We start from the raw sequence: 260614 nt of genomic DNA, 5'->3' as shown, positions 1-260614 counted from the left end.
TTCTGGAAACCCTAGTGAGTGAGTATTAAATTCCTTGATAAAGTAGAATGTAGCTAAACCCGTGAGTGCTTGTGGCCTACCAGTCTGCCCAGTTGACAAGCAAGTGGTAATTACTTATGATGAGTTTCCTTTATTGCTGTGGTTCGGGAAGTGTACCTGGGGACAGTGAAAATGTACTGAAAGGATTTGGGGAATGAGGGAGAGTGGGAATGGTACTTTAGAAACAGTGGTATAAGTAGGGATTGAGATAATTTTTTTTTTTTCTTTCTTGAGACAGTCTCACACTGTTACCCAGGCTAGAGTGCAGTGGCATGATCTCAGCTCATTGCAACCTCCGCCTCCTGGGTTCAAGTGGATTTTCCTACCTCAGCCTCCCGAGTAGCTGGGATTACAGGTGCCCGCCACCACACCTGGCTGGTTTTTATATTTTTAGTAGAGACGGCTTCACCATGTTGGCCAGGCTTGTCTTGAACTCCTGACCTCGGGTGATCTGCCTGCCTCGGCCTCCCAAAGTGCTGGCATTACAGGTGTGAGCCACCATGCCCGGCCAGTCATTGATTTTAAGCGGTATACAGACATACTTTTTTTGAATGTGTTTTTTAAGTGCAGTGCTTAAAAACTATTAAGTAACTTTAAAATTTTAGAATGTTGGCCAGGTGCGGTGGCTCATGCCTGTAATCCCACCAGCACTTTGGGAGGCCGAGGCGGGCGGATCACGAGGTCAGGAGATTGAGACCATCCTAGCTAACACGGTGAAACCCCGTCTCTACTAAAAATCAAAAAAAAAAAAAAAAAAAGCCGGGTCTGGTGGCAGGCACCTGTAGTCTGAGCTACTAGGGAGGCTGAGGCAGGAGAATGGTGTGAACCCAGGAGGCGGAGCTTGCAGTGAACCAAGATCGAGCCACTGCACTGCAGCCTGGGTGACAAAGAGACTCCGTCTCAAAATAAAATTTTAGAATGTTATATTTGTATAGATGACAGGCAAGTACTGTAAAGATCATGAAAGCTGTTCAGAACTGAATTAGGGAAATGCCTCTGAACCAAGTTAAATTTCTTCTAATGGGCCCTGCTTTTTTTGTGATGCTTAGGTTACATTTGTTTATTCCCAGACACCCTGTTGCCCGGGATGGGATATCTGGCCTAACCATTCCAACTCTACCCCACCCCACACACAACACACACTGCCATTTCTACTTTAAAATAATCCAACTAGATTTACTGTCAGTTCTTGCTAATCTGGACCAAAAATCTGGATTAGATCGCTCACGTTCATAGGATCTGGCACCTAGAACTATCATACATTGCATCATCTGAGGTCAGTTTCATTACCTAAGCTCATTGTTCTTTGACCTTTTCTTTAACTGCAGTCACTCCTATGACAGTTTTCTAGTTACTCAGCACCTGTGGCAATTCCTGTCTTAGAGAAACACTGTAGTTAAGCTCCAATGTTTCCTCCATGATTTGGTCTTCCAGCTCCATCCTTTGTTGGTCTTATTTGGGGCTGAGTTTCAAGTCATCCCCCAGTCTCTCTTCTTTCTACTCTTTCCCTTCCCTAGTATCCTATGCCCTGTTGTTTCAGCCACATGCCAACATCCCCATAACCTGCTGCTCCTTACCCATATTGCTGCACCCAAACAGCTAACCTTCAAACCTGGATTAAGATGCTGAACACTGCTTAACAAAATGAAAGTTTTGTTAATAACTTACTTTAAGAAGTAACATTTGCAAGGCACTGTGCCAGCTGCTTGGAGTTCATTTAATCCTTAAAAATTCCAGTGGCTCTTGATGTCTTGTGTTACGTTAAGCAGGAAAGTCCACTGTCAGTGAAGGCTCAGTCCAGCCTTAGATATTCAAGCCAGCTCCTAACTAATCCAACTCGCCCCTACCATGTGGAAGAGTAAACCAGCAAGTAAGACTCCACCTCTTGCCAATCCCCAAAACTATATCATGTCTCCCAATCTTTTGTACTCAGCTGTTTGATCCAGCTGGAATTTCCTTCCTCCTTTGCCTGCTTCATAATTTCCTACTCATTGTTCAAGAGTTAGGTTGCTGTTTTGGAATTATTCCTTCACAGTGCCCACCCGCCCCCATACACGCTTAAGGTGCGGTAGCATCCCTGGATATGCTGTAGTAACACCTTCCAAATTGTTTTCTATGGGCCGTGTTTGGTTATCTCCCTCACCGGACTGAGCATGACTTCCACAAAAAGAAAGTCTAGTTTATATTACGGAAGCCAAACCATGCCTTGTACATAGTAGTAAGTGTTTGAAATAATAAAATGAAATTACCTTGTTTTAAACTTTGAGATTATGTTTTACCAAGCAAATTAATCCTTACCCACATACTGGCCTAAAGACATATGACGTATGTGTAGAATAAGAGCAGACTGGTGATGTGTCCATTTCTCAAGGGAGGGATTAATTTTTGGCCTTCTACAGGTTTGAAAAGTAGTATCCTTCAAGGACCTAGGCGTTTCTGTGTGCCAAGAATACTCCAGAGTGTTAAAATCAGGAGCTTAAAAATCACTCGTTTGCCTGTGTCAGCATGGCAAATGAAGGGAGCAAAACCTGCTCCAAAGTATTTAAGCCAGGATTTCAGAGGGGCAAAAAGCTACTTAATAAACTTAATAGTTTATTCATCCCAGTCTGCGCAAGTGTTTCTGTGTGCTTGTCCACTTTCCCTGTCTTTCAGCACCTTTAATGAATGCTGTTCTTACTGTATAAAGCTAGACGTAGAACCAAAACCTCTGTCCTTTCTGAGACTTTTTATACCACTGCTCATTTACTTTAGCTTCAGCAGTTGTCTTATTTTTAACTAGAAAAAAGCCTCCTATATATAGTATGTATGTATATATATACGTATGTATATGCGTGTATATATAAAATATAGAAAGCGATTGTATACCCTGCATTTTCTTTATATCACAAACACATCCTTTGACATTAAATTTTTCCACAAACATTTTTAATTTTGAGAATTGGAATGGTCAAGAAAGAACAGACTTAAGGTCACCTACTTAAATCCTTGAGAAAGTGTACCATGGAGTTGCTGTATGTGAATAACTTCAGCATACGGATCTGAAAGAAATAGGGTTAATAGGAATATTCAAAGATTTCAGGCAAATTCTTTCAGTAATGGATCTAAAGTATAAACAGCTTATCAAGGCTCCTCTTTGATAAAAGCCTTTGAGATTATTTTTAGGATCATATCAAAAGGACTTTTTAAAAATAACTATTGCTAATTCCTTTATGCACTTTACCTTTTATTAAACTTAATGAAGAGTGAACAGTGATCTCATATTAAAGCCAACACCAGCATGAATCTTGCTTTTCCACTTTGCTTGAAATGTGGCTCTTTTGTAATTTACTGTGAAGTTGGTTTGGCCAGTGTGAATGTTTTCAATTTAGGTTTTTATTTTTAAAGTCTTCTGTGGTAAGATTTTAATATGAGAATGGATATACATTTAGAATTTAAAATACTATTTTTTGGTAGAAACAACTGGAACCTTAATAAATTTGGGGGGTATTGGGGGGGTTGTTTTTGTTTTTGTTTAGAGACTGTCTGTCTCTTGCCCAGGCTGGAGTGCTGTGGCACAATCATAGCTCACTGCTTCCCCAACCTCCTGGACTCAAGCAATCTTGCCGCGTCAGCCTTATGAGTAGCTGAGACTACAGGTGTGTGCCACCATGCATGGCTAATTAAAAAAAAAAAAAAAAAAAATTTGTAGAGATAGGTCTTGCTGTGTTGCCCAGGCTGGTCTCAAACTCTTGGCCTCAAGAAATTGTCCTGCCTGGGCCTCCCAAAGTGCTGGTGTTACAGGGATAAGCCACCACACCTGGCCCATTAACAAAATTTTGATAATTGTTAAAATATGTTTTTACCTAGCTTAATGATATATAAAGCTGGTAGACTGATTCTTTTTGTATCCTGAAAACTAAAACCAACAAAAACAAATAGGAAAAATGAAGCCAGGGAAAACTGTATTAGTGCTAGAAACTCAGGAAAAGACAGAAGGGGCAGACATGGCTAAAAATATGACATTTCTGCCATAGCACCACATCTTAAAAGTTTTTTGTTGTTAATGGAGAGAAGGTGAAATAAAGACAACTGACCATTCTCTCCTTGAGAAGGCAGATGGCCTCTTGGGAAGCTTGAATAGAAGATCTTGGGTATTAGGAATACACCATCATCTCAAGAAACAGGGATGGGCCATGGAGCAAATGAAGATGATTTCCTTTGAAGTCACTTTGAATATGATGAAAACTGCACAAAGGACACCTGAAGCATAGGCTACCATGTTGATGGGGATGGAGGAAGATTCTGTCCAGAGACAGATTTGTTATAGCTGGTCTTGTTGCCAGGAAGGAGGCCGGACCACGCAGTCCTCATTCCCCTGGCTACTATGGGGGCTGAAGGGGGAAAAATACACCATTTTCAAAGCATTATGGCACTGGTGACAGAAGAGGCAGACAAGTCAGTGGAATTGAATAAAACACAATAAACTGGCCCAAATATAATAACAGTTTCAGCATAAGTAAATGTGAAAAAGGATAGGTTTTTCAATAAGCTTTGAGTGAACTGGTTAACCCTTGGAGAAAAAAAAATCACATCTTAAAATTCCAGATTAAATATTGCTTATCCAAAATTTTACATATTTAGGATTTAAAATATTATTTTGTGTACATTTTGGTACCTAAATAAAATGTTGATAATTGTGTGTTTTGACCTATCATATTAAATTCCTGGATGACCATTTTTTAATAGGTTAGGAGGTTATTATTTCAACTGGCCAGTTCAACTGGAAGCCCAGGAGCTTCCCCGATATTTTTGATGATGGTTATATGAGATCTGGTTTATCCTGGTTTGCTCTTTTTTAATTTTCTGATGTCTCTTCCTGGTGCTGATTTTTCTCTTCAGCGCTTCTCATTATGGTAGAGTCTCGATCTTTATACATTTTGTGACATTTCTGCCTATTTTCTGAGAATACATCACATCCTCTCATCTTCCTGTGCACACCATCGTCTCTTCTTTTCTGTTCACATCGTAGATTCTTCATCTCTGAAACTGAAGTTAGGCATGATTTTTCTGAACCAAGGATGAATTATGCCATTAGAGGGCAGAAGCTGCTTGTTCTTTAAACTAGCAACTCTTTCCCCCTCTGCAATTTTTTAAAATTACAATCTCAATTATTACACAAATGATCAATAAACATCTGAAAAATTTAAATGCCACTAGCAGCCAGGCGCGGTGGCTCACACCTGTAATCCCAGCACTTTGGGAGGCTGAGGCAGGCGGATCACTTGAGTCCAGGAGTTCAAGACCAGCCTGGCCAACATGGTGAAACCCCGTCTCTACTAAAAATACAAAAAAAATTAGCTGGGCGTGGTGGCGGGCGCCTGTAGTCCCAGCTACTTGGGAGGCTGAGGCAGGAGAATGGCGTGAACCTGGGAGGCGGAGCTTGCAATGAGCCGAGATCGCACCACTGCACTCCAGCCTGGGTGACAGAGCGAGACTCCGTCTCACACACACACACACACACACACACAAAAAACAAAAAACAAAAAACAATGTTATATGTAAATAACATACTCCTCCTATTCCTTGATTTGTCAGTCTCAAGCATGAGCTACAATTGACTTTAGCAACATCCACACACATATACACCTCTACCCTCTCCCATCCTCTCAAAGTTTTACCATTTGGATTAAATAAAAATGGCGGTGTACATTATTATATATCTATATAAACAGTTCCACATTAAGTCACTTGGTATAGTAGGATTGCTTTCATGTAAAATGTTGTTTTTCCTGGAATTAATAACAACTCCTGTTTTAAAAGTGTTTGATTTTCTATGGATCACTGGAAACAAACCTCCTCCCAGGATATTCAAATAAGTGTTCATCAGTTTTACCTTTTTTCTGGGGATATCCCTCCCAGAACCTTCTTTCTACCTATCTAATAAAAATTGGGGCCAGGGCCGGTGGCTCATGCCTATAATCCCAGCACTTTGGGAGGCCGAGGTGGGCGGATCAATTGAGGTCAGCAGTTCAAGACCAGCCTGGCCAACATGGTGGAACCCCGTCTCTACCAAAAATAAAAAAAAAAAAAATTAGCCAGACGTGGTGGCGCGCGCCATGTAATTCCGGCTACTCCGGAGGCTGAGGCTGGAGAATGGCTTGGGCCTGCAAGGTGGAGGTTGCAGTGAGCAGAGATCGCAACGCTGCACTCCAGCCTGGGGGACAAGAATGAGAGAATCTGTCTCAAAAAAAAAAAAAAAAAAAAAAAAAAGGGCCAGGCGCGGTGGCTCATGCCTGTAATCCCAGCACTTTGAGAGGCCAACACGGGCAAATCAGTTGAGGTCAGATCGAGACCATCCTGGCCAACATGGTGAAACCCCGTCTCTACTAAAAATGCGCCAGGAGTGGCGGCGCACGCCTGTAGTCCCAGCTACTCGGAAGGCTGAGGCAGGAGAATCGCTTGAACCCAGGAGGCAGGTGTTGCAGTGAGCCGAGATCGTGCCACTGCACTCCAGCCTGGCAACAGAGCGAGACTTGTCTCAACAACAACAAATATTAGTTGCCCTCTAGTTGTGTCCCAAAACTGCCTGCTCCTGGGACTTGCCCTCGCGCACTCTTCTGCATTGGATCTTTGCTTTCCATCTTGTGTTTCTCTTTCTAGGTTTGCTTCCTCTTTTGAGGTGGAGGACACTCGCTCTAGTAAATTACTGCGGAAGAGTACCTGAGAGGTAAAATTTTTCAGAGCCTAAAATGTCACAAATGGTCTTACTCTACCCCCACACTTGATTTATGGTTTGGTTGGGCATAGAATTCTACGTTGAAAATCATTTGCATTCATACCTGGAGGCACTTCTCTATCATAATCCTGCTTCTAGCGTTGCTGACCAGGGGTTCAAGCCATTCTGACTCCTAATCCATTTATAAGCAATTTTTGCAATATTTTCCCCTCCCAGGATGCTTTGGTAACTTCCTTTTAACCTAGGTACATTTAGAAAATCCAATGTTGTGATGATGACGTTGTGACTCTTTTAAAATTTACTTTGCCGGCCGGGCACGGTGGCTCACGCGTGTAATCCCAGCACTCTGGGAGGCCGAGGCGGGCGGATCACGAGGTCAGGAGATCGAGACCATCCTGGCTAACACAGTGACACCCTGTCTCTACTAAAAAATACAAAAAATTAGCTGGGCGTGGTGGCGGGCGCCTGTAGTTCCAGCTACTCCGGAGGCTGAGGCAGGAGAATGGCGTGAACCCGGGGAGGCGGAGCTTGCAGTGAGCCGAGATCGCGCCACTGCACTCCAGCCTGGGCGACAGAGCGAGACTCCGCCTCAAAAAAAAACAAAAAAAAATTTACTTTGCCAAGTGCTCTATAAGCCCTTTCTTTTATGTCCTTCATGAAATGATGTTTTTTATTATTTTCTTGGAAACATTCTTTTATTATTTGTGGGATAATACTCTCCCTTCCAATTTTTTTCTGCTTTCTTTTTCTGGGACTCATTATTTTGATATTAGATTTTCTGGACTGATTCTCTACTATTTTCCATTCTTGTTTTTTGTTTTGTTTCGTTTTGTTTTGTCTGACCAGGTTGGAGTGCAGTCATAGCTCACTGCAGCCTCGACCTCTTGGGTTCAAGCGACCTTCCCGCTTCAGCCTCCTGAATAGCTAGGACCACAGGCACACGCCACCACACCTGGCTGATTTTTTATTTTTTGTAGAAGTAGCGTCTCTCCATGTTATTCAGGCTGGTCTCGAACTCCTGGGCTCAAGTGATCCACCTGCCTCGGCCTTCCAAAGTGCTGGGATTACAGGCGCGAACCACTGCGCCCAGCCTCCATTCATATTTTTCGTTGTGAAGTTTCCTCAACACTTCAATTCTTTACTTCTGCTGGCGTATTTACTTTTTTTTTTTTTAATGGAATTTTGCTCTGTCTTCCCAGGCTGGAGTGCAATGGTACAATCTTGTTCACTGCAACCTCTGCCTCCCGGGTTCAAGCGATTGTCCTGCCTCAGGCTCCCAAGTAGCTGGGATTACTGATGCCTGCCACTGCGCCAAGCTAATTTTCGTATTTTTAAATAAAGACAGGGTTTCACCATGTTGACCAGGCTAGTCTCAAGCTCCTGACCTCAAGTGATCCACTCGCCTCAGCCTCCTAAAGTGCTGGGATTACAGGCGTGAGCCACCGTGCCCAGCCCATAGTTACAATTTCTCAGGGTTCTATTTTTTCATTTTTTAATTGTTCCCCTTTTCATAACATTTTATGCTTTTTCATGGCTATCATAAGACTTGTAAAGATACTCATTTTCTTGAGGTTTCCTTCTACCCTTCACATTAGAAATTTGTGAGATATGTCAAGAGAGTTCTATTGTAGAGTGATCTGAGTGTACCACTTCACTGAGGCTCTTCCCGACATTTTTTCTTGGGTTTAATTTCTCCCAGAGGGGAATCCTCCACTCTTTAGAATGGGGTTGAAAAGCTACAGTATAATTACAAATGTAGCTACCAGGAATTTTTTGGAGCCAAGTAGGCTTCCATTCAGTATATATAGACAGACTCCATCCTGCTCTTTCCGGCACAGCACCCCTATGCACTTGATGTCCTCAAGTCCAGAGTCCTTCTGTTCTTTGGTACCCAAAAGGGCTGCATATTTGGGACTACCTGGAGAGCTTTTAAGACATACTGAAGGCTATATACCTCACCCAGAGTTTTTACTTTAATACATCTGCTGGGGTAGTCTGAACATCAGTCTTTTAAAATCTCTCCAAGTGACTCCAATGTGCAGCCAAGGTTGAGAACCACTGCTCTGGTTGAACCTCTCCAGAGAGTAAGCCTCTAATCTTCTGCCAAGGTGAGCTGCTTTGTGTTACCCCTTTGGCCCTATCTACATTCTTGCTTTCAGAGTTCTTTTTTTTTTTTTTTTTTTTTTTTTTGAGACAGAGTCTCGCTTAGTCGCCCAGGCTGGAGTGCAGTGGCGCGATCTCGGCTCACTGCAAGCTCCGCCTCCCGGGTTCACGCCATTCTCCTGCCTCAGCCTCCCGAGTAGCTGGGACTACAGGCGCCCGCCGCTTCGCCCGGCTAATTTTTTGCATTTTTAGTAGAGACGGGGTTTCACCATGTTAGCCAGGATGGTCTCGATCTCCTGACCTCGTGATCCGCCCGCCTCGGCCTCCCAAAGTGCTGGGATTACAGGCGTGAGCCACCACGCCCGGCCCAGAGTTCTTTTTTTATTATTTTTTATTTTTTGAGATGGAGTTTTTCTCTTGTCCCCCAGGCTGGAGTGCAATGACGCGATCTCAGCTCACTGCAGCCTCCGCCTCCCAGGTTCAAGCAATTCTCCTGCCCCAGCCTCCCAAGTGGCTGGAATTACAGGCGTGCAGCACCACACCTGGCTAATTTTTGTATTTTTAGTAGAGACAGGGTTTCGCCATCTTGACCAGGTTGGTATTGAACTCCTGACCTCATGATCCACCTGCCTCAGCCTCACAAAGTGCTGGGATTACAGGTGTGAGCCACCGTGCCCGACCTAATTTTTGTATTTTCGGTAGAGACAGGGTTTCGCCATATCGGTCAGGCTGGTCTCAAACTCCTATTCTCAGGTGATCCACCCGTCTCAGCCTCCCAAAGTGCTGGGATTACAGGCATGAGCCACCACCCCCAGCCTAGAGTTCTCTCTTGCCTGCATATTCTGATTCACTTTAGGCTTCTAGGTTATGAGTCATCTGGTTTTTAGGCTTCTGATTCAGACCTCTGGTTTTCTGGTCAGCTTACCCCTTGTTCACATGAATTTCACCTTTCAAAAATGTGTTGCAATTATTTCCTCTTCTGCTCTCCCTGTCTGTGCCTTGTTTGACCCTTTATTATCATTACAGTGCACTCTGAAGAGGGAAGGAAGAAAATTCGGTCCACCATGCTTAGCTGGAATTTCTCAGTCCTACTTCCTGTCATTAACAGTAGTGTTAAAATGTCAGCAGGGGGCTTGCCAAGCCAGATTTAGCAAAAATTGAACCTGTAGAATGTCAGAGATTTCCCCAAGATTCTGTAAATTTCTAGGCTGTTTATGTTTTCAAGGCCATTCTAGATTTCTTATTTCTGGCTCCTTGATCAACTCTATCAACTTAAGTTCTTTCTATAGATTAAGAAAGTTGTCTTTCATTATTTCTTCCTCTTCTTCACCACCACCATTTTTTTCTTGCTTTTAGTGACTCTGATTGTTTGTAGGGTGTAGCTAAGGGATTTGTCTTCCATATGCCTTTTCCTGCCTCTTTTTTTTAATTTTGTTTTTGGTTTCGTTTTGAGATTGAGTCTTGCTGTGCCACCCAGGCTGGAGTGCAGTGGCAGGATCATACCTCACTGCAGCCTCGACCTCCTGGGCTCAAGCAATCCCCGCAACCCTGCCTCAGCCTCCTGAGTTACTGGGACCACAGGAACGTGCCACCACACCCAGATAATTTTTTAATTGTTTTGTAGAAATGGTGATCTCCCTTATATTGCTCAGGCTGATCTCAAACTGCCAGCTCCATCGATCCTCCCACCTCAACCTCCCAAAGTGCTGGGATTACAGGCTTGAGCCACTGCACCCAGCCCTCTGCAAACTTTTAAATCATTTTTTTAGGTTTCTCTCCGTTGGATAAATCATAGTTTATTTTCCCTAATTCAATGATCTTCATATACAGTCTCCCATTCAGTTTCTCCTTTGTGACTTTTCATTTCAAAACCACCTCTCTCATCTCCATTCCATCTTTCTTTGCTGCTCCTTTTCTAGGACAACTTGATCAAGTTACATAGATTTAGAATCCACTGCAGTCTTGCTGAGAACATAAAATAGACGTTGGCTCTAATTTTTTGTTTTTGTTTCTAAGGAATAGATTTCCGAAGGAGAAAGCAACTCTGAGGCCCCACACACTTGTCATTTAGGTTTTTGGTTTGTGTGTGTGTTTGCGTGTGTGTGTGTTTCTAAAGACAAGGTCCTGTAATCACAGCACTTTGGGAGGCTGAGGCAGGCAGATCACTTGAGGTCAGGAGTTTGAGACCAGCCTGGCCAATGTGGCAAAACCCCGTCTCTACTAAAAATTTAAAAAATTACAGGCGGTGGCTCACGCCTGTAATCCCAGCGCTTTGGGAGGCCGAGGCAGGCAGATCACTTGAGGTCAGGAGTTTGAGACCAGCCTGACTGACATAGTGAAACCCTGTCTCTACTGAAAAAAAAAAAAAAATACAAAAATTAGCCAGGCGTGGTGGTGCACGCTTGTAATCCCAGCTACTCAGGAGGCTGAGGTAGGAGAATTGTGTGAACCTAGGAGGCGGAGGCTGCAGTGAGCCGAGATCATGCCACTGCATTCCACCCTAGGGCAGGGCACAGAGCAAGACTCTGTCTCCAAAAAAAAGAAAAGAAAAGAAAAGAAAAAAAACAAAAAATAGTAATAATAAAATAAAAAATAAAAATGAACAAAAATTAGCTGTGTGAGGTGGCACACACCTGTAATCCCAGCTACTCAGGAGGCTGAGGCAGGAGAATTGCTTGAACCTGGGAGGCAGAGGTTGCATTGAGCTGAGATCAGGCCATTGCACACCAGCCTGGGTGACAGAGCAAGACTCTGTCTCAAAAAATCAAAATAAAGATGAGGTCTTGTTATGTTGCCCAGGCTGGTCTTTAACTCCTGGCCTCAAGCAATCCTCCCCACTTGGCCTCCCAAAGTGCTGGGATTACAGGCATGAGCCATTTTACCCAGCCTAGTTTTAAAATTACAGCCCTTTTCTCATAGACCCATTTATTATCCATACAGAGGGAGAGCTATTTGACTTTTTATTCTTTTTTATTTTATTTTATTTATTTATTTTTTTTTTCCGAGACAGGGTCTCACTCTGTCATCCAGGCTGGAGTGCAGTGGTGGGATCTTAGCTCACAGAAACCTCCACCTCCCGGGTCAAGCTATCCTGCTACCTCAGCCTCCCGGGTAGCTGGGACCAGAGGCACATGCCACCATGCCCAGAAAATTTTTGTATTTTTTGTAGAGATGGGATTTTGCCATGTGGCCCAGGCTGGCCTCAAACTCCTGACCTCAGGTAATCTGCCCGCCTCAGCCTCCCAAAGTGCTAGGATTACAGGCATGAGCCACAGCAGCCATCTGACTCTTCTTTTTAGTGAAAAAATTTCTGATCACTTCATAGTATCTTCATGGCATCTTGTTCTTTTCCTTTTTGCTTTTCTTCTTTATTTAAAGCAACATCTATTTTTGTTCTTCTGATTTCGAAAGTAACACACATTTGTTTTGGACAATTTGGGAATCACAGAAAAGCACAAAGAAGAAAATTAAAATTACTTTAATTTCACAACCCAGTGATATTTTACTTCCAGTTTTTCTAGGTATTTATATGTAATTATCCTGATTTTTTAAAACAATTTTAATACTACTATTTTTATTTTTATTTTACAAATGTATAATATGTTCACATGGTTCAAAAATTGTGTATGTGACAAGAGAAAAGGAAAAGGAAAAATATGTATGTATATATAAAGAAGTCTTTTCACACCTGTTTGTACAGCTTCCATCAATATCCACACCTAGGCTGGGAGCAGTGGCTCATACCTGTAATCCCAGCACTTTGGGAGGCCAAGATGGGAGGATTGCCTGAGCCCAGGGTTTGAGACCAGCCTGGGCAACATAGCAGGGTCCCATCTCTACCAAAAATTTAAACATTATTTGAGCGTGGCAGCACATGCCTCTAGTCCCAGCTACTTGGGATGCGAAGGCAGTAGAATCACTTGAACACAGGAGATCAAGGTTGCACTTGAGCTGTGATCACACCACTGCACTCTAGCCTGGGTGACCTGCTGAGACCCTGTCTCAAAATAAACAAACAACCACGCCTAGCCCCACCCCAGATGACCTCTCTGTTATTAGGTTCTTGTATATTGTTCCAAAGTTTCTTTATACCTATACTAACACACACACACACACACACACACACACGGATATAAGCATGCACACTCATACAAACAATACTTTTTTTTTTTTTGAGATGGAGTCTTGATCTGTCGCCCAGGCTGGAGTGCAATGGTGCAATCTCAGCTCACTGCAACCTCTGCCTCCCGGCTTCAAGCAATTCTCGTGCCTCAGCCTCCCAAGTATCTGGGATTCAGGCATATGCCACCACGCCCAGCTAATTTTTGTATTTTTAGTGGAGACCGGGTTTCATCATGTTGGCCAGCCTGGTCTTGAAATCCTGACTTCTAGTGATCTGCCCACATCGGCCTCCCAAAGTGTTGGGATTACAGGTGTGAGCCAACATGCCCAGCTAATTTTTTGTCTGTTTTTAAATTTAACTTTATTTATTGATTTACTTATTTATTGCAACCAAATCTTGCTCTGTCACCCAGGATGGAGTATAGTGGCACAATCTCAGCTCACTGCAACCTCTGCCTCCCAGGTTCAAGCGATTCTTGTGGCTCAGCCTCCCGAGTAGCTAGGACTACAGGCATGTGCCACCACACCTGGCTAATTATTGTATTTTTCACAGAAACGGGGTTTCACCACGTTGGCCAGGCTGGTCTCGAACTCCTGACCTCAGGTGATCTACCTGCCTCAGCCTCCCAAAGTGCTGGGAATACAGGTGTGAGCCACCGCACCCAGGCTCACACACACTTAATACCTTTCCGTTTTATACGAATCATATAGTACTAAGCACATTGTTTTCCTCCTTGCCGTTTTCACTTAACAATGTACCTGAACATCTTTCTTTATGAATACATAGACAAATTTTCTATTTTTTATGGCTGCACAATATCCCATTGTGTATTGATAGAACATTATTTAAGTGGTCACTTACTGATAATTTAGATTGTCAACTTTTGCTATTACACATAGGGTTAAGTACATTCACACTAAATTTGACAGTGTTTCTCTCTTGGTTTAATGATTGTTTCAAATGTTCAAACAGATATCATAGGCAATATTTTTAAATTTTTAACATGAATCATGATGTTATACAATAAACTGCACATATTTAAACAGTACAATTTGATAAATCTCACCATGTATATACCTGTGACACCATCAACAATCACCACAATCAGAATCATGAACATACCTCCTGGGAACAAACGATTCTCCTGCCTCAGCCTCTGAGTAGCTGGGATTACAGGTGGCCACCACCATGCCTGGCGAATTTTTGTATTTTTAGTACAGACAAGGTTTCGCCATGTTGGCCAGGCTGCTCTCAAACTCCTGACCTCAAGCGATCTGCCTAACCTCAAGTGAAGCCTCCCAAAGTGCTGGGATTTCAGGCATGAGCCACCATGCCTGGCTGCTACTAAATATTTTCTTGTACCCCTTCATAAGCCCTTTTCCCCGTCCTCCCATCCCCAAGCAACCACTGACATGCTTTCTGACACAGTAAATTAATTTGCATTTTCTTGACATTACTGTGCATGGACTTATATCGTTTGTACACTTTTTTTGTCTGACTTCTTTCAGTATAATTATTTTGAAATTCATGCTGTGGCATGTACCATTCCTGTTCCCTGTTATTGCTGACTAGAATGTTTTGCTTGTGTTGTTCATCCATTCACTTGACGATGAACACTTGAGTTGTTTCCATTTGGGGGTATTACAAATAAAACTGTAAATATTTATATTAAAAACATTTTGTGGCCGGGCACGGTGGCTCACGTTTGTAATCCCAGCACTTTGGGAGGCCAAGGTGGGCAGATCACGAGGTCAGGAGATCGAGACCATCCTGGCTAACACAGTGAAACCCCATCTCTACTAAAAATACAAAAAATTAGCCGGGCGTGGTGGCAGGCGCCTGTAGTCCCAGCTACTCGGGAGGCTGAGGCAGGAGAATGGCGTGAACCCGGGAGGCGGAGCTTGCAGTGAGCCGAGATCACGCCACTGCACTCCAGCCTGGGCGACAGAGCGAGACTCTGCCTCAAAAAAAAAAAAAAAAAAAAATTGTGTATATATGCTTTCATTTCTAATGGGTAAATATCTAGGAATGGAATTAATGCATCATATTTTAGGTGTCTGTTTAACATTTTAAGAAACTGCCCAACTGTTTTCTAAAGTGGCTGTTACATTTCCATCAGCAGTTTATGAGAGATTAAGTCATTCCACATCTTGCCAACACATGATATGGTCAATTTTTAAAATTTTAGCCATAACCACAGTAGTATCTGATGGTGGTTTTAATTTGCATTTCCTGTTGAGCACTTTTTCTTGTGCCATTTGCCATTCATATATTTTCTTCAGTGAAATATCTGTTCCAATCTTTTTGCCCAATTTTAAGTTGGATTGTGTGTGTGTATATATAAAATAAATATGTATATATAATATATATGTGTATAATATATATGTATATAATATATACATATATTATATAATATGTATATAGTTGGTTTGTTTTGGTTTTGTTGTTGTTGTTGTTGTTTGAGACAGAGTCTCACTCTGTCACCCAGACTTGAGTGCAGTGGTGTGATCTCAGCTCACTGCAACCTTGGCCTCCTGGGTTCAAGCAATTCTCCTGCCTCGGCCTCCCAAGTAGTTGGGATTACGGGTATGTACCACCATGCTCAGCTATTTTTTTTTTTTTTTTTTTTTNTTCATTGTGTTATGCATGCATCAGTGCTTAAATCTTTTTTTTTTTTTTTTTTTTTTTGAGACAGAATCTTGCTGTGTCACCCAAGCTGGAGTGCAGTGGCATGTTCATAGCTTACTACAACCTTGAACTCCTAGGCTCAAGCCATCCTCCCACCTCAGGCTCCCAAAGTGCTGGGATTACAGACGTGAGCCACCATGCCTGGCAAGCCATGCCATTTTATATTCTCACCAGCAGTGTATGAGAGTTCCAATTTCTTTATACCGCCTCCAACACTTGTTAGGACCCATCTTTTTTATTACAGCCATCCTTGTGCATATAAAGTGATATCTCATAGTGGTTTTAATTTGCATTTCCCTAATGAACGATAATATTGAGCATCTTTTGTTGTTGTTGTTGTTGTTACTGTTGAGATAGGGTCTCGCTTTGTTACCTAGGCTGGAGTGCTGTGGCACAAACACGGCTCACTGCCGCCTCCGTGTCCTGGGCTCAAGCGATCTTATTGCATCAGCACTCCAAGTAGCTGGAACTGCAGGCATGTGCCACCACATCTGACTAATTTGTTTTTGTTTTTGTTTTTGTTTTTGAGATGGAGTTTTGCTCTTGTCACCCAGGCTGGAGTGCAGAGGCGCTATCTTGGCTCACTGCAACTTCCACCTCCCAGGTTCAAGAAATTCTTCGTGTCTCAGCCTCCCAAGCAGCTGGGATTATAGGTGTGTACCACCATGCCTGGCTAATTTTTGTGTATGTGTATGTATATATATATTTATTTATTTTTATTTTTTGAGACAGAGTTTCACTCTTGTTGCCCAGTCTGGAGTGCAATGGTCAGGTCTCGGCTCACCGCAACATCCACTCCCTGGGTTCAAGCAATTCTCCTTCCTTAGCCTCCTGAGTAGCTGGGACTATAGGCGTGCGCCACCATGCCTGGCAAATTTTGTATTTTTACTAGAGACAAGGTTTCACCATGTTGGCCAGACTGGTCTCGAACTCCTGACCTCAAATGATCCGCCTGCCTTGGCCTCCGAAAGTGCTGGGATTATAGGTGTGAGCCATCACACCCGGCCTTAAATATGTTTTTATTTGGCAGAAATGTCTATTCAAATCCTCTACCCATTTTTAAATTGGGTTACTTGTCTACTTCATATTGAATTATAAGTGCTCTTTTTATGTAGTCCGGATAAGAGTCCCTTATCAGATATATGATTTGTAAATATTTTCTCCCCTTTTGTGGGTTGTCTTTTTACCTCTATGGTGTCCTTTGAAGCACAAGCATATTTAATTTTGATGATGTCCAATTTGTTTTTCTTCCTTTGTCACTTGTGCTTTTGGTTTCACATCTAAAATTCCATTGCCTAGTCCAAGGCCATAAAGATCTATTCCTACATTTTCTTCCAATAATTTTATAGTTTTAGCCCTTATATTTAGGTCTATGATGCATTTTGGGGTTTTTGGTTTTGTTTTGTTTTATTTGTTTGTTTGTTTTGTTTTTTGACACAGTGTCTCACTCTGTCGCCCATACTGGAGTACAGTGGTGCGATCTCAGCTCATTGCCACCTCCACTTCCCAGGTTCAAGCGATTCTCATGCCTCAGCCTCCCAAGTAGCTGGGATTACAGGCACACACTACCTCACCTGGCTAATTTTTTTTTTTTAGTAGAGACAGGGTTTTACCATGTTGACCAGACTGGTCTCGAATATCTGAGCTCAAAGTGATCTGCCCACCTCAGCCTCCCAAAGTGCTGGGATTACAGGTGTGAGCCACCGTGCCTGGCCTATGATGCATTTTGGGTTGACTTTTGAAGATGCTGTGAAAATAGGGGTTCAACTTCCCTCTTTTGCTTGCAGATGTTCACTTGTCCCTGGACCATTTGATGAAAGACTACTATTTTCCCACTGAATCTTGACACCTTCTCCAAAATCAATTGACCATACATAGATGTAAGTGTTTATGTCTGGATTCTTAATTCTATTATTTACATGTATATATATATAAAATAAGGCCAGGCACAGTGGCTCACACCTGTAATCCCAGCACTTTGGGAGGCCGAGGAGAGGATCACTTGAGTCTGAGGAGTTCAAGACCAGCTTGTGCAACACAGCAAGACCCTGTCTCTAAAAAAAACCATAACATATATATCCTTATATATTTTTACTCTTATATCCTGAGGATATGTGTGTGTGCATGTGTGTGCATGCATGTGCGTGTGTGTATATATACACACACGTATATATATATACACACACACATACACATATATATATATCTTTATCCTTATGCTAGCACCACACTATATTTTTATAGTAAGTTTTGAAATCAGGAAGTGTGAGTCCTCCAACGTTGTTCTTTTTAAAGATTGTTTTGACTATTCTGGGTTCCTTGCATATCCATATGATTTTTCAGATCAGCTTGTCTGTTTCTGAAATTCTAAAAAAAAAAGCACTGTAATTATTATTATTATTGTTTTTACAGACAGAGTCCTTCTCTGTCCCCCAGGCTGGAGTGCAGTGGCCTGATCGCGACTCATTGCAACTTCCACCTCCAAGGTTCAAGCGATTCTCTTGCCTCAGCCTCCCAAGTAGCTGAGATTTCGGGCGCCCTCCACCATGCCCGGCTAATATTTTTGGATTTTTTGAAGAGACAGGGTTTTGCCATGTTGGCCAGGCTGGTCTGAAACTCCTGACCTCAAGTGATCCACCTGCCTTGGCCTCCCAAAGTGCTGGGATTACAGGCATGAGCCACTGTACCCGGCTGCAACTATGATTTTGATAAGGACAGCATTGAATCTGTAGATTGCTTTAGGTAATATTGTCGTTTTAATAATAATAAACCTTCAATTATTTAGAAGAATTTATTTAGATCTTCTTTAACTTCTTTCAGCAGTGCTTTGTTTTCAGTGTACAAGTTTTATACATTCCTGGTTAAATTTGTTCTTACGTATTTTATTCTTTTTGATGCTATTATAAATTGAATGGCTTTCTTAATTTTATTTTTGGTTGTAAATTAAGAAAGCCATTCAATTAAGGGATGGAAATACAGTAGATGTTTACATATTGATCTTGCATTCTGCATCTTCGCTAAACTTGCTTATTATGTCTGTAGTTTTTTTTGTGGATTCCTTGGGATTTCTGTAGATAAGTTCATGTCATCTAGAAATGGTGATAGTGTATTTCTTCCTTTTCAATCTGGATACCTCTTTTTTTCTTGCCTAATTTTTGTGGCTAAAACCCTAAATACAATATTCAGTAGAAGTAGCAAGGGTAGAAGTTCTTGTCTTATTCCTGGTTTTAGGGGAAAAGCATTTAGTCTTTCATGATTAAGTAGCACTTTTTCCACAAATGACTTTTCTCAGGCTGAGGAAGTTTCTTTCTGTTCCTAGTGTGTTGAGTGGTTTTATCATGAAAAGGTGTTAAAATCGATGAAATGCTTTTTTTGCATCTCCTGATATTATCATGTGGGTTTCACCCCTTATTTTATTAATGTGACATATTACATTGGTTTATTTTCTATGTTAAGCCAACTTCACATTCCCGGAATAAATTTCACTTGGTCATGGTGTATCATTCTTTTTATATGTTACTGAATTCAGTTTGTTAGTATTTTATTTAGGATTTTCTTCATGTATACGGGATACTGATCTATACGGTTTCTTTTATTATAACATCTTTTTTTTTTTTTTTCTTTTTTTTTTTTTTTTTGAGATAGGGACTCAGTCTGTTGCCCAGGCTGGAGTACAGTGATCTGAAAACAGCTCACTGCAGACTCAGTCTCCTACCCTCAAGTGATCCTCCTGCCTCAGCCTCCTGAGTAGCTGGGGCTGCAGGGCTGCACCACCACACCCAGCTAATTAAAAAAAAATTATTTTTGTAGAGATGAAGTCTTGCCAAGTTGCCCGGGCTGGTCTCAATCTCCTGGCCTTAAACGATCCTCCCGCTGTGGTCTCCCAAAATGCCAGGATTGCAGGTGTGAGCCACTGTGCCTGGCTTCTGCTAATGCCTTTGCCTGGTTTTAGTATCAGAGTGATACTGGTCTCATAATATGAGTTTGGAAGTATCCCTATAATCCATTTTGAGTCAATTTTAGCATAATGGGTTTAAGTTTTGGGTTTTTTTGGCATATGTATGTGAATTGTTTAGTACCATTTCTTGAAAAAACTATACTTTCTCCACTGATTGCCTTCACAATTTTGTTAGGAATCAATTGATGATATTTGTATGGGTCTATTTCTGTACTTTCTATTCTATTCCTTTATTTTTGTATCTATCTGTCAACCAATACCACACTACCTTGATTATTGTAGCTTTTTCCTTCAATGTCAGTCTTATTCAAAATTTTGAACACAAAAATTAGCTGGGTGTGGTGGCACATGCCTGTACTCCCAGTTACTTGGGAAGCTGAGGTGGGAGGATCGATTGAGCCCAAGAGGTCAAGCCTGCAGTGACCTGTGATCATGCCACTGCACTCCAGCCTGGGTGACAGAGGAAGACCCTGTCTCAAAGAAAAAAAAAAAAGCTTTTTTTCCCCGCCTGCTATTCTACATCCTCTACATTTTCATGAATTTTAGAATCAACTTCTCAAATTCTGTGTTGCAGTGAAATATGTATAACATAAGATCTAGTATTTTAGCCATTTTTAGATGGACCATTCAGTGGCATTAACTACATTCAAATTCATGTGCAACCATCACCAGAACTTTGTAATCATCCCAAACTAAAACCCTATGCCCATTAAATAACAACTTCATCCCTCCCCTCTTCCCAGTGCCCATCAATCACCATTCTGTTTTCTGTCTCTATGAACTTGACTACTCTCGTGCCTCCTAAAAGTGGAATCATACAATATTTGTCATTTTGTGGCTGACTTAATTCACTTCTGTAATGCCTTCAAGGTTTATCCATGTTGTAGGATTTGCCAGAATTTTCCTGCACTTTAATATTGAATAATGATATGTGAGTATACCACTTTTTTGTTGCTTGGTCGTTTTTATTTGTTTGTTTTTGTTTTTTATTTTGAGACGGCGTCTCACTCAGTCACCCAGGCTGGAGTGCAGTGGTGCGATCTTGGCTCACTGCAACCTCCACCTCCCAGGTTCAAGTGATCCTCCTGCCTCAGCCTCCCAAGTAGCTTGGATTACAGGCACCTGCCACCACACCTGGCTAATTTATGTATTTTTAGTAGAGACAGGGTTTCACCATGTTGACCAGGCTAGTCTCGAATTCCTGACCTCAGGTGATTTGCCCGTCGTGGCCTCTCAAAGTACTGGGATTATAGGTATGAGCCACTGAGCCCAGCTGATACCACATTTTGCTTATCAAATAATCTGTGGATTGATATTTGGGTTATTCTCACCTTTGGGCTATTATGAATAATGCTTCTGTGAACATTGGTATACCCAACTTCTTTTTTTTTTTTTTTTTCTGAACGGAGTCTCGCTCTGTGGCACGATCTCGGCTCACTGCAACCTCCGCCTCCCGGGTTCAAGCAATTCTCCTGCCTCAGCCTCCTGAGTAGCTGGGATTACAGGTATGCACCATCATACCCGGTTAATTTTTGTATTTTTAGTACACACAGGGTTTCACCATGTTAGCCGGGCTGGTCTCAAACTCCTGACCTCAGGCGATCCACCCACTTCACCCTCCCAAAGTGCTGTGAATACAGGCATGAGCCACCGCGCCCGGCCCAACTTCTCCATTTTTATAGAAAAAAAATGCCAGCTGGGATTTTGACTGGGATTGTATTGAGTTGATAGATCAATTTGGGAAAGAATTGACATCTTAATACCGAGCCTTCCAACACGTAAACCCTTGTATCTTTCCATTTACTTAGATATTCTTTCATTTCTCTCAATGATGTTTTGTAGTTTTCAGTGTACATATCTGACACATTTTTTTTGTCAGATTTATCCTCAAGTTTTTCATGCTATTGTAAATGGTTATTTCTTAAGATTTTTATTTCTGACTGTTGCTAGCATAGAGAAATACAGAAAAATTTGGAAATTGGGGTTATATCCTGAAACCTCACTAAACTCACATATTAACTCTTTCATAGGATTTTCTACATAAATGATCATGCCACCTGCAAATACAATCTTGCTTCTTTCTTTCTAACCTGAATGGCTTTTTCTTCTCCTTCTCCTTCTCCTTCTCCTTCTCCTTCTCCTTCTCCTTCTCCTTCTCCTTCTTCTTCTTCTTTTTTTCCCCTTACCTAATGGCCCTAGCTAGAACCTACAGTCCAATGTTGAATAGTATTGGTGACAGCAGACATCCTTGTCTTGTTTCTGATCTTAGGGGGGAGCTTTTGGTCTTTTACTATTAAATATGATGTTAGCTGTATGTATTTTTTATAGATGCCCTTTATCAGGTTGAGGAAGTTCCCTTCTATTCCCAGTTTGTTAACAGTTATTATCAGAAATGAATGTTTGATTTTGCCAATTGTTTTCAGCATCTATTGAGATATTTATGTGGTTTTTCTTTCCTAGTTTATTATTATGTGTATTACATTAATTGAACATTAAACCAACCCTATTTGCTGGGCAAATTCCGCTTGGCCATTGCGCATCAGCCTCCTCATGTGCTGTTAAATTTGATTTGCTATAATTTTGTTAAGAATTTATTCATCTAAGTTCAAGAGGATGTTACTCTGTGGTTACGTTCTTTGTACTGTCTTTGTGTGGACTTGGTATCAGAGTAATGCTGGCCTCACAGAATGAGTTAATAAATTCCTTCCTCTTCAATTTTCTAGAAGAGCTTGTGTTGAATTAAAATTATTTTTTCCTTAAGGATTTGATAGAATTCCTGAGTGAAGTCATCTGGCTCTCCAGTTTTCTTTGTTGAAAAGATCTCAGCTATGATTTCAATTTCTTTAAGAGAAATATGTACTTTCCAGGTTATCTTTTCTTGAGTGTTGTTTAGTATTTGCGTCTTTCCAGAAATGTATCTATTTCATCTAAGTTGTCAAATTTATTGGCATAAACTTGTTCATAATATTCTTTGGTTATCCTTTTTAATGTCTATAGGATCTGGAATAATGTTATCTCTCTCATTCTGATATTGGTCATTTGTTTGTTTGTTTGAGACAGTCTCGCTGTATTGCCCTGTGATCTCAGCTCACTGCAACCTCCAACTCCCAGGTTCAAGCAATTCTCTTGCCTCAGCCTCCTGAGTAACTGGGATTACAGGTGCCTGCCGCCATGCCTGGCTAATTTTTCTATTTTTAGTAGAGACGGGGTTTCATCATGTTGCCCAGGCTGATCTCGAACTACTGACCTCAGGTGTTTCACCCGCCTCGGCCTCCCGAAGTGCTGGGATTACAGGCATGAGCCACTGCACCCGGCCTCTGATATTGGTAATTTGTGTTTTCTCTTTTTTTCCCAATCGATATGGCTAGAGGTTTGTGAATTTTATTGATCTGAAAGTTTCTAATATTAGCTTCTGATATTTCTACATTTTTCAGTTTTCCGTTTCATTCATTTCTATTCCGGTTTTTATAATTTCCTTTATTCTCTTTGTTTTCTTTGTGATTTTGCTTTTTTTAGTTTCTTAAGGTCGTAACTGATGTTATTGTGATTTTTCTTTCTAAGAAGGCATTTAAAATTATAAATTTCCATTTAAATACTGTTTTAGTTTCATCCAACAAATTTTTATATGTTTGTGTTTTTATTTTCATTCAGTTAAAAATTCTAATGTCCCTTTTGATTTCTCCTTTGTCCCATGGGTTCTTCAGAAGTGTATTATTTAGTTTCCAAATATTTGTGGATTTTTCAGATATCTGTCTGTTACTGATGTCTAATTTAACACCATTTTGGTCAGAAAAGATACTCTGTATGATTTGCATCCATTTAAGTTTATTTAGATTTATTCTGATTCTCCCTGATTTAAGCTAGGAGGGTTGTGTCTTTCCAGGAATTTATCCATCTCCTCTAGGTTTTCTAGTTTATGTGCGTAAAGGTGTTCATAGTAGCCTCGAATGATCTTTTGTATTTCTGTGGTGTCGGTTGTAATATCTCCCATTTCATTTCTAATTGAACTTACTTGGATTCTCTCCCTTCTTTTCTTGGTTAATCTTGCTAATGGTCTATCCATTTTATTTATCTTTCCAAAGAATCAGCTTTTTGTTTCATTTATCTTTTGTATTTTTTGTTGGTTCCAATTTCATTTAGTTCTGCTCTGATCTTGGTTATTTCCTTTCTTCTTCCTTGGGTTTCATTTGTTCTTGTTTCCCTAGTTCCTTGAGGTGTGACCTTATATTGTCTATTTGTGCTCTTTTAGATTTTTTTGATGTAGGCGTTTAGGGCTATGAACTTTCCTCTTAGTACTGCCTTTGCTGTATCCCACAGGTTTTGATAGGTTGTGTCACTATTATCATTCAGTCTGAAGAATTTTTAAATTTCCATCTTGATTTCATTGTGACCCAATGATCATTGAGGAGCAGGTTATTTAATTTCCATGTAATTGTGTGGTGTTGAAGGTTCCTTTTAAAGTTGATTTCCAGTTTTATTTCACTGTGGTCTGAGTGCTTGGTATAATTTTAATTTTCTTAAATTTATTGAGACTTATTTATGACCAAGACTATGGTTTACTCTGGTAAATGTTCTATGTGCACTTGAAAAGAATATATATTCTGCAGTTGTATGAAGCGTTCTGTAAATGTCAATTAGGTAAAATTTGCTCAAGTGTTGTTCAAGTCGTCTGTATCCTTGCTTATTTTCTGTCTAGTTGTTCTATTACTTATCAAAAGAGGGATGTTGAAATATCTGCCTATAATAGTAGATTTGTCTGTTTCTCTTTGCTGTTCAATCAATTCTGTTTCCTGTGTTTCAAAGCTTTCTTATTTGATGAATATGTTTTGTATTTAAAATGGGTTTCTTGTAGCATATAGTTGATTGTTACATTTTCATTCTATCTGAAAAACTCTGTTTTCGAGTGGGGTGTTTAGGCCATTTACATTTGATGTGATTATTGATATGGAAGGGTTTAAATGATCTGTTATTCCACTTTTTTCTTTTTTTTCTGCTTTCTTTTGGATAAAGTGAATATTTTTATTATGCAATTTCATTTTTTAATTGGCTTACCAGCTATTGCTCTTGATTGTGTTATTTTAATAGTTGCTTTAGGGTTTATAGTATACACCTTTAACCTATCACAGTCTACATTCAAGCAACAGTATTCCACTACATGTGTACTTAGTATAAGAACCTTCCAACAGTATACTTCCATTTCTTTTCTCCTTCTCTTGGTCTTTGTGCTGTTTTTGCCAAGAAGCTCACTTTATATTATAAACCCCACAAAACATGATTATTTTTGCTTTAATTTTTTTTTTTTTTTCCCCAGACGGAGTCTAGCTCTGTCGCCAGGCTGGAGTGCAGTGGCACCATCTCCGCTCACTGCAACCTCTGCCTCCCCATTTCAAGCAATTCTCCTGCCTCAGCTTCCGGAGTAGCTGGGATTACAGGCACGTGCTGCCACGCCCAGCTATTTTTTTTTTTTTTTTTTTAATAGAGATGGGGTTTCACCATGTTGGCCAGGATGGTCTCGATCTCCTGACCTTGTGATCCACCCACCTCAGCCTCCCAAGGTGCTGGGATTACAGACATGAGCCACTGCGCCCAGCCTAAATGATTTTTTTAAGAGAGTTAAAGAATAAGAAACAAAGTCTGTATATTTACCCATGTGGTTGCCATTTCTTGGGCTCGTTATTTTTTTTACATAGATCTAGATCTCTGCTTAGTATCATTTTTCTCTGCCTGAATATTTTTTATGGTGTGGATTTGTTGGTGATAAATTCTTCCAACTTTTGTATGGCTAAAAAAGTTTTCATTTTTCCTTCATTTTTGAAAAATGTTTTGCTAGTTGCAGAATTCTAATTTGATGATTTTTTTTTCTTTAAAAGAAAAAAATTCTTAAGATACAGGGTCTTCTCTGTTGCCCAGCCTGGAGTGCAGTGGCACAATCATGGCTCACTACAGCCTCAACCTCCTCGGCTCTAGCAATCCTCCTGCCTCAGCCTCTCCAATAGCTGGGATTACAGGTGCATGCCACCATGTCCAGCTAAATTATTTTCCTTTGGTACTTTAAAGATGTTCCATTGTCCTCTCTCTTGTATTGGTTCCAATAAAAATTTTCTGCCATCCTCATCTTTCTTCCTCTGTATGTAAAATGTTTCTCCCCGTTGTTTTCTTTCTTTTTTTTTTTTTTTTTGCTTTTTAATAAAATCTTTATTGAGATATAATTCACATACCATACAATTCGAACATTAAAGTTGTACAATTGAATGATTTTTAGTATATTCAGAGTTGTGCAACCATTTCCACAACCAACTTTTAGAATATTTTCATCACCCATAAAAGAAACTTACATCCTTTGGCTAAAACTTCTCCCCCAATTTTTCTCATTCCTCAAGCCCTAGGCAACCACTAATATATTTTCTGTCTGTATAGATTTGCCTGTTTTGCACATTTCATATAAAGGAATTTATATAAACATGTAGGAGTTTTTGTGACTGGCTTATTTTACTTAATGTAATGATTTCAAGGTTCATCAGGTTGTAGCATGTATCAGGATTTATTTTGTTTTTATGACTGAATAATATTCCATTGTATGGATATACCACATTTCGCTTATCTACTCATCAGTTGATGAGCATTTGGGTTGTTACACCTTTTGGTCATTGGCAATAACACTGCTATGAACTCTTGTGTAAAGTTTTTGTGTGAACATATGTTTTTATTTCTCTTGGGATATACCTAAGATAAAATTGCTGGGTTAACAGCACTTTGGGAGGCTGAAGCCAGCAGATCACTTGAGGTCAGTTTGAGACCAGCCTGGCCAACATGGTGAAGCCATGTCTGTACTACAAGTACAAAAATTAACCAGGCATTGCGGTGGGCGCCTGTAATCCCAGCTACTCGGGAGGCTGAGGCAGAAGAATTGCTTGAACACGGGTGGTGGAGGTTGCAGTGAGCCAAAATCGAGCCACTGCCCTCCACCCTGGGCAACGGAATGAGACTCTGTCTCAAAAAAAAAAAAAAAAGAAAAAAGAAAAAAAAGAGAGAGAAAAAAAAGAAAAATATTGCTGGGTCAAATTGTAACTATTTGTTTGACTTTGAGAAACTGCTAGACTCTTTTCCAAAGTGATTTTGCATTCTCATCAGCCGTGTATGAGCAAAGTATGAGGGTTCCAGTTTCTCCACATCTTTGCCAACACTTGGTATTATCTGTATTTTCATGGCCATCCTAGTGGGTGTAAAGTGACCCCTTGACTCCTCTTAATATTTCCTGTTTGTCATTAGCTTTAAGCAATTTGATTTTGGCATTCTTTGGTGTAATTTCCTTTGTGTTTATTTTGCTTGGTGCTTGTTTAACTTCTTGGATCTGTGTCTATAGTTTTCATCTACTTGAAGAAATTTCAGCCACAAATTATTAAAATATTTTCCATCCACTTTTTTTCAGGGTATCTAATTACATGCATATTGGACCACTTGAAGTTGTCTCATAGTTCACTAATGCTCTGTTCATTTCTTTTCAGCCTTTTTTTCTCTATGTGTCTTATTTTTATTATTTCTTTGGCTGTATCTTCAAATTCACTAATATTCTCTTTTGTAGGTTTATTTTCTTCTTTTAACCCTATGCAGTACAATTTTCATCTCAGTTACAATATAGTTTTTATTTCTAGAAGTTTGATTTGGGTTTTTGTTATGTCTTCCATATTTCTACTTAACATATTTCATCTTTCCTCTAGCCTCTGGTACACACAGAATATACTTATCATAACTGCTTTACTTTCCTTATCTACTAATTCTATCACATCTCATTTCGAAGTCAGTTTTGATAAATTTTTGCCTTCCTATGAGCTATATTTTTTTCTTCTTTTTATGTATGGTAATATTTGAGATTAAGTAGTAGATATTGTGGATTTCACTTTGAGGTGTGCTAGGTATTTCTATATTTCTTTAAATATTATTGATCTCTTTAATATGAGATTTAATTAAGTTACTTGGAAATACTTTGATCCTTTCAAGGTCTTTCTTTTATTCTTTCTTTTTTTTTTTTTTGAGTCAGGATCTGGCTGTATTGCCCAGGCTGGAGGGCAGCGGCACAATCATAGCTCATTGCAGCCTCAACCTCCTGGACTCAAGTGATCCTCCTACTTTAGCCTCTCAAGTAGCTGGGACTACATTCACGCACCATCGCACCTGGCTAATTTTTTTTTTTTTAATTTTTTTGTAGAAATGGGTTTTCACCATGCTGCCCAAGCTGGTCTCAAACTTTTGAGTTCAAGTGATCCTCCTGCCTCAGCCTCCCAAAGTGCTGGGATTACAGGCATGAGCCACTGCACCTGGCCTTTTATTATTAGTATTTTTTCTTTTGATACAGGATCTCACTCTGTCACCCAGACTGGAGTGCAGTGGCGTGATCACAGTTCACTTTCAGTCTCGAACTCCTGGGCTCAAGCAGTCCTCCCACCTTAGTCTCCCGAGTAGCTGGGACTATTGGCACATGCTGCCACATCCAGCTAATTTTTAGGGTTTTTTTAGAGAGAAGGGTTTTACCATGTTGCCTAGGCTGGCCTCAAACTTCTGAGTTCAAGCAATCCTCCTACCTCAGCCTCCCAAAGAGCTGAGATCATATGCGGGAGCCACTGCGCCTGGTCAAAGTGTTTTTTTTTTTTTTTTTTTTTTTGGTTTGAGACGGAGTTTCACTCTTGTCGCCCAAGCTGGAGTGCAGTGGCATGATCTCGGCTCACTGCAACCTCTGCCTACCGGGTTCAAGGGATTCTCCTGCCTCAGCCTCCCGAGTAGCTGGGGTTACAAGTGCATGCCACCATGCCCAGCTAATTTTTTGTATTTTTAGTAGAACCAGAGTTTCACCATGTTAGCCAGGCTGGTCTTGAACTCCTAACCTCAGGTGATCCACCTGCCTTGGCCTCCCAAAGTGCGGGGATGATAGGCATGAGCCACCACACCTGGCCCAAAGTTCGTTTTTGAAGTTTGTTTGGCTGGACCAGATTTGGGTTTAGTCTAGGACTATTTTGGTCCCACCACTGAGGCAAAACGCTTCTGAGTATCCTACCTGATAGATACTGTGTGAATTATGAAGCTTGCCATTCTAGGGTAATGGGCAAAAATTGCTCCTGGCCATATGTTGCCTTCTAATCCTTTTGGGCAGGTCTTTTTCCAACATGCATGTGATGATCTGTACTCCGCTGAAGACTTGAGGGACACCCTCTGCAGATCTTGATCTCTATGCAGCTCTCTACTCTCCAGTACCTGCCCTACAAACTCTGTCTTCCTTGGCCTCCCTGGACTCCCAGCTCTGTCTCCTCCTCTCAGGGGGAACACCAGCCTCAGTTTAAAGTCCACCTCTCTGCACTGCAACTTGGAAATTTTCTCTAGGCAGTAATATGGGGCAATCATAGAGCTCACCTGGTTTGTTTCCCTTCTCTCACAGATCCCTGCCCTTTGTTATCTGATGTCCAATGTCTTAAAAACCGTTGTTGTTGTTGTTGTTGTTGTTGTTGTTGTTGTTTTGGGACAAAGTCTCTCTCTGTTGCCCAGGCTGGAGTGCAGTGGCACAATCTCAGCTCACTGCAGCCTCCGTCTCCTGGGTTTAATTGATTCTCCTGTCTCAGCCTCCCAAGTAGCTGGGACTGCAGGCAAAACCACCATGCCTGGCTAATTTTTTTGTATTTTTAATAGAGACGAGGTTTCACCACATTGGCCAGGCTGGTCTCGAACTCCTGACCTCAAGTGATCTGCCTGCGTCAGCCTCCCAAAGTGCTGGGATTACAGGCGTGAGCCACCATGCCCAGCCAAAACTGTTGTTTTATATATTTTATCTTGTTTGTTGTTGTGTCAGGGGAAAGAGTATACCCAGTTTCTGTCATGTCAACTTAATTGGAAGCAAAAGGCACTGCTTCTTTCTAAAAAGTTAAGCATAAAGTTTTATTAATAATCTCCATCTAGTTATTTTATTATATGAAATTTACAGGGGCATAATCCCCCTCTTTATTCTGTCTCCTAGTGCTTTGTAATTTATAACATGTTTTATGATTTTGGATTATAAACTCATGTGCAACAGGAACATAATCTGTGGGAACTCTGTGAGGTCTGGGCTTAGTGAACTTACCTCTAGATCGCTTTTATATTTGCCTCTCTGAGGCTCCTCTCTTTAATAATAAAATATGTTATTTCTTATTTTTGGTATTCCTGGACCATAAAAGTAATGTATGTTCAGACGTCAAAGTCACTTGAGAATAGGCCTTGGTTATTAATTATCATGGGAGTATTTTTTTTTCCTTGACCCAGAATTCAGGTCAAGTCACACAAGCTTCCGTGTTTCTCTGGGCTTAAAGGTGATCTTTTTTTGTTTGTTTGTTTCACCATGTATTAGTCAGGGTTCTCCAAAGAAATAGAATCAGTATGACAGAGAGAGATTGATTTATCATGAGGAATTGGCTCACACAATTATAGAGGCTCTGAAGTCTCACAGTCTGCTCTCTGCAAGCTGGAGATCCAGGGAAGCTGTGGGTGTAATCTGGTCCAAGTCCGAAAGCTTAAGAATGAGGGTAGTCCAGGGGCTGGACAAGACGAGGTGAGGTGTTCCAGCTCAAGGAGGCAGGCAAGAAGCAAAAGGGGAAAATTGCTCCTTCTACCACCTCCTTCCTCCACCACAGATGACCCTTTTGTTCTATTCAGATTGAATGATTTCCACCCACATTGAGGTGGGTGAGGACAATGTACTCTCCTGAGTCCATCAACTAAGAAATGTTAATCTCATCCATAAACATTCTCACAGACACATCTAGAAATAATGTCTAATCTGGGCACCCCGTGGCTAGTCAGTGTGACACATAAAATTTACCACCACACACATTTTCACTGAGGATACAGCACTTTAAGAGTCCCAAGCTAATGTGGAAGTTTCTACTCCTAGGCATAAGACTTTGTCTCCTGTACCTGCTTGGAGTTGCAACCCAGCCTCCCAAGGCTGCCATGTCCCTGCCAAGCACTAAATCCCCAGGGTGGATACAGCGTTAACTGGTGTGCCTCACTCTCTAGTTTTCTGGGGATTTTTTCTTCCCTTTTTAAAAATTATTATTATTAATTTTTTTTAGATAGTCTCGCTGTGTCTCCCAGGCTGGAGTGCAGTGGCATGATCTCTGCTCACTGCCACCTCTGCCTCCCCCAGGTTCAAGCAATTCTCCTGCCTCAGCCTCCTGAGTAGCTGAGATTACAGGCGCATGCCATCACACCTGGCTAATTTTTGTAATTTTAGTAGAGATGGGGTTTTGCCATGTTGGCTAGGCTGGTCTCGAACTTCTGGCCTCAAGTGATCTCCCCACCTTGGCCTCCCAAAGTGCTGGGATTACAGGTGTGAGCCACTGTAGCTGGCCGTTTTTTTAAATTAATAACCTGTTTTTATTATACCAGTAACACCAACTCCTTGTAGGAGAACAGATGAGCCAAAAGAAGAAGTAATTGTTAATTTCTGTTTATATACGACCAGGGCAAGACTTACTAAATAGTCAAAACCCAACAGATGTTGGCGAGGATGCGGAGAAAAGGGGGGCACTCACACATTATTGGCGGGAATGCAAATCAGTACAACCTCTATGACAAACCGCATGGAGATTTCTCAAAGAACGAAAAATAGAACTATCATTCGACCCAGGAATGCCACCACTGGGTATCCACCCAAAGGAAAAGAAATCATTGTATCCAAAAGATACCTGCACTTGTATGCCTATCACAGCACAGTTCACAATAGCAAAGACCTGGAATCAATCCAATGTCCATCCATGGGTGATTGGATAAAAAAATATATGGTACATGTACACGATGGGATACTACTCAGACATTAAAAAAAGAATAAAATCATGTTTTATTGCAGCAACATGGGTGGAACTGGAGGCCATTATTTTAAGTGAAATAACTCAGAAACAGAAAGTCCAACACCACCCATTCCCACTTACAAGTGGGAGTTAAACAATGTGTACACAGGATCATGGAGTGTGGAATAAGAGACACTGCAGACTTGAAAAGGTGGGAGGGTGGGAGGGCCTGAGGGATGAGAAATTACCTTTTGGATACAATGTACAGTATTTGGGTGATGGGCACACTAAAAGCCTAGACCGCTACTATACAATATATCCATGTGACAAAACTGCACTTGTACCTCCTAAATCCGCAAAAATAAAAACTCAAATACTTTTCTAAAAGAACATTTAAGGACACTTGGTTTAGGCAAGTACAATTTAATTAACTATGTAGTTTCAGCATACTCCTATTATTACAATTCATGTAATAGCAAAGATATACATGATACATAGAGTGAACAGTGCCTCTCTCCCTCTAAATCTTAGGTCATGAGAGCATTATCAAGGCTTCAGAAGGAAAACTTTCTCATACACTGTATTCTTTTTTGAGACAGAGTCTTGCTTTGTTGCCCAGGCTGGAGTGCAGTGGCACCATCTCAGCTCACTGCAACCTCCGCCTCCCGGATTCAAGTGATTTTCGTGCCTCAGTCTCGCAAGTGACTGGGATTACAGGAACGCACCACGACTGGCTAATTTTTGTGTTTTTGGTAGAGACGGGGTTTCACTGTGTTGCCCAGGCTGGCCTCAAACTTGACCTCAAGTGATCCACCCACTTCAGCCTACCAAAGTGTTGGGATTACAGGTGTGAGCCACTGCAACTGGCCGGAAAATTTTCTCATACACTGTATTCTTAGCGCCCTGTTTTTCTATCAGCTCCTTTGCCTTAGAAATAGAGACATTCATTGCATCTTCCTTCGACAACCCTTTATGGAGGTTCCATGCTTCCCATTTGGCCTTGCTCTTTAAATCCAGCATTCCAGGATACTCAATATTAATGTCTCCAATTATAGCTTGTTTGTTAAGTCCACAGGGTTTTCTCAGTTCTTTATTATCTGTTTTTTGTTTGTTTGTTTGTTTGAGATGGAGTCTCACTCTGTCGCCCAGGCTGGAGTGCAGTGGCACGATCTTGGCTCGCTGCAACTTCCGCCTCCCGGGTTCAAGCAATTTTGCTGCCTCAGTCTCCCATGTAGCTGGGATTACAGGCGCCCACCACCACGCGCAGCTAATTTTTGCATTTTCAGTAGAGATGGAGTTTTACCATGTTGGCTGGGCTGGTCTCGAACTCCTGACCTCAGATGATCCACCCACCTTGGCCTCCCAAAGTGCTGGGATTCCAGGCGTGAGCCACCGTGCCTGACCCATCATCTGGTCTTGTTTGTAGCTTCCTCACGTCTTCTGCAGCCTTGTTGATCAGCTTGCAGTGCCATGGTGGCGGTGGCCACACTGCTGCTTCTGTCCTGGCACTCCCTTCTTCCCTTTCTGAGAGCTCAGCTACACACTTAAAAGAATAGTGGTTATTTTTTATCCAGAATTCCTTTATGATTATTTGGTCTTTCATATTTGGTACCCCATATTGTCAGAAATGGAATTTTTCCAGTTACTTCTTTTTTGTTTCTTTGTTTTTGAGAGAGGGTCTCACTGTGCTGCCCAGGCTGATCTGGAACTCCTGGGTTCAAGTGCTCCTGCCTCAGTCTTCTGGAGTAGCTGGGACGATGGGCTTGCACCACCGTGCACAGTTAAGATTACTTCTTGGCCGGGTGCAGTGGCTCACGCCTGTAATCCTAGCACTTTGGAAGGCCGTGGCAGGTGGATCATGAGGTCAGGAGACCGAGACCTTCCTGGCTAACGCTGTGAAACCCCGTCTCTACTAAAACTACAAAAATATTAGCCAGGCATGGTGGCGTGCACCTGTAGTACCAGCTGCTGGGGAGGCTGAGGCAGGAGAATGGCATGAACCCGGGAGGCGGAGCTTGAGCCGAGATCACACCACTGCACTCCAGCCTGGGCGACAGAGCAAGACTCCATCTCAAAAAAAAAAAAAAAGAAAAGAAAAAAAAGAAAAACATTGCTTCTTAACCTGTTATCATCAGACTTGCACCTCCACAACTTTACAAATGCTGTTCTTCAAATACAATTCGTAACTGGAGCAACTGCCAAATTCCATGGGTGCTATTTCAGTTAGGATGAGCTCCAACCACAAGCGATGAAATATGAAAAATCAACCATAAAAATGCTTGATTTTTCTAACATAGGTGGTCGCAGGGTCAGTTTGGCAACTCACTTCTGTTGATAACTTATGTTTATCTGTCCTTCCACTCTGCCATCCCCAGAATGTCAGTGATAATTATCACCTCATCGTCACATGCCTCCCATGACTACATCAGAGTAGCAAAAGGTGGCCCAGGCAGGTGGCTGAGAGAGGTCTGTGAGGAAGAAGTCCTTTTCTTGCTTGCCACCTTTTGCTACTTTGCTACTTTTTTTTTCATCTCATCATTTTCAAATAAACTCAGTCATCCTGGGTGATTTTCTGTGCTTCAGATTTACAATAAGTCAAGTTAAAGATTTTTTCTCTTGTTGCCTTTCTTCTCCCTACCATTGATACTAAACTCTGATGCTCACTCGAATAATCAAACACACAAATCGTGCAGACTGCTTTCCTTTGGAGACAGATAGTGTGATTTGCTGACACGCTGCAGCTGGGGGCCTTTTTGAGCAACGGAGGATTGTGGTGTTTTTTGTTTCGTTTGTTTGTTTTTAGACAGAGTCTCGCTCTATTGCCCAGGTTGGAGTGCAGTGGTGCGACCTCTGCCTCCCGGGTTCAAGAGATTCTTCTGCCTCAGCCTCCTGAGTAGCTGGGATTACAGTTAGCCGAGATTGTGCCACTGCACTCCAGCCTGCGCAACAGAGTGAGACTCTGTCAAAAAACGAAACAAAACAAAAACACCACAGTCTTCCTTTGCTCAAAAAGGCCCCCACCTGCAGAGTGCCGGCAAATCACACTATCTGTCTCCAAAGGAAAGCAGTCTGCACGATTTCTTTACTTGTTTGATTATTCGAGTGAGCATCAGAGATTCGTATCAATAGTAGGGAGGAGAAAGCCAACAAGAAAAACAAATCTTTAACTTGACTTATTGTAAATCTGAAGCAGAGAAAAGTCACCCAGGTGACTGAGTTTATTTGAAAGTGACGAGATGAAGTTTCCTACATTGGGCAGAATAGGGAAGTGGGGCGGGAGGTAGAAGTGAAGTTCAGGTTTGGACTAATAGAGGATTCACATCTTTGCGCACTTGCGTTTGTGTGACTCGGGAATTTTGCATCTGCCAGATCTGTTTGTGAATCTGTTGCCTCTAACAGACGACAGGCACCTCAACGACAGAGATGTGGCTTTATGCATTTCTTTAACATGTCTTCCCTCCCTTCCATCTTTCTCAGTGCCTAGTACAAGACCTGCAGCATGCTAGGTGCTCTACAAAAATATTTGTTTAATAAAAGATTGAGTGAATGAAAACATGAGCAAAGGAGGCTACTACAATGGGAAGAAACAAACTCAACCAATTTTTTTTTTTTTTTTTGAGACAGAGTCTCGCTCTGCAACTTCCACCGCTGGATTCAAGCAATTCTCCTGCCTCAGCCTCTCAGGTAGCTGGGATTACAGGTGTGCACCACCATGCCCAGCTAATTTTTTATACTTTTAGTAAAGATGGGATTTCACCATGTTGGGCAGGCTGGTCTTGAACTCCTGACCTCAGGTGATCCACTCGCCTTGGCCTCCCAAAATGCTGGGATTACAGGTGTGAGCCACTGCACCCGGCCAAACCCAACTGATTTTTCAATCGATTTAAATGTATCCTGATTAAGGGAAGAAATGGAGAAATGTACATATGCATGAGAGAGAGAGAGAGAGAGAGATTGAGAGAGAGAGAGAGAGACAGAGGAAACCTCTACAGACAGAACAGAGCTATGATCACTAAGTAAAACAGAGGCAGCCTAATCAGATACCCAGACGGGGCCCCACCTGACTCCTACTGCAGCTGGGGGGTGGAGGGACTAGAAGGTTCAGCTGGAGTGGTCTCCCCTTCTGCAGCTCCAGTCTCCCCACCTCCAACCCCTACTCCCACTGCCCTGTGAGGAGGCTTGGAAGCTGTGGGGAGGGGAGGCAGCCGAGTTGGGCTTCTAGAACGAGGCAAGATGGTATGAGCTCAAACGCCCTGCAATTGCTGGAGCAACAGTGGCGACACTTGAGTTATTCACAAAGGCTGGAATTCAAATGAGGCTGGCACCGCTCCAAGTCGCAGTAGCTTAGGAGGAGAGAGAAAGGCACATTAACTATTCATCAAGATCTTCGCGTTGCATGGGCTCTGAGGGTTCTCCATCTGCGTCCCTCCCTCTGTCACTGACTAGGGGTGGGGGGCGGGGGGTCCTCCAGAAGCACTTCATCTGTCAGTCTGTGAGCGGGGGCTGGGGGTGGGGGCTTGAAGTTAGGCAGATTTATCTCATCACATGATGGGGGACCTGTATCATGTGATGGCTCCGGTGATGTTGGAGGCGGCATGTGACTCCCAGGGCTACGTGGGTTCAAAAACAATTTAAATACAAAAACACAAGCAGGTTCCCCTCCTCTCCTTTGCCTTTGGTCTGGCTCTCCCCGTCGCTGGGTTCGGTGCCTGACTGAATGGAAAACCCGTCGTCTTGCAGCCACTAACCTGTGAGCGCCGGGTACCTGGAGACCAGGCCCCTCTGCTGGGGGCCCCCAGGAGCGGTGCCCCATCATTTTGCAGCCCACTGACTCCCAGCCTGGTAAGTTACTGCACACTTTCAGCAATTATCTGCGAAGCTGTCCTCAACTGCCTCATTAGCATGCGCAGGGCACCCTCACTGGGCACGTTGGAAGGGAAGTGCCTGCCGGCTCTGGGGAGCTGCGGCTCTCGGGCCCTGCCAAACAGACGCAGCCTTCCTAGGGAGCAGCGCTGCGCTGGCTCTGCTTGGGTGGAAGGAGCTTCTCCTTCGCTGTCCTTCCTCTCCCTTCCCAGCTCATCTTATTCCCAGCCTCTCCTCTATCTTACTCCTCCTAATCTCCCTCACCTCTCACCTTCCCCCTCCCCACCCCCTCCCCTCATTTTTTTTTTTTTAATTTTTTTTTTTTTTTTTTTTTTTTTTTTTTTTGAGACAGAATCTTGCTCTGTCGCCCAGGCTGGAGTGCAGTGGCGCAATCTCGGCTCACTGCAACCTCTGCCTCCGAGGTTCAAGCGATTCTCCTGCCTCAGCCTCCCGAGTAGCTGGGATTACAGGCGCCCACCACCACGCCCGTCTAATTTTTTTGTATTTTTAGTAGAGATGGGGTTTCACCATGTTGGCCAGGTTGGTCTCGAACTCTTGACCTCCAGTGATCTCCCCGCCTTGGCCTCCCAAAGAGCTGGGATTACAGGCGTCAACCCCTGAACCCGGCTGGATTTTCTTTTTTATTCACGCACCTTTCTGTCTCCCACTGATTTTATTAGGAGTTCCTCTCATCCTCTCACCTCACTTTTTAAAATTATTTTTTTTTGATAGCTAGATTTTTGTCCTTTCTATCCAGAACCTGAAAGAACAGCTTCTAAGGACTTGGTGATTGGAAATGTACCTTCTAAAAAAAATTCTTTTTTCACTAAGTGTAGAGTGCCCAGTTCCTGTTGTGTGTACACGCGTGCCAGTATGTGTTAAGGGAGATGGATACATTGCTTGGGGCGATCAGAACTGTTTCCTGGGAGGTGGTTTCTTGGCTCCACACCCCCGCTCGGCGAGGGAATGATCAAGTGATAGGAGGCATAGTTACAGCAGTCAGGAGACAAGGCACTCACACCCCAAACGTCTGACTCTCTGTGGCAGAAACCAGGGCTCAAAGCAGGAGCAAAAAAAATCTAGCGCTGGATGCTCAGAGATGCGTTCGGGCGTTGAGAGGCATCTGGTAGAGCCGGCTCCGGCTCCGAGTTTGAGGCCACACCTTTGCAGAATGAGGCAGCGTGTGAGTGATTTAGTTTAATGTAATTGCAGTGGAGATGGACAGGGAGAGGACAGATTAGAATAATGTTTAAGGGATAGAAATAACAAGTCTTGCAGATGTATTACATATATTAGTTGAACCACGAGGAAGCCAAATGTGAATTTTAAAATCATGGCAGTGGCTGGACACAGTGGCTCACACCTGTAATCCCAGCACTTTGGGAGGCTGAGGCAGGCAGATCACCTGAGGTCAGGAGTTCGAGACCAGCCTGGCCAACATAGCACAACCCCCGTCTCTACTAAAAATACAAAAATTAGCCAAGCATCGTGGCGCACATCTGTAATCCCAGCTACTCGGGAGGCTGAAGCACGAGAATCACTTGAGCCCAGGAGGCAGAGGTTGCAGTGAGCCGAGATCAGGCCACTTCACTCCAGCCTGGGCAACAGAGCACAATTCCATCTCAATAAAATAAAATAAAGTAAAGTAAAGTAAATCATGGCAGTATCTGTAGCCCCAGAGAAAGGAGATGGTGGCTGTGTCAAAAGCTTTTGATTCACTGTCATCTGAGCTGTATCAACATCTGTTCAGCAAGAAACTTTTAACAACGACAGAGTAGAATCTGCCCAGTGACTCAGTGAGAGGGTGCTATTTCTATCCCCATTTCCAGTAAGGTCTTCTCTTCTCACAGGGTTTTTTGGGAATGACTTGGAGTCTTTTGAGATTGTTCCCTGTAAGGAAATTTGGGCCATATGGAACTCAATGCCTTCAGTGTTCTAGGCAAGGCAAGAGCACCTGCAAAGGCCTCCAGGCAGGAAGTCTGGGGCTTATTTGGGAAACAGAAGGGAGATGATTTAATTTAAAGTAATTGCAGTGGGCCCGGCATGGCGGCTCACACCTATAATCCCAGCACTTTGGGAGAACGAGGCGGGTGGATCACCTGAGGTCAGAAGTTCAAGACTAGCCTGGCCAACATGGTGAAACCCTGTCTCTACTAAAAATACAAAAATTAGCCGGGGGTGGTGGCAGGTACCCGTAATTCCAGCTACTCAGGAGACTGAGGCAAGAGAATTGCTTGAACCCAGGAAGCGGAAGTTGCAGTGAGCCAAGATCGCCCCACTGCACTCCAGCCTGGGCGACAGAGTGAGACTCTGTCTCAACAAAATAAATAAATAAATAAGTAATTTTTAAAATAAAGTAATTGCAGGGGAGATGGAAAGAGAGTGGACAGATGAGAATAATGTGTAAGAGGTAGAAATAACGAGTCTTGCTGCTGGATCACATAGAGTAGTTGAAGTAAAGGGACATATTAGAGAAGGCTCACAGGTTGGTAATGCCATGTACTAAGATGGAAAGAAAGAGTAGGAGAGGAGAAGAATATTTTGTCAGGGGAGAGGGCAGGAAGATGTCAACCTTTCCGTGCTGAGCCCAGTAGACTTCAGATCCCGTGAGACATCCAGAAAGATATACCCTAGACAGTGGGATATGCTCAAAGAGGCTTAGACTTGATATGTAAGTTTGGAGACCAGCTGAGATCACTTAGAGAGCGTAAAGAGAGAAATCAAGGAGGAGTGAGACTGGAACTCCAGGCTGCCCACCGTTTAGAAATCAGAGAATGGAGGCATCCAGGCAGGAGGTGGAAAGAGGAGGAAAATCAGAGTATGGGCTCATGAAGCCAAGAGGGCAGAATATTTCAGGAAGGAGAAAGTGACCAGCCAGGTCGAATGTTGCTGAGATGCTGAATAAAATCATCTTGGAGAGGGGAAATGAACATTCTTTTTTTTTTTTTTTGAGACAGAGTCTTGCTCTGTCACCCAGGCTGGTGTGCAGTGGTGCGATCTCGGCTCACTGCAACCTCCGCCTCCCAGGTTCAAGCAATTCTCCTGCCTCAGCCTCCCGAGTAGCTGGGACTACAGGCGCCTGCCAACATGCCCGGCTAATTTTTTGTATTTTTAGTGGAGACGGGGTTTCACCATGTTAGCCAAGATGGTCTCGATCTCCTGACCTCGTGAGCCACCCACCTGGGCCTCCCAAAGTGCTGGGATTATTACAGGCGTGAGCCACCGCGCCCGACCCAGAAATGAACATTCTAAAGTGAGCAGAGGGTTGCCAGGCAGAGCAGAGTGCTTACTGAGAACGCAGAGGATGTGTTTCAAGTTGTAGCTGGGTGTACTGGCTCATGTCTGTAATTCCAGCTACTCAGGAGGCTGAGGTAAGAGGATCCCTTGACGCCAGGAGTATGAGACAAGCATGGGTAACATAAAAAGTAACGCATCCACCCACCCCCCACACACATACCCCTACACGCGCTAAACCTTTTTATTTAATTAGCCAGGTATGGTAGCACAAATGCAATCCCAGCACTTTGGGAGGCTGAGACAGGAAGATTACTTAAGGCCAGAAATTAGAAACAAGCCTGGGCAACATAGCAAGACCCCATCTCTAAATTTACTTTTTAATTAGCCAGGCATAGTAGCACATGCCTGTAGTCCCAGCTACTCAGGAGACTGAAGTGGGAGGATCACCTGAGCTCAGGAGTTCTAGATGAGCCTGGCCAACATGGTGAAACCTGTCTCTACTAAAAATACAAAAATTAGCCAGGCGTGGTGGCAGACACCTGTAATCCCAGCTACTCAGGAGGCTGAGGCACAAGAATCGCTTGATCCCAGGAGGCAGAGGTTGCAGTGAGCTGAGATCGCACCACTGCACTCCAGCCTGGGGGACACAGTGAGACTCTCTCAAAAAAAAAAAAAAAAAAAAAAGGAAAGAAAACAAAAATATTGTTTAAAAGGTATTGCTTAACTCCTAAATACATAAGGGAAGGTAGTTCTCTTTTGCTTATTAATTTTTTTAGGAGAAAAAGGCATACAAATTTATAAATGTTCATAAACACAGAAGCCATGCAAAATATGAGATTCTGTTATTTCTATCTTGACGACAGTCAGAAAATGTACTCTATATGGTTTTATTCTTTGACATTTGTTAAGATACTCCTTTTGACCCAGCATATGGTCAGTGTGGGTAAAGTTTCCATATGCACTTGAAAATAATGTGTATGGCCGGACGTAGTGGTTCACGCCTGTAATCCCAGCACTTTGGGAGGCTGAGGCGGGTGGATCACCTGAGGTCAGGAGTTCAAGACCAGCCTGGCCAACATGGTGAAACCCCATCTCTACTGAAAATACAAAAAATTAGCTGGACATGGTAGCACATGCCTATAATCCCAGCTACTCAGGAGCCTGAGGCAGGAGAATCGCTTGAACCCTGGTGGCAGAGGTTGCAGTGAGCCAAGATCACGCCATTGCACTCCAGCCTGGGCAACAGAGTGAGACTCCACCTCAAAAAAAAAAAAAAAAAAAGTGTATTCTGCAATTGTTGGGTATAAAGTTTTACATATGTTAGGCCAAACTTACTAGCCATATTATACAAGTCTTCTGTAACCTTCTTGATCTTTTGTGTGTGTGCTTATTTTCTCAGTAAGAGACAGAAATGTGCCAAAATCTTAACTGTAAGTATAGATTTATCTATTAGTGTTTTTTTGAGCTTTTTTTTTTTTTGGCAGGTGGTGGGGATGGAGTCCCACTCTGTTGCCCAGGCTGGAGTGCAGTGGTGCAATCATAGCTCATGGCAGCCTCCCACTTCTGGGCTCAGGTGATCCTCCTATACCAGCCTCCCAAGTAGCTGAGACTACAGGTGTGTGTCACCACACTCGGCTAATTTTTAAAACATTTTTTTGTAAAGACCGGGTCTCACTTACATTGCCCAGGCTGATCTTGAACTCCTGGGCAATCCTCCCACCTCAGCCTCCCAAAGTGCTGGGGTTACAGGCATGAGCCACCACACCTGGCCAAGATAATTTAATAATCCTAATGCCTAGTGTGATTGTGTGATTAAGAATTATGCTTCTTGGCCGGGCGCGGTGGCTCAAGCCTGTAATCCCAGCACTTTGGGAGGCCGAGACGGGCGGATCATGAGGTCAGGAGATCGAGACCATCCTGGCTGACACGGTGAAACCCCGTCTCTACTAAAAAATAGAAAAAACTACCCGGGTGAGGTGGCGGGCGTCTGTAGTCCCAGCTACTCGGGAGGCTGAGGCAGGAGAATGGCGTAAACCCGGGAGGCGGAGCTTGCAGTGAGCTGAGATCCGGCCACTGCACTCCAGCCTGGGCGACAAAGCAAGACTCCGTCTCAAAAAAAAACCAAAAAGAATTATGCTTCTTTTATTGCTTCTTGGCCTTTTGGCTAAGATTAAATATGAAGAAATAGGCTTATTTTATTAATTGTATTATTTATACAACAAACTTATACAGCACTTGCCATGTGTCAAGTAGGTTATTACTAAAAGCTCATGTAATCCTCATGACAACCCCAGGAACTAGGCATTGATATTATACCCATTGCAGAGATGAGGAAACTAAGGCATGGAGAGACTAAATAACTCACCCAGAGTCACATGCCTTGTAAGTGGTCGAGCCAGGCTACGTTACCTCTTCTCTGTTCTTCAGCTACGCCTGCTGAGAATGAAACAGTTCACATCCACAGATGAGGAGAGCATCCATCCTATCCCCTGCACAGTTCTGGAGATGTGTTGAAGACATTTGATTTTATCTATGCCTTTTAATTTCAATTAATTTTTTATTTTATTTATTTATTTATTTTGAGACAGAGTCTCACTCTGTCGCCCAGGCTGGAGTGCAGTGGCGCGATCTCAGCTCATAACCTCTGCCTCCCAGGTCCAGGCAATTCTCGTGCTTCAGCCATCTTAGTAACTGGAATTACAGGCATGCGGCACCACACTTGGCTAATTTTTGTGTTTTTTTATTTGTTTGTTTGTTTGTTTTGGTAGAGATGGGGTTTTGCCATGTTGCCCAGACTGATCTTGAACTCCCAGCCTCAAGTGATCTGGCCGCATCAGCTTCCCAAAGTGCTAGGGTTACTGGCGTGAGCCACTGAGCCCAGTCTATGCTTTCTTCAAGGCTGTGACAGAGCTGCCCTCTGTTAGGAGTAATTACAGAAAATATCAATTGAACACTTTGCATGTGCCAGCCACTGAGCTAGGTATTTTGCCTAGTGGTATAACCTATTTTCTAAACAGTACCCTAGTCATAGTAGGCCCTCGGTAACTATTTGTCAAATAAATGTGGAATGATTTTAATCCCCATAGCTTTATGGTGTAAATATAATTATGATTCCTGTTTTATTGGTGATACAACTGAGGCTCCAAGCAGTTGACTTGCCTAGTGAACGATCTGTAGACAATAGCAGTGTGACATATCACCCAGCAAGTACACAAGATGATTAGGGTGAAGAAGGAAAACAATGGGACCTCTATTTATATGTATTCCTTACGTCATTCTTTTTAGTTTCCATTTCATAAATTTTTTTTTTTTTTTTTTGAGACGAGGTCTCACTCTGGCACCCAGGCTGGAGTGCACTGGCGCAATCGTGGCTCACTGCAGCCTTGAACTCCTGGGCTCAAGCAAGCCTCCCACCTCAGCCTCCTTCAGTAGCTGGAATCACAGGCACATGCCACCACACTTGGCTATTTTTTTTTCTAAGTAGAGATGGGATTTCACCATATTAGCCAGGCTAGTCTCAAACTCCTGGCCTTAAGCGATTCACCCACATCAGCCTCCCAAAGTGCTGGGATTACAGGTGTGAGCTACGGTTCCTGGCCAATGTTTTGGTAATATACTGAATAGTACAGTAGTTCATATATAAAAGCTATAAATAAATAAATACACACATTTGCAGAGGTACAGGCTTAAAATGTATACCACTGAAGTGAATTTTCAAAAGAACTTTAAAACCATTGCTCTAAGCCACTACTCTATACTTTTTCTTCAAAGAGAATGTAACAGATTCATTTATAGCTTTCTTAATTGCCATGAGAACTAAAGATACATTCTTGCTGCCTTGATTGGGCCGTGTTTTCTGAGTATCCATAGACAATAACCCCACCATTGCTTGCAGTTAGTGAATTTAGAAACTTCACCTATTATTGCAGGTCTCACTCTCAGAGATTAAATTGGAGAAGGGAAAATAGAGAATGTATTTTCTTTGTGTCATGAATTTAAGTAGCTGCTATTATAGATGCAATAAGAATTAATTCTGTTCCCCCACTGCCTGAGAATAACATTTGAAGGTAAGAAATTGCCTGTTCATTGAGGCATAAGTCAATAAGTAGAGTCAACTAATGATAGAGCAGGGAACAATCAGATACAATGTAGTAAATTATGTTCTGTCATAGTGTAATTCTTAATAACTCAGCTGTCACTCTAGACATGTTCACAGTTTTGTCTGGAGAATGGAAAGAAATAAAATTTTAGCTGTATTACAGACGAGGTAAAAATCCTGGGATGTGGGTGGAAGGAAAGATTTCACAGAAAATACTTTTGCACTGGAAGATGAAGAGTGAGTGAAAGTTCATCAGGATGACAAGGAGAGGAACGTCAGAGAATGCCCCTGACATGGGGAACAAGACAGCCACAGGTACAGAGAGGAAAGGTCAGTTGTACAGTGGGTGTGTGTGAGAGACTGCAGGAGTGGATGTCAGAGAGGCTGGACAGGAATCATGGTATGAACATTGAGAACTAGACAATTGGCCAGGTGCGGTGGCTCACGCCTGTAATCTCAGCACATTAGAAGGCCAAGGTGGACAGATCACTGGAGCCCAGGAGCTGGAGATCAGCCTGGGCAACATAGCAAGACCCTGTCTGTACAAAAAATTTAAAATTGGCCGGGTGTAGTGGTTCACACCTGTAATCCCAGCACTTTGGGAGGCCGAGGCGGGTGGATCACGAAGTTAGGAAATCGAGACCATCCTGGCTAACACGGTGAAACCCTGTCTCTACTAAAAATACAAAAAAATTAGCCAGGCTTGGTGGCGGCGCCTGTAGTCCCAGCTACTCGGGAGGCTGAGGCAGGAGAATGGCGTGAACCCGGGAGGTGGAGCTTGCAGTGAGCTGAGATGGCGCTACTGCACTCCAGCCTGGGCGACAGAGCGAGACTCCGTCTCAAAAAAAAGAAAAAAAAAAAAACTTAGCCAGGTGTGATGGTGCATATCTGTAGTGCTAGCTCCTTGGGAGGCTGAGGTGGGAGGATCGCTTGAGCCCGGGAATTTGAGGCTGCAGTGAGCTAGGATTGCACCACTGCACTCCAGCCTGGGAGACAGAGGAAGACCCAGTTTCAAAAAAAAAAAAAGAAAAAGAAATAAAAGAACTATATGAGCTTAGGATCATTATCATACTAGCTTCGTGGCCTTGAGCAAGTACTTCTGCAAGCCTCAGTTTCCCTATCTGTAAATTCATAATAACAATCCTTGTGCCCACCTGTTAGGTTTCTTGTGAGTTTGAAATAAGAGTGTCCGTTTGCAATGCTGCCTGATCACATGGGAAGGTCTCAGTAAAGGGAGGTGGTTTTATTGGTAGTGTTGTTATAATGTTAGTCAACGAACTAGATTATGGAATGCCTTATATACCAAGTCAAAGAGTTCTCTCTTGGGTACTGTTTCTAAAATGTGATGTTTGTTCATAAGTGACTCAGGCTTGGTGTGGTGGCTCAGGCCAGGCGCGGTGGCTCATGCCTGAAATCCCAGCACTTTGGGAGGCCGAGGCGGGTGGATCACCTGAGATCAGGAGTTCGAGACCAGCTTGACCAATATAATGAAACCCCGTCTCTACTGAAAATACAAAAATTAGCTGGGCGTGGTGGCATGCGCCTATAATCCCATCTACTCGGGAGGCTGAGACAGGAGAATCACTTGAACCAGGGAGGCGGAGGTTGCAGTGAGCCGAGATCGTGCCATTGCATTCCAGCCTGGGCAAAAAGAGTGAAACTCCATCTCAAAGAAAGAAAGAAAGAAAGAAAAATAGTCTTTAAGTAGTTTAGCAGTTTCTGTTTCTATATAATTTTTAAAAACATGTGCTTAAGCATTTCACAAATTTGAAATAGAAGAAAAATTACCAAATACTGTTCTGGTCTCAATAATGGTTCAAGGGTGCAGATGGTTCAAACCGGTCACATTCTTAACAAGGTACAGTTAAAATTCAGTTACTAGAATATGGTCATTCTTTTTTTTTTTTGAGACAGAGTCTCTCTCTGTCGCCCAGACTGGAGGGCAATGGCGCGATCTCGGCTCACTGCAACTTCTGCCTCCCAGGTTCAAGAGGTTCTTGTGCCTCAGCCTCCCGAGTGGCTGGAATTACAGACATGCGGCACCACACCCGCCTAATTTTTGTATTGTGAGTATAGGCGGGGTTTCATCATGTTGTCCAGGCTGGTCTCGAACTCCTGACCTCAGGTGATCCACCCACCTCGGCCTCCCAAAGTGCTGGGATTACAGATGTGAGCCACCGTGCCCGGCCAACCTTTCTTAGCTAGATCATTGGTATATTATTGTTTAGATGTGTAAAGTGTGCATTTTTTTCCTGTTACTATTATGTTGTTATGGCTCTGATTAACAAAAATAGCTTAAGGACTAAAAAGTGTTTCATTCGAGTATAAAAACAGTGATAAAAATAGTAGTACAAACACTGCAACTTGGAAGCATAATTAGTGAACAGGACTTCAGGATCCACCGGGACAGAGCATCTGTGAAGATGATGATTTCTCCCCAGCAGCTGAAAGAGAAAGTGTGAATGGAAAGCAAGGCTCTGAGTATCTGAAAACTGGATTTTTACTGAACAAGGGATTTACCTTCCTAGTGTCTCCAATGTATATTGTATTAGAAAACTTTATCAGATAGCTTCCTGATGCTGTAGGACATTTCACATCATTTCCTAAAATAGAATAACCCCTCTGGCCAACCAGTGTTTTCACCTGAACCAAGTACGAAAGAACATTTTTTAGTGGCCAGGCATGATGGCTCATGCCTATAATCCCAACACTTTGAGAGGCCAAGGTGGGACGATCTCTAGAGCCTAAGAACTCAAGACCAACATAGCAAGACTCTGTCTCTAAGAAAAAATTTTAAAAGATAGAATATCTTCTAGTATGCAGTTGATTAATGTTATTTCTAATCGCAAAGAAGACCGGGCAATGTGGCTCACGCCTGAAATCCTGGCGCTTTGGGAGGCCAAGGCAGGTGGATCACCTGAGGTCAGGAGTTTGAGATCAGCCTGGCCAACATGGTGAAACCCTGTCTCTGGTAAAAATACAAAAATTAGCAGGGTGTGGTGGTGCATGCCTGTAATCCCAGCTATCTGGGAGGCTGAGGCAGAAGAATTGCTGGAACCCCGGAGGTGGAGGTTTCAGTGAGCCGCGATCGTACCACTGCACTCCAGCGTGGGTGACAGAGTGAGACTGTGTCTCAAACAAGAAAAAATAATAATAATAATTGCAAAGAAGACAAAACAGCAAAAGCAGATGCAAATCATGCTGTTTTCAACATGCCTCCAAAACCAGCCCCAAATTTAGGACAAACAGAACACTAGGAGAGAAAGCAAAACTAGCCAGAAGCAAACCTGGTGACAGGGTTGTATGTGACGTAGCACAAATGGCAATAATGGTTCTATTATATGGTGGAACTACCACTATTATCACGATGCCAGTCAATATTTTGCAGTTGAGTGAAACTACTGGTGAAAAAGGTAAGAACCAGATCTTTTTATCTGTGTGGTACGTAGATGAATGAGAAAGACACGCTTGATCATTTCAAGTTCCAGTTATCACTGAAAACCAAAATACAAAAGCAATTTTGTGTTTCATCTAACGTTTTGTAAGATGATGCAGTTTGGAAGCGTATTTGACATCATGCTAACAGAGGAACCACTGTGTGTATAGCAATGAAAGTCTGGTGCATCGGTATCTACTGCTACAATAATGCAAGGCAACCACCCAACTCAGTCAGTTAAGTGATAAGAATTTATTTATCTCATGAGTCTGCAGACCAGCTGGATCATTCTTCATTATCAGCTGGGCTCACTCAGGTGTCAGTGCTCAGATGTGGGCAGGGCCCACTACATAATTTGTGGAGCCCAGTATAAAATGAAAACACAGGGCCCCTTATTTAAAAATTATGAAGAATTTCAAAGCTGGACACGATGGCGCACACCTGTAATCCTAGCACTTTGGGAGGCTGAGGTGGGCGCTTGAGCTCAGGAGTTCGAGATCAGCCTGGGCAATATAGTGAGACCTCGTCTCTAAAAAAATTAAAATAAAATAAAATCAGCAGAGCATGGTGGTGTGTACCTGTAGTCCCAGCTATCAGGAGGGTAAGGCGGGAGGATTGGTTGAGCCCAGGAGTTGGAGGCTGCAGTGAGCTATGACCGTACCACTGCACTCCAGCATGGGTAAAAGAGCAAGACCCTGTCTCAAAAAAAAAAAAAAAATTTCAAGAGGATGGCAACGGCATTAAAGCGAATGGATCTTTTCTTGGCACTGGGCTCTATGCAATTGCAAAGGTCATGCAGTGATGAAGCCAGTGCTGGCTGTAGGTCACAGTTCTGCTGCTCTTGGCTGGGTTCTTGCACCTGTCCAAGCATCAGCTGGCTGTTGGCTAGCTGGGAGAGATTTAGCTGGGACAACTCGGGGTAAGTCCACTCCATTCCATGGGTCACATCCGTCAGCAGGCTCGCCCACACGTTTCTTACCACACAGGCAGAGGAGCAAGAGCACACAAGCCCAAATGCGCATGCGCTTTCCGAATCTCTGCTCAGGTCACGTTTGCTGACATCCCGTTGGGTCACGGCAGGACACGTGGCCATCTCAGAGCAAAACTGGGAGGTGCTACAGCATTATACAGCAGAGGGCATGAATACAAGGAGGGCTGAAGAAGGAGGCCCATTTTTGTCATCTGCCTTCCTTGACTACTCAAAAATAGTTGCATCTGAGTGCTGAATTGCCCACTGCTTTACTTGCTAAGGACTGTTTGTTTGTTTGTTTGTTTGGAGACAGGATCCCACTCTGTTGCCCAGGCTGGAATGCAGTGGTGCCATCATGGCTCACTGCAACCTTGAACTCCCAGACTCAAGTGATCTTCCCACCTCAGTCTTCCAAGTAGCTGGAACCACAGGCACGCATCACCACATCTGGCTAATTTTTTATTATATTTTTTCTGGAGATAGGAGCTTCCCTATGTTGCCCAGGCTGGCCTCAGACTTTGGGAGTCCAAGGCTCAAGTGATTCTCCTGCCTTGGACTCCCAAAGTGCTGGGATTACGGGCATGAGCCACCGAACCCAGCAAAGGACAGTTGTTCAACAGCATACATCCTGACCTTAAGTGCTGACGAAGTAATAAAAATTGTTATCACAATCAAACATCAGTCACCGAACAGAGGTCTTTTCTAAGTGTTTTGGGAAGAAATGGTTGGTGTGTGGTAAAACTGCTTTTCCACACCAAAGCATACTAGCTCTCCCAGAGGAAGGTGCTCATGTGAATAACTGAAGGAGGTGATGAGATTTCTTTATGTAACACTAATAAGGCCATAAAAGGCCAGAAATCATAGACCTGCTCCCTGTTGTCCTTGTCATTATCTCTTTGGTGGAGAAATGTTATCACTATGATTTCAAGTGGCGTGTCAACACATTATGGCCAGTGGCTTGAAAAAGTTGAACCCCTCATTTTAGGTCCAACACAATAGGAGATTCAGAGCTGAGGATAAGGTATCAGGAAATTGACCCGTGATGCACAAGGCTTTGTTGGCAGGCATTGACTCTTCCCTCACAGTTGATTTTCTTCATTCCATGGAGAAATAAATCAGTTATTGAGCATATTTTAAAACCCCATGCCAGGCTGGGTATGGCAGCTCATGTCTGTAATCCCAGCACTTTGGGAGGCTGAGGCAGGCAGATCACAAGGCCAGGAGTTCGAGACCAGCCTGACCAACATGGTGAAACCCCGTCTCTACTAAAAATATAAAAATTAGCCGGGCATGGTGGCACATGCCTGTAATCCCAGCTACTCGGGAGGCGGAGGCAGGAGAATTGCTTGAACCCGGGAGGCAGAGGTTACACTGAGCTGAGATCGCACCATTGCACTCCAGCCTGAGCTAGAGTGTTAAGTTTATTTTTATTCTTCCAGTACAGTGGCTCTCAGATACATATCTCTGACCCCACCCAAGAGACTCTGATTTATTTGGTCTGCACTGTACTCTAGATACCGATAGTTTTTTTTCAACTTTTATTATAGATTCAGGGGTTACATGTGCAGGTTTGTTGCAAAGGTATATCGCATGATGCTGAGGTTTGGAGTAAGAACGTCCTGGTAGTGAGCATAGCACACATTTGGTAGTTTTTTTGCTCTTGCCCCACTTCCTCCCTCTCCCATCTTGTCTTCCCCAGTGGACACCAATATTTTTTAAACCCTCTTCAGGTTGCTCCAATGTGCCACCAGGTTTCAGAATCACAAACCTAGTGGTCACTCTTGGTTTTTGTTTTTAAAATGTTTCATTATAAAATACCATATGTACAGAAATATAACACACACAGGAAAAAAAACATATAGCAAACAAAGTTAAACATTTTTACATTGCAAAATGAAATATTGCCAGCACCCCAGAAGCTGCCCACATGACTCACTGCAATGTATCTGAAATTTCATAACAGATATCTTTCTATGAGAATCTAGACTTACTCTGCCTCTGTAGCCTTCCTCGGAGCAATTCAAGCCATAGCATACTTTCAAGCCTTTTCCTGCTTGAACAACACTGAAATCTGATGAAATCATAGCTCCAGATTTAAAAAAAAGTTCTTACATATACACATTCGCATTTATGTAAAGCATATGTTTTACCAGGATTTTTAAAAAATACTATGTTTTTTTAATTATTAGTTTTAATCTACAAATTCCTTTCTCTAGAATTTGCAGTGGTGTTAAAAGCTAAAGCATCAGTCCAAATGAGAATTCTGTAAAGTTCAGGAGTAAAGGTATGGCCCAACCAGGTTGTTTATATTCTAGAGATGGGACCCTGTATCCTTCTTGGTGGCTAAATATTACCTGGGGTGCTGCTCACCTGCTGCAGCTTCTGTGGCTACCCCGAAGTATCCTACCTTGGAGGGCCACACATGTGGCTGTGACCTGGAGCAGTCACTGGTAACAGCCTTTCCTTCCCCCCAACCCCACATCAGCCTCGATTGCTTCGGAGGCCCTATTAAGAAAGGCTCTGCTTCACAATCCAGGTCAGCTTTCAAGTTCAGTGCCTTCCCCAGGCAAATTATTTATGCCTTTGTTCAAAAAGTAGCTCTGGGGTCTTCATCCCTGTGTGCTTGATCATCCTGAAGCTACCAGGCAGACGGGCGGCGTCTGACCCAGCTGGGGCCCTGTAAAATTAATTAATGATCTTAATGACTGCCCTGGGAGACCTCTCTCGCTCTTAATATTTGTTTACTCTGATCTTGGATTTCCCGCAGGCTTCCTGGGGGAGAACTGCCTTCCCTCAGGAGTGTTTAACATCGAGTTTCTTACCCTGGTTCTGCCATTGATTTGACCCCTGGTGTGTTCTTACAGGATTTCCTCACAATCTCTGATCTGCTGAGAGGTCTCTTTCATGTTTTCTTTTCTTTCTTTTTTTTTTTTTTTTTGGACAGAGTCTCGCTCTGTTGCCAGGCTGGAGGGCAGTGGCGTGATCTCAGCTCACTGCAACCTCTGCCTCCCGGGTTCAAGTGATTCTCCTACCTCAGCCTCCCAAGTAGCTGGGATTACAGGCACCCGCCACCGTGCCTGGCTAATTATTTGTATTTTTAGTAGAGACAGGGTTTCACCATGTTGGCCAGGCTGGTCTTGAACTCCTGACCTCGTGATCCGCTCACCTCAGCCTCCCAAAGTGCTGGAATTACAGGCGTGAGCCATGGGGTCCAGCCGTCTTTCTTGTTTTCTAGCAATTTTGGATTTATATGTAAAATTTGTATGCATGTATAAATATTAAATATACAGTTGGCACTTGAACAACATGGGTTTGAACTGCACAGTTTACTTACACATGGATTTTTTTCAATAAAAGTCACACCAAGGGCCGGGCACAGTGACTCACGCCTGTAATCCCAGCACTTTGGGAGGCCGAGGCAGGAGGATCACCTGAGGTCAGGAGTTCGAGACTAGCCTGGCCAACATGGTGAAACCCCATCCTTACTAAAAATACAAAAAAAATTAGCTGGGTGTGGTGGCAGGCACATGTAATCCCAGCTATTTGGGAGGCTGAAGCAAAAGAATCGCTTGAACCTGGGAGGCGGAGGTTGCGGTAAGCTGAGATCGCGCCATCGCACTCCAGCCTAGGTGAGAGAGTGCGACTTCATCTCAAAAAAAAAAAAAAGTTATACCAAGTGTGCCTGCCTCTTCTGTCTCCCTTTCTACCTTCTCCACCTCTGCCACCTCTGAGACACCAAGAGTAACCCCTCTTCTTCCTCCTCCCTGTGAAACTACTCAAAGTGAAGATGATGAAGATGAAGACCTTTGTGATGAACCACTCCTACTTAATGAATAGTAAATCTATTTTTATTTCCTTGTGATTTTCTTAATATTGAAGACAGTATATAATACATATAACATACAAAATATGTGTTAACCGATTGTGTTATCCATAAGGCTTACAGTCAATTAGCAATTGTCTATTAGCAATTCAGTTTTTGGAGAGTCAAAAGTTACATGTAGATTTTCAATGTCGGTGCCCCTAACTCCCCCATTGTTCAAAGGTCCGCTGTATTTTTTTTCTGTCATGTTAGTGGGATTTGGAGGGATCATGGGAGACAGACACCCATGCTCAGAAAATAAAACGGTAAGACTGGCATATAATGGCATTTCACAGGGAACAGCTATAATTTTAGCACCTGAATTTGAGCTTTAGTGCATAGACAAGTATATTTACAGTTACCTGTATTTTAACTAACATGCAATTTATTGAAGTTGCAAATCTAAAAACCTAGTTTTCCCCAGGCCTTTAACATAACTCATGAATCATATTATTATACTTATAAATCTAGTATATCTTATCTGAAGTTGTGTATATTTTTATTTGTTCTCATATCAATGCTAAATTGTAAATGTGACATAATAAATTTCCCTAAATATTTAACATCACTTAAAAGCCTGCTTAATAACATTTCCTTCAGCTTTGTCATTTTTAACCACAATTACCAATTTGAATCTCCTAAGTGCTTCAAACATCTGACAAGGTTGACTTATAAATCTGACAAACGGAATTGCTAAGTGCTTAAACACTATTTACAAACCTAATAAGTCTGAAATTATTTATTAATCCACAAATGTTTTAAACATTCAGTTCCAGCCTAAATAAATCAAATTCTCGTAAATATTTTTAATTAAAGTCACAAATCTTATATCAATCAAACTGTTAACTCACCATTCTGCTTAGAGCAGCAGTTGTGCTTCTTGGTTTTGCTTTAAATTTATGTCCATAAATCTCTAGTTGACTGCCCAGTACTGCCCCCTAACATATTTACTTTTCTGTTTTCCCAGATAACGATTATTTTTGGAGGAGGAGAAAGATAGTCATTTATTAGCCTTTTTTAAAAATTTATTTTTAATTGTAGTAAAATGCACATCGACCGGGCACAGTGGGTCACGCCTGTAATCTCACCACTGTGGGAGGCCGAGGCAGGTGGATTGTTTGAGTCCAGGAGTTTGAGACCAGACTGCAAAATCCCGACTCTACAAAAAAGTACAAAAAGTTAGCTAGGTGTGGTGGTGCGTGCCTGTTAATTCCAGCTACTCAGGAGGCAGAGCCAGGAGGATCACCTGAGCACAGGGAGATCAAGGCTGCAGTAAGCTATAATCACACCACTGCACTCCAGCCTGGGTGACAGAGTGAGAGCCTGTCTAAAAAAAAAAAAAAAAAAAATGCACATAACATAATATTTACCATCTTAACCATTTTTAAATGTCCTATGTAACTTTTCATAACTTATTCCTCCCTAATTCTCACTCACTATTTAATTGTGAATATTAGAAGCAATTAGAAAAGGATGTTACATTTTTTTCTTCCCACTACCAGATCTACCAACCTAACTATACCTGGGCCAGTCTAATCTGCTTTCTCTCCTTTTATAGTGGAGGAATTGTCCATGGACCTCCTTAGGCCAATTCCTGCATTCAAGCCTTGGATCTGATCCTATCTCTCACCTGCTCAGGGATTCTGTTCTAACACCACTCCCATTCACTTCTCATCATCAACATTTCCTTCTACTGGATCATTTCCATCAGCATCTGGAAGTGCTATCTTTAAAAACACAAAGCAAGGGCCAGGCATGGTGGCTTACATCTGTAATCCCAGCACTTTGGGAGGCTGAGGCAGGAGGATCATTTGAAGCCAGGAGTTAGAGACCAGCCTGGGCAACGTAGTGAGACCTTGTTTCTACAAAAGCAAACAACAACAACAACAACAAATAAAACAAAGTTTTCTTTGGCTCTCCTTCTCCCTCTAGCTACTACCTCTTTATAGGAAAAATATTTTCAAAGAGCTGTCTACCTGTGCTTCCCTCCCACCTCACCTCCTATTCTCCTATTCTCTCTTTAACCCACTCTAATACAACCCTAAGGCCTCATGCTGTAGGGAGCCCCACACTGGTCATCCTACAGCTGTGCTCTCCCCTTTAGGCAAGGGATTCACAGGGCCAAACCAACATGGCTAGTCAGAAGTTGTCCCTTCAGACTCTACTCAGAGTACCTAAAACCCTGGAATTCCCTGTCTAAATGGCCCCACGCCAGTTCCCAGTGCCTGGGACAGGCTGCTCCCCAGATCCAAGGGATGTGGTATGTGTATCTCTATACCTAAGAGATGGCTGTTTGCTGGGGTGGAAGTGGGAAGGAGTGTGTTGGTGGAGCTTAGACATTCAGCCTAGAGGGTCCACGCTTGTACATACAGATGAAGGGAAGAAAGAAAAAAAAAAGGGACCAGCCCTCTCTGTGCCAATTCATTCTGGAGAACTCTTGGAATCAGAGAATTCTAAATTTGAAACTTGCCTTCCAAACACATATGGTGAATATGCATTTGTCAAGGTAGGAGGATAACATCTATTTTATTTAGCAGTTTGCTTGGCTGATAGCATTTAGTATTTAAACATATGGTGTGTAGACCTCCACTTGTACTTTTGGCCCGTGCCCTACAACTGCTTGAGAAACCTGTCTGGTGAAGGTCACAGATTCTCTTCAGTTTGCCTATCCAGTGGCCAAGTCTCAAATGTCATCTTTCTCAACCCCTCAGCAACATTTGGCACAATATATTACTTTCTTCTCTCAAGTTCCAGGACATCCCACTCTTGGTTTGCCCCTATTCTTTCTCGGTCCTTTTGTTTGTTCCTAATCCTCTTCCCACTTATTGTAAATATTAGAACATCCTAGGGGCTGGGCGCGGTGACTCACACCTGTAATCCCAGCACTTTGGGAAGCCGAGGCAGATGGATCACTTGGGTTAAGAGTTTGAGACCAGCCTGGCCAACATGACAAAACCCCATCTCTACTAAAAATACAAAAATTAGCCTGGTGTGGTGGCGCACGCCTGTAGTCCCAGCTACTTGAGAGGCTGAGGCATGAGAATCACCTGAACCCTGGAGGCGGAGGTTGCAGTGACAGAGCAAGACTCCGCCTCAAAAATAAATAAATAAATAAATAAATAAAAGAACATGCTAGGGTTCAGTCTTCAGACTTGGACTCCACTTAAGTTCTTTTCTTGTTTGTTTGGGGTGTTTTTGGAACAGTGTCTCACTCCGTTGCTCAGGCTGGAGTGCAGGGACTCAATCATAGCTCACTGCAGCCTCAGCCTCCTGGGCTCAAGGGATCCTCCTATCTCAGCCTCCTGAGTAACTGGGACCACAGGTGTGCACCACCATACCCAGCTACTTTTTTTTAATAGACAGGGTCTTGCTATATTGCCCAGGCTGGTCTCGAACTCCTGAGCTTAAATGATTCTCCTGCCTCTGCCTCCCAAAGTGCTGGGATTACAGGTGTGAGCCACCACGCCCAGGCTCTTTCCTTGTTCGAAAGTCTCATATCTGTAAATATCATCTACAGGCTGACAACACACTTCTTGTCTCCCATAACCAGCTACCTGCTGACCATCCCCCTGTGGTTTATTGAACAGACATCTCAAATTTTACAGGTCCAAACCAGAATTCTTGATTTTCCCTCAAAACAAACCTGTCTCTCTCCCAACCTCCAATATCTTTCCCAACTGAAGAAATTCCACCAACATCCACCTAGTTGTTTAGTCCCAAACTCTAGAAGTCTTTGATTCCTTATTGTCCTGACACCCCACACACAATCCATAGTCAAGTTCCTCTGGCCCTATCTTTCAAACATATCTCCCAGCTATTCATTTCTCTCTGTTTACACTTTCACCATCCTCTTCCAAGCCAATACTGTTTTCACCTGGACTGAGTAAGACTCCCAAGCTTCTGTTCATTCATACCTTCCTCACTACAGACTTTTCATCTTACAATCACCCCCAAAGTCTTCTAAAATCATAAATCAGATCCCATGATACCCCTACTCAAAATCTGCCAATGAGTTGTCTTCACATTAAAAATAAAATCTGGCCGGGCGCGGTGGCTCACGCCTGTAATCCCAGCACTTTGGGAGGCCGAGGCGGGCGGATCACAAGGTCAGGAGATCGAGACCATGGTGAAACCCCGTCTCTACTAAAAATAGAAAAAATTAGCCGGGCGCAGTGGCGGGCGCCTGTAGTCCCAGCTACTCGGGAGGCTGAGGCAGGAGAATGGCGTGAACCCGGGAGGCGGAGCTTGCAGTGAGCCGGGATTGTGCCACTGCACTCCAGCCTGGGCGACAGAGCAAGACTCTGTCTCAAAAATAAATAAATAAATAAATAAAAATAAAAAATAAAAATAAAATCTGGGGCCAGACACGGTGACTCTCGCTGGTAATCCCAGCACTTTGGGAGGCCGAGACGGGCAGATCACCGGAGGTCAGGAGTTCAAGACCAGCTTGGCCAACATGGCGAAACCGTGTCTCTACTAAAAATACAAAAATTAGCTGGGTGTGGTGGTGCATGCCTGTTATCCCAGCTACTTAGGAGGCTGAGACAGGAGACTCACTTGAACCTGGGAGACGGAGATTGCAGTGACCAAGATTGCACCACTGCGCTCCAGCCTGGGTGACAAGAGCAAAACTCAGTCTCAAAAATATAAATAAATAAAATAAAAAATTAGCCAGGCATGGTGGCACCTGCCTGTAGTCCCAGCTGCCCAGGAGGCTGAGGCGGGAGGATCACTTAAGGTCCAGAGTTCGAGGCTGGAGTGAGCCATAATCACACCACTGCACTCCAGCCGGGGTGACAGAGCAAGACCTTGTCTTTAAAAAAAAAAAAAAATCCATACTTCTCAACACGGTGTGCAAGGCCCTACCTCACCAGGCACTTGCTTTGCTCTAGAACTTCCTCTCACTCGCTCTGTTGCAGCCACAGTGGCTGCTTTGCAGGTACTTGAACCTACCAAGCTTGCTCTGGTCTCAGAGCCTTTATATGCTCTATTTCCCATACATGCAGCTGCTTGACTTATTCGTGGTTTACTCCTTTGTAGGTTTTAGATCTCAGCTCAGAGTATTATCTCTTCAGATAGGTCTTCAATCTAAAGTACAGCGCTTCAATCTAAAGTGCAATCTGTCACCTTAACCAAGATTATTTCCTTACAGTATCGATTACTTTCAAAAATTATACTCGTGGTGTATTTCTTTTTTTTTCTTGAGACAGAATCTCACTCTGTTGCCCAGGCTGGAGTGCAGTGGTGCGATATTGGCTCACCGCAACCTCCGCCTCCTGGGTTCAAGCGATTCTCCTGCTTCAGCCTCCCAAGTAGCTGGGATTACAGGTGTGTGCCACCACGCCCAGCTAATTTTTGTATTTTTAGTAGAGACGGGGTTTCACAATATTGGCCGGGAACTCCTGACCTCGTGATCCACCCACCTCAGCCTCCCAAAGTGCTGGGATTACAGGCGTGAGCCACTGCACCTGGCTTTTATTTCTTTACTTGTTTGTTTTCTGTGCCTCCACACACACACCTTCCTCCCAGTAGAATTTAAGCTCCATTAAGGTATCTATTAAGGTAAGATAGAATTTATCTCTCTTTTTTTTTTAGACGAAGTCTCACTTTGTTGCCCAGCATGGAGTGCAGTGGCGTGGTCTCAGCTCACTGCAACCTGTGCCACCCAGTTCCAGGTATTCTCATGTCGGCCTCCCGAGTAGCTGGGATTACAGACATGCACCACCACACCTGGCTAATTTTTATATGTTTATTAGAGACGTGGTTTCGCCATGTTGCCCAGGCTGGTCTCTTGAACTCCTGGCCTCAAGTGATCCCCCCGCTTCATCCACCCAAAGAGCTAGGATTACAGGCATGAGCCACTGGGCCAGACCAAATTTATCTTTTTTATCACTATACATGCCCAGTGCCTAGAACAGTGTGATCATTTGATCAATAAATTTCAAAATTGGGCCGGGCACAGTAGTTCAGGCCTGTAATCCCAGCACTTTGGGAGGTTTGCTTGAGCTCAGGAGTTCAAGGCCAGCCTAGACTACATGGTGAAACCCCATCTCTACAAAAAAATACAAAACAGATAGCCAGGCATGGTGGTGCATGCCTGTAGTTCCAGCTACTTGGGAGGCTGAGGCAGCTGGATCCTTTAAGCCCAGGAGGCAGAGGTTGCAGTGAGCCGAGATCACACCACTACACTCCAGCCTGGGCGACATAGAGAGACCCTGTCTCAAATAAATAAATAAATAAATGCACATTGAATATACCAGATTCTCTTAAGCATTTCACACGCCTTAAATACTGTAATATGCAAAATCTACACATTATCACTAGGACTATAAAAATGAATTGCTGAACTTAATACAAAAGTATTAATACTACAGGTATGACTTATTTGCCCATCGTCTCTATACTTGTTTTTACACTTTTCTGTATTTGTCGCGTCGCTTCCCTACTAAGAAAACAGAATTGGTATCCCAAGTCAGCTGAGGTTACAAGTCCAGGAACTTCATTTGGGGATTCCAGATTGCAACAAGGGATCCAGAATGTGCTCTCCAGGGTAGGGTAGTATCAGCCCCCACCTTACCAATCTTAGCCCTTTCTCATGGTTCAGTGGCACCTGGCCTGTCCGTGGAGGACATCAAGCCTGTGTCTTTCCCTAGAATTTAATGTAAATTTCACAACCTAAGCATCATGTACATTTCACATTTAGCAAGTTGGAAAAAAAATCTCATTCTCCATACACTGTTTTCTTTCTTCATTTGTTTTGCTGCTGTTGAGACAGGGTCTTGCTATGTTGTCCAGGCTGGTCTTGAACTCCTGCCTCAGCCTCCCAGAGCACTAGGATTACAGGAGTGAATCACCTTTCTTTCTTTCTTTCTTTCTCTCTTTCTTTCTTTCCTTCTTTCCTTCCTTCCTTCCTTCCTTCTTTCCTTCTTTCCTTCTTTCTTTCTTTCCTTCTTTCCTTCTTTTTTTCTTTCTTTGTAATGCCGGAACTCTGTACCCTTCACCTAGATTGTTTTACTTCTTATTCATAAGATTCTGCACCTTTATTTATTTGTTTACTTATATATTTATTTGTTTATTTTTGGAGACCTGTCACCCAGGCTTGAGTGCAGTGGCTTGATCTTGGCTCATTGCAACCTCTGCCTCCCAGGTTCAAGTCATTCTCCTGCCTCAGCCTCTCAAATAACTGGGATTACAGGAGCCCACCACCATGCCCAGCTAATTTTTGTATTTTTAGTAGAGACAGGGTTTCACCGTGTTGGCCAGGCTGGTCTCGAATTCCTGACATCAAGTAATCCGCCTGCCTTAGCCTCCCAAAGTGCTGGGATTACAGGCACGAGCCACCCTACCCGGCCAGATTCTGCACCTTTAAAAAAAATTTTACTTTCTCAATTGTCTCAGCACCCATGATAGACATCACATTTGTTGGTATTCAGGGAAAACAATGACCATTTGTGTATCTGTAAACTTCCAGAACTCTCTTATTATTTCTGAGAGTTTTTTTGCATAATTCTCTGAGGTTTTGACACAAAGAAAGATGATTTTTGTCACCTTATTGCCAGTAGCCATACCTAATATTTTTATCTCCATGGTTTTTTGTTTTATTTTTGCCTGAGCTTCTAGAAACATCATCAAATGATAGCGGTACCTCACATCCTGGGTTTTATTTCTGACTTTAAAGAGACAACGCTGGTGTTTTATTGTTAAGGATGATGCCGTTGATCTGAGATTCTTTTATCATCCATTCCTTAATTCGTTACATATTTATTGGTACCCATCCAAGTGCATTGGATTTGGCAATATGTAGGGCACTGATCGCCTTGGGGAAAGCAGTTTCAATGGCAGGGTGCCAGCAAAAGCCAGATTGCAGTGGTTTGCAGGCAGGCATGTGACGGACACCTTCTTCTTTACTGACTGCCAAGGATTTTCATCAGGAATGGGTGCTGGATTCTTTCTTAACGCCTTTTCAGCATTTATTAGTAACATTGTGGGTTTTTTTTTTTAATACTTGACCTATTGGAATGATTTAACATATTAATATATTTTCATTCATTCATTCGAGAAATAACTTAAGTGCCTATGATAAGTCAGACACTCTTCTATTATTGTAACGTTAGATTTGTGATTTTATAAAATATGGTAGGACTTTGTGATTTTTTTTTTTTTTTTTTTTTTTTTGGGACAGGATCTCGCTCTGTCACTCAGGCTGGATTGCAGTGGTGTGATCACAGCTCACTGCAGCCTCAAACTCCTGGGCTCAAGAGATCCTCCCATCTCATGCTCTTGAATAGTTAGGACTACAGGCACATGCCACTGCACCTAGTTTATTTTTTAACTTTCTTTTTGACAGGGTCTCACTATGTTGTCCAGTGTGGTCTTGAACTCCTGGCCTCAAGTGATCTTCTCACCTCAGCTGAGATTGCAGGTGGAGCCACTAAGCCTGGCTCTTTGTTTTATTTTTACATCAATTTGTAAATATTGAACTGTTTTGACACTAGTAAGATAAATTTGACTCAATTATGGTATTTTGTTCCTTAATTTTTAATTACTAAATCAATGGATGCTTATTATTAAAAATTCAAAAGATGCAAAAGCATATAAATCCAGAAAGTTCAGATATTCCCTATTAATAGATATTTGTTAACCTTTTTACCTTTTAATTGTCATAAGCTTGAAAAAGTTATTTGTAAGCATTTTATGTAGAATTTTCACATCTAATTCGTGGTTGTGGTATAGATATTACAGTAACAGAGCCATACCTGGCGCCCCATCAGATTGGCCTCTGCTGCTAAATGACACTTTGTTGCAGGGTTTTTTTTGTTTGTTTTGCTTTTTGTTTTTGAGACAGAGTCTCACTCCCTGGCCCAGGCTAGAGTGTAGTGGTGGCATCACTGCTGACTGCAACCTCAACCTCCCAAGGTCAGGTGATCCTCCCGCCTCAGCCTCCCTAGTAGCTGGGACTTCAGGCGTGCACCACCATACCTGGCTAGTTTTAAAATTTTTTGTAGAGATGAGGTTTCACCATGTTGCTCAGGCTGGTCTCGAACTCCCGGCCTCAAGCCATCTGCCCATCCCAGTCTCCCAAAGCGCTGGGATTACAAGCGTGAGCCATCATGTCCAGCCTGTTGCAGTTCTTGACCCATCTGTGGTCTGGACAGCCTGGCATTCCCTCCACCCATGGGCATGCTGGATGCCATGCGGAGGTTACTGACATTTACTTGTTCAAAGAGTACTGAGCCTTGATCTGACCATGACTCCATAGTTCTAGTCAAGGGGCAAATAATAAAATAAATAGATTAAATGTACAGTACATTAGATGGTGATCAGACCTATAGAGGAAAAGCAAGGAAGGAGGAAGGGAAATGTTACTGGAAGTGAGGGAACCATAGTTACTGTGGGAAGGAAAGTTCCATGCAGGGAGGCGCAGAGCTTTCTTAAAAGAGGACCCAGGCAGCAGTGAGAATGAGGGCACTACAACCACACAACACAGTACCAAGGAATCTCACAAATATCACATCCAATGAAAGAAGTAAGGCACGTAGAGTACATTCCGTATGATGCCATTTATTTATTTATTATTACTTTTTTTTTTTTTTTGAGATGGAGTCTGGCTCTGTTGCCCAGGCTGGAGCGCAGTGGCCCGATCTTGGCTCACTGCAACCTCTGCCTCCCGGTTCAAGTAATTCTCCTGCCTCAGCCTCCTGAGTAGCTGGGACTACAGGCTCGTGCCACCAGACCTAGCTAACTTTTGTATTTTTAGTAGAGACAGGGTTTCACTGTGTTGGCCAGGCTGGTCTCAAATGCTTGACCTCAAGTGATCCGCCTGCCTCAGTCTCCCAAACTGCCGGCATTACAGGCCTGAGCCACCATGCCCGACTGTGATGCCATTTATACAAAGTACAAAAACAGGGGCAAAAATCAATATCATGGCCAGGCACAGTGGCTCACCACTGTAATCCCAGCACTTTGGGAGGCCGAGGCAGGAGGATCACTTAAGCCCAGGAGTCTGAGACTAGCCTGGACAATATAGTGAGACCCCATCTCTACCAAAAATACAAAAATTAGCTCAGCGTGGTGGCACATACCTGTAATATCAGCCACTCATGAGGCTGAGGTGGGAGGATTGCTTGAACCTGGGAGGCTCATTTGAAGTAAGCCGAGATCACACCACTGCACTCCAACCTGGGCGACAGAGCAAGGTTGTCTCAAAAAAAACCAAAAAGCAGAAAACAAAACCGCAAATGAATCCCTGTAATCTCTAAATGGTGTTGTATTTAGTCTTCCTTAAACCGACTGCCTTGGGAAAACTAAAGCAATAACTATTTCTACTGTCATTTTCCTGTTTTAAAAAATCATTTGTCTCCCCTCTGGTTATATAAGAATAATAAACTCAGCAGAACATCAAAATACTGTTAGGACTTAGGAGGTCAAGTAAAACAAGGATAGAAATCTGTTGCCATTGGATTGGGCCACATGTAAGATCTTGATGATTGATGATGTTGGTGCAAATTGCTTCACTGGTGTGGAGGCAACAGATCCCAGAGTGCAGAGATTTTGGAGAAATAGGACATGAGGAACTGGAAGCAGTCTATCCTCACAAATATTTCAAGTACTTTGACTTTTAAAGTTAAAAGAGGATGCACATAGGGTTGAAAATTGTTTAAGTGTTTGTATGAGTGTTTATCATAGAAGACAAGAAAGATGACTGGGTGTGGTGGCTCATGCCTGTGATCTCAAAACTTTAAGAGGCTGAGGCAGGAGAATTACGTGAGGCCAGGAGTCCCAGGCCAGCCTGGATGACATAGCAAAAAACTTGTCTCTACAAAAAATTTTAAAAAAAAGAAAAAAGAAAATTAGCCAGGCATGGTGGCACACACCTGTAATCCAGAGGTTGGAGGACCTCTTGAACCCAGGAGTTGGAGGCTGCAGTGAGCTATGGTCACACCACTGCACTCCAACCTGGGCAACAGAGCAAGACCCTGTCTCAAAAAACATGAGAAAGACTAAGACATGTGTATGTGCTAAAGGAGGAAATCAGTAGACAGAAATAGTTTCATTCATTGATTTCTGCTTTTAATCTTTACATCATTCACTTATTCACCAACTACTTACTAAATACCTGTTTTACCAGCCACTTTTTTTGTTTTCTTTTTGAGACAGGGTCTCATTCTATTGCCCAGGCTGGAGTACAGTGGTGTGATCGTAGCTCGCTGTAGCCTCCAACTCCTTAGACTCACTCAAGTGATCCTCCTGCCTTAGCCTCCTGAGTAGCACCAGCACATTGGTTAATTTTTTTTTTCTTTTTTTGTAGAAATTAGGTTTCACTATGTTGCCCAGACTGGTCTCAAACTCCTGAGCTCAAACAATCCTCCCCCCTTGGCTTCCCAAAGCTCTGGGATTACAGGCATGAGCCGTGGCACTTGGCCCAGTCAGTGTTTTTTGACGGTGATAATAGAGCAATGATAGGCGCAATCTCATGTGATTTACGGTCTATCTGAGAAGAGGGAAGTTGCAGACATAGGTGAGAGCAAGAATGATAGTTGGGTGGGGGAGTCTTGAATAAAAGTACAAGACAATAGACCAGCCAGCCGGGCACAGTGGCTCACGCCTATAATCCCAGCGCTTTGAGAGGCCAAGGCAGGTGGATCCCTAGAACTCAGGACTTCAAGACCAGCCTGAACAACATAGGGAGACTCTGCCCCTGCAAAAAATACAAAAATTAGCTGGGCATGGTGGTGTGCATTTCTAGTACCAGCTACTCAGGAAGCTGAGATAGGAGGATCACTTGAGCCTGGGAGGCTGAGGCTGCAGTAGACTGTGATTGCACAGCTGCACTCCAGCCTGGGTGACAAAGTAAGACCCTGTCTCAAAAACAAAACAAAAAGAAAAAAGAAAAAAAGAAAAAGAAAAGAAAAAGAAAAAAGGAAGAAAAACAAAGGCATGAGGCTGGGCACAGTGGCTCACACCTGTAACCCCAGAACTTTGGGAGGCTGAGGCGGGTGGATTGCTTTAGCTCAGGAGTTTGAGACCAGCCCAGGCAACATGGCAAAACCCCATCTCTACCAAAAATACAAACAACTACCCAGGCATGGTGGTGCATGCCTGTGGTCCCAGCTACTTGGCAGGCTGTGGCAGGAGGATCGCCTGAGCCTAGGAGGTGGAAGTTGCAGTGAACAAAGACCACACCCCCCCCCTGCGGGGGGGAAAAAAAAAAAAAAAAAAAAAAAAAAAAAAAGCAGGGGGATGAAATTAAAGTTTGTACCCAGGAGTTGCACATAGATGTGTGTCTCATAGGTAAATAGGCATCACTGGTTGTGTTTGGGAGGGGAATGAGGTAAAAAGTGGAGAATCACTAATCTAATGCAATCTCTTCCTTTCTCAGGTGTGAAAACTGAGGCCCGGAGAGGTGATGTGATTTGCCTAAAGTCATGCAACTAGTGGCAGAGCCAGGCCTAGACGCCAGGTGTCCTGGCTCTCAAGACATTCCGCTGCCCGAGGAATGGAACAGGTAGTATCACTCGCACTGGGGGCCAGGGGTCAGTCCACTCAACCCAGAGCTGCCTGAGGTTCCAACTAAGGAAACCAGAGGAAACATCCACTCAAAATTCTGACAAGTTGAATGGGGTTGAAATCAGAACTGGGCAAGAGAAAGGGGGCAAGGTTTGAAACTCAGACCTCACGATCCTGAGACAGAGGCCAATGTACCATCACCCCACGTCACCTTCTGAAGGTAGATTGAGCTCAGGCCCTATCATGTCCATCTCTAAACAGCTTGGTGGTGAGTTCTCTTCCAGCCATTCTGCGACCCATACTCTGTCTGATATAATTCACACTGTTAGGAAAATCAGTGGCCACTTGCAGAGGATGTGTGGGAGGATGGAGAAAAAGGGACACGGGGAGACCAGTTAGGAGGCCTTTGGAGAGATCCAGGAGGAAAGTGAAGAGGAAGGGCTGGTAGGAGGGGTCTGCTGGATCCGTATGGTATCACTTGGGTTAGTGGTTGGTGAAGTTGATCAGCGTGATGGTGGAAAAGCTAGAGTAGAAATGAAATCCACATCAAAGTGGGAAGGAAAAGAGTTTCTGTTTTTATATATGTCTACTTGCTGTTTATACTAAAGGATGTTCTTAAGCCCAGTATTGATCAAACAAAATCTACCTTTGGTACTCTATGTAAGATATACCCTATGAATTATTTGTAATTCATACAAATTCATACCAAGTCATTGGTAATGTGTATTAACCCCTCTGAATATTCTGGGTTATAGCTTCTTTTTTATTCATTTGATGATTCTTTATTGAGCGTCTACAATGTACCATGCATTGGTCTGGGCATTTGGAATACATCAGGTGAATTAAACAAACAAATACCATTGAACTCCTAAAACTCAATCAGCGGCAGGTGGCCAGAGAAGCTAGTCTTTGGGAAAAACAATGGGAGAAAAAGCTAAGGAGAAAATTGCTCAATTGACATGGTATTAATCAAAGTAAAAGCTGGAAAGATGTATATTGATAGGCTGGGTTTGATTGGATCCCATGGGCAAGGATTTTTCCAGGCAGGGAGAGCTGAGATAGCAGACTGATCATTTCAGAGAATCTACCTGAGTCAATGGCTACGACAGTGTGTCTCCTGACAGGACCAGATTCCTAGGGGTAAACGGCAACAAAAGAGGCACCACAGGGAGGGGCTCTCAGCAAAGGCACTGTGAGGAGGCTCAGATCCGTAGACAGAACAGAATGCACAATGGAACAGTTAAGCAGGTCATCAGACTCCAAGAAACCAAGCAATGTTGGCCGAAGGTTATCCAACGTGGTGATGTGGGGAGAAAGCCATGGAAAATCTAAGAGCATCTGTTGCCTGTCAAGTTGTCAGCAGTGGCCAGTGGGCAGAAAGCAGGGCTGTGGTCACTGAGCTGATGTTCAAGGAACATTTCCAGCCTCTGGGAGGAGTAGGTTATATCTCATGCAAGGCATTAAATAGGGACAAAGGCACAGGAGGGAAGAAGGAAAATGACCTCAGAAGTAGAGGATAAGGAATAGGTTAAGAACAGAATCAGGCTGAGTGCGGTGGCTCACACCTGTAATCCCAGCACGTTGGGAGGCCGAGCTGGGGGGATCACTTGAGCCCAGGAGTTCCAGACCAGCCTGGTCAACATGGCAAAACCCAGTCTCTACTAAAAATACAAAAAAATTAGCCAGGCATGGTGGCACGTGCCTGTAATTCCAGCTACTTGGGAGGCTGAGGCAGGAGAATCTCTTGAACCTGGAAGGCAGAGGTTGCGGTGAGCTGAGACAGTGCCACTGCACTCCAGCCTGGGTGACAGAGTGAGACTCCATCTCAAAAACAAAAAAAAAAGAACAGAATCAGGCCAGGCACAGTGGCTCACGCCTGTAATGCCAACACTTTGAGAGGCTGTCGGGGAGGATTGCTTGAGGCCAGGAGTTCGAGACCAGTCTAGGCGATGTAGTGAGACCCTGTCTCTACAAAATATTTTTTAAACTTAGCTGGGCGTGGTGGTGTGTGTCCATAATCCCAGCTACATGGGAGATTGAGGTGGAATGATGGCTGGAGCCCAGGAGTTCAAGGCTGCAGTGAGCTATGTATGCTCCACTGCACTCCAGCCTAGGTAACAGAGTGAGACCCTGTTTCTTTAAAAAAAAAAAAAAAAAATAGCATCCATCCCATTCATGGGAACCGCCTGGACTATAGAGGAAGTAGGATGCGGAGACAGGAAACAGGTAGGGCCCATCATTCCTGCCCCATGCAGAAGGAAGGAGGGAAGAAATCATGCCTATTGCTTCTTTCCTTTTGTCAGCAGGAATCCCCATGAGTGCCATGACACTGCGGTTTCCAGAGAGTGCTTTTTCTTTAATTGACCCAGGTATTCATTCCAAAACTCAGAGAATGGTTTTCTTAGGGCTGAGGATTAGGGCAGGCATAGGGTTCTAACCTATGTCTTAATCTTTTGCTTTATGTGGTTTCTTTCAGCTGTGACCACTCCCATCCACCATTCCTTCTTAGTCCAGACACCTCTTTGCACAGCTCACTCTCCACTGCACGTTCTATTTTCTTCCATCTTCCTGGCTTCCAGCCTTACTGCTTATTCTTCTGTTTGGAGGCTAACGTAGCCCATCAGACCTGAGGCTTGGCCCCGTCTTCCCCTGAGTCAACATCTTCCTCTAATAATACTTCTGTAGTGGACATTCTATCTGATTCCCCACTGTCCCTTCCACCCCCTGCCCCATTAGTAGCAGCAATACAGTAAGGGAGAATTTACAAGTCTAGGCCACACTGACACTGATCCGATGCTGAATTTGACTTCCAAATAATGTTTCTGTCTCTGCACCACTTACTCCAGAATCTAAGTCCGGGGAGGAAGGATCTAATTGCTCAGCTTCACAGCTAACTTCTTGAATCTGGCTCCTTCAGCTTCTACAGTGGATGATGAGAGGGGAGGCAAGTGACTTACTTAGATGGCCCTCTTGTCGGACCTAATCACAGTGCATAATTCTCCCAGCAGGAACACTGGTGCAAATAAGAGGGCAGGCAATTCTAGATCATCACTGGGTTTTGTTTTGTTTCTTTTTTACTTTTTTTATTTTATTTTATTTTATTTTATTTTATTTTATTTTATTTTATTTTTGAGACGGAGTCTCGCTCTGTCGCCCAGGCTGGAGTGCAGTGGCGCGATCTCAGCTCACTGCAAGCTCCGCCTGCCGGGTTCAAGCCATTCTCCTGTCTCGGCCTCCTGAGTAGCTGGGACTACAGGCGCCCGCCACCACGCCCGGCTAATTTTTTTTTTTTTTTGTATTTTTAGTAGAGATGGGGTTTCACCATGTTAGCTTGTTTCATTTTTTGAGACAGGGTCTCACTCTGTCCATCAGGCTGGAGTGCAGTCGTGCAGTCACAGCTCACTGCATCCTCAACCTCCAGGGCTCAAGTAATCCTCCCGCCCCAGCCAAGAAGCTGGGACTACAGGCACATACCGCCACACCCAGCTAATTTTTAATTATTTTGTAGAGATAGGGTTTCACTACGTTACCCAGGTTGGTCTCAAACTCCTAGGCTCAAGCGATCCTCCCGCATCGGCCTCCAGAGTAGCTAGGACTACAGGTTCATGACACTACACCAGGCTAATTTGGGTTTTTTTGTGTTTTTTTGTTTGTTTGTTTGTTTTTTGTAGGGTCAAGGTCTCACTATGTTGCCCAGGCTGGTCTCAAACTCCTAGTCTCAAGCAATCTGCCTGCCTCGGCCTCCCAAAGTGCTGGGATTACAGGCATGAGCCACCACACCCGGCCCATCGCTATTAAATAGAATAATAACACAAACCACATACGTAACTGTAAATATTCTAGTTGCCGCATTTTTAAAAGGTAAAAAGAAACAGATGAAATTAATTTTAACATTACAATTTATTGAACCTAACATTTCTAAAATATCATCATGTCAACCTGAAATCAATATAAAAATTTGTAATGAGGTATGTTCCTTCCTTCCTGCTGTTACTCTAAATCTTTGACATCCAAGGTGTGTTTTACACATTACAGTACAGCTGTCACTGAAAACATGTGATCTGTATTTATAGTTACAGTTGAAAAAGTAGAACAGCATACACAGGTTGTTCCAAAGATACTTAAATATTTTCCAAGTACCAAAAAATCACTTTCCTGTATTATTCGCTTCCACATTGACGAAGCTAGTTCATCTTCATTGGAATAATAGTTTGACTTTGAAGCAAAGCCAATAAGTTTTAAAACTACTTCTGTCCAGGCTAGGCGCAGTGGCTCACGCCTATAATCTCAGTACTTTGGAGGCTGAGGTGGGTGGATCATTTGAGGTCAGGAGTTCAAGACCAGCCTGGCTAACATGGTGAAACCCCATCTCTATTAAAAATATAAAAATTAGTCGCGTGGTAGTGGTGCACGCCTGTAATCCCAGCTACTCAGGAAGCTGAGGCAGGAGAATTGCTTGAGCCTGGGAGGCAGAGGTTGTGGTGAGCCAAGATTGCACCACTGCACTCCAGCCTGGGCAACAGAGTGAGACCCTGTCTCAGAAAAACAAACAAACAAACAAAAAAAACCTACTTCTGTCCAACTGAAGCAATTCACCAATCCTCATGTCAATTCAGTATTAACGTGGAATGTAAAGGGATGCAGTATAAATTGAAAAGTAATTCTAAAGTTTATCAATATCAACAACTTTCTTAAAATTTTTCTTATAAATTTTGCAGATAATTTACATAATGCTGGTGATTACTATTAAAAATATTTTGCGGCCAGCCGCAGTGGCTCACGCCTGTTATCCCAGCACTTTGGGAGGCTGAGGTGGAGAAGATCACTTGAGCTCAGGAGTTCGAGACCAACCTTGGAAACATGACAGGACCCTGTATCTACAAAAAAAAAAAAAAAAAAAAAAAAAAAAATTAGCAGGCGATGGTGGCGCGTGCATCTGTAGTCCCAGCTACTTGAGAGGCTAAGGTGGGAGGATCACTTGAGCCTGGGAGGCAGAGGTTGCAGTGAGCCAAGACAATGCCACCACACTTCAGCCTGGGCAACAGAGCAAAACCCTGTCTTTAAAAATATATATTTTGCATATCGATTCATGTTAAAAAGTATGCAAAATCATTATTATTGATTTGTATTATGAAATGTTTTCATTTCAGTGTAAATTCTTATACTTTTCCAGCTAGATCACAGGTTTTTCTTTCTTTAGAGCTTGGAATTTATCTCATTTCATATACACTGTGATATTGCTGAGAAAACATAAATCACGCTGCCATGTTTATCTTTGATTATTAAATATTTGGCAAGCATTCCCTTTGTTTCAAGAAAATCTTGAATTGGAATTGACAGTACAGTAAATCTTTGTAAAAGTCTTCCATGACTCAACCAATGAACATTGGCAAAGACCCAAGACCACCCCATTCATTGCCTTCTATTTCTTTCAAAAGTCCCATGCACTGGTGGTGATTCACAGCATTTGTACGTATACACTGAACAGTTTTAACAACTGTACCCGTGACACTTTCCATGGAGCCTGCTTCCAAAAGCAACACAAATATTTTCAGTATTTATCATACAGTGGGATGAAGCAATAAAGGAAACATCAGTCTCTTGTTTTGAAACTCCAATAAAACCAGATTTTTGACCAAACATAGCTGGAGGACCATCTGGCATGATAGAAACTAATTTTTTCATGTCTAAGTGAAATTTTTTTGGTCAGATGTAAAAGATTTTTTAAAATCCGTGCTACACTTTTGTAAGCCATGAATTGGCAATGCTTTTTCGTGAATTTGGAAGTCCTTTTTGAATAAATATACCGAGGCTATTAGTTGGATGGTGTCTCATGGCATGACTCAGCTAAATTGTGCAATTTTCCAAAATTTGAATCCGTTTAGCTTTAATACGTTCTTTCATTCTATGGGCAATTGTTTGGTGGCTTAATTGCAGATTGTTCACTTTCTGTAAAATCTTTATTTTTTTAATGAATTAATTAATTTATTTATTTTCGAGAGTTTCCCTCTATTTCCCAGGCTGGAATGTGGTGGTGTGGATTGACCCCACTCCAGTTTTGACCTCCCCAGGCTCAGTGATCCTCTCACCTCAGCCTCCTCCTGAGTAGCTGGGACTACAGGGGTGCATCACCACACCCAGCCATTTTTTTCTATTTTTCATAGAGACAGGGTTTCACCATGTTGCCCAGGATAGTATCACACTCCTGCGCTCAAGTGATCTGCCCACCTTGGCCTCCCCAAGTGCTGAGATTACAGGTGTGAGCCACCATGCCAGCCTAAAATATCTTTTTAGTCTTTTCCTCATAATTTTCTAACAAAATTTTTACAACTTAAATTTTTTTTACCATATTTCCATTAAAAATTGTGTACGTGTGTATACGCACATGCATGCAAGAATCCGAGTCATTTTTATAGCCAGCCAAAGTTATAATCTCTAATCCGGATAAAGTAAAATCTATTTAAAAGGTTTTTACTCTACATTTTATTCTGATTTCAACTAACTAATTTCATCGGATTTTCTTATTGTGGTAAAATATGTACAACATAAAATTTACTATTTTAATCATATGTTAAGTATACATCTCTGTGGCATTAAGTATATTCACACTGCTGTGAACCATCACCACCATCCATCTGTACTTTATCTTCCCGCACTGAAACTGTGACCCCATTAAACACTAACTCCCCCTTTCACCCAGGCTAGAGTGCAGTGGTATGATCTCGGCTCACTGCAACCTCTGCCTCCAGGGTTCAAGGGATTCTCCTGCCTCAGCCTCCCAAGCAGCTGAGATTACAGGCACGCATCACCACGCCCGGCTAATTTTTTTGGTAGAGATGGGTTTTCACCATGTTGGCCAGGCTTGTCTCGAACTCCTGACATCAAGTGATCACCTGTCTCAGCCTCCCAAAGTGCTGGGATTGCAGGCGTGAGCCTCCACACCCGGCCTATTTTCTATGTCTATGAATTTGACTGTTCTAGGAAATTCATGTGTGTGGAATCATACAATATTTGTCCTCTCGTGTTGGGCTTATTTCACTTAGCATAATGTCTTCAAGATTCATCCATATTGTAGCAAGTGTCAGAATTTCCTTCTTTCTTAAGACCATATAATATCCATTCATCTGTTGATGACCATTGGAGTAATTTTCACCTTTTGGCTATTGAGAATAATGCTGCCATGAACTTGAGTGTACAAGTATCTATTCAAGTCCCTGCTTTCACTTCTTCTCGGTATATACTGAGAAGTGAAATTGCTGAATCCATGGTATTTCTTTAATTTTGGAGGAACTGTACCACTTTCCACAGCAACTTTTTTTTTTTTTTTTTTAAATGGAGTCTCGCCCTGTCACCCAGGCTGGAGTGCAGTAGCACAATCTTGGCTCACTGCAAGCTCCACCTCCCGGGTTCAAGCGATTCTCCTGCCTCAGCCTCCTGAGTAGCTGGGACTACAGGCGCCCACCACCACGCCTGGCTAATTTTTTGTATTTTTAGTAGAGACGGGCTTTCACCGTGTCAGTCAGGATGGTCTCGATCTCCTGACCTCATGATTCACCCGCCTCGGCCTCCCAAAGTGCTGGGATTACAGGCGTGAGCCACTGCACCTGGCCCACAGCAACCATTTCACAGTCCCACCAGCAAGGCACAAGGGTGGAAAGGTTCTAGTTTGTCTACATCTTCACCAACACTTGTTTCCCATGCTGTTTTGTTTTGTTGGTAATTGCCATCCTAATGGGTATGAAGTGGTATTCTGAGGTTTGGATTTGCATTCTCCTAGCATCAAGGGATGCTGAGCATCTTTTCACGTGCTTCGTTAGTTCTTTCTTAAATATGGAGAGAAAACTTATCAAACTCACTATGTATTTGCTGAAAATGTCTCGGTAGTTTCCATCTTATTATCTTAAAATTTTTTTTCACAACGAACATACAGCTTTTTTGTTTCGCTCTACCACAGCAAATTGCAACTGACATCCATCGTGAAATCGGTGGTGCATCTTCCTGCAGTCTTTTGAGCTTTTCCCTTTTTAAAATAGACAAGCTGGCCGGGCACAGTGGCTCATGGCTGTAATCTCAGCACTTTGGGGGGCTGAGGCAGGATGATCATTTGAGCCCAGGAGTTTGGAACCAGCCTGGGCAACGTCGTGAGACCCCATCTCTACATTAAAAAAAAAAAATTAGCCTACTCTGCCTCAAAATAGGTAAATAATTGACAAATAAAAATTGTATAGATTTATGGTGCACAATTGATGTTTTTATATATGTATAAATTGCGGAATGGCTAAATCAAACTATTTAACATAGGCCTGTTGCCTCACATATCTCTTTTTGTTTTCTTTGGAGTTTTTTGTTTGTTTGTTTTTTGGTTTTTTGTTTTTTGAGACAGGGTCTCACTCTGTGGCCCAGGCTGGAGTGCAGTGGCACAATCATGGCTCACTGAAACCTCAAACTTCTGGGCTCAAGCCATCTTCCCACCCCAGCCCTCTGAGTGTCTGGGACCACAGAGGTGCACCACCATACCCAACTGATTTTATTATTTTTTGTAGAGACGGGTCTCCTTATGTTGCCCAGGTTGGTTTCGAACTCCTGGGCTCAAGAGATCCTCCCACCTCTGCCTCTCAAAGTGCTGGGATTACAGGGATGAGCCACTTCGTCCAGCTCTCACATACTTCTTTGTGTGTGTGTGTGGTAAGAACACGTAATATCTACTCTCTTAGCAATTTTCAGATATACAATATGTTACCAACCATACTCACCATGTTGTACAATGCATCTCTTGAACTTATTCCTCTAGTCTAACTGAATTTTTGTATCCTTTGACCAACATCTCCCCAATTTCCCCATCCCCCAGCTTCCAGTCTCTCTCTCTCTCTTTTTTTTTTTTAGATGGAGCCTCGCTGTGTCTCCCAGCCATGACAGTGGCACAATTTCGGCTCACTGAAAACTTCGCCTCCTGGATTCAAGTGATTCTCCCGCCTCAGTCTCCCGAGTAGCTGGGTGGGATTACAGGCATGCACCACCAAGCCCAGCTAATTTTTATATTTTTAGTAGAGATGGCGTTTCACCATGTTGTCCAGACTGGTCTCGAACTCCTGACCTCAGATGATCTGCCTGCCTTGGGCTCCCAAAGTGCTGGGATTACAGGCGTGAGCCACCACACCCAGTCTCCAGTCTCTTAATTTACTATTCTTGTCATAGCTCTACCATTTGCATCTCCATTTCATTCTACATAAGTCGCCTGCCTTTATTTTAAATTGAAAATTTTGTTCATGTATAGAAAAATAATTCAATTATAATTAAAATAGTATGTATTTTTCTTTAATGAACAATGTGATGCAAAGGTACCATGCAATTCATACTGTCTAGATAAAATATTCAGGTAAACACATTACAATGTCGTGTCAATGCACAGAAAAAAAGGATTTGGCCAGGTGCAGTGGCTCACACCTGTAATCCCAGCACTTTGAGAGGCCGAGGCAGGTGAATCACTTGAGGTCAGGAGTTTGAGACCAGGCTGGCCAACATGGCAAAACCTCATCTCTACTAAAAGTACAAAAATTAGCCTGGCACGGTGTTGGGCCCATGTAAGCCCAGCTACTTGGGTGACTGAGGCAGGATAATTGCTTGAACCTGGGAGGCGGAGGTTGCAGTGAGCCGAAATTATGCCACTGCACTCAAGCCTGGGCGACAGAGCGAGACTCTATCAAAAAGAAAGAAAAGAAAAGAAAAGAAGAAAGAAAGAAAAAGAGAGAGAGAGAGAAAGAAAGAGAGAAAGAAAGAAAGAAAGAAAGAAAGAAAGAAAGAAAGAAAGAAAGAAAGAGAGAGAGAGAGAGAGAGAGAGAAAGAAAGGAAGGAAGGAAGGAAGGAAGGAAGGAAGGAAGGAAGGAAGGAAGGAAGGAAGGAAGGAAGGGGGAGAGAGAGAGAGAGAGAGAGAGAGGGAGGGAGGGAGGGAGAGAAGGAAGGAAGGAAGGAGAAAGAAAGAAAGAACAAAAGAAAGAAAAAGAAGAAAAGAAGAAAGAAAGAAAGAAGAAAGAAAGAAAAGAAAGAAGAAAGGAAGGAAGAAGAAAGAAAGAAAGAATGAAAGAAAGAACAAAAGAAAGAAAAAGACAGAAGAAAAAAAGAAAGAAAGAAGAAAGAAAGAAAAGAAAGAAGGAAAGAAGAAGAAAGAAAGAAAGAAAGAAAAGAAAGAAGGAAAGAAGAAGAAAGAAAGAAAGAAAGAAAGAAAGAAAGAAAGAAAGAAAGAAAGAAAGAAAAGAAAGAAAGAAAGAAAGAAAAGAAAGAAAGAAAGAAGGAAGAAAAAAAAAAGGATTCAAACCAAATGAGTTGACACCTATTAGATGAGTGATAGGTTCACACACTATCTGAGAAAACACACACACGCCTGGCACGTGCACTGGCAATATAAGAATATTTTATGTGATGCACTTAGGAGAGAGAAATGTAATCCTACCAAAGCAAAATTGAACTTAATAGAAAAATATTTTATACTGGTTTGGTTTTAAAATTTTAAAAATTAAGGAAACGTAAAAAGTTGAGCTCCCCATTCACATTAGCTATATTGCTAGTGATCATTCACCACACGTGGCCAGTGGCTACTGGATTGAACAGTGTAGCTCAGTGCAGATCTATCAAACAACAACAAATTGTCTGCGCAATTCCATTGTTCAGTTTCTTCTCTAAAGAAACTCTGCCCGGGTGCACAGAAGGTATGTAGGAAGATGTTTCCCGCAACATTGTTTATAACAGTCACTAAGGAGAACAACCCACATATCCACCAACTGGGTATAGCAAAAAAAAAAAAAAAATTGTGGTGTATCTATTCTAAGGAATTTTATGCCACAGTTCAAAATAGACACATTCGTTGGGTGCCGTGGCTCACGCCTGTAATCCCAGCATGAGCCACAGATTTGGGAGGCTGAGTTGGGCAGATCACCTGAGGTCGGGAGTTCGAGACCAGCCTGACCAACATGGAGAAACCCTGTCTCTACTAAAAGTACAAAATTAGCCACACATGGTGGCACGTGCCTGTAATCCCAGCTACTCAGGAGGCTGAGGCAGGAGAATCACCTGAACCCGGGAGGCGGAGGTTGCCGTGAGCTGAGATCATGCCATTTCACTCCAGCCTAGGCAACAAGAGGAAAACTCCATCTCAAAAAAAAATAAAAACATAAAATAGACACATTGGTGCGGTGACTCACCCCTGTAATCCCAGCATTTTGGGAGGCCGCAGTGGGAAGATCATTTGAGCCCAGGAGTTCGAGACCATCCTGGGCAACATAGTGAGACCCCCCCCTCCATCTTAATAAAAGAAAAAGAAATTTAAAAATAAAAAATAAAATAAAAAATAGGCACATGGTTAGATTACTAAGTCATATTACTAGGTGGAGAGGAAAAGAGAAAGTTGTACAATGTGATGTCATTTTAAAAATTGATAGGCTGGGCGCGGTGGCTCAAGCCTGTAATCCCAGCACTTTGGGAGGCCGAGACGGGCAGATCACGAGGTCAAGAGATCGAGACCATCCTGGCTAACATGGTGAAACCCCGTCTCTACTAAAAGAATACAAAAAAACTAGCCGGGCGTGGTGGTGGGTGCCTGTAGTCCCAGCTACTCGGGAGGCTGAGGCAGGAGAATGGCATAAACCCGGGAGGCAGAGCTTGCAGTGAGCTGAGATCCGGCCACTGCACTCCAGCCTGGGTGACAGAGCAAGACTCTGTCTCAAAAAAAAAAAAAAAATTGATGATAGATGCCAGGTGTGATGGCTCCCAAGGGAGGATTGCTTGAGGTCAGGAGTTTGAGACCAGTCTGGGCAATATAGAAAGATCCCCTCTCTAAAAAATATATATATATATTTTTTTAACTTTTTAATATATATATATATTTTTTAACTTTTTGATTATAGATAGATAGAGACACAGAAAGATACTAGAGAGTGGTTCTCTCTGTGCCTCTATGAAAGGAGAGAGGGAACTTAGATGAACTTGGATTTAATAAGAAGAATGCATGTATGTATTACTCATATAATTAAAGTTAATTTAGAATAAAAGAACTTGGAGAGAGGGAACTTAGATGAACTTGGATTTAATAAGAAGCATGCATGTATGTATTACTCATATAATTAAAATTAATTTAGGATAAAAGAACTTAAGAAAGGAAACTGTTAATCAAAATGAAAAGATGAACAAAAAGCCAATTAAGTAGAATTCACTGCAATCCAGATTATATGGTGGCTAGATAAGTGTTATCCCATGGCGTAATATTTAATGCAAATGTCAAAAGTAATTCTCCAAAAAGAAGATACAGAAATTACATGGTGGCCTTTCTGTAAACTGAAACTGGCAAATGCTAGTAATCAAAACTAATTTATGAGGCTTTTCTCCACCAGTGTTTTGGCTAATATCCAGGTTACCCATCCCAAGCTGCTATTACATTAAAACCTCCAGACCTCAGCACCGATTGGCATCCAACCCACTGACCGCAACATTTTCCAGCGCACCAATTGTTCTTACAGCACTTGTTTTCATAATCACTGTTCTTTTCTTTGGTGTTCTTCCTTTATCCCATAAATACATATGCTGATTAAGTGGTAATTATTAGGCAACTGGACCCAAACAACATATGAAAGACGGAATAAGAGGGGGACAGATCCAGGAGTGTTTTGGGATCCTCAACGTGCCCTTCATTACATTACAGAAACCCAGTTTTAAATGAATAGTGCTAGTTCTCTACCTCCCTGTAGAGCAAGTTTACCTCAGGGACAACAGGACGTGGATTGAACATTTAATCCTTATCCCAAACTCAGAATTACCCTTGCACTATCTGACATTGACTGAGTAAACAGATTAGCCAAGGAAGAGAATTCAATCAGCAGAGAGGCCTGAGAATTCTCTTGAACTTTGTTTAAAAGCACCCTGAAATTGGAGCTTCTTGGGAGCATTCGCTTCCAACCATTTTCTAAATTGAAATTGCAATTCCACTTCCCTAAGACCACAGCCTTCTTCTAAGACAGGCTTATGGGAACTCTGAACTATCTAAGCAGAAGGCGTGTGTCTGAGAAGAAAACTGGAATGAACAAATCTATAAAGCAGTAGAACAATCACCCCGACAAAGACAGCGTGATTCACATTGCAAATGACAGGAAGAAAAAATAAACAAGGGAGCGTTCACCTCAGAGAAGACAACCACGATGACAATGATGAGACCTGAGATAACAAAAATAAAAGGACAGCAAGCCCTGTGGAAAACAAAGCCCTTCGGAATAGATTTTTAAAATCTAGCTACGTCCTGTTTCCAAGAGACAAGCCTAATGCAAAGTGAATCAAAAGCATTAAGGGGAAAAAAGTGGGGGTGATCTAAAATACATCAGAAATCCAAAGGAAACAGAACAGTAATACTAATTTTAAAAAATACTTCTATTAACGGCCAGGTTTGGTGGCTTATGCCTGTAATCCCAGCACTTTGGGAGGCTGAAGGGGGCAGATCACCTGATGTCAGGAGTTCGAGACCAGCCTGCCCAACATGGTGAAACCTCGTCTCTACTAAAAATACAAAAATTAGGCAGGCGTGGTGGTGCACACCTGTAATCCCAGCTACTTGGGAAGCTGAGGCAGGAGAATCACTTGATCCCAGGATGTGCGGGTTGCAGTGAGCCGAGATGGCACCACTGCATTCCAACCTAGAGTGACAGAGCGAGACTCTATCACAAAAACAAACAAAGAAAAGCCTAGTTAAGGTGATACTTTAGACTAAAGGACTGTACTTTAGATTGAAGACCTCTCTGAAGAGATAATACTTTGAGCTGAGATCTTAGGGGAAAAAATTATTAACTTTTTTTTTGGCAGGGGCAGACAGAGACTTTCTCTGTGACTGGAGTGCAGTGGCTCAATCATGGCCCACTGCAGCATCCACCTCCCAGGCTCAAGTGATCCTTTCACCTCAGCCTCCCAAGTAGATGGGACAACAGGCATAGCCACCACACCCAGCTAATTTTTTAATGTTTTGCAGAGATGGGGTCTCAATATGTTACCCAGGCTGGTCTCAAATTCCTAGCCTCAAGCAATCCTCCTGCCTTGAACTCCCAAAATGCTGGGATTACAGGTGTGAGCCACTGCATTTGGCTTATTAGCCAATGTTAACATATCAAATAAATCTATATATCGCTAGGCAGAGCAGCTTACAAAATGCCAGAATGCATAATCAAACTGGACAGGCTCAATGAATGATTACACTGTGCTTAATGGTTAAGCTCAACACCTTGATATAGCTTCATGATTTGCAGAAAATTTTTAATAATGGTCCCTACAAGAATCACCTGTAGGTCAGGCACGGTGGCTCATGCCTGTAATCCCAGCACTTTGGGAGGCCAAGGAGGGCGAATCACCTGACATCAGGAGTTTGAGACCAGTCTGACCAACATGGTGAAACCCCGTCTATACTTAAAAACTACAAAAATTAGCCGAGCGTGGTGCTAATTTCTGTGGCATGTACCTTTAGTCCCAGCTACTCCGGAGGCTGAGGCAGGAGAATCACTTAAACCCAGGAGGCAGAGGTTGCAATGAGATGAGATCATGTCACTGCACTCCAGCCTGGGCGACAGAGTGAGACTTCTCAAAAAAAAGTGAATAAAAAATTAAAAAACACATAACAACAAAAAAGAATCACCTGTAATTTAACGTAAATTTCAGCAATTTTACTAAATTACTAATTTTAACCTAAAACTCACCAATTTTGGACAAAATCAGACACATAACCAAAAACATTTTGGACAGAATATAATTTCACAGTAAATGGTATAATCTCCCCCAAAGATAAAAACATGTATGAACATCTATGAGGTAAAGAAAAGGCTGAGCACGGCGTCTCATGCTTGTAATCCCAGCACTTTGGGAGTCCAAGGCGGGTGGATCACTTGAGCCCAGGAGTTCAAGACTAGCCTGGACAACATGACAAAACCCCATCACTACAAAAAATATAAAAATTTAGCCAGGCATGGTGGCAGACGCCTGTATTCCCAGCTACTTGGGAGGCTGAGGTGGGAGGAACACCTGAGCCCAGGAGGTAGAGGCTGTAGTGGGAAGTGATCGTGCCACTGCTCTCTAGTCTGGGTGACACAACAAGATCCTGTCTCAAAACCAACAAAAACAAAACAAAACAAAACAAAACAAAAGGGGGGAAAAACACACTGATAGAAAGAAAAAATATTTTGTCGAAAAACATGAAATTCTGCTTTGTGGTTTTAAAGTATTTTCACTATAATCACCATTTATTTTTATTGTAGGACTTAAGTAAGGAGAAAAGTCTTTTAAGAGTTATTCCTGGCCAAGTGTGGTGGCTCATGCCTGTAATCCCAGCACTTTGGGAAGCCGAGGCGGGTGGATCACCTGAGGTCAGGAGTTCGAGACCATCCTGGCCAACATGGTGAAACCCTGTCTCTACTAAAAATAGAAAAGTTAGCCAGGTGTGGTGGCACATGCCTGTAATCCCAGTTACTCGGGAGGCTGGAGTAAAAGAATCGCTTGAACCTGGGAGGCGGAGGTTGCAGTGAGCCAAGATCGTGCCACTGCACTCCAGCCTGGGCAACAAGAGTGAAATTCCGTCTCTAAAAAAGAGTAATTATTTCCGTAGAAATATAAGAATTGTTGACAAAACTAAAATTGAGCTAAAGATTAACAAACTATTCTCATTCTGACAGAACAAAATGCAAAAGAATAGGATTTAAATAACAGAATTAATAAATGTTAGATAACAGACACATAGCAAGAAACATAGTCCTGGTGCCGTGGCTCATGCCTGTAATCCCAACACTTTGAGAGGCCAAGGCAGGAGGATCACTTGAGGACAGGAGTTTGAGACTAACCTGGGCAACATAGGGAGACCCTTGTCTTTACAAAAACTTTAAAAAATTAGCCAGGCACAGTGGTGAGTGCCTGTGGTCCCAGCTACTCAGGAGGCTGAGGTGGGAGGATCACTTGAGCCTGGGAAATGGAGGCTGCAGTGAGCCATGCACTACCACTGCACTCTAGCCTGGGTGACAGAACAATAACTTGGAAAAAAAAAAAAAAGAAAGAAAGAAAGGAAAGGAAGAAAAAGAAAAGAAAGGAAAAGAAAAGGAAAGAAAAATGAGGCCGGGTGCAGTGGCTTAGGCCTAGCATCCCCGCACTTTGGGAGGCCAAGGCAGGTGGATTACTTGAGGTCAGGAGTTCAAAACCAGCCTGGCCAACATGGCGAAACCCCATCTCTACTGAAAATACAAAAAAAAAAAAAATTAGCCGGGCATGGTGGTGCGTGCCTGTAGTCCCAGCTACACAGAAGGCTAAGGCAGGAGAATTGCTTGAACCCAGGAGGCAGAGGTTGCAGTGAGCCGAGATTGTGCCACTGCACTCTAGCCTGGGCAACAGAGACTCCATCTCAAAAAAAAAAAAAAAAAAAAGAGAAAATGAAATACGTATGCCTTTCAAAAATACATAGAACATATATTTAAAATGATAATATATCAGGCCAAATAAAAACTTTAAAAAATTCCAAAGGCAGAAATTGTACAAGTCAAATTATCTGATAAAATAAAACTATAAATAAATAGCATCAGGTTAACAAAAAACCAAAATATTTAGAACTTTCAAAAATCATTTATAGAAATTATTTTGGGGGAAAGAGGAAATTAAAATGGCAGTTTCTGTTTATGTACAAAATAACAAAGGAACTCTGTCTTTCAAAACTGGTAAGATGTAAACAACCCTGTAATCAGAGGCAAAATTGTTATTTTAAGTATTTTTATTAAGAAAGGATTTTAAAAATAAAATGTTTCACATAAAAGAAGTATGAAAAAGAACAAAATGACCCAAAGTAGCAAGTAGACAGAATCAAACATAATAAAAGCAGACATTACTGAAACAAATAATATAAATAAATGCTAAATAAAACCATGACCTGGGTCTTTGATAAGATCAATAAAATAAAACTCTAGAGAGGCGGGGAGTGATGGCTTATGCCTGTAATCCCAGCGCTTTGGGAGGCCAAGGCAAAAGAATCACTTGGCCCCAGAAGTTGGAGAACGGCCTGAGTAACATAACAAGACGCTGTCTTCTACAAAAAATACAAAAATTAGCCAGGCATGGTGGTGCACGCCTGTGGTCCCAGCTACTTACTTGGGAGACTGAGGCAGGAGGATTGATTGAGCCTGGGAGGTCAAGGCTGCAGTGACCGATGATCACACTACTGCACTACGGCCTGGGTGACACGGTGAGCCCCTATCCCCCCGCCCCCCAAAAAACAGCAAACCTCTAGAGAGACTTATCAAAGAAAACAGAGCACATATTTCAAAATTTGGAAATAAAGGCAGGGAATGGCGGCTCATGCCTATAATCCCAGCACTTTGGGAGGCCGAGGCGGGTGAATCACTTCAGGTCAGGAGTTCAAGACCAGCCTGGCCAACAGGGTGAAACCCCGACTCCATTAAAAATACAAAAAGTAACCAAGCATGATGGCATGCACCTGTAATCCCAGCTATTTGGAAGGCTGAGGCAGGAGAATCGTTTGAACCCAGGATGCAGAGGTTGCAGTGAGCCGAGATCGTGCCACTGCACTCCAGCTTGGGCGACAGAGAAAGAAAAAAAGAAAAAAAAGGAAATAAAAAAGGGAGTTTAGCCAAAAATACAGTGGAGACTTAGAAAGCTGTAAGAGAATGTTTTGTCAATTCTATGCTAATAACATTACATTTTTGAGATAATTTTATGGCATTTTTTTTTAAAGCCAAGTTATATGGTGAGTGTTGCTTACTGGTATATTTCCTAAAACAGCGTTTCCTACATTCCTAAAATATGCTGGGTTTTCTTTGGTAATATCTTATTTAAGATAAGATATTCATAAGTGAGTTTTGTTATGTAGTTGTTCTTTGTGACGTGATTTTCAGGTTTTGATGTGGCTTTGACAAAAAGTATGAGCATCTTTTATTTCTCCATGCCTGGATACAATTTATATAGAAGCAGAATTGCTTATTTCTTGGCTATTTGGAAGACTTTATCTAAAACTCCTGTGGGTCTGGTGTGGTGGATTTGGGGTGGGAAGCTGGTTAACATTCACAGTTTTGTTTTTGCTTACTGTTATTTCAGAGTTCTAAAACTGTGGACAATTAGTTACGTTTTTCTAGAAAATAATCTACTTCATTCAGATTTTCAAATTTAATTGCACAGTTTGCAAGATACAAAGTCATTTCATTTCCTCTTTGTTATGTTATTTCCTCCACCCTGTTTCTTTTTTGTTTGCTTGTTTGTTTTTGAGGCAGAGTCTCACTCACTCTGTCGCCCAGACTGGGGTGCAGTGGCGCGGTCTCGGTCCACTGCAATCTCTGCCTCCCCATTTCAAGCAATTCTCCTGCCTCTGCCTCCCAAGTAGCTGGGATTACAGGCACGTGCCACCATAACCAGCTAATCTTTGTATTTTTAGTAGAGACAGGGTTTCACCATGTTGGCCAGGCTGGTCTGGAACTCCTGACCTCAAGCGATCTACCTCGGCCTCCCAAAGTGCTGGAATTATAGATGTGAGCCACAGAGCCCCACCCACCCTGTTTCTAATGTCGTGTTTTTGAGCTTTCTTCCTTTTTTCCCCCTGATTAGTTGACTTTTCAATTATTTATTTTACTCTAACCAACTCACCCCAAAGAGTTTGCTCCTACATTAATTAATTCATTTTTTTTTTTTTTTTTTTTTTTTAGACAGAGTCTTGCTCTGTTGCCCAGGCTGGAGTGCAGTGGCGCAATCTCGGCTCACTGCAAGCTCTGCCTCCTGGGTTCAGGCCATTCTCCTGCCTCAGCCTCCCGAGTAGCTGGGACTACAGGCACCCGCCACCATGCCCAGCTAATTTTTTGTATTTTTAGCAGAGACGGGGTTTCACTGTGTTAGCCAGGATGGTCTCGATCTCCTGACCTCATGATCCGCCCGCCTCAGCCTCCCAAAGTGCTGGGATTACAGGCGTGAGCCACTGCGCCCGGCCTCAGCTTTCTTTTTCTTAACCTTTTTCTGGTATGTCTTTTTAAAAATTATTATTTCAATAGCTTTAGGGGTACAGGTGGTTTTTTGTTATGTGGATGAATTATATAGCGGTGAATTCTGAGATTTTAGTGCGCCTGTTAACGGAGGAGTGTACATTGCACCTAACGTGCAGTTTTTTACCCTTAGCCCCCTCCCACCCTTCCCCTTCTGAGTCTCTCAAGTTCATGGTATCACTGAATAAGGTATGTCTTTGCTTATACTTTTAATTTCAGTTTTCCTAAGAAACTGTATGGCATATTTTTTTGTTTTCAACCAAAGTCAGGTTTTGCCTTTTTTTACCTCACCTAGAAGTCTTTCTCTTTAAATTGCTTTGTTTTGTTTTGTTTGAGACAGAGTCTCACTCTGTCCCCAGTCTGGAGTGCAGTGGCACCATCTTGGCTCACTGCAACCTCTACCTCCCAGGTTCAAGCGATTCTCCTGGCTCAGCCTCCCAAGTAGCTGGAATTACAGGCACCTGCCACTACGCCCAGCTAATTTTTGTATTTTTAGTAGAGACAGGGTTTCGACATGTTGGCCAGGGTGGTCTCGATCTCTTGACTTCGTGATCCGCCTGCCTCGGCCTCCTAAAGTGCTGGGATTACAGGTGTGAGCCACCTCACCTGGCCTACAACCTTATTCTTTACAGCATGATATTCTGTAGTGTAAATGTGTCACCCTTTACCATACTGTTATTGATGGTGCAATTAACTCATTAATGGAGCAAGTAATTAATGCCCAGTGTGGCAAGGAAACAGAGACACGATCATGTTTCTACAGTACTGGTAGAGTTTTTAACTGATACAGTCCCCAAAAGGTATAATCTATCAAAGATCTTAGAAACATGTGTACTCTGTAGTCCTAGCTGCTTGGGAGGCTGAGGAAGGAAGACTCTTAGAGCCCAGGAATTCAAGGGTGCATTGAGCTATGATTGCACCACTGCACTCCAGCCTGGGCAATGGAGTGAGATACTGCCTCTAAAAACCAAGCAACCAACAAACAAAAATCTGTGCTTTTTAATTCAGAAATTCCATGTATAGAAATTTATCTTAAGATAATTATATGACTGGGCACGGTGGCTCACGCCCGTAGTCTCAGCACCTTGGGAGGCTGAGGCAGGAGGATTACTGGAGTCCAGAAGTTCCAGAACAGCCTGGGCAACATGGTGAGACATCGTCTCTATAAAAAAAAAAAATACAAAAAATTCCCCGTCTCTATAAAAAGCACAGAAAGTTAGCCAGGCATGGTGGCGCACATCTGTGATCCCAGCTACACAGGAGGCTGAGACTGTGGAATCACTTGAGCGTGGGACGTCGAGGCTGCAGTGAGCCATGATCGTGCCACTGTACTCCAGCCTGGGTGTCAGAGCAAGACCGTCTCAGAAAAAAAAAAAGGATAATTAGATAATTATAGAAGAGCCTAATGATTACTCTGCAAGAATCATTTTGGGTGCCTTATTTGGAAAAGTAAAAATGTTGGAAATAACCCAAGTATCCAACATTAGGGGAAATGGTTTAGAAAATTACAAATCCATGCAGTGGAATCTACAGGGCCATTAGCAGTGCGAGCAGGTAGTGAAGGGAGGCCACACATAGGCATGCTGGCAGCTGTATTTTTCATTGTACTTTCTCTGGCCTCACAATATGTGGAAATGATTCTTCAATTCTGGCAATAGAGTAACTCCTCGTCCTGGTTCTGGTGAAGGCATGACAGCTGTGAGCATGCATGCATGTGCTGGTATATAGGCACACACATATACATGCTCAAACTCTTAAACAGGAGCTTCTGCAAACGTATGTAATAAGCTGGAGAAAGTCATTTTCACCAGCATCACCTCCATGAAGAGCACTGGGTTTATTTGAAAGAAATTTCTTGATGAATTGCTTAGAAGAGGATATGAGATCACAAATGATCTCAGTGTGTTCAGAACTGCCTTGCAAAAGGCAAGCAGGGGCCTCTTTTAGTTTACTCCAGAGGAAGCAAGAAGAGAGAAGAGGGAGTGGGAAGATGTGTCGGGGAGTCCCCAAGACACGCTCAGGTTTGACGATTTGCTGCAAAGACTCGCGGAACTCAAAAAAGCCGTTGTATTCACAGTTACAACTTAATACAGTGGAAGGATATGGATTAAAAATCAGCAAAGGGGCCGGGCACGGTGGCTCATGCCTGGAATCCCAGCACTTTGGGAGGTCGAGGCCAGCAGCCTCGTCACTTGAGCTCAGGAGTTCGAGACCAGCCTGGCCAACATGGCAAAACCCCATCTCTACTAAAATACAAAAATTAGCCAGGCTTGGTGGCTGGCGCCTGTAATCCCAGCTCCTTGGGAGGCTGAAGCAGGAGAATCACTTGTACGTGGGAGGTGGAGGTTGCAGTGAGCCGAGATCCAGCCTCCGCACTCCAACTGTGGCGACAGAGCGAGACTCCATCTCAAAAATAGATAAATAGATAAATAAAATCAGCAAAGGAAAAAGGTGCTCAGGGCAGAATCCAGGCAGGAGCTTCCACCTGTACCCTCCTAGAGAGTCATGTGTGCAGTGCTTAATTCTCCCAGCAATGATGTGTGACAACACACACAAAACATTGCCAACCAGGGAAACTCACCTGTGCCATAGTATCCATGGCTTTTACTGGGGATGAGTTACCCAGTATCCAGCCCCTCCAGAGGTCAGGCTGATACAGCATGACCCCGGCACCCACCATAAATCATGTTGTTAGCATCAACTATCTGGCATGGCCCAAGGCCCCAGATATACAGAAGTCTTCTTATCAGGCAGAATATTTTAAGCCGTTAGCAGTTATCTTACAGGAACAGGTGAAAGGCCAGTCCCTCCTCTGAGATGTGCAGGGTTTAACCATCCCGAGCCTCTTGAGTTAACCCTGTAGTGAACAGAAGAGAAGGGGAAATGAAGGTAAGGAGTCTGGGGGTGGTGGCTCACACCTATAATCCCAGCACTTTGGGAGGTGGAAGCGGAGGCGGGTGGATCACCTGAAGTCAGGAGTTCGAGACCAGCCTGGCCAACGTGGCGAAACCCCGTCTCTACTAAAAATACAAAAATTAGCTGAGCATGGTGGCGCTCACCTGTGATCCCAGCTATTCGGGAGGCTGAGGCAGGAGAATCTTTGCACCTTGGAGACAGAGATTGCAGTGAACTGAGATCATGCCACTGCACTCCAGTGTGGGGGACAGAGTGCAACCCTGTCTCCAAATAATAAAATTAAAAAATAAAGTAGGGAGATATCAGAAGACGCTTGTGTATAGGGTGCCTTGCAGTAATCCCCAAATCTCACACACACGCACCACAAAAAAAAAAAAAAAAACTATAAGAAGTCCCAAAACACTTTCTGTAAATGAAGGTCTTACAGAAATCTGTAAGCAGGTAGAGTTTTGCATCAGAGAAAAAGTGTTTGATTGAGGCAAGGATGGTGGAGAACAGAAGTGACAACAGACAGAAGCCAGGAGAAGTAAGGTACGAGGCTCCGCAGGATCACGGGGATGGTTGCAGCCAGATTCTGACATCAAAGGGGCAAGATTTGAAGTGGAGAGGCTGATCTGATGAGGAGGAAGGACAAACTAACTTACTTACTTACTTACTTATTTATTTGTTTATTTATTTATTTATTTATTTATTTATTTATTTTAGAGACAAGGTCTCACTCTGTTGCCCAGGCTAGAGTGCAGTGGTGCATGCAATCATAGCTCACTGCAGCCTTGAACTCCTGGGCTCAAGCCATCCTCCCACCTCAGCCTCCTGAGTAGCTGGGACTACAAGCACATGTTTTTAAACCTGGCTAAATTTTTTAAAAAATTTTTCTTATAGAGACAGGATCTTGCTATGTTGTCCAGGCTGGTCTTAAACTCCTGACCTCAAGCAATCTTCCTGCCTTTGTCTCCTAAAGCGCTGGGATTACAGGCATGAGCCACCACATTCAGCCTGGAGAGAATTGGTAAATGGCCCCATCCCAGTTGAGTCAAAGACTCAGAGAATCGGGGCAGAGCATTAGGTTTTCATTGCTTTCTAATTCATTGGGTAAATCTAATGTGTAACCAGGGTCGAGACCCTCTGCTCAAAGGTGTTTTCTTCACAGTCTTAACAATAGCCTTGTTCCATATTACCTTAAAATAGTTTCTCAACCTCAGCTCTATTGACATTTTCGGTAGGATAATTCTTTGTTCTGAGAGGCTGTTTGGTACATTGTAGCATGTTTCTTTGGCAGTATCCCTGGCCTTTAACCCACTATAGGCTGGTAGCACTCCCTTCCCAGTTATGACAATAAAAAATGTCTCCAGACATTGTCAATGTCCCCTAGCTGGTCAAAATCACCTCTGGTTGAGAACTACTGCCTTGCAAGAATTATTGAAGGTGTCACTTGTGGAAAATTTGCTTGCAGGGACAAATCTTTCCCTGCAACTCGTCTATCTATGTTCTGCTAGTATATCGATCATACTTTGTGAGGTGTTGGTGGTGGTGCGGGGCAACTGATTGCGGTTCCTTTTCAGTGGAAAGTTGTGAGTGGTTGTACTGAAGAAATGGTACATACCAACATAAATGGGAAACCTTCTGAGTGTTTGTGAGAAATGATGTTCAAGAGAATAAATGGGCCAGGAGCGGTGGATTATGCCTATAATCTCAGCACTTTGGGAAGCTGAGGTGGAAGGATGGCTTAAAGTCGGGAGTTTGAGACCAGCCTGAGCAGCATAGCAAGACTCCATCTCTACAAAACTTTAAAAATTAGATGGACATGGTGACACATGCCTGTGGTCCCAGCTACTCAGTAGTAGGTGGGAAGATCACTTGAGCCTCGGAGCTGCCAGTGAGCTATGATCGCACCACTGCACTCCAGCCCAGATGACAGAGCAAGACCCTGTCTCAGAGAAAAAAAAAAAAAAAAAAGTATATATATGTATATATGGCAGGGGCAGTGGTGACAGCTGGAACAAATCTCAACTCTAACATTTACTCACTGGCTTATCTTGGTTATCTAATTAGCTTTTACTAACTGAAACTTAATTGCTTAAAAGAACACCACTCTTGGCTGGGTATGGTGGCTCACACCTGTAATCCCAGCATTTTGGGAGGCTGAGGCGGGTGGATCATTTGAGATCAGGAGTTCGAGATCAGCCTCGTCAATATGACGAAACACCATCTCTACTAAAAACACAAAAATTAGCAGGGCATGGTGGCACACGCCTGTAGTCCCAGCTACTCAGGAGGCTGAAACAGGAGAATTGTTTGAACCCAGGAGGTGGAAGTTACAGTGAGCCGAGATCGCACCACAGAACTCCAGCCCGGGTGACAGAGCAAGACTCCATCTCAAATAAATAAATAAAAATAAAAAGAACACCACTCTTTACCGCTTATGAGCCCACTGGTCAGTGGGAGTGGGTTTTCTGGTCTCATCTGGACTTTCTAATGTATCTGTGATCAGCTGCAGGCTGGAGTGGTGGCTCTGCTGGTCTTGGCTAGGCTCTGTCCCATGCCTGGGCCTCAGTTGGAACAAATGGACTCCTCTCATTCTGCAGAAGACAGGCCTGGCCCCGTGCACATGGCAACAACAGGGTTCCCAAAGAATTCGCAGGAAACTGACAAGGCCTCTTGAGGCCCAGACTTGGAACTGACCCATCATGCCATCTGCTGCACTATTGTGGTCCGAGTAGATCACAAGGCCAGTGGGCAGGACAACGGATTTCTCTCTTAATAAGAGGAGCTGCAAAGTCACTTAGCAAAGTGACCGCACTGTCACAGATAGGGAGCAGAGGAGAATTGTCGTCAGTCTTCCACATTTGGGATAACTACTGAACCTCATTAAGCCTCAGTTTTCTCATCTGTAGAACAGGGATGGTATTACCTACCCCAGAGTTGTTATGAAGATTCAATGACTAGTGAGTGCATAGTGCACTACTAATGATAGCTATTATTGCTGTCACGTCATTCCACTGTTTAATATATTTCAGTAGGCTGGGCATGGTAGCTCACACCTTTAATCCCAGCACTTTGGGAGGCTGAGGCAGGAGGATCACTTGAGGCCAGGAGTTCGAGACCAACCTGGGCAACACACCAAGAACATTTTTTTAGTTAGCCGGGCATGATGGCACATGCCCATAGACCCAGGTACTCAGAAGACTGAGGCAGGAGAATCTCTTGGGCCCAGAAGTTTGAGGCTGCAGGGAGCTAGGATTGCACCACTGCACTCCAGTCATGGCAACAGAGCAAGACCCTGTGTCTTAAAACATTACATATATAGGCTGGGTGTGGTGGCTCACGCCTGTAATCCCAGTACTTTGGGAGGCCAAGGCTGGTGTATCACCTGAGGTCAGGAGTTCAAGACCAGCCTGACCAACATGGTAAAACCCCGTCTCTACTAAAAATACAAAAATTAGCCAGACATGGTCGCACATGCCTATAATCCCAGCTACTTGGGAGGCTGAGGCAGGAGAATCACTTGAACCCGGGAGGTGGGGATTACGATGAGCCAAGATTGCGCTATTGCACTCCAGCCTAGGCCACAAGAGCAAAACTCCATCTCAAAAAAAAAAAAAAAAGAAAGAAAAGAAAAGGAAAAAAATTTATATATATATGTGTATATATATATGTATGTATATTTCAGTGCTTGCACTTTACTCAGTGAATAAGTGCAATTTACAAAGACTTCATGATCTGGACCCGTCCCTTGGCTCTACTGCACTTCCCCCACTGGGCTTCTGTGCCTCTGAACTACTTAAGCAGTCTGAAAGTGGCATCATGCTTGCCTCCATTTTTATCACCAAGGCCATGCTTTCCACCTGGCATTGGCCACCAGAATAATTAGATGCAGCAGAGATGCTCTGCTGTAGGGCCTACTTCTTGCCCTGCCTCTCCCGCCCCCTCTGAGAAGAGGTAATTATTCACCCTTAATTAAGGCCAGCCATGACCTTAGGTGGGAAAGAACATGGAACATTTGATGTCATTGAATTACACAGTGAGAAAGTCATTCTTCCTTTGGTTGCTTTGCAGCACTTCTGATTAAAAAGGAAAAAGTTTCATTTTGTGCTAGTGTGCCTTTAAACACCTCTCTGAGCCTTGCCAACCTCCCTTTTCAACAGAGTGAGCCTGAGTCTCTGAAAGTTCAACAGGAAAAGGATATTAGCTAAAATGCGACGACGCACAATTAGTCTCGTTTTTATTTTTATGGGTTTTTTTTTTTCATGGCAAGTGATGCTAATTTCACATTTTCCACAGTGCGATCCAGATTTCTTCAAACCACATTTATTTGACCAATGAAAGGGGGATCAACTTAAAGGGAAATAAAGCCTTAAATAAATAACAATGTGAGTGGTACTCAGGACCAAAATAGAGAGGGAAAACTTGAGGGATGAGTTTGGGAAAATCCTGGAATAGATCAGCTGTACAATCTCTCCTAATAAAAATCCTGGCCGGACAGGATTGTAATCCCAGCACTTTGGGAGACTGAGTTTGGTGGATCATTTGAGCCCAGGAATTCAAGACCAGCCTGGGTGACATACTCTCTACAAAACATTTAAATATTAGCTGAGTGTGGCAGCGTGCCGCTGTAGTCCCAGCTACTCGGGAGGCTGAGGTGGGAGGATCACGAGTCCAGGAGACAGAGGCTACAGTGAGCTGAGATTGCACCACTGCACTCCAGTCTGGGCGACAGAGCGAGACTCTGTCTCAAAAAAAAAAAAAAAAAAAAAATCCTATAGCTCCTCTAGGATTCCCTGGTTGTTTGAGTCATGCCTTTGTTGGGCACTAGATTCACAGTCTGTGAGGGCAGTGACCGTGTCTTCTCAGCCTTTGCTCCCAGCTCCTTACAAAAGTGCTGGCAAATTCAAGCACTCCAGTACCATTCGTGGGAGAGGACTGAGTCGCCAGTGAGTCATCATCCCGTCCTCAGCTGAATTGTGTAATCCCCATGGTGCTGGCAGGAGGAGGAATAACAGTACTTGTTGCAGTAGTAAGAGTAGTAATAGTAATAGTAGCACCAATAGTAATATGAGTAGTTGTTATAGTAATAGTAGCAACCATTTATTGAGTTCATTATATGAGCCAAGTATTAGGCTTAACGCTATATGCATCCATTCATTTTGTTCTCCTTATGACCCTATGAGGCAGCTCTTTTTTTTTTTTTTTCTTTTTTTGAGACAGAGTCTCACTCTGTCACCCAGGCTGTAGTGCAATGGCATGATCTTGGCTCACTGCACCTCTGCCTCTCAGGCTCAAGCGATTCCCATGCCTCAGCCTCCCTAGTAGCTGAGACTACAGGTGCATGCCACCATGCCCAGCTAATTTTTGTATTTTAAGAAGGGACGGGGTTTCACCGGGTTGCCCAGGCTGGTCTCGAACTCCTGAGCTCAAGCGATCCACCCACTTCGGCCTCCCAAAGTGCTGGGATTACAGATGTGAGCCACCACACCCAGCCAGCTATTCTTATTATCTCCATTTTACAGATGAGGACATTGAGGCTTAATGCGGGAAAATAATTTGCCCAAAGCCACCTTGCTGGGAAGTGGTAGAGCTGGGAGTCTAAGGTCAGTCTCACTCCCAGGTTGGTGCCCTTCAGGACCGCAGGGACAACCCTTCCCGCAAGGGTCTCCGAGATGCAATGCGTTGCACCTTTCTGGAGGCTACGGGGCTGCCGCTTCGGCAATTCATGTATAATTTAAGGGAATTCTGAAGCAGTCTGGATGTTTAAATGATGTCTTAGTAATGTAAAAATCTGCTTCTCTTCAATCTGTATTCTCTCCAAATTCAGTAGACTATCTGAGAACTCTCCTATCTGTACTCCCTCTCCAAATACCCGCTTGGCCCCACCTGTGCCCTGCCCAGCCTCCCATCTCTCATTTCACTGAAGAAATGAGATTCGGATGGAAAAATACTGGTACAAGCTTGACCGAGCTTCTCTAACAGACACTGTGCATCACGCATCAGCTGCTGCTGTTGCTATGGTGACAGCCACAATTTCTCCCAGACAGCTTGGCTCTGAAGGGAGGGTGGACCCTTGGGGAACAAGTGGATCTCTCCAACCTGTCAGTCCCTCTCACCTTGCCCGTTTCTCTCGCCTCCCCCACTCCCGCCAGCCCCCACACTTCCTTAGATGATGCTGACAGGGGGTACCAGCACCCCCAGGCCATCATAATTAGCATCTGGCCGTGATCCCAGTCTGCTGGCAGCACATTCCTCATCTTCCTCGCCAGCCAATCTCCTTTCCCCGGCAACCCTCCGACAGCACTGCAGCAGCTGCCGCACCGACAGCCTCCGCGCCAAGGTCACCCACCACCAGCACCAGCAATGACGAAGCACCCGCCTGCTCCCTGGGTGGACATGACACCGTTAATGCCTCACTGTGTCTAAACCATTTGGGGTCAGAAAATTGTGATTCTAAAAAAAAGAGAGGTTGTCCTTAGGAAGATGGGTGAGGCTAAACTCCAGTTGCTAGAGGGGCTAAGAGATTCATACGGCTTAAGTTTCATCACTTCAGTTCTCCAGTAGAGAGGGAACTGAGCAAGAGGGGCATAAGACATTCCAGAAGAGTGAGGAAAGAATGAGAAAAGTTTGCGCATCGATGCGGCTTGGACTCTGGGGTGCTGAAGATGCTGGCGGTAATGAGGCGGAGGATGCTGGTTGGAATGATGGTGATGGCAACATCTCATTTATTCAGCATCCGTGATGTGCCAGACACTGCTGTAGGCACTGTGCAGGCACTATGCCCTGTAGTTCTCGCACTGCCTGGGGAGTAGAATGTGGTACCCATGTGATGGCTACTGTCACTGCACCCATTTCACAGATGGGGAAATCGAGCCTAGAAATCACCCGAGGAAACAATCACACGAATCCAAAATGTGAGACGTTTCCATGACAACTAGCCTGGATGAACTCTTTAAAATATCGACGTCAGGCCAGGCACGGTGGCTCATGCCTGTAATCCCAGCGCTTTGGGAGACCAAGGCAGCAGGATCACTTGAGCCAAGGAGTTCAAGACCAGCCTGGGCAACATAGTGAGACCCTGTCTTAATAAAATTAAAAAATAAAAATCAGTGTCATTTACAAAAGGGTAGAAATCTTTTCTAGAAAAAAAGAGTAAAGAGGCAAAAACTAAATGCAATTTCTGATCCTACATTGGATCCTGACCAGAAAAATTAAAATAGTCATAAAAGACATTTGAGGGACATTTGGTGAAATTTTAATATGGACAGCATGTGAGATTGTGTTAGGAAATCATTGCTAATTTTCTTTAAGAGTGATTCGGGAGTTGTTTGTGTAGGAAAATGTTCTTTTTTTTTTTTTTTATTTGTTTGTTTGTTTTGAGACAGGGTCTCACTAAGTCACCCAGGCTGGAGTGCAGTGGCATGATCACGGCTTACAGCAACCTCAGCCTCCTGGGCTCAGGTGATTCTCCCATCTCAGCCTCCAGAGCAGCTGGGACTACAGGCGTGCGCCACCACGCCTCGCTAATTTTTGCTATTTTTTGTAGAGACAGGAGACTTGCCATATAGCCGAAGCTGGTCTCCAACTCCTGGGCTCAAGTCATCCTTCCACCTCAGCCTCCCAAAGTGCTGGGATTACAGGCATGAGCCACTGTGCCTGACCTGTTCTTCTTAGATGATACAGGCTGAAGTATTCAGAGAAGAAGTGTCATGACGCCTGTAACTTACTTGTAGATATACTTACATACATATACATATATTAACATATAAATACAGCAAAATATTAACAATTTTTGAACCTAGATAGCTCATCATTGGGTCATCAATAGTACCATTCTGGCTGGGCACGGTGGCTCATACCTGTAATCCCAGCACTTTGGGAGGCCAAGGCAGGAGGATTGCTTGAGCCCAGGAGTTCAAGATCAGCCTGGACAACATAGTGAGACCCCATCTCTACAAAAAATTTTGAAAAACTTAGCCAGGCATGATGGCTCACACCTGTAGTCCCAACTGCTCAGGAGGCAGATGTGGAAGAATTGCTTGAGGCCAGGAGTTTGAGACCAGCCTGGGCAGCAAAGCAAGACTGCCTCTCTACAAATTTTTTCTTTAATTAAAAATAAAAATAAAAAAGGATAGTACTATTTTTTCATCTTTTCTGCATGTGTGGAAACTTTAATTATGAGTCCTGAGGATAGGTAGAAAAGTTAGTAACTTGCCCAAGATTGAAGGCCACACAGCTATCAGATTTCAAAGTGAACTCAAATCTGGTCCACTGGGCTTCAAAGCTATGTTCTGGAACTCAGCCTTCCCAGAGACAGGGCTTCACTCACCAAGGGATGCCAGTGGGCCCACTTTGCAAGGGGCCATGTCCCAGGCAAAGATAAGGAAGTAGATTCTGGCAGAGTGTGAGAATCCCACCAGCTCAAGCAGTGAAACAATCTTCCAACAACTCATTCAGGAAATTTATTTTATTTATTTATGTTTTTGAGACAGGGTCTCACTCCGTCACCCAGGCTGGAGTGCAGTGGGGCAGTCACAGCTCACTGCAGCCTCAATCTCCTGAGCTTAGGTAATCCTCCCACCTCAGCCTCCCAAGAAGGTGTGACTACAGGCACATGCCACTGTGCCCAGCTAATTTTTGTAATTTTTGTTGAGACAGCGTTTTGCCAGGCCAGGGCTGGTCTTAAACTCCTGGGCTCAAGCGATCCACCCACTTCGGCCTCCCAAAATGCTGGGAATTTTTTGTAGAGACAGTTTTGCCAGCCCACGGCTGGTCTTAAACTCCTGGGCTCAAGCGATCCACCCACTTCGGCCTCCCAAAATGCTGGGATTACAGGCATAAGCCACCACGTCCGGCCTCAAGAAATACTTTTATGAGACAACCGCATAATGGGTACTAGCCGAAGTGATGCAGTTGTGAATGACAAAAGTCCTCGCCCTCGTGCAGCTTGGTGCATCCACGTCAAGTAACATTCTCAGAAGGGCTTGGCATCAGATACCATCCAAAACATTTCTATCACAGGTACAGCTGAGGAAAGGAAGCTGGGAACCATGGTCTATAGTCTATGATCTTTTTTATTTTTTCTTTTTTTGAGACAGGGTTTGGTTCTGTTGCCCAGGCTTGATTATGGTGGTGTGATCATAGCTCACTGCAGCCTCGACCTCCTCAACTCAAGTGATCCTCCACCTCAGCCTCCTGAGTAGCTGGAACTACAGGCTTGTGCCACCACACCAGCTATTTTTTTATTTTTAGTAGTGACAAGGTCTCAATGTGTTGCCCAGGCTGGTCTCAGTTAAATTAAGTTTAAATTCAATAGAGGATCACTTGAGCTCAAGAACTCAAAGCTACAGTGAGCTATGATCACGCCACTGCACTCCAGCCTGGGCGACAGAGCAGGATTCTGTCTCCAACTATATATATAAATAAAATAAAATAGTATTACATGATTCGGGGTACCCTAAACAGTGAGTTATCAGTTTGCCAGGATGGCATTAATAATCTGGAACTAATTGGAAAGAGACTTTGCAAGTTATAGAATCTGGATTTTAGGTGAAAGTGGGCCATCCTTTCCTCTCCATTGCAACAGAGTTCCACATAAAAGCAGGCAAATTCAATGTATTGTAACAGAAACTGAGGCTCCGTAAAGTAATCCTTTGAAATATTATTTATTCTCGGGCCGGGCGCGGTGGCTCAAGCCTGTAATCCCAGCACTTTGGGAGGCCGAGACGGGCGGATCACGAGGTCAGGAGATCGAGACCATCCTGACTAACATGGTGAAACCCCGTCTCTACTAAAAAATACAAAAAACTAGCCGGGCGAGGTGGCGGGAGCCTGTAGTCCCAGCTACTCGGGAGGCTGAGGCAGGAGAATGGCAGGAACCCGGGAGGCGGAGCTTGCAGTGAGCCGAGATCGCGCCACTGCACTCCAGCCTGGAGGACAGAGCGAGACTCTGTCTCAAAAAAAAAAAAAAAAAAAAGAAATATTATTTATTCTCTTACAACACTGCCCCCACCACACACACACACACACACACACACACACACACACACACACCTTTGTCTAAGTCTGAACAACGATGTGAAGAAAAACTTTTCTTAAAAGGATCACAAGAAAGATTATGGAAACATTGCCAAAGTAACCATCTCTGTCAAGCCACCCAAATTCTCCACCCAGCAGGAAGTGGTGGCTTACACCTATAATCCCAGCACTTCGGGAGGCCGAGGCAGGAGGATCACTTGAGCCCAGGAGTTCAAGACTAGCTTGGGCAACATATTGAGGCCCCTGCTTCTACAAAAAAAATTTTTTTTTAATTAACCAAGTGTGGTGGCATGCGCCTGTAGTCCCAGCTACTCAGGAGGCTGATGGGGGAGGATTGCTTGAGTCCAGGAGTTCAAGGTTGCAGTCAGCCATGATGACACCACTACACTACAGCCTGGGTGACAGAGCAAGACCCTGTCTCAAAAAATCAAAAACATTCTCCAACCAACACCAAGTTTATGTAATTTTATAATCCCAACATGGGGAAAATAATCAAAGAAACACACAAGCCATGTTGTGGACAGAGAGAACACATTGGAATGAACTGCAAGAGAAGTACAGAAAGATATTTTGCATGAGAAATGCTGTGATTCTTATGTAGTGCATGCCTGAATTTCCTAAGATTTCAGGCTGCCGAAGGATACAGATGCATTTTCGCTTTAAAAGAGGCTATCCAGGCCAGGCACGGTGGCTCACATCTATAATCCCAGCACTTTGGGAGGCCGAGGCGGGTGGATCACCTGAGGTCAGGAGTTCAAGACCAGCCTGACTAACATGGTGAAACCTCATCTCTACTATAAATAGAAAAAATTAGCCAGGCATGGTGGTGCGCACCTGTAATCCTAGCTACTCGGGAGGCTGAGACAGGAGAATTGCTTGAACCCAGGAGGTGGAGGTTGCAGTGAGCCAAGATCACGCCACTGCACTCCAGCCTAGGTGACAGAGCGAGACTCTCTCTCTCTATATATATATATATATACACACACACACACACACACACACACATATTATTATATATAAAATATATATTATTATATACAATATATAATAATATAATATATAATGTAATATATAATATATATATGGAGACTATTCAGTATCTAAATGGGGACTCATTTTGATATGCGAGTACCCACATAGGGTCTAGGAATTCATGCCACTTATCTTTTGCATTCCTGGAGACCTTTGCTGCTCTGTCTACCGGAGGTTACACAACTTTATCACCACAGAGTCCAGGATGTCCCACCCTTGGTTTTTCTTCCTACTCTTTTCCCATTTGTCCCAAGCAATCCTGTTTATCTTGCCTAACGGAACTGTTCCCCACCAATGCATTAGGGCTAAATGGAAAAGGAAGGGCTGGCAGCCTCCCAGAGACTGAAATAACCTCAAGAATGGACATTTAATTCTGATAATGCCTCAGAATTCATATATGTGCCAATAAGATAAAAAGAATCGAAAATGATTTACACCCACTTATCTCCATGTTCTCACCTCTCAATCACTCCTCAACCTTCTTCCCTGCCTACTCCCTGCTTCTAAAATTGTTCTCATCAAGGTCACTGAAGGCCTCCTTTTTGTACCAATGGAGACTTCTTGATTTCTTTCATTTTGTATTTTATTGTATTTATTTATGTATTTATTTAAGATGGAGTCTCTTGCTCTGTTGCCCAGGTTGGAGTACAGTGGCATGCTCTTGGCTCACTGCAACCTCCACTGCCCACATTCAAGCAATTCTTCTGCCTCAGCCTCCCAAGTAGCTGAGATTACAGGCATGCACCGCCACGCCCAGCTAATTTTATTTTTAAGACAAGTTCTCACTCTTTCACCCAGGCTGGAGTGCAATGGCGTGATCACATGGCAGCCTCAACCTCCCAGGCTTAAATGATCTTCCCACCTCAGCCTCCCAAGTAGCTGGGACTCAGGCACACGCCACCACGCCTGGCTAATGTTTTATTTTTTGTAGAGACGAGGTCTTGCCATATTGCTCAGGCTGGTTTTGAACTCCTGGGCTCAAGCAATCCACCCCAGTCAGCTTCCCAAAATACTGGGATTATAGGCATGAGCTACCACACCCGGCCAAGACTTCTTCATTCCTTGACTGCATTTGATCACTCTCCTTCCTTCCAATTCTCTTCTCTGCAGAGTCCATGACGTCCCACTTGTATCTCTCTGACTGCTCTTTCATCTTTTATTTTTACTGTTTCCTTTTACTTTCTGTTTTCTTTTCCCCATGCCTTAGAATTTCCTATCCCTCAAGGTTCCTCTAGCCTTCTTTTCTCTCTGCTTTCACTGGTATGGCTTTAAATATCGCTGCGTGCCACTAACTTTTTATTGTCTGTCGCTAATTCAGGCATCACTTCTGGGCTGATGTTCAGTTACCTCCTGAAAGTCATCTGGTTGTCCTACACACTCCTTAAATTCAACATGTCCAACTCTGGCCATCTCATCCTTCCTTACACCTATTCCCTGTCCAGTTTTCTTTTTCTTTTCTTTTTTTTTCTGAGACAGAGTCTCGCTCTGTTGCCCAGGCTGGAGTGCAGTGGTGCAATCCCAGCTCACTGCAACCTCCACCTCCCGGGTTCAAGCGATTCGCCTGCCTCAGCCTCCTAAGTAGCTGGGATTACAGGCACCCGCCACCACGCCAAGCTAATTTTTGTATTTTTAGTAGAGATGGGGTTTTACTAGGTTGGCCAGGCTGGTCTCAAACTCCTGACCTCAAGTGATCCGCCCACCTTGGCCTCCCAAAGTCCTGGGGTTACAGGTGTAAGCCACAGTGACCGGTCCCCTGTTCAGTTTTCTTTTGCTCATAGAAAGGCATCAGAATCTACCAGTTGCCCAAACTTGAAACACGGGAGTTCATCCCAAGCTCCTCCCATCCACTCACTCACTGCCTGCAATCAGTCGCAGACCATGTGAGTCTCCCTGTGAAATAGCTCGTGAATTACATAGCAACTGTCTTGTTTCTTATGCTCATGATCTCTCTAGTGGCCTTGTCTTGTCTCTGCTCTGTAGTAAACTCCATGAGGGTTTGAGCTTTGTCCGTCTTGTTCCTCCTTTTATCCTCAGTACCTAAAATAGTGCCTGGCGCAAAGTAGGTAGACAGTACATATCTGTTGGATGAATGAATAATCGTTTATCACCTCCTCCCTTGAACTGTTTGTGTTTTCTCTGTTCCCTCCTTTCATATCCATTGCCCGTGTGGTTGCTGGATGATCTTTGCTTTGGTAGGTGTCCTGCAATATGGCACCAGGCATTCTTCCCTTCTGATATTCATACCCTTGTACAGTCCCCTCCCAGTGACGTAAGTGTGGGCTGGATGAGTGAAACATTTCTAATAAATAGAATATGGGGCTGGGCACAGTGGCTCATGCCTGTAATCCTAGCACTTTGGGAGGCTGAGGTGGGCAGATTGCCTGAACTCAGGAGTTCGAGACCAGCCTGGGCAACATGGCAAAACCTCATCTCTCCTAAAAATACAAAAGATTAGCCAGGCGTGGTGGTGCATGTCTGTAATCCCACATACTCTGGAGGCTGAGGCACGAGAATCGCTTAAGCCCTGGAGGCAGAGGTTGCAGTGAGTTGAGATAGTGCCACTATACTCCAGCCTAGGCAATAGAGTGAGACCCTGTCTCAAAAAAAAAAAAAAAAAAAAAAGACTATAGCAAAAGTGATGGAATGCCGCTTCCAGTATTAGATGATAAAAGGCTTCTGTCATGCATGCCTTTGCTTCCTTGTCCCTCTCTGAGAGAAGACAGTTATTATGCTATGAGCTATCCCATGGAAAAGTCCACCTGGCAAGGATCTGAAGAGAAATCTCCAGCCAACAGGCATCAGGGAGGCCTGCTGATGACCGGTGTGTGAGCTTAGAAGCGGATTCTCCCAGCCAGGCATGGTGGCGCATGACTGTAGCCCCAGCTACTTAAAAGGCTGAGCTGGGAGGATCACTTGAGCCTGGGAGGTCAAGGATACAGTGAGCCAAGATTATACCACTGCACTTCAGCCTGGGTGACAGAGTGAGACCCTGCCTCAAAAAAGATTCTCCCAACTTGAGCCATCACATGAGACCGCAGTCCTGGCCAACACCTTGATTGCAACCTTGTGAGAAACTGTGAGATAATATTTGCTGTTTTAAGGTGCTGAGTTCTGGGGAAAATTGTTATGCAGATATAGATAGCTAATACATGACCCAAGGCTCCATTTCAAACTGCAAACTCTAAACCCTCTAATGACTTGAATTAACTGTGTTAATATACACAGTGGTTCAGAGAGACTAAGTCAATCTAAAAGTACCAATATGAAAAGACTTTTACGACATTGAATTTTTTTTTTTTCTTTTGAGACAGGGTCTTTCTCTGTTGCCCAGACTGGAATGTAGTGACACAAACCTGACTCAATGCAGCCTCCACATCCGGGGTTCAAGCAATCTTCCCACCTGAGCCTACTAAATAGCTGAGACTACAGGCACACACCACCACACCTGACTAATTTTGTTTTTCTGTTTTTTTTTCAAAGACAGAGTCTCGCTCTGTCGCCCAGGCTGGAATGCAGTGGCATGATCTCAGCTCACTGCAACCTCTGCCTCCTGAGTTCTAGCAATTCTCCAGCCTCAGCCTCCCAAGTAGCTGCGACTACAGGTGCCAGCCACCACACCTTGTATTTTAGTAGAGACAAGGTTTTACCACGTTGCCCAGGCTGGTCTTGAACTCCTGAGCTCAGGCAATCCACCCGCCTCAGCCTACCAAAGTGCTAGGATTACAGGCGTGAGCCACCGCACCCAGCAATTTTATTTTTTTAGAGACAAGGTCTCACTATGTTGCTCAGGCTGGTCTTAAATTCCTGGACTCAAGAAATCCTCCCGCTTTGGCCTCCCAAAATGCTGAGATTACAGGTGTGAGCCACTGCACCTGGCCCACTGGATCTTTAAACAAGATTCAAAACAATATTCACTGCAGGATATCATCCATGTAAAATAAAATACAACTTAAAACATTACGTGTCTTCTGTAGCTACACATAAATGTATGTAAGTGCATTTAAATCAGTCTGGAGGTAAACATATCACCTGATAGCTAGTGATTTCCTGGGGGTGCTTAAGAAGGAATTAGCTTTTGTCCACAATTTTTAAAAATTTTACATGAAGAATATATTTGACCAGGTGCAGGTGCAGTGGTTCTTGCCTGTTACCCCAGCACTTTGGGAGGCTGAAGGCAGGAGGATCACTTGAAGGCCAGGAATTCGAGACCAGCCTGGGCAACATAGCAAGACCCCGTCTTTATGTAGAAAAAAAAAAAAGTACCTGGGCATGGTAGTATGTGCCTGTAGTCCTAGCTACTCTGGAGGCTGAGGAGGGAAGATTGCTTGAGTCCAGGAGGTCCAGGCTACAGTGAGCCATGATCATGCCACTGTACTCTAGCCTGGGTGACAGAGTCAGACATTGTCTCTAAAAAAAAATAAAAAAAAGAGGAGGCTGGCGCGGTGGCTCACACCTGTAATCCCAACAATTTGGGAGGCTGAAGAGGCAGATCACGAGGTCAGGAGTTCAAGATCAGCCTGGCCAACATAGTGAAACCCCATCTCTACTGAAATACAAAAATTAGCCTGGCATGGTAGCACGCACCTGTAGTCCCAGCTACTCGGGAGGCTGAGGCAGGAGAATCACTTGAATCCAGAGGCAGCGGTTGTGGTGAGCCAAGATCGTGCCACTGCACTCCAGCCTGGGCAACAGAGTGAGACTCCATCTAAAAAACATAAAAACATATAAAAAAAGGAAATATTTATTAGAAGGCTTTTTTTTTTTTTTTTGACAGGATCTTGCTCTGTCACCCAGGCTGGAGTGCAGAGGCACGATTTGAGCTCACTGCAACCTCTGCCTTCCATGCGCAAGCAATCCTCCTCAGCCTCCCGAGTAGCTGAGACTGCAGGTGTGCACCACTCAGCTAATTTTTAAAAAAAGGTTTTTTTTGGAGAGACTAGGTCTCATTATATTTCCCAGGCTGGTCTCAAACTTCTGGGCTCAAACAATGCTCCTGCCTCAGCCTCCCAAAGTGCTTAGACAGTAAAGCTTTTTGTAATAAAACCGAAATAACTCAGAACTGTATCAAACAGAAAGTGAAGGTACATGTTAGCCCCATCTCTCCAGTTGATAATTATTAACAATTTGTTTTATATTCTTCCATATCTTTTTTCTAAATCTAATAGATAAAAAGGATCCTATTTGATTTACTATTTTTTAACCTGGTGTTTTTTGTTTGTTTGTTTGTTTGTTTGAGACAGAGTTGCTTTGTTGCCCAGGCTGGAGTGCAGTGTGCGATCTCGGCTCACTACAGCCTACACCTCCTGGATTCAAATGATTCTCCTGCCTCGGCCTCCCGGGTAGCTGGGATTACAGGCATGTGCCACCATGCCCAGCTAATTTTTGTATTTTTAGTAGAGACAGGGTTTCCCCATGTTGGCTAGGCTAGTCTCAAACTCCTGACCTCAGGTGATCTGCCTGCCTCAGCCTCCCAGAATGCTAGGATTACCAGACGTGAATCACTGCACCTGGCCTAACGTGTTTTTTTCTATTAGTAATATATCGTGAACATATTTTCATAATCATTCATAGTGAGCTACTAATTTTTTCTGCATAGTTGCATGTCATTCCATTGTATACATGTGTTGTAATTAGTTCAACTGCTAAAATATAAGCTCCATGAAAATAGGACATTTTCAGATTTATTTGCTGCTCTATCCTTAGGGGCTAGAACAGTGCTTGACACTTAGTAGGCACTGAACAAATGGGAATTAATTAATTAGTCAACTACTGATAGACAACTGGTTTGATTGTACCCCGGTACATTACTATTTTCACACTACCGTAATTATTTCCTTGAGATAAATTCCTAAAGATGAAACTGCTGAGTCAAAAGGGATGCATATTTTAAAATGTTGCAACATGTTGCCAAACTCCTCTGCATTTAGCTTGTACTATATTATATTCCTACCCATCTGTCGATGAAAGCACCTCTGTTCCCCATTGCCTCACCAGTATGAGTGTCATTCCTCTCTGATGTAAGTTGTGATAGGAGAGTCAACTGTCTATAAATGTTGTATAGGGGAATTGGAGAGTGGCTATTTTGTGAAACTGGGCAGAATGCATAGAGTCTACCAGATCCGCTTGAGAAATTACCGTAAACAAAGAGTGCATCAGTCAGGGGAAGGAAAGAGAAGACACGTTCAAATTAGGTCATTGAAGGAGGACTTGTTTGATTTTTATTTTATTTTATTTTATTTTTTTAAGGCAGGGTCTCGCTCTGTCACCCAGGCTGGAGTGCAGTGGAGTGATCTCAGCTCACTACAGCCTCAGCCTCCCAGGATCAAGTGATACTGTCACCTCAGCCTCCCAAGTAGCTGGGACTACGGGCGTGCACTACCATGCCCAGCTTTTTGTTTGTTTGTTTGTTTGTTTGTTTTTGGTTTTTGTGTGGGTTTTTTTTTTCTTTTGTAGAGATGCAGTTTTGCCATGTGGCCCAGGCTGGTCTCAAACTCCTGGACTGAAGGGATCTGCCTGCCTCAGCCTCTGTAAGTACTGGGATGACAGGCATGAACCACCACACCCAGCTGAAGGAGGACTGAATAGAGGAACTCTACAAAGGGAGGACAGAAAACCACAAGGATCCACAGGACTAATTAGGCTGGCTTCTGTTACCACCCCTATGCCTGAGAGGCCAAGGGGAAGAATGGCCACTGTAACCTGGAGACTGAGAAGCCTACAGACCGAGGGCCACCAAGGTGGGAAATGTGACTTTAAGGCAGCCAGCACCCAGAATCACCGCAGAGAAGCAGCCAGAGAATAAATGCCCCAAGCCCAGTCTCCTCCCTCCCTCAATCATCTTCTGGGGGCTCCCTATTGGTCAAAACCAATGGGAAGCCAGAAGACAAGGGGGCCCTTTGAACAGTGTATACACTCAGCCTCCCAACACACAAGGCATACACCAAAGTGTTCAATAAATACGTCATTGAATTTAACCCTCGCGATAATCTTTCAAGATAGTTGTTTACGTTCTAATGGAAAACTGAGGCTCAGAGAGATTCATTAACTTGCCCAAGGTCACAAGCCAGTTTTGGAGGCCCCAATGCCCTGGGCTCATATGTGCTATGAAGCTTGGAACTGAGAGCAAGGAGACCCTATGACGAGCACAAACTCTTATCAGATACTGGAAGCCCCCAGCACAGCTCTGGTGGCAGGAAAAGGCTCTCCTGCAGTTTTTTTGGGTTTTGGTGTTTTTTTATTGTTGTTACTATTGTTGTTTTTGAGACAAGTTCTCACTCTATCACTCACTGGTGTGCAGTGGCACAATCATAGTTTACTTCAGCCTCAACCTCCTGGGCTCAAGCAATCCTCCTACCTCAGCCTCCCAAGTAGGTGGGATTACAGGCACACACCACCATGCCCAGCAATTTTTTAAATTATTTTGTAGAGACGGAGTCTTGCTATGTTTCCCAGGTTGGTTTTGAATGCCTGTGCTCAAGCGATTTGCCCACCTTGGCCTCCCAAAGTGCTTGGATTGCAGGCATGAGCCACCGTGCCCAGCCCCTATCCTGTGGTTTTCATGACATGTGAGATGGTAGCTTAGGCAAGGCTCAGCAGACAAGCCACAGCTGTGTTCATCTCCAACATAAACCACCCTCTTCCCCATGGGAGGTGGCATAGCACCATGCTAACAGCCCAGATTCTGGTGGCAAACTGCCCTAGTTCAAGTCCTGTCTCTGCCGCCGACTAGCCGTGCAATGTTGGGCAAGTTCCGTAGCTCTACTCTCTGTCCTCAGTTTCCGCATCTGTAAAGTAAGGACAACCATAGGCCTCAGGACTTAATGAGTTAAAATAAGGAGAGTGCCCTGCACCTAGTGAGCCCTAGTAGGTATAAAGGTATTATAGGCATCAACACTCACTCACAAGGAACTGTTGCTTCCCAGTCTCTCTTCCCCTTCAAAGGTGCTGATGTATGAGCTCTCCCTAATTAGACTGTGCACCCTAAAGCGCGCCTCAGTGAGCTTCTGTACAGAGTAGTAGTAAATAGTTTAGTCTTTGTGAATCATACATCTTTGTCACCGCTATTCAACTCTGCCATTGTGGTGCAAAAGCACCCACCTACAATCCTTAATGAATGGGTGTGGCTGTATGTCAATAAAACTTTATTTATATGGCTGGGCACAATGGCTTATGCCTGTAATCCCAGCACTTTGGGAGACAGAAGTGGGAGGATTGCTGCGTGTCAGTAAAACTTTATTTATATGACTGGGCACAATGGCTTACGCCTGTAATCCCAGCACTTTGGGAGACTGAGATGGGAGGATTGCTTGAGCCCAGGAGTTCAAGACCAGCCTGGGCAACATAATGAGACCTCATCTCTACAAAAATAAATAAATAAACAATATTAGCTAGGTGTGGTGGTGGCGCGTGTGGTCCCAGCTACTTGGGGGGCTGAGGTGGGAGGATCACTTGACCCCCAGGAGGTCGACGCTGCAGTGAGCTGAGATTGAGCCACCGCATTTCAGCTTGGGCAACAGAGCAAGACCCTGTCTTAAAACGAAAACATAAAACAATTTTATTTATAGATGCTGAAATTTGAATTTTACCTAATTTTTACATGTCACAAAATAGTATTTTTCTTTTGATTCTTTTTCAGTGATTTAAAATGTAGGGCTGGGCACAGTAGCTCACACCTGTAATCCCAGTGCTTTGGGAAACCAAGGTAGAAGGATCACTTGAGGCCAAGAGTGCAAGACCAGACTGGGCAATATAGTGAGACCCCCCAACTCCACAAAAAATTTAAAAATTGGCTGGGTGAAGTGCCAGATGTCTTTAGTCCCGCTTACTCAGAAGGCTGAGGTGGGAGGATAACCAGAGCCCAGGAGTTCAAGGTTACAGTGAACTGTGATCACATCACTGCACTCCAGCCTGGACAACAGAGCGAGACTGTGTCTCTAATAAAAATAAAAACTAAAACCATTTTTAGTTCGAGGCCCATACAAAAGCAGCCAGTGTCAGGCAGGACGGACCCTCTAACAATGCATTTGAAACTTCACTTTCTTCTGAACTCACTCTGAGTCAGGCCTGGGAAGACCTTTTAGAGATAAAAGCTACCCTGGCCCCTACGGAATCCAGCTTCTGACACTGGTCTCCATGCTCCTGGGAACTTCAGCCCCTCGGGCCTTCTTGCACTTCTTCCAACAGACCAAATCCTTCAAACTCAGGGCTTCCAGAGAGTCCTCTCTCTCTCTCTGAACCGGAAGCACCTGCCCATCCACAGGCTGTGTGATCCTGGAATTGTGTTTGTCTTCTTTTCCATGATGCTTCCGGGGCCCAACATAGTGCTTAGCATAGGGCAAGTGCTCAAAAAATGTACAGGAAATTTAACCTCACAACAATCTTTCAAGGTAGTGGCGTATACACCAGTGGGGAAACTGAGGCTCAGAAAGACTAACTTACCCAAGGCCTTATTGTATTCTTTTTTGGCAGAAAGGGAGAGACAAGGCCTTGCTCTGTTGCCCAGGTTGGAGTGCAGTGGCACCATCTTGGCTCACTGCAACCTCCGCCTCCCGGGCTCAAGTGATCCTACTGCCTCAGCCTCCCAAGTAGCACCACACATGCGTAAGTTCTGGTTGGACTTAACACCCACAAAGCCAGGTCCAGGAGGTCCTAGTTTTCACTAGAAATGTCAGTGGGCTCTCCTCCAAGGCCCCTCGATATCCTCAGCACCACAATGCCCGGCGAATTTTGTTTATTTTTTGGTAGAAATGAAGTCTCACTTTGTTGCCCAAGCTGGTCTCAAACTCCTGGACTCAAGCGATCTGCCCGCCTTGGCCTCCCAAAGTGCTGGGATTATGGGCGTGAACCACTGTGCCCAGCATATTGTATTCTTCAGCACAATGATCTGTTGCCCAAGTACTCTGAAAATGTCTTAAATTCTGGTGCCAACTATCTGGTGCCCTTGGGCGAGTCACTCCATCTCTCTGTGCCTCAGTTTGCTCATCAGTAAAATGCGTATGATAGTAATAACTAGGTGTTCTCTGTTGAGTTGCTATGAGGATTAAATGAGTTCTAGATCCAAAATGTGTAGAAATGTACCTGACCCAACAACAGTTGTCTATTCAGTTCCCAGCTCTGAAGGAGACAGAGGTCTTAGGTCTGAGCACAAAATGGATTCATCCTTCAGCCCTGGGTTGACACGACCCCTAGAACTCTTTGTGGGCTAGCATTGCCATTCAGCCCTTAGTGCTGAGGATGTCGAGGGGCCTTGGAGGAGAGCTCACTGACATTTCTAGTGAAAACCAGGACCTCTTGGACCTGGCTTCGTGGGGGTTAAGTCCAACCAGAACGTGTTTATTTTCCCCTGTGTCTGGAAGGGCCTCTCTGGTCTCCATGGCAACGTGATTTCCTGTCCTGGTTTTCTCTTGGATGAGATACCTGCTGAATGCAGAGGCGTCTGGGCAAAAGCTTGGGGTGGAGACGGGCTCTGGGGCAGTTCACTTTAACTGCTTCCCCCACGCGAGCTGAGAGGCCGGCCTGGCCGGGGCCCGTGTCACCAGAGCCTTTGTTCACCAAGTCCAGACATCCAATTTAGGATGACATCATGGAATCCAGCCTGGAATCCTTGTTACGCCCCATTTTCTTTCTTTCTTCCTTTCCAAGGGTTTTGTTTCTTCTTGAGGCTGCAGAAACAGAGGCTCACGCACATCCCCAATTTGCTAAGAATATTTCTAAACCCTTCTCATCACAGGCCATCCCCTGTGTCTGGGCGCTTCATAAATAATTATTGACTCATTCTTTCTTTCATTTGTCAGTCATTTGATTCATTCAACAAACATTTGCATAGTAGATTAAGCGCCAAAATGATGCTGGAGCTGAAGAAGCAGAAAACAGATCTGTCTTTTCTCTCAAAGAGCCTCTACTTGGTAAATGGAGACAGGCGTGTAAATAACTAAGCACTACACAATAGGATCGGTGCCGTGACAGAGGTCTCTGCAGGGGTGGTATGACGTCACCATGGGAAGCCTGATCTCTGCTTCCTGCCTGCATTTGGATTCCCCTCCTAAACCCCATGGCCTTAGGTAAATCTTACCCTGAGCCTCAGTATTCTCATCTGTAAAATGGGGGTAATGATGGCACCTACATGGCCTTAGGTAAATCTTACCCTGAGCATCAGTATTCTCATCTGTAAAATGGGGGTAACGATGGCACCTACTTGGATGGTTGGGAGTCTGCATTTGGAGTGGGACAGACATTCAGATTTCAGCTCTACCACTTACTAACTCGTGTCCTTGGGCAAGTTACTTATCCTCTCTGTTAAATGGGGACTGTCCTAGTGCCCACTTCACAGAGCTTTTTGAGGTTTAAATAAGTGAATGCATGCACTTAGAACAATGCTTTTAGACTTGCCTGTCTTAACTACCGCTACCTCAAGGAACCCTGTGAGCCCATAGGAGGGAGATACTAGGTCTCCGTGGGGAATTAGAGGATGGGCCCTACCAGAGGAGGCAGCATCTAGATAATTAGCTACTTACATAGCATCCGTTCAATGTCTACATCTCCCCTACTTGAGTGATGATAGAGATCTTGTCTGCCTCCTTTCTCCATCTTATCTCCACCTCCTAGTAAAGCCCAAGCAGGTGGAACTCAATGGATGTGTGGATAATGAATGACTAAAGGATGAATTCTGGCCTCTTTATCATGGCCCTTAAGGTCTTTTACAATTTGGGTAAGATCCTCTTAGTCTAATTTCTGGAAATTCTTCTTGGCCCTACTGCCTTGGGCTCTAATTGTAACAAACCTTAATAAGCCATGCATGGCCAGGTACAGTGGCTCATGCCTGTAATCCCAACACTTTGAGAGGCCAAAGCAGGAGGATCTCTTGAGTCCAGAAGTTCAACATCAGCCTGAGCAACATAGTGAGACCCCCCCTCCCATCTCTACAAAAATATTTTTAAAATTAGCCGGGTGTAGTGATGTGCACTTGTAGTACCAGCTAGTCTAGAGCCTGAGGCAGGAAGATCACTTAAGCCCTGGGGAATCCAGGCTGCAATGAGCTATGGTCATGTTACTACACTCCAGTCTGGGTGATAGAGCGAGAGAAAGAGAAGCAGAAGGAGAGGAAAAGGAAGAAGAGAAAAAGAGGAAGAAGAAGAAGAAGAAGGAGAAGAAAAAGGAGAAGGAGAAGGAGAAAGAGAAGCCTATTTCAACTTTCTTGGACATCCTTCTTTTCTTAGCTAGTAGGTAAAGCCCTACTCATTCTTGTATTCATATACTCACATTGTATCAAAATAGCAATTGTGATAATTGAAGGGATGCTGTGCAGGCTTCTACAAGCTACACTGTGAATGAGATGGTGTCCTCTCACCAGGACCCTTTCCACCTCCTCTCCACCCTTCTGGAGCCACTTGAGGCATTGACCCTCACCTCCAGGGAAGCAGGAAAAGTGTGGAGCCTGATAGATAAAACCAATTCTATTTCATCCTCCGTGTCAGCGATTGATTCAGAAATCCAGGCTTAAGTCAATGGCATTTGCCTGGAGATAAAGATTGATTTTAAGACTGGGCAATGACCCAACTAGGTCCAGCGAGGTCCAGAGGGAAGTCAGACAAGGGGCTCCTGATCCTTAAGAGGAAACCTCAAGATGCACACATCTCTCCCCTTCTGGACTTCGCTAAGTGTAGAAGTGAGGCCAGCACTGTGGCTGCTTTCTCTCTACCAGCCTAGGAATGCAACCTATATAGGAATGAACCAAGGGAAATGCACCCAGAGCCACTGGGTCAAATGAGACTTGAACTCTATTCAGAATCAGGACTTTATGGATACAGTGAATTTCCACATTGGTTAAGCCAGTTAGAAGTTTGTTTTGGTTAAAAAAAAAATTGTCACGGCCAGGCACAGTGGCTCATGCCTGTAACCCAGCATTTTGGGAGGCCGACGCTGGAGGATCGCTTGAGCCCAGGAGTTCGGGACCGTCATGGTCTGTAATCATGTAACTGCACTCTAGCCTGTGCAACAGAGCCAACACCCTATCTCTAAAAGACAAAATCAACAGACAAAAAAGAAACACAAACAAACAAAAAGCCGGGAACATCCTAACTATGCTAATTGATATAAACGTAACGAACTATCGTAACTGATATAAACGTGGGAATCTGACCTGGACAGAGGGTTGGCATCCAACCACTTGGAGATAACTAACCATCAAGCCGCAACACAGACACAAACAAACAAGCAACATAGATTCTTCCAGAGAAGAGTGACACGATCAGAGCCAACGCTTTAGGAAGAGCCCTCTGGTGGCAGCCAGGAAGGTGGACAGGATTTGAGACCGGAGGCTTGGCCATGCAGCAAGAGGATGTCTGATATGGACATGGATCAAGGACAGATTGAAGAAGACATTTAGGAGTAGAGGCTGAAATCCACACATTGATGAGAGTTCTTCCTCAGACTCCAAATGTTCTTAGTCCATGAAACCACATGACAGGCCTGGAGAAAATTTAGGAATATTCATTCATTCGTTCATTCATTCATTTATTCATTCATTTATCCATTCAGCACATTTTCACCGAGCTCCTATGTGCTGGCACTGGGCTAGCCGCTAGGGATACAGCAATGAACAAGACAGATATAAATTGCTGCCCTTATAGAGTGCACATTTTAGTGAAGGAACAGACAATAAACAAAATGAATAAGTACACATATAAAGTCAGTTATATGGTGATACATGCTATGAGAAAAAAAGTTTTTTGAGACAGGGCCTCACTCTGTTGCCTAGGCTAAAATGAAGTGGTGCAATCATAGCTCGCTGAAGGCTCGAACCCCTGGGCTCAAGCGATCCTCCTTCCTCAACCTCCCAGTTAGCTAAGACTATAGGCGCCTACCACCATGCCTGGCTAATTTTTAAAAATTTTGTAGAGACTGGGTCTCAGTATGTTGCCTAGGCTGGTCTCAAACTCCTAGGCTCAAAGTAAAAAAATTTTTTTTTTTTTTTTTTTTTTTTTTTGAGATAGGGTGTCATTCTGTCACCCAGGCTGGAGCACATGGCTCACTGAAGTCTCAAACTCCTGGGCTCAATCAATCTTCTTGTCTCAGCCTCTTGAATAGCTGAAACTACAGGCACATGCCACCACGCCCAGCTAATTATTGTATTATTTGTAGAGATGGGATCTCTCTACGAGCCTAGGAATGCAACCTATATAGGAATGAACCAAGGGAAACGCACCCAGAGCCACTGGGCCAAATCAGACTTGAACTCTACTCAGAATCAGGACTTTATGGATACAGTGAATTTCCACATTGATTAAGCCAGTTAGAGGTATGTTTTGGTTTAAAAAAAAAAAATGCCTCTAAAAATTGCATCTAATGGGATGCCCAGGCTGGTCTCAAACTCCTGGCCTTAAGTGATCCTCCCACCTCAGTCTCCCACAATGCTGAGATTACAGGCATAAGCCACCGTGCCTGGCCAAGAAAAAGAAAAATTTTAGGCCGGGCGCGGTGGCTCAAGCCTGTAATCCCAGCACTTTGGGAGGCCGAGACGGGCGGATCATGAGGTCAGGAGATCGAGACCATCCTGGCTGACACGGTGAAACCCCGTCTCTACTAAAAAATACAAAAAAAACTTAGCCGGGCGAGGTGGCGGGCGCCTGTAGTCCCAGCTACTCGGGAGGCTGAGGCAGGAGAATGGCGTAAACCCGGGAGGTGGAGCTTGCAGTGAGCTGAGATCCGGCCACTGCACTCCAGCCTGGGTGACAGAGCGAGACTCCGTCTCAAAAAAAAAAAAAAAAAAAGAAAAATTTTAATGGAAAATGAATAGGAAATAACAAGGAAGGGAAATTATTTAGCCAGAAGTTCCCAATATATGGTCTTCAAAAGTAGAGTTGTTGTTTTCTTTTTTAATAAAAAGCTTCAAGGGATGGTATCTTTCTGTATTCTATGACAAATCAGATGCACAAAAACGGGTGCCTACTACATGAAAACAAAAAGCATTGTTCCAATCTGTTCACAAGTATTATTTTACTTCATCTCCATTTCATAGATAAAGGAAACAAAAGTCAGTGATGTAAAGAAAGTCACCCAAGATGACACACTCCAGCCTGGGTGATAGAGTGAGACTCCATCTCAAACTAAACTAAACTAAACTAAACTAAACTAAAATAAAATAAAATAAAATAATTTTCTAGCAAGTTAACTTACAATTTAAAATAAAGAATGAGTGAATAGGAGAGGAGCAAGGCAACACCAAGTCACGGTGTCCACAAAGTATACTTGGCTTTGCTTTTCGACCTTTGGGTCTCTAACATGGGGTTTCCATGCTACCAGGTTTCTTTTGTATAAGAAAGAGACAGGGAGTCATTTCTCTGAAATCTGGTTGAGTCGTGGCTCTAAGCAAAGATCTTTACCCTTCTTGGTCTATTTCAGGCCTCCAACAAACCTTAGGGAACCTCTGGAGATTGTAATTTTAAAATACAAAAGGGAGGCCGGGAGTGGGTGGCTTGCGCCTGTAATCCCAACACTTTGGGAGGCTGAGGCAGGTGGATCACTTGAGGCCAGGAGTTCGAAACCAGCCTGGTCAACATGGTGAAACCCATCTCTACTAAAACTACAAAAATAAGCTGGGTATGGTGGCAGGCACCTGTAGTCCCAGCTACTCGGGAGGCTGAGGCAAGAGAATCACTTGAACCCGGGAGATGGAGATTGCAGTGAGCTGAGATCGCACCACTGCACTCCAGCCTGGGTGATAGCACGAGCCTCCATCTCAAAAAAATAAAATTAAATTAAATTAAATTAAATTAAATTAAATAGAAAAGGGGAAATAAGTAAAATAAAATAGAAAAGAGGCTGCAGTGAGCTGTGACTGTGCCACTGCATTCCCGCCTGGGCGACAGAGCAAGACCCTGTCTTAATTATATGTGTGTGTGTGTGTGTGTGTGTGTGTGTGTGTGTGTATATGGTTTCATGCTATACATGTAACTCTGAAATTTACACTCTTTGTCTAAGAGGCAGTCAATTCTAGACATCTAACACCTCACCAGGAGCTGTTCTTAGTGAAAACTACGGGAGGAAAAACAGGTACACTAATATTTATCACAGTTCCTGTAGGCACTAGACACTGCACTAAACTACTTATCACAAATCTCAGAGGTCTCAGATTTGAGCCAAAGTCATATTTACATTCGGGTAAACTGGTAATGTATTCCTGACTGTAGTATACTTAAAATAATAATTTAATAAGCAGAATGATCCTATGAAAAATAATAATAAATACACTCATACTATTAAGATGATGTAGTGAGATATTGACTCATTTTATTTCCAGTGGATTTCCCTCCCCTGCTCTAAGAAGGAAACCAAACTTTGTGTTCTCTCACCAGAAGAGGGTTACAGTGGCTCACACCTGCAATTCCAGTACTTTGGGAGGCCGAGGTGGGAAGATCGCTTGAGTCCAGGAGTTCAAGACCAGCCTAAGCAAAGTGAGATCCAGTCTCTACAAAAAATAAAAAATTAGGCCAGGTGCAATAGCTCATGCCTGTAATCCCAGCACTTTGGGAGGCCGAGGCAGGCAGATCACTTGACGTCAGGAGTTCAAGACCAGCCTGGCCAAGGTGGTGAAACCCCATTTCCACTAAAAATACAAAAATTAGCCCAGCATGGTGGTGCACGCCTGTAATCCCAGCCACTCGGGAGGCTAAGGCAGGAGAATCGTTTGAATCCGGGAGGCAGAAGTTGCAGTGAGCCAAGATAGCACCACTGCACTCCAGCCTGGGCGACAGAGCAAGACTGCATCTCAAAATACATAAACAAATAAAATATAAAAGTATCCAGGCATGGTGTCATGCACCTGTCATCCTAGCTACTCAGGAGACTGAGATGGAAGGATTGATTGAGCCCAGGAGGTCAAGACAAGCCTAGGCAACATGGCAAAACCCCATCTCTACAAAAAATACAAACATTATCTGGATATGGTAGCATGTGCCTATAGTCCTAGCTACTCAGGGGGCTGAGATGGGAAGATCAGTTGAGCCCAGGATGTCGCGGCTGTAGTGAGCCAAGACCGCCACTGCACTCCAGCATGGGTGACAGAGTGGAACCCTATCTCAAAAAACTTTTTTAAAAAGAGGGTTGATTAACATGGGAGAAAGCAGAAGTAACCCCGAAAACAACGCTTATTTCTGGCTTTATTTTTCAACATATTATTGTTCTGGGACATATATGGGGTCATCCCCAAGGACAAGAGGAGAAACACAAGTATCTCAAAGGAAGGAAGGGCAGAGCAGTGACAGCCAGGGGGAGCAGAAGAGTCCCCAGGACTAGAAATGGGCCAGAGACTGGCAGACCCCACAAGAATAGAGGATCCACGTCTCTCCTCTTACAACACCCTGGGAAAGTGACAGTGCTTTAGAGGGAAAGGACCTCATGGCGGACACTTGGTCTCTTGCCTGAGGCTCCCAGCATAGCCAGGCCCCCGTGTCCGACCCTTAGCACAATAGCAGCCAAGCCCCCTATTTCCAAAAACCCAACACGTGGACACAATGAGCCTAACTGCAGTGATCCAAGTATAAGACTAGTGAGCCTTGCTGGGCGCGGTGGCTCACGCTTGTAATCCCAGCACTTTGGGAGGCCGAGGCGGGTGAATCACGAGGTCAGGAGATCGACACCATCCTGACTAACATGATGAAACCTTGTCTCTACTAAAAATACAAAAAATTAGCTGGGTGTGGTAGCATGTGCCTGTAGTCCCAGCTACTCAGGAGGCTGAGGCAGGAGAATCGCTTGAACCTGGGAGGCAGAGTTGCAGTGAGCCGAGATCGCGCCACTGTACCACTCCAGCTTGGGTGACAGAGCAAGACTCCGTCTCAAAAAAAAAAAAAAAAAAAAAAAACGGCTAGTGAGCCAAGGGAAGCCTAGTCAGGAGGATCACTTGAGGCCAGGAGCTCGAGATCAGCCTGGGCAATGCAGGAAGACCCTATCTCTACAAAAATGTAAAAATTAGCTGGGTGTGGTGCTGTGCACCTATAACCCCAGCTACATGGGAGGCTGAGGCAGGAGGATCATTTGAGCCCAGGAGGGCAAGCCTGCAGTGAGCTATGATCACACCACTGCACTCCAGCCTGAGCGACAGAGCGAGACCCTCTTAAAACAAATTTGGAATAATTGTGAGCCATCTCTGGGCCACTGCCCTCTGATGGCTGAGCTGAAACTTTCTCCAGACCTGTTGGGCTGTTGGGGCCCCTCAGCTTTAATTTGTTTCAGAAAACCCACATTGGATAATGTGACATTGCTCGCCGGCACTGGAGTGTACTGGGTGGGCCCTGTGCTAAGTTCTTCATGTGCACCATCTCATTTAATCCCATAATAAAGGTGTTTCTGTTTTCCTCCTCTTGTAGCTGAAGAAACAGAAACTCTGGGAAGTGAGGGCAGGCAGTGAGCCAGTGGTGAAAGGAAATTGTACTCCAAGGGTATGTGATACTGATTGAAGGGTGTGTATAAAATCATCCCAAGTTATGATGGCTACCTGTGTGAGCTATGGTGCTTTCCAGCTGCAAGTCACAGAAGCCCAGTGCATAAAAGCCCAGAAGCTTTTATGTTTTTACTTTGTATACATACACACACACACACACACACACACACACACACACACACACACATATATATATACATATATATATATATTTTTTTTTTTTTTTTGAGACAGAGTCTCGCTCTGTCACCCAGGCTGGAGTGCAGTAGCGGGACCTCAACTCACTGCAAACTCCGCCTCCCAGGTTCCAGTGATTCTCCTGCCTCAGCATCCTGAATAGCTGGGATTACAGGCGTGTGCCACCATGCCTGGCTAATTTTTGTATTTTTAGTAGAGATGGGTTTCACCATGTTGGTCAGGCTGGTCTCGAACTCCTGACCCTGTGATCTGCCCGCCTCGACCTCTCAAAGTGCTGGGGTTACAGGCGTGAGCCACCCCCGCCTGGCCTTCCAAAAGCTTTTACAGCTGTGGCGGTGTTTGTGGACATTCAGCATGGAAAAGCAAGTCTGTTTCACCAGCGTTTCAAGCAAAACACGGGATTGAGTCTTTTCAGCCCTGATGGTTGATTTGGCCACATCACCATGCCGGAACCAATCACTAGTTGCCTAGGGAGAAGGAGTGCACTGATTGGCTCACCCTCAGTTCTAGGCTCAACCCCCTCGAGCAGGGAATTAATCGGATTCCCACCAGCATTTGGCCGAGATTCTGTCCCTCAAGATAGGATTACTACGTTATTGACTCAAGAAGGGAACAGCTAATGATGGGGAGAAAAAAATTCCACTGCTCTTTTTATGTGGTTGAAAGTATGAGGGCCGGGCGCGGTGGCTCGCGCCTGTAATCCCAGCACTTTGGGAAGCCGAGGCAAGGATCACCAGGTCAGGAAATCGAGACCATCCTGGCTAACATGGTGAAACCTCGTCTCCACTGAAAATACAAAAAATTAGCCAGACGTGGTGGCGGGCGCCTGTAGTCCCAGCTACTCGGGAGGCTGAGGCAGAGTAACGTGAACCCAGGAGGTGGAGCTTGCAGTGAGCCGAGATCACACCACTGCACTCCAGCCTGGGCAACAGAGCGAGACTCCGTCTCAAAAACAAAAAAGAAAAAAGAAAGTATGAGAACTCCCTGGAAAAGAATTCGTGCTAAAAGGTGCTTGTTCAGCTCAAAGACAATGGGTCAGAAATGAGGGGTGGCCAGGCAAGGTGACTTACCCCTGTAATCCCAGTACATTGGGAGGCTAAGGTGGGAGGATTGCTTAAGGCCAGGAGTTTGCTACCAGCCTAGGCAACATAGTGAGACTGTCTCTACAAAAATTTTAAAAATTAGCCATGCATGGTGGCTCACACCTGTGGTTCCAGCTACTCAGAAGGCTGAGGTGGGAGGATTGCTTGAGACTAGGAGGTCAAGGCTGCAGAGAGCTACCATTGCACCACTGCAGTACAGCCTCGGTAACACAGCGAGACCCTGTCTCAAAAAAGAAGAGGGAAAGGGAAGGAAAGGAAGGGAAGCGGGAAGGGGAGGGGAAATGAAGGGAAGGGGGAGGGGAAAGGAGGGAAGGGAGGTGGGGAGGGGGGAAGGGAAGAGGGGAGGGGGAGGGAGGGAGGGAAGAAAGAAGGGCTTTCATATTAGAAGGGCACACTCAGAACTGGCTCTTCCCTTTAGCCATTCCCCTTCTTTTTGCATTGGTCATGGATGTGATGACCGGAGCCAAAGCAGTCATTTTGTGGCCCAGAATATCACAGAGACGCAAGAACTGATAGCATTAAAATGCTGACACCAGCTAGATAGGAGAGATGAGTTCTGTTGTTCCACAGCACTAATGAGTGAATGTGGTTCACCGTAGCTTATTGTATATTTTCAGAAAGCTAGGATTTTGAATGTTCACAACACTGAGGCATGATAGTTTGAGGTGATGAATATGCTAATTTGATCATTGCACATTGTATACACATATTGAAATATCACTGTCTTCTATAAATATGTACGACTATTACATGTCAACTAAAAATAAAAGGAAAAAATGCTGAAGCAATGACAGAAACTACCTATGTCTGGGTATCTTTTGGTATCTTTCTGTCTAATCCTCTTCTGAATCATTGTATCTCTTGTGTCTCTCTTCACCTCAGTACAAAGATTGGTGAGAAAAACAAATTTTTACTGTTTAGGTCTTTGTTAAGTAACAATGTAGGCCAGGCACAGTGGCTCACACCTGTAATCCCAGCACTATGGGAGGCCAAGGTGGGCAGACCATTTGAGGCCAGGAGTTCGAGACGAGCCTGGCCAACATGGTAAAACTCTGTCTCTACTAAAAATACAAAAATTTGCTAGGCATGGTGGCATGCACCTGTAGTCCCAGCTACTTGGGAGGCTGAGGTGAAATGATCACTTAAGCCTAGGAGGTGAAGGTTGCAGTGAGCCAAGATTGTACCACTGTACTCCAGCCTGGGCGACAGCGCGAGACCCTGTCTCAAAAACAAGTAAAAATATGGTCCATAAACATTCAACATCAGCATTACCTAGGAGCTTATTAGAAATACAGAATGGGGCGGGGCATGGTGACTCACGCCTGTAATCCCAGCACTTTGGGAGCCCGAGGTAGGCAGATCACAAGGTCAAGAGATCGAGACTATCCTGACCAACATGGTGAAACCCTGTCTCTACTAAAAATACAAAAATTAGCTGGGTGTGGTGGCAGGCACCTGTAATCCCAGCTATTTGGGAGGCTGAGGCAGGAGAATCGCTTGAACCCGGGAGGCAGAGGTTGCAGTGAGCCGAGATCGTGCCACTGCACTCCAGCCTGGTGACAGAGCAAGACTCTGTCTCAAAAAAAACTGCAGGCCAGGCACTGTGGTTCATGCCCATAATTCCAGCACTCTGAGGGGCCGAGGCAGGAGGACTACTAGAGCCCAGAAGTTTGAGACCAGCCTGGGCAACATAGTGAGACCCCGACTCTACAAAAAAATTTAAAAAGAAAACAAAAACTGCAGAATCTCAGGCCTGCCCCAGATTCCAAATCAGAATCTACAAGGTCCTCAATGGATTCACAAGCACATTCACGTGGAAGAAGCAGTGGTTTGGGTATTATAGGAGTGTGGTTGAATGCAGTCCAAGCAATATACATAGGCTACCTGAACTCCCCAAGATTGGATTAAATGCCATTTGAGGCACCAGCAGTAGTGGGAAATGATCATAGGCAGTTGGAGTGAGAGACAAGGAACACGGCACAGTAGCCAGGAAGACTGGTATGTGGTGCACTTGGAGATATACTAAACGCCCGTACATTCTTTACTGTGTTCCAGGCACCATTACCAGCACTGTGCAAATATTAGCACATTTAGTCTCTTTGGCAGCCTTAGGAATCATTTCCCAGGTGCATAAACTGAGGCATGGATAGAGTAAGTCACAAAGCTGGTAAGTGCCGAGCCAAGATTGAAACCCATGCGATCTATTTCCAGAGCCTGTGCTCCCTTCCTGGAGGTTTCCGCAGGGTCTTTTTGTTTGTTTGTTTGTTTTGTTTTGTTTTGTTTTGTTTTTATTTTTTGAGACGGAGTCTCGCTCTGTCGCCCAGGCTGGAGTGCAGCGGCCAGATCTCAGCTCACTGCAAGCTCCGCCTCCCGGGTTCACACCATTCTTCTGCCTCAGCCTCCCAAGTAGCTAGGACTACAGGCGCCCGCCACCTCGCCCGGCTAATTTTTTTTGTATTTTAGTAGAGACGGGGTTTCACCGTGTTAGCCAGGATGGTCTCGATCTCCTGAACTCATGATCCACCCGTCTCGGCCTCCCAAAGTGCTGGGATTACAGGCTTGAGCCACCGCGCCCGGCCGGTTTCCGCAGGGTCTTTGGGGAGGTGTTTTTGGTTTTGTTTTTGTTGTTCTGTTTTTTGTTTTGTTTTGTTTTTTTGAGTCAGAGTCTCGCTCTGTTGCCAGGCGCAGTGGCATGATCTCAGCTCATTGCAACCTCTGCCTGCTGGGTTCAAACGATTCTGCCTCAGCCTCCCAAGTAGCTGGAATTATGGGCATGCGCCATCACACCTGGCTACTTGTGTATTTTTAGTAGAAATGGGGTTTCACTATCTTGGCCAGGCTGGTCTCGAACTCCCGACCTCAAGTGATCTGCGCACCTTGGCCTCCCAAAGTGCTGGGATTACAGGGGTGAGCCACCACTCCTGGCCCTTTGGGGAGAATTTTAAGGGAGCTGAAGAACCTACAGAGAGGTAACTGAGTTGATAACCGTTTCACGTTTCTGTTTTTTACCCACCTAGTCAGTGTGATTTGGGAAGCATGGGTTAAACATTCATTATCTCATTTAATCTTCAAAACTTCATTCCATCAAATCATATCTGTTGAGCACCAGTGTGTATGTGCCATGAACTGGGGATACACTGATGAACTAGGTCCTACTCGTGCCTCCACAGACTTAGTGAGGAGAGCGACAGGCAAAGAATTCTCACGTAGTATGAAAGTGGGCAGCTATGGGAGCCCAGAAGAGAGACAATCAATCCAGGAGGACTTCCAGGAGGAAGAAAGAGCCAGACGAGACCCAAAGGATGACTAGGAGATAGTCAGGCAAAGCTGGGTTGAGTAAAATGTGCTCTTAGACCAGGCACGATGTCTCACACCTGTAATCCCAGCAGTTTGGGAGGCCAAGGTGGAAGAATTGCTTGAGGCCAGGAGTGCCAGACAAGCCCGGGCAACATAGTGAGATCCCGTTTCTACAAAAAATTTTAAAAATGGGCTGGGCACGGTGGAGTGCACCTGTCATCCCAGATACCTGGGAGGCTGAGGTGGAAGAATCACCTGAGGCTAGGATTCCAAGGCTGCAGTGAGCTGTGATTGCACCACTGCACTCCAGCCCAGGCAACAGAATGGAATCCTGTCTCTATCAAAAAAAAAAAAAAAAAGCTTCTGAGAAGATAACAAATACAAAAGCCCAGAGGTGGACAAGACAGCACTGAGCTGAAGGGCCACAGATAACATTTCTTCAACAGTCAACCCTGAGGAGTTGAGGGGTAAGAATTATTAATTTCCATTTTACAGATGTGGACACTGAAGTTCTAAGAGGCTCAGCAATGTGCCAAGTGCTAGTGTTCACAGCAAATGAGTAGAAGAGACAGGCTTTCAATCTAGCTCTGATGCCAAAGGCTATGTTCCTTCCACCACGTTTGATCTGCCCCTTCCAGAATCAGGGACCCTGTGGTTCCAGGTGCCCAGAGTTTTTGACCCACAGTAACTCTAGAATCTGGTAATACCTCGGATCAAAATGTGCCCCAGAGGCTGGTTGAGGTGACTCATACCTGTCATCTTAGCACTTTGGGAAACTGAGATGGGAGGATCACTCAAAGGCCAGGAGTTCGAGACCAGCCTGGGCAACATAGTGAGACTCTGTGTCTGAATTTCTTTTTCTTTTTCTTTTTCTTTTTCTTTTTTTTTTTTTTTGAGACAGAGTCTCACTCTGCACTCTGGAGTGCAGTGGTATAATCTTGGCTCACTGCAATCTCTGCTTCCCGAGTTCCAGCGATTCTCGTGCCTCAGCTTCCCAAGTAGCTGGGACTACAAACGCATGCCACCATGCCCAGCTAATTTGTGTATTTTTAGTAGAGACAGGTTTCACCATGTTGACCAGGCTGGTCTTGAACTCCTAACCTCAGATGAGCCTCCCCCCTCGATCTCTCAAAGTTTTGGGATTATAGGCATGAGCCACCGTGCCCAGCCTATGTCTGAATATTAAATAAATAAGTAAATGGTGCTCCATGGGGTTCCCTCATACTCTTCTCTTTCTCTTGCTGCACCCCTGAACCCTAATGACCTATGGATCTTTGGGGTAGAGGTGCCATATTGGCTGTGCTCAGTAATTAGGCTCAAAGTGCCTGACAGCTGTGCCTGTCTGGCTGTCTTAGCCAGTGAGATGCTGTCCTTAGGCAATAGCCTACCTGTGTGTTTCAGCCCATCCCTGACCCCTCACCTGTAGACGTTCTCCACTAGCCAACAGGTTGAACATCTTTTCTCTCGCTTCTTTATAGCAAACCACCGGTCCCCTGCCACCCCTTGTTCTGCCATGCCCACCACGTGGTCTGACGCATTCACAGACAGGTTTCTCTCGCTCTTTGGATTTGTCTGTCACTGACCCAATGCAATGAGGCTGCCAAATATGCTCTGGTTATCCCAGGCTGAATTAATGAAAGTATAGGGCCCAGAACCGGGGAGGTGGACTTGGGTCAGTCCTCACCAGGGAAGAACATTCAGTTCTGGGAGGAAGGGTGCCAAAAGGCAGTTAAGTTCAGAGGCAATTATCCAGAGAGCACGAGGCTCAAAGCCAAAATGTATGAGTAACATTGAAAGAATTGGGGTTATGTGGACTGAAGCAGAGATGACTCAGGCGGAGACTGTTCCCAAATGAGGCTGCAGGAGACTGCAGGAGGAGCTTCAGGAGCTGGGGCTCACTGCCACTCAGAATCACTCCTCTACCGGCATCTGGTTCTTCAATGCTCCCAAGCCTCTCTGAGTCTGAGTTCCCTCTCCCACCCAACTGACTTTTTTTTTTTTTTTTTTTTTTTTGAGACAGTCTCGCTCTGTCGCTCAGGCTGGAGTACATTGGCCACGATCTCAGCTCACTACAACCTCCACCTTCTGGGTTCAAGCGATTCTCCTGCTTCAACCTCCTGAGTAGCTGGGACTACAGGCGCATCCCACCATGACCAGCTAATTTTTGTATTTTTAATAGAGATAGGGTTTCACCGTGTTGGTCAGGCTAGTCTGGAACTCCTGACCTCAGGCGATCTGCCCGTCTCAGACTCCCAAAGTACTGCGATTCCAGGCGTGAGCCACAGTGCCCAGCCACTTACTAACTTTTCTAACCTCCTGGTTTCTGAAACCCATGGCCCTGCTACCCCTTCTGTCCTTTTCACAAGTGATTCTGCCTCTTTCCTCAGCAAATTGAGGCCAGTAAGAAAAATATTCTCTGCACCATCCATTAATTGGTATCTGAACCCATCTTTTCCTCCTTCCTTCTGGTCTTATGGGAGAGAGACTGGACTCCTTCCAAGGTTAATTCTCCCACATGGACTTTGGAGTCCATCCATCAACTTTGTTCCTATTTCTTCCACATCTTACACTCCTATTAAGAAGCCCAAGTCTTTCCTATAGTAAAAAAAACAACAAGCCTCTCAAAAACCCCACTGATTGCCTCTTCTATATGCAGGGACCATGTGTCTTCTCTCTCACATTTCACATGTAAACTCTTTTTTTTTTTTTTGAGGCAGGGTCTCGCTCTGTCACTCAGGCTGGAGTGCAGTGGCACAATCTTTCCTCACTGCAGCCTCTGCCTCTGGCGCTCAAGTGATCTTCCCAGCTCAGCCTCCCAAGTAGCTGGGACTTCGGGCGCGTGCCACCATGCCCAGCTAATTTTTGTATTTATTGTAGAGATGAGATCTTGCCATGTTGCCTAGGCTTGTCTTGAACTCCTGGGCTAAAGCAAGTCACTCACTTCAGCCTCCCAAAGTGCTAGGATTATAGGCATGTCTGGCTCTATCAAATCTTCAAAGCTTATCATAGTATACCAATGCTATTTAAGCTATTGCAGATTAGATTGGACCATATGAAATTGTTGTTTTTTCAGTAACAGCTTTTTTGAGACATAATTCACATACCCTACAATTCACACACTTAAAGTATACAATTTGGCTGGGCACAGTGGCATCTCTTGAAACCAGGAGTTCGAGGCTACAGTGAGCTATGATCATCCCACTGCACTTTAGCCCGGGTGACAGAGCAAGATGCTAACTCTAAAAAAATAAAGCATACAATTCAATGTGTTTAATACATTCACAGAGTTGTGCAACCATCACCACAATCAATTCTAGAATATTTTAGTCATCCCCTAAAAAGCCCACATTCTTTTTTTTTTTTTTTTTTTTTTTTTTGAGACGGAGTCTCGCTTTGTCGCCCAGGCTGGAGTGCAGTGGTACGATCTCGGCAAGCTCCGCCTCCCGGGTTCAGGCCATTCTCCTGCCTCAGCCTCCGAGAAGCTGAGACTACAGGCACACACCACCACGCCTGGCTAATTTTTTGTATTTTTAGTAGAGACGGGGTTTCACCATGTTAGCCAGGATGGTCTCGATCTCCTGACCTTGTGATCTGCCCGCCTCGGCCTCCCAAAGTGCTGGGATTACAGGCGTGAGCCACCGCGCCCGGCAAAGCCCACATTCTTTAACTATCACCCCCATCTCCAGATCACTCACTCCCGGCCCTCAGCAACCACTAATCTACTTCCTCTCTCTATGGATTTACCTATTCTAGACATTTCATATAAATGGAATGACATTATATGTTGTTCTTTGTGTCTGGTTTCTTTCACTTACCATAATGTTTTCAAGGGTCATCCATGTCATAGCATGTATCAGTATTCAACTCCTTTTTATGCCAAATATTAGTCCATTGAATGGATGTGCTAAATTTCGTTAGCTAGATATGGTGGTGCACATCTGTAGTCCGCTACTCAGGAGGCTGAGGTAAGAGGATCACTTGAGCCCAGGAGGTTGAGACCAGCCTAGGCAACATAGTAAGGTCCCATCTCAAAAAATAAATTAATATATAAAAACAAACATCATCTCTGGAGAGACAATTCCAATGAAAAAATAAATTTTATTTATACCTTCACTCATTGATGGACATTTGAGTTACTTCTAGTTTTTCACTATTATGAATAAAACTGTTATAAACATTTATATGCAAGTTTTTGTGTGGATATATGCTTTCATTTCTCTTGAGTGTACACCTAGATTTAGAGTTGGGGGGTCCTATGTAAATTCTATGTTAAAAAAATTTTTTTTGACCGGGCATGGTGGCTCACGCCTGTAATCCCAGCACTTTGGGAGGCCAAGGGGAGATCACCTGAGGTCAGGAGTTCAAGACCAGCCTGGGCATCGTGGTGAAACCCCACCTCTCTAAAAGACAGAAAGATCAACTGGGCGTGGTGATGCATAGTTGTAGTCCCAGCTACTTGGGAGGCTGAGGCAGGAGGATCACTTGAGCCCAGGAGGTCAAACCTGCAGTGAAATGTGTTCACACCACTGGACCCAGAATGAGTGACAGCATGACACCTTGTATCCAAAAAAAAAAAAAAATTTTTTTGGAGACAGAGTCTCACTCTGTTGCCCAGGCTGGAGTGCAGTGGCACAATCTCAGCTCACTGTAACCTTCGCCTCCTGAGTTCAAGCAATTCTCCTCAGTCTCCAGCTACTCAGTCTCCAAGTAGCTGGGATTACAGGTGTGCACCACCGCACCTGGCTAATTTTTATTTTTAGTAGACACTGGTTGGGGGGAGGGAGGGCATTGCATGTGTGTATTCATATTTTTTAACGTAAATTGTGACATTATTCTGTGACATATTTCAGTGAAATAAAATGCTTTTGAAAATTATATCATTAAGGCCGGGCATGGTGACTCACGCCTGTAATTCAGCACTTTGGGAGGCCAAGGTGGGCAGATCACCTGAGGTCAGCCTGACCAACATGGTGAAACCCCATCTCTACTAAAAATACAAAAAGTAGCTGGGTGTGGTGGTACACACCTGTAATCCCAGCTACTCAGGAGGTTGAGGCAGGAGAATCGCTTGAACCTGGGAGGTGGAGGTTGCAGTGAGCCGAGATCATACCACAGCACTCCAGCCTGGGTGACAGAACAAGACTCCGTCTCAAAAAAAAAAAAAAAAAGAAAGAAAAAGAAAATTATGACATTGAGTATAAGGGGCTATATTATTTATGTACTCACTTTTGTAGCAAACCCCCCAGCTGTGCACTTTTCTGGGTGCATGTAATACTTTCACAAGCAAATAAATACCTTTATTTAAAACAATAATAACAGAAAATCTCAGCACACTAGGGCACGGTGGTTCACACCTGTCCCAGCACTTTGGGAGGCTGAGGCAAGAGGATCACTTGAGGCCAGGAGTTTAAGACCGGCATGGGCAACATAACGAGACCCCGTCTCTCTACAAAAAAATTTAAAATGAACTTAAATTTTTTTTAATTTTTAAAAAGCTTAGCACAAGTGGAGTCATTCTAGAAAGGTGATGCTAATGATTAGTACTTATATACCATTTACTATGAACCAAGCACTGTTCAAAACACCTTATTTACATTTATTCACTTAAATCCAGCAACAACCCTTTGAGTTAGATGCTATTATTAATTTTGTTTTACAGAGGAAGCAACCAAGGCACAGAGAGGCCAAGAAACTTGCCCAGATCACACAGTTAATGCATGGCACACCTAGAATTTCTAGAGTCTAGAACCAGCCAGGATGGCCTCTCAAACTCGGTCTTATACAGACTATCTATTGACATTCAGTGAATTTTTTTTCTGTCACCCAGGCTGGAGTGCAGTGGCACGATCTCAGCTCACTGCAGCCTCCAATTCCCAGGTTCCAGTGATTCTCCTGCCTCAGCCTCCCAAGTGGCTGGGATTACAGGCACATGCCACCATGCCCAACTAATTTTTGTATTTTTAGTAAAGATGGGGTTTCACCATGTTGGCCAGGCTGGTCTCAAACTCCTGACCTCTGGTGATCCGCCCACCTCGGCTTCCCAAAGTGCTGGGATTATAGGCATGAGTCACCACACCCAGTCTTAGGTGAATTCTGAATACTGGTTAAATGAGAATAACTACATGACCTTTCTTAGAGACTACAAGAATATTTAACAAAATTCAGTATCCAGTACTGATATGATAAAAACATATTTAAGTTAAAAAACAGCATCTTATTTAATGTTGCACACTAGAAGCATTTTCCATTAAAGTCGGGAACAAAGTAAGAGCAATAATATTTCCGCTGTTATTTAATATTATTCTAGGTATATAAAGATAAAAAATATGAATTTTAAGAATTACAAAGTGGAGACAACATAATGACTATTTGCAGGTAATATGATTGCATATCTAGCCAATCCAAGAGTACTCCTGGAAAGTCTCGTAAATAATGAGTTAAGTCAATAACATAGTTGGTTACACAATCAACAGCACTTCTCTGTTTCAGGAAAAAAGCTAGGAAACAAAATGGAAGAAAACCTTGTACTTAAAAAGCACCAACGCCCACACTTACGACATCAGCAACAAAACAAAAACGTAGGAAAATGAAAGAAGAAATAAATGAAAATACACACTTTGTTCATCAATTAGAAGATTTCATGATGTAAAGATGCATATTCTCCCTAAATTAAACTTAACCTTTAATTTTAGATCAATAAAAATACATAATGAGGTTTTTTTGGAAGTAGACTCATTGAGTCTAAAGTTCAAATGGAAAAATAAACAAGTGAGGCTAGCCAGGAAAATTTTGAAAAAGGAAAGTAATAAAAAAAGAATTAACCCTCCTAGGCATTGAAGCACATTGTAAAGCTACATTTATATTTTCAAAAATTTGGTACTTGGCCAGGCGTGGTGGCTCACGCCTGTAATCCCAGCACTTTGGGAGGCTGAGGTGGGTGGATCACGAGGTCATGAGGTCGAGACCATCCTGGCCAACACGGTGAAATCCCATCTCTACTAAAAATACAAAAAATTAGCCGGGCGTGGTGGCAGGTGCCTATAGTCCCAGCTACTCGGGAGGCTGAGGCAGGAGAATGGCGTGAACCTGGGAGGCGGAGCTTGCAGTGAGCTGAGATCGCGCCACTGCACTCCAGCCTGGGCGACAGAGCGAGACTCCGTCTCAAAAAAAAAAAAAAAGTTTGGTACTTGTGCATGAAAAGAAAAGCAGATTAATGAAGCAGACTAGAATCTAGAAATAGACCCAAATACATTTGAGAAGCTACTAAATGGTCAGAGAGAAAAAAATAAAATTAGGCAGTGCAGTAATTGCTGTTAGAGTAGTTGGCTAGAGCTGGATGCCTACCTAATTCCTTACACCAGATAAATTCCAGACAGATAAACAATTTATTTATTTTTTTATTTATTTACTTATTTTTATTTATTTATTTTTAGACAAGGTTACTCTGTCACCCAGGCTGGAGTGCAGTAGCATGATCTCAACTCATTGCAATCTTTGTCTCCAGGGTGCAAGCCTCACCCTGCTGAGTAGGTAGGACCACAGGTGCATGCCACCCACTTGGCTAATTTTTGTATATAATTTTGTTAATTTTTAGTAGAGACAGGGTTTCAACATGTTGGCCAGGCAGGTCTTGAACTCCTGACCTCAAGTGATCCACCTGCTTTGGCCTCCCAAAGTGCTAGGATTACAGGTATGTGCCACCACCGCACCTGGCCAGATAAACAATTTAAATGTAAATAAATAAAACAGGATGAAAGGGGAACATGAACGCGCGCGCGCGCGCGCGCGCGCACACACACACACACACACACACACACACACATCTTAAATAAAAGAAAATCTTTCTAAGCAAGACACAAAACTCAGATGCTAAAAAGAAAAAATTGGCTATATAAGATTAGAAATAGCTGCACAGTATAAAAATACCATAAGCTAAATTAAAATGTAGGTAACAAGCTAGGAGAAATGTTTTTATGATTCATCCAACAGGCGAAGAATAAATGTTCTTAATATACAAAGAGCTCTTATAATTAAAAAGAAAAAATATGAATAGTTTTTAAATTGGTTAAAGAATGATGTAGCTCACAAAAAAAAAACAAATATAAATTGCTCATAAATACATAAAAACACACAAAAAATTTCTCAACCTTACTAGTGACTAAAGACATACAAATTAAAGTGAGATAATAAGTTGGCAAAGAGAGTGTTAAATAATGGCCACAATGGGCCCACGCAGTGGCTTTCGCCTGTAATCCCAGCACTCTGAGAGGCCAAGGTGGGTAGATGGCTTGAGGCCAGGAGTTCGAGACCAGCCTGGCCAACGTGACGAAACCTTTTCTCTACAAAAAAATACAAAAATTAGCCCAGCATAGTGACACGTGCCTGTAATCCCAGCTACTCAGGAGGCTGAGGTGGGAGGACTGCTTGAGTCTGGGAGGTGGAGTTTGTAGTGAGCCAAGATCGTGCCACTGCATTGCAGCCTGGGTGACCGAGTGAGACTCTGCAGAAAAAAAAAAAAAAAGAAAAAAAAAAACACAATGAGAGTGGAGCAAGCAGGTGCTTTCATAAATTGCTGGTGAGGATGAAAACTGACATGCTCTTTGTTTTTGTTTGTTTGTTTTTTGGGGTTTTGGGTTCCTGTAACTTTTTTCAACAGTTTTTGGGGTACAGGTGGTTTTTGGTTACACAGATGAGTTCTTTAATGGTGAATTCTGCAACTTTGGTGCACCCGTCACCCTAGCAGTGCACAGTGTACACAGTCCCCAATATGTAGTCTTTTATCTCTCACCCACCTTCCAACCTCCCCCTTCGAGTCCCCACAGTCCATTATACGGCTCTGTATGTTTTTGCGTCCTCATAGCTTAGCTCTCATTTATAATTGAGAACATACAGTATTTGGTTTTCCATTTCTGACTTTCTTCACTTAGAATAATGGCCTTCAGTTCCATCCAAGTTGCTGCAAAAGACAGTATTTCGTTTCTCTTCATGGCTCAGTAGTATTCCATGATACTCATATGCCATATTTTCTTTATCCACTCATTGGTCAGTGGGCACTTAGGTTAGTTCCATATCCTTGCAACTGTGAATTGTGCTGCAATAAACATAAGCGTGCATGTGTCGGCTGGGCACACCTGTAATCCCAGCACTTTGGGAGGCTGAGGCGGGCGATCACCTGATGTCAGGAGTTCGAGACCAGCCTGACCAACATGGAGAAACCCCATTTCTACTAAAAATATAACGATTAGCCGGGCATGGTGGTGCATGCCTGTAATCCCAGCTACTCGGGAGGCTGAGGCAGGAGAATGGCTTGAACCTGGAAGGTGGAGGTTGCAGTGAGCCGAGATTGCACCATTGCACTCCAGCCTGGGCAAGAAGAGTGAAACTCTGTCTCAAAAAAAAAAAAAAAAAAGTGTGCGTGTGTCTTTTTCATATAATGACTTCTTTTCCTTTGGGTGGATATCCGGTATTGAGATTGCTGGATTAAATGGTCAATCTGCTTTTACTTCTAATTTAAGGAATCGCCATACTGTTTTCCATTGTGGTTTTACTAATTTACATTCTCACCAGCAGTGACGCACTCTATTTGAAAGGCAAATTAACATTTTTAATCACATTTTAAAATGTTCATTGAGTTTCAGGTCAAGGTTAAGTGAGGAAAAATAAAAAAAAGTTTATGTTGGCCGGGCCTGGTGGCTCACACTGTAATCTTAGCACTTTGGGAGGCTGAGGCAGGCGGATCACTTAGAGGCCAGGAGTTCCAGTCCAGCCTGGGCAACATAGAAAGACCCCATCTCTACCAAAAATACAAAAATTAGCTGGACATGGTGGCACAAGCCTGTAGTCCCTGCTATGCGGGAGGCGGAGGCAGGAGGATCACTTAAACACAGGAGGTTGAGCCTGCAGTGAGCTATGATTGCAGTGAGCTATGATTGCACTGTTGCACACCAGCCTGGACAATAGAGCGAGACCTTGTCTCAAAAAAAAAAAAGTTTATATTCTTTGACCCAGCTATTCCACTTCTCTGAATCTCTGCCACAGGTGTCTTAAATACATGAACAAAGGCATACATTTTTTTAAAAAATTGTAAATACGCTGGGCATGGTGGCTCACACCTGTAATCCCAGCACTTTGGGAGTCCGAGGCAGGCGGATCACCTAAGGTCAGGGGTTCAAGACCAGCTTGACCAATATGGAAAAACCCTGTCTCTACTAAAAATACAAAATTAGCCGGGTGCAGTAGCGCATGCCTGTAATCCCAGCTACTCGGGAGGCTGAGTCAAGAGAATCGCTTGAACCGAGGAGGTGGAGGTTGCAGTGAGCCGAGATCGAGACATTGCACTCCAGCCTGGGTAACAAAAGCGAAACTTTGTCTCAAAAAAAAAAAAAATTGTAAACACAAACTAACAAGAAAGTTCAAAGCACAGAAAAAAATAACTTTTTTCCTCAACAAAATAAGAGCTCATTGTCGGCTAGGCAAAGCATGGTAGCTCACACCTGTAGTCCCAGCACTTTGGGAGGCTGAGGCAGGAGGATCACTGGAGCCCAGGAGTTCAAGACCAGCCTGGCAACATAGAAAGATGCCATCCCTAATAGAAAAATTGGGCCAGGCGCGTTGGCTCAAGCCTGTAATCCCAGCACTTTGGGAGGCTGAGGCGGGCGGATCACGAGGTCAGGAGATGGAGATCATCCTGGCTAACACGGTGAAACCCCATCTCTACTAAAAAATACAAAAAACTAGCCGGGCGAGGTGGCGGGCACCTGTAGTCCCAGCTACTCGGGAGGTTGAGGCAGGAGAATGGTGTAAACCTGGGAGGCGGAGCTTGCAGTGAGCTGAGATCCGGCCACTGCACTCTAGCCTGGGTGACAGAGCGAGACTCTGTCTCAAAAAAAAAAAAAAGAAAAAAAAAAAGAAAAATTGGCTAGATATCGTGGTGCACGCCTGTAGTCCTGCAGTGTAGTTTGTGTGAGATTTCTTCATCTTTGACAGGAATGGCACAGGGCTAATGCTGTGCTCTTCTTATTGTGTCCTACTAAGCAGTGCTAGATTTCATTTGTTTTAGTCCTGATGACATTCGCTTTGATCACTCATTAAGGTGGTATCTGTTTTTCCCTTTTAATTTGGAAGCATTTTGTGGGAGGTGTTTTGAAATTACATAAATATTTTTGTTTCTCATCAAACTTTTTTTTTTTTTTTTTGAGATGAAGTCTCACTCTGTCGCCCAGGCTGGTGCAATCTCAGTTCACCACAACCTCCGCCTCCCGGGTTCAAGAGATTCTCATGCCTCAGCCTGCCGAGTAGCTGAGATTACAGGCGCCCACCACCATGCCCGGCTAATTTTTTTCTTTTTCTTTGACGGAGTCTCGCTCTGCCGCCCAGGCTGGAGTGTAGTAGTGTGATCTTGGCTCACTGCAACCTCCACCTCCCGGGTTCAAGGGATTCTCCTGCCTTAGCCTCCCGAGTAGCTGGGACTACAGGCATGTGCCACCACACCCAGCTAATTTTTTGTATTTTTAGTAGAGACTGGGTTTCACTGTGTTAGCCAGGATGGTCTCAATCTCCTGACCTCGTGATCCTGCCTGCCTCGGCCTCCCAAACTGCTGGGATTACAGGCGCAAGCCACTGCACAAGGCCAAATTTTTGTATTTTTAGTAGAGGTAGGGTTTCACCTGGTTAGCCAGGCTGGTCTCGAACTCCTGACCTCAAATGATCCCCACGCCTCGGCCTCCCAAATTACTGGGATTACAGGCATGAGCCACCTCACCTGACCCTCATCAGACTTTTTTTGAAACAGCTTTATTGATTCACATATTTAAAGTGTGTAATTTAATAAGTTTCGACATATATAGAGAGAGCTGTGAAACCATCGTCACAATAAAGAAAACGAACATATCCATCATCCCCAAAAGTATTTTCCTCCCTTTTTGTAATCTTTTCCTCTCGCCCTTCCCCTGCAATCTCCCCATCCCCAGGCACCACTGACATTCTTTCTATGACTACAGAATAATTTGCATTTTCTAGACTTTTGTATACATTGAATCATGCAATCCATCCTTTTGGGGGAGTCTGAGTTCCTCCTCTCAGTATTATTATTTTGAAATTCATCCATGTCATGTATTTAAATAGTTTATTTTTTATTGCTGAGTAGTATTCCATTACATGAACCTTTCATTTTATGTGACTTAGTTGACTTTAAACTAACATTCTGGCTATTGTCTGTTTGTCCCATTTGTTCTTCATTTCTATTTTCCTTTTTTTTGTTTCTGCATACTTTTCATTTTATTTTATTTTATAATTTTTTTTTTTTTTTTTTTTTTTTTTTTTTTTTTTTGAGACGGAGTCTCACGCTGTCGCCCGGGCTGGAGTGCAGTGGCCGGATCTCAGCTCACTGCAAGCTCCGCCTCCCGGGTTTGCGCCATTCTCCTGCCTCAGCCTCCCGAGTAGCTGGGACTACAGGTGCCCGCCACCTCGCCCGGCTAGTTTTTTTTTGTATTTTTTAGTAGAGACGGGGTTTCACTGTGTTAGCCAAGATGGTCTCGATCTCCTGACCTCATGATCCGCCCGTCTCGGCCTCCCAAAGTGCTGGGATTACAGGCTTGAGCCACCGCGCCCGGCCTTATTTTATAATTTTTAAAAATAGAGATGGGATCACACTATATTGCCAAGGCTGGTCTCAAACTCCTGGGCTCAAGCAATCCTCCTGCCTCAGCCTCCCAAATTGCTGGGATTGCAGGGATGAGCTGCTATGCCTGGCTTCTTTCTTAATATTTTTAGTCGAGTAATTTTTATGATTCAATTTTATTCCTTTGACGAGTGCCAAGACCATTCAATGGGGGGGAAAAAATCTCAACAAATGGTCCTGCAAAAACTAAATATCCACATGCAGAAGAATGAAGTTGGATCCTTAGCTAATACCATTTTATTCCTTTGTTAGTTTATTAACTGTAACTTTTTTTGTTTTTTTGTTTTTTTTTTTTTTTTTTTTGAGACGGAGTCTCGCGCTGTCACCCAGGCTGGAGTGCAGTGGCCGGATCTCAGCTCACTGCAAGCTCCGCCTCCCGGGTTCAGGCCATTCTCCTGCCTCCGCCTCCCGAGTAGCTGGGACTACAGGCGTCCGCCACCCCGGCTGGCTAGTTTTTTGTATTTTTTAGTAGAGACGGGGTTTCACCGTGTTAACCAGGATGGTGTCGATCTCCTGACCTCGTGATCCGCCCGTCTCGGCCTCCCAAAGTGCTGGGATTACAGGCTTGAGCCACCGTGCCCGGCCTAACTTTTTTTGTTTTTAAGAGAGACTGGGTGTTCCTCTGTCTTCAAGGCTGAAGTGCAAGTAGCATGATCACAGCCCACTGCAACCCCAAGCAATCCTGGGCTCAAGCAATCCTCCTGCCTCAGCCTCCCAAAGGGCTGGGATTACAGGCATGAGTCACTGCACCCAGCTGCTGTAATTCATATTGTGTTATTTTGCTGGTTGTGGTGGGGTTTATATGTACATTCTTAGCTTACCATAGTCTACTCTTAAACAATAGCATACCCCTTGGTAAACAGATCATATGACAAGGTTTCCATTTCTCTCATTCTAGTTTTTGTGCTGTTACTGTCTTACATTTTAACTCTGTATATGTTGTAAACTCCTCAGTACATTTGTATTATTTTTGTTTAAAACAGTCAATTCTCTTTAATGACATTTAGATAATAAGAAAAATGTTTCATATTTACCTGTGTAGATAACATTCTTTCATGTATACCTAGATTTCCATCTCATATCGTTTTCCTTCTCTCTGAAGAAGTTCATTTTACCTTTATTGTTGGTAATACAATCTGCTGGTGATCATTTCTTCAGATTCTCTATGCTTGAAGAATCTTTATTTTTATTCTGTTTTATTTTGTTTCAAGACAGGGTCTCACTCTGTCACTCAGGCTAGAGTGCAGTGGCACAAACATGGCTCACTGCAGCCTCAATCTCCTGGGCTCAAGGGCTCCTCCTAGCTCAGCCTCTTGAGAAGTTGGGGTCACAGTCATGTGCCACCATGCGTGTGTGTGTGTGTGTGTGTGTATGTGTGTGTAGAGGTGAGGCTCTCGTTATGTTGCCCAGGCTGGTCTTGAACTCCTGGGTTTGAGCAATCCTCCCATTTCAGCCTCCCAAAGAGTTGGGATTACACTCTTGTGCCAGCCCAAGAGTCTATGTTTCAATTTCAATTTTGAAAGTACTTTTGCAGGTAATAAAACATCTCAGCTGGGCGCAGTGGCTCATGCCTGTAGTCTCAGCACTTTGGGAGGCCGAGGTGGCTGGATCACTTGAGGCCAGGAGTTCGAGACCAGCCTGGGCAACATGGCAAAACCCTGTCTCTACTAAAAATACAAAAATTAGCTGAGAATCATGGCAGGTGCCTGTAGTACCAGCTACTCGGATCGCTGAAGCACAAGAATCACTTGAACCTGGGAGGCGGAGGTTGCAGTGAGCAGCGATCATGCCACTGCACTCTAGCCTGGGTGACAAAGTGAGACTCTGTCTAAAATATATATATATACACACACACACACACACACATATATATGTTACCATTTTTTTCTTTTAATGCTTGAAATATGTTGCTGTACTGTTTACTCACTTGCAGTGTTTCTAACAGGAAGTCTGCTGTCATCCTTACCTTTACTTTTTGGTCTATAACACGCCTTGTCTCTGGCTACTTTTAAGATTTTCTCTTAATCACTGTTTTTATTTTATTTTAGTTTAGTTTCGCTTTATTTTATTTTTTTGAGACAGAGTCTCACTCTGTCACCCAGGTTGGAGTGCCGTGGCATGATCTCGGCTTACTGCAACCTCTGCCTCCCAGGTTCAAGCAATTCTTCTGCCTCAGCCTCCTGAGTAGCTGGGACTACAGGTGTGTGTGTGCTACAACTCCTGGCTAATGTTTGTATTTTTAGTAGAGACGGGATTTTGCCATGCTGGCCAGGCTGCTCTTGAACTCCTGACCTCAGGTGATCTGCCCACCTCAGCCTCCCAAAGTGCTGGGATTACAGGCATGAGCCAGCGCAGTCGGTCATTAATCATTGTTTTTAAACAATTCAATTATTATGTGCCTTGGTGTCATTTTCTTCACATTGTGTGGGTATGTGTGTATCCGTTTGGGGCTTGCTGACATTGTTGGATCTGTGGTTTATAGTTTTCATGAAACTTGGAGAAAATTGCACTATTATTTCTTTAAATTCTTCTTCTAGTCCCTTGTTCTCTCATTTAGGGTCGCCTATAACCCACATAAGCTGTTCCACAGCTCACTGGTAATCTGTTCATTTCATGTTGTGTCTTTTTTCCCTATCTTCTTTGCTTTAGATAGTTTCTTCTGCTATGTCATCAGATTCACAGATCTTTTCTTCTTTTCTTCTTCAGTGATCTTTTCTTCTTCAGTGCCTGATTAAGTGCCTGCTGTTAATCTTTTTTTTTTTTTTTGAGACGGAGTCTCGCTCTGTTGCCCAGACTGGAGTGCAGTGGTGCAATCTCGGCTCACTACAAGCTCCGCCTCCCGGGTTCACGCCATTCTCCTGCCTCAGCCTCCCGAGTAGATGGGACTACAGGCTCCCATCACCATGCCTGGCTAATTCTTTTGTATTTTTAGTAAAGACAGGGTTTCACCGTGTTAGCCAGGATGGTCTCGATCTCCTGACCTCGTGATCCACCTGCCTCGGCCTCCCAATGTGCTGGGATTACAGGCGTGAGCCACCATGCCCGGCCTGCTGTTAATCTTATCCAGTTCTGTGCTTTTTTCCCTCTCAGACATTGTCGTTTTTACCTCCAGAAGTTTGTCTTCTTTCTAAAGTATCTTTCAGGGCTCTGCTTAACTTTTAGGATATATGAAATACAGCTCTAATAACTGTTTTGATGTCTTTTTCTTCTAATTTTAGCACCTGTGTCATTTCTGGGTCAGTTTCAAATAGCAAAATTTTCTCCTCGTTTCATATTTTCCTACTTTTTTGCTTATCTGGTACATTGTAGTTTTTATATTTATATAAATGTTCTACAGATTTGGTCTGGAATACACTTAATTACTTGAATGCAGAACGAACCTTTTAGAAATTCCTTCCTTTTAAAATTTTTATTTTTTAATTTTTTGTAGAGACAAATCTCACTTTATTGTCCAGGCTGATCTTGAACTTCTGAACTCAGGAGATGCTCCTGCCTCGGCCTCCCAAATTCTGCGATTACAGGCATGAGCCACCATACCTGGCCAGAAATTCCTTTTAAGCTTTGTTGGGCACAACTACAGCAACCTTTGTTAAGAGTTAACTTTGTCCCACCACTGATGCAAACCCTCCTAAGTACTATATCTAATGCCCTGTGAATTACAAGGTTTTCTTCCCTGGCTGATGGGATCAGAAACTATTCCAAGCTCTCTGTGAGTCCCAGATATTGTTCCTTCTAACCATTTTGGGTGGTTCTTTTCTATTCTTGAGCAGTTTCTTTTTCTTTTTTTTTTTTTTTAATTAAGACAGAGTCTCACTCTGTCTCTCAGGCTGGAGTGCAGTGGCATGATCTTGGCTCACTGCAACCTCTACCTCCCGGATTCAAGTGATTCTTCTGCCTCTGCCTCCCAAGTAGCTGGGACTACAGGCACATGCCACCAGGCCCGGCTAAATTTTTTTGTATTTTTAGTAGAGACAGGGTTTCCCCATGTTGGCCAGGCTGGTCTCAAACTCTTGGCCTCAAGTGATCTGCCCACCTCAGCCTCCCAAAGTGCTGAGAGTATAGGCGTGAGCCACTGTGCCTGGCCCATTCCTGATTAGTTTTATGACATGTATGTACTACACAGTTTTTAGCTAAAGACCCAAGCATGACCATCCACAGATCTCTGGAGTTCTCTATTTGTGTGGTTCTCTCCTCTTTGGTACTCTGACCTGCAAACTCTAGTCACCTTGGTCTCTACAGACACTGAGCTACATTGCTTCAACTCAAGAAGTCCACTGTGCTTGGGTTTTCCCTTCCTGTGCCACCGTACCAGTGCCTGGAAACTCACCTCAAGCAATAATCTAGGGCAACCATTGGGTCCACCTCATTTCTTTCCCATCTCTTGGGGTTCACTGTCCTCCTTTGCTTGATGTCTAACGTTTTGAAAACAGTTGTTTCATAAATTTTGTCTGTATTTTTAGCTATTTCAGGAGGGAGGGGTAAATACAGTTCCAGTTACTTCATGGTGGCTGGAAACAGAAGCTCTTACTCCTCATCAAACATATAATGAATGGGCTGGGCGCAGTGGCTCACACCTGGAATCCCAGCACTTTGGGAGGCTGAGACGGGTGGATCACGAGGTCAAGCGATAAGAGACCATCCTGGCAGACATGGTGAAACCCTGTCTCTATGAAAAATACCAAAAATTTGCTCGGCACAATGGTGCACACCTGCAGTCCTGCTACTCAGAAGGCTGAGGCAGGAGGATCACTTGAACCCGGGGACAGAGGTTGCAGTGAGCCGAGATCGTGCCACTGCACTCCAGCCTGGCGACAGAGCAAGATTCCATCTCAAAAAAAAAAAAAGAAAAAGAAAAAGAAAACTTGAATGAATGAATAAATGAACTGATTAATAAATACATTTATTTCTCTCTGTATAGACACAGTTTCCTATGTTATTGTAATAATTGCTAACATTTATTTATTTATTGAAACAGGGCCTCACAATATTGCCCAGGGCTGGAGTGCAGTGGTACATTCACGGCTCCCTGCAGCCTTGATCTCCCGGACTCAAGTGAACCCCCTGACCAGCCTCCTGAGTAGCTAGGACTACAGGCATGAGTCACTGCCCCTGGCCTCATTATTTATTTTAATGTCCAAGTTATTTTAACTTAGTCAGTGAGTATAAGAATCATTAAATACAAGAATGCTTAATGTAGCATTTCTCCACCAAAGTTCATAGGCTGAGAGCAAGGAGCACAGCCTCTAAGGAAAAGCTGGGCACCATTATCAGAAAAAATAGGGAAGCAACAAATGATTATTTTAGCAATGAATATCCGAAGGACCTAATAAGAGGCAGAAGCGTCCACTTTATCCTCAGTGAAACAATGAATGTGTCTGCTGGATCTGGCGGCAGGCCAGAGCATCATGGAAAGAATGTTCTTTGCATTCGTCAGATAAAGCAAAACCCGGGAGATCCCAGATCCCAGAGACCATGCAGAAGTCTAGGAGAATCCAATTCTTGCTGGCAGTCATGATGTTAACGAACAGGTTAACAAACTAGAGAACAGTGATGCTTGTTGTCATGTCATTAAACTTCTTGGAAGAAAGAAAGATAATGTTCATCCTTTTTTTCTTTTTTTTTCTTTTTTTTTTTGAGAAGGGGTTTTGCTCTGTCACCCAGGCTGGAGTGCAATGGTGCCACCTCGGCTCACTGCAACCTCCGCCTCCTGGGTTCAAGCAATTCTCCTGCCTCAGCCTCAGCCTCCCAAGTAGCTGGATTATAGGCGTGTGCTACCACGCCCAGCTAATTTTGTATTTTTAGTAGAGACAGGGTTTTCCATGTTGGCCAGACTGGTCTCGAACTCCTGACCTCTGATGATCTGCCCACCTCAGCCTCCCAAAGTGCTGGGACTACAGGCATGTGCCCCCACGGTCAGCCCGTTCATTCTTCGTATTCAACAAATATGAATTCCAAGCTTAATATTTCCCAGGCACTACTCTAGGTACTGGAGAATACAACACTGAATGCAGCAGACAAGTCTCCACTCCCGGAAGCATTCTCTGCTGGCACTGCCTGGATAAAATGAGTTATCGCGTGAGAGAGATTCCAGCCCTAAATGCTTAACGCGTTCTTTTCAGAGGGCTATGTTTCCACCTGAATAGGAGGGGGCAAGAATGATAGCTACATTACTATTGGTACTTGACTCACATCTATATTCTTACAAGATCCAGAGCATTTCAGGGCAGGCTTACCAAGGGAGGTAGCATTTGAACTGAGCTTTGAAGCAGGAGTTTGTTAGGTAGACATAATAGGAGAGGACTTCCATTCAGAGGAAATAACATGTTCAAGTCATAGAGGCTTTGAAAAACACAAGTAATAATTCACTATTGCTGAAGCACAATATAGGGATTGTCAGAAATATGGCAGGCTAGGTAGCAAGAGTTCTTGAAGAATCTTTTACGCTACACAAGGAGTTTCAGGTAGAATTCTACAGAATATAGCCATTCAAGAATTCATAGGCTGGGCGCGTTGGCTCACACGTGTAATCCCAGCACTTTGGGAGGCTGAGGCGGGCGGATCACGAGGTCAGGAGATTGAGACCATCCTGGTTAACACGGTGAAACCCCGTCTCTACTAAAAATGCAAAAAAATTAGCTGGGCGTGGTAATTTTGTATTAGCGGGCACCTGTAGTCCCAGCTACTCGGGGCGCTGAGGCAGGAGAATGGCATGAACATAGGAGGCGGAGCTTGCCTTGAGCAGAGATCGCACCACTGCACTCCAGCCTGGGCTACAGAGCGAGACTCCATCTCAAAAAAAAAAAAAAAAAGAATTCATAGCACCAGCAGGACCTTAACAGATTAACTAGTTAGAAAGACCTCTTTGGTGGTGATGTGGATTTCTGGATAGAGAGAGATAAGCAGGCCGGGTGCAGTAGCTCACACCTATAATCCCAGCACTTTGGGAGGCTGAGGTGGGTGGATTACCTGAGGTCAGGACTTTGAGACCAGCCTGTTCAATATGGTGAAACCCTGTATCTACTAAAAATACCAAAATTAGCCGGGCATGGTGGTGGGCGCCTGTAATCCCAGCTACTTGGGAGTCTGAGGCAGGCAGAATCGCTTGAACCCAGGAGGCGGAGGTTGCAGTGAGCCAAGATTGCATCACTGCATTCCAGCCTGGGTGACAGAGCGAGACTCTGTCTCAAAAAAATAAAATTAAAAAATAAAGGAAAGGAAAAGAAAAAGAGATAAGCAGACTGTGGAAAATTATTTATTCATTTAATAAGTATTATTGAGGGCCTAATATGTACTAGGCATTGTGCTAGAGGTGGAAATGTACTGATGAACAGGCAGATGTGGCCTTTGCTCTCCTGGCACTTACAAAAAAATCAGGAAAACCAAAGATTAAACAAAGCCAGGGGCAGTGACAGACACTTGTAATCATAGGACTTAGGGAGGCCCAGGTGAGATCATTTAGGCTCAGGAGTTCAGGAGTTTGAGACTGGGCAAGATAGGGAGATCCTATCTTTATGAAAAATTTTAAAAATTAGTTGGTGCCAGGCATGCTGGCTCACGCTTGTAATCCCAACACTTTGGGAGGTGCGTAGATCACCTGAGGTCAGGAGTTCAAGACCAGCCTGGCCAACATAGCGAAACCCCATCTCTACTAAAAATATAAAAATCAGCCGAGCGTGGTGGCAGATCCCTGTAATCCCAGCTACTCAGGAGGCTGAGATGTGAGAATCATTGAACCTGGGAGGCAGAGGTTGCAGTGAGCTGCGATCATGCCACTGCAGTCTAGCCTGGGTGATAGAATGAGACCCTGTCTCAAAAAATAAATAAATAAAATAAAAGTAAAAATTAGTTGAGTGTGATGGTGTGAGTCTGTAGTCCCAGCAACTCAGGAGACTGGGGCAGGAGGATCACTTGAGCCCAGGAGTTCAAGGCTGCAGTGAGCTATAATTGCACCATTGCACTCCAGCTCAGGCAACAGAATAAGATCTTGTCTCAAAAAACAAAACAAAAATTTAAACAAGCAACAGTAACATTTCATTAGAAATGTGATTAATGCTATGAGGGTGTAGAGGATGTCTTTGGAATATGTAACTGGGAGGGAGACCTTTTGAGTCAAGGCAGGTGCTGGTCAGGAAAGTCCTGGGGAAGTTACGTCTGGGTTGAGAGGGGAAAGATGGGGAGGAGCAAGCATGTCTGAGGCATGGCAGGCAAGAGAGAATGACGATAAGATAACATCAGGGAGATGTTATAGAACATGTTAAAGGTTTCAGGCTTTAAACAGAGAGCCCTGGAAATCCTTTCTGCTATTTTAAGCAGAAAAGAAGATGATCCGGCTTTCATTTTCAGAAAAATTAACAGTCTGGCCAACATAGCAAGGCCCTGTCTACAAATAATAATAATAATAATAATAATAATAATGAACATTAGCCAGGCATGGCAGCTCACATCTGTAGTCCCAGCTACTCAGGAGGCTGAGGCAGGAGGATCACTAAAGCCTGGGAGTTGGAGGCTGCACTGAGCTGTGATCCAACCACCGTACTCCCGTCTGGGTTACACAGCTAGACCTTGTCTCAAAAAAAGAAAAAGAGGCCAGGTGTGGTGGCTCACACTTGTAATCCCTGTGCTTTGGGAGGCCAAGGCTGGTGGATCGCCTGAAGTCAGGAGTTCGAGACCAGCCTGGTCAACATGGTGAAAGCCCGTCCCTACAGAAAATACAAAAAAAAAAAAAAAAATTAGCCAAGCGTGGTGGCAGGCTCCTGTAATGGTGGCAGGCTCCTATAATCCCAGCTACTCAGGAGGCTGAGGCAGGGAGAATTGCTTGAACGCGGGAGGCGGAGGTTGTAGTGAGCCAAGATCATGCCATTGCACTTTGCACTCCAGCCTGGGCAAGAAGAGCAAAATTTCATCTCAAAAGAAAAAAAAAGAATTAAGGCTGCGGTATGGAGAATGGTTTCGACGGGCTAAGAATGAACAGCTGCAAAGCTGTTGAGGAGGGGCAGCAACTAGAACTCTTGACGAGGTTGAGATACAACTGGGTACAACTATTTTAGACATGTTTTCTAGTTTCTTATATAGTCAAATATACACTTACCTTGTGATCCAGTAATTCTATTTCTGGGTATTTATCCAAGAGAAATAGAAACACATGCCCACTGTCCACAAAAATAGACTTGTACAAGAACTGTTCATACCAGATTTACTCATAATAGCCCCAAACTGGAAACAACCCAAATGTCAATTAACACAAGGAAGAGGCTGGGTGTGGTGGCTCATGCCTGTAATCCCAGCACTTTGGGAGGCTGAGGCAGGTGGACTGCTTGAGCCCAAAGAGTTTGAGACCAGCCTGGACAACATGGCAAAACCCCAACTCTACAAAAAATACAAAAATTAGCCCAGCCTGGTGGCATATGCCTTTGGTCCCAGCTACTCATGAGGCTGAGGTGGGAGGATGGCTTCAGCCTGGAAAGTGGAGGTACAGTGAGCTGGATGGCACTACTGCACTACAATCTGGGTGACAGAGTGAGACCCTGTATCAAAATGATAATAGAAACAACTATTATTATTATTATTTTAAAACAAAAGGATGAGTAAACAAACCGTGGTATATCCATTCAAAAGAATACTTGGCAGCAATAAAGAGGAACGAACTTAATACATGCAATCATGTGAATGACTCTCACAGGCATGTTGAGCAAGAGAAGTCAAGCCCAAAAGAATATACACAGTATGACTTCATTTATATGAGGATCTAAAACAGACAGCACTAATTTGTGGTGATGTGAATCAGAAAAGTGGTTTCCTGGTGGTAGGTGTATGTGGGAGGAGAACAGGTGAGTCACTGAGAAGGGGCACAAGGGAATTTTCTAGAGTGCTAAAAGTGTTCTATATAGTGACTGTGGTAATGGCTACATGGGTATATTTATTGGTCAAAATGCATTACATTTTTCACTTTAAATGTGTGAGTATACCTATAACCCCAGTGCTTTGGGAGGCCAAGGTGGGAGGATCATTAGAGGCCAGGCATTGAAGACCAGCCTGAGCAACATAGCGAGACCCCATCTCTATAAAAAGTAATAAAAAATTAGCTGAGTGTGGTGACACATACCTGTCATTCTTGCTCTTTGGGAAGCTGAGATGGGAGGATCCCTTGAGCCCAGGAGTTTGAGGCTGCGACGAGCTATGATTGTGCCACAACACTCTAGCCTGGGTGACAGAACAAGACCTCAAATATTTATTTATTTAGAAACAGAGTCTCTGTCACTCAGGCTGGAGTGCAGTGGCACAATCTTGACTCACTGCAACCTCCAGCTCTCAGGTTCAAGTGATTCTCCTACGTCAGCCTCTCAAGTAGCTGGGATTACAGGCACCCGCCACCACATCCGGCTAATTTTTGTATTTTTAGTGAAGACGGGGTCTCATCATGTTGGCCAGGCTGGCTTTGAACTTCTGACCCCAAATGATCCACCTGGCTCGGCCTCCCAAAGTACTGGGATTACAGGTGTGAGCCACTGTGCCTTGCCAAGACCCAACTCTTAAATAAAGTGTGACTTTTATTGTATACGAATTATACCACAACAACAAAAAAGAGGCAAAGAGAATGAATCTTTGGAATTTTCAGGGTGTTCTATGGGATGGCAGTGGAGAAACAGAGGGAGAGAAGACAAAGAAAGCAGATTAGAGACCAGATGACTTGCTGATACATTGCATGAGAGGCAGGGAAGAGTCAGAACTAACGCTTAGGTTTCTGGCTGGGGCAGCTAAGTGACTAGTGGTGTTATTAACGAACTGGGGGAAAACTGGGAAAGGGTCAGGTCCATGTAGGATGTTGGTTGGGTCAGGGGAGGAATGAGGAGGCTAAATTTTGACGTGTCAGCCTGAAATACCCAGGAGATATTACGTGGGCCCATTATGCCACAATCATCCTGTTTCTCTCTTGCCTTGCTGGTTTCTTCATTACAGTATCAGATTTTCCAGGATTCATTCCTTGGCTCTTCTCATCCTCCACAGCAATGGTTCTCAGTAAGTAACACTTCACCTCCACTCCCCAGAGGGTTTGGGGGAAATGGCTGAAGCGTTTTTGGTTGAGGGGAGATGTGTGCTATTAAGAGTCCGTGGCGGCAGGGCGCAGTGGCTCACGCCTGTAATCCTAGCACTCTGGGAGGCTGAAGCAGGAGGATCACCTGAGGTCAGGGGTTCAAGACAAGCCTAGCCAACATGGCGAAACCCTGTCTCTACTAAAAATACAAAAATTAGCTGAGTGTGGTGGCATGCGCTTGTAATCTCAGCTACTTGGGGGGCTGAGATAGGAGAATCGCTCGCAAGGTGGAGGTTGCAGTGAGCCGAGATCGCGCCACTGCACTCCAGCCTGGGTGACAGAGCAAGACTCTGTCAAGAAAAAAAAAAAGAAAGTCGGTGGCTAGGAGTTGTGGATGCTGAACAGAGTTAATTCCACAAAACGAGGAATTCCCCCCTGACTGGCCATTCACATAGGTAAAAGGGATGTTTATAATTATCTGAGTACCTAACTTTTTTTGTTGTTCCATTTTAATTATTGCAAAATTTCCAGTAATGCAATTATCACATACATTGAGAGAGAACTGTTTTCTGTTTGTTCAGAACTTGACTGAGAGTTGTTCTCCACTGCAGAAAAATGACATCTCCAACATAACTACAGTTCTTGGTGTGTGAGTAATCAATTAATCACTGCTGTGACTATTTGTAGTAATGATACTACACATAGGTGTTGATACCTAGTTATCCCACTGTGTCTTCTAGTGTAGACCATTTCCAAACATTTACATAATGAAAGACATTTTATTTTATTATGGTTACTTTTATTTCTATTTTATATCAGAGATGTCAATATGCACGTATTTTGAAATTATGTCTTAGGTAAATTAAGACATAATTATCCATGATTATCATGTTGGGATAGAAAGAGGTGGTGTTACAAAACATTTGTTATCAAAAGGCGTGTAGGATCTAATACGGTTAAGAAAAACAGTTCTGCAACATAGCGGACTCTGGAAGCAAATCACTTGGTTGGTTGCTTGTTTTATCATTTACTATTTTAATATGACATTGAGCAAGTTAATTACCCTCATCTGCTAAGTGGGGGTAATATTTCTATCTCACATGGCTATGTGAAAACAACAATTAATAATTAATTTTAATATTTGTGAAGCACTTAGAAAAGAGCCTGACTGGCATATATTAACTTCCAAATACATTTTAGTTAAATAAGATAAATACACTTGGCTGTCCACGGTGGCTCACGCCTGTAATCCCAGCACTTTGGGAGGCTGAGGCAGGTGGATCACCTGAGCTCAGGAGTTCGAGGCCAGCCTGGGCAACATGGTGAAACCCCATCTCTATAAAAAATACAAGAAGTAGCCAGGTGCAGTGGTTTGTGCCTGTAGCCTCAGCTACTTGAGGCTGAGGTGGGAGGATCACTTAAGCCCAGGAGGTGGAGGTTGCAGTGAGCTGAGATTGTGCCACCGCACTCCAGCCAGGGCAACAGAGCGAGACCTTGTTAAAATAAATAAATAAATAAATAAACAAACAAACAAACAAATAAATAAGTACATTCTCTCCAGGAACTCATATCCATGTTCATATTTATACATAATTGTGAAAAAAATCTAAAATTTAAAAATATTATGCACGAACCTTGCCTAAAAATATACTTATATATCTCACAATGGTGTTTGGTAAAGCCTTGGGAGGAAAACAAAATCTTTTCTTTCAAGTACGTAATTTCCAAAGTATTCGACTCATCATTTGCCCTTCTCAGTAAGAGAAGGAGGAGAAGTTAGAGAACATTTATGTCCTGATAGCTTCAAAAGCCATAGGAACAAAGACAAATGGAGAAAAAGGGCTTATTTAAAATTAAATTTGTACAGCCTGTTTCTCTTTATAGGACCTTGTTTCTGGTTCCATTCCTAATGGATTGATGCAAGTAAAATGAAAATGACAACATTAGCAGATTCATTTATTTATTGAGAAAAGGTCTCACTCTGTCACCCAGACTGGAGTACAGTGGCATTACCTTGGCTTACTGCAACCTACCCCCCGGCCCAGGCTCTGTAATCCCAGCAGCTGGGATTACAGATGCACACCACGCCACCTGGTTAATTTTTGTATTTTTACTAGAGATGAGGTTTTGCCATGTTGCCCAGGCTGATCTCGAACTCCTGAGCTCCAGCAATCCATTTGCCTCAGTCAGGCAGATTCAAAGCCAAATACAGTATGAAGCCTGTTTCCCTCCGCACTGATAACCCACAAATGTAATCATAAACGTAACCCTCCAGCCTCAGACCCGCTCCTCTGCTGCTCCCCAGCTCCTCTCTCCATTCTCAGGTGAAGCTTTACATTTTCAAAGAAACGTTCTTTGTTGCATAGTCAATGTGGTGTTCCCTTGTTTTACACTTTCTTAGAGCAACATTCCTATCCTTCTGTGCACTTGCCATAGTTTGTAATTATACACTTTTTGTTTGCTTAAGAAAAAAAAAAAATCGGCCAGGCACAGTGGCTCATGCCTGTAATCCCAGCACTTTGGGAGGCCGAAGCAGATGAATCACTTGAGGTCAGGAGTTTGAGACCAACCTAGCCAACATGGTAAAAACCCCATCTCTACTAAAAATACAAAAATTAGCCAGATGTGGTGGCACAGTCTGTAATCCTAGCTACTGGAGAGGCTGAAGCAAGGGAGTCGCTTGAACACAGGGGACAGAGATTGCAGTGATCTGAGATCATGCCACTGCACTCCAGCCTGGGTGATGGAATGAGACTATGTCTAAAAAAAAAAAAAGACTGGGCGTGGTGGCTCACACCTGTAATCCCAGCACTTTGGGAGGCCGAGGCGGGCGAATCACAAGGTCAGGAAATCGAGACCATCCTGGCTAACACGGTGAAACCCTTTCTCTACCGAAAATACAAAAAATCAGCCGGGCATGGTGGTGGGCACCCGTAGTCCCAGCTACTCCGGAGACTGAGGCAGGAGAATGGTGTGAACTCAGGAGGCGGAGCTTGCAGTGAGCCGAGATTGCACCACTGCACTCCTGCCTGGGCGACAGAGCGAGACTTCGTCTCAAAAAAAAAAAAAAAAAAAAAAATCTGTCTGCGTTGAAGGCAGTCCTAGCACAGTGCCTGGCACGCACATAGTAGGTGCTCAATAAATATTGTGTGAATGAATTGTCATTTTGGCATTCAAGGGTACACAGGTGAGACAAGGGTTAAGGTTTAAATTTTCAAGTCATCTGCATTCAGAGAGTAGTTAAATACAACAGAATAAATGAGATTACCCATCCTAAAGAGACAGTAGAGAAGGGGGAAGAACAGAAGTCTGGAACACAGCCTTGGGAGTGGGGGGATCTCCATCTCCAACATTTATTTGATATAAAACAGAAGATGCTAGCAAAACATACCAAAAAAAGAAAAGAAAAGGCTAGAAAGGTAAAAAGAACTCCAGAAGAATATAATGTTAAGATGGCCTACCAAAGAGATTCTCTTAAGAAGGAGGGAGGGTTAGGTTGTGGCAAATGTAGCTAAGAAGTAAATCAAGATGAAGACAGACATATTTCCATTGAGTCTGGTACCCTCAAAGTCACTTGCGACCTTCACAAGAGCAGTTTTGGAGGAGGGAAGGGGATATCAGGTTAAAGATTGCTGGGAGACGGAGGAGAGCCAGTGAAGGTGCTTGTGCTGAACACTTTCCCAAGAAAGCATTGTTGGGAACAAGAGCAGAAAAATGGAGCTGGAGAGGAATGATGCATCAAGGGAGGTTTGGGCTTTTTACTTTTTAATGAGTTTGTATGGTGATGGGAAATACTCAGTAGAGAGAATGATTATTTAGTAAAAAGAAAAGATAGTAACAGGAAAAGATCCCTTAATGGGTCCCACATAAGGAATCAGTGCTGATCTCGTATTGTCATTTTTTTTTTTTTTTTGATGTATGAACCAAGTTTAAGTAAGAGATAATTTAAAAGTGACTAGCATGACCTCATATAGAACACTCTACACCGCAGCCCAGGAAGGCTCAGATGGGACGTCCAATCACTGTCGACAAACCTTCTGGAAATCACATCTTTTTTTTCCCCCCCCAAGACAGAGTTTCACTCTTGTTGCTCAGGCTGGAGTGCAATGGCGTGATCTCAGCTCACTGCAACCTCCGCCTCCTGGGTTCAAGCGATTCTCCTGCCTCAGCCTCCCGATTAGCTGGGATTACAGGCATGCGTCAGTATGCCTGGCTAAGTTTTTATTTTTAGTAGAGGCCAGGTTTCATCATGTCGGCCAGGCTGGTCTCAGATGATCCGCCCACTTCGGCCTCCCAGAGTGCGTGAGCCACTGCACCAGGCCAAGAAATCACATCTTATTAGCTTCTCTGGAGCTGGGAATTAGTTCCAGGCTTTCTCAACCTTGGTGCTATTGGCATTTTGGTTCAGATACTCCAGTGTTGTAGGGGACTGTCCTACGCATCGTAGAATATTTAACAGAATCCCTGGTCTGTAGCTATTAGATACCAATCGGTAGCAGCCAGTGTGACAACCAAAAAGTTCATTGCTAAATGTCCCCAGGGGTAGGGATGGCGGGCAACATTGTCCCAATTAAGAATCACTGAGTTATTAAAACCTAAAAAAGTCTAATAAAAAAATCAGCCAATCTCAACAGCTGTGCAAATGTTGATAAACATGACTGTTTTCATTGCCTTATGCTGTTGTGAAAAATTATTCCTAAACCTGGTACAAAAGCATATTGTGCCATAAGTATATGTTCATATTTTTAAACTTCTAATGAAATACCTTAGTAACTTTTTAAACATTTTAAGTGGAAAGGATTACGAAAGAAAAACAAATATGAGTATAGGTAAGTGAACCTCAGGGATGATAGCGGGAAAAGGAAAGTCACTAGCATTTATTCGGTGCCCACTACATTTTACATTTTGTAAACCTGATTTTTTTTTAAAAAAGTGTTTTTTACATGCTCATTGCAAAACACAACAAAAAAGATACAGTAAAAGAAGAAAAGGAAAAAAGTCATCATCAGTTAACATTTTGGTGCATATGTTTCATGACTGTGCATTCACTCACTAGCTTATCCTCTCGGAGAGGATAGGAACCCAGTATGTCTAAGGAAGTTTTGTTTGTTTTAATGGGAGAGATTCAAGCATGTTGTAAAGCCAGTTGAGGCTGGGCGATCACCCGAGGTCAGGAGTTCAAGACCAGCCTGGCCAACATGGCAAAACCCCGTCATCACTAAAAATACAAAAATTAGCCTGGTGCAGTGGTGTGCGTCTGTAATCCCAGCTACTCAGGAGGCTGAGGCAGAAGAATTGCTTGAACCCAGGAGGCGGAGGTTGCGGTGAGCGGAGATCGTGCCACTGCACTCCAGCCTGAGAGACAGAGCAAGACTCTGCCTTAAAAATAATAATAATAATAATAACAAAATAAAAATAAAAAAATAAAGCCAGTTGAAGGACTTAGGTTAGAAAAAGGAGAATGGGATGATCCAGAGTGGGGTTTCTGAGAAAGTATAAAGGTTATAGATTTTAAGCACAGAGGAGGAATTATCTTTAAATTAGAAGAAAAAGCATGATGAAAGGTTGGAAAGAACACATGCAAGTGAAAATATGTATCTTACGGTATCTACATGTATTATATATTGTATCTACCTGCAGATATGTATGTCTTATTTTATCTACATGTAGGTATACATGTATACTTTTAATGTACACATATGCATCTGTGTCTACATATATACATATCGTAGTGTATCTACATGTATGTATCTTGCTGTGTCTGCACTAAGGTGTTTCTTACTGTGTGAGCTACTTTGGAACCTGCTTTTTCACGTATTCTATTGCAACCATTTCCCTCATGCCGGGATTATTCCTCCACATCATTTTTACAGTGTCCTAATACATGCCAGTAGCTGTCTTCGAAGCCATCTAGTAGCGCTGGACATTTTGGCTGTTTACAATTTTTCACCATCATCAATACCACAGCTTAGTATCTCGATGGTGAAATATTTGCAGATACCCAGAATTATTTCCTGAGCAGAAAATCCGTGCAGGCGGAACTGCTGAGTCAAAGGTCGGTGGATAAAAATCGCTTTTAAGCCTCACAACCCGCCTCAGGTATGCATTCTTTACCTGAGGAGGAAAAGAGAAGCAGAGAGGTTAAATAACTGACCCAAGGTCAAAAATAATTATAAGTGGCTGAATTCAAAAGCAGCGCGGGCTCATCAGGCTGAGGTTGGGGTAGGATTTGCGTTTTAGGCAATTGTTTTTTTTTTGGCGTGTGTCAGTGGGGGAGGGGCCGGGCGGCGGGTAGGAAACTTGTGTCGCAGCAAAGAAGGAGGAGGGGAGGGACTCCCCTCCTTCTCGGTCAGACCGGAGCCGGCCGCACCGAAAAAGGTTGGGCTCGGGGCTCCGCAGGGCCCCCAGCCACTCCGCGGGGCGCCTCGGAGGCTGTGACCCCCAGGGAGGTCCGGCTGGGTGCAGCGTGCCACGCCGGGGCGGTTGCCAAGGACCTGCCCCGTCTGCGGGTCCAGTTGCTAGGGCCTCCATCTTGGGGGCCAGTGGCCGCGGCGCCCCCGGAAGGGGTTGCCGAGTGGGGCATTCACTTCCGGTCTGGGGCCTGCGGCGGCGGCGGTGTCGGCGGCGGCGGCAGCGGGTCGGTGTAGAAAATGGCGCTGGTGCAGCGGCTCGGGCCTCTCCCCGCGGCGCTGCGGAGGGCTTGAGGCTCGCGAGCCTCCTTCGCCGCGCCCCACTTGCTCGTGCACTTTACACACATGAGGTGAGCGGAACGAGGGCCTCCCTCCGGGCGGGAGGAGCCGCGGGCGCTGCCGCAGGGCCCGCAACCGCGGCGGTGGCGGCGGAGGCGGCGGCGCCGGGCGTCCCCGAGACTTCGGGCCTCGGCGGGAGGGCGCAGGCTACGTTGCTGCGGAGGCCGGGCGGGCGGCCCGGGGGAGCCTCACTGCGCCGCGCCGCGCCGCAGGGGCCGGGCCGGGTTTTGCGCCTCGCCCGCGCCGCCGGACCGCAGTCCGGGCTGCAGCCCCGCAGCTTTGTGAGTCCCCCTCCCCCCGTCCCCTCCCCTCCCCCATCCGGCCCCGGCGCGAGCCTCTGCCGCAGCAGCTCCGTTTTCACGCGCATCTCGTTTTTGTGTGTGTGTTTTTGTTTTGTTTTTGTTTTTGTTTTTTGTTTCAGAGAATTGGAAGCTAAAGCTACCAAAGACGTAGAAAGAAATCTTAGCAGGTAAGATGGGCGAGCTTTCCATCTCCCGCCCCATGATAATCGTGTATTTCTACTCCGATTCGCCCTTTCTGGGTTGAGAAGTTCCCCCGTGTCATTTTCTTCGGCACCCAGAGAGCAGACATTCGGGAGAAGCGGCCTGGGGGGAATACTGGAGGGATTGCGGGGAGATGCGTAATTACGCGTGTTTCTTTCTTTAAAAAAAAAAAAAAAAAAAGCGCAAAGCAATTCTTGTAAACTTAGTTAAAGCATTCTCACCCTTTTAGAATTTAATTAGGGGACTTGTGCATTAATTACTATTGTAAATGGTTGCAGGCATTGTGTGACTCATGATTGAGGCGGCCCTTATGGCGGGCTGTCAAACTGTTTTGGCTTCCCCGTTATTACTTTGTAGTTCAAATTGTTGTCTTTATAAAAAGATACTATGTGTTCGCATTTTCTTCCCCCCACCCCCCCCGAACACATTGTAGTCAGGCGGATTCTGTTGCATTGGAAACAGTTTTGTCCTTGAACTTTACCAAGCATAAGCTGCGTTTTGTTTTCCTTTGAAACTCCATTTCTGTCAGTGTTCGGTGTGTGCTCTTTTTATCAGCTGGTAAAATAATTAAAAATCTTTTCTCCAGAAGAGGTTATCGTTCCTGTTGGGCCCTCTTGGGCCCTGCTGCTTTTGCATCACCGCTAAGGGAGGATTTTTGTTTTTTTTTTTAAAACGAGGTCTTTATGGAATGGAAATATTTAGCTTCATTGAGCTGTAATTGCTTAAGCATCAAGGAATTGTACTGTATTTAACTCCTTTTCACATTCATTTTCTTTCCTGCCGTCTTTTTCTTTCTTATTCACCTTTTTCTTTTGCATCATATTGGGACACTCGGGAAACTTAGCCAGTTAACCAAATCCGTGAATAGCTTTTTTTAATTTTCTTATTTTTTTTTCACTTGTTGAGAATAAAATAAAATTTCTGTTATCTCAGGTTTTAATGTGGTTTGCTCTTGATTATTGCAGGTTTTAGGTTTACGTTGGGGTTTTTAACACTCACATTTCAAATCGTCTGAATATTTTGCACCGTGTAGAATTGTTCCAAATTGCTGGTCTATTGAGTTTCATAAGATACTAATCTGTTCAGGTGATCGTTAAAGAATATATTCAGATGGTGAAGGATAGGCATCATTGGTTTACCCAGAAAGGGATTCTCTGTTACTCAAAATAATTATGGGATCATTTAAAGGAAATTAAGTCTGACATCACTGACTATTTGTGGTATATTTACATAAATTTTATTGTCAAAATCTAGTAAGGAAATGTTAAGATATGGAAACATTAAAGAAAACAGGTTGAGCCATTAAAGTGTAGTATCAGCAGAACAGAGCTTAGAGGTCTATTTCTTCTTCCATTTTTGTTTTGTCAGGTAACTCTATCAGTTTAATTCCTATGAAGGTGCTCTAGTACTTGATTAAAAATTGTCTGTACCACAGGTATAATTTTAATATTAGGTAGAACTCGAGTCTCTAGGTTAGCTATTTATCAGAGTTTGAATTCCAGCTCTGCTACTTGCAATATGACCTTGACTCTTGGCAAGTCACTTAGCCTCTCTGTCCAGTCTATAAAACGAGCGGCTTGGGCCAGCCAGTTGCTGAGGTCTGTTAGGCCCTTTGGGTTACATAAAAAGGAGTAAAGTGCTGTCCATGTCCACAGAGGGCATGTACAGTCTAATAGAAAGACTATCGTAAGTGCATAAATAACAGTAATACTAGGTAGATGACGTAGGAATCAAAAAGATACCAGCCCATTCATGTGCTTGAGGATATTCAGTTGGTCAGAAGGCATTAAAGGAAAAACAAATATCAAAGAGATTGTAAGGCAATGTGTACTAAGGATCCAATGAGGGGGAGCATTTCGTGCAGGTTAAAAGTGTTCTGAGGAAGGAGAGAAGTGATTAAGTGGGCAGATGCTTCCTTCAACTCCATCTTTAGCTGTGTTTGCTTTTTCACAAAAAAGTATGTATCTGTCTTTACCCATTAGTGCTCTCCCCAGGAAATCAAGGCATTGTATTCATTGAGTAACCATTTTTTGAGCATTTTCGATATTTCAAATGCGGGACTGGGCACTAAGCCAGGGAAGTAAGTAGTTAAATTTATTGATTGCTTACTATGTGCCTGGCACAGTTTTCCTAAGATTTTACGTGGACTCATCTGATCCTTGAAAAACCCTGTGAGGTAGGTAGTAGTATTATCTCCATTTTGCAGATGTAGAATTTGAGGTATAAGGTGGTGAAGTAACTTGGAGGAGACCATATCACTGGTAATTGGAGTAACTTTTTAGGCTTCGAACTTGAAAAATTGGAAAATTTCTTTTGGTAGGCAGAACCCACAGATGCATGCAGTACTTCTAGATCCGTTTCTTAATCTGGGCACTTGACATTTTGGACCAGATAATTTGCTATTGTGAGGGTTGTTCTGTGCATCACAGGGTGTTCAGCATCCGCAGTAGCACACCCTGCCCAATTGTGACAATCAAAAATGCTTTCAGATATTGCTAGATGTCCCTGGGTGTGGCGCAAAAATCGACCCTGGCTGAGAACCACTGCTCTAGATCTTCATTAGGAATTGTAATGTGAAAGCCCCCGACTTTTAGATGTTGAGTTAATTTAAACATCTTTTGGCCAAATGCTGTGGCTCACACCTATAATCCCAGCACTTTGGGAGGCTGAGGCAGGTGGATTGCTTGAGGTCAGGAGTTCGAGACCAGCCTGGCCAACGTAGTGAAACCCTATTTCTACTAAAAATACAAAAATTAGTTGGGCATGGTGGCGTGCGCCTGTAATCCCATCTACTCGGGAGGCAGAGGCAGGAGAATCACTTGAACCCGGGAGGCAGAGAGCCTAGATCGTGCCACTGCACTCCAGCCTGCTCGACAGAGTGAAACTGTCTGAAAAAAGAAAAAAAAATTTTTATTAACATGGAAGCCCAGACCCTATTATGTACATCCTCAGTTTGGAAGCTCTGGTTTCTGAATTTCAAAGCTGTGTTGCCATTCTCCTTTTACTCTACTAAGCTGCAAATCCTCAAGACCGTGTGCCTGCTGGTAGCAAGTGCCAGTTAAACATTGGCACAAGTAATAAATGTAGTTTACTATCATAGATAAACTGTATTTTAAAATTCACAGTTGGCCATTAAAATTGTCACATTCTGTTAGTATCATGGGAGCCATAATGTCTACGTGAGGGCGATACCATTATAACTGAACTTTAAAGAATCAATTTTGAAAGGCAGAGAAAAGGGCACTGTAAGAACAACAGAAGTAGTAAGGACACAAAAATCCAGAAAGTATAGGAGATTTTGATATTGCAGTGTGTAGTTCAGGTTATATAAGGTATTTGTAGCAAACTGGTTGAGGCCAGATGTAGAGGTTCTTGAATGTCAGGTTGAGGAACTTGTGCATAAATTTTTAGGTATGGGAGCTATTGCATGCTTTTTGTTGGGTACTGATGTGATAGAATAATCTTCTCGTCTGGAATTACTAACCAGGTGTATTTATGGGAGAAAACTAGTGATCTAGGCAAGAGGCGATGGAGGCCTGAATTGAAGTGGCAAAGAGAGGTGAGTGAGGCTGGACCCAGTGGCTGACACCTGTAATGCCAGCACTTCGGGAGGCCAAGGCAGGAGGATTGAGCCCAGGAGTTTGAGACCAGCCTGTGCAACATGATAGACCCTTCCTCTACAAAAAAATTTTTAAAAATTAACTGGGTGTGGTGGTGTGCACCTGTAGTCCCAGCTACTTGGGAGGCTGAGGTGGGAAGTTGCTTGAGCCCAGGAGTTTGAGGCTGCAGTGAGCTGAGTTTGTGCCACTACGTTCCAGCCTGGGCAACAGAGTGAAACTCTGTCTAAAAATAAAGAAAAAAAAAAGAGAGAAAGGAAAAAAAGATGAGTGTATAAGATGCTGAGGAAGTTAAGAATCTGGGATTTGACAGCTGATTAGGTGTCAGAGGAGTTAAAAATACATAGGGACCTTCATCTTGGGTGAATGAGAGTTTGACCCAACCTCTGAACAGAATAGAAGTCAGAGCAGAAGTAGGAGGTCGGGGAGAGAAGATGCTAAGTTGCATTTTGCAATTGTAAAAAAAAAATCTGTCAGTACTGGTCTAGACCTGTAGAACTCAACTGGTCTAGTCTGAAAAAATATTTTGGAGGCCAGGATCATAGAATCATTGAATATTTAGAGCTGGACTGTGACTTTAGATGGAGATCAGCCAGCATTCTCACTTCTTCATTTCTCAAGTGAGAAAGCTATGGTTGAAACAGATTCAGTAACTTAACACAAGTTTATACTCTCTATCAAGTGACAGAGCTGGGATTTAAACAGGCCTTTTGACTCTAATTCTAGCACTATTCCCATTGTGCAGTATTTTATTTTATATTGCACAATAGATAAAATATAATTTTGTTTTGTCCTTTTTTTCCTAAAAGAGTGAAAGCCATTATCTCAATATGTTCATTGCGATGACTTTACTATCATGTACTAAATGTGTTTAAAGTAGAAGTTAACTTCAAGTTATACTGATTTGTCCCCCCCATAAACCAACTGTATGTCATCATACAACAAAAGTTGTTAAAGGTGCTATATATACCATATAATGTTGCATCTAAACTGGGACACTTGTCTGAGATGCTTTTGCCTGGGACAAATGCTATATTAGAAATGACTAGGACAGGCCATGTGCGGTCCCAGCACTTTGGGAGCCAAGGCAGGTGGATCATTTGAGGTCAGGAATTCAAGACCAGCTTGGCCAACATGGTGAGACCCCATCTCTACTAAAAATACAAAAATTACCAGGTGTGGTGGCATGCACCTGTAATCCCAGCTACTTGGGAGGCTAAGACAGGAGAATCTGAACCTGAGTGGTGGAGGTTGCAGTGAGCCGAGATTGTGCCATTGCACTCCAGCCTCTGCAACAGAGTGAAACTCTGTTTCGAAAGAAAGAAAAGAAATGACCAGGACAGCAGTAGTAAAACCCCAAGGCATTAGGTCTCTGTAGCTAAGGTGGATCCCACTCATGCAATTCATCAACCTTTGTCTGAAAAAAAAAAAAAAATCTGATTTGGTTAAGCTTTTCTTTTGCTTTGCTGTGATATGGTTTGCAGGCCAGCACATGCATATTGCTATCGGTTAGTGCAAAAGTTAATTGTGGTTTTTGCCCATTTTTAATGCACAAACCTAATATGGTTTTTTCCTAGCTTAATTTGGCAAATAGGTGGTAAATCACTTGATAGAATAAATTAATCTCAAGCTGTAAGCTTAATTTAAAAATGTATAATAACCCTCTGTGGAAAATTTGAATATAAACATAAAAAGAATGCCATTCTGTAAGCTCTTTTGATTTCTGGCATCTGAAATGTCTGAAAGTATAAATTGCAAAACATCTTTACAATTTTAGTGATAACTGCAAAAATACTGCCCGTGATTGGAAAGACTAAAATAGTATGCATTGTATGTATTCTGTTCAGACTAATGCATGATTAAGTCTTCCACTGAAAAAACAGAAATCCCTATCTCATTTAAAAATTTTTAAAAATCGGCGGGGCACGGTGACTCATGCCTGTAATCCCAGCACTTGGGGAGGCCGAGGTGAGCGGATCACTGGAGGTCAGGAGTTAGTTCGACACCAGCCTGACCAACATAGTGAAACCCCATCTTTACTAAAAATACAAAAATTAGCCTGGCATGGTGGCACATGCCTGTAATCCCAGCTACTTGGGAGGGTGAGGGAGGAGAATCGCTTGAACCTGGGAGGCGGGGGTTGCAGTGAGCCAAAATTGCGCCATTGCACTCCAGCCTAACCTGGGCACAAAAGCAAAACTCTGTCTCAAATAAATAAATAAATAATCATTCTAACCTTAAGCAGAATTGCAAAAATGTTGCAACAAATACCTTTGTCTCTTTACCTAGTTTTAATGATTATTAGTATTTTGCTACATTTGTTCTATCATGACATTGCACACCAAAATATGGCAGTAGGTATCTCACAGAATAAGGGCATCCTAACAGCAATCAAGTGATCACCCACAGGAAGTTTAACTTTACAATACTGTCTGGTCCCTATTCAGAGTTTCCCAATTTTCTCAATTTTTTTTTTTAAGTTATATTTGTTCTTTCACTCAGTTCCTGCATCCTGGGTTGCATTTAGTTGTGTCTGAAGTTTCTCTTACATTAGGAGCATTTTCCTGCCCTTTTCTGCTTCTCTCATGACAATGCCATTTTGAAATAGTCCAGTCTAGTAGTTTTTGCAGACTGAAATTTGCATTTTTTGGGTCTTGTCTGTATGATAAGGTTCAGGTTGACCCTTTTTGGCAGGAGTATCCCATAGGTGATGATTCAGTATTCCCTCACCACAGCATTTTGAAGTAAATTAACCGAAAGGTTATCTAGTACTCTCACTTCTACACTGACTTGGTGTTTCTTTCATTTTAGGAAATGCCGAACAGTTGGTTTAAACTGAGGTGTAATTTTAAATATTTGAGGATACAGTAATTACAAGCCTTTGTATTTAAATCGATCGACCATAATGATTACTGCTTTTATGAAGATTTATGCTGAAGGTAGCTCCCTTACTGTGGGACATAAAAGTTGCTTGTTTTCAGCTTTGACCAGTGATGAACTGATAACCCTGGTAGGAAAATGAAACATTGGGGCTGGGCTTGTAATACACCTTCTTGAAAGAATGCCTCATTGAAATTAGAGGGGCACGGTGCCACCAGACCAAGGGTTCTCGTCCCGATTCCACAGAGGGACCACAGGTATAATGAAGTATTTCGCAAAATTGAATGTATGCTAAAATAAAAATTAAAAAAAACACAACAAAAGCAGATACAGTCCTTAGTGCTCATTGGATCTCAAAGGGTCATTACTCCTCAAAGATTAAGAAACTGCTTTGTTATGAGGAGGTTGTCAGAGGAGCTGAATAGTATCAATAAGAGGAAGATGTTTGAGATTCAAAAGGAAGTAATATTCGACTAAGGCATAGCTTCTTTCCATCTTACAAAAAAGCCACCCATGAAAATAAATATAGTTTAAATTTCCTATTTAAGATGTCTTATTTTAAAAATGATTTGCATACTCTGTGTGTTTGAGTTGGCTATGAAGCAGGAATCCTAGCATTTCCACTCTTGTAACTAGGGAAAAGCATTTTGAATTTTTAGCAGTAGTATATTATGTGATGATGACTCAGCTGACTTCCCATTTTAAATGGAATGTTCAAAACAGATTGAAACCTGGTTGAGGAATTTTATACTTTGAACCTTACAAGATATTTTCTGCAAACAGTGACTGATTGGATTTTGTATAATAACAAACAAGATTAAACCAACTCAGTTGTTTTGTTGTTCTTATTAGTGGTTTTCAGTCAGGGAGCATTTATTGAGCTGTTTGCTGCAATAATATTGAATAGTTTTAGAGTTATGACGTCTGTGTTTTGTTGACTTTGGTCCTTTCTTTCTCCCATTCTTTCGAAGTTTCCCTAAAACACATGTGTGCACAGACAAGAGAAAATGGTAGTTAAGTATGTGCTGATTTTAAATGTCCTTCTAAATATCATTTATTCCTTGATCATTGACTATATAAATGATGTAAGAGAAATATGTTTTGTATGTTATTCCACTTGCGAATCCTTTTGCAATGTGAGGCATATAGTGAAAATCTTACCTTTTAAAGATAGTCTTAAAATGTGCATTCTTTACACTGCTGCAGATTAATCGTCCTCAAGCCATGTTTATGAGGCCTGTTTGTCACTATTTCTTAGAAACTTTTGGTAGCTCTTCCCCAGTGACTCTCAGCTTACCAATTTTGCACTATCCCTTCCACCTTTTACCCTGTCCCCAATTTTTCCTTCTCTGAATGTAGCCTTCAATTTCTCTCTCAACTTTTAAATAACAGCTTTATTCAGATAAAGTTCCCATACGATAAAATTCAGCCCTTTAAAGTCCACAAAGTGTATGATTTAATGGTTTTTAGTTTATTCACAGAGTTGTGCAATCACCACCACCATCTGATTCTGTAATTTTCACCCCTTCACCCAAAAACCCCATAATAGCAGCCACTCTCCATTTGTCCCTTCCCCCCAGCCTCTGGCAACCGCTAATCTACATTCTATTGTAACACTATGGATTTGCCTATTTTCGTTTAAGTGGAATCATACTATATGATTCTTTTGTACCTGACTTGTCTTATTTAGTGTAATGTTTTCAAGATTCGTCCATCACATCACATATATCCTTTATTCCTTTTTATGGGCAAATAAATTTCGTTGTATGGCTATTGCCCATTTTGTTAGTCCATTTGTCAGTTAATGGGCATTTGGGCTGTTTTTTACTTTGGGGCTTTTATGAATAATATTGCTGTGAACATTCATGTACAAATGTTTGTGTGTACATATATTTTCAATTCTATTGGTTATGTACCTAGGGGTGGAATTGCTGGGTCATACGGTAACTCTGGTTAACTTTTTGTTTGTGTTGTTTTGTTTCATTTTGTTTTTTGAGACGGACTCCCTCTGTTGCCCAGGCGGAAGTTCAGTGGCGCAATCTCAGCTCACTGCAACCTCCCACCTCCCAGGCTCAAGCCATCCTCCCACCTCTGCCTCCCAGGTAGCTGGGACTGCAGGCGCATGCCACCGCGCCTGGCTCATTTTTTGTATATTTTGTAGAGACTGGGTTTCACTGTGTTGCTCAGCCTCTATTTAACTTTTTGAGGAACTGCCAGACTGTTTGCAAAGCAGCTGCACAGTTTTACATTCTCATCAGCAGTGTATGGAGGCGCTGGTTTCTCCACATCCTTTCCATTGCCAGCATTTGTTAGGGTTCTTGTTTCTGATTTTAGCCGTCCTAATGGATGTAAAGTGGTATCTCATTGTGGTTTTGATTTACATTTTCCTAATGCCTTATGATTAGAATCTTTTCATGTCCTTATTGGCCATTCGTTTATCTGATCTGAGAAATGGCCATTCAGATTCTTCTCCCATTTTTAAATTAGGTGATATTTTTTGTCATTGAAAAAGGTCTTTATATGGTTTAGATACAAGTCCCTTATTAGATATATGATTTACAGGTATTTTTTTCCTATTTTGTGGCTTTTCTTTTTACTTATTATGTTTTTTTTGTTTGTTTGTTTGTTTTTTGAGACAGAGTCTCGCTCTGTTGCCCAGGCTGGAGTGCAGTGGCATGATCTCAGCTCACCGCAAACTCCATCTGCCAGGTTCAAGCATTTCTCCTCCTTCAGCCTCCTGAGTAGCTGGGATTACAGGCACCCACCACCACAGCCGACTAATTTTTGTATTTTTAATAAGAGACAGGATTTCACCATGTTGGCCAGGCTGGCCTTGAACTCCTGGGCTTAAATGATCCACCCACCTCTGCCTCCCAAAGTGCTAGGATCCCAGGCATGAGCCACTGCGCGCAGTCGCTTTTCACTTTCTTGATGGAGTCCCTTGAAGCACAGAAATTTTTTATTTTGTAAATGTAGTTTACCATTTTTTTTTTCTGTTACTGGTGTTGGCAACAAATCCAAGGACACAAAGATTTACTTGTATTCTAATAATTTTATAGTGTTAGTTCTTACGTTTAGTTCTGTAATTCATTTTGAGTTAAGTTTTGCCTATGGCATGAGGGCTCCAACTTCATTCTTGTTACGTAACTATCCAGTTATTCCAGCTTCATTTGTTGGAAAGACTTTCCTCTTGGCACCCTGTTGAAAGTCAGGTCACTTGATCATAAAATGAAAAATTATTTCTGGATTCTCAATTCTATTCTGTTGATACTATGTGTTCATCATTATGCCACTTCCACACTGTCTTGATTACTTCAGCTTTGTAATAAGTTTGGAATCAGTATGAGCCTTCCTTCAAGACTGCATTGACTGGATAACCAGAGACTAATTATTTAAAAAAAAATTTTTTTTAAAGATTGCATTGACTATTCTGGTTGCATTTCTGTGTGAATTTTTGGATAAGCTTGTCAATTTCAGCAAAAAGGCAGCTGAGATTTTGATAGGAACAGTGTTGAATATGTAGGCCAGTGTGGACGGTATTGCATTTTATAATATTAAGTCTTCCAGTTCACGAACATGGAATCTTTTTCTATTTATTTAGGTCTTTAATTGCTTTCAAAGATGTTAGGTAGTTTTCAGTGTTTAATTGTGCTTTTGTGAAATTTATTCCTAAAACTTTTTGATGCTATTGTAGATGGAATTGTTTTCTTGATTTACTTTCTGGGTTGTCCACTGCTACTGTATAGAAATACAATAGTTTTTTAAATGTTTTTAAAAAATTGTAAAACATGTAAAATTTACCATCTTATCCATTTTAAATGATGTAGTTTGGTGGCATTGAGTCCATTCACATTGTTGTGCAGCCATCACCACCATCCATCTCTGCATCTCTTCATCTTGTAAAACGGAAACTCTGTACCCATTAAATCATAACTGCCTATTGCCTTCAGCTCTTGGCAGCCACCATTCCACCTTCTGTCTCTATGCATTTGATTATTCTAGATACCTCATTAGTGGAGTCACAGAGTTTTTGTCCTTTTGTGACTGGCTTATTTCACTTAGCATAGTGTCCTCAAGATTTGTCCATATTATAGTGTGTGTCAGCCAATTGATTTTTGCGTGTTGATACTGTGTCCTGCAGTTGTGCTGAACATGTTCATTAGTTCTAGTAGTCTTTATACGGATTCATTCGGACTTTCTGTGTACAAGAGCCTGTCATCTGTGAATAGAGATAGTTTTACATCTTTTCCAATTTTGGTGCATGCTTACTCACACATGCACTCTCTTTTTTCTGACTGGAACCTCCAGGTCAGTGAATAGGAAGTGGCAAAATCAGACATCCTGGTCTTGTTCCTAATCTTGAGGAAAAGTATGCAGTCTTTATCATTATGTATATTGTGAGCTGTGAGCCTTTATCAGGTTAAGGAAGTTTTCTTTTATTTCTGTTTTGAGTGTTTTTGTCTCACAAAACGATACTGGATTTTGTCAGATGCTTTTTCTGTGTCTCTTGAAATCATCATGTAGCTTTGTCCTTTATTCTATTAACATGGTGTATTTCGTTGATTTTCATGTTAAACCAACCTTGCATTCCTGGGATAAATCTACTTTGTGTAGTCCTGTTTGTATGTTGCTAGATTTGGTTTGTTAGTCTTTTGTTGAGGAGTTTTATGTTTGTATTCATAAGGGTTATTGGTCTATAGATTTATCTTTTGATACCTTGGTTCTCTTTTGGTACATGGTACCTGATTTGCTCTGGTTTGCAATCTGGGACCTTTAGCTGTTGGTTTTGCATCCACCTAATTCTGCATTGTGCTATAATAATTGTTTTTATGTATTCAGTTTTATTTGCTACTGTATACACTTCCTCCTTTGGTTGCAACCTTCTTTGCATCCTAACCTTAGTTTAGTGCAGTGCTATGCACCTAGTCTCTCATGGCTAGCTATTAGTGTACACATTTTACATTTTATTTATTTATTTTTTTGGAGACATGTTCTTGCTCTGTTGCCTAGGCTGGAATACAGTGGCATGATTGTGGCTCATTATAGCATTGAATTCTTGGGCTCAGGTGATCCTTGTGCTTCAGCCTCCTGAGTAACTGGGACTACAGGCATGTGCCACTGTACCTGGCTAATTTTTTAATTTTTGTAGAGAGAGGGTCTTGCTATGTTGCCCAGGTTTGTCTCAAATTCCTGGCCTCAAGTGATCCTACCACCTTGGCCTTCCAAAGCACTGGGATTACAGGTGTGAGCCACCACACCTAGTCCCAGTGTACACTTTTTATGTGCATCTGTTAAGTACTTCATCTGCATTACCCAATTAAATCTTCACAACCACCCATTGAGGGAGGTCCAATTTGAGACGTCTCATAAATTAGATGATGAAGGCTTCAGAGAAATAAAACAAATTGCTTAAGGTTACACACATAGATGGTGGAATTGAGGTTAAGACCACTTCTATTTGACATTTGGACCTAGGGGTTTTCACTGCATGCTATGCTGCCTAGGAAATGCTTGTTTGAATAGATTGGAATTAAACTGGTCCTTAAAGGAGAAGTAACATATGGGTAAGAGTAAGAATTAAAAGAGTGCATTTTTGGCAGTCGTGTTGGGGTTACAGTGTTAGTAAAGGCAAGGAAGCAGGAATTGGAATCTAATTAGAGTGCCCAGCGACAGGGAGTATTGTACAAGTAGGACTATTTTTTGTCCCCAGAGCAGTAATTAGTCCTATTTGGAAGAGTGAGATTAACATCTAATATAATTAGAAAATGTCTGGGCACAGTGGCTCACACCTGTAATCCCAGCACTTTAGGAGGCCGAGGCAGGTGGATCACCTGAGGTCAGGAGTTTGAGACCAGCCTGTCTAACATAGTGAAATCCTGTCTCTACTAAAAATTCAAAAATCAGCTGGGTGTGGTGGCAGGTACCTGTAGTCCTAGCTGCTCAGGAGTATTGTACAAGTAGGCAGGAGAATCTCTGGAACCAGGGAGGTGGAGGTGGCAGTGAGCAGAGATCGAGCCATTGTACTCCAGCCTGGGTGACAGAGCAAGATGCTGTCTCAAATAAAATAAAATAATTAGAAAATGAGTATTGTTTAATTAGAGGTCAAGGGTGAGGTTTGTTTGGATTGGAAAGAATCATGGAGGAACTAGTAATTAAGCTTTAAAAGAAAGTAGGATTTGGGTGGGTAGATTTAGCAGACTGAGTTTTGGGTCAACCTTACCACAGTCTTGTACCATCTAACAAGCCATTAGGACTTTCTGATCCTCAATTTCTTTAACTGTCAAAGGGGAATAATACCAGTGCCATGTTTCAAGGTTGTGAGTTCAAAATGGATAATAGCTCAGAATCCTTTGTAAATTGTAAGTGTTTTTGTCCTTATGGTGGTGTATCTATTATTTTCTTTTTTTTTTTTTTTTTTTGAGACGGAGTCTCGCTCTGTCGCCCAGGCTGGAGTACAGTGGCCGGATCTCAGCTCACTGCAAGCTCCGCCTCCCGGGTTTACGCCATTCTCCTGCCTCAGCCTCCCGAGTAGCTGGGACTACAGGCGCCCGCCACCTCGCCCGGCTAGTTTTTTGTATTTTTTAGTAGAGACGGGGTTTCACCGTGTTAGCCAGGATGGTCTCGATCTCCTGACCTCGTGATCCGCCCGTCTCGGCCTCCCAAAGTGCTGGGATTACAGGCTTGAGCCACCGCGCCCGGCCTATCTATTATTTTCTAAGTTTCTAAACTCACTAACTTTCCTCAATCTGAGCTTTTAATTAATTCATTATTATTATTTTTGAGAAAGGGCTTTACTCTGTCACCCAGGCTGGAGCGCAGTGTGGAATGATCTTACCTCACTGTGCAACCTCTGCTTCCCAGGCTCAAATGATCTTCCCGCTTCATCCTCTTGAGTAGTTGGGACTACAGGCATGCACCCACCACACCCACTTAATTTTTTTATATTTGTAGAGAGAGGGTTTTGCCATGTTGCCCAGGCTGGTCTTGAACTCCTGGGCCCAAGCAATCTGCCTTGGCCTCCCAAAGTGCTAGAATTGCAGGCATGAGCCGCTGTGCCCTGCAGAGCTTTTTATTTTGAATTAATTTCAGATGTAGAGAAATGCAAGAATAGAACAAAGAACTTCTGAATATCCTTAACCCTTAATTCTCACATATTAACATTTAATCACATTTACTTTATTCCCTCTGTTTTTTATACATACTAATTTTTACCATTTAAGAGTAACTTACAGACATGATACCCCTTTACTCCTAAACACTTAGTCAAAGTTATTTTCTTGGTAACTACAGTACCATTATGAAAATGGGCACGGTAACATTGGCACAGTCTTAATAGCAGATCTACAGATCTTACTCAAATTTTGCCAGTTGTCTCAATAATTCCCTTTAGAGCCAAACAAAATTTGTTTTTTCCTGGTCAGGTCTTCAATCCAAGATCACAAGTAGCATTTAGTTTTCATGTTTGTTTAGTGTCCTGCATTCTGGAAGTTTCTTAGTTTCTGTTCTTCAGGACCTTGATATTTTTAAAGAATACAGGCTAGTTACTTTGTAGAATGTCACTCAGTCTGTATTTGTCTGATATTTCCTTATGACCTGATCAGGTTATGCTATTTTGGCAGGAATAGTGCAGAACTGATGGGTGTTCTCAGTACATCATGTCAGGAGCTGCCTGATATCCTTTTATCCCATTATTGGTGATGGTTAACTTCAGCTGCTTGGGTAAGGTGGTCTCTGTCAGGTTTCATCTCTGTTAAGTTAGTATTTTTCCCCTTGTAATTAATAACACTGTTGTTGGGAGATACTTTAGTGAGAGTATGTACATGTCTTGTTTCTCATCAATGTGCTTGCCTTAATCAGTAGGGCCAAATAGTGATTTTTAAAGTCAACCATTCTTCTTACATTAGTTGATATTTTACTGTAAGATTTGGTACTTCTCCGCATTCACTCACTCAGTCATTCATTCATATCAGTATGGACCCATGGGTTCTTATTTTATTCAGTTGTTTGTAATTTTTTGTTAACATAATTTATTGCTCAAATTATGGTGCTAGTAGAAGCCCCTTTCAAGCGCAACTTCCCACTTTTTGAGATCCATACTGTCATCTGGATCCTTACTGCTGTCTGTTTGTATGCTATTCTCGTTCGTTCCTAAGGGGAAGACATGCCAGCTAAATCTAAGCTAAGAAATATACAACATTGCTGCCACTCTGTCTGTTGTCCCCTTTTCTCGTCATACTCTGTCACAAATATATATTTTTTGTTAATTTGTATATGTATACATCTCCAGAATTTCTTTATGTACATACAAGGACATGTAAATATATATATTAGTATCCCTCCCAACACAAAAAGATAGCACACTGAGCCTTAGATTTTGTTTTGTTTTTCCAGTTAACTTTAAGCCTTCCTGATCCTTTCACATCTGAATGTAGAGGAGACCTTTCTTTTGCAGCTGCATAATATTCCATTTTAAGGATGTATCCATTTTATTTAACTACTGTATTTGTGGATAATTGTCAGTTATTGTAAATAGCATGTTCCCCACTCTTCGATACGATGACCCCTTTCCACTTCCAGATAACTGTTAGTTTTCCTTACTTCTTCATTTTATCCTATTCTGTTCATTTTACAGCTGAAGCTTTTGAAAAACTGATCCAAATCTCCAACTGCCTTACCTATTTTTACTCCAGTTCAGTCTTCATCTCTACTGTCTGGTGAATTCTATAGTTTTGAAGGTTACTAGTGACTTCCTGTTGTGTAGTGCTAGACTGGTTTTGGTGATTAATTTAGGTAGGAGGATAAAAATGAGAAAAGGAATGGGGGGTGGCAATCAAATGGGAAAAGAGGAAGACTGGAAGGAAATAGAAGAAGGTGGGATCTGCAGGGGAGAAAGTAGGAGAACAATGTTTTTTGGCAGAAGATGTGAAGTGTATTTTTATTTCTAGCTTGTAACGTACATTTGGCGTCTGTGTGAGGATGGGCTGGCTTCTGTGTGAGGATGGGCTGGCTTCTATTGAGGATGAGCTGGCTTCTGTGTGAGGATGGGCTGACTTGTGTGTGAGGATGGGCTGGCTTGTGGTGTGTTGCTGACTGATAGGCCCTCAGGAAAGTTGCCTTCTGTTTTCTCTCTCCTATAGCAAAATAGAGACACCTAACCCCTTGTCCCATTATTGTCATTTCTCCCTCTGTCGCCCAGGGTGGCATGCAGTGGCACAATCATAGCTCACTGCAGCTTTCAACTCCTAGGCTCAGTTGATTCTTGGGCCTCAGCTTCCCATGTAGCTGAGACTACAGGTACGCACCACCACCCCCAGCTAATTGTTAGGATATTTTGAATTATCTCAGATTTATTCTTTGCTTTCTTTTTTCACTGCCACCGTGGTAGTTTGGGGAACTACACATTCACTGAGATTTTCGCAACAGTCTTCTCACCCTGTTTTTGCCAATTTATTGTCTATTCTTACCCAACATTTTCCCTCCCTTTTTCAATTCCAGTCAATGCTGGTCCCTGCAGTTGTCATGCTGACAAGTCTCCATACTTCACTTGTGCCCACACCTTTCTGTGCTCCTAAAAAATCTTGCCTCTTTTGCAAGAGCCAAATCAACTTCTTACTGCTCCATAAAGCCTTCCACAGTTGAAACAGCTCTTACACCTGTCTTTTTTCACTACTCTTGTTTACAACCTGACCAAATATTTGCTTGTTTTCTTCAAATGTGTTCAGTTGTTCCTACAAAATTGTAGAAATTTTTTTCCTACAAAAAAATCATGTTTCCTGGCTGAGTACAGTGGCTCACCCCTGTAATCCCAGTACTTTGGTAGGCCGAGGTAGGAGGGTTGCTTGAGCCCAGGAGTTTACCACCTCACTCCAGCTCGGGGCAACAGAGTGAGACTTCATCTCTTAAGTAAATAAATAAGTTTAGTGCTTGAGGTTTCTATTGGGAGCTGGTTCTGTACACCATGGAAATCTACCCCTTGCCCCACTTTAAAATTACTGTGTAATATTCCTTGGTGTGATTACAGGATGATCTAACTTTTCCCTATTGATTGGTTTTTGGTTATGATTTTATGCTGCAGTGTCTGTCTTTGCACAGTTCCTTTTTCAGAGGCTTAGATTTGAATTGATGGATTATAAGATAGTGACATTTAAAAATTCGTTGTGAATAGATACTTCCAAATTGCTCACTAGAAGTTTAGTGCTAGTTCATACATACTTCCAATAGCGTGTACAAGAGTACCCTTCAGAAGGGATTAATTTTAATGATATTCAGTGCTGGGAATGTGGGAAAAATTGACCAGCAAGTGTCAGGAAGCACAAGAATAGGAAGGGGCATTCTCACCCCCAGGTGTACCCTGCCGCCTTGATAGGCCCTTTAAATAGAGACAGACTCTCACTAGGTTGCCCATTCCGTTCGCAAACTCCTGGCCTCCCAGACTGCTGGGATTACAGGCCTGAGCCACCATACCCGGCCAGAAACGCATTCTTGAACAGTACAAGTAAATCATTTGTAGTGGCTACTGAAAGATGTGGGCAAAACTTGAAGCTTAGCTTGATTTGTTGTGTGTAATGTACCATCCTAATCTTGATCTGTTTGTTTTTTCAGATCCAGATGTTGTATTTCCCCTAGTCAATGTATGAAATCAACTTTAAAATACAATTTACATACAGTAACATTTAAATGTTGAGTGTATAGATGAATGATTTGAGAAACGTATACACCCTTGTAACTACCACTCCAATCAAGTTAGAAGACATTTCCATCTTCCTAGAAAGTTCCCTCAGTGTCATTGACTTTTACAGCCACCTCAAAGGCTTTATACATGAGATGCAGGACATAAGTCAAGTTCTGATAAAAGGGGAGTCTGGTTTTTACAGACGAGGTAGATTCATAGAACTTACAGATGTGAGGTATCCTGCAAAGTAGCCTTCAGGGCATGAATGATTGCTAATTGGAGTGTTGTCTTGGTGGCAGGTGCATCAAACAGAGTGGCCCACTTAGGCCTTTCAGATCCATCAGCCCTTACTCCTCTTGATAGTTGTGGTAAATGATATAGTCAGATGTCTTAATTGAGTCTCTATGAACATTTAACTCCTGGAAGCTGACGTGTTTGGGCACAAGTTTTTTTGTTTGTTTGTTTGTTGTTGTTGTTGTTTTCAGTTGGCTTTCTGAAGGAGGAGATATGGGAAAAGGTATGACTGGTTGGCTGTGATGATGGTGTTGAAGAACAGAACTTACTCCCCTCTGTGCTTACAGTATCAACTGATATTGTGATATTTCCTCGAGAAGAAATGTGTGGTACATCTTTTAAGTACTAAGGGGGATATTTTTGGCCAGGAAAACACTTGCTAGTAACCTCATCAGAAAGTCTTGAAAATGAAGTTTGAGAAAGGACAAAATACTCCAGATAGAGACCAATAGATGGAGTAAAATTATAGTGACATAGAAGATCAGAAAAGGACATGTCTGTAATTCACAGCAGAACATGAAGAACAAATGCTGCAGATGCTACATGTTTCTGAATAAGTACCCAAGTACCTGTGATATTTTGACACAAGTAGGGTAAAGACAACCTTTTGGGTGCCACTGAGGACTGGTGAGTTGGGTTCATGACTAGGCAATCGAGTGCTTACTAGATAAGCTTTGTGCTAAGTAAGCAGTCCTAATTCTTGTAAAAATACTAAGACATTGACATGTATGGTCATTTGTCCCCAGTTTTTTCATGAAGAAACAAGAGACTGAAGAAGATTAAGTATTTTGAGCTAGTAATCAGCTTTTAATCTTGACTTCTGCGTGTCTCGGGGTAGGTAACGTGTCAGTGGTGTAATCTGGTTGCCGTTGTTTACTGATTTTACTCTGCTGCTCTCATATGCTGTGACTGTCTTGCTCCTTGCCTTCCCTGGGTTTGTAATGTGAGTGAGCTTGTTCAGTCTTACTACCTCCTGCACACAGAATTCAAAAGAGAGTGAGTCACGGCCACAGTTGGCAGGAATCTGTTATGTTACTCCATTAGCCACATGACAGTTCTGCTTGTAACAAAATGACAGCGAAATATAGCAACAGTTATCATGCTCTTCTTCCAGTTATCCTTTTAGCTGATTTTAGTAGTCCTATACTTTACTAAGTTTTTATCAATTGTGCATAATGTCATTCATTTCATTTTTCAGTGTCTGCATCTCTCTTCAGTCCGTTCCATCAGCAAAGCCAACTTAAATTTTGTTTAATCTCATTGCAGTGCACCCGTAGCAACCCCTTCCAGTTTCTTAGACACTTGCCTATCTTTCTCCTTTTATCTTCTTCTTTTTTTTTTTTTTTTTTTTTTTTTTTGAGACGGAGTCTGGCTCTGTCGCCCAGGCTGGAGTGCAGTGGCCGGATCTCAGCTCACTGCAAGCTCCGCCTCTCGGGTTCATGCCATTCTCCTGCCTCAGCCTCCCGAGTAGCTGGGACTACAGGCGCCGCCACCTCGCCCGGCTAGTTTTTTTTTTTGTATTTTTTAGTAGAGACGGGGTTTCACCGTGTTACCCAGGATGGTCTCGATCTCCTGACCTCGTGATCCGCCCGTCTCGGCCTCCCAAAGTGCTGGGATTACAGGCTTGAGCCACCGCGCCCGGCCCCTTTTATCTTCTTCGACATCCCTACTGCCATATGCATTCCAGCCTGGATAAATAATGTGCAGCTTCCCAAATGTCTAGTTCATATCTCCAAACCTCTCCTTGTCTGCCTGATATTCTTAGTGTCCTCTCTGGAAAACTTCCTCAGGGCAGGGTTAGGTATTTTCATTTTGTGTGATGCTTTTCTTTGGGTGACTGGTGATTTTGGTTGTTGATATTATGAGTGAAGGTTTAGGGTCTAGACTTTAGGGTGATGACTATAGGTAGCTGGAGTGAATTTCTTCCACCTTTGCAAAGGTTTCTTTGCCCAGTCGACTCCTTCCGTGAATGGGAAGGCTGATCTGTGTGAAGGGTGTTGATTGGCAGGCTTTACTTTACTGTGTGATGGAGGGAGTGGCAGCAGCCTCCAATAAGATGGGCTTTATTCTGGGACAACCAAACCCATTCAAGCACCTAACAGACTCCTGTGGAAGGTTTTGTTTCTTTAGAGAGTATTTATTTGGCTTTAGGCTGCATTTAGAAGCAGCTACTACCTGTTGGCCGTGTAGGCATCTGAATAGAAAGTGGGTGGGAGGGGTTGAGTAGCTATGGCTTTTCTATTCCTTAGACAGTCTTTTTGCCTCATGCTTGCTTGCTCTGATCTTCTGGAACCTCTCTAGAGCTCCACCAGAAAGGATGGTACCTAAAACATCCATTTCAGACTGCTCTTGTGTTTATTCTTGGGTGGGATGGCTTTTGCTTTTGCTTATCAGCTTTGAATAGAATAAAAAAATAATAACCTTTTTCCCTGAAAGGTAATAACCTGTCTCCTGAAACACATTTGCCCAGTCTGTCACTTTGAAATCCTGAACCAGAAGTTCTGTTGACAACTTTAACTGTTCGAGATTTTAAAAATTTAAACAAACTAATATGAAGAATACATTAATAGGTCGGGCGCGGTGGCTCACACTTGTAATCCCAACACTTTGGCAGGCCGAGGTGGGCGGATCACTTGAGGTCAGGAGTTTGAGACCAGCCTGGCCAACTTGATGAAACCCTGTCTGTACTAAAAATACAAAAATTAGCCAGGCATGGTGGCAGGCGCCTGTAAAGTCCCAGCTACTTGGGAGGCTGAGGCAGAAGAATCGCTTGAACTCGGGAGACGGAGGCTGCAGTGAACAGAGATCACGCCACTGCATTACAGCCTGGGTGACAGAGCAAGACTCCGTCTCAAAACAAACAAGAGTACATTATTGTTTCCTAAGAATTGATAGAATACTTTGTAATGTTTGTGGAATATGAAATTGTTGTAATGCTGAAATACAAGTCACCTATTTATTATTAAGATTATTAAGTTATGTTCTAAAAATATTTACAAAGGTATTTAGGGCAAGGAAAACTAAAGGTAGCTTCCAGAAACCTAGGTGAGAGGGGATTGTGAGGAGGTCTCAGGCATTGCCATTAGCTACTAATTGATACTTGGGGCCAGTAGCAAGGTAACTGCAGCTTAAATGAAGTTTACATTCTAGGATTGGAGGAAATTGCTTGTTTCCCAATGTAAAATTTGCTAATTTTAGGTTGTCTTCCTTGATACGATATTGAGATAAAAGTTGTACTACTTGTGGCTTATTAAAGTGAATTGTACCATATAGTGGCTATATAGTTAGGGTTAGGTTGCAAGTTGTGTTTTATTTCAGTGAATGATAAAATAATAATTTGCCATGTCTTCTAATAAGAGTGAAAAAATGAAAATGAACCTGTATGCAACATTATTTTTATCTTTCAATACATTTTGGGAAAGTTAATTGCAACTGTGTGGTTCAGGGATTTAGTGCAAGAAGAAGAACAGTTGATGGAAGAAAAGAAAAAGAAAAAAGACGACAAGAAAAAGAAGGAAGCTGCTCAAAAGAAGGTAGTATGTGTATAAACTATTTATATTAAGCAGTTTAAACATAGAATTAAAAAGAAAATTACTCTTACAGATTTTTAAGGCATTTATTTGATTTAATGTTTTAGTTTTAATGGAGATTCATTTTAATATTTAATGTCTTTGAATATGCATACAAAGTAACTTGCTGAGTTTGTACAATTTAATGCGTAGTTATTAATCTTGCCAATAGTTTTTCAAAGGTAAGTACGTTTTGTAGATCTTTATCTTTCAAATAGCTGTTCCTAGGTGTTTCATAATAATATCATTTTATAAGTGGGAAGAGCATGGAATTTGTAGCCAAGTTGAGAGGATTTGAAATCTCACTCTCCCACATAGCACATAGAATGGTGTGACCTTAAATTTTATTTAGCCTCTCTGGGCCTTAGTTTCCTTGTGTTTTGTTAAATGAGGGTTGAATTAAGTGTTATTATATGTAATATAGAAATAGAGTATTAAAGGAAAACATAATAGACACAATAGGAAGTAAAGTGTCAGTTTCTTTTTCCCTCTTTATTTAGTACCTGGGCTGATTTTTAAAGTTTGCAGTGTACATTAACCTTAAAATAAACCTAGGACATTGTTTACTGCAAGGGAATTCTAAACTAGCTAATGTAGTATAGAAAACTATAACTAAATGCAAAGTAAGTTAAAAAAATTTTTTAAATCTGTAATTATTAAAAATTTTCCAAATTGTTAATACTAAAAGCTGATAATAGTTAACTAAATGGGCACTCATCTCCTACTATGTCAAGGTTTCAAGACATTAAAGAGTTCTAAAAGACCTAGTGAAATTACTGTTTCAATTCTCTATTCTAATGAAAAATTATTTTGATTTCTTATATATGCCTCTTTTGAGCCAGGCATTGTGCTAGGAATTGAATGTAGACTATAGCAAGATACTTATGTCCACATTATTTAATAGGGGAAAACACAGGCTATAAAAGTGGCAGGTGAGGCATTTATGGGGAACTGTTGCAGTACAGAGAGAGAGGTGCGTAACTCAGGCTGAGGTGGGGCAGAGGAACAGAGAAATTTCCTTAGAGTTGAAATTAGGTGAATAAGGAGCAGAATAGAAAAGGATTCCAAACAGTGAAAACTCAGAAATACATGGTAGCCTGTATGTGTTAAAGGATGGGTTTTGCTTGGGGGAAAGGGAGGGAACCAAGGGTAGAACTCTGAAGAGTTGAGCTAGGAAAGGCTAGGAGGTTTTCTCAGGGCTTTGGGGAAAATGCTGAAAATGTTTTAGTAGAGTGACATAAAAATTTGTATTTTAGTATGTTTACCTTGGAAAATTGTGGAATTGGATTAGAAGGGGTAGATACCAGAGTGTGAAATACTGGTGAAGGGACTATTAAAGTAACCCCCAGACTTTGTTTAAAGGATATAGAGGGAGAGTCAACTTACATTGATTCGCAGGTTGCAGATGAGTGACTACATTTGAGAGGAGTTAATCAGGCTGGGGGATACAAGGAAAGGGGAAATGATAAATAATTCATTTCTACATGTCCTGAGCCTAGGGGTGTCATCAGCAAGTATTAGGGAGGAGAATTAAGTATGAGATGAGAGGAGATGATGTGGCCCTAGACACCTGCCTTTTGGTTGCTCTTAGGGGTGCCTGGGAAGGGATGCATAGGTATATGAAATGGTTAGGGTTTTGGTAGGCTTCTCATGGTTTGGCATTGACCGATGCCTTGGGCCTCTGTCAGAGGCTGTTTATGTAGGACAGTCTTTGCAGTCTGGTTGGTCATTGCTCGGGATTTCTTATGAGAAAGTTGTGTCCTCTGTAAGTCTGAGTAAAGGTAAAGGGGTAAAGGCTTATCAGACTCTTGTTCCATGGTGTGAAAGGCCATTTGCCCAATGAAAAGAGCTTCTAAGAAACTTAAGAGGTTTATTGAAAAGGATGCTTGGGTATACTTTATGTAGATTCAGTAGTTTGGCAAGCATCTGAGTGTTGAATTAGGTTCTGTTGGTCCCTGTGTCTAAGGAGTTCAAGAATTCGCTGATAAGTCAGAATGTATGTGAAATGGCTAGAGAAGAGGCCTAAGATAATATATAAGTGTATTTGTTTGGAATTTATTCTATTTACTGAGAAATTTTAAGAAAGGGGTCACTTGAATGATATCTTTAAATATTGTGTTTTTGTGAATATAATTTTAAATTGTAACATATACAGCAATGGCCCTACTTGTTACAAGTACATCTTTACATTCTTGTATAAATTAAATCTCTAAATCACCAAGTCAGTATAGGTGGTCACTTATGTGTAGGCAGCTTATAAATAAGCCTCTAACACATGAATGGTGATTATTGTGCCATTTGACTTCTCACCAAATCTGAAGTGACAGCTTTTCTTACTGTTGCCCACTTCATTCCTGTCTCACCCCGTGGTTCCAGTCTCTCACCTCAACCATGTCCTTACTAGAACCATCATCAGAAGCTTAGGGATATAAGAAGTTTTTCCTTCTTTTGCCAGATCTTCGGCACTGATAGGGTATTCCTGTGTGTCTCATAGACACATCAATAGTATCTGCCCAATGAACACAATATAAAGGAAGGTTTAATACCTCTAATAAATGTTAAGTTTAGCAGGCTAGGCCACTACTGTAAATTAGACTGTTCTCCAAATTTCAAGTAATCAGCTTACAACTGAATTTGAATACAACCTGTTGGTGAAGTGAGGACAGCTGGTATTTCCTTAGAGTGTTACCAGATAGCTCTTGAAAAGAAAAGAAAACCCCCAAATGGCACTCTTTATAGCCCATATGAGGAATTGTGAGTCATAGGGTTTTTAAGACAGGTTTCCTGGAACTGTTTTTTTTGTCTCTAGTAGGAGCCAGCAGGTGTATCCAGGCAGATATCTACATGAGCCAGGTGGGCAGGCCCATTTATATAAATGTTGGCATATAAACTCACTATAGTAAAAAGTCTATTTTATGTAATTTATATTTTCTTATTTTTGAAAAGGCCAGATATTATCTGTTCTAATACATTTGTTCATCTTTAATATAAGGAACCTAAGCATTAGAATGAATTAAGTGATTGACCTTGGTTTCATCATGGTGACAGAACCAGGAGTATAATTGAAATTTCTCTCCTCCAGCTGGTGCTTTGCCAAAACCCTGTGCCATGACTTTATCCTTTTCATGCAGAACATTAGCTTATACGTTGCTTTGTTTTTTGTCATATAAAGGTGAACTTTAAAATTGGGAAATAATATATTGTGATAATTTTTATAATAGGGCATAAAATAGGTTCTTATGCCATGAATACTGAAAATGCATACATTTAATAGTCCCCAGTAGCCACTGTGGTTTTTTTTTTTTAAATTAACACCGTGGGTTATTTTCTATTTTAAATAAAAAGCCAGATAACATAACTTCCTATAAAAACAATTAGACACCATCAAGGCCTTCAACAGTATTTTCATTATGATAGTTTTTATTATTCTGTCATTTAAATATTAATTTAAATATTTAGATTCTTTAAAAGAGCTTTTTCACGTTAAAAACGGTGATTTTTATTATATTTCAGCCCCAATACGTTTGTAATTAACATGGAGACCCATGACTTTTGTTTTTAAAATTTTTTGAAAAGCCTTTTAATCAAAGATTATGTATAACACTCTTTTCTGTTTCATATCTAAGAACCAGGGTTGTTATTTTCTGATTCTTGGGCTTAGAAAATAATTTGATAGAGCATGGAAATGTAGGTTCTATACTTTAAAAAAAGGAGAGGGGTGACAGTAGTAGCAGTAGGTTACCATGGATTTCTCTCCAGGTTCTGTTTTTAGAAGAAATTTCTTGAAGGGATCTTAAGGGAAATGTAATGAGGAGGAAAATGGAGATTGAGAAATAGGTTAATTATAGAGGGATAGTTTAGTGTAGCCTTTACTTTAAGCATGCAGTTGTAGTTCCTAGAAAGCATATAATGGTTGAGGGCCAAGGGGAACCAACAATACAAGTTGGGATCTTATGGTGTTGAGAATGTTTCAACATCCATGGACTTTTTGCTGTTACTGTGTTAAGAGCTGAAGGGATTTTTATAGGTGTTATTGACTTAAGTATACTAAATTCAAGTTTAAATGAGACCTAGGTTTTAGAGAGCTTCCAGCTTTATTGCCATTTTTGAGGATCATATTCAGCAGCTTCATTAGTAAATTTTCTCAGTAACCTTGGTGGTAACATGACCAGGCCTGAGTTGTGCTCTCGTCAAGGGCAGTTAGGTGTTCTCTTACAGTCTTGCCCCTTGTTGCACCTTACACTTCTCTTTTCCTCTTTTTTAAAACCCATTTTAGTTAACAGATCTGGATTCTAGACTGAGTGGTGATTGCTAAGTCATAGGAAAGCTCTCTGAGCACTAGGTATCTCATTTAAAATCAGTGAATTGAACTAGATTAATTATTTATTCTTAGTATCAGGTTATAATACTTGGCACTGTTAAGACATTGTAGATGATTAGAAAAAAAGAAAAACAAGACCTGGACACGGGATGAATGTAGAGTCAGCTTGTTTCCAACAGTGAGAGCTGGTACTGAGCCAAAGCACCGGCAGGTAGGGCTGAAGATAGCAACCACCAGCACCACAGCAGCAGCTGATGTCTGCTGGATGGTTTCTGTACGTCAGGCTTTGTCCTAAGTGCTTTTATATGAGTTAAATCCCTTTAACCTTACAACTCTGAGGCGGGTGTTTTTGCCACAGTTCTATAGATGAGGAAACTGAGCTTTAGAGAAGTTAACACACTTGGCCATGGTCACACAGTGTAAGTGGCAGAGCCAGGTAGGCGGTCAGGCTTTAGATCCTGAGGTCTTAACCACTGAAGTGTGCTTCAGGACCATGTTGTTGGGACAAGCAGTGCCTGACAGGCAAAGCAAGTGGAGTGTTGTGCTCTGCCACTGCACTGCTCTCTTCAGTAATGAAGGAGGCAGTTGTGATCATTGCTTGTGGAACCATGGCTCAGATTTTTTTTTTAAAGAATAATATATTAAAAATGGAAATCATTTTGCTTCTAGATTGGCCAGAATCTTTTAATTATCTGTGTGAGAGGATTTACAGTGATACTTCACATTTGAAGTGGTATTGTATAGTTTTTCAAAAAAAACTTTCACATTTTATTATTTGACCCTCCTAATAACCCTGAAAGGTAAGCAGGACAATTATTTTGTCCATTTGAGAGATTAGGAAACTGAGACCCAGAGGGTTTAAATGATCAGATCATTTCAAAGTGAAAACAACCAGTCAAGATTAATTTTAATATATTTTATGTAACCTAATATAGCTAAAAAGTTACTATTTTGACATGTAGTCAGTGTAAAATATTATTAGTAAGGCATTTTTTTTTCTTTTAAAAATACCGAATATTAGAAATTTGGTGTGTAATTTGCTCATCTCAGTTCAGACTGGCCACATTTCAGTCAGTGGTCGGTAGCCACATGAGGCTAGTGGCTATTGTTTTGGATAGTGCAGACAATTACTCTTAAAATGACTGACCCCACCTCGAAAATTCTTTTTAATAATTTGAGTAATGTACTAGGTCTCTAGACCAGCCCGCAAAAATCTGTTTTAAAGAAGTGGAACTCTTAGTTCTGTTTCTTCCTATTCCATGAAGAGCTCTTGGTTTCTGTAATATTACTTTCATTCCTTCTGTACATTAAATCCGGTTCTTAGGGGCAGACACACCTTAGGTGTCTCCATGGGGCCATTCTCTGTAGATGACAGAATACTGAATGAGGCTGACCATTGTTTTGAAGCAACTTTTTCCAAAGAAGTTTTGTAGCATATATCCTTTATGTTGTAAGGCCTAAAAGAGCAACACTGTATACTTTGTTTTGTTTTGTTTTTTTGGTAGAGACGGGGTTTCGCCATATTGGCCAAGCTGGTCTCAAACTCCTGGCCTCAAGCATCTGCCTGTCTTCTGCCTCCCAAAGCGCTGGGATTACAGGCGTGAGTTGCGCCTGGCCTACTTAGGGTTTTCATGTGGTTATTGTTTCTATGTTCTGAATTTTTTTTTTTAAGCCTTTCAACATGTAAAAGAAATTTTCTGCTAATTCTTTGGCTTCAGAAGATTATGCATCTTATTGTTTGACAGACATTTCTGATACCTAAAAGTATTCATATACTAATTTCTGTCTAATAAGACTTGTTTTTCTACTCTCAGATTTTAAAAATGATTTTTCCAGAAACAAATAAAGTGTTGTTAGCTAGTTGACTGGTTGTTTGGCATTGTCTTTCCATCAAAAAAAATTTTTTTTTAATTTAAATTTTGATCCATAGAGTAAAAGATGAGCCTCCATTATTTTGTATTTCACTAGTGCTCTAAAACTTAGCAAAGCGCTTAGGTGGTGGATCAAGACTCCCTGGCTTTCTGGGGAAAGATTAATGTTTGGTGTGGCTTCAATATTAGGGTAATTACTATAGCTTTTACCATATATACCTATAATAGTATAATTTAAAATGGTATCTTTGATAACAGTAATTTCATATAACTAAGCAAAATGAATTATGCCCCATGGCACCTAAGAAAAGCTTTATCGCCATTTAGAAACAACTCCTGGTTATTCAGTTACATAGTCATTTCTCACCTGCCTTCCTGTTCTTGTATCTGTTATTTTCAGGATTCCCATAATACTGATTTTGATCAACAGGTTGATTTTTTTGCTTGGGCTTTTCTGTCTGGTTCTTTTTGAGGCCCTTGGGAGTTTGAGCTAGTCACCTCGAGGCAACCCTGCTGTCCTCAAGCCCCTCTCCTCAGTTTTGGTGTCAGAAAATGAAGAGCAGACATTGGAAGGCAGTGAAAGCAGAGTTCATGTCAGTTCAGCTTCTGATCACAGTAATTTTAATGGATTGTCAGATGTGTCAGAAGTGATAAATTAGTTTGAAATTTTTTTCCACTCAGAAATACATAGGTACTTAAAGGTTGACTAAGTTTAATTGCAATAGCAGCCTAACCTCCAGGAGTTAATTTTATTACTAATTTGGCTAAAGTGATTACATACAGCTTTTCTTACAGAAAACTTAATTCATCTTTTTATCACTTGCAACAATTTTTGAAGCCATTTAAACATACAAAATATATTAAATCCATTAAATGTAAAGGTGACAGTTTGTATAAAAATCATTTTTAAAGGACATGAGAAAAGTGTACCTCCCATTTAAAAAATTATATACTGTCATACAGTGATGTCTTCTATGCTTAGTGTCACAAAAAGTAGGTTTTTAAAATTAATAAACACAGTATCAGGGATAATGGGGCACATCTGTGGGAAAAGCATGCTTTCCTTGCATATCTTTTCCTGTGCAGTTCATCTGTTTGAGAAATTCCTCATTTAATAAAGGTATATATGTCTTACAGTAATATATGAACATTTTGTCATAACAGTCCATTTCTTTCAGTTTCATATTTACATTGTTTTTTGTTTGTTTGTTTTTATTTTAGGCCACTGAACAAAAAATCAAAGGTACGTTGTTTAAAGCTATTTTTTATCCCTTTTTTCATTAAAGCAAGGTTGTTTATATGCATTTTTATTCATCTCAAGGATGGGAGAGAGAAGAGCATGAAAGAAATGGGTGGGCTCAGACTTCTTCAGTGACATACCTTGGGGTCGTCCTTTGGGGTTTCATGGTTATTGTGGTGTATGTCACCACATTTATTACAGTGCACTGCCTCAGAGCTGCCTTAAAGCTGTCTCATAGGATAAGAGTAAGCACTGCTTCCTAATGTACTCCCATGTTTTGACTCTTGGGGCACAGGCACCTTTCCTTCAGTCTTCCTTCTAAAAGTCTTCTTGTGTGGGGTAACCTCTAGGACCCCACTCTATCCCTTGGGAGTTCTGCCTCCTTTATATCTTGTTCTCTGAAGAATGTCCCCCATTCCTTCTTATAGGCAGCTAGTGACATCCATCTCTGTATTATCACTTAGAATAGTAGATTGCAAACCTTATACATTGTGTCAGGTTAAACAGCACCCATTAGACCCCAAGCAAAAGACACTGGAGTGATAAGGAAACAGGAGACTACTTCCTCGCGGGAAACAGGAGAGTAATTCCTCTCAGATCCTGAATCAGGAGTTCTTCACCCTCCCAGGAGTTGACTACTTGGTAATGAAAGGTGTAAAGCTCTCAGATGCTGAACTTGTTGGGCCTTAAGATTCTGAATTTTTATTTTAAGCTCTATCAAAAGTATAATCTTACCCCTCAAAAAAAAAGATGAATGAAGGAATGAAATGGTTCAAAGAGGAATGAAATGGTTCAAGCATGATTCAAGCAAAGAGATAAGAAATAACATGATGTGGCTTACAGTAGTGGTATTCCATAACATGATGTGGTACGCAGTGGTGATATTCCTAGAGTGTTAAATATTCAGTGATAAGTGGGCAGGGTTGAGGCTGAAAAGATAGGTAGGGCCAGGTAAAAGTGGGTTAATTTATTTGCTGTTTGTACCAACAAGCTTGGACTTTTTATGTGACAGGCAGTTAGGAGGCATTCAAGACTTAAGCAGAGTGACATGGTGCTTTGTTTCACTTTGTTTTCCATTTTTTAAAGCTATCAACTACTGTACATGGAAAGTATTGGTTAGAAGACAGGTAGGGATTTGAAAGGTAGAGCTAAGAGAAGAAAGGCATTGTGAGCAGAGGAGGCAGGTAGACAGCATGGGGAATACAACATGCATCTTTTGTCTCTAGAGTTGGGGAGGAAGCGACCGAATATAGGCTTGGAGATAGAGGGAGCCACAGGGCTTCATGCTGGTTAAGCCAGCAAAGGTGTTTGGGTTTGGAATGTCATGGTCATAAGCTGTGCTTTAGAAACTTAACTTTGCCAGTAGTGCCTAGAGTCACCAATAGAAGCGAGATTAGAGAGGGTCATGAGGGTTTGAACTGAGGTCTTGGCAGAAGAGGTAGAAGGTGGGTGACAGATGTGTGAGGTATAATTGACAGGACTGGCAACTGATGAGATCAGAAGAGGAATTGAAGGTGCTGCTGTGGCTTTGAATTTGGAATGTCTAAGACAGTTACAAGGATGTGGAATGTAGGGAGCAACATTGCCAAATTAGTAGGAATGTTACCAAATTAATTTTCCTAAAACTCTATTTTCCCCACCCCTCTCCCCCACATAGCAATGGTAAGTTGTCCCTAGTTATACTTGCTTCAAGACCAAACTCCTTTGCTTAGCTTTCAAGGCCCTCATTAATCTAACCTCCCTTGACCTAACCAGCCTGTTTCTCATCACTCTATACTTTTTAGAGCATTCTTATCTCTTTCATGTTCATTCTTGTTTCTTTTTTATCCAGTTTCTCAGCCAAGGATGTCTTTATCAGGCCTTTCAGGTTTCCTAAACCTCTCAGAGTTCAGCCTCGAATGGGTCTCTCCAACTACCGTAGATATCTCCCTTTCCAGTTTCTTAGGCTGTTATAATCTCAAATTTGGGCACTTGGTTATATTCTTAGATTTTTGACTGATCCATGGATATTTGTTTCTTCAACATCTTTGAGTATCTAGTGTTTATATCATTTCTAAATGTAAGTAATTTTTTTCTAGCCTTACATAAAATATGAACATTTTTAGTCTTCTTGTTTTTGTTTTAGATTTTTCCACAACTCTTGAGAATGATAGGCTGAGTATATGAAAGTCACTTCAGAATACATTTTGTTGTTTTGCCAGTGATTTCACTCACATCATCCTTCTTTTCACGGTGTCTCTCTTCATAATTGTTCACATTTTTTCTGATTCATGGAAATGTGTTGTTTTATTTCTGTGCTATGTATTTGTCTAGGGTAGTATTTATAGTTTGGGGTTCACACAGTGGTTAGAGATTACAAACTGGAGACTTGAGGGGCAAATGTGGCCCACTTGGTGGTGGTGGTGTTTACTAAACTTTGTATTTTGAAATAATTTTAGATTTACAGAAATGTTGGAAAGATAGTACAGAGACTTCTCATACACACTTCATTCAGCTTCCTCCATTATTAACATCTTACATTAGCATGGTACATTTGTCAAAACTGAAAAACCAACAATGATACTAACCTCACCAGGTTTTCCATTAATGACTTTCCATTCTAGGATCCAATGCATAATGCTACCTTGCATTTAGTTGTCAGGTCTCCCCAGTCTCTGGTTTCTGCACTGTTTTTATTATAATCCTGTACATTTTAAAATGACTGCCAACATTTAAAAATCAGAAGAGTCTGCCTATTCCAGAATTGCTGCTTCTCTTGCAGTTTGTACTGTCGATATGATTTTTTCTCTTTCTGTATTGTAGAGTCTGTGTAAAGACCAGGTTTAGCCACATGTGGCTGTCAAGTACTTGAAATGGGGCTAATGTGACTGAGGAACTAAATTTTTAATCTTACAGGGCAACATAGCTCTGAAGTGTAATGGGCAACATAATGACATTCTTGAAAGTTTTATTCTTGTGACTTCAACTTTGAAAAACTGTGAAGAACATAAATATTTGAATATTCAAAAAATCTTTTAAAATATGTATCTTACGAGTATGTCTTTGAAACACCAGGAGAGTGAAGTGCTAAAAAACTTCTGGTGAGGTATAGGGATGGATGGATACATTTTAAGATGCCTTGTGGTATATATAATGTAAAGGCAAGGAAAGAGCTAATGTCCCTCTTCAGAGTGTCCTTGGGAACTTGGTTGAGAATAAGAAAATTTTTTAAAAAGTTTTTCAACTCTGACATTGACTTTTTCTTTTTTAAGGAGACAAGGTCTCGCTCTGGAGTGTAGTGCACAATCGTAGCTCACTGCGGCCCTGAACTTCTGGGCTCAAGCAGTCCTCCTGCCTCCTGAGTAGCTGGGACTACAGGAGCAGGCTATTTTTTTTTTTTTTCTTTTTTTAAATGTGATGATGCTGTGTTACCCAGGCTGGTCTCAAACTCCTGGACTCACATGATCTTCCTGCCTCAGGCTCCTGAGTACTTGGGACTATAGGCATGAGCCACCGCAGCTGGCTGACATTGGCTTTCTTGGGAAGCATGTTGATTATACATTCCTTTCAAAAGAGTAAGTAAGCACTGTTGATTTTTGACAGCTAATTTTCTTTCTCTCTCCTCTCTTTTTCCTCTGTCTCTTCCCCTCCCTGTCTCCTTCATATCAGTGCCAGTGCTTTTTTTGAGTGATTTCATGAGCAAGGTATCTTCCAAAGAATAAGAAACCCCTGAGCTCCTAAGGGAGTTGTGGGAAGCCTGGGGAGATCCTGGTGGGAAACAGCAATGGAGAAAAAAGGATTAAGATTTTATTTTTTGGGTGATAAAATAGCGAAGTTTAGTTTATTACTGCCGTTCTGTTTCTGGGTTAATTAAAAACTCATGAAATTGAATCAACATTTACGCATTTTTTTTTCCTGCCACAGTTGGCACAGTTATTTTTATCAGTTCTAGCCTTAATATTTGTTTTTCTGTCAAACACAGTGTTATTACATCTGGATGATAAAAATAAATCAGCTGCATGTCAAATCATATTGTAGACATTAGAGAGCTGACTTAGAGCCCTTTCTATGTGCCAGGCACTGTGCTTTATTTCATTTAATCAAGGAAAATATTCTAAATATTTAACCACTAATAATGAATGGGTATCAGCAATTCAGAACAAGGCCCTAAAAGCTTCTTAATGTGCTAAGAGTTACTTTAGTTACTGAATTTTGGGAATCTGTGGGATCCAGGGCAGGGTCCATGGCAGCAGGTTGGGTACTCTGGGACTCATGTAGTCTATATTTAAAAATTGATGTGGGAGTAGGCCTTCAGTGTATACTAGCACAAGGTAAGTTTACGTTTAATCCTCTCAGCAGCCCTTTGAAAGTAGATATTAGCACCACTTACAGGTGAAATTGAGGCTAGGAAAAGTTAACTAACTTGCCCAGGTTATGCAGCTAACAAGTGCCTGAGCCAGAATTTGACTACGAACTTGACTGGGCTCTGCCGCTTCTGTTTCTTTAAAAACAGCCCCTACAGTTACATGGAAGACAAGATGTGAAGGACACACCATTGCTCATGCTACAACAGTAGTCACTGAGGGAACTAAAACAACTCATCTTTTAAAAGGAATCCAGAAAGATCTTGGAACAGATTTTATAGTATTTCTCTATTGATTAAGCATATAGAATTTTTTTAAAAAAAATTGTAGCACCAGTATAATTTTGTGAATTAGGGGGAATTTGACAGCTTTGTGATGGGTGAGGCATTGGCTCTTAAATTGTTTGTTACATCTTTGGTTGTTGATGAAAATGAACAAGAGTTTTGAGAGCCAAGCAAGCAGCTGATTCTGAAACCTCCTGCATGCTTTGATCTCTATGCAGTAAACACTGATCCTTCTGTGGAGCAAAACCAGAGTACTAAATTATGTTTGAAGTGTTTTTTGCTACAACTGTAAGGGAGATGTAATGACAGTTTTGCTAAAAAAGAACCCTTCATTTCATCATTCTTCAAAGGGTGGAGGACCCTTTCTGAAGGACTTGGACAACAGTGAAATCCCTTTCCAGTATGCCTCTTGACCAATACATTTGTTAAAGTCATAGCAGACAGTTTAGCTTCTGGAATGTGACTGAGATGGCTAAGTTTGTGTTGATGGAAGAAGTGTTCAGTTTGTCCCCTTCTCATTAATAAACAGAGCACCTCTTTACTTTTTCTTTCAGTCATCACTGCCAGTATCATCCATGTTTCACTATCTCATGAGGTCATCTTGAGAAACAAAGGAAACAAAAAATACTTATGTAATAATCCATTATTCTAAACTCAGGTTTCATAAAGTGACATTGTTTCCTTCATTCATAATTCATGAAATACTTAACTGTTTGCCAACCCTGTTTTATGCAATGTTATGGTCACTGGTAATAAGCATGAACAAAACAACCCCCAAGTTCCTGTTCCCACTGCACTTCCATTCTCATCTTTATTTTAGTAAAGGTAAATATATGATTAAAGGCCTTTATCATTTACCTGTGATCTGAACTTATCACTCCATTTTCTCCATAAGATCTTATTATATATTTAAGGTGTGCAACATAATGTTTTTGTATGCATATGCATGTGAAATGAATACTACAGTCAAGCAAATTAATATACTCATTACCTCACAGTTACCCTGTTTTTTTGGTAGAAGTGCCTAAAATCTACTGTCAGCGAATTTCCAATATACAATACAATATTATTAACTATACATCAGATACCTAGACTTACCCACATAACTGCAACTTTGTACCCTTTGACCTATATCTACCCTCCCTAACCACTATTCTGCTCTCTCTTTCTGTGTATTTGACTTTTTTTTTTTTTTTTTTTTAAGATTCCACTTGTAAGTGAGATCTTGGCAGTATTTTTATTTCTGTGTCTGGCTTACATCACTCAGCATAATGTCTTCCAGGTTCATCCATGTTGTGGCAAATGGCAGGCCCTCCTGTTTAAAGGCTGAATAATATTCCTTTGTGTATATTTGCCACAATTTCTTCTTTTCTTTTCTTTTTTTTTTTTTTGAGACAGAGTGTTGCTCTGTCACCCAGGCTGGAGTGCAGTGGCATGATCTCCGCTCACTGCAACCTCCACTTCCCAGGTTCAAATGATTCTTGTGCCTCAACCTCCTGGGTAGCTGGGATTACAAGCATGTACCACCACACCTAATTTTTGTATTTTTAGTAGAGACACAGTTTCACCATGTTGGCCAGGCTGGTCTTGAACTCCTGACCTCAAATGATCCACCCACCTCAGCCTCCCAAAGTACTGGGATTACAGACTTGAGCCACTGCGCCTGGCCCACAATTTCTTTATTCATCTTTATTTATCCATAGGTTGTTTCCATATCTTGGCCATTGTGAATAATGCTGGCATGAACATGGGAGTACAGATATTTCTACATGGTGCTGATTTCATTTTCTTTGGGTATATAGCAATCCCCCCGTATCCATAGAGAATCCGTTCAAGACTCCAGTGGATACTTGAAACCTCAGATAGTACTGAACCTCATATATACTATTAATAATATGCTTTTTCCTATATAACATGCCTATGATAAAGTTTAATTTATAAATTAGGTATATTAAGAGATTAACAACAACTAATAATAATAAAACAGAACAATTATAATGATATATTGTAATAGTTATCAGATTTTGGTCCCTCTCTCGAAAATACCTTATTGTATTGTTCTCACCTGTTTTTGAACTGTGGCTGACCATGGGGTAAGTAAGACTTTGGAAAGTGAAATCTTGGAAAAGGAGGGGGGACTACTGTATACCTAGAAGAGGAATTGTTGAGTCATATGGTAGTTTGAGTTTTAATTTTTTGTGGGAATCCATAAGACTTTAAGTTTCCCAATTATAAGGCCTTCTATTATAATGAATTTCAGGAACTTTGATGGCTTCATAGGGGTTACTGTACTGCCTACATTCTCAGAGGAGAAAACTGAGGCTCAAGTAGTTTGTAACTTCAAGCATATAACCTGATGATACACAGAGAAGATGATACTTGTGAGGCCATTAGGGTAAACAGAAGAGGCCACTCACAGCTGAAGATGGCAATCCCAGAGAGTCGAGTCTAGTCACCCATTTCCCCATAGCCTGTTTCCATCACACAGGTTGGGTGGTTCAGCTTTTAGAATTGGGGCTTAGTTCACTGTTTTTCTCCACAGTCTACGTAGTAGAAATGATTTTTGTGTTGTTGGGTGGTATTAAGTAATAATACCAGGATTCTAAATGTGCTACAGTAGTTTTTTATGAGATATTTAGAAGGCACATGTACACTAACCTCTTTAAAATAGAAGCATAGGTTCATACCAATTAAGAATTTACTAATGGCAGGTGTTTTTCTTCCTGTGGAAGATGTCTTTAAGCTATGTAACAAATAAGATTTGTAGCTCTGCACTAGCAGGATGGAAAAAAATGGCCTTCCACTTTCATGGGAAATAGTTCATAAAATGATTATTTTTAGGTAGATCATGTAACAAAGTCACCATTTTTTATTTCCTACTATTGTGAAAGGAAAATGATTTCCATAGATTTATACATGTAAGTCTAGACTTAGGTACTCAGGGAGGCTATGAAGATTGCTAAGGAGACCCCTTTTGGCTTTAGGCAAGGATTATTTCTAACAAATGTAGATTTGTTGCTTTTAAATACTAATAAACTATTAAATTTGGTAGAAAAGAAAGATTTTATACCTTCACATGTCTGATGAGACTGATCTGCAGGACAAAGGAAACAGGAAGTAGATATGAAAAAAAATTAGTTTAATGGCTGTGAAATAATTTTTAAAGTGGTTAATCTGTAGTTAGCCCTTTATTTTTAGAGAGTTTGTTTTTGCCCTTATAATTAAGATGAAAATAATATATACTAGAAGGAACACTTGTTTGGGGGTCAGATTGGGTTTTAAATTTCACCTCTGCCATTTACTAGACGTTTGAGCATGAATAGCTTTCTGAACTGTATTTGCCTCGTCTGTAAAATGGGAAGAATATTTCAAATTTATGGAATCATGATGAAAATTAAGAGATAATAGATACATTGCCTGGCATCTAGCTGATACTTGGTAATTTTAATATCCACCACTGTGGTTTTGCAATATCCTAGCAACCTTTCAGCCGCTTGAAATGACATGCTAGCAGTTTCTCCAGTTAATTCAGGGTTCCTCCACACCCAGAAGTGATTTGCTTTTTCTTCCCATTAAAGTAGAACCCAGCCCAACAAAGGTGAATCACAGTGCAGTGCAAGGAATATGTCTTAAAACATGAGGATGGGATCTATCAGCTTCATAAATTTGGCAGGCCAAAATTGGTGTGTTTTCTTTGACGTGTATGTATTTGTTTACCATGCATAATCAGTTGTACTTTTTTCTTTTTTTCTTTTTTTTTTTTGAGATGTAGTCTCACTCTGTCACCCAGGCTGGAGTGCAATGGCGCGACCTCAACTCACTGCAACTTCCACCTCCCAGGTTCAAGTGATTCTCTTGCCTCAGTCTCCTGAGTAGCTGGGATTACAGGTGCCTGCCACCATGCCCAGCTAATTTTTGTACTTTTAGTAGAGACGGGATTTCAGTATGTTGACCAGGCTGGTCTCGAACTCCTGACCTCAAGTGATCCAACTGCCTCGGCCTCCCAAAGTGCTGGGATTACAGGTGTGAGCCACTGTGCCTGGCCACGCTTTTTTCTTTTTATGAATTGCCCATCCTTATTATTTGCCTGTTTAGTTCTTGGGCCTAGAGTTTTCGTTAACAATTTACGTGAGCTCTTTCTATAATAAGTTCATTAGCATTTCATCAGATGTATTTGATGCAAATATTTCCCACATTATGGACCATATCGTGTATATGAAGTCATTCTGAGGATGAGGTACGAGGCAAGAATATCTAAATTTTGCCTAATCCCAGGCACCCTATCAGGAATACATACACTGAAGATGCAAATACATGTTCAGAAGGAGGAAAGCACAATTAAATCACATTTATACTGTTAGCTTAGACTTCAGTCCTAAACGCTAGTGTGTTGAATGCTTCTCTGTATTAGGTTTAGTATCCTTAAACTAAAACATATCTTTCGTTAGATTAGGGAAAGTCGAGGTGAGGAGGGTTGGGAAGGAACAGAATGGATCCCTTTAATTTGTTCTAAAGGGCAAGTATTTTCCAGTTTCCCTTTTAAATTGGAATATACACACTTGAAAAAATACACATCAGTGTTTTCTCTATTTTATCAAACGTGTTTTTTATTTTTAGAGTTCTTGACTAATTTCTACGCTGAGAAAACATGCCATTTTTCCAGATTTAGAAAATAGTTTGCCCATGTTTTGTAAAAGCTTTTAAAATCTGTAGCATTTTATAGTATTTTTGTTTTGTTTTGTTTTGTTTTGAGATGGAGTCTCGCTCTTTTGCCCAGGCTGGAGTGCAGTGGCGTGATCTCGGCTCACTGCAAGCTCCGCCTCCTGGGTTCATGCCATTCTCCTGCCTCAGCCTTCCGAGTAGCTGGGACTACAGACGCCCACCACTGTGCCTGGCTAATTTTTTTTTGTATTTTTAGTAGAGATGGGGTTTCACCGTGTTAGCCAGGATGGTCTTGATCTCCTGACCTTGTGATCCACCCTCCTGAGCCTCCCAAAGTGCTGGGATTACAGGTGTGAGCCACCGCGCCTGGCCAGTATTGTTTAATTTAGCTGAACTTTATTTTTATACTGTATATTTGGGACATTTTTCCTAATTTAAAAAATCAACTAACCATTCTGTATTTCTTAACTAATTAATATCTTCAGTGATTTAATGACAGTTCCTTTATTATATAACTTTAGAGAATTAAAAAGTGGGAACTAACTTCTACTTGAATGTTCAGGTATTATGTTTATGTTTTTTCTTATTTTTAAATTTTGAGTCACAAATGGAAGCTGAAGCTCTCTAGAGGTTGCTACAGTGTCTTCCAGAACCGTTTTCCAGACTTACTCAGACATGAGAACCCCATGTGATACTTGTTTTTAAATATATGGATTCTGATTAGTAAGTGTAAGACTAAAGAATCCTTTGCTTCTGAACAGTTCAAATAAGCAAATTTGAAGAGGGCCATTCTATACTTTTATGTTATGGAGGAGAGATTAATAGGCAGTCTGAATTTTTTTCTTTTAAAAGGTGTGCCTGGGCCAGTCATGGTGGCTCACGCCTGTAATCCCAGCACTTTGGGAGGCCCAGGTGGGCAGATCACGAGGTCAGGAGATTGAGACCATCCTGGCTAACACGGTGAAACCCCATCTCTACTAAAAATACAAAAAAAAATTATTCAGCCATGGTGGTGGGCACCTGTAGTCCCAGCTACTCAGGAGGCTGAAGCAGGAGAATGGCATGAACCAGGAGGCAGAGCTTGCAGTGAGCCAAGATTGTGGCACTGTACTCCAGCCTGGGCAACAGAGCAAGACTCCGTCCGTCCCAAAAAAAAAAAAAAGAAAAAGAAAAAGGTATGCCTGAACCTGGGAAAGAGACCTTTGATCATCACAGTTTTCTGAATTACGTATTTAGGCAAGACTCAATGGCTCTGTAAACCAAAGATTTTGAAAATAGCACATTGTTAATATTGTGGGTATCCTCCATCTCAGAAAGAAGATTCTGTGCTTTACAACAGACATAACTTGCTCATTTTGTTGAAGAGCAGAATTTTTGTAGTTGGGCCATTTCATCTGGAATTTCATTAGTGAAAAAGCTCTGGGAAATATGTTATTCAATGATCTTGACCTGGAGGAGTGTATCAAGACAAATCAGCTGAGTTTCTCTTTGTGTTGGTAATTTAAGGTGGTTAGTATTTGGGTAGAAGATGCCGCAGTGACTCACGCCTGTGATCCCAACACTTTGGGAGGCAGAGGTGGGTGGATCCCTTGAGGTCAGGAGTTGGAGACCAGCCTGGCCAACATGGTGAAACCCCATCTCTACTAAAAATAAAAAAAATTAGCTGGGCTTGGTGGCTCGCGGCTGTAGTCCTAGCTACTCAGGAGGTCTGAGGCTCGAGAATCGCTTGAACCCAGGAGGCAGAGACTGCAGCGAGCCGATAACGCGCCATTCCACTCCAGTCTGGGTGACTCAACAGGACTCCGTCTCAAAAAAAAAAAAAAAAAAAAAAGATGATAGAGTCCCTTGAGGAAGCAAAGCGAGGTGCTTCCCTGAGGCTCAGGAAAATATATACTTCCTGATTTTCTAGCATTTCTGAAGTGAATTAAAACTAAGTCATTTCAATTTAATATTTGTTTTAAATTTGGTATCTAATTTTTTTTTTTTTTTTTTTTTTGAGACGGAGTCCCGCTCTGCCGCCCAGGCTGGAGTGCAGTGGCCGGATCTCAGCTCACTGCAAGCTCCGCCTCCCGGGTTCACGCCATTCTCCTGCCTCAGCCTCCCGAGTAGCTGGGACTACAGGCGCCCGCCACCTCGCCCGGCTAGTTTTTTGTATTTTTTAGTAGAGACGGGGTTTCACCGGGTTAGCCAGGATGGTCTCGATCTCCTGACCTTGTGATCCGCCCGTCTCGGCCTCCCAAAGTGCTGGGATTACAGGCTTGAGCCACCGCGCCCGGCCCGGTATCTAATTTTTAACTGATTAAGATTATCTTGCTGTTTGGCATTTTTTTCTTAGGAACTTTTCAACAGAAATATTAAGACTTGCTTGTGTAAAATATAAATACAGTTATATTTGATATCAGTTTTTAAACCTTAGTTTTTAGCCATTTAATTCAAATGACTTGCTAAGAATTGGCAAAAGTTAATGGATTGGCAAACATTTAGTATTTCCAGATCAGCACTAGCACTTAAAGCTGCAGCCATGTACTGCAACAGAAATTCTAACACTACATCTTACATGTATCACCTTAAAAACTAGACTTCCCCTCTGTGCCCCTCAGCATTCCACAACCGACCGAAGTTAGTACTGGACAGGGGATGTATATTATACAGAGGAAGTATGTTATAAATCATTCAGTATGCTTATTAATGAGCAAGAAGATTTTTTATGGTAGTACAGTGTTTGGCCATGTTTTAAATAAGTTTGATTTATGAACTCATTTTTATTGAATAGAACTGCACTTCGCATTGTTCAGCTACTTCTGTGTCCCTTGCAATTCCTTAAAATATAATGAGATAGAATTCAAGTTATTGGGCCTCAAATACAGGTTGGAAGAAGCTGGCAAGCAGTACTTTCAGAGCAGTAAAATGACACTATGCTGTTCCTCCATTTTCTCCTGAAAGCTACAGAGTGGGAAAGCAACAGAAGTTGGAAACACCTTTCTTTGGAATTTTCTTGATGTAGAGAATTTTCTAATCTACTTTGAAGTTTCATCAGGTTTGTGAGTTTTGAAAATCTGTGTCCCAGTGTGATAATGCTGCTGCTGTTCAGGAAAGCTGGAAGAACTGATGGCACCCAAACTTGTTTGCTCTCCCTCTGAGGATTAGGCAGATTCTTTCATGTGAAAAATTATTGAAAGCTACCTTAGTATTTTAGTGGAACAGCTAGAATCATTGATTTCAGAGTTTAAGATTAAAGAGAATACAATTAGATATTAGAAATTAATAGAGAAGAAAAATATGTGATGTTGCCTGATAAACAGTTAAATTTTAAATGTCCTAGGTTATATATTAACTTCTATCTATAAGGCTTTTATTTTCTAGCTCCTAAGAATGTAAAATACTTGCCTGTAAGATTTTAAAGAATTCTTTTTAAAAAATCTGTAGATGACACTTTTAAAAATATTTGAACAGTTGGTACTTTAAGGATTTTTTAAGCATCAGGCATTCAGAGTTAACCTGACTGTTTGAGCGGTAGACAGTTTGTCTTGTGATTTTTAAAAACCCTCCTTGATTTGTTAGTGAATTGTTTGAGTACACCTTTGTCTTGGTGGTAATGCCTAATCTCATTTGAGAAGGTAAAAAAAATTTTTCTTAGCCGGGCGCGGTGGCTCAGGCCTGTAATCCCAGCACTTTGGGAGGCCGAGGTGGGCGGATCACAAGGTCAGGAGATCCAGACCATCCTGGCTAACACGGTGAAACCCCGTCTCTACTAAAAACACAAAAAATTAGCCGCGTGGTGGCAGGCACCTGTAGTCCCAGCTACTCGGGAGGCTGACACAGGAGAATGGCGTGAACCTGGGATGCGGAGCTGGCGGTGAGCTGAGATCGCCCCACTGCACTCCAGCCGGGGGCGACAGAGCGAGACTCCATCTCAAAAAAACAAAAAATTCTTAATTACAGGGAAAGATACTTAGGAAAATCCTTTGTTTTTGCTCTTATTTGAGAATAACATTTTCTAACCGAAGAGCTTTCGTTGGTACACTCCATCTTGTCTTCTAGGAGCTTAAGCTGATGGTTTTTTGTTTTCCTACATAACGACACATATAGAAATAGTAATTCTAGGTAAAGTTAAAGTTTGCCAAGAGAAGTATTAAAAAGCACTTTATATTTTGTAGGTATTCACTAAGTTGTATTTTCTAGAGGTCAACTTAGCACTCCAGTCTGTTAAAGTGACATCAAGTGTTAAAGCAGCATTTTGTGTACTGTATTTCTGCCAGTAGTTTAGAAGATTTACAATGTAGCCAATATGAAAACTATTACACAAAGTTAAATAGTAGACTTTGATGGATAGGAGTAATGTAAGGGCTTCAGGTATTAAGGCATGGAAATTGATGTTTTGGGGATTGGTAGTATTCAAAGATGATTGTTGGCTGGTCCACATTTAAATTCTTTCTGTTAAACTTGTAGATAGTCAAAGTGAAGTTCATTAAATATTATCTGAAATCAATGTATTAAGGTGACAAAGTATTTTAGACATTTAAAGAAGCATTAATTAAAATGGTATTACAAACTTAGAACTTGGTATATTTAGAACTTTGGTTATATTGTCTATTCTTAGGTTTTCATGTGAATATGAGACAATTGCTATCTATTTTTTTCAATTAAGAAGCTATTTTTTAAAAGTTTTAGACTTACTGAATGATATGTTTTTATATAAGAAATATCAAGAAAGCTTGTAGAATAGCAAAGCATAGCAAAAATTAATTTCTTTGTCTTATTGGTTGATTTCATTGTTTCACAAAGTGGGGGGTCCTGATTTGGAACACAAACTTGGAAAATGTAGAGTGAATTCTTTGAATAGATAATTTTTCCATTCTTAAAAGTTAAACTTGTTCATTTTTGGACCAGTTAAAATTTTTTCCCATTTCTTTAAAACTGTGAAATAGATTGGTGGCGTCACAGTATGACCAAAAAAAAAAAACAAAAAAACAAAAAAACAAAACCTAAAAATAGAACTCTTTACTAGATAAATATGTTTTATCCTAGCAAAATGAAATTCCTTTCCATTAAAATCTTTTTCTGATATTATGGACCAGTGCAATCTCACGGCTAATTAGAGAACCTTCTCACATTAATGATCTCAATGGCTGGACCTGTCCTGCTCTCTCCATGCTGGCTGTAGGTGTTTTTTAGAGCAGAGATTTATTTAAAACTATTGATGCATTCAGCAGCATATTAACTAGTGACCATCATTCTTACTCTTTCTCTTGATCATTCTTTCTTTTGTTTACTGGTTCTTCATTATTCCACCTCTTGAATGTTGATATTCCACAGTGTTTAATCCTCAGTACTGTTCTATCTTACTTTGTATAGATCCAGTCACTTTGTGTATGCCTGACAATTCCTGGATTATTTATTCAACCAGCATTTGCTTTGCTTGGTTCAGGAAATGCTAGTGATAAAGTGAAGGAGAAATAAGAAACCAGCACTTACAGAGCACATTGACTGCATTGTAAGGGATATGTGAGAGTTTCATCAGAATAGAGGAGGGCAATCTGGTTGTCATAACATAACATGATTCTAAGATACGCCCAATCTGGGGGTGGGGGAGATTAGTTGTTTCCTAGGCAAAATGGACAAAAATATTTGCAAGAAAGGTATCAAGGCATTTTGGGCAAAAGAATAGCATGAAAGAGCATGATACCTTTTGGGGAATTGCAGGTATTTGGTGTGGTAGAAGAGAATGCAATGAGTGTGGACATAGCAGGATATGAATCTGGAAAAAGGTAGAGAGGGGCCATGCCAAGGAGTTTAGAAAGGAGTTCCGAAAGTGGTTTTATGGTACAGATAATTTGGGGCAGATAGATGATAGATTTGGGGAGACGTGAAAGTGGTTGGGGCAGGGATCAAGACTTGAGCCAGGCTGGCAGTCCCATTAGGAGGTTTTTGTAAGAATAAATTGTTGAGGGCCTAAATCACAGGAGTGGCGTTGGAGACACAGGATGCATTTGAATTTTATCAAGGAGGTAATCTGTTGGGCCTGTTGACTGACTAGGTACAGGGGGGTAGGGAAAAATTGAGGAAGAAATTCCTGCTTGAGTAACTGCATAGATAGTTAAGCCATTACCTAAAATGAACGGTTTCTCTCCCGTCACTGGCAGTTATAACTTGTTCTTGCCTTTACTTCGCTCCTTCTGTCTGCTGCTTAAACCCATTCTTGAGGTTTTGTCATTTCTTCTCCTACAACTGTTTTCTCACCTGTATGTTGAATCTTAAATCCATATTTTTAATCCAAACTTTTTTGAACTCCAGAACCGTAAATTCAGTTGAATCCCGTGTGTGCATATCCTGTAGCAGTGGTTCTCAAAGTTTACCTGAGGACAGGATCCCTAGGAGGCTCCTCGAAACTCTTTCATGAGATCTATGAGGTCAAATCAATTTTCATAATAACAGGAAGACTTTGTCTGTTTCACTTTTATTATGAGTATATAGTGGAGTTTTCCACAGGTGACACAGTATGGGATATCACAACAAATTGGATGCAGGTACATATGTGATAATCCACCTGCCTTCTGTTAAGCCAGATGTTAAAGAGACTTACAGAAATGTAAAACAGTGCCATGCTTCTCACTAATTTTGTTTTGGAAAATACAATAATTTTTTTAAAATGTATCTATGTTCATATGTAATAAATTTATTTTTAACTCACTTAAAATATTTGTTTAAACTTTTATTATGGTAAATGTATATACAACACCCACAAACGAAACCTTTTGGAGTTCTCAGTGTTTCAGAGTATAAAGGACCTTGAGACCAAAACATTTGAGATGTGAGTCAGTGGAGGCAGTGTAGTTAAGTGCCTTGCCCATGGTCATATAACTAGTAAGTTGCAGAGCTGAGATTTGATTCCATCCAGTCTTTTGAACCTATACTTCTTGTCCTGGGACAGTTTAGGTAAGATTAATATTACATGTTTCTTGAGGATACACACCCATTCACACACACCCCCTGTTATTTGAGCCTGGTGCATTTTATGTTATGTTTGTTATGTTATGTTATGTTATGTTATTCATTCGTTCATTCAGGAGTTGGGGCCTTACCATGTTGCCCATGCCTGACTTGAACTTTTTGGCTCAAGCAATCCTCCTGCCTCAGAACTACAGGCGTGTGCTGCTGTGCCTGGCTTTTGTATTTTTGTATGCCTGGTGTGTTTTGGAGGGATAAATCTTGGGAGACCCTTTCAGGGTTTCTGCTGTTATACTGTAGGACCTTCTATTCTTCTGTGAGCCTATTTTGGTAAATTACATTTGATAAAGCAGAGTTTGGAAAACTACAGTCTGCAGGTGAAATCTGGCCCATTGCCTGGTTTTGCATATGCAGTGTTATGGAATATAGTCACATCCATTTGTTTGCGTTTACCTGTTGTCTGTGGCTGCTCTGGTGCTACAGTGGCAGAGTTGAGTGGTTGTCACAGACTCTATGGTCTGCAAAGGCCAAAATACTTACTGTCTCATCTTTACAGAAAGAACTTGCCAACCCCTGTTGTACAACATAGTTCAATGTAGTTGGATTTTGTTTTACTGGGATAGATTGTACATAGTATTTTCTTGTCTTTTCATAATCTCCACATTTGAATTTGTGTCTTTTTCACTCCTGGTGCTATTTATACCTCTTGTTTTTATTCACGTTGTTTGGGATGACCAAAATTTAGCCTGACTTATTGGTAACAGCGTTATGTTGGTGTTCCATCTTTTACTGTGCTCTGCAGTAATTTAAATGCCATTAGGTTTAGAGATACATGTTTCTTTTTCTTTTTTCTTTTCTTGAAAGAGGGTCTTACTGTTGCAAGACTCTGGAGTCGGAGGTTGCAGTGAGCCAAGATCACACCATTGCACTGCAGCCTGGGCAACAAGTGCAAAACCCTGTCTTTAAAAAAAAAAAAAACTATTAAAGGCTGGGTGCAGTGGCTCCCAGCACTTTGGGAGGCCGAGGCAGGAGGATCACCTGAGATCAGGAGTTCGAGACCAGCCTGGCCAACATGACAAAACCCCATCTCTACTAAAAATACAAAAATTAGCTCGGCGTGGTGGCACACACCTGTAATCCCAGCTACTCCTCAGGCTGAGGCATGAGAATCACTTGAACCAGGGAGGTGGAAGTTGCAGTAAGCCAAGATTGCACCACAGCATTCCAGCCTGGGCAACAGAGCGAGACTCTTGTCTCCAAAAATAAGTATACACTAGTGAAAAAGAAAAAAGTATGGTAGTATTAATCAGGGAAATTATCTGATCATGATAGACACTTTCATAAATTTCTCTTATTTCTTCTATGTAAACTAGTTAATCTATTTAGATTTCCTGCCTCTTCTATGGTCAATGTTAAATTACTCCCTCCTCCAGCTTTTCATATTTATAGACTTGAACATAAAGAAATATATTAATTTCAGAAGGTTATTTTTTTCCATTTTCATTTTTTAATAAAGTTAACTATTTTTCATAGAAGCGTGCCTTGGATTTATTGATTTACTTTTAAAGTCATTGATCTCTCTTTTATGTTTACTAATTGTTTCTGTTTACTTTAGTGTGTGTGGGTGTTTTCCCCCTTCTTGAGTTGGATGCATTATGTTCTTGTTGGAAATAAGGCTGTGAATTTTTTTTTGAGCTCTGGTTTAGCTGGATCTCAAAATGTATTGTATGCAGTGTTTTCAGTATTATTTTCTTGGTAACTGTGTAGTTTCGTGTTTATTCTTCATCTTGAAATGTACTTTTTTCTTTTTCTTTTCTGTTTTTAGCTGAAAAATTTGTGTTATGCAATTGAAATTTAAGGCAGATTTTTATTTGCTAGTTTTATGATTTTAGTGACATTACATTGTAATCCAGAAATATCTACTGTATTATTTCTAGCCTTTGCAATTTATTGATGTTTTCTTTGCTGCTGTATGGCATGTATGTGCATGTTAACTTCTTATGATTGTTTCATGGGTATTTGTCAAAAAGATGTTACTTGTTTTCAAGGTACATGGCTTTGCTTTTTTCTGGTTTATTCTGTCTCCATTTATTTTACATGTTTTGATATTATGAGACTTGACATATAAAAGTGCTTAATTGCTTATGTCTTTAGTTTTTTCTTTTATTATGAATATGAAATTTATCTTACCCTTTATAATGCTTTTCTCTTTGAATTTTATTTTGTCTGATATCAGTATTGTTTTCATTTTAATTTTCTTAGCCTTTCTTGGTTGTGTATCTTCCTCTCTACTGTTTTTTTAAACCTTGCTGAGTTGTTTTGTTTAAGAGTGCTTTTTGCAAAGTTTATTGAGTTTGTTTTTCCTTTCTTAACTTAGTTTAAGAGGCTTTATCTTTTAGCAAGTGAACTTAACCCATTCACATTTATTGTGATACAGGTATTTTGGGGCTTCTGTTTAGCATCCTAGTTTGCATTAACCAGAACTTTGAAATTTTTTTAAATTCCATTTTACATGTCTGCTGAATAGATGAAGTTTTCTAATTTTCCTTTCCCCCCCTTCCAATGGTTTGGGTGATTATGAACATAATTTACACCATAGCCAGTATTAGTCAGTGTTGGTATTTGTTACTTAGCAACCCCCACCTATGTTCACTTTTTAATCCTTCACTCATTACTTCTATGTCTTATTTTATATCTAAGATTGTACTTCAGATTAGCTTCATTTAATAATCAATAGTTACATTATCTTGATGTCTTCAGTGGTTTTAATGAAGTTTTCTGGCCCCGGAAATGAATACCTATCTCAGCTTTGTTTTCCACGTGGCACTTTACTGATGAGAAATACAGCAGTTACTTGAGTTTGAGGTAGAGGTGAAGTTGCTGGGTGACAAATATTGATGTTGCTTCTGAACTTCTGGTCACCTTTGATTTAGTGTTAGGGTTCTTATACATGCCTTCATATAGATCATTCACAGTTTTTGTATATAGGTTATCTTCTGGTTCTTTGATAATTAAAAAGCATCTTCCTGCTCCTTTCTCACACACCTTGTTTGGGCATAAAATTGTCACAATGTTATTTTTTAATATTTAGATTTTTAAAGTAATGAAGTGGCAACAAACCTGTATTACAGCAGCAGGTAGCTACCACCCTAAGTTGGTGTTCAATTGCCAAATGCCACGCTGAGTCCAGTACTAAGCATGTAAAAGCTAAGTAAACATTTTTATGTTCCTTACAATGTTACATGTACAGTTGTCCCTTGGTATCTGTGATGCATTGGTTCCAGGACCCCCAACAGATACCAAAATTCATGGATGTTCAAGTCCCGTGTATAAAATGGTGTAGTATTTGCATATAACCTACACACATTCTCCTATATACTTTGAATCATCTCTAGATTACTTACAATACCAAATATAATGTAAATGCTGTGTAAATAGTTGCATTGGTGTTTATTTGTATTTTTATTTTTGGTTTGTTTGCTTAGTATTTTTGATCCATGGTTGGTTGAATCTGTGGGTGGGGCACACATGGATGTGGAGGGCTGCCTGTACTTTATCTTCCTTAGGTTTCAGAGGTACTTTAGAATATTCTAGTGCCGTATTGTCCTCATGAAGTGTTTTTGATAGCCAGTATCTGCTTATTACTGCATGAGGCACACACAAAATAAATAAAAAATGTTATTGTTGCATATTAGAAGCATTATGTTGTCTGGGAGACAAAATTTTCACCCATAATTAGGCCTAGAAAGCACTTTGCCCCAATTATCAGTAAGAGACTTGTCAGTGAGCATCAAGAATGAAAGCATTATAAACAGTAGATGGAATGTTTGTAATTTTTCACTGTAATTCTTCCTGAACTACAGTTCGTATTACTTCAGAAAAATTGAAGTGACACACAAAAAATAAGAGGCCAAGATCATATATTATGTTTAAAAAGTATAAATGACATAGAGTAAATTTACCAGGTGTTCAGAGAAAGAAGAAAATGGGGAGACCAGTTTCTTAGGTGGAGGGGGGCTAGAGCTGAGAGTGTGGAAGAGGAAGTTGGTGGTCATTGTAAACTCAGGTGACCAAGGGTTTAATGACATCGTCATATCTATTGTAGGCATTTGATAAAGATTTCTTTTGGACACAATTAATAACTTCACTTCTGTTTACTGAGTGGTTACAACACCCTGAGCACTTGACCAAGACTGTTCCTACTTTATAGAGGAGAAAGACACAGAGGTAACTCAGATGGCGAATGGTGGGCTGTTTTAATTCCAGGGTGGGAGCTTGAATGGAGATTTTTTTTTAGTGTCCTCACCAGTAACATGGGGGTGTTTCACTTCACTTATCTGACAGTGGTATCTGTGAGGATACATTAAAAAATTTCATAGAAACATTCAACTGCTACCAAAGTATAAGGTGGTATTGTGTCAGTCATTAACGAATAGCCGCTGTTTATATAGCCTTGTGTTCTGTGTTTTATAAACATGAAGACATTTAACCTTAGGATAGCTCTGCAAGGTGTAGGTACTATCTCCATTTTACCGGGAAAACAGCAGGCTCAGTTAGGTTTATACAACTTGCCCAAAGACACAAAGCTTGTAAAGGCAGAGCTGGGGTTAAAACCTGGCACCAAAAGCTCATACACCATGCGTCTCTGTACTTCTCCAGCTGGGTTTACTTACACTGGCTTAAGGCATTTCCATCAGTTTTCTTTCTTTACACTCTTTTATGAGTCAACAGTTTCCCTATTTGCAGTTTCTGATTTATTTTTCAGATTTAAGATAAAGCATCCAGATTATTTCTCTCATTTTAATTCATCTCATAGATACGTTATCTTTGTCTTTACTTCCATGTTCTGAGTTTGTCTTATACGATTCAGATTTTACATTTTTACATTGTTAACTTTGGCTTTTTGTAAGAAAACCAGCAGGTTGTTTTCTAACCTTGTGTTGTTCTTGTGTTGTCTTCTAAAGATGAAAAATAGAGACCAAACACATTAACAATGAGGCAGAATAAGAACAGTTGCCAGGGAATAGAGGATTCTCTTAGTACTACTGAAAATTGGCCACATTTGTTCTTTGAGTCATTGCAAGTTCGCTGGTTTTGTAATGATCAGATGATGTCTTTGACCAGAGTATAATGTGGGAAAAGGGATATTGAACATGAGTTGTTGTCTTGGCCAAAAGTCCTTGGGCCCTTATTGGATAGGTAGTTAGCAGAAGTGAAATTTGACTCTTGGCAGTGATATCTCCTAACAAAATTTGAGCCTGTAAATGAGGATATCCCTGCTCACGGAAAGCTTCTGGTTTTTTTTAGGATTATTTTTCTTAGTGCCTTTGAATTTAGATGGCTTACTTTGGAGGTACCCTTTACTGGCTAATGTTTTCCACCCCTTTTCTTTTGTTGGGATTAGTGCCAGAACAGATAAAGCCCAGTGTAAGCCAGCCTCAGCCTGCCAACTCTAATAACGGCACTTCCACAGCAACCAGCACTAATAATAATGCCAAGCGAGCTACAGCCAACAATCAGCAGCCACAGCAGCAGCCGCAGCAGCCGCAGCAGCCGCAGCAGCAGCAGCAGCAGCAGCAGCAGCAGCAGCAGCCGCAGCAGCAGCCACAGCCACAGCAGCCGCAGCAGCAGCCACAGGCCTTGCCTCGGTATCCTCGTGAAGTACCTCCACGATTTCGCCACCAGGAACACAAACAGCTTCTAAAGAGGGGTCAGCATTTTCCTGTCATAGCAGCAAACCTTGGATCTGCTGTTAAAGTGTTAAACAGCCAGTCAGAAAGCAGTGCTTTAACAAATCAACAGCCACAAAATAACGGAGAGGTGCAGAACAGCAAAAACCAGTCAGGTGAGAGAAGGCATTTCTTACGAGACTCACACCTTATCATCATTAGCTGTATAGCAAGTTAATAAATTTGTAGCTTTTTGGTGATGTATTGGTATTCATCAGTATCTGGATTTTAATATAAGAGTTCTTTATAGGGAGTTATGAATGGGGAATCTTAAAATATTTCCTGTAAGTTACCTACTTTAAAATGATTATTTTACTTATTCTCCCTTCAGGTTCTGCCCATTTTAATAAGGAGCTTATAGCTAAAGTTGACTGTAAGACTGTAGCTAAAATTGAGCACCCTTCCCCCCAGGCCATGTGCTGAGCAGTTGTACATATTATTGCAATTTAGTGTTCAACAACGTTGTGAGACAGAGTTCTTAACCTCCACTTTCAGTAGAGGCAGCTGACACACCGAGACATTAAATAACTTGCCCAAGCTCACTCAGTTACCACATGCCATAAAAAGACTGGCACTCATGGAAATTATATTCAAACAGAGGAAATGCATTCAGTTATTTGCCTCAGAGTGACTTCTCTGAGCTTGGTAGTGATTGTGAGGCAGAAAATAAATCTAGTATGTGATTACAAGTTTTCTCAAAGCCCAGTTTGTTTCAATGTGTTCTGGAAAGTTTTGATGGTCTATTAGTCTGTCCATTCATTCATTTATCCAACTATTTTAAAGTTCTGCCACAAGCCAGATAGAGAATTAGGTGCTAGGGTTGAGGGGGCAATCAAGGTGCCCATACAAAAATACAATTCTAGAGGCAGTGTAGCATACTGATAAAGAAGGAAGTCTAGAATCAGTCTGTGGCCTTGCATCCTGGTGCCCCCATATCCCAGTTTGTGTGACTTTGGGCAGGTTACTTAATTGCTCCATGTGCCTGAGCAGTCTTTCCTAACTGTGCCAGGTTGTACTCACTTTCTACACCTGTGCTCTCTTTTATATACCAAGAGCTACTCTGTACATTGTAATATATTATGGTATTCACAGTGAATAAGTAGCAGATCCTGGACTCACATCAAGATCTGTCTGATTCCAAAGCTGTGCTCGTAACCACCATGCTGTGCTTTGGCACCGTACAAGATGTGATAGGTAATGAGGAAGAGGACACAAATGTGAGTTTTCTAGCATAGGCACATTGTTATTGGAAAGGATACAAATTTAAGTCATTGTCCTGAGTTAATATTTACTCCCTAATTTCCCAGCACCTTATTACCCGTGTGAGCTTAGCCATATAACACATCTGACCTTCTTTGCTAATCTGTAAAACAGTAGTACCCAACCCTATAAGGTTGCTGTGGGGACTTAATTATATGGCATGTTATTAAAGGAGCTAGATTAATGCCTGATATCTAGGTGCCAAATAAATCATCTTCCTAATAACTCTTATAGAAGGACCTGCACTTCTCAAGAAGAGTTTGGTTTAGACATACTAGATCTAGTGCCAAGTAGTAGGCAATTAGTAATTTGAAGTTCACCTGGGAAGTCAGGTTGGAAGTAAATGTATTGGTCGTCAGCATGATGAAAAATGCAGTTAAAAACTTTGGGAGAGGTTAGTTATACAACAAATGATGGAGTACCTGCTGTGAGCTAAGCAAGGTGGAATGGCACTGAACAAAACAGTGAAGTGGGATAGTATATTTAGAAAATATGTCAAATATGCCTTTTCACTTGGGGAAATGAAAGGTACCTGTTTTTGAAATGGAAACAACAGAAGTGTAAGAATCTTGCTTCTCAAAAATAACTCTGAGTCAAAAATACCAAAAGTGTTACAAGTGTGCGTTCAGATGAGAAGAAGGCCTCAGGTGTGGGCATAGGAAGAAGTCTTCAAAAAAAGGCTGAGAAGGAAAAACATCCTGCCTGTTCCTAAAAGAATTTTACCAGGGTGGACTGCATTGATGTGGAGGCTAAGTTGGAAGTGAGGAGGGTGCAGCAGTCTAACTGAAGCCTGGATTCAATCTCAAAAAACAACTAGAAAATGCAGATGATGAAACCAAGGCATTCCAAAGAAGAGCCAGATTTGTATTTTTTTCTCTTAAAAAATTTGTGAATCCCCACTTACCAGCATATTTTACATATTTACATTAAAACATCTTTCTAGGTGTTACTAGGATTGGTAATAGAAACTTTAGCTTGCAAAATAGACCAGGAGGGTCGGTGAAGGCTTCTTATGAGTTAGGTATATCCAGCTCCTACCAAGTTATTAATATTAATAACGATATAGTGGCTAATCCTTATGGAGTGCTTACTGTGCCCACACACTACTAACTTACTTAATGCTTCTTTTACAGAGTAGATAGTATCATCTTCATTTTACAGATTAGGAAGTAACCTAGAGGCCAGTGAAGAACCGGGTACTAGATAGTATAAACAGCGTGCACAGTAGCCCAGAAACATGAGCATTCTTTGTTGTGAACTACATGTTGTTCAGAATTGGGGAAACGTAATGTTAGCTTGGTTTTTTGTTTTGTTTTGTTTTGTTTTGTTTTGTTTGATCCATTTGTATTTGGCTTTTTTATGTTCTCGTTTTAATTTTTTTAGAATCCTGTGCTAGTCAAACTAGACAACTCTGCAGACTAGCCCTGGGCTGCCAGTTTGGGGCTGGGCCTTAGACATTTATTGATGGTTTAATTTGAGACTTGAGACCTCTTTTTTGCAGTTAACCGCTTAGAGCCCAAAGGGGTGAAATAACTCTTTAATATGGGGGCCCGCAAACCATGTAATGAGAGTGAAGGCTTTGGGGGGACCAGTAGGCTCAACAGGAGCAATATTGTTCTTATAGGCCAAAGTGTTCTATCCCATTTTTTATCCACATGACATGATCCATACAGAAAAGTTAAGAAGACTAGAATCGTGAACACTCATATACCCTCCACCCAAATCTGGTGGTGGTTAACATTGTCCCATCTTGACATACATCTCTTTCTCTGTCTCATATATGCATACATGTGCACATTATTGTTGAAGCACTTAAAAGTAAGTTGCAAACACTGACACTTCAACTTTAATACTTCACAGGTAATTATCCTAAGAATAAGCATAGTCTCCTGTACAACCACAATACCATTATCACTGCTAAGTAAAAGAACAACAACAATATCTTCTAATAGTTTGTGTCCACATTTTTGCTAGTTGTCCCAAGAATGTATTGCTTGCTTGCTTGTTCAGAGTATGCTAGCGTTTATATAAAATATAAACCATATAGAACACTATGTATTGCTTAGGGGATGAATTCAAATGTAGTAAGATATAAAGATTTACCTGAGTGATTACCACTGGTATACCCACTGGGGAAGGAAAGAGAGAGAATACGAGTTTTTTCTGCCATACTAGTAATGTATTTTTTAAGGTGTATGGGTATATTTTATATTACTCTTTTATGGACTTTTCTATGTTTGAAATAGTTATTTTTTTTAAAGAAGAAGACATTTGAGGCATAATGGTGAATGACCAGTAATTGGGATGTTTTAACCAAAAATGTTAACATTAAAGTTTCTGGAAATGTTTAAAGGTTAAAATGCTGTCCGTTCCATCCATCTGTGCTCTTGCATTGGGCTTTTAGCACGGTGTACATCCTTGCTGTCTTGGCAGCTTCTGCTTGCTTGGAACTTGCACCTTCCCCTTGGATGATAAACAAACTCATATCTTCTCTATCCTTAAAAAATTTCGTTAAGTCTCCATATTCTTTTTTTTTTTTTTTTTTTTTTTTGGAGACAGGGTCTTACTTTGTCACCCAGGCTGGAGTGCAGTGGCATGAACACGGCTCACTACAGCCTCAACCTCCCGGCTCAAGTGATCCTCCCACTTCAGTCAGTCTCCCTGAGTAGCTGGGACTACAGACGTTTGCCACCACGCCTGGTGAATTTTTGTGTGGTTTGTAGAGAGACGGGATTTTGCCATGTTGCCCAGGCTGATCTTGAACTCCTGAGCTCAAGCTGTCTGCCTGCCTTGGCCTCCGAAACTGCTGGGATTAGAGGCGTGAGCCACCATGCCGGGCAAAATCCCCATAGTCTTTTGAGGCTATTACAGAATTTCTCCCTCCCGCCTTTCAGTATTATTGAAGGAATGGTCTGTACTTGCAGTCTTTAATGTATTACATCAGTGTCTCATAATCTGGCTTCTGCTCACTTGACTAAAATAACTCTATTGCTGAAGTCACTGATCTTCTGAATGTCAAATGCAAACCTTTTTGTTCCCTCCCAAGGCTTTGTTTCAGATCTCCCCATATTTTAGGTCCTCTTCTGGAAGTCTTCATTTGACGTTGGGCCCCTCAAAACTCAGTATGTCCAAACTTGAACTCTTTGTGTTGCCCCCATACCACTTCCTCCTCCTGCATTCCTTTGCTCAAATAGTTGCCGCCCCCATTCATCCAGTTGCCCATCTAGAAACCTTGAAATCATGCTTTACTCTTCCCTCTCCTGTATGTCTCACAGGGTTACTGTACTCTGCTGATTTTAACTCTTTTTTATGTTTTTTATTTTTTTTGAGATGGAGTCTCACTCTGTCACCCAGGCTGGAGTGCAGTGGCGCGATCTCGGCTCACTGCAAGCTCTGACTCCTGGGTTCACGCCATTTTCCTGCCTCAGCCTCCCGAGTAACTGGGATTACAGGCGCGTGCCACTACGCCTGGCTAATTTTTTGTATTTTTAGTAGAGACATTGTTTCACCATGTTAGCCAGGATGGTCTCGATCTCCTGACCTCGTGATCCGCCTACCTCAGTCTCCCAAAGTGCTGAGATAACAGACGTGAGCCACCGCGCCCAGCCAATTTTAACTCTTAAATACCTTCCACTTTTCCGTCTCCCCTCTTGATACTGCTGCTACCAGTTGCCCTGGTTGAGGTGTTCACCATCTGGTCTAGAGCAACATCCCCAAGAAAGTCTTTTGTATCCATCTCCCTGTCACCTTCACCCCATCTCTCAAACCAGAAGCCAGTCATGATTCATGCATTGCATTTGGTTGTGATATTACATTTGTCTTTTTTATTCTGGAACAGAGATTTGGGCCTATTTTAGTCTGGCTTTATTGGGAGATACCCACACCCATTCATTTACATATCGTCTGTGGGCTGCTTTCAAGCTACAATGGCAGAGTTAAATAGTTTTCACAGACCATCTGGCCTGCAAGGCCTGAAATGTTTAACTGGACCAGTGTAGAACAAGTTTGCCAAACCCTGAATCAAAGGCAAGAATAACCAGAAGAGACATGTTGAATTTTGTACTTAAGAGTGATCTGAGGCCAGGCGTGGTGGCTCACACCTGTAATCCCAGCACTTTGGGAGGCCAAGGCAGGCAGATCACGAGGTCAGGAGATCGCGACCATTGTGGCTAACATGGTGAAACCCCGTCTCTACTAAAAACACACAAAAAATTAGCCAGGTGTGGTGGCAGGTGCCTGTAGTCCCAGCTATTCGGGAGGCTGAGGCAGGAGAATGGCCTGAACCCGGGAGGTAGAGCTTACAGTGAGCCAAGATCGCACCACTGCACTCCAGCCTGGGTGACAGAGCCAGACTCCGTTTAAAAAAAAAAAAGAGTGATTTGAAATTGTGCATCTAAGGTTTTCTCATATTCCCGGTGGTACCATCTCTCTCATACTCCTTGGAAACATTGTAAAACGTAAATATTATTTACTTTTGAAGCTCTTCCCTTTCTGGTGAAATTGAAAGTCTTTAAGGTAGAAAATAAATATTTAACTGTTTTGTTTGTTAGATGCTGTATATTTAGAAGAAAAATATTTGAATGTCCATGGATCTAAATTCTTCCTGAATAAGTGATGCGGTTTCTTTTCTTTTCTTTTTTCTTTTTTTTTCTTTTTTCTTTTCTTTTCTTTTGAAACAGAGTCTCGCTCTGTTGCCCAGGCTGGAGTGCAGTGGCACGATCTCGGCTCACTGCAACCTCCGCCTCCCGGGTTCAAGCAGTTCTCCTGCTTCGGCCTCCTGAGTAGCTGAGATTACAAGCGCCCGCCACCATGCCCAGCTAATTTTTGTATTTTTAGTAGAGACGGGGTTTCACCATGTTGGCCAGGCTGGTCTCGAATTCCTGACCTCAGGTGATCTGCCCACCTAGGCCTCCCAAAGTGCTGGGATCACAGGCATGAGCCGCCACGCCCAGCTGATGCTGTTTTTTTATGTCACTAGAATTATCACCAGTCTTTGTTCAGCCCCCACATAACCTCTTTGATTTTTTTTTTTTGATAGATGTTCTCTTATGTGCGATTATGTATTTACGTTTTTTTAGTGTGGTACTGTTGGTGATCACACTTCTGTGGGCATTTTGTATGAAAGTAGGATGTTAATGATACTTTGGATTTCAAATATTTCTAAATAACCTGCAACCTTCCAAATCTAAGTTTGCCTACAGCATTGCACTGTATAAACATTTTGCATTACACTCAGTAAAACTCAGCCGCCCCCTTTCTTCCCACTAGCACAGAGATTTACTATTTCTCATTATTTCCTGGAAAAGCTGAGTGATAATACTCTACTTAATGATGCTTCTCTATGTTTATCTTCCAGATCATTTACAGCACTGGGTCTTCTTGTGTGTCTATAAGCAAAATAAATTATCTGACTTCTTCCAAATCTGAAATAATCTCTGACTCTGAAACATATTAGTAATGATTCCTGAGGAGTCCTGTTCTTTTTACCCTTTCCGTTATAATAGTGTCTGTTCCCATCCCCTGCAATACATTTTGGTTTTTTTTGTTGTTGTTGTTGTTGTTTTGAGATGGAGTTTCGCTCTTATATAATGCCCAGGCTGGAGTGCAGTGGCATGATCTCGACTCACTGCAACCACCGCCTCCTGGGTCCAAGTGATTCTCCTTCCCCAGCCTCCTGAGTAGCTGGGATTATAGGTGCCTGCTGCATGCCCGGCTAATTTTTATATTTTTAGTAGAGATGGGGTTTCACCCTGTTGGCCAGGCTGGCCCCAGGCTCTTGACCTCAGTTGATCCACCTGCCTCAGCCTCTCAAAGTGCTGAGATTACAGGAGTGAGCCACTGTGCCCAGCCAACACCTTTTATTTATTTTTATTTATTTATTCATTTTGAGACAGACTCTAGCTCTGTCACCTAGGCTGAGTGCAGTGGCATAGTCACAACTCACTACAGCCTCAACCTCCCAGGCTCAAGCAATCCTTCTGCCTCAGCCTCTCAAGGAGCTGGGACTCCAGGTGTATGCCACCACGCCCGGCTGATTTTTTTATTTTTTGTAGAGATGGGGTGTTGCTAGGTTGCCCAGGATGGTCTCACTCCTGGACCCAACCAGTACTGCCGCCTCGGCCTACCAAAATGCTGGGATTACAGGCATGAGCTAAAATGCCAAACGAATTTTTTTTTCTAAACTAAAACCTTTTTTATAACCCAAAATGCCTTGTAACTCACCATTGGTAACCCAGTTTTTAAAATAATCTTTAATTTAGGTTTTGATCAAGTGGCTTCTAGATTAAAAATGGGATTTTAGTTAATAATATTTTAAAAGACAAACTTAGCCACCAAACCGGGTCATGACCAGAATCTGAGAACATTTTTCACTAACATTAAAGGTGATAGAACTCATTTCCAGAATATATTCAGGTGTTTGCTTTTTTGCTTTACTTTTGATTTTCTAACATTAACAGTGAAATCTGTCACATATGGTTTATGTATAAAAAATACTTATTGATTGATAGCTTCATGGTTTCATCTTTTAATGTTTTAATCATTTGGGATTTTTAAAAATATATTATCTCATTTTAAAAAGTTTTCAAGTACTGAATATTCCCTTTCCCCACTGATTTAAAATGCTAATCCTTGAAATAGTATCTTTGACATATACTTGGATCTGTTTCTGGGTTACTTTTTCTGTTCAGTCAAAGTGCTGTCTGGCAGTGCAGTGCTGTTCAACTATTTCCTGATAATGCAGATTCTCTTCTTCACAACCTCTTCTTTTTGAAATCTTTTAGAGGGTTACTCTCCCATTTGCTTTACAGAATTTTTAAATCACCTATAATCATTTTTACAGACTCTTGTTAACAATTTCTTATAATTGAATTAAACTTAGAGCATTGTTACATCTTCATATCCAGTAACAATTGTCTTTACTTTCAAGTGTCTTCTATGGCCTGCAATAAAATATAATCATATACGACTTTAAATATTTTTGCTAGCTTTATTCCAGTTACTTTATGGCTCTTAATGATTAAGATCTTTCCCCATCAACATTTTCTCCTGGATTATTTTTGGCATGTAGAAAGGAAATTGTTTTTTCATGTTGATCTTTTTTGCCTCTATTCTATTATCTTTACCTCCCATTTTTGAGTCATCTTTTATCAGTTAGTAGTTCTAACGCTGGACCGAAATAGTAGTATTGATTATTTTTGTCTTTTTCTTGTCATTATGGGAATGCTTGTGGTGTTTCACTCTTGAATTCTGGATCCATTTCTTATTTTCCATTTGGGTAGTTTTGTTTTCGATGGCCAATCTTGTTTTCTTACTCCTGCTTTATGAAAGTGGCCACACACACACACACACACACACACACACACTCTTATGCATGCAAATAGTGGCAGCAGAAATACGTTTGCAGTAGTCCAGGAAAAGAAGGTGACAAGGGCTGGACTGTCTTAGATTTGGAGAAAAGGTATATAGATTTTGGACTTGATGTTGTTTTGGATTTGCTGTGCACAGGGAGGAATAGAAGATAAATTCTAGGTTTTAGGAAACTTACTGAGATGAGAAAAACTTTTAAAGAAGCAGTTTTTGCCCCCTTTGGGAGGAGAGGAATTTACACTCTGTTGGAGTGTAAATCCAGAATTAGAAGATTCTGCTTTCAGAATATCTAAGGTATCTAAGTTAAGGTATCTAAGGTAGAATATTCAGGTATCTAAGTGGAAATTTTAAGTAAGGAAGTTATATGATTTCTCACTTTGTTCTTCATAAGGGAGACGTGGTGGAATGAAAAACATGCTTTGGAGATAGGACTAAAAGATGATAATCCTTAGCATGCATTTATCAGTGATAATAGACCTCATTTATTAAGCACCTAATATGGATCAGATATAGTACAGAGTACCTTTTTTTTTTTTTTTTTTTTTTTTTTTGAGACAGAGCCATGCTCTATTGCCCAGGCTGGAGTGCAGTGGGGCGATCTTGGCTCACTGCAAGCTCTGCCTCCAAGGTTCACGCCATTCTGCCTCAGCCTCCTGAGTAGCTGGGACTGCAGGCACCCACCACCACACCCGGCTAATTTTTTTGTATTTTTAGTAGAGACGGGATTTCACCATGTTAGCCAGGATGATTAACATCGCCTGACTTCGTGATCCACCTACCTTGGCCCCCTAAAGTGCTGGGATTATAGGCGTGAGCCACCGCGCCTGGCCAGTACAGTTTTAATAATCCACACCACAGTTGTGTGAGATTGATACTAATACTGTTTCTTTTTTTTTCTTTTTTTTTTTTTTTTGAGACGGAGTCTCACTCTGTCGTTAGGCTGGAGTGCAGTGGCGCCGGCTCGGCTCACTGCAACAACTTCCGCCGCCTCCGCGGTTCAAGCAATTCTCCTGCCTCAGCCTCGCGAGTAGCTGGGACTACAGGGGCCCGCCACTACATCCGGCTCATTTTTTGTAGTTTTAGTAGAGACAGGGTTTCACCATGTTGGCCAGGATGGTCTCGAACTCCAGACCTCGCGATCCACCCACCTTGGCCTCCCAAAGTGCTGGGATTACAGGGGTGAGCCACTGTGCCTGGCCTGGTACTAATACTATTTCTACTTCAGAGATGAAACTAGGCACAGAGATTGAGGATCTTACCATGGTCACACAGCTAGTAAATGGTAGGAGTGTCTCTTAAACCCACGCATTCTGGCTACCCAATCTGTGCTGTTAATCACTATGTCAAATTGACCCTAACGAGGCACTTATTTGCAGCCAGCACTGAGCTTAGTGCTTTACATACGATACAATTAACAAAAGAACCAGGTTAAGAAGTATTGTTTATATTCTGGTTTTGCAGATTTGGTCATACAGAGTTCAGACTTGAATCTGGGTGTCTCTAGAGTCCTGTCTACATTCTTAGGCACCTTGCTTTATGAAGGATTCTGATGAATCCTGCCTTTCTCACTTAATTTTCCATAAATTAACCTGTGAACCTCAGTTTTGTCATCTGCAAGTGAAGGTAATGCCTATCCTCTAGGGTAGCTGTAAGGATTCGGTGATAAAAGTGCACAGAAAGTTGTCAGACATAGTCCTGAATGCCAAACATTTGTTAATGGTGCCGGTGCAGATGTTAGTGTGTTGATTTGCTTATACCCAGTGAGTCTGACTTACTGTTACCCTTTATTTCATGAGAAATTCTCCTCATGGGCACTGAAAGATGGCAAATCTTCTTTGGCAGCTTTAGGAATCATTAAAGAAATGATTCTTAAACAGGGAGTGGAAATTAGAGTCATCTATGGAACTTTAAAGTATGTTATTTGATGAATTTATATCATTTCTGGTCTCTCTCCAGTCACTTTCCAGACTCTTTCCAGCTCATCATCTTTTGCTGCTTAATGATTGTGCTTTGAGAGAAAATGATGCAAATTGAATCTGATTTTCCATTTTAGCAAATCACCTTAATAGTGACTTCTGTTTATCTCCTAGGCCTACAACCCCTGAAGGTTGGCTCATTAGGTCTGGGACATTGCCTTGAACATGTATATTTAAAAGCACTACATGTGATTCTGATTGGTACCTTAGTAGAAAACTGCAATATAACCTGCCCCTCAAGGCAGTCGAAATGCACATGGCTTATGCAGGTTAATGCCTCTGAGGAATGTCTACCTACCAGATCCTTAAACCAAGTGAGAGTTAAGTATATGGGGAACTTTCAGAAGCACTAGAACCACCCTACCTGTGGTAAAATAGCTAGATAGTAATATATAGCAGGAAGTCCAAGATTATAGGATTGTATGACTGGTCATCAAATGGCTCCAGTGTCAGCAGTTGATTTTTTGAGATCATAATAATTCTGTGATCTTCAGCATAACAATTAACCATTACTTTTCTGTCCTTTTATATAAATGTGGTTAGGAAGGTAAATTAAGAAAATTTTATGAGAGGAAGTTGAACTGAAAATACTGTTACTTGGATGTAATATTTCAGGTTGAAGATGGATACTAATGAAATGGAATGTAATGATAAAAGCTTTCAAATTCTTACCATTCTTAAAAATTTTTATAAACTTGTGGCTGGGTGCAGTGGCTCACGCCTGTAATCCCAGCACTTTGGGAGGCCGAGGCGGGCAGATCACGAGGTCAGGAGATGGAGACCATCCTGGCTAACACGATGAAACCCCGTCTCTACTAAAAATACAAAAAAAAAAATTAGCTGGACGTGATAGCGGCGCCTGTAGTCCCAGCTACTCGGGAGGCTGAGGCAGGAGAATGGCATGAACCCGGGAGGCGGAGCTTGCAGTGAGCCGAGATCGCACCACTGCACTCCAGCCTGGGCACAGAGCGAGACTCCGTCTCAAAAAAAAAAAAAAAAAAAAAAATTATAAACTTGTTACAATACCCAAAACAGTTGTTTGGAAAAGCTATAGTAGAAAACAGAGGGTGGAAAAATATTTCTGATACATTTTATCAAATTTTGGCTATTCACTTCTCCTTACCCATGTTTCCATGTCAGGCTTCTATGCCTGGGTTGTTCCGTTATCCTAATGTGTAGCTGCCTCCTAGACCTTCTTGACTCCAAAATTCTTTTATTTGCTGATGTGTTAACAATGTATTCATTCAGCAAGTATTTATCAAGGGGCTGTTGTGTCCTCTAGGATCTTCGGATAATATCAGTTGAACATGGAAAGTTGGTGGCTAGAAGATAACCAGTGCCCTTGTAACCATTCTACCATTGTTAAATTTGAGGAGCCACGTTTATTTATAACATATTCGTCATTTTTCTTAAATTTTAGTGTCATTTTGAAATGGCCTAACACTTTTTATAAATAGTTGTACTTCTCCTTTATCCTAGATATAAACCACAGTACTTCAGGATCCCATTATGAAAATTCCCAGCGGGGACTTGTGTCTTCTACAAGCGATTCTAGCACAAACTGTAAGAATGCTGTTGTAAGTGACTTGTCGGAAAAAGAAGCATGGCCCTCAGTCCCTGGCAGTGATCCGGAGTTGGCTTCAGAATGTATGGATGCTGATTCTGCCTCCAGTTCTGAGTCGGAAAGAAACATCACTATCATGGCTTCAGGGAACACAGGTGGTGAAAAAGATGGCCTTCGGAATAGCACTGGACTTGGTTCCCAAAACAAGTTTGTAGTTGGTAGCAGCAGCAATAATGTGGGCCATGGAAGTAGTACTGGGCCATGGGGTTTTTCCCATGGAGCCATAATAAGCACATGTCAGGTCTCTGTGGATGCTCCTGAAAGCAAATCTGAAAGTAGCAACAATAGAATGAATGCTTGGGGCACTGTAAGTTCTTCATCAAATGGAGGGTTAAATCCAAGCACTTTGAATTCAGCTAGCAACCATGGTGCCTGGCCAGTATTAGAGAACAATGGACTTGCCCTAAAAGGGCCTGTAGGGAGTGGTAGTTCTGGCATCAATATTCAGTGCAGTACTATAGGCCAGATGCCTAACAATCAGAGTATTAACTCTAAAGTGAGTGGTGGTTCTACCCATGGTACCTGGGGAAGCCTTCAGGAAACTTGTGAATCTGAAGTAAGTGGTACACAGAAGGTTTCATTCAGTGGTCAACCTCAGAATATTACCACTGAAATGACTGGACCAAATAACACTACTAACTTTATGACCTCTAGTTTACCAAACTCCGGTTCAGTGCAGAATAATGAGCTGCCTAGTAGTAATACAGGGGCCTGGCGTGTGAGCACAATGAATCATCCTCAGATGCAGGCTCCATCAGGTATGAATGGCACTTCCCTTTCTCACCTTAGCAATGGAGAGTCAAAAAGTGGAGGCTCTTATGGTACTACATGGGGTGCCTATGGTTCTAATTACTCTGGAGACAAATGTTCAGGCCCTAATGGCCAAGCTAATGGTGACACTGTGAATGCAACTCTAATGCAGCCTGGCGTAAATGGGCCTATGGGCACTAACTTTCAAGTTAACACAAACAAAGGAGGTGGTGTGTGGGAATCTGGTGCAGCAAATTCCCAGAGTGCATCATGGGGAAGTGGAAATGGCGCGAATTCTGGAGGAAGTCGAAGAGGATGGGGAACCCCTGCACAAAACACTGGCACTAATTTACCCAGCGGTGAGTGGAACAAACTGCCTAGCAATCAGCATTCCAATGACAGTGCAAATGGCAATGGTAAGAAGTTTACAAATGGATGGAAATCTACTGAGGAAGAGGATCAGGGTTCTGCCACATCTCAGACAAATGAGCAAAGCAGTGTGTGGGCCAAAACAGGAGGTACAGTGGAGAGCGATGGTAGTACAGAAAGCACTGGACGCCTTGAGGAAAAAGGAACTGGAGAAAGTCAGAGTAGAGACAGAAGAAAAATTGATCAGCACACATTACTCCAAAGCATTGTAAACAGAACTGACTTAGATCCACGTGTCCTGTCCAACTCTGGTTGGGGACAGACTCCTATTAAGCAGAATACTGCCTGGGATACAGAAACATCACCTAGAGGGGAACGAAAGACTGACAATGGGACAGAGGCCTGGGGAAGCTCTGCAACACAGACTTTTAACTCAGGGGCATGTATAGATAAGACTAGCCCTAATAGTAATGATACCTCATCTGTATCAGGGTGGGGCGATCCCAAACCTGCTCTGAGGTGGGGAGATTCCAAAGGCTCAAACTGCCAGGGGGGGTGGGAAGATGATTCTGCTGCTACAGGAATGGTCAAGAGCAATCAGTGGGGGAATTGCAAAGAGGAGAAGGCTGCATGGAATGACTCGCAAAAGAACAAACAGGGATGGGGTGATGGACAGAAATCAAGCCAAGGGTGGTCTGTTTCTGCCAGTGATAACTGGGGAGAAACTTCAAGGAGTAACCATTGGGGTGAGGCCAATAAGAAATCCAGCTCAGGAGGTAGTGACAGCGACAGGTCCGTTTCCGGTTGGAACGAACTTGGTAAAACTAGTTCTTTTACTTGGGGAAACAACATAAATCCAAATAATTCATCAGGATGGGATGAATCTTCTAAACCTACTCCTTCCCAGGGATGGGGAGACCCTCCAAAGTCTAATCAGTCTCTAGGTTGGGGAGATTCGTCAAAGCCAGTCAGTTCTCCAGACTGGAACAAGCAACAAGACATTGTTGGATCTTGGGGAATCCCACCAGCTACAGGCAAACCTCCTGGTACAGGCTGGCTGGGGGGACCTATACCAGCCCCAACAAAAGAAGAAGAACCCACAGGCTGGGAGGAACCATCCCCAGAATCTATACGTCGCAAAATGGAGATTGATGATGGAACTTCAGCTTGGGGAGATCCAAGCAAATACAACTACAAAAATGTGAACATGTGGAACAAAAACGTCCCAAATGGCAACAGCCGTTCAGACCAGCAAGCACAGGTACATCAGCTGCTAACGCCTGCAAGTGCCATCTCAAACAAAGAGGCAAGCAGTGGCTCTGGTAAGTTTCTATTTTATGAAATCAAGACTTATTTTAACTTACTGTTATTATAAGATTTGTATAACAAAGTGCTTGGATATGTACACAAAGGCTGTTCCTTACTGTAATCCAGAAGCAGCTTGAAGAAAATTATAGGGGTGATGTTTACCACCAGAGAACAGAGCTCCACTTTTGGCAGTGTTGTTTTGAGTCCTGCACACTTCATTCTCTATTAGAAATGCAACAGAAGGTGAATTGGACAAGGGCAGTCAAGTGGAAATGCTGTACACTTCTCTAAGTTGTTTAGAGTTAGGCCTTGTGGTTTTATTATTTGACTAAAATATCTCCAGAAATAAAACAAGTATCTCATAAATACAGTACTCTCTAAACAGTAGGTACTATATTTGGCTCTAGAAGGGATTTTTTTTAAGTAGGTGAGAAATCCAACTCTACTTAGATACAGTATATATGTTTGTGTATTAAAAATGTTTGATAATACCTTTCTAGTATATCCTTACTTTCCTCTCTTATAATGAACTAATTCCTGTCTCTGCAAATTATCCCGACAACATTTTCATTAAGTGTGATTGGCTACATTGTCTTTGTTAATAAAAGTTTTATTGACTTAATAGTCTCATTGGAAGTGGATATGGGAGTGCTTTCATGAGCTAACTTTTCGGCGCCTAATTTTTTTTTTTTTTCAGTCTAAGTATAGTTTGTTGTATTAATTTAGGTTTGATTCTTAAAAGGAAGAAGTATGTATCTAAGATGAAGCCTGTTGGCTTTTATTTTTTCTTAATGAAACGTTTATGGCTTTGTTTTTGTTGTGGTGGTGGTGGTTTTTTTTTTTTTTTTTTTTTTTTTGCTTTGGACAACCTCAGCCTAATACTTCAGATTTTAAAATAAGGATTGTTCAGCATGTGTAAAAAGTAGGTGACCCATTATTGTTAGCTGGGTAGTACATTGTTTTTCCAGTGTATGTGGTGTGGAAGGGGTACACTTGTGCCACAATTTTTTTTTTTTTTTTGGGTGGGGGGAGATGGAGTCTTGCTCTGTCACCTAGGCTGGAGTGCAGTGGCATGATCTTGGCTCACTGCAGTCTCCACCTCCCAGGTTCAAGCAATTCTCCTGTCTCAGCTTCCTGAGTAGCTGGGACTACAGGTGTGTGCCACTATGCCCAGCTAATCTTTGTATTTTTAGTAGAGACCAGGTTTTGCCATGTTGCCCAGGCTGGTCTCAAAATCCTGACCTCAGCTGATCCACCTGCCTCGGCCTCCCAAAGTGCTGGGATTACAGGCATCAGCCACTGTACCCAGCTGGTACAAATGTTATACATACACTGTCACCCAACTTATCACCTGCTCCAATTCACAAGGTTTGGTTTAGAATGACTTGACCTTTTCAGGAATTAAATTGATGCTCAAAGGAGAGTGGTTTCCCATAACTATGCAAAAATCAGCTCTAGGCCTAGAGGGTAATTATGAAAAAAGTTTTAAAAATTCTCACCTTATAGTTATATTAATGGGAAATAGTTTGTCTTTTTTTTTTTTTTTAACATAAAACGATGCCATTTTTTTGCCTATCACAGTATCATTATTCTGTACATAAACATGAGGTTCTTCATCCTTGGTCCCTAAGTATTCTTTATTGTCCCTTATTCCACTGCACCTCCTTACCTTCTATGCTGATGACTTCTTTTCCCACACTTTCTAAAGGCTGGGGTGAGCCCTGGGGGGAGCCTTCTACTCCAGCCACAACTGTGGATAATGGTACTTCAGCATGGGGTAAGCCCATAGACAGTGGTCCCAGCTGGGGGGAACCCATTGCTGCGGCATCCAGCACATCCACGTGGGGCTCCAGCTCTGTTGGTCCACAAGCATTAAGCAAATCTGGTAAGTTATTGACAATGCCTGGTAGCTGTTGTGTAGCAGTGGTGATCACTCACTGACTATAATTAAATAATTAGATAAGGTTTCTGTGTTATATAATCATATAATATGGCACGATAGATGATGTTCAGTATTTTGCTCTTTGATTTTGTAACATGGTTTATTCTCTTTCTGAATTTTCCTCTTTTCTCATATTTCTTAGAATTGTAACTGTTAATTTGCATATACTTCATCAAATCTAAATTATATTTTACCAAATTAGGTTATCTAGGAAGAGTCTACTAGCAACTTTCATGCCATCCAGCCTGAGAGGCTAAATAGTGTAGCCATGAGGACACATATTCAGACTGTCAGATGATTCCCTGAAAGTTACAGACAATTAGCATAGTTCAGAAAAGACCCAAGATTCAAATTAACATTGTCATTATCTTATAGGTTATGTAAAAGATACCCTATAGGAATCCCAAGGGCCATGTGTGAAGATAAGATGCTTTCTGCTTATGACTTTGAAATACTCTTTGGCCATTCTCCCTGAAAATATATACAAAAACTGATTATTTCAAATTTCATTCATCATCTTCGTCCTGTGTGTCACTATGCAGATGATTAAGTGGGTACAAACAAGAGTGCTACCATTGTCCATGTTCAAGAACCATGATTTGTTAAAGGCATGGAGGAGTTTTATTAGATTTTAAAATAAGAATATGTTCTTTTTCTTTTTCTTTTTTTTTTTTTTTGAGACGGAGTCTCGCTCTGTTGCCCAAGATGGAGTGTAGTGGCGCGATCTCGGCTCACTGCAAGCTCTGCCTCCAGGGTTCACGCCATTCTCCTGCCTCAGCCTCCGAACTCCCGAGTAGCTGGGACTACAGGCGCCCGCCACGACGCCCAGCTAATTTTTTGTATTTTTAGTAGAGACAGGGTTTCACCGTGTTAGCCAGGATGGTCTCGATCTCCTGACCTCGTGATCCGCCCGTCTCAGCCTCCCAAAGTGCTGGGATTACAGGCGTGAGCCACCGTGCCCGGCCAAGAATGTATTCTTTTTCGTGGAACTTTTAGCTCAGTATAAAACATACATTCCTTCTGTGCAGATACAGGAAGGGAAATAAGTGTGTGCGTGTGTGTTTTCTTAGGTTCTCTACCCAATTTTTAATGTATGGTTATTCTCCAGAAGGAATTCTTTTATTAAAGTATGTTTCTCTTTATATCACAAATCCACAATCAGGGCCAAAATCTATGCAAGATGGCTGGTGTGGTGATGATATGCCATTGCCTGGAAATCGCCCCACTGGCTGGGAAGAGGAAGAGGATGTAGAGATTGGAATGTGGAATAGTAATTCGTCTCAAGAGCTTAACTCATCTTTAAATTGGCCACCATATACAAAGAAAATGTCATCGAAGGTAAACATTTCAAGGGCAAAGCCCTTGAAACTTTAAATTCCAAAGGTAGTTTACCCACAGAAAATTAACTTTTTGCCTGCCCATTTCTGGCAGTCAGTACAGTCCAGGCAGCCCCCACCTTAGGTATAGCCACTTGTATGGGCAGCCACCTAGAGAAACATAAGACCACAGGAACTTCCTTTCTCCCCACTGCTACAGCTTGGGATTTCTCTCCTCCTCCCCCTCCACCAGTGCTGCCTGGGACAACCCCTCATCCTAGGGTGGTGCCTGCAGCGGTGAGGATGAAGAGAAGAGCAAATCTCCATGTTGACTCTTTCCATCCCACTGCCAGTTCATCTCCCATTTCACCTCCTCACCTGGAGTCCCCTGCCACCCCCTTACCCAGAGTCACTATCCTCCTTATTCACCTGTCATCTTTGTCCCTATCCCATCCCAAAAGGTCCTGTGACAGAAATCCCTAGGAATGATCTGAGCTTGATTTGGCTTTTATGTGTGGACAAATCATATTCCTAAAGCTGGCTGTACATCGGAATCCCATGGCATTTGTTAAAAGTGCAGCTTCCCGTACCTCAGGTCTACTGAAGTTTTGGAAATTGGACCAGGTTTCTTATCCTGAAGAAACTCCCCAAATGTCTCTGATGCAGAGCCAGGTTTGGGAAGCACTGATTTAGAGCACTGGTTCGTAAGAGGTGGCACTGGGGGCTGGCGTCAGGTCTTCCTGGGGACGACCATTTTCAAAATAGGTGCCCAGTCTCCCAGGTGGTTCTGACATAACATCCTATCCCACCCAACTTGAGAATGATTACCTTTTGAGAGACCTTAGAAGGCAAATACCAGTGGATAGTTGGACTAGGTAACTGCCAAGGTTCCTCACTTTTAATCCTGGGATTCTAAGTCTAGGACCTGCCATTTTCATTTTTAAAATTTTTCATTTGGCTGAATTTGCCTATTGCCTTGCCATATAGCTTATGAAATGCTTTTACATGTTTTACATAAGTCATTTGATCCTCACAACCTTCTAAGATAGGATACTAATGAGGAATTTGAGACTGGAAAAGGTGGTGACTTGCCCAAAGTTGCAATAACTAGTGACAGAGTAAGGACTTAAGTTTAGGTCTTCCAATTCCAAACCCTGTGTTCTTCCCACTGGACCATGCTGTTTTGTGACTTTGTCTTTCCTTACAGGGTCTGAGTGGCAAAAAAAGGAGAAGGGAAAGGGTGTGTAGCCTTTTTACTCTTTCTCCTTTGTTTCTACTAGTAAAAATCTTTAGAAAGCAACTGCAAACATTTATTTAGCCTCTGCTGTGTGCCAGGTACTGTGCTTGGTGCTGGGGATTCAAATACACTAAGATATGAGCTTCACCTTTCGGGAGCTCACAGTCTAGTACGGGATATTAGGAGAGCTTCATAGAAGTGTCAGCTTGAATTTGGAAGATGCTTGGGATGGGATGTGTTAAGGAAGATAGTAGCCCAACATAACTAAAATGTAGAATTTTTAGGAAGAAGTGACAAGAGATCTGGCTCTGTAGTTAAGGCAGATTGTAGTGTCTTCAATAGCATGCCAAGAATTTGAACTTTATTTTGTGTAAAATATGGAACCAATGAAATTGAGTAGAAAACAACATCAGTGGGGTTTTTTAATTATTAATTTTAGTCAATGATAGTATGAAATATAAATTGGCACAGAGGGGAGACCACAGTTAGGGATCTCAGGGAGCATCTGTGTTAATTCAAGCTAGAAAGGAGGGCTTGAGTTGGGAAATGAGACTGGATATATAGTGGAAGGGACTAATTTGAGAGGCATTTCAGTCAGAATAGAAAGGACAGAAGAACTTGGCAACTAGTTAGGTATGGGGATGGATGGGGTGAAAGGAAAAGGGATCAAAGCCAACTTCAGAATCTGCGGAGAGAGTTAGGTGCTTGCTTCAGAGACCTGCATTTGGGGGGAAGTTGTGAAGCTGTGTTCTGTTTCACAGTCAGAAGGAATAGACAGTAGCAATGGGAAAGGGTGATGAAGGCAACAGACTGAGGATGGTTCTGTGAGACCATAATGAGAGACATAGGTCTCTATGGCTTCCAGCCTCCTTGTCTACCAGACTGCTAATCACAGACCCTTCATCCTCTTAACTCAGGTCTCAATGGAGTTTCCATACCACTCATACCCCAACCAGCTGCAGAGAGCCAGCCAGCCCTAAGCAGGAGGAATCCCAGGTTCAATTCTGCTAGAGATGTTGTGTTCTTGGCAACACAAATTGAAATTTTAAAATACTTTTCCTGTGGAAAACATGGTGTGTTTTCAGTAGGATGCACATAGCATAATTAAATTATGGGTTAAATTGGCTTCTTTAGACTAACCTGAGGACCTAGTCATTATTTTTTTACTTTGGTTTGGAGTGAGAATTCCAGAAATCTAAATTATAACTACTCTTACAGTTCTCCACTACTCAGAGGCCCTGTTTTCATATTTTTGGGTCATCGAGGCCTTTTGCTTCTGTCTTTTCCTTCTGACTGCTTGCCTTTAGAGATTTCTCTGTACATTACAGCTATACCAGAGGACTGGAGCAAAGGAAGTTGAAAATCAAATAAGTTGATTTTTAATTATTAACAACTCTGATAAGAGTTGATTGGAGGAGAAATTATTGGCTAAAAATGAGAATTGGGGATTGTCTTAAGTTTTATTAATCCGTCACTATACCCAGATAAACAGAGATGGCCATGGCATCTTTTCTACTCTTTTATTTTACAAAGGGAATGATGAAAGGTGGAAACAAACAAGAAGAGGCGTGGATAAATCCATTTGTTAAACAGTTTTCAAATATCAGTTTTTCGGTAAGTATGTTTTCTTAGCAGCTCCTTCCTCTTTTAATGGTGCTCCATGGTTTATCTCGATTTCACTCTTTTCAAGAATTATTTTTCGTCTTCGAGTCCTTAGGAATGTGCTTGATGTTGGAGTAAAATTGGCCTCCAAACCTTTATTTTTATGGTTTTAGCTAAGAACTTCAGTCACATGTTTTATTTTAAAACATTTAAAAAATTACATTAGGCAATGAAAAATGAAGCTTTATGATCCACTTGAATTTTTCAGATAATGAAATACAGTAAAATTCTTCATTTTTTATTCGTTTTCATTGATAAATTAAGGTCTGCTAACATGCTGCATTTTCTTTCTTCAGAGAGACTCACCAGAGGAAAATGTACAAAGCAATAAAATGGACCTTTCTGGAGGTAAGAGAAAATTAAATCTGTTTATATTCCTTATTGAGGGACAAGCACATCCGTGACATGATTCTGCTGAAAGAGCCCTGATGTAGATCAGGATGGTGGGGAGGCTGTGCTCTCCAATAGACGTGTACATGCTGTGGTTAAATGAGTGCATGTGCCTTGGAAGTGCAGACCACTGTGCACATCAGTGGTGTTATTAGTCTGATTACAGTGGTGTTATTAGTCTCATTACTTTACACATAATCCTGCCAAGAGGGAGTTACTCAGGTTGGAGGGTATAGTCTTCTTGATTAAGGAACAGCATGTAGAAGGGCCTAGACGTATGACAGACTCTTAAAACTATACTGGAGGACTGGTAAGTAGTTCCATAGAACAAGTCAAGAAAAACAGTTTTGGTGGGGGTAGCCGTGGTGGTGGTGGTGAAAGATTACCTGGATAAAGATGCTAGAAAACCAGGTTGGTGCTAAGTCATGAGGAGCTTGAGAATATGAACTTCATTCTTAAAATATGAGATTAAAGTGAAGCAGGGTAATGACATGGTTTGGACTTATGTCTTAGAAAAATCATCTTGGTTATAGATCGAAAATATCTTAGGATAGAAAACATTGGCAGCAGGAGATAGAGAAAAGATACTAAAGATAGCAAAACCAGGTAGATACTTGCTGCAGTAGCCAGTAATTATTTTCAAAGCTCCAAACCAAGAGAGTAGATGCGAATGATCTTAATTCCATGGAGACATAGGAATTGGAATCAATAAAAGTTGATAACCAGTTTGAACCAATTTGTTAGGCAGATTGAGGGAGAGATTGTGATGAAAACTTACCTGGATGGTTTAATAGATGGTAGTGCTATTGTGTTAATCAGAGTCCAGTCAGAAGAAACTATGCAGTAATTTGCTAACAGGAAAAATGTAATATACAAGACCTTAACAAGGAATTGGAGTAGCATTAGCAGATACAAGGGGAAGTCACTCAGTGAGGACTGACGTAGCATGCCCAAGAAAGAGCCGCCTTCCTCTCACTATGGTGCCATGTCAGTAGGAGTGCAGGAGATCCACCCTCTAAGATACCAGTGAAGGCAGGGCACAGGAGCGGTGTCTCATGGGAGGCAGTCTCTACGGAGCTACCAGAGGGCATGCTGATAGATGCTGCCAGCCACTGGTGAGTTGAGCATTGTAGGTGCTGGCAAAGCTGCCGTGCTGCAGGAGAGAGCAGACCAGAACTAGGAAACCAAATGTCTCCTCTTGCACCTTCTACTTAAAAAAGGTCAGTGCTAGCTGGCAAAGGAAAAAAATCTGTAAAGGGCCTAAGTCCCTCTTTTTTTCACAGAGCAATCAAAAAGGGTGAAATTGGAGCTAGAGGAAAGAAGTCAGTAATCAGCACAGTTCATCCCAACCCTTTGACTGCTCACCTTCCATATGTACTCTTCTACACAAATTTGTCCAGTACAGTGGCAATGCAACTCTGTATTTCTGCTTAACAAGATATAGCTTGCTTTCTTGCAAGTGAGGAAGTGTTCATCCTCTCTCTAAACTGAGGAGATGAACAGCCCCAAGGGTCATTGTATTCATCACTGGCTATATAATCACCCCGGAAATTCAGTCACAGTTTGTTACCTAAAGACTAAATAATAAAACTTAACATCTAATAACTTGTGAATAAGGTAAAAGCAGGAAAGAAAATACTTGGCCTATACAAATTAACACATCCATATGACAAACAATAGGAAAATATGCAAATCTACTACCATTGTTATTTCTATAATTGCTCGTAAGCCATCATTGGTATCTGTGCCTTCCTCCCTTCACTGCATATTCTGTACTTACCTCACTTTCAGGTTGAACCTCAGCTGCTCTTGGTTCTTTAGCTGCTGGAGTTAAGTAACCCAAACCTTCATTCCCAAAGAATCTGAGCCCCCAGTTGTCCTTGACTTTTATGGTTACCGTTGTTTTTCATTGGCCGTCACTACTTGGTATGGATATACTGAGAAGCTTCCCAGAGAATCCCCTGGATTCCAGACAGTCTTCACTGCCTTCATTTTGTAATCACATCAGTTACCCCAGCCAGTAGACTCGTTTTTTGTTGGTTGGTTGGTTGGTTTTTTGCCTGCTAGTTCGTATCTCAAGGAGTGCAAAATGTCCCTGTAGCAGTCTTCATCTTCCAGGGCAGTGGAGCCATTGTTGTGGTTTTTGCTGGAAGCGTTTTCTCTCTCAAGGACTAAGTTCTCTAATCAGCAGTTGTCAGAACAGGAAAGGAGTGTTCTGTAAGTGGCCCATTAGGTATAATTGTGAGAGAAGCTGCTCCCACTTTCACCTTTTGATTCTCAAGACCTACAAATTCTGGTAGTTGGGGAGACACATACTGCATCCTCCTAAGACAGATGCCCACCCTTTTAGTATGTTGTCTCCCAACTTGCTTTGTAACTGATTCTTTAGTAAGCCTGTTAATTTGATTAGCTACTTTCAGGCAATGGCATATATGTTAAGACCAGTTAATTCCATGGGCATGAACACAGTCCTGTATTTCCTCTGCAGTGACATGAGTTTCTTGGTAAGACATGATGGCTGTGAGGAGTGCCACGATAGTGGAGAAGGTATTCTGTGAGGCTGTGGATGACAGAAGCTTTACAGGCAAGAAAAATCCATGTCCAGAATGTGAGCCTCTTCCTGTTAGTACAAGTTTCTGCCTCCTTCATGGCTCACTGCATGGTGCAGAAGTTGCTGTGCTGTCATGCTGGTGGAACTTGTGGGAAATATGCCCTCTAGGGTGCTGGGAAAAAGCATTCATGGAGAGGTGTCTCATGGGAGACACTGCAGCACAACTGTGATGTGAGAGGGAGGGGAATGCTGGGAATGCTGGGAGAAGCTCCCACTGAGTGCTGCTGACCCACCAGGCAATGGAGAAGCTGCAAAGGCTGCTCATGCCTACCAAGAGCACATGCTGGCCCAGGAAGCAACACCCTTCCTCTTGCCCTGTCTCTCCAGCGCCCTCTTCTGACAAAGCCTCAGTACCAGCTGGCTAAGGAAAAAATTGTAAAGGGTCCAGATATATTTTCATAGAGCAGTCAAAAGGGTGAATTTGGAGCTGAGAGACAATAAATCAATAAATGGTCGTTATTTGAGGTGAGAAATACAGGAATAGCAGGCTTGATAGATACTAAGTTTGAAGGTGCTTTGAAAACCATCTGACATTACGTCCAGTAGACAGTCGAAAATCCGGATGTGAAGCTCAGAATAGATGGGGCTGGAGATATGAAGTGTAATTAATTAGATGTGGATGATAGTGAAAGCTATAGGAATAGTTTGACTAGAGAGAGTTGGAGGATAATGGACCGAAGACAGTGCTGGGAAATAATGATATTTAGGGGAGTGATCCTAAGCAGAAGTGGGACAAGTTAGAGTAGAATAATTTTTCAGACTCCAAGTGAGTACAGAGTTTTGAAAAGAGAAAACTGGTTGTCAGGGAATGGATTTGACAATGGAGCTCGGCGGTAGTCATTGGTAACTAATGGACCTTACTAGAGGACTGGTGGACTAAGGGGAGATTGCCACATTTGACATTTTCTTTTTAAAGGGATGCAGAAGTGTTGGGGAATGGTGTTTTTTTGTTTTGTTTTTTTGTTTTGTTTTGTTTTGAGATGGAGTGTTGCACTGTCATCCAGGCTGGAGTCTTGTGGTGCTATCTCGGCTCACTGCAACCTCTGCCTCCCGGGTTCAAGCGATTCTTCTGCCTCTGCCTCCTGATTAGCTGGGATTATAGGCACCCGCCACCGCGCCTAGCTAATTTTTTGTATTTTTAGTAGAGATGGGGTTTCACCATGTTGGCAGACTGGTCGCGAACACCTGCCCACCTCGGCCTCCCAAAACGCTGAGATTACAAGCGTGAGCCACCATGCTCAGCCACTATTAGTCTTTCAAAAGATAATTGCATAGGCAAAAATAATGTGAATTATCAAGAAGGAACAGCTTGGAGAGAGACTTAGGAGAACTGGTTGGAATTGGTTACAGGATTAGATGGAGAGAGTGGGGGAAAGAGTTCACAATGGCTAGCTTGGGTGTTATCAGTGAATTATGACATCTTAACAGGGAGAGAGAACAGAGGAGGGAGCTGTGGTAAGGATTATTGACATTCAGGAGAGGGCTCTTAAACAAGTGTGAAAGGTGGATTTTTCAGATACCAGATTCATGACTGGAACAGTACTTTTTAGCTACTTTAAGAATTGTTTTCCTTCTCTTAAAATGTTTTCCTTTTCCACTTACCTGGAATGAGAGTAGTAAAGGTAAGTATGGTGGTGGCAGACGTCTCAAAGAACAGCAGTTGCAGAGAAATGATGGATGAGATTTGCGGATTGAGAAAACGTTGAGAACGAGAAATAGGGAGATGAAAACCTGTGTTAACAGTGACAATGAGGCTGGGCACAGTGGCTCATGCCTGTGATCCCAGCACTTCATGAGGCCGAGGTGGACAGATTACTTGAGGTCAGGAGTTGGAGATCCCTCGGGCAACATGGTGAAGCCTTGTCTCTACAAAAAATTAAAAAATTAGCTGGGCGTGGTGGTGCATGCCACTAGGCCCAGCTAGTTGGGAGGCTCAGGTGAGAGGATCGCTTGGGCCGGGGAGGCACAGGCTGCAGTGAGCCAAGATTGTGCCACTACGCTGCAGCCTGGGCAATAGAGCCACACACTGTCTCAAAAAAAAAAAAAAAAAAAAAAAGTGACAATGGGGCATCAAAGTGGATATGGCAGTCAGGTAAAAATGTGGGACTGAGCTCAGTTGTGAAGTCTAAGCTACACGTTTATATTTGGGCATCACTTGAATGGGAGTGACTGCTGATACCTTGATAGTGAATGAAGTCTAAGGAAAGCAAGTTTACAGAGAGAGTCAAAAGACTGAGACCCTGAGTCTGCTGTGTCAGCCTCAGAGTATTCCAGCATTGAAGAAGCACCCAAGGTGAGCTCAGCATGGATAGAGGAAGAGAAACCAGAATGGGCAGATGGTGAGGGTGGGTAGTAGAGAACATTGTCCACTTTTAAAAGATTTGTTGAAATAGAACAGTAGCTTTTGGGCTGGAGCTGGCTATGTCCAGCAAAGAAGATTTTGCAGGAAAAAAGTTTCCATGAGAGAATTCATGTTTTATTGCACAGCAGTCAGAATGAGGAGAGGAGCAGGCAGAGCAAAGTCTAAGAGAGGGGAAGATGTTACCCTGTCTGGCGTCCAATTTCCTCATCTGCTAAACGGGCGATAACAGTATAGTTACACGCATTAAATTAGTACACATAAAGCACTTATAGGCCGGGCGCGGCGGCTCACACTTGTAAACCCAGCACTTTGGGAGGCCAAGGCAGGCAGATCACCTGAGGTCAGGAGTTTGAGACCAGCCTGGCCAACATGGTGAAACCCCATCTCTACTGAAAATACAAAAATTAGCTGGGCGTGGTGGGGGGTACCTGTAGTCCCAGCTGCTCGGGAGGCTGAGGCAGGAAAATCGCTTGAACCCGGGAGGCAGAGGTTCCAGTGAGCCGAGATCACGCCACTGCACTCCAGCCTGGGTGACAGAGTGAGACCCCTTCTCAAAAAAAAAAAAAAAAAAAAGCGCTTACAATGAAGACTGACATAAAGCAAGCATTTATTAAATGGTGGTTTATCACAATGGGTGCTGATTGTTTTTATTACTTGTTAATGGAAACTTACCTGTATTATAAAACTCAGCAGATTAGAGATGGCTAAAGTTGTCTTAAGTTATGTAGCCTAAGAGTCGTTTTAAAACGAGTCCAGGCCCGGTGGCTCATACCTGTAATCCTAGCACTTCCTCGGGAGGCCGAGGCAGCTGGATCACTTGAGGTCAGGAGTTCAAGACCAACCTGGGCAACAGGGAGAAACCTACGTCTCTACTAATAATACAAAAATTAGCCGGGTGTAGTGGTACACTCCTGTAATCCCAGCTACTTGAGAGGCTGAGGCATGAGAATCGCTTGAATCTGGGAGGTGGAGGTTACAGTGAGCCGAGATCCCACCACTGTACTCCAGCCTGGGCCATAGAGTGAGACTCTCTCAAAAAAAAAAAAGGGAGGTTATCAGCCAGCCACCTTCTGTTTACTAGTCTATTTCAAGTTAATTATTTCAATAAAATAACAGTATCTCCTAATTGCGACTTTACTTGTGAGGAATGCAAGATTTATGAAATACAGGTGTATTTTTCACATATCTTTGTCTTGGCTGAAGTCATTTCAGCCAAGTGAGTGTTTTGCTTTTGTTGTAAATTTATCTGAAACCAATTGGGTTGTCTTCCTGTTTGATAACATAGTCTCCTGCATTTATTAGGAATGTTACAAGACAAACGAATGGAGATAGATAAACATAGCCTAAATATTGGTGATTACAATCGAACGGTCGGGAAAGGCCCTGGTTCTCGGCCTCAGATTTCCAAAGAGTCTTCCATGGAGCGCAATCCTTATTTTGATAAGGTAAGGTGTTTTACTTTTACCTCTGACTTGGTAAACCAGTAACACTTAATAGCATAATTTTCACACTAATATTTTAAAACATTTTATATAATATAAAGTGTTGCAATCCAGTACCAAATCTTATTACTGGATTTTGAAGTTCACTGTCTTTTTATGTCTCAATTTAGCATAGAGGTTGCATTTATATTTTTCTTCTTAATCCCATGAAATATGTTTGGCTCTTTTTGTGTGCTCTAGAATTAACACTAATCTGATCTCTTCTGTTTTCTACCTGTTTCCTGTTGATGCTGGAATGTCATGTGACTTCTCTTCTGTTCCTGCAATGATTTCTCCCTTCCACTTGTTTGCTTGGCTGGTGTTGCACATCTTTCTGTCTGTCCAATCAGGATGGCATTGTAGCAGATGAATCCCAAAACATGCAGTTTATGTCCAGTCAAAGCATGAAGCTTCCCCCTTCAAATAGTGCACTACCTAACCAGGCCCTTGGCTCCATAGCAGGGCTGGGTATGCAAAACTTGAATTCTGTTAGACAGGTAAGTCCAGATGTGTATTTTAGGCTCTCAGTTGAATGATTTGTATTAGTAATAAGATCTCTCTTACATGTAGTTACTGTGTTTAAATCATAGTACAATGTGGCAATGAGATGTTTGTCCCTAAAGAATCCCACTGTTACTTGTTGCTGTTTGTTTTTGTAGAATGGCAATCCCAGTATGTTTGGTGTTGGAAACACAGCAGCACAACCCCGGGGCATGCAGCAGCCTCCAGCACAACCTCTTAGTTCATCTCAGCCTAATCTCCGTGCTCAAGTGCCTCCTCCATTACTCTCCCCTCAGGTAAATAAGCTTTCCTTACGTTCTCCTGTTTACCTGCAAAAAGGATCTTGCGTGATTTTATATTTGAATGAAATGGCTAATCATTATCATGTTTATTGGCATCTTCGAGATTTAGCTAGTTCTGAATTAACTATTACAAAAGGTTGTATTAAGGATAAGTCGGCCGGGCGCGGTGGCTCAAGCCTGTAATCCCAGCACTTTGGGAGGCTGAGACGGGTGGATCACGAGGTCAGGAGATCAAGACCATCCTGGCTAACACGGTGAAACCCCGTCTCTACTAACAAAAAAAAAAAAAAAAAATACAAAAACTAGCCGGGCGAGGTGGCGGGCGCCTGTAGTCCCAGCTCCTCGGGAGGCTGAGGCAGGAGAATGGCGGGAACCCGGGAGGCGAGCTGAGATCCGGCCACTGCACTCCAGCCTGGGCGACAGAGCGAGACTCCGTCTCAAAAAAAAAAAAAGGATAAGTCAAGGATAATTTAAATCTAAAATTTACCATTTTCTTCTATAAAACATTCTTGAGGACAAAAGCAAAGTAAAATTGGCTAGTTTAAGATACATCTCTGTCATCTTTTACCTAACCCACGAAAAAGTACAAGTGGTCAGTGAGTAAGGCAGAGACAAAGACTATGAAGCCAATGAATAGTCCACAGATTTAACTGCTCTATTGACAGCTTAAAACACACAGTACATGTAGCGAGTGGGAGTTACTTTATCAAGATCATTAACTTACCATTGTGATCCTAAGGTTCCAGTTTCATTGCTGAAGTATGCACCAAACAACGGTGGCCTGAATCCACTCTTTGGCCCTCAACAGGTAGCCATGCTGAACCAGCTATCCCAGCTAAACCAGCTTTCTCAGATCTCCCAATTACAGGTAAGCAGAGTCATAGTCTTTCTTAGTACATATTTATGGAGCATCTACTGTATACCAAACACTAGATTCTGTGCAGGATATAGTGCACTAAACAAAACAGGCGTAGTCATAGCCCTCATGGAGCTTACAGTCTATCAGGGAAGACAGATCATGAACATCTGTGAAGAATGTTTTGAAGAAGTGCAAAATGCTGTGAGAGGAGGCCTCAGCCAAGTCTGGGGTGCTAGTGAGAGTCGGATGTTTAGGAAAAGTTTCTCTGATTGAAGTGGAAGTTTAGATTGAACTAAAAACTGAATTTCAGCAGTGACTAGAAGCCAGAGAGTCCAAGGAAGAGACTGTTAGGCTAGACATGTTGGCATTGGCTAGATCACATCATGCCTCTGTAGGTCCATCTGCTGTCGTCATTTGGAAGCACACGACTTTGTAATGGTGTGATAGTAACAACCTTCTCACCATCTTTCCTCTAGCGATTGTTAGCGCAGCAGCAAAGGGCGCAGAGTCAGAGAAGCGTGCCTTCTGGGAACCGGCCGCAGCAAGACCAGCAGGTAGAGCCAGCCCTCCAACTCGTGGTGCTGTCTTTGTGTTAATAAACTCTGCTTATCTCCATTCTAGCAAGAGATTCAGAAGTGTCTTTCTTAAAACAATCTTACTAAGATATAATGAAGTATGTTGTGCATTAAGTCTGCTGGTTGCCCATGAGTTATGTGAACATTATACAGTGATTATTCACCTTTCTGCTGTGAAGAAAGTGAATTCAAAAGTGAAGAGGAAATATGTAGTTTTCTGTAAAGACTTTTTCCCCCAATAATTTTTTCCAATCATTTCATTGTTTTAAGGGTCGACCTCTTAGCGTGCAGCAGCAAATGATGCAACAATCTCGTCAACTTGATCCAAACCTGTTGGTGAAGCAGCAGACTCCACCATCTCAGCAGCAGCCACTCCATCAGCCAGCCATGAAGTCTTTCCTTGACAATGTCATGCCCCACACTACACCTGAGCTGCAAAAAGGGCCATCACCAATAAATGCTTTCAGCAACTTCCCTATAGGTGGGTTTCTCCTTGGTCCAAGCATTGGACTGATGCTTAGGTATCACAGGCATGCCTCCTTCACACGTACCCTTACAGCTCTGTTCCTTCGTGAAAGCTACATTGATCTCTTAGCTGTTCCCTCTCAGAGAGTTGCCATCCCCTCTCCTAGTTTTAACCTGCTCCATGTTCAGGGAAGTTCTCTCTCCATTCAAGAAAATCACACTGTTTTTTGTTTTTTGTTTTTTTGTTTTTTTTTTTATTTTTACAGACAGTGTCTTGCTCTGTCCCCCAGACTGGAGTGCAGTGGTGAGATCTCGGCTCACTGCAACCTCTGCCTCCTGGGTTCAAGCGATTCTCACGCCTCAGCCTCCCAAGTAGCTGGGATTACAGGCGCGCACCACCACGCCCAGCTAATTTTTGTATTTCTAGTAGAGTTGGGGTTTCACCATGTTGACCAGGCTTGTCTGAAACTCCTAACCTCAGGTGATCTGCCTGCCTTGGCCTCCCAAAGTGCTGGGATTACAGGCATGAGCCACCGTGCCCAGCCTTGAAAATCACACTATTTCAAAAACTCCACACTCATTTAAAGTGCATTAGAATAAAGGAAACATTTCACTTTTTAAAGGACTAGTTGTCTTAATCGTAGGATATTAAGGGTGAGAAGGCTGATATTCTTATTAGAAACAGTACACCAGAGAATTTTTGAGCAGTGCTGTTTTGGTGAAACAGCTGGGAAGGGTCACAGTCACATTTGCTAGCTCTCAGAACTTGAAGTTTTAACTATTGTCTGTGTATAAATGATTACTGATATAAATAAGAAAATGAAGGTAAGAAAGGGGATTGCCTTTCTTATACATGCAACTCCCCACCCCCACCCACTCCTTTTTTTCTGTGTTACCTCCAGGCTTTTATTCACTGAGTGGAGATTTTGGGTTTACATGTTTTCTCTTTCCTAGGTCTCTTTTTCTCTTGTGCCCTTGATTATATTTTGACCCTTGATTGATCATGCCCTGTTCATTTTGCTGTTTTTCTCTCTCTTTTGCCATACAGTGGTTTCTTGTAAACCAGTTTTGTTGGTTGTTAGCCAGAGTATTTGAAGACCATCAGTTAACTAGTGTGTTCTGGGCTGTGGGCAGAGGCTGGGGCATGCTGTTGCCCCTGCTGCTGCCTCACTCTGTGACTGAACTGGTTTGGCTCACCCCGGTATTACCACAGAATCTCACCTGGGACATAAATTGCACTTGGAGTCCTTAGGATTGTTAGTAATCTCTGTGCATTTCCAAAAACAGTTAACCTGTCAGTTACTACTGTGGGTGAATACTCTAGAAGCCATTTAGTGGTGGCCAGGTGATGTCAGAGACAACAGTTAGTACTAAAAGAATGATATCCAAGTACAGAGAGAAGTTTCTGTCTCACCAGTAAAGGGAACTGGCTCTTCCTATTTGACTATACACTTGACATATAAATTGGACCCACGTGAGTTTTAAGTATAGGATTTCCTGCCCTGGCCGGCTTTTCAGTGAGGGATACTTCTTGATTAAGAAAGTCTGCTTAGCCCATGCAAACACCAATACAGTTATCTAAGTTGAGCAACAGGCTACGGCCTGTTGGCCTAATTTGGCCCACTGCCTGCTATTGTAAGGTTTTGTTGGACACAGCCACATTTTCTCTAACGTGGGGTCTGTGGCTGCTTTTGTGCTGCACCAGCAAAGTTGCATGGAGACACCGGGACCATGTGGCCCACAGAGCCTGAGATACCAGCTAAACCTCTGCAGAAAAAAATTGTCAACTCCTGATCTGATCGATAGGTCCAAGAGTAGCAAATTTAATTGCTCTCTGCAAAAATAGGTATAGTATTAGAGAATTCATATTATTAAAGTTTTCAGGTTTGACAGACCTTAACATCACATGGACTCATCAGACCAGAGAATTTAAAACAATTTAATTTGGAAGTTTAGAATAAGAACCTCCTGGGAATTTGTGAAATAGAGATTCTGGCTCCCACTGGAAAGTCTTCATTTTTAAATAAGCATTTTAGGTGATTCTAATATTAATAGTCCCTAGATTACTATTTTAAGAAAAACTAGCTTAATAGTTTTCTAACTACTGTATCTAAGGTTGAAATTTCCATTGTTGTTCCAAGAGAATATCCAAGTCTGAGGGGCCTCATCAGCAAAGGTCAAGTAAATTGTGCCTTAAGATATATCAGTCCCCCACTTAGGTGTAATTGTTAGTGCAGGACATTTTTACTTTAGAATTTGCAAGCAAAAGATAGCAACTGAAAGTGACCACAGATCTTCATGCATGGTACACTTGGGAAATAGCTAAACAGATACATTTTATTCCAAGTAAACTTACACATCTGGCTTCCTTAAAACTTTTCTCCCTCTTATTTTGCCAAGGAGTTTTAAAATCATCAAAATTTTATGGAGAAATATTTTCTACATATAACTAAATTATAGTATTAACAGTTATATGGTTTGAAAACATTAGATTAGTTACATGTTTTTCTAGGAAATAAAAGTTGTGCTACTAGAAAGAAAATGTGCTGTATTTTCTAAGGTTTTGTTTTGTTTTTTAATTTTTCAGGCTTGAACTCAAACTTGAATGTAAATATGGATATGAACAGTATTAAAGAGCCACAGTCAAGACTAAGGAAATGGACGACAGTGGACAGCATTTCTGTGAACACATCTTTGGATCAAAACTCCAGCAAACATGGTACAAATGATTGTTAAACAATCTTACCCAATCTTACCCAAAAAAACAAAAAGCACACCTGCAGAATACTAGATTTAGGCCTTTATTTTATTTTAAATATGTTTTCAAAGCCAAATTATCTTAGAACTTTTCCTCATTTAAAAAAAGTTATTATTAAGTCTTAGTTAAAATAAGAGACTTTCAGATGAAAAGCAAAATTTACCTCTACTCTGTTTTATAAAGGAGAGATCAGATGATGCATTTTTAAAAATTATTTTTCCTTTGGCTTTTTAAATTTTTCTAAGTGATTTTATTCTTATATTACTACACTTATTAACATTTACTGGATTTAATTTGATATATATCTTAGTAGTACATTTAAAACTTCTACCAGAGTCCCATTCCGTCACCCAGGCTGGAATGCAGTGGTGTGATCTTAGCTCACTGAAACCTCTGCTCCCGGGTTCAAGCAGTTCTCCTGCCTCAGCTTCTGGAGTAACTGGAACTACAGGCCTGAGCCACCACGCCCGGCTAATTTTTGTGTTTTTAGTAGAGACGGGGTTTCATCGTGTTGGCCCAGCTGGTCTCAAACTCCTGACCTCAGGTGATCTACCCGCCTTGCTCTCACAAAGTGCTGCGATTACAGGCGTGAACTACTGCACCTGGCCCATAAATTTTATTTCTGTCAATTCCTTACATACGGACAAATTTTCTTTATATATCTTATTGCTATGTGTAAGTCATTGATTTAACAGTATTGTCTTTTCAGGAATTACATTTTTTTTTTTTAGAAATGCCATTTTCATCTTATTTAGTATTATCCATTCACCCAGCAAATAATCGATTATCTTCTGCTTTCCAAGGCTGTGTTAGCACCTGGAATACAGAGACACATATGTACATACATGTTCATAGTTGAATGTATGTATGTATGTATGTATGTATGTAAAAATCCCTGCCCTGAAATTGTTCATTGTGAATGAAAGTATATCAGCAGCTTTAGTACAATGCAATAGGTAATATCAAAGTTAATATTTATAATAGTTTAATAATACAAAGTTCCTTAGGAGCATTGAGTCAGGAATAACTGCAGGTGTGGTGGGTCTGGAAAGGTGAGAAAGACTTACCTTGAGAAGAGTAAATTTACCAAACAAACAGGAAGAGCAACCAAGAGAAAATAGCACATGCAGGGTTCAAAGAGGACTGCCAGGTGAATTCTGTATCTGGGCATATCTGGGGGTGAAGGTGAAAATGACAGAAAGGAGGTAGATGAAGATGGAATGGTAGGTGTGGTGCAAATCATGGAAAACTTTCGTGCCATGAATGATTTTAAACATGAAAGTGATGGGTGCCTAGAGGCAGTTAAGACTTAAAATAGTCTAGGTAAGAGAGAGAAAGGTCAGTGGACATAAGAGGGAGTACACTGAAGAGAGTTTCAGAAATTAAAAGCAGAAAAGCTTGATAACTCACTTAACTCATTCTTTCATTCAGCAGTGTAAGCCTGAAACACTTGCATAACTGATCAGCTAGTCTGTCTGCAGCCCCCTCCAGACATACCCCTCAGAGGTCAGACAAATACAGGATGGACCCGAGTCTCAGGCAGAAAAGAATAGGCGTTCACCGTAAATCATATCATTAGAGTGGCCTAGGTGTAAGGCATGCAGAGGCACTCTTAACTGGCAGAGTAGTCCATGAGCTTGGAGAAACACAGGAGCTGAACAATCGACAGTCCTGGCACACTTTAGAATGTGCAGTCCAGTCTGCCACACTAACCCTTCGCTGCACACCTACAGTAAGAAAAGTCTGGTTTGTTAAGGGGAGTGGAGGCAAGCACATTTGACTAGGAAATTCTGCATTACAGAAGGGTTAAACTGGATGTCTGAGATACCCTATGGCCCTGAGATTCTGTGACTTCCAGGCAGTTTATAAAATCCCTTCACCTCAGCACCCAGATGAATTTGCTGACATGTATAGAAGGAGATTTTTTATTTTAGCCTTGGTTGGAGGCAGTTGGGCAAGGCTTCCAGGAGGCTTGTGATCTTTGAAGCTGAGATATGAAAGATAAACAGAAGTTAGCAGGCAGGGGTGAAGGGAGGGGAAACCATGAGAGCTGGGGCGAGGCTGGACTACTGTAAACTATTGAAGACTATTGTAAACTATTGAAACTATTGAAGAGTTTGAACATTGTCTTTTGTGTGTTGGAGAGAATTAAGCCAGGAGATGACATGATCAGATTTGCACTTTTGAATGATGCCTCTAGGTGCAGTGTGGAGAATTGGAGTAGATCTAGTATAGTCATTATCCAGGAGCTGTGGAGGAAGTGGAATTGACAGGGCTTGGTGATTCTAGCTTAAGCAGCCTCAAATCTATGATTGCTATTTAAATGATGTATTTGTGACATTCCCTTTTTTTTCTGTTGAATTATACTTTGAAAGTTTATTAACTAAACTTTAGGGTCAGATTTCTGGATTGTACACATTGGACTAATGATTTTCAGAAATTAAAATTGTCATGTAATAGAAGGAACCATTAGCCCGTAAACCAAACAGACCTTTGATTCTAAGTTGGTTTGCCATTCAGAGGAATATCACTTTGGGATTTTTTTTTTTTGACAGAGCCTCACTCGGTCACCCAGGCTGGAGTTCAGTGATGCAGTCTCTACTCACTGCAACCCTCGTCTCCAGGGTTCAAGTGGTTCTCGTGCCTCAGCCTCCTGAGTATAGCTGGGATTGTACAGGTGTGTGTCACCGCACCCGGCTAATTTTTGTAATTTTAGTAGAAACGGGGTTTACCATGTTCGCCAGGCTGGTCTCGAACTCCTGAACTCAGGTGATCTGCCTGCCTCGGCCTGCCAAAGTGCTGAGATTATAGGCGTGAGCCACCAGGCCCAGCTGGGAATTTTTCTGACCTGAAGAGTGAGAACAGGGAGTTGAGACAATGGGGAAATGGCAAAATAAATATGAATCCTAGGTTTGAGGCTTAGCTCTGCTACTAATTGACTCTGCTATTTCAGTCGTGCACCACTTAATGGCAATGTTACAGTAAACAATGGGCCATGTATCCAACAGTGGGTCCATTGAGCTTGTAATACCATATTTTTATTGTTCCTTTCCTGTTTAGCTATGTTTAGATACACCCTTCTGTTACGGTTGCTTACATTACTCAGTACAGTAACACACTAGGAGCAGTAGCCTAGTGTGTTAACACTAGGAAGTTTTCATAAGTAGAAAATGAAGTTTTCATAAGTAGAAATTATTCTAACACACATGTAGCCTAGGAGCAGTAGGCGAGGCCACAGGGCTTTGCTGTGTAGTGGGCTGTACCATCTAGGTTTGTGTAAGGGCGCTCTGATGTTCACACAAAAATGAAATCACCTAGTTTCTCCAAATGTAGTCCTGTTAATTGACACGTGATTGTAATTAGCTACTTGGCAAGTAACTTAACCTTTCTGAACTTCAGGTCCCTCATCTGCCAAATGGAATTAATAGTACCTCTTGGGCTTTTTTTTTTTTTTTGAGACAGGATCTCACCCCAATTGCCGAGGCCGGAGTGCAGTGGCACAGTCTCAGGTCACTGCTGCCTTGACCTCCCGTACTCAGGTGATCCCCGTCCACCTCAGCCTCCCGAGCATCTGGGATTACAAGCGTGCACCACCACGCCTGGCTAGTTTTTTGTATTTTTACTAGAGATGGGGTTTTGCCATGTTGCCCAAGCTGGTCTCAAAACTCCTGACCTCAAGTGATCCCCCTGCCTCAGCCTCCCAAAGTGCTGGGATTACAGATGTGAGCCACCGTGCCCGGCCTAGTTTTATTTTAGATTCAGGGAGTGCATGTTCATGTTTTTACACAGGTATATTGCATGCTGGTGGAGATTGGGCTTCCAGTGAGCCCATTACCCAAATAGTGAACATTTTACCCGATAAGTAGTTTTTCAACCCTTGCCACCCTCCCTACTTGTGGAATCCCGAGTGTCTATTAATAATTTCCATCTTTGGGTATCCATTGGTTAGCTCCTACTTAAAAGTGAGAACATATTTTATTTTCTCTTTAGTTCACATAGGGTAATGGCTCCCAGCTCCACCCATTTTGCTGCAAAAGACATGATTTCATTCTTTTTTATGGTGGCCCTCTTGGGATGTTTTAAGGATGAATGAGATGATGCATCTCAGGCACTTAGGTGCTGGAACAGGGTTTGACACATCAGTGGTCAGCAGATCATAGCCATCATTGCCGTTACTGCCTTTATCACTATCTCATCAGATGCCCTACCTCCAAGACAAATACATTTCTCCACTGTACATTTAGTTTCGTTTGCTTAAACTGAACCTATCACATAGGTTTTACATTTCATTTTCCTGATGTTCCCCTTGTGTTGATTAATGAAATAAAATTGCACCCTTGCTGCCTCGTTATATCTATTTGCCTTTGATTAAATGAAGTTTTCATAAGTAGAAATTGTTCTTACTAGAAAAAAAATACATAATTAACGTTTATCATCTCAGGTATAAGAATTAATCACTTGAAATGTGGCAGTTGTGCTTGCCTCATGTATCCTGTACGGCCATTACTTCATTTATGTCCCATTTCACTCCCAAGTGGCTTTAATTCTGCTTATAGAACAGATACATAGTTGACACAGATCAGAGTGACAAGATTGAGGACGCCAGAGCCAAAGGGGAAATGGAAGCTGTGGAGACGCACTGAGTCAGGGATAGGTCACTGCCCACCAGTGAGAGGTGCGAGGCCTTGTCGGGAACCAGCTCCATCATCCCTGAGTTACCCATGTGCATGCTGGCACATTGTGACTTGAAGCCAGAGGAAAGAATGGCGGCTGGAGTGGCATGTAGGGCCCGGCTGTGTGTTATGGATGTTCATAGTGGGGGCCATCCGGAGTTGCGAGCCAGGTTCTATTTACATCGACCTCAAACTCAACATGAATGGAGGAGACTTGGTTTTCCCTTTCAGACTCAGTCCTTCCAGTGTCAGCGGGTTGTACCTCCGCCCATGAAATGATCAAAGCTAGAAAACAAGACATTATTTTTTTTTTCTTTTGAGATGGAATCTTGCCCTGTTCCCAGGCTAGAGTGCAGTGGCATGATCTCAACTGACTGCAACCTCTGCCTCCCGGGTTCAAGCGATTCTCCTGCCTCAGCCTCCGGAGTAGCTGTAGCTGGGACTACAGGCGCCTGCCACTACGCCCAACTAATTTTTGTATTTTTAGTAGAGACAGGGTTTCACCATGTTAGCCAGGGTGGTCTCAATCTCTTGACCTTGTGATCTGCCCGCCTCGGCCTCCCAAAGTGCTGGGATTACAGGTGCGAGCCACCACACCTGGCCCCATTCTTTCTTAACAGTTTATTGAGATATAATTTACTTATAATTCAGTGGCTTTTAGTATATTCACGGTGTTGTGTAGCCATCACCGCAATCCATTTTAAAACATTTTTGTTGCCTAAAAAAACCCCTGAGTTACCAGAGCCCTCCACCATACAACTGTTTTAATGATTTGGAAATAAGTTTGTGCTCATATTCTGGTCACTTAATGATGTTTATGCCCCTCATAAACTTGAAATTCACAATGGTCATTTTCAGACATTCTTCAAATGAGATGTTAGAATCTCAATATAAAAGAGTTACTCTAGAGAACACAGCCTAGAGCCCACAGATCTAATGGAAAGTGTTCGTGTTACATTTGAGAAGCTATAAGAAGTAAACCTTTGTGTATTCTGCTCACATTTCTCTATTATTCTTCCCTTGTTAGGTGCTATTTCAAGTGGTTTCAGGCTGGAAGAGTCTCCATTTGTTCCCTATGACTTTATGAACAGCAGTACTTCACCAGCCAGTCCTCCAGGTTCAATAGGAGATGGCTGGCCACGTGCCAAATCGCCTAACGGCTCTAGCAGTGTTAATTGGCCACCAGGTAAAATTTTTTCTAACACTTTCTTTCATGAGACTGTGTTTCCATTAAGGTTTTGTTACATCTGGACTTAATGCTGATGTAGCCCAGATTGGCGTTCTTAGACTGATGTGTGTGGATGAGAAGGAATGCAGAAGTGATAGAGGAAAAGTTAAGCATGAAATCTTGGGCAAGTGAGTGTGTCAGCCTGTCACCTATACCTTTATGGTCAAGCAGCAGAGGTACAAGTGAGTCCCATTGACCAGCATGAAGAATTATATTAAAAACTTTAGGCCGGGCACAGTGGCTCACGCCAGTAATCCCAGCACTTTGGGAGGCCGAGGCAAGGATCACGAGGTTAGGAGATCGAGACCATCCTGGCTAACACGGTGAAACCCCGTCTGTACTAAAACTACAAAAAATTAGCCAGGCGTGGTGGCAGGCGCCTGTAGTTCCAGCTACTCAGGAGGCTGAGACAGGAGAATGGCGTGAATCTGGGAGACGGGGCTTGCAGCGAGCTGAGATTGTGCCACTGCACTCCAGCCTGGGCGACTGAGCAAGACTCCATCTCAAAAAAAACAACAGCAACAAAAACTTTAATTCACTGCTTCTCTTAAATTGTGTCAGGGAGTAACTTGCAGTATTTTCATTCATACATGGAGTTACCAGAAGTGCTTCTGTGGCCTGCTTTCTCCTACCTGAGTTGCAGTAGCTTTGTGATTTGTCTTAAAGCTTAAAGCACTTTTAAATGTTACTGTTTAAAAATACATGAATTTGGCCGGGTGCAGTGGCTCACGCCTGTAATCCCAGCACTTTGGGAGGCTGCGGCGGGCAGGTCACGAGGTCTCAGTAGATCAAGACCATCCTGGCTAACACGGTGAAACACTATCTCTACTAAAAATACAAAAAAAAAAATTAGCCAGGCGTGGCGGCGTACACCTGTAGTCCCAGCTACTCAGGAGGCTGAGGCAGGAGAATGGCGTGAACCCGGGAGGTGGAGCTTGCAGTGAGCCAGGATAACGCCACTGCACTCCAGCTTGGGCAACAGAGTGAGACTTTGTCTCAGAAAAATAAATAAATAAAAAATACATGAATCACAGCCAAGCACGGTGGCTTATGCCTGTAATCCCAGCACTTTGGGAGGCTGAGGTGGGAGATCACTTGAATCCAGGAGTTCAAAGCTGCAGTGAGCTATGATTGCACCACTGCACTCCAACCTGGGTGATAGAGCAAGACTCTGTCTCAAACATGCATACATATATATATGATTTTTTACACACATATATATGTGTATATATTACGTGTGTGGGTGTATATGTTCACATGCAGAGAGATGATTTCAGTTTTTAAAACTTGCAAGTTATTTGTAAAGAATAGCTTCTATGATACTAATTGAACCATCCTCTTAAGAGTGTTAGTATAGGCCGGGCGCGGTGGCTCAAGCCTGTAATCCCAGCACTTTGGGAGGCCAAGACGGGCGGATCACAAGGTCAGGAGATCGAGACCATCCTGGCTAACACCGTGAAACCCCGTCTCTACTTAAAAAAAAATACAAAAAACTAGCCGGGCGAGGTGGCGGGCGCCTGTAGTCGCAGCTACTCGGGAGGCTGAGGCAGGAGAATGGCGTAAACCTGGGAGGCGGAGCTTGCAGTGAGCTGAGATCCGGCCACTGCACTCCAGCCTGGGCGACAGAGCGAGACTCCGTCTCAAAAAAAAAAAAAACAACAAAAAGAGTGTTAGTATAAATTGGAAAGTACTTGAGAGTTGCATAGGATTTAGGAATAAAGGTTTTGGATATTTATTAATGGATTTTGAAATGATGATTAAGCTTTGAACTAATTTTAAATTTCCATTTCCAGAATTTCGTCCTGGTGAGCCATGGAAAGGTTATCCAAACATTGACCCTGAAACTGACCCTTACGTCACTCCTGGCAGTGTCATAAACAATCTTTCAATTAATACTGTGCGGGAAGTTGACCACCTCAGGGACAGGAACAGTGGTACGTAGGAGGTGCAAATCAATTTCTGAGTGACACTTAACAACACAGTTTAAGAATGGCTCATGTAGTACCCAGCTACTCTGGGAGACTGAGGCAGGAGGGTCACTTGAGCCCAGGAGCTTGAGACTAGCCTGGGCAACACAGTGTGGGACCCTGTCTCTTTAAAAAAGAAAGAAGATGAAGAAGAAGAAGAAGAAGAATGGCAGACAGAATTCTCCCTGTTCCCATAGGTGGCTCTTTAATTTGGCTAGTTTTTAAATGATGAGGAGTTTTTATCATCCCTTAGTATGGCAAATATGTATATTAATTTAATAAGTTAACACAAAGGACCAGCAAATCTTTGCTTTCCAGTAGTTGTATTAACGGAATGAAAAAACAACAAATGTTGTTACTAACTTTATACTGAGTTACAAGATAGTTATTTTTAAAATAGGTGTTTCTTGTAACAGACATTATTATTATATACGCTTATATACTCTGAATATTGAAGGACTTTCACCAGGAAGAGCAAATTAGGCTGTCTTTCAGAGAGTAAGAATAAGACCAGTTTAAGGATCCCTGCAGTCCAGATGTGCTTTTTAATTGGTTAGCAAATAAAACCATCCTATTACCCGCCACAGGGTTACTTTTCACCTCAAGGCATTTACATGTGTTTCATCCATGATTTTGTACCAGAAGAGTGTTAATGAAATGAATTTTTTAAATATTAAAAAATATTTCCTGTCTTTTTAAAATACCGTTTATCCCTTTAGACAGTTTATAAAGCAAATGTGAAGCAGCCACCATGTTGCATTAGACGTGTAATTTACAGAGGTAACAAGTGTCTCTGCACCAGCGGAGAAGAGTCCTCAGCATTGTGAAGTGGCTGAGTTTCACAGACAGCTCTGCCCCCTGTGGGGGACACTAAGCCAAGCATAAATTCTCGTGGTGTGGGAGTTAATGGAAGAATCCGATGGCTCTGAAAGTCAGGAGAGTTTGGATTTGATGTTAAAGGAAATAGAGCATTGAAGGCTTTGAGTGGAAGAATCTTTAAGATGGGGTAATCTGGCTGTGGTGAGCAGAGTGGATTGGATTGGGAGACTAGTCAGGGAATTGGTGTAGTAATCCAGATGGTGGTCGGGGTCTAGAGTTCAACTAGTAATGGTCAAGGGGGTTTTGAAAATGGGAAGGCACACCTGGTTTGGGAGCCTGAATATATTGCATAATGGAGAAGACTGAAGGGCCTGTTCACTGGTAGTGTCTGTGATGGGGTGCCTTGGAGAGCAGGATAGCCAGTAAGAAGTCACTGGAGCTCAGGGGCGAGTTAGGAGCACCAAGACTCGAACCTCCTTTTAGACCCAGTGCTGGGAAGCAGAGCCGAGTGCTGTCATGGTGGCTGGACCTCATTGCTAGAGCACACCTTCACAGCCAGTGAGGACAAAATCAGAGGGAAAATGGCTATGCTGAGCCAAGGCAGAGACAGTTGGCAAGCTTGCCCAGCATGCTCTTTTGAAGGCAAGAAGGAAGATGTCTCGGGCACCATCTTACCCTGAGTAGGCCTGTTTCCTTTCTTGTGGCATACTGTTAGGCTTCGATTTCTCTGGAAGCTTTTGCTTTTTCTTAACCTCCACGTCCCTTGCTCTGGTGGCTGATTGGACTCTTCCCCGACACAGGGTCATCCTCATCCTTGAACACCACGCTGCCTTCAACTAGTGCCTGGTCATCCATTCGTGCCTCCAACTACAACGTTCCCCTCAGCAGTACAGCACAAAGCACTTCAGGTGGGCCTCGCCTTTGCTCAGGAAGGGAGGGTTGGTCACAGCCAGAGCCGTGGCTGTTGTTTTAATGCCTCTTCTTTTGTCCAGTCTTCTCAGGGAGTTAGGAGATTCTGTTTGTGAGCCTGGGAAATTATTTTTAACATCACTTGTTCCTTTTTAAACTTACTGTACCCAGCGGTCATCTACTAAAATCAGTTTTTACTTAACAGCTTTCACTCATATCAGAGCCACAGCAGCTCTGTAATTAAATGTAATTTAATCCAAACTAGTTCTCAGACTATCTGCGGCGAAGGATCTTTAAAAAAAAAAAAATTGCCCATCCTCATAGACTGATACTTTTGTAAAATACGGTAAACATGAATTCTGAATTGCTAGGAAAATAATGGCACACTTTAGAGCTACAGGAATGTCAGGTTGCTGTCTGTCTATACATGCGCACTCTGAATTTCTGGACTCATCCTGCAGCAGATTAGTATGAAACTGTGTTGTGGTGTTCGTCCAGCCATACCCTGAGTAGCACTGACCTGATGCACACGCACTTTGTAAGTGAAGTAAGAAAAAGAGTTGATAGTGATGGAAGATAGGAATGGTTCCACTCCTTGCTGTCCCCCTCAGGCTTTTAGCATGATAGTTGATGTAGTTTACTGTATACCTGGTCCCTGCATACCCATTCATGTCTCCATTGTTGTGAGGCAGTATGCATCAGGATCTGGGCCTGCTGCCTTTTTCTTTCTTCCTTCCTTCCTTTCTCTGTCTCTCTCTTTCCTTCCTTTCCTTTCTTCCTCCCTTCCTTTTTCTTTCTTTTCTTTTTTTTTTTTTTTTTGCCCTACAGGCTTAGTTTTGAATCCTGGCTCTACATTAGACCCATAGGCAAATTACTTACCCAGTCTGTCCTCAGTAGACTCTGTCAGGACCACAGACAGCGCATGCCAGATGCCCAGCAGCCAATGCTCAGCACAGAGAGGCAGGCACCCTGTGAAGATCTCCTTTGGCAGCTCCCAAGTTGGGGCTCTTTTGCAGTCCTTTTTTCCTTGAGTAAACAACAGAGTTCTAAAATTCAATTAAATGGCCTACCTGACTTTCTTGAGTGACTCAATTATGGTTAGTAAGAAGTTCACAATTGCAATTTTAGAGCAATTCAGATTGTTTTCCATTTCAGTTTGAGTACAGTTTGGGACACTGGCCTAAGAATTTCATAGGTCTTTACAGCTGTTAATAACAGACCAATGACTTGAGTGTTTGGAGGGATGGAAAGCAGTTTCCTTTGGGCGGATTTTCTTTTTTGGCAGTTTAGTTGATTTGGGGGTTTTAATAGTTTCTTTTGTTTGTTAGATTTGCTTTTTGTGGGAGAATGGAAGTCATTATTTAAATTTCCTCATTTCTTAAACATTATCCCTCCCCTCTCCATTTTTTTCCCCCTTTGAGTAGCCAGAAATAGTGATTCCAAATTGACATGGTCTCCTGGTTCAGTTACAAACACCTCTCTGGCTCATGAGCTGTGGAAGGTCCCTTTGCCACCTAAAAACATCACTGCTCCGTCCCGTCCACCTCCGGGACTGACTGGTCAGAAGCCACCCTTGTCTACGTGGGATAATTCTCCCCTTCGTGTAGGTGGAGGATGGGGAAATTCTGACGCCAGATATACCCCAGGTAAGATGCAGTACCTAAGGTGGTTTTCTGTGGTTGTGTGTGAAATGCTAATCAGTGCCAACAGTCGAGTTTAACAGAGACCTGAACAGTAAACTATTGCCTCACCTCCTCAGGGGGAATGAGAACTTCAGTAAACAAATGATCCACCCAAAGGTAAACAACAGGCCGCAGTAACGTTAATGCATCGGGAAGCTCCATTGTCTCAGAAGTTCAAGACTACATCTTAAAATGTGTAGTAACTTCCTGCTCGTGGCAGAAAAAACCACATAACATGGAGCAGAAGCCAGTGTTGGGCAAGTCTGGGAACATGCGAACAGGTCATCTGGGCCTTGAAGAGTAGGGGAGTAGCTTGGCCTGTATTAAACGGGGACATCTGAGAGAAAGAGGGTGCTGTTGACTAATCATACGCAGCCAACAGGCATAAGCCAGAAGCCCCGGCAAACTGGTTCCTCTGCCTCTCCTCATTCTATAAATGACTAACATTGGATTTGTACTGGCATCATTTCCTGCCTGTGCCGTCCCCACACCATACATATACACACACAGCCCCAGATGAGCCTAGCAGTTTCCCCGGTAAATACAGTCTTATCCTTCACTCTACCTTGCCTGCAAACTGTACCAAACGTTCCCATCTTCAAGCTGAAAATGAGTAATAAAACCTCGTTGATATTTCTGATTAAATGTGTAATTTCTGATCTTTAGACAGGTGACTGGCTGTAGGAAAACTTGCAGCATTTCCTTTGTGTGGGGGTTAATTATAGGAAAAGAACACTAAAGTACATGCCAAGCTACTGAATGTAAGTTAACGTAATTGGTGTGGTGTGAGTGGTCTTTGCAGGCCACAGACATCTGTCTGGATGCCAGCTAAGAGACTGGCAGCACACAGCGAGGGGTGCTAGTGAACGTGGCCCAGGAGCCCACCCCAGAGAGGCTTGGTACAGTTGAGTGGAATCAGCAAACCTGTAGGAGTAAGCCAAGCAATCCGAGGGGCAGCCTCTGCCAAGGCCCAGACACCTGAGAAAGCACAAAGGCTCCCATTGGAATGAGGAGAGGATTGCAGGATATGGGGAGGATTCCATAAGAGGTGGATAGGCCTGAGCTGTGTCATGGAACGGTCTTTCCCAGCACCTGAAGCATTTGTGAGGTGCCTTGGGTTGTAGATGGGGTCGGGGATGTGGGCTGTACTCATCCAGAGTAGAGACCAGATGGGGAGCCCCTGCAGTAACCCAGGTGAAAACAAGGAGCATCTGTGCAATCACAAGCTCTGGAATCCCCTTAAAGCTTCATGCCCTGAAGGACACACATGCAGAGTGACCAGACATTACTGAAGTCTTCCCCAGATGGTACCGTTTGAGATGATTTTAGCTCCTATCAATGAGAAGATCTCAAAGAGATGCAGCCTTTTGTGGCTCACTGCCCTTCTGTGTGGCGAGCTGGGAGCCATTCTGAGCTCACTCTCCCCAGAGGCAGAGCCCCCTGCCGTGGGAGTTAATGCCTCGCCATGGCTAGGGCGAACTCAGATTCTGGGCCTAGGGAGAAAGCCTCCAGTGTAGAGGTGCAAGGATGTGAAGGAAGCCAAGAGGCCAAGTGATCTGCTGAGTAACTATAGTTGGACTCTTTAAGTCCTGGAAAACTGACTTGTCCTTTTTTTCCTTGCTTAGGTTCCAGCTGGGGTGAGAGCAGCTCAGGGAGAATAACAAATTGGCTTGTTCTAAAAAACCTTACACCTCAGGTAAGTATATCAGATAACACTAGTTTATGTGGCTACGCCAGGGAGCATGGGAACAGAGGTTCAGGTTTGGGTGTGAGAAAAGGGCTGCTAAGTGGTAGTAAGGCCTGGCAGAGGAGTGGTCTGTAGACCTCAGGCAGGATGTGGTCAAATCTGGTGGTTCACGCTGTAATGTGCCTGGGAACCAAACAAAAATACAGATTCCCAGGCCTCATCCAGAGATTGAGTCAGTAGATCTGGGCTAGGAGCTGGGACTCTGCATTTGTATGAGGGCCTGCAGATGAATTTGACGCAGGTGGTCCTTGTTGGCACGTGGAGAAACCCTGGTCTGTCCCCGAGTTGAGAGCATTTTTTTAGCCCCTGGCCCGCCCCCTCCTCTGGAGGCTGGGTGTTGAGCTCCCACCTCCCTCCTCCCCCAGGAAGCATAACCTTGATGGATGCTGTCCTCAGGGCAGGGAAGAGAGAAGAGGTGGAGCCACACAGCAGGCGCAGTGCTTCATAAGGAATTGGGGGTCTGGGGAGTGTCCAGGAGTCTAGAGGCCGGAGCAGTATGACTCTGAGAGCAGTGGAGGTGGGGAAGGTGGCCCTGCACACCGTCAGAGCAACATCAGAGTGTCAATGAAGAGTGGTACCAGGAGCACAGAGCCTCAGGGAAGAGAGGAGGGGCAGCAGTGCAGCCTGGAACGGCCTCCTGGAGGGCCCGCGGTGATGCCTCTCACTGGTGGTTTCCACACTGTTTCCTAGATCGATGGCTCAACTCTGCGCACTCTGTGCATGCAGCACGGCCCACTGATCACATTCCACCTGAACCTCCCTCACGGAAATGCTCTGGTCCGCTACAGTTCAAAAGAAGAGGTAGTGAAGGCACAAAAGTCTCTGCACATGTAAGTTGGCTGTTGGGCTCCCAGCTGGAAGAGTCTAGGGAAAGGAGTTGTGTGAGAGCATAGCCTGGCCCGGGGCAGCGCACGGGGTCCTGTGTGGGTGGCTCCTGTGGGCTGCAGTAGTGCCCTGATTCCAAGGTCAGCACTACTAAGCGGGTAATCGGACCTAGCCAAATGGCCCTAGAAAGTCCTTTACATTGCCCTTGGGAAACAGAGGAAGTTCGCTCTGGTCAAGGCACCAGGTCCTGAAGAGCTGTGCGCACACGCTCGGGTGAAGGGAGGGCACTCAGGTTATGTGGTGTGGTCTCTCCCTCTGCGCCTTCTGTGGCTTTTCTAGCAGAGACAAGTTGCACCCTCACTTGTGAGTGAATGAAGCCCTCCTGGCGCGCTGTCCTCATGTGTCCGCGGTGCCTCTCTCCTCTAGGTGTGTACTGGGGAACACTACTATTCTTGCTGAGTTTGCCAGTGAAGAGGAGATCAGTCGTTTCTTTGCACAAAGCCAGTCTCTGACCCCTTCTCCCGGCTGGCAGTCTCTCGGGTCCAGCCAGAGCCGGCTGGGCTCCCTCGACTGTTCCCACTCATTCTCCAGCCGGACCGATCTCAATCACTGGAATGGTGCTGGGCTGTCGGGAACTAACTGTGGAGACCTTCACGGCACTTCACTCTGGGGGACCCCGCATTATTCCACAAGCCTGTGGGGTCCTCCAAGCAGCAGCGACCCCCGAGGAATTAGCAGCCCATCTCCCATTAACGCTTTTCTTTCTGTTGACCACCTGGGTGGGGGTGGAGAGTCCATGTAACAGTGTAGATGCAGACTCACCGACCGGGACCTCAGACGCGAGGGAAAGGAGCACTAAGTGGGGCTCGCCGCCTGCAGCCAGGGGCCGCCTGTGGGAACAGCTATTCTCTGCACATTTTCCACTTTGTTTTCCCCAAAACATATCAGTTTGAATACTTGAATCATGCAGGCCAATATTATAATGTGAAAAGGTATCTACTCTATTTACACTCCCAAATAGCGCCATACATGCTAAACCGTAGAGAATGAGCTCGCTTGTGTCTATTCATCATGTTTAGCCTTTGGATTCTTTTTTTTTTTTCTTCTATTCCTCCTCCCCTCCCCTTTTTTTCTCTCTTGCAAAACCATTTTTTGGGCTGATACCGTATGAGCTTTTCCCTTTGCACTGAATGATGTTCTCTCCGTCTCATCGGCAGTATGGGGGCAGCTGTCCCAGTGTCAATGTTTACTCAAGGGTGTTCTTAGGAGGCGTGCGCTCTCTACTATGCCTTGATGTTGCCTACCTTATTGTGGTATCGTGGAGTTTAAAAGATCAAGTTAGGACTGACTTAGGATTATTAATGAAAGTGTTGCACCAGTTTTTTCATGTTGTAAAACTAAAGAATTTCGCTCTGCAGTTTGAAAAACTGTGGCCACAGCTGTGACTTGCAGCCCACCTGCCACCCAGGACGGGCCCTGCACTTTGAATAGGCTTTCCATTTTGTTTTGGAGGTTCCCACGTTGAACCTTCTTGTTTACAGATTTTTTTGTTTGTTTTTTGAGAAAAAAATGTTTACTCTTCCATCATTTAAAAAAAATGTAAAAGACAAAAAAAAAAAATGGAGGATGATTTAAAAGATGCTTTCTATCTCTGGGAAAAAGGAGCAGCATTTGGCCATGTTCTTTTGTTTTTCTATTCCTGTCCCAAATCAAAGAGCATGGTTCTCAGGAAAACCAGTTCCCCAGTTAAAAAAAAAAAAAAAAAAAAAAAAAAACTCCTTGTAGTTTCTTATAGGAAAAAAACAAAAACCCCAACTTTTAGCACTGATACTACATATTGCTCTGTTAAAGAATTTTCTCTGCCAAAAAAGAAAAAAGAAAAAACAAAAAAACGCTTAAAGCTGGAGTTTGACATTCTGCTTTCAGATGCTGTCTTTTTATTAGTGAGTGATGATGGTTTGCTAATAATCAGTAGGTAATAATTTTTTGTAATCCCATCAAGTGGCTCCATATGTTTCTGCTCTCTTGTGACTGTGTTAATGTTTAACTGTTGTACCTTAAAGCCGAAATCAGTAACTATGCATACTGTAACCAAGGTATTGGGCTTACAGAGTTGTTTGTTGTATAAAGAAAATTTTAAATGTTGTTGCAAACTAACGAGTTACACCATTTTAAACTTTCTTTCCTCCCCCCCTTTTTTTGCCCACAAATGGTATTATAATGCTTGCTTAGTCAAAGAAGAGAGACTAAACAAGGGTAAAAATTTTAACAGTACAGAATTTGCCATCATTTCATTGCCTTGATTCTAACTGTTTGTGTCCTAAGATGCAAAAGAAGTCAGTGGCTTTTAACTGTTTACAAATAGAATGTGATTGTAAAATGTACAGTTTGGTTGTGTTTGAATTATGAAATTTCTTCGGATATAATAAACCATGACTTTTTGGCTGCTCAACATTAATTGTCTCCTTTTTGTGAATTTATTTGTAGGCTCTTTTTTATAATGAAAGTTTCAAAGTTGCTATGTATGAGGGTTCTCATAGAGCAACCGATTAAAAATTTAAGCAAATATTTGAACATTTTATCTGAACTCATCACAATTTCACCCTGAAATAATGTGAGAACAATGGGAAACTGTAGCTTGCTCCTTCCCACCCTCTCTGAGCATCTTTGGGATCTTGTTGCTCAAAACTCTTCTGTGACTTCATCTTCCCCACCATTTGTGCCCATCTCAAGCCTCAGCAAGAAACCATGTGGAACATGAAGCTTAATGACTTGACAGTGTACTAGTGTTAAACTCTCATACCTCTGTTACAAAGCGAGAAACGCCACACCCGGACTGGCCTTTTCTTCCCCCTTCACGGCCCTCGCTTCTCCCTGCAGGAGCTCGGGGGCGAAACCTGTGTATGGATTTCAGTGTATGACTTCAGATCATGCTCCAACTTGCCAGGTGTAAGCTAATGTTGTCGGACACCTTACTATAAGCAAATGTTATTCAGTGCGTTCAGTGTATGTTGACTTCCATACTGGTTTTTCCAAAAACCAAAGGTAGCTTTGAAAAACCATGTCTGGAAATGTTTGGAGCGTTAAGCTGATTGACCTTCTGACCTTGGGGCTTTGAGTAGTATATAATTCATAACTGCGTTACTTGTATTGTTAAAGTGTTTGGGAGTTTTTTGCGCTTGTTATGTGGAAATAAAGTGTTTGATTTAAAATTTTTTAAAGTGGTTTGGATCTTTGCCTAGTCCTTAAATAAATACAGCTCTGTTCCCTAAGCCACCATTACTTCTCGGTCTTAATCCCGACTGCCAGTTCCTGGGTGCTGCCCTTTTTCTGGCACAGACCTGCAGCTGACCATGCTGGGCCCCTGACTCAGGGCTTTCTAGTCACTCAGAGCCACCAAGAGTCGGGGTAAACTTTTTAACACAGGCACTTAATGCGTTTTTTCTTTCTTCCTTTTCTCTTTCTCCTTTCTTCCTTTTTCTTTCTGTGTTTTTTCTTTCTTTCTCTTTTTTCTTTCGACAGGGTTTCACTCTGGATCTCGGCTCACTGTAACCTCCGCCTCCCAGGCTCAAAGGATTCTCATCCCTCAGCCTTTCAAGTAGCTGGGATTACAGGCACCTACCACCGAATCCGCTAAGTTTTGTATTTTTAATAGAGATGGGGTTTCACCGTGTTGCTCAGGCTGGTCTCAAACTCCTAAGCTCAAGCGATCTGCCCATCTCAGCCTCCCAAAGTGCTGGGATTACAGGCATGAGCCGCTGCGCCTGGCCTCACAGGCATTTATACATTTTCAAATATCCCTCCTTGTTCTGCTCCCCTGGGTGTGTTCCCAGCTCTGATGAACCTCAGCTTCTCCACAGTGCTATGCTTTCCACCCTCAAAGGCTGGAGGATAGCTTGCCCTGGACTTCCTTCCCCAGTCAAGAGTTTAAATAGCTCCTTCCGTCATTTCAAGGAACTGTGCTGGGCCACCACATGCTGAATAGGCTCTCACTAGTCTTTGTAATCCACCTTCTCAAATCGATGATAGTGGCTGAATATTGCAAGGAATAATAGCTGAGCTGTCACCTGTTGACACCTGAGGACAGGAGACTGTGGTAGGGCCATGCTGTTGGCTTGTGCAGGTGGATGAACTGGGGAATGATGCTAAGGTCAAAGTGGGGTCCTTGACCCAGAGGATCAGATTCAGGTTGAACAGCATGAAGGTAGGGACTGAGATGAAGGAGGAGTATTTGCATCAAGACTGAGGGATGGCCAGGCATGGTAGTCTCATGCATGTCATCCTAGCACTTTGGGAGGCTGAGGTGGGAGGATCACTTGAGCTCAGGAGTTCGAGACCAGCCTGGGCAATATACTGAGACCCAGTCTCAAAAAGTTGGGAGGATGACAAATCGAGGTTGCACTGAGCAAGCTGTCTTAACTTTTGGCTAAGGCATCATTTCCATGCGTTGGGACTTAATTGGTTTTCCCTCTTCTCCAAAGTTCAGATCTTTTCCTGCTGATCCTTTGATTCCAAATGTGCAGAGGGGTGTCTCTGAACAAGAGCCTGAACTGGAACCCACATGGATGTTGACAGAGACCAGGCCTTCAGCCCTGGTGGAACTTGACCTGAATAGGTATTTACACGGTCCAGGGGAGGGGAGAGTAACGACATTGGTGTGCTAAGGGTTCTCTACATGCCAGGCACTTTTTTAAAAAGCTTTATTCTGCTTTAAGACAGTGTCACTCTGTCGCCCAGGTTGGAGTACAGTGGCTCAATCTCAGCTCACTGCAGCCTCAACTTCCCAGGCTCAAGTGATCTACCTCAGCCTCCCAAGTAGCTGGAACTATAGGCGTGCACCACCACGCCCAGCTATTTTGTTGTTGTTGTTGTTGTCAGAGAGTATTTCACCATGTGGCCCAGACTGGTCTCGAGCTGCTGGGCTCAAGTGATCCACCTGCCTCGGCCTCCCAAAGTGCTGGGATTACAGGCGTGAGCCACCATGCCCAGCTAAGTTTTTTTTGTTGTTTTTGTTTTTGTTTTTTGTTATTAGAGATGGGGTTTCATCATGTTGCCCAGGCTGGTCTTGAACTGCTGGACTCAAGTGATCCGCCCGCCTCAGTCTCCCAATGTGCTGGGATTACAGGTGTGAGCAACCACGCCCAGCTAAGTTTTTGTTGTTGTTGTTGTTGTTGTTGTTAGTAGAGATGGGGTGTCACCATGTCACCCAGGATGGTCTCACACTCCTGGGCTCAAGTGATCCGTCTGCCTCGGCCTCCCAAAGTGCCGGGATTATAGGTGTGAGCTACCGTGCCCGGCCCTGCCAAGTGCTTTATGCATTTGTTATTTTCAGAGTTTTCCAGCCTGGCCCTAGGAACAGAAAACCACAGCGCCATTTGCACTGGTGGACAGTGTCTCAAGTTGTCCACCAACATATCCCCAAAGCTAGAGGACACAGCATGTGGACCCCCCAGGGATCCAGGGGCAGAGTTTAAAGCTTGGAATTTTAGGTTAAGCTGCATGTGAATGTTGCATTCTGCTCCACATCTTCTCATCTAAAAATACTGCTTTAAATAGCCATTAAATTGCTTTTCTTCAAAAAGTCTGGTGCTTTCGGAAGGTGAACCACCCCACAGCAGGTGCAGTCAGGACCCAGTTGCACTCTAAGAAGCAGGACTGAAGAGGTTCCTCAGAGCTGTGTTGACAGATCACAGGTGGCAGGGAGCCATTGGCTGAGCCCCGGCAAGGAGGCAAGAGAGTGAGTCCCACTGGCTAACAGTTGACCCCAGGTCGCTCCAGCCTGTGGGGAGAGCAGGACTGCAGTCTGCAGTTCCAACCAAGTGATGCCAGGACCTAATCTGCAGACCTGAACCCAGTACATAGACTTCGTTCTGATATTGCCGCATCCCTGAACCGCCCGGGTTTCTATCAGTTTCATAGTCATAAAATCAACTTCTGCTGGGCATAAAGGCATGAGCCTGTAGTCCCTGAGGCTGAAGCAGGAGGATTACTTGAGCCCAGGCATCTGAGACCAACCTGGGCAACATGTTCCACCTGAGACACCCAGACCAAAAATAAATTTTAAAAAAATTGTTTAATCAACTTCTCCAATTTCTTTCCAAAGGGAAGTGGTTATCATTGCCTTATACAGAAAATCAGTGTCCATATATAAAAGAGAGCTATACAAGAAGTAAAATGTATTCCATTCTGGGTAGATTTACTTATCAAAGGTGAGAAGAGAGGTTAGAAAGGGTTCAGGAGAGGTTAAAGGTGTGCTCTCACCATGTGGAGACTTCCTGCCTGATGGGGTCAGATGTGCCCCAGGGACACTGAGACTGTAGAGGGAGAGTTCTATGCATTTGTGATTCTGCCTTATCTAATCCTCTCCTGTACTCGACAGACCCCTCCCTCCCCCAGGAGTGCTGAGCCCCGGCTTTGGGAGGTTCGGGGGTGGGGGGACTCTTGTTTAGGGCTTTGGCTCTGTATTCTATGGAAAGCACCCCTCAACCACTGCCCCCATCTCTACAGAGAACGGCTGTGAAGACGAGGCTGGGAGATGGATGGGGGCAGTGGGACCCCGCAGCACACTGGCAATCCCTGGTCACCGCTGCTCAGAACCCACCAAAGATGGCCTGAGCATTGGAGTAAAATACTCCTTTTTGAGGACGTGGTGTCCAAGAAGACACCTGAAAGATGGGAAGCAGCAGCCCAGCTTGGGGAAAGGACAATTCAGGTAACAGCCCAGAGCCCAGGGTGTCTGAGACAGACTGGGCAAGGGGGACAGTGAAAGGCGGCCACTGGGTCAGGCGCGGTGGCCCTCGGCTGTAATCCAGCACTTTGGGAGGCAGAGAGGAGAATCGCTTGAGCCCAGGAGTTAGAGACCAGCCTGGGCAATATAGTGAGACCCCCAGAGAATGAATGAGGGCAGGGCTCCAAGGCTAAGGCCATGCTTCCCAGGCCTGTTAAAATCACTTGTAAGTATCCCAAAGCTCAGGCCCCACCCCAGACAGTCTAATTTAATAGGGCCCCAGCATGTTTTAAAACCTTTACTTTTTTATAGCACATTACAATTTGCTATCACTTTGCTTTCCTGCTTTATGTCTAAATGCACACGTTCTCACGTGCACACACACACACCCGAATACAAGTAAAACCTGGGACATCTGAATGCAGTGAAACAGATGACTGTCAGTCTCCTGGTTGTGATATTGTACTATTATAGTTTTTTCAAGATGTGACTATTGAGGGGAACTGGGTTGAGGGAGTCTCGCTCTCTCTCCCAGGCTGGAGTGCATTGGCTCCATCTCGGCTCACTGTAACCTCCACCTCCCCAGTTCAAGCAATTCTGCCTCAGCCTCCTGAGTAGCTGGGATTACAAGCATGTACCACCACACCCAGCTAAGTTTTGTATTTTTATTAAAGACGGGGTTTCACCGTGTTGGCCAGGCTGGTCCCAAACTCCTGACCTCAGGTGATCCGCCCACCTCAGTCTCCCAAAGTGCTGGGATTACAGGCATGAGCCACCGAGCTCGGCCTATCGTAGATATTTTTAATGCTGCTCTTCCACAGATGTCAGAGCTCCTGGTTTCCAGGTTTCTAAAAAGTAAAGTACAACAGATTCTTTGGCCGTTTTAGAGGATTTTTCCTTTTTTTTTTTTTTTTCGCTGTTTTATGAATGCCTAACCATTTGAATATTGGCAAAGGAGTAAATAAGTTGACAACAAAAAGGTTAAAAAAAAAAAAAGTCATCTCAGCAAGTGACCCCAAGACCCTTTAGGACCCAGTGCTGTGGTGAGGTTTGCTGGGGCCGGGGCTTCCAGTCCCCAGTGCCTGGCCATTGATCTCTGGAGGCCCGAGGTGCAGGCTTCCCCCGGGTTCTGCTATGACACCAGAACTCAAGCCCCTTGCCATCATTGCACTTTCTAGAGTCACTGTGATGAAAATGAGATCACGTGATTAAATCCTAAGTGATTAAAATGAGACTTTTCAGGCATAAAGTTAAAGGTTATGGGTACTAGCAATGACTACAGGTCCTTATTGCATAAGCAACAAAAGGCCCATTCTTCTCTTTGGGAACTTGTTTTTCAGGTACCTGTATTTCATTTTGTTTTTAATTTTTGATTTAATAACATTGTTTGGTTTTATTGGGTTTTTCTTCACCCCCTGTTGGATATGGCAAACAGCAATGGTCTGTTAAGGTTTCTTTTTTTTTTTTGAGATGGAGTCTTCTCTGTCGCCCAGGCTGGAGTGCAATGGTGTGATCTCGGCCCATTGCAACCTCTGTCCCCAGGGTTCAAGCAACTCTCCCACCTCAGCCTCCCAAGTAGCTGGGATTATAGGCGCCTGCCGCGACGCCTGGCTAGTTTTTTGTATTTTTAGTAGAGACGGGGTTTCACCATCTTGGCCAGGCTGGTCTTGAACTCCTGACCTCGTGATCCACTCGCCTCAGCCTCCCAAAGTGTTGGGATTACAGGCATGAGACACCATGCTTGGCCAAGGTTTCCTTTTATTTGTTTGTTTGTTTAGAGACAGGGTCTCACTGTCCCCCAGGCTGGAGTGCAGTGGCACGATCATGGCTCACTGTAGCTTCAACCTCCTGGGGTCAGGAGGTCCTCTCACCTCAGCCTCCTGAGTAGCTGGGACCACAGACTCACACCACCATGCCCAGCTAATTTTTTTTTTTTTCCTGTAGAAATGAGATCTCACTATGTTTCCCAGGCTGCTCTCGAACTCCTGGGCTCAAGCAATCCTTCCACCTTGGCCTCCCAAAGTGCTGGGATTAGACATGAGCTATTGTACCCAGCTAGTTTTCCTTTTAAATAAATACATTTCTGTTGTATTTTACAAGAGGGCTAAATTGAAAGAAGCTGTTACGCAAATAACAGTTGAGCCTACGTGCAGACATGGCAAAAGTTGTGAGTGTTGGAGGTCAGGGAGCATGACAGAGGACGAGCTCTTTCCACGTGCCTTTCTTTACCTTGAGAGTTGCTACTGGTTATTGGTTAATGTGGTCTTTGGAGTTAGACCAACCTGTTGTCATGGACTGTCTAGCTGTTAGGAGTCCAGGGCTGGTATCCTAGCTCTACTTAAGAACCTAAGACGCCTTCCATCCTTGCAACACTGTCTTAATCTGCATAGGCACAGATATCTCACTTCCACAGTCACATCCCAGCCAGTGGGGAGAAAGACAGAGGGATGGGGAGAGCATGCTTCTCCCCACTAAGGGCATGACCCCCAGCTATGCTCACATCCCACTGGGCAGAAAATCACACGAGCAGGGAGGCTGCAACTCGTAGCCTTTATCCTGAATGTCTTGTCCCCAGCTTAGATGTGACACTTCTGCTGTTGGGGAAGAAGGAGAGACTGGATATTGGGGAACAACTAGTAGTGTTGGTTCTAAGAAGGGAACAGTTAAATAAACTATATTCATCCGGAAGCCAGAATGTTTAGCCACCAAGACAATGAGATCTATATAAACTGCTATCAAGACTATCAAGAGGTGTCTTTTTTTTTTTTTTTTTTTTCCTGAGACAAGGTCTCACTCTGTCACCTAAGCTGGAGTGTGGTGATGCAGTCTCAGCTCACTGCAACCTCACCCTCCCAGGCTCAAGTGATCCTCCCACCTTAGCCTCCCAAAGTGCTGGGATTACAGGCATGAGCCACCACACCCAGCCTGCTTGAACCTCTTATTGGTCAAACCTAACTGGATGCCAGGAAGCAAGGAGAGCCAGGTGATATCACCTGAAATCCACAGCAATCGGCTTCATGGGGCACCCAAGCACAGTCAGGAAGGGTAGAAAAGGGATCCAAGGTGGGTGACGTGCTTCAAGAGTGAACATTAACCATCCCCTCTAGGAGGGTGTGCAGCAGGAACCGGAAGGGTCTGGGCCTTGAGGCTAGCTGGGAAACTAATTTGGAAGTTGAGGCAAGAATTTATAAAAGCCGGAATCAGGGTTGTAATAGAGATGCGAGGAAGAGCTGAATGCGTGAAGAGCCAATGAGATGGATGCTGGGGTCTGTGGAGAGTGAAGAAGAGGAGTCTAGGACCATCTCGCGTTTCTGACTTGGTGAACCAGTACTAGCCAAGGGAGAGGACCCTGGAGGATAAGAGTGAGTTTCTTGGTGCAGGAAGTGGCAGTTGGGTGTGCAGTATGATGTGTCAAGGAGCCTGGGAAACAGCTCAGTGGAGCTGTCCAGTTGGTAGCTGCGTTTAAGTGGTGAGGACACTATATTTTTTCACCACTGTATCCTTAGCACCTAGCTCAGAGTACATAGAATGTACTCTGAAAATATTTGTTGGATGCATGGATGAATGGATGGATGGACAGACAGATGAACAGGCGGATGGACAGATGGATGGATGGATAGATGGATGCATGGATGGATGGATGCATGGATGGATGGATGCATGGATGGATGCATGGATGCATGGATGGATGGATGGATGCATGGATGGATGGATGGACGAATGGATAGATGGCTGGATGGTTGGACGGATGCACGGATTGACGGATGGATGGATAAATGGATGGATAAATGGATGGATAGACAGATGCATGTTTAAGGAAGAAACCAATAATAGAGATATCAATTTGGGATTTATAAATCGCAGGTAAATCACATTTGTAAATCACAGGTGATGGCTGAAGCATGGAAACACGTAAGCATGTAGAATGAGGGCTCAGGAAATATCATTTGAGAAGAAGAAAGGAGACTAGAGATCTGAGCAGGAAGAGTCAGAGATTCAAAGAGGCATTGATGAGGTGAGCGTTGGGCATGGACACCATGAGAAAGTGGAGTCTCAGATCTGGGGAGAGAGGATATTTCAGGGAAGGAGAAAGTCACGGTCTGAAATGCTGCCTGTCAAGAAATAAAATCTTGGGCGAAAGCCATGCATGGATCTGTGACAGTGGAGATCATTTTTGGGGTAGAGGCAGATGCCGGATCCCAGTGGGATGAGGGGTTAATGGATGATGGAGGTGAAGATGGTGGTGTAGGTTGAATTTCCCCAGAATCACATTCTGAGATGCAGATCTGAGTGGAGGTGGCTTATTGGAAAATATACTCGGAATATGTTGGTGAGGGAGGAAGGGAGGCAGGACAGGGCAGAGGGAGAAGTTGAGCTGCAGTAAGGCTGCAACAGAGGCCTCAGCCAACCTCTCGGGGAACTGTGCAGCTGGGATGCCCCTCAGATATGCTCTGCACCCAAGGAAGGACAGGGACCTCCCCACTGACCAAGCACTGGATTTAGACTGTGGATTTGGGAATTGTTCTTCCTCTGGCTAAGGACAATTCCTTTTGGGGAGACTCAGCTGGGAGCCAGCTGCCACACTGTCCCGGTAGACATGCAGTGAATGCCTCCACCCTGCAGGGAGGTCGGGTGCGTCCCAGAGGGATTGGCAAGTGTAGACTGTCAGGAACTGATCTGTGGAGGGAAAGAAGAGCCAGTGCAGCAGCTAGAGGGAGACAGAGGTCAGAAAAGCCTTTGTGTGTAGCTCTTAATTTGAGAAACACTGCAGCATCGTGATCTTAGGCTGGGAGAAGAAGCCCCTAGAGAGAGTGAGAATGAAGACCCAAGAGTAAGGCTAGACCTGCCACACTTTCTGTTTAACCCCCCAGAGCTTAGAACACTGCCTGGCACACATGTGCACTTAAGAAATATCTGTTGAATGGCTGAATCCAGGAATGAATACATTCCAGACATTTTAACACTGAATAGCAGAAACAGAGTGCTGATGTTTTGCTCCATGAAGAAATACATACCCTTTAAATATAGGAATGTACTTGAAGCTGGGCACAGTGGCTCACACCTGTAATTCCAGCA

General features: G+C 42.7%; 2 protein-coding genes and 1 pseudogene across 4 annotated transcripts; 1 reads left to right on the top strand and 2 right to left on the bottom strand.

The window, feature by feature from the left end:
* Positions 1 to 31783: 31783 nt before the first annotated feature.
* On the bottom strand, positions 31784 to 32908 carry LOC112613889 (annotated as a pseudogene).
* A 3093-nt stretch (positions 32909 to 36001) lies between these two features.
* TNRC6A (trinucleotide repeat containing 6A) lies at positions 36002 to 252032 on the top strand. Of its 3 annotated transcripts, XM_025370327.1 has the most exons (25): positions 150754 to 150923; positions 151334 to 151381; positions 172324 to 172411; positions 179861 to 179882; positions 201521 to 201961; positions 213929 to 216514; positions 218209 to 218385; positions 219605 to 219780; positions 220966 to 220998; positions 222529 to 222609; positions 222954 to 223005; positions 229323 to 229465; positions 229852 to 229998; positions 230161 to 230298; positions 231044 to 231172; positions 231640 to 231717; positions 232009 to 232219; positions 234791 to 234922; positions 240662 to 240820; positions 242656 to 242796; positions 244449 to 244556; positions 245982 to 246203; positions 247865 to 247935; positions 248677 to 248816; positions 249238 to 252032. In XM_025370327.1, exons 1-25 carry the CDS (start codon positions 150919 to 150921, stop codon positions 249611 to 249613), a joined length of 5904 nt encoding a protein of 1967 aa, XP_025226112.1. In that variant the 5' UTR covers positions 150754 to 150918; the 3' UTR covers positions 249614 to 252032. The 3 variants fall into 3 exon arrangements, with proteins under 3 accessions (XP_025226113.1, XP_025226112.1, XP_025226114.1); XM_025370328.1 differs by lacking the exons at positions 150754 to 150923; positions 151334 to 151381; positions 229852 to 229998 and adding exons at positions 36002 to 36278; positions 64283 to 64408; XM_025370329.1 differs by lacking the exon at positions 229852 to 229998.
* On the bottom strand, positions 85087 to 85691 carry LOC112614122 (putative uncharacterized protein FLJ45256; the record flags this gene model as incomplete). The annotated part of the gene is given in 2 exon segments (XM_025370330.1): positions 85087 to 85221; positions 85224 to 85691. Coding segments are annotated over 2 exon segments (603 nt in total), but the record flags the coding sequence as incomplete, so codon positions are not given.
* Positions 252033 to 260614: the final 8582 nt, after the last annotated feature.

The sequence above is a fragment of the Theropithecus gelada genome, chromosome 20, assembly GCF_003255815.1.
Source record: "Theropithecus gelada isolate Dixy chromosome 20, Tgel_1.0, whole genome shotgun sequence".
In the NCBI taxonomy this organism is placed as follows: Eukaryota; Metazoa; Chordata; class Mammalia; order Primates; family Cercopithecidae; genus Theropithecus; species Theropithecus gelada.
This window is presented reverse-complemented; position numbering and strand designations above follow the sequence as displayed.

What these genes read in the sequence shown, in the direction of transcription:
- TNRC6A (XM_025370327.1), top strand. An exon ending in GGCCGCAGCAAGACCAGCAG is followed by an intron (nt 231,718 to 232,008) that starts GTAGAGCCAGCC and finishes CATTGTTTTAAG; the next exon opens with GGTCGACCTCTTAGCGTGCA. An exon ending in CAGTGTTAATTGGCCACCAG is followed by an intron (nt 240,821 to 242,655) that starts GTAAAATTTTTT and finishes TTCCATTTCCAG; the next exon opens with AATTTCGTCCTGGTGAGCCA.